We start from the raw sequence: 276,945 nt of genomic DNA on the forward strand, positions 1-276,945 counted from the left end.
CAGGGGGTCCACAAGGTTAAAATTATTTTTCTGCTAACACTGAAGCATTGCATACATGTTTTGTTCTCACTCACTCACGAGTGTACAGTGGATTCGTCCAGAAGCTATACGGTATGTGATAGCAGAAGCAGCTGCAGGGATCCAACCAGACATCAAAGAGATTTGCCAAATGGCACAAACAGTGCCACTTAGTGCACTAAATTTCTTTTTAAATAAATGAATATTATTTTTAAATGAACAAAAATATAATGAATATTATTTTTATTAAATTAGATTTATATGTTAACTTGCAATGGGTTTATTATTTTTAGATGCATGAGTCAACAAATATTTTCAAAATTTATCAGTTTTGATTTCAAATGTGGTAAATATCAATGGACTTAAGCCACATAAATAATAGCATGTTGGGGTCTTTAATAATTTTTAAGAGTGTAAAGGCTTGAGAACGGCTGCTTGTATATATGTGTGTGTCCCGGTCACACATTTTTTTTTACTGTAGGCTGCAGTAAAAACTGAAATACTATATGAGAGAAAGTGACAGGAAACCTAGGCCCCATGGGAGTTGGCCAGAGAAAAGGAAAGGGAGCAGCATGACAGGGCACAGGTAGGAGGTGGCTCTGTGTGTGTGTGTGTGCATGTGTGTGTGTGTGTGGTGTGTGGGTGTGTGTGGGTGTGTGTGGTGTGTGCATGTGTGTGTGTGTGGTGTGTGCACGTGTGTGTGTGTGTGTGTGGTGTGTGTGTGTGTGTGTGTGTGTGGTTTGTGCGTGTGTGTGGTGTGTGTGCGTGTGTGTGTGTGGTGTGTGCGTGTGTGTGTGTGTGGTTTGTGCGTGTGTGTGGTGTGTGTGTGCGTGTGTGTGATGTGTGCATGTGTGTGTGTGGTGTGTGCGTGCGTGTGTGTGTGATGTGTGCGTGTGTGTGTGTGTGGTGTGTGTGTGTGGTGTGTGCACGTGTGTGTGTGTGTGGTGTGTGCACGTGTGTGTGTGTGTGGTGTGTGCGTGTGTATGGTGTGTGCGTGTGTGTGTGTGTGATGTGTGCATGTGTGTGTGTGGTGTGTGCGTGTGTGTGTGTGTGTGGTGTGTGCGTGTGTGTGTGTGTGGTTTGTGCGTGTGTGGTGTGTGCGTGCGTGTGTGTGATGTGTGCGTGTGTGTGTGGTGTGTGTGTGGTGTGTGCACGTGTGTGTGTGGTGTGTGCACGTGTGTGTGTGATGTGTGCATGTGTGTGTGTGTGTGGTGTGTGTGTGTGATGTGTGCATGTGTGCGTGTGTGTGTGGTGTGTGCATGTGTGTGTGGTGTGTGTGTGTGTGTGTGGTGTGTGTGTGTGCACGTGTGTGTGTGATGTGTGCGTGTGTGTGTGTGGTGTGTGCGTGTGTGTGTGTGGTTTGTGCGTGTGTGTGGTGTGTGTGCGTGTGTGTGTGATGTGTGCATGTGTGAGTGGTGTGTGCGTGTGTGTGTGTGGTGTGTGCGTGTGTGTGTGTGTGTGGTGTGTGTGTGTGTGCGCGCGTGTGTGGTGTGTGCGTGTGTGCGTGTGTGTTGTGTGCATGTGTGAGTGGTGTGTGCGTGTGTGTGTGTGTGGTGTGTGCGTGTGTGTGTGTGTGTGGTGTGTGTGTGTGCGCGCGCGCGTGTGTGTGGTGTGTGCGTGTGTGCGTGTGTGTGGTGTGTGCATGTGTGAGTGGTGTGTGCGTGTGTGTGTGTGTGGTGTGTGCGTGTGTGTGGTGTGTGTGTGTGTGCGCGCGCGCGTGTGTGTGGTGTGTGCGTGTGTGCGTGTGTGTGTTGTGTGCATGTGTGAGTGGTGTGTGCATGTGTGAGTGGTGTGTGCGTGTGTGTGTGTGTGGTTTGTGCGTGTGTGTGGTGTGTGCGTGTGTGTGTGTGTGGTGTGTGTGTGTGGTGTGTGCACGTGTGTGTGTGATGTGTGCATGTGTGTGTGTGTGTGTGGTGTGTGGGTGTGTGTGTGATGTGTGCATGTGTGCGTGTGTGTGTGGTGTGTGCATGTGTGTGTGGTGTGTGGTGTGTGTGTGTGTGTGTGTGTGGTGTGTGCATGTGTGTGGTGTGGTGTGTGTGTGTGTGTGTGTGTGTGGTGTGTGCATGTGTGTGTGTGTGGTGTGTGCATGTGTGTGTGGTGTGGTGTGTGTGTGTGTGTGTGTGTGTGGTGTGTGCACGTGTGTGTGATGTGTGCATGTGTGTGTGTGTGTGTGGTGTGTGGGTGTGTGTGTGTGGTGTGTGCATGAAATGAGCACAGGTGTATAGTTCGCTGTCGTCATAGCCAGGCGCTGATGCCCACCCAACCTCACAGAGCCTCCACCTCAGGAAGAAGTAGCCATTGGGCACACAAATATAAGTACAACTTCAGTGCTAAATGCAACGAGGGAGAAGAATGAGCGGATGTGATTTAGACTGGGGGAGGAGTTCGGCTTCTCAGGGAAGGTGACAACAAAGCTCAGAGCTAAGAGGGGAAGGACAGAGGAAGGAGGAGAACAGGGCAAAGAGTACTGGGGCAGAGGGAACAGCATTGTGGATGGCCCAGAGGCATCAATACATGAATATGGCTGGACCCGAATGGGCAGGGTAGCAGGGACATAAGTGATGTCAGAGAGGTGAGCAGCGGTTGGCCCAGTAGGCCAAGCATGGGGAGGGGTTTGGGTTTCTTCTTAGCCAATGAGGAGCTTTCAAAGAATTCCCAGCTGAGGAGGGACAGAAGCTGACCACCCATGTTGGAAGGGTCCCTCTTCTTGTGCTGTGGGGAAAGACTGGGAGTAGAAGTGGGAGCCCAGGGAGGAGGCATCTGGGATGGTCCGGCTGACGGCTGGAGCCGGCTCCTGGCAGTCGGGGTGAACAGGAGCGAATCGCTTCAGGACAATACCAAGCATTGGTGAAGATGTGGAGAAACCCAAACCCTTACACCCTTGCTGGTGGAACGGTGTGACCACTTTAGGAAACAGTCTGCAGTTCCTCAAAAGGTGAAACCCAGAACTACTATAGGACCCCAAAATTCCACTCCTAGGTATTTACCCAGGAGAATTGTAAACATGTATTCACACAAAAAAGTTGTACGCAAATATTCATAGCAGCATTATTCGCAATAGCTAAAAGGTGGGAACAACCCAAATGTCCCTCAGTTGATGTATGAATAAATAAAATGTGGTCTGTCCATACACTTGGCCATAAAAACGAATGAAGTACTGATAAATGCTACATGGATGAACCTTGAAAACATCACGCTGAGTGAAAAAAGCCAGACACCAAAGTCCACGAATTGTATGACTCTATTTGTATGAAATATCCAGAATAAGGCAAATCCATAGAGATAGAAAATAGATTAGTGGTTTCCAGGGGCTGAGGGTTTTCTTTCTGGGTGAAGAAAATGTTCTAAAATTGATTGTGGAGATAGTTGCACATCTCAGTGAATATACTAAAAGCCACTAAATTATACCATTTAAATGAGTGAATTGTATGGTGTTTGAATTCTCTCTCAATAAAGCTGTTAAAAAAATTGCTTCAGGATATGTTTTGGAGGGAGATTGTACCAGTCTTGGTGATGGTTTGGGCACAGGGGCTGAGGGAGAAGGAAATGTCTAGAATGCTTGTCAGGTTGGCCTAGACAAATTGGGAGAGGGGAGTCCTCTCTCATCTCCAGGAATTAGCTAGCCCTAAAAGGGGTGGTCTGTCCAGGACCAGCAAGGCCCCCAAGATGTCAAAGCATCACAAAATACAGAAAATAAAAAACGTTAGTAATACAGTCCCTCCTCTGCTCAGTACCCTCCTGTCGCTCCCATCTCACTTGGAGTAAAAGCAAAGTCCTCACCATGGCCCAGGAGACCCTGCATGATGGTCCCCTACCCCCCAACTCACTCTCTGACTTCAGCTTCTACCCTCTCTACCCCCATATTTACTGGCTGTGGCCATACTGCCCTCCTCGAAGTTCCTCCTACCTTCTAAGCACATCCTACCTCAGGGCCTTTGCGCTTCTGTTCTCTCCAGCTGGGATGCTCTTCCCAATGTCCACATGGCTTCTCTCTCACCTCCTTTAGGTTGCTGCTCAAGTGTCACCTCCTCAGTGAAGCACACACACCCCCGCCCCCATCTCACACAGAATCCCGTCTGACACACTAAACCTTTCATTTCTTCCTGGTTCTTGTCATCTCTCCCACTAGAGCCCCTTGAGGGCAGGAATCTGTCTCTGTAGTCTCCTGCTCTCTTCCCAGTGCCTACCAGAGTGTCCGGCACACAGTAGATGCTCAAAAAATATTTGCTGAATGAAGGAAAGAATTCATGGGCATTTCCACATCTGCTGCCAAATTAAAGCCGCAGCCCCTCCCCTGACACTCAGGTGTTGCTGCCCACTTGACACAAGTTGCTGGCAGAATGACTCTGACCATCCATTTGGGGGAAGAGAAAGATGAGGATGTTGTGAAGATGCAGAAGGGCATGCCACATGGAGCCAGGGGACTTAAAGAGAAGTTTCCAGACAGGATGACATTTGGGCCCAGCTGTGACCAGCACCAGGGGTAAGGCTGAGGCTGGGGGTAGGATGCTGAGGAGGGAGGGCATTCCAGGTGGGGAGACTGAGTGCACAAAGGCCTGGAGGTGTGAAACAGCTTGACACATTTAGGAAACTTACTCACCCACAGCCTCCCCAGCTCAGTGGCTCAGGCCGAAACCTCACAGTCATCGCTGACTCCTGTCTTTTCCCACACCCCCACACGCAATCTATCAGCTGGCACTACTTTCAAGATATTTCTGAAATCTGACCGTCTTTTGCCACCTCTGCTCCCACCATCATTGCTTGCTTGAACTATTGCAGTAACCTCTTCATTGGTCTCCATACATTGCTCCCCACCCCATAGTCTCTTGCCACAGCAGCCAGGGAAGCCTGCTAACATCTAAGTCAGCCCACTTCCCTCCTCTGCACCCGACCTTCCCATTGCTCCTGTCTCATCACAGGCCAAACTCCTCCCCATGGCCCATGAGGCCCTCAGTGATCTACTCCTCTGTATTTCTCTGCCCTGGTCTCCAGCTCTCTCCCCTTTTTTTTATCTTCCTCCAGCCACACTGGCCTTGCCCTGTTCCTCGAACACTCTGCCTAATAAAGAAACTGCCTCAGGGCCTTTGCACTGCTTCTTGTTCTCTGGGGAATGCCCTTTCCCCAGATTTCCACCTGGCTGACATTTTTGTTTCAATCAAGCCTCCGCCCACTCTCCAGAGCCACCTTCCCTGACCACCAAAGCAGTGGCCTCAATCCTTGCCTTCTCTCATTTCATTTTTCTTTATTGTGGTGAGCTCTACCTGACATCAGGCTACAGATTTGTGTATGTGGCCCCTGAGATTGGGATCTTTGCTTGCCTTCATTCCCCCAGTGCCTGGCACATAGAAGGGGCTCAGTAACTGCATGTCTTGTGATTGCAGGAGTGAGGCTGGGATGACGGGAGAAACAGGCCTCAGCAATGGGCAGGGGTGAAGCTGTCAGAAGGCTCTGTCTGCCGAGCCAAGGAGTCGAGTATCCACCAGAAGTGTGTGTTTGTGGGGGGAAGGGAGTGCTTGGCCAAGGTGACCACGGCACCAGCGTGCAGGGTACACAGCCTCCTGCTCCTTTATAAAATCAAAGGGGTACTGAGGTGTGAGGGGTTGGACGAGGGATATTCTATGAGCCCAGTATGCTGCTTCAGACCTCATTCACTAACTCATTCATTCAGCAAACAAACATGCTTCCATTCCAGCAGGTCACTTTGGGTGGACACAAAGAAGGAAGCAACGGGGACAGCAATAGTAATAATGATACTTTATTTCACTTTTTTTTACTTTTATTTATTTTTGAGGCTGGCGGTATGGGGATCCGAACCCTTCGCCCTGGTGTTATAACAGTGTGCTCTAACCAACTGAGCTAACCAGCCAGCCCCAAATCGTTCTTTTTGGAATTTGTCTTTTATTTGGGGGCAGCTGGCCAGTACAGGGATCAAACCCTGGACCCTGGTGTTATCAGCATCACTCTCTAACCAACTGAGCTAACTGGCCAGCCCCTATTTCACTTTTTTTTTTTTTTAAAGATGACCGGTAAGGGGATCTTAACCCTTGACTTGGTGTTGTCAGCACCACGCTCTCCCGAGTGGGCCACAGGCGGTCCTCCTATTTCACTTTTAATTGAGGTGTAATTTACGTACAGTAACAAGCACAAGGGCCGCCCATGGCTCACTTGGGAGAGTGTGGTGCTGACATGCACAGATCTTAAGAGTACAGTTTGATGAGTTCTGACAAATACATAGTCCTGTGCAAGCACCACCCCAATTAAGATACAGAACATCCCATTTCCCAGAAAATCCCCTTGCACCCCTTCCCAATCAACCCCCCACCTCCGGGCAACTGTCAATCTAATTTCCTTCACTGTTGATTAATTTTGCCTGTTCTAGAACTTTATATCATAAAATTTGGCTTCATTTGCACAGATAATTTTGAGGTGCATCCAAGTTGTTGAATGTATCAATAGTTTGTTCCTTTTCATTGCTGAGGAGTTATTTCGTTGTATGGATGTACCACAATCTGTCCATCACCTCCTGTTGGTGGACATTTAGATATTTTTCAATTTGTGGTGATTATGGATAAAGCTGCTGTGAACATTTGCATACAGGTCTCGAAGTGGACCTGAGTTTCTATTTCTTTTAGGTAAATATCTAGGAGTGGGATTTCTGGGTCAGAGGATGGGGATATGTTTAACTTGATAAGAAAAGTAGCAGGATTTTTTTGAGGGTTTACACCATGCTGAGCACCCAACGGGTGTAGTATGTTGTCATAACAACCCTCGCAAGCACATATTCTTATGAACCTGTTTTATGGAAGAGAACACAGAGGCTCAGAGAGGTTGCAATCCTTGCATAAAGTGACAAACACAAGAAGTGACAGGACTGGGACTCAAACCCAAACCTGAAGGCAGCATCCAAGGTTTGTACCACCAGTTCAGGTCTGTTCACCGGATCTCATCTAGCTGAGGAAAAAGACATTTACGCAGATCTGTCTGCAGGGTCTGAAGCACCACCTTCACTACCTGGGCACTCTGTCCATCGTTAACTTATTTGTCTTTGCTCATTATTGATGTAAAAGCTGCAAATGTTGGAAGCTGCTCTAGTGCTCATCAGTAGGGGATGGGTTAATAAATAGGGGTGCATCCATCCTATGATATATTCTGCAGCTTCTAAAAATAATGAGGGAGAACTCATGGCCTGGGAGAGAAAGAGCTCCAAGACATAATGTCAAGTGAAAAAATCAAGTTACAGAACTATAAGGATAGTGTGATGCTAATTATATAAGAAAAAAATAGAAAGCAACAACAATCCAAAACTGCTTTTTGTTTGTTTGGTTTTTTGGCAGCTGGCCAGTACGGGGATCGAACCCTTGACCTCGGTATTATAACACTGTGTTCTAACCAACTGAGCTAACCGGCCAGCCCTCCAAAGCTGTTTTTTGAGGCAGACACACATATATATGCCTAGGAAAAGGTGTGCAAGGATGTAAAACAAGTTTCTTGTAGCAAAATTGGGGGTGGGCATGAAATATTTTTTAAAAAGAAGAAAGTATTCCTACATACTGTGTCTCTCTGTATTTTTAGTTGTTAATTAAAAAACCCAAATAATGCAAACAATGCAAATAAAGTTTGAACAAATGTTGTGGGCATACAGAGGTGGGAGCAAGTGATTCTGCTGGGGCGGGGTGTGTGGCATTAAGGGAAGCAAAGGAGATGACATTTGAGCTGGGCTTAGAGGAGCCTGGAGTTTGCCAGTTATATAAGAAGGCAGATGGGAGGGCTGCCCAAGAGGAGGGCTTAACAGGTACAGAGGCAAGGAGGTGTGAAGTGGCAGGGGGGAGTTTGGGGCAACTGGATTACATGATGCAGGTGTAAGTGTGTACATTGTGGGGAGTGAGGGAAATGGGACAAAGGTAGAGATGCATCAGTTAGAAAATGTATAGCTATTAGTAGCCCAGAAATAACAGCGGCCTAAAGAAGATGGACATTTATTCCTCATTTACATTAAAGCAGTTTGGAAAGCAGCAGTCTGAGGATGATGTGGGGACTCCACGATGTCATCAGGACCAGCTTCTGCTAACTTTTTGCTCCACCATCTTTTGCATGTAGCTGTCATCATCAAGGTTACCTCATGGTCCAAGGTGGCTGCTACAGCTCCAGCCTTCATGTCTGCATTCCAGGCAGGAAAAATGAGATGGTGGTGATGGAAGAGGGCAGGTCAAAAAGAATGTGCCAGTTCTCTGTGCCTCTGTTAAGGAAATTTCCTGGAAGTTCCACCCTACAACTTTCATTGACTACCAGTTGTAAGGGAGGCTGGGTAATGCAATCTCTTAGGTGGGCACATTTCTGCCTTGAATAAAATTGGGATACTGTGACTAAGAAAGGAGAGAATTGATGTTGGGTAAAAATAAAGAGTCTCTGCCTTTTAAGTTAGGTCTGATCATAAAAGATCTTGAATTCCAGGCTCAGTTGCTTGGACTCTATTCTCTGGGTAGTGGGGAGCTATGGGAGGGTTTGGAGCAAGGCAGGACATCTATACCCCAGCTTGACAGTTGCTTTTAGAGATGCCTTCCTTGGCCCCACAGTCTAGATTATTTCTTTTGCTATATGTTCTCATAGAACTTGGCTCCTTTATTTCAGAGCATCTTAATTGGGTTTGTTATTTATATTAGGTAGTGAGATTATAAATACCTTCCTCTCCCACTACACTGTCAGTGTCAGGCAAGCAGGGACTGTGTTGGTTTTGTTTGTAGTTGTAGATCCTGAAGCTAGCTCAATAAATATCTTAAACAAATGAATGACATACTCCAGAGTTGTTGTTAAAAAGATAATTCCTCAATCCTCCTAGAAGTTCTCATGCTTGAACCCAACTAACCCTGGCACATGAACCCTCAAAAGGTTTCTGTATAGAATTTATGGGCTCCATAAACTTGGATAAGAAAAAAATCGCATTTTTTTTTTTATTAATCTGTAACTGATATCTAGCATTCTTTTGATTTTTATGGCAGATTGTATTTTCCACTGATGGCCTAGACAACATCCTCCATTCCATATGTTCTTCTAGACCTTGCTTCTTCCGCTTTGGGAGGTAAAAGTCTGTGTCTGAACCTTGAACCTGGGGGATTACCTTGACCAATAGGGTTCAGTGCTAGTGATGGTACATGATTTCTGAGGCTAAGCCATAAAAATGCCCTGCCTTGTTCTCTTGGGACAATCACTCTCAAAACTAAGTTTCCATGCTGGGCGGAAGCCCAAGAGTCTGTGCAGAGGCCCACATGGAAGAGAACTAAGGCTCCCAAACCCCAAGTCCCAGTGGAGCTGTTAGCCCATAGCTAGCACTAACTCTCAAAACTCAGCCTCCATGCTGTGAAGAAGCTCAAGAGCCCATGCAGATGTCTACATGGAGAAGAAGTGAAGTCCCCAGCCCTCAGCCCCTGCTGAGCTGCCAGCCAACAGCCAGCACCAACTTGCCAGCCATGTGAGTGAGGCACCTTGAAAGTGGATTCTCCAGCTCCCAGAGGAGCAGCCTAGTTGTTGCTTCATGGATCAGAAATGAGCTGTTTCCACTGAGCTCCACCCAAATTGCAGATCCAAGAGCAAAATAAATGATGGCTATTGTCTTAAGCCACTAGGTCTTGCAGTGGTTTGTTACACAGCAGCAGATAACTCATACAATTACAAATGTAGATAACAGGCTACAGTAGCATTAGCAATACCTGTGACTTTGTTTATTCTGGAATCTATTATTCTAGCAATAGAAATCACAGATATTTCCAAATCACATCACAGTCGTTGCAGATATTTGAAATATTGTTTAGTCTCCTCAGTATTTTGAAATAACATAACAGTAGTAACTTTTTTTTTTTTTTTTTAATGCAGCTGGCCGGCGCGAGGAACCAAACCCTGGACTTTGGCGTGACAAGGCTGTGCTCTAACCAGCTGAGCTAATCAGCCAGCCCTTAATAGCAGTAATCGGGCCTACGGTTAGATCTCCTAGATCTTGTTTAATGTTAATAAAGAAGCATATATATTATATAAAAGATGTATCTTTTAAATATTTTGATAACTGTGTTTTAGTTGGTTTCTTTTGTAATCCTACAAAATTTCTTTTAGGCATTTAAAAAACTTTTTTTGAGAAGGTATTGTCAAAGTATGATTTTCAAAAAATAGTAAAAAACGTGATTTATACAAATATATAGTAAGCACATGTCAAAAATTTACTTAACACAGTGAGAGAACAAAAAGAACAACAGAATGGTTCGAAGGAGGACATGAGAGACCGATGGACATATAATATAATCAGGGAAAGAGAAAGCTCCAGAACAAGGTGGTGAAGCTAGAGACAAAAACAGCTCATGACAACAACTGTTGGGATTGTCTGTCTACTCAGAAAGCCATCGTTTCGATGTATTGATCGTGAACAGGCTGACATCTAACTTTGCCAAGTCGGGACCCTTCATCGATAGTAAGTCAAACAAAGGTATATTCTCCTGCAGGAAGGGTCGGCAAATGATGGTCCACAAGCCAAATCCTGCCTGTTCTTGTGTGTAAAGTTTTATTGAAGCAAACACATTCATTTATGTATTATCCATGGTGCTCTCCTCACTACAACGGCAAGGTCGAGTAGTTGTGACAGAGACCCTATGGCTGCAAAGCCTAAAATATTTATCTGGTCCTTTACAGAAAAAAAAACTTGCCTGCCCATGCCTAGAACATCAGATAACCTTTAGGTGATCTTGTTAGACACTTCCCTAGAGCTGCATTGTCCAATATGGTAACCACCAGTCATTTGGCTATTCAAATTTAGTTAAAATAAAGTGAAATGAAAACTTCAGTTCGTCAGATGCATTCTCAATATTTCAAGTGCTCAGTAGCTACTTGTGGCTAGTTGCTTTTGCAGAGTCCAGATCTAGGACACTCACATCATTGCAAAGAGTAATTTGGGGCAGTGCCAACATAGAATAACATTGAAAGTACACACTGTTTGCCTTATCTCCAAAGTTTGGATAATCTGGCTGGCTGGTTAGCTCAGCTGGTTAGAGCACGGTGTTATAACACCCAGGTCAAGGGTTCGGATCCCTGTACTGGCCAGCTGCCAAAAACACCAACAAAGTTTAGATAATCTTTCTTAACAGGGCCCACAGGCCTGCCAAAGAACACAGGCCTGTTTCAGTTATTTGCTACTGTTTAACAAACCTCTCCAAATTTTGGTGGCTTAAACAACAATCATTTATTATTTTTCACGATACTGTGTGTTGGCTGGGCTCTACTAGACAGTTCTCCTGCTTATCTCATTTTAATTGGAGTCTCTGGTCAACTTGGACTCAGGTAGTGGCTGGGGCTGGAACATCCAAGATGGCTTTATTTGTACATCTGTTGACTTGACAGTATGGCTGGGAGGCTGGCAATGGTCTCTCTCCATGTGGCCTCTTCATATGGCTGCTGGGATCCCAAGAGAGGGTGTTCTAGCCAGACAAGCGCCAACATACAAGTCCTTTATCAAACTTCCACTTGCATCATGCTTGATAATATCCCATTGGCCAAGCCCAATATCCCCATGCAGGGAACTCCACAGGGTGTAAACGTCTCAAGGTGTGTCATTGGGACGACCCCAGGGTCCCTGGTGCAAGAAAAGGTTAAGACACCTACCCTGAACTTCAACCTGCTGTGTGAGCCCCCTTTATCCATTCTGAGCTGTCTCCACATCCCATTGAGTTTATGTAGCTCCTTGACCTAGGTAATACCTGGTGCTCATGCATGTTCAGACTGGGTGGGTGAGGGTCCCAGTGCAGTTTCTGCAGGCTCCTGGCCCTGGTGACAGGCTGGTTCCCTTCCAGCAAGATTCAGAGGGGGGCTGTACATGATGACTCTTCTCTTGTCTTATGTCTCTTCAGTTCTGGGCTCCTTGCCTCAGCACCACTGGTTCCCCAATTCCTAATGTCCAGTCAGCCTCTCCAAGCTCCCTGGAATCTCTTCTTCTAAATCTATTGTCTATTTTTGAATTTTGAAATTCAGAAGTCAAGACTGGCCTCCTTTGTTGTCTGCATTCTGTCTTTCCCTGAGAAACAGCCTCAGAAAGCCATAGCTGCTGACTGAATGGGTGAGTGAACAACAGAGAATGTCTGTGCATTAGTTACCTGTTGCTGTGTAACAAATCACCCCCAAACTCAAAACAAACATTATTTATTATCTCATAATTTCTGTGTGTCAGGAGTTTGGGAGTGGTTGGGTAGGGCAGATCTGGATCAAGATCTTTTGTGTGGTTACAGTCAGATGTCACCTGGGGCTGAGGTCATCTGAAGGCTTGATAGAGGCTGGATGATCTGCCAACCTGACTTGTTTACGTGGCCAGCATATTGGAGCTGGCAAGGTGGTTTCTCTTTACACAAGGCTCTCCGTGGAGCTGCTTGAGTTTCCTCACAACATGGCAGCCAGCCTCCCCCACAGAAAGTGATTTGAGATATCAAAGTGGACATTGCAATGCCATGAAAGATTTAGCCTCAGGAGTCATTTACTGCCACTTCTGCCATATTCTTTTAGTCCCATTGGCCAGTCCTTATCCAATAGGGAGGAGACTAACCAAAGACACGACCACTAGGCAGCAGGGACCATTGGGAGCCATCTTGGAGGCTGCCTGCTGCAATCTAGGACTGCACATGGGTTACAATAACTAAATATCATCCAGCCCCATGAGTCTGTGACTTATTTTTCAAAGCTGTAGCTGAAATATCCCCCCTGACTGATGACATTCCTGAAAGCCCCTGGGGGACCATGCTGCTCTGTTCCCAGTGACCTGGCCGCCCTTTATACATTTATCCGGTTATCCCAATGTCACCTTCTGGCTTTGTGCTTGTGTGTTTGCACGTCTGCTGTTACTTTAAATGAGACAGAGATCTTCATACTTTCTGAATGCAGAGAAAAAGAGTTTTGTGTTTTATTATACCTTTAGCATAAAGAGAAAAGAGCGGCATGCATGCTAATAACCCTCTGTTGGTTTATGCCTTTGGAATCAGAGCTGGCAGTTAAAATACGATTACCAGATTTGAGAAGTCAGGGTCATAGTTACGTTGGGGGGTGCAGATGAGGATTCAGGCTTCTGCGGGACTGGAAATGTTCTTTTTGAAAAATCTGGGTGCTGGATGGTTGGTGTGCCCACTTGGCATTAATTCATCAAGCTGCACACTTCTGAAATGTGTTCTCTTATGTATGTACATTATAGCCCAATGAGAACTCTTAAAAATGTTGTTGCCAGGGAAGCAAATTATCAAATAAGATAACTAATTAGAGTCACAGGCTTTTTAGAAACAGAATTTCCTGGTGGTTAAGAGCCTGGGCTGTCTGCATTTGAATCCCAATTGTGTCACCAGGGCTATGTGGCTTTGGGCAAGTTCCTTAACCTCTCTGACCCTCAATTTGTACATCTATAAAATGAAGGTAACATCTACTGGGCGGAATTACCTCGCCGAGTAGTTGTCACAGGGAAGATGTTCAGTAAATGATTGTTTTGCCGTAGATGTGATCAATGAGTAAAGAAATAGAAAATGCAGAACTGCTGCGTCAACAAAATGTGGGCGAAGGACACGAACGAGCAATTCACAGGGCAGAACTGCGGTGGGTTACAACCCTGTGGGAAAGCGTCGGTCCTCGGTGTCGCTCTCTGAAATGATCCAGGCCACTTACTTATTTACATGTTTACTGTCCCTCTTCCCTCTCTTCACCCACTAAAACATGAGCTCTCCAAGGGCAGGGCGTGTGTCAGTTCACGGTCGCCTCTCAGCACCTAGAACAGCACCACTGATGTAGCAGGAGCTCAGTAAGTACTCGTGGACCCAGTGATTCAATAGGGAGATGAAAAGGAGAGTCAGCTCTTCACTTACCCGATTGACAAGGCTCTCTAGAATGAGCTAACTCAATGCCAGCCAGGGAGTAGGGAGACGAACCTGCCGCACTGTGCTTATTGTGGGGATAACTGGAAATTATTCTAACTTTTCTAGACACTAACTTGGTACTCTTGCCCAGTAATTCCGTTTCTGGGACTCTCTTCCAAGGAAATAATATAAGAACGCCATAAAACTTTATGCAAAATGAGTTTCTTTACAGCATTATTTGTAACAGCAAAAACAAACAAAAAAATAGAAATAGCATATTTATATAATAAACTTTATATGTTTATATGATAAACTTTTTATATTTATAATAATAAACTACTTCCTTCCTTTCTTTCTTTTTTTTTTTTTTTTTCTTGTGGCTGGCCAGTTTGGGGTTAATAATGAACTCCACAGGAGGAGGTTCTGTACGTTATAGAACAGCATTGTGGAATATTATGTAATCATCTTAAATGAAATGGGAAAAATGTTTTCATGGTTTTTATGATACATTAAGTAAAAGTAAGCAGGATGCAGAATTGCTGTGTATAATGTGCTCTCAACAAGGAAACAGAAGAAACCTATTTATAACTACTGGAAGGATCTATAGCAAAAAATGGTGACAGAATTGCCGATGGGTTTTCTTTTTGTCTTTTGCTTATCTGTAGTTTCCAAACTCTCTACACAAACATGGGTGTAATATTTTGTAAAATGCCAAGAAGGAAAATCATCTTCAGAATGAAGAATCCAGTGAGGGATTCCAACTCTGGAGACGGGGGGAACTAATCCAAAAAGCAGAGGCGCTAGGCACGAACGTAATTATCCCAGTGAGCACTTGGAAATGAGCCAGATGTCTACCAGCAGGGAATTGGGGGAGTAAATTATAGTCCCCCTGTAGAATTTTAGGCAGACATTAAAAATTATCTTTATGAAGAGCTTGAGGCACCATGGCAAATGCTTTTTTGTGTATAAAATTGTGTGTAAAATGGCAAGATATAAAATGATATAGGCTGTATCATCTCCTCTCCCTCTCCCCACATACACACACACAGAGGGGATTACATATATATATATATAAAATGTAAATTTTTGTACATATATATGAAATTAGTAGGACAACTGTATTGGTCCATTTTCTATTGCTGATAACAGAATACCTGAAACTGGGTAATTTATAAAGAAACAGAATTTATTTCTTATAGCATTGGAGGCTGGGGAGTCCAAGGTCAAGGGGCAGATCTGGTGACGGCCTTCTTGATGGGGTCTTTTTACAGAGTCCTGTGGCTACACAGGACATCATGTGGTGAGGGCTGACCAAGAGCACATGTGGTTGATGTGCTCACATGCTCTCTTTTCAAGGCCACCAGTCCATGCAGGAGGGCAGGGCCCTCACCATACAATCTCCTCCTTTCAACACTGCCACGTTGGGGATCAAGCTCCCACATGACCTTTGGCGAGGACAAACATTTAGACCAGAGCAACAACAACAGGATGCTAACAACATAATTTTACAAAATTAAAGTCTGGAAATAAATGAGTAACAATGCTGTTATTGGTTATTTCTTGGTGGAAGAAACATGGGATCTTCCCTGAGGAACCCTCTCTTGTTTGTTGGATGTAGCTCCTCGCGGAGTTCTTTTTTTTCTCCTACATATTTCCCACATATTTGAACCATTATAAATATTTACCTTTGTAGCTTCTTTAACATCAATATTGTATATCATACTGCATAAATTATTCTGCAACTTGCTTTTGTCACTTAGTATGCCTCAGAGAACTTTCTCAGTCCCTAGAACCATCTGGTCGTTTTAAACTGCTATGTCACATGTCATGGAATAACTGTGTCTCAGTTTATTGAATTATTCTCTTATTGACGGCATCTAGGTTGTTTGCAGTTCCTTTGCCATGATAAACAACACTGCAACGAACATTCCTGGCTTCATGCTCAAGTATGTCTCTAGGGAGATTCCAAGATGTGGAAATTCAGGGAGGAAGGGGGCCCACATTTAAATGTTAATGGTCCCTGCCACATGGCCCTCCATGAAAACTGCATGTCCCTCTTTCTTTTTTGTAATTGTCAGGTTTTCCATTTTGAGCCTGCGTTACTTTTGTGTGTGTGTGTGTGTGTGTGTGTGTGTGTGTGTGTGTGTGTGTGTGTGTGTGTGTGTGTCAGGGGACAGTGAGGGGGTAGGGACCATTTCATTTCATGAAAATAAAGTGTGATTTCTAAAAATGCAACTTATACCCCGTTTTCTGGGAACCAGTTGGGGAAACCCCTAGTCTGATGAGAGAAGTCCCTGTGTCCTCCTCAGGTGAGCCCTTGATTTATTGAAGGAGACCTGGTCTTGTCTCGGGAACCCCTCCTCTGGTCTGAAGAGGGGTTGCGGGTCCCAGACATCCCGCCCCTCTTCCCCAGTGACTATAAGGGGTCAGAGGCTTAGACCAGAGTTTTGGGAAACTGGACGAGACTGAGGATGTGTCTCCTTAGGTTCCAGGACTGCAGTACCTAGACCCCAGTGGAGAAGTGAGTAGGTCAAGGGCGGGGCCCTGTTGGAAGCATCATAATTAACCTTGATCTGTCCCATCCTGAACACGTTTCCATTGCTCTTTGTCCACTTCTCACTCAATTCTGAAATAGGCCAGCTGCATTTGTTTCCTATGGCTGCTGTAACCAGTCGCCACAAACTTGGTGGCTTCAAACAATAGAATTTAGGTGGAGAGGGATCGGGGAGATGTTGGTAAAGGGACACAAAATTTCAGTTAAACAGGAGGAATAAGTTCAAGGGATCCATTTGACAACATGGTGACTATAGTTCATGACAATGTACTGACTGTATACTTGAAAATTGCTGAGAGAAGATTAAAGTGTTCTCACCACAAAAAATAAGCATGTGAAGGTAATCCATATGTTATTTAGCTTGACTTAGCCATTCCACAATGTGTGTGTATTTCAAAACATCATAAATATACACACCATAATATATATATATACACCATCAACATATACAATTTTTATTGGTCAATTAAAAAAATCTGAAAGAATGACACAAAGTAAGACCTCAGTAAAAGTTAGTTAATAATAATAAAAAACACAAAACAACGAAACAGAAATTTATTCAGTTCTGGAGACCAGAAGTCCAAAATGAGTCTTACAGGTTTAAATCGAGGTGGGCCGGTCCCTACTGGAGGCTCCACGGAAGACTTCTTCCTCCCCTCTTCCGGCTTCTAGAGGCTGCTGGCATTCCTTGGCTTGTGGCCGCATCACTCCAGCCTCTTTTTCTGTCTTCCCACTGCCTATTCCTCTTCTCTGTGTCAGATCTCCCTCTGCCTCTCTCTTGTCCTTTCTCTCTCTTTTTTTTTTTGGCAGCTGGCCAGTATGGGAAGCCAAACCTTGACCTTGGTGTTACAAGGCTGCACTCTAACCAGCTGAGATAACTGGACAGCCCCTTCTGCCTCTCTCCTGTAAGAACCCTTGTCATTATGCTCAGGACCTGCCTGGAGAATCCAGGATCGTCTCCCCATCTCAAGATCCTTAACTTAATGACATCTGCATAGCCCTTTTCCCATGTGAAGTCACATATTCATGGGTTCTGGGGAGTAAGACACGGACATCTTTGGAGGGCTGTCCTTCAGCCCACCACACTGGCCATGCTTTTTATTACTTGCATTTTGAAATCATGAAACATACGTGACACACCCACTGTGCCAGGCACTACCCTAAGGGTTCCAACACGTGGTTGCTTATTTGACCTTCAATACAATCCTGTAAAGTAGGTCCCACTTTCACTGGGATTTTACAGATTATGAAACTGAGTTAAGAGAGGTGAAGCGACTTGAACAAAGACACACAGTGAGTGTGAAACCAGGAATTCAAACTTGGAATAGCCCCTACACCAGTGGTTCTCAAAGTGTGGTTCGGGGAACCCTGGGGATTCCCTGAGACTGTTTCAGGGTGTCCAGGAAGTTAACACTATTTCATAATAATACTGAGATGTTATTTATGCTTTTCAGTCTCATTTTCTCCTGAGTATACAGTGGCATTTTCCAGAGGCTATTTGACATGCATTATCACACCCAACTGAGTACAGAAGCAGCTCCGAGCATCCAGATGCCTTCTAAAGAGATTTGCAAAAATGCAAAACAACATCCCTCTTCTCACCACATTTTGAAAATTTAGTTACTTCCCATAAAAATATATGATTTGTGCTAACATGTAATGGATTTGTTATTGTTATTCTAAATGAACTGACAAATAATATTTTTTAAATTTCTCAATTGAATCAATAGATATAACCTGCATAACAAAAGTTCATTGGGATACTGTAGTGGATTGAGTTACTTCCCCCTAGAACTCATTGGAGCTTGAACTGTGTTCTCCAAGTTTCCTGTATTAGAAACTTAGCCCCCACTGAGGCTGTTAAGAGGGTGGGAAATCCTACTATGGTAGTTGAAAGGTGGAGCCTTGAAGAGGTGATTGGACTGTAGGCCCATGCAGTAGTGAATGGATTAAAAATGGTGGCCAGGGGCATGTTTCTGAGGGCTTTAAAAGAGGAGAGTCTGTCTGTCTCTCTCTCGGCCCTCTGCTGCTCTCCCTGCTTTTTTCAATGTGAGACCCCTGGGTCACTGTCGCCACCACCAGATGGACTTTGGACTTCCCAGCCCCAGAAACTGTAAGCAATAAATTTCATTTGCTTCATAAATCACCTTGTTTCAGGTATTCTGTTATGGCAACACAAAACAGACTAATATAGACACTCTAATTTTTAAGACCATAAAGTGGCTCTGATACCAAAATGTTTGAGAGTCACTGCCGTACGTTATATTGCCTTTTGGCAGAGCACACGTAACGTATTCTACAGTTTAAAAAATAATAAAATTAGTTAACATAAGCTCACCACTTAGCTCAAGAAAGTGTCACCAGTATCTCTGACATTCTCATAATATAATATAATGCTCCCTTCCCCACAGGATCCCGTTTTCTGCTTTCCAGAGGTAACCTCAACCTAAATTTTGGTTGTCAATTGCTTCGATTTTCTTCATGATCTTTCCACCTAAATATATATATATATATACAATAGACTGTTTTGTCTGGCCTGTTTTTAAACCTTTATGTAAATTAAATCATGTTGCCTGCATTCCCCTATAACTTATTTTGTCACTCAACAAATGTTTGTGAGAAGTATTCATGTTATCATGCGTAGCTGTGCTTAGTTGGTTTTTCTCTGCTGTACAGTATTTCATTGTATGAAAAAAAACCCACAATGTAACCTTTTTGCTGGCTGTGACCATCTGAGTGCTAATCTTAATAGAGTCACTGTCAACATCTTCCCACGTCCCTCCTGGGTTTAGATCCTTGAGTTTCTCCTTATCCTGTACCTGGGAGTAGGGTTGCTGGGCCTTTTTTTTCAGCTTTACCAGGTAATACCAAGTCATGTTCCAATTTGCCTTCCCAGGAGCAATGCAAAGACTCTCATTGTTTCACCAATGCTGTTTCTTTTTCTTTTTTTTTTTTTTAAAGATGACCAGAAAGGGGATCTTAACCCTTGACTTGGTGGTGTCAGCACCACGCTCAGCCAGTGAGCCATGGACCGGCCCTACCAATGCTATTTCTTAGGCCTGCTTTTCTTTCTCTTTCTTTCTTTTTAAATTTCAGGTTTATTGAGGTGTAATTTATGAATATTAAATTCACCCTGTTTAGTATACAGTTCAATGAGTTTTGACAATTGTGTACAGTCATGTAACTACTACCATATTCAAGACACAATACACATTCCTCACCCCCCAAAGTTCCCTCGTGCCCCTTCGTAGTAAACCTCCCATCCTGCTCTCATCCCATAGAAACCACTGATCTGTTCTCTGTCCCTAAACCTGTAGCTTTGGCTCTTTTAGACAGTCATATAAACAGAATCATACAACACATAGCCTGTTGGGTCTGGCTTCTTTTACTTTGCATGATGCATTTAAGATTCACTCATCTATAGTGTTGTGTACATAAATATTAATTCCTTTTTATTGCTGAATATTATTCCATCGTGTGGATATACCACAGTGTGCTTATCCATTCTAGTTGGTGGACACTTGGGTTGCTGCTGCTTTTTTGGTGATTACGAACAGAGCTGATAAATGAGACCAGGTGCATTCAGGGTGGTATGGCTGTAGACTCAGAGCTGATAGAAACGTTTATGTACAGGTTTTTGATCAAACATAACGTTTCATTTTCCTACAGTAAATACATAGGACTGTGATTGCTGGGTCACATGGTAAGTGTATGTTTAACTTTTTAGTTAAATATAAATTTAACTGTCAAACTGTTTTCCAAAGTAGAGGTACCATTTTACATTCCAATCAGCAGTGCATGAAGGTTCCAACTTCTCTACATCTTCACCAGCGCTTGGTATTATCAGTATTTTTTATTTTAGGCATTTTATGAGGTGTGTGGTGATATCTTGTTGTGGTTTCAATTTGCTTTTCCTTAATGACTAATGACATTATGCACTTATTTGCCACCTGTAGTCCTTCTTTGGTAAAGTATTCAAATATTTTATCCCTTATAAATTGGGTGGCTTTTCTTATTAATATTGAGTTATTCAGAGGGGAAACTGAGGCCCTGAGAGGTCAATTGGCTTGTCTAAGTTTTTACAGCAAGTGAGGTCAAGCACTTTGGTAAGGGATGAAAGCCTCCAGGCCTCTTCCTGCACCCCTGAACCCCTCTTTCTGGGTTGGCAACATGAGTTTTTGGGATGGGGCTTCTGGCAGCAAAAGGGTGGGAGTCACGAAGCGACACTCGGGTCCATAGCTCATAAGAAAGAATTGAGACCCAACTCTCCTGTAAAGATGAAAGCAGAGGGCACCTCCTCTGGGCATCTTTTACCTTATAAATGCCGCAGGTCCCTGGTGACCTTGAGCTTTGCCTGGGGCCAGATACCAGCCCTGCATGCAGCTATGGAGGGCCCCCTACCCCAAATGAAACAACCCGTCAAGACTCCCTGGGCATGGGGGTTGGGGGCTGCTGCAAGTGGGATCAGAGGAAATTAATGAAACAAAAAGATTTTTTTTCTTATTGTGAACTATTTCAGACACACAAAAAGTCAAAAGAAAAGTATAACAAATGCTGGGTACCCAGCGTGTATTTCTTTTATTTCTTTTATGTTTATTTGTTTATCAAACACTTTTAATCTGCATAGGGCATTGTCTTAGGCCTTGTGTTAACTTCCTTTTGACACAGTCACACATTACCGCAAACTCAGTGGCATAAAACAACACAAATGTATCGTCTTAGAGTCTGGAGACCAGAAGTCTGAGATGAGTCTCACTGAGGCTAAAGTCAAAGTGCGGACAAGGCTGCACTCCTTCTCGGCCAAGGCTGCACTCCTTCTCGGCCAAGGCTGCACTCCTTCTCGGCCAAGGCTGCACTCCTTCTCGGCCAAGGCTGCACTCTTCCTGCAAGTTCCAGCGTCTAGAGGCTGCCGCATCACTCCTCCCTCGTTCACCCTCGGCCTCCTTGTAAGGACCCAGGTGATGACATTTAGGGCAACTCAAAAGAACGCAGGATCATCTCCCCACCTCAAGACGTGAGCCACGTCTGCGAAGTCCCTTTTTGTCGTGTGAGGTCACATACTCACACATTCAGGGATTAGGACCTGGATGCTGCTGGGGGCCATTACTCAGCCACCACAGGAAGCAGAGAGAAAGAAGCCAAGAGAACAGTCCCAGACGGAGGGCTGTAAGTGCTCAAACCCGAGTCCAAGCCAGGAGCAGGGGACAGGCCGCTTCTGCTCTGGGCCCATGAGGGAGGGGGTTCTAGGTGGGAAACGCCCCAGCAGTGACTGTGGGAATGAGGGGACACAGGTGGTTGTCAGTGCTCAGCACACCTGAGAGGATGAAGAGGAGCAGGCCTCGAAAGATCTCTGGGGTCATCACAAACATCCCTGAACTAAAGCTCAGGGCATCGAGGCAGGAACCCCCTGTGCGTGAGGTGGGGGTGAAGGGCAGCATAAATTCCAGAATGTTACTTCAAAACTTTTTTTGAAAATTATTTATTAAAAACATTTTAAAACATATAGGAAAGTAGAGGGAATACAAAAATAATTCGGGGGAGGGGGGTTGGAATCTGAAACTGCAATGTAACAAATGTGCTACCTCTCCCCAGACACGGTCACCTCGCCCCCACCAATGAGCCACCAGCCCGACTTCTAACAACATATTTTGTTCCTTCTAGAACTTTCTATAAATGGGATTTACACGGTGTGTGTTCTTTTGCATCTAGAGTCTTCCGCTCAGCATTATTTATGAAATTTAATCATATTGTTCTCTTATCAATGAAGCATTTGAAAGCAAATCCCAATCAATATGAAGTGTCACCCCTCGATATATCAGCGTATGTCCCTAACAAATAAGGACGACCCCCCAACATAACCACAATATAAGACAATAATTTCTTAACACAGAATCCCTGATCGTATTTGAATGTCTCCTCTTGTCTTTCACAGTGGGTTTGTTTGAACCAAAATCCCAACAAGGGTCACACGTTATGTTTAATTGTTACATCTCTTTAGTTTCTTTTCATTGAGGCAGTTCCCCTTTTTTGCCCACATTTTAATATAGAATATTTCCACCCTTTTGCCATGTGAGGACTCAGCAAGAAGACAGCCGTCAGTGAACCAGAAAGCCCTCTGCGCCTTGATCTAGGACTTCCCAGCCTCCAGGACTGTGAGAAATAAATTTCTGTTGTCATAAGCCCCAAACATACATATATATAAAATATTTCAAACATATAGAAAAATTGAAAGGATTTTGCCACCCTCTAGATTCACTGTAAAATGTTTTTCTCTATTTGCCCGATGGCACGTTTATCCGTCCATCTTATTTTTTTTAAGTGAGGTTTATTGAGATATAATTTACCTATCATCCGACAATAATTGCAGACAATAAAAGCCACTCTTTAAAAATACACAGTTCCACTGCTAAAGTATACAGTGCAAGGGGTTTGCTTTCTCTTGTTTATTTACAGCCTGTGGAGATGTAACCTGCACGCCATAAACTGTACGTACTTCACAGGGCGCAGCTAGGTCAGTTTCGACTTGTGTGCACACCTGTGGGTCCATCACTACAGTGAAGAGAGTGAACACCCCCGTCACTCCCTAGAGGCCTCCTGTCACCCTTGGTCATTCCTCCTCCTGCCCTTGGCCGTCCCTCTCCTCCCCCATCCCGAGGCACACACTGATCTGCTCTCTGTCACTGTGGATCAGTTTGCATTTTCTCCAGCTGGATATAAATGGAATCAGATGGAATGTTCTATTTTTTGTCTAGCTTCTTTAGCTCAGCAGAACTATTTTGATGCTCATTCACGTTGTTGCGTGCATCCACAGTTCATGCCTTTTTATCGCCCAGCAGTATTTCACGGTCTGGATGGAATTCTGTGGATTCCCTAGCCGCAGCTTGCTGATCTGTTTACCTGTTGCTGGACATCTGGGTTGTTTCCAGTGTTTGGTTATAACAAAGAAAGCTGCTGTGAACATGTGCTTTCATTGCTCTTGGGCAAATACCCCCGAGTGTGATGGCTGGGTTGTATCAGTGTTTGTTTAACTTTGTAAGAGACTGACAAACCATTTCCAAAGTGGCTGAACGATTTTGCACCCCCTCCGAGAAGTCTATGAGAGTTCTGTTTGCTCCACATGCTTGCCAGCACTTTGTCGTTTTCAGTTTTAGCCATTCTAGCGGGTACGCATCTATTCTTTGATGCATTTCAAAGTGAGTCACACAAAACAGTCCACTTTACCCCGAAGCCCTTCAACAAGCCTATTGTTGACTGGAGTTCAGTGTTTGTTCATATCTGGTTTTGCTTTGTTTTGTTTTGTTTGGCTGGCCGGCATGGCGATCTGGACCCTTGACCTCAGTGTTTCAACACCCTGCTCTAACCATCTGAGCTAACTGGCCAGCCCTGTAATTTTTTAATGGGGTAAAATCTACACACTATGAAATGCACAAATCTTAAGCCAATGAGTCTTAAGAAGCACATGACTTGTGGGGTCCTTCCCTTTTGTTATTCCCGATCTGAGGAGCGGAAAAACCTTGATTATTGTCCTGCATGGAATGTCTCACCTTCTGGATTCATCTCTTTCCCGCAGAGTCCTTTAGCTTAGATTCTTGTCCTCTGTGTTCCCCATAAACTGGAGGGAAGTTGGGTCTGAACCAGTTTCCCAACCTTGGTGCTGTTGACATCTGGGGCTGGATGGTTCTTCGCTCTGGGGCTGTCCCGTGCACTGCTGAGCAGCATGTCTGGTCTCTACCCATTAGATACCTGTAGCATGTGTCAACCAAAGATGTCACTAGACATTACCAAATATCCCCAATGTTGGGGGTGGGCACTGGCCTAAAAGTGGCTTAGTTAGGTCTAGGCTCAACATTTATGGCACAAATTCTTCCCAGTTTGTTGAGAGCTGTGGGTCCATGGTGATGGGTGCAATGGACACAGTCACTCCTCCTGAGACCTCAAGCTGACGGGAGAGACAGATAGTTACACATGGGCCCCAGGAGCTTCCGGCTTCCTCAGCCTGGAGACTGGCTTTTCAAACCTGTCCAGGGCATTCTGAGGGGCATCCCTGGGTGAAAACAGTGACCCGGGGCTGCTGTTTATTAAGCATTTATTGCGAGCCACAAAAGGTGTAAAGCGTTTTTTCCTTGAGTCCAGTCATGTCTACAGCAGCAGCCTGGGCACCTGTGGTAGCTGTGACTTGGATGATTGACATCAGCCTTCTGTGTCTCAGTATCCTCATCGATAAAGTGGGGATAGCAATAGTGCCTACTCATAGGGTCATTGTGAGGATTAAACAAGTAGCTGTGCAAACCTCTTGGCAGTGTGCCGGCACTGAGTATGTGCTATGTAAGTGTTTGAAAAATACAATAAAACTGTGACCGTGTACCACGGTGTGACAGGGGTGTCCCTGTTGTGTGATGGTGATTGTTCGTTGGCAAGGAGTGCTGGCTTCCTGGAGCTGGGAGAGAGCCTGCATCAGAGGAAGCAGTGGGAGGGATCAGTCCCGGGTCACAAGGACAAGCTGGGATCGGAGCCAGCTCCCACGGTGCTTGCTTTCCGCCAGTGGAGAGGCACGGTCCTACCTCCAAGTCTTCACTCATGCTGTCCCTCTGTCCAGAATGCTCTTTCCTTCCCTTGCCTCCTTCAAATGCTCGCTCAGATGTCATCACCTTGGTTTGAAAGGGGAATTCAGGCTGGTTGGTTAGGTCAGTGGGTTAGAGCATGGTGCTCTCAAACCAAGGTCAAGGGTTTGGTCCCTGTACTTACCAGCCACCAAAACAGTGAATAAATAAATAAATAAAACAGAAATTCAGTGTAACGCCTTCCTCCCCTGCCCCCAAAGCCCAGCAGTCGCCCACCCTGCCTTATTCTTCTCCATGGCTTTATACTTACACATTTACCTGGAAAGCTTTCCCCGCCAGGCACCCACGTACCATTATCAAGGCTGTGCAATAACATACAAATATTTTTGAAAATTCACTTGACAAAGGGGCATCTTTTTCTAAATTGACACAAAGGTGCTGTAGGGACCACCAGCTCCTCTCTCACGCCCTCTGCTCCGGCCACGTTTGCCTCCTCCACATTCCCTCGTCACACCAGCACCTTCCCACCCCAGGGCCTCTGCACTGGCCAGTCTCAGTGTCTGCAACGCTCTTCTCCGGGTGTCCGCCCGCCTTGCCACCTCGCCCCTTCTGGTCACCTCTTCCAAGAAGCCTGCCCCGACTGCCCGCCCCTGGTTCACATTCCAGCCCCTTCACCTGCCTTAGTTATCTTCCTACTATTCGTTACTCCCCAACATTTCATGTGATTTGTAGTTTTTGGTCATTTCTCTCCTTCACAGCTATATTAATTTCCCATTGCTGCTGTAAAGAATTACAATTTAGTGGTTTAAAACAACACGAATTTATCAGCTTACGGTTCTGGAGGCCAGAAGTTCAAAATGGTCCTGACTAGGCTAAAATCAAGGTGTCAGCAGGACCGTGTTCCCTCTGGGGCTCCAGGGGAAATTTTGTTTCCTGGCCTTTTCCACCTTCCAGAAGCCGCTGCATTCCTTGGCTCATGGCCCTTCTTCACCTTCAAAGTCCGCAGCTGCAGTGAGGCGTCTTCCAGTCTCTCTGACTCTCAGCCTCCTACCTCCCTTTTTCACTTATAAGGACCCCTGTGATGACAATTAGGGCCAACCTGGATAATCCAAGATCTTCCCACCTCAAGATCCTTAACACATCTGCAAAGTCCCTTTTGCAACGGCAGGTAGCATATTCATAGGATCGGGGTTAGGTTGTGAGCATCTCTGGGGGACATCTTCCGCCCACCACACCCGCACTCTCATGCTTGGTTCGCCTCTGTATCCCCAGTGCCTGTAGGAGTGCCTGGGGCAGAAAGAGGCCTCTGTGGGAGCTGCTGAATAAAGACAGAGGAATGAATGGAACCCAAGGAGCAGGCAGGGCAGGGTGGATGTTTTGTAGAGCAGGTTTTCGGGGACTGAGAGCCAAGGAGGAAGCGCAGGCCCCTGAAGGAAGTGGGGGCAGCGCCTGGCCCTGCCAGAGGACGATGGAAGGATCGAGGATGAGCAGGACGAGAAGCGGCAGGCTGAACATGAAGCAGCGACCGGGGCATCCTGTTCTCCCATCCGAGCCGGCCTCCCGCCCACCCACTCGCCGCCCTGGGGCTGGGCCCCGGCCTCCCTGGAGCTGCTTCAGGAAAGGGGGCGGGGAGGTGCACGGGGATGCCCAACTGGCACGGCTGGTTTGGCGGGTCCCAGCATTTGGCAGAGCAGAGCGCTGGGATAGGGAGGACGGTGCTGGGAGCGCCCCTGAGGCCCGGAAGACGTGGGGAGAGACGGCTCCTTTGTTCACTGGTTCACCCCTGTGGACCCCAGATCCCCAAATGCAATACTCCCAGCCCAGAAGCCTCACTTGGTTCTGTCTGTCCCAGCCCTGGGGACCAGGAACCCAATCCCCCTGACTTCCAGCCCCCTCTTCCTACAGACAGAAGAGTCCAGGCCTCCAGTCCCTCCTCCATCACACATCGCCACCACCCGTCTTGACCTCTTGGGCTTTCTGCCCTGTGTCCATCTACCTCCCTCTTCACCCCTTTTCTCCTTTTGTGACCAGGCAGCTGGTAAAGACCAAGGTTTTCAGCCCCCAAATTCCCTGCGCATCTCTCCCCAGTCTCTGCCCACCTCTGGGACCCAGGAGTCAGGGTTTCCAGCCATCCCCACCCTGAAAGGGACCAGGTGTGGGGCCAGCCCCATGTGGCCTCCAGCCCAGCCCCAGCCCAGCTCGAGGACCAGGAGGGCAGGGTGGCCTGTGTGAGTGTGTGGGGTGGGGCCAGGAGACGGTATCGGCCCTGGGGCAGGCTCATCTGTGGGGATGGAGTAATCGGGGTGGAGAGCAGAGAAGGAGGTTTCTGCCACGCTGCACACCCCAGATGGACCCACTGATTAGAGGGGAAGGCTGGGGGGAGGGAGCCTTGTTGCCTTTGAGGTATCGGCGGCCCTCGTCCCCTCTACCCAGCCTGAGGTCTTCCTTTCCTCCTCAAAGGGGCCTGGGCTTGTGTAGCTTTGGAGACGGGTGGGGGGTGTCCCCGCCAACCATAACCTACCCCTTCCCTCCCTCCTTTGGGACCAGGTGTCTATATGTCCCACTTTTATTTGTCTGGGTCACAGCGGTCCGAACCCCAGCCCCCTCCTCCCTCAGACCAGAGTCCAGACTTCCATCCCTGTGCTGTGCCCCCCACCCCGTTCAGGTCCCTTGTTTGGGCTCCTTCCTGACTCCAGAATTCGGGCACCCCCGCCTCTGCCCTCTGGGGAGCCCAGCCTCCGTGCAGCCGAGCTGCTCATCCTCAGCTCTCCCGGAACTCCAGGCAATTACTAGCTTTTAATGGAAAGGTTGGGCTCTGGAGGTGACAATGGCCTCAATTCTGTGGAAACATGACCTCATGACCCAGTGACCTCCCTTTGCCCATGTCTGAACACCAAAAGCGAAATGGCACATCCCAGGGCTCAGGGGACCTGATGGAGCACCCAGGAGAGGCAGGGGGCACACTTGAGAGCTCCCCAGCCTCTGCTGTCCACCCTCAGCCCAGAGAGGAGGCCACTTCCTGCCCCCCTTTCATAATCACTCCCTGAGGTGGGGCAGGAGGGAGCCTCATGGTTGGTGGCACACGCGGGTGACGTGTCCATCTTCCTGGGGGCTTATGGAGGTAGAAGGCATGTCCTGACTGGCCCAGCCCATCTCCACCTGGCACTCCCTGCTACATTAAGCCCCCAGGGATGGATGTGAATGTCCCTGGAGACCCCCACAGTCGGCCCCACCCTGGGCCCAGGACTTCGTCCTATCCCCAAGTGCCCTCTCTTTGGTCTGGGGGAAATACCTCCCAGTGTCTCTCCAGCCTCTGGTCTTTGCCTCTGCTGGTCCCTCCACCAGGATGCCTTTTCTATTCAGGTCCTGCTCACTCACCTGTGAGTCCTTCTTTCCTTGGTTTCCCTACTGAGGCACCCCCCTCCACTCCCAAGTCATTCCTGACTCCCAAAGAGGCCCTGGCCTCTACAGGCTAGGTAGCAAGCACACTGAACGCACCCCAAACCGGCAGAGCAGTGCTAATGGTACACAGCCACCTGTGCCATTTTACTTTCTAGTTGCCATGTGGTTTTTTTCCTTTTTATTGCCATGTGTTTTAACAAGTAAAAAGAAACAAGTGAAATTAATTTAGGAATATATTTTATTTAATCTGATACATCAAAAACATCATCTCATTTCGATATGTAATCAGTATAAAAATTACTCATGAGATGTTTTATATGCTTTGCATCTCAATTCCATTGCTCAATTTCCAACAGTTAAATTGAAATGTAGTCTTACCAGAGCATTAATGTTGTGTTTAAGGGGGAAATATTTTATACTGTTTCTGCTTTTAAAGTTAAGTTTAAATTAATTCAAATGAAATAAAATTGAAAATTTTCACTTCCTTGGTCACATGTGCCACATTTCTAGTGCTAAATAGCCACCTGCTGCTGGTGGCTCCCGTGCTGGACAGCATAGCTCTAAGCCATGTTTACTCGTTTGTCTTATTTGCGGACACAGTGCCAGAGACTGACCCAGAGGAAGCCTCTTCAGATACTAGTAGGAGGAGTAGGTGATTGGATGGATGATGGATGGATAGTCGGACGGACGGACGGACGGATGGTTGAATGGTTGGAGAAACGAATGATTGGGTGGAGGATGAATGAGTGAAGGGGTGGATAGGTGCTGGGATAGAGGATGGATGGATGGTTGGATGGATGGCCAGATAAGTGGTTACAGGGATGGACAGCTGGAGGGAGGAATGGATGCACGACCCCTGCTCCTCCTGCTGCCCCCCACCAGCTGGCACCGTGTTTCCCACTTACTTTTCCCTGCAACCTCCACCTTCCCAATCTCTTCCCTGAACCCCAGATGTCCAGCCATCCCCCCAGATCCATTTCTGTGGGGTTGGTGGTCTATATTAACGTCCCTCACCTCCCTCAATTGGCTAGAGTGTTACTCTGGTGTCTTCCAGTTTCTCCTTGCCACCCCTGCAGGAGTCTGGGTCCCTTGCCCCCCAGAATCAAGCTGTCCTTCTCCCCAGCTTCCCTCCCCCCTTTCCACAGACATGCAGTGGATGGAGACTGTCCATGCACAGCCTCACTCATTCCCACCTCCCTGGGAAGATTCACTTGTTCATCAACAAACACGATTGAGCATCTTCTGTATTCCAGGCCCTTCCCTCGGGATACGACAGTGGGTAGGACATATAACAAGCCCTGTCCTCATGGGGTTAAGAGTCTTGTGAGGAGACAGACAGTAAACAAGACAAAGAAGCAAAACATTTAGGAAGGCAGAAGGTGACAAGTGCTATGAAAAAAGTAAAGCAGGAAAGGGGGATGGAGAGGTTGGCGGGAGATCTTGGGGGAAGTGACATCGAGTAGACTTGGATAAAGGGAGGCCAGTGACTCTCCCGGGTGTCTTGGGGCTGGCACGCCAGATGGGCGAACAGGAAGTGCCAAGGCCCTGAGGGGGCAGCATGTCCTGGGTCTGTGGACCTCCTTGTTTGGCCAGTTCCTTGCCATTGCCCACTGAGACACGGCCTCCAGGCCCTCCTTGTCCCCTAAGCATCCTCTGTTCAACTCTGACTGGGTCTTCCTGGATCTTCCTGTCCCCCAGGACTGCCTCCCCACTGCCAAGTCTCCCTCTCAGTCCCCCTGAGGACCTGGGCATCCCATTCTCCATGGACTCTCCCTCCCCTGCAGCACTTCAGGCTCTGGCTGCCACAGGTGCCCTTCCACTGGCTGTGGGAGGGACAGGGCAGAATGGAGCAGAGGCACCGCCTCCTCAGAGCCAGGAACAAAGGGTCCTTGAAGGTAAAACAAAGGGAGAGGTGGCCAAGGCGGGAGGGCCAGGTGGGGGTCTGCTCAGCCCCCGACGGGGAGACCGGGTCTTCTCAGCCTTCCACCCTCCCTGCAAGGGAGCACTTGTCACAGATGGGAAGAGTAAGGTTTAACACTGAAAGTAACCCAGGCAGGACGTGAGGATGAGAACTCACAGTGAGACCGGGCGACGCTGTGTGCCCCTGGGCAAACCACGCTACCTCTCTGGTCCCTTTCCGTATCTGCTAAATGAGCCTGACGTCTCCCACCCCCCTCACCCATGCAACAATAATTGGTCACTAAATACAATTTTAAATGGTGATGTTTTTGTATTTATTCATCTGACACATACCAAAAAATTGAGGAGAAACTTCTATAAAGATTCCACCAAAATGTTCATGGCGGTTACCTCCGTCGGTACGAGGAGGGTCACAGGAACTTTTACTTGCTTTCTAGACTTATCTGCTTAGAAGTTGTTTTTGTTTTTTAACAAGGTACACATATTCCTTTCGTCCTATAAAAAGTAAGTCATTTAAGTGGAGAGGTTGGGCTTCGTGGCCAGACTCCAGAACTCCGAGGGGTTGGAGACCACAGTGCGGAGAAGCAGGGCTTGGGAAGGCAGAACAGAGGGGAACCCTTCTGCTGAGCCCACGTGCGCCAGACACTCCACCAAGCGTTCAGTCCCACCGCCACCCAAGGAAATGGTACCATCTACAGACAGGAAACCGAGACACGCGGCTGATGGGCCTGGCTCTGGGCCCCGCAGCTGGGAGGTGCTGAAGCTGGGACTCAAACCAGGGCTGTGACCTTCAAACTCCCACGCCCAACCACGTCTGGCCGATATCTGTTCCATCTCCGGGTATTCCACGGCCTCTCATTGTCTCTGACCTTCCCTTTGTGACTCTGTCCCTTCCTGGTCTCCCTGTGTCTCTTTCTATCTTTGCCCGCTGTGGCTCTCTATTGTGTCCCTCACTGTCCCTGGCCTTCTGTGAATCTCTGTTCCCTCTTGGTCTCTTGCTGTCTCTCACTGTCTCTGACCTTCTTTGGGGCACTCTGTCCCTTTTTCTTGGTCTCTCTGTGTCTCTTCCTGTCTCTCATGTCTCTGAGCATCTCTGTGTCTCTGTCTCCTCCTGGTCATCATGTCTCTTGCTGTCTCTGACCCTCTCTGTCTCCCCCACCCCCGCCCTGTCTGTGCTGATGGGGCCCTGGCTGCATCTCTGTCTGTGTCTGTTTTCTACATGTGCCCTTTACAGTGTCAGCTCACAAGGGCAGAGTTTCTGACTGTCTTGTTCCCAGCCATGTCCCAGCACTTAGAACAGTGCCTGGCAGACAGAAGATGCTCAATAAATATTTCTTGAATGAATAAAGGAATGAATGAATGAATGAACTCCCTGAGAGGGGGTGGGGTAGCTCCGTTTGCCAGGCCAGCATACTAAGGCTATGGGTGGGCACATACATGCCCACAGCTGCCAGCCCAGAAGGTCCCAATGTGGGCTTGGAGCCAGCCCCCTGGACTCTGCCCCCAGCCATTCACGAGACACCCAGGACATGCCCATCACTGCTCTTCCCCGCCCTCAGAGAAGGGTGGCTCCCTCCTGGCCTCTCCCCGCTGCGCTGTTGGAGGCGTGGGTAGCAGCTGGGAGAACCGGCTGGGTGCTGCCCCTCCCCTTGGGCTGGGAGCGGAGGTAGGCACCTGGCGGGCTCCCCGGGGTGGCAGACGCTGCTGCTCACACACCTGGCCCCCCGCCGCCTGCTCCCTGCTCGTCCTCCCCTCCCCACCTTTGCCCACCTGCCATGGACGGGCCTGCCGAGCCCAGGATCCCGGCCCTGTGGGGCACCTACGAGAACAACATCTCGGAAATCAGGTGAGGCCCAGACCTGGGCAGGAGCCAGGAGACCCCCCCCTGGAGGTGGCGGCTTGGAGGGAGAACCCGGGATCTTGGCAAAGGTGGCCCCTGGCCTCCTGCAGCCTCAGATCTAGCCCTGAGTTGCCTGGCCAGCTGGACTGGGCTGGCTCATCTACCCTGGGGGTACAGGTCCCTCCTGAGAAGGGAGTTGGGGACCTGAGCTATGCTCAGTCACCAGCTGGGATACCTGAGGTGTCCCTGTCCCCCTTAGGGCCTCAGTTTTTCTGTCGGTCTAAAGGGTCCACAGCCCTTTGTCTCCCCGATGTAAGAGTTGGTGAGAACAGGCAGATTGGTGCATAGTAGTTGCTCAGGAAACAAGGGTTTCTTGTATCCCATTTTTTTCCCAGGACACTCCAAGCAAGCCCTCAAATAATGAGGGTGCTTTCCTTCATGGGGGATCAGAATGTGCCACCTGCTCCATCATCCATTGGGGGAGGATGGGAGAACAGAGGTGGGCAGGGCTGGGATGCAGCTGTGTCCCAGAGCAGGGAGCTGTGTCCTGGGGGCTTGGGGACTGGGAGAGTGGACTCCAGACTCCTCAGCCCTCATAGGAGTGGTTAGGACAGAACGTTCCTCACCTCTCTGAGCATAGTGTGACTCCTCTGTTCCTGGGGCTGAGTCAGACACCTTGATAGTATCTGCTTTCCAAATAGGGAAACTGAGGCTGAGAGGGAAAGTGACATGACCACTCAAATACGAACCCAGTTATCTGAGCCCAGAACCTGTGGTTTCTCTCTCTCTCGACATCCTTGGTGCTACCCACATTATGTCTCTCCCATGGCTCCATTTTTCAGATGAGCAAACAGAGGCACAGAGAGGGCAGGCAGCCTGCCTAAGATCACACAGCAAGCTGCTGAGAGGATCTCCAGCCCCCGATCTTTCACTCTTGCCAGGCAAGACTCTCCTGGCTTCTCAGGCCCCTCCAGCCACTCTGGGCAGTGAGAAAGGGGACAACGTAGCCCTGTCCCCACCCCAGTTGCCTCACTCCATCATAATGTCTCAGGCTCTCCTCTCCCCTCCCTCAGCTGGGAGCTGGAGCTGGGAGAGGTCTTCCTGGTGCCTGGGACTCCAGAGACTGGGGCAATTGAATCCTGACTGCAGTGTAACCTAGACAAGCTTCCTAGTGACTCTGGGCCTCTCGGGCACAGAGTGGCCCTAAGCCTGGCTACAGCTCTGCTTAAGGAACATCCCAGCATTCTCCACTCAACATTTTCTTATCTAGGCCTCTGGGTTATGCAATTCTTCCCTCCTGAGACAACCCACCTCTCCTCCGGAGTTCTTGTCTCTGGGAAGGCCTCTCTCCCCCAATCCAGGCACCTGAGAGCCTCCTTCCTCTTCGCTCCCGCCCAGCCAGCTGGCCACAAAAACCCCTGAGTGATCTTGCTCACTGTGTCACCTTGATTGAGTCATATGCCCTCTCTGAACCTCAGTTTCCTCATCTGAGACATGGGGGAAAATAGCCCTCACTGGTAAGACTCCTCTAGACGTGAGTGTCCACAGCTCTCTGGGAGGTGCCCTTAGGACCCCAAACTTCCACAATCTTCTGGAAACCCCTGTACCTGGAAGCATGACTCTCATGAACCCTTAGTCATCTCTTCTGGGGCTGTTTCCTCTTGATTTGCCCATCTCAGGGATGGCCCCTCCAGTCACTGGGCCAGACCCGCAAACATTGTCCTGGCTACCTTCCCCTCTGCCCCCCTGCTCCCAAGCAGCCTGTCAGTCCCCAAACCCCACCCCCTGTCCCCTGTCTGTATGCCCTAGCCCCTCCCCTCCATTCCCACAGCCCCAGCTCAGGCCTTATCATCTCCCCCTGGAGCCTCACCCCAGCCTCTCTGTCTCCAGTTGGCCCCGGAGCTGCCCCTCCCCTTCTCCCAGCCAACCTGTGACTCCCCAGGGCCCCAGCCCCTCTAGACCCTAGTGCTCTAGCCTTACTGCCCACCCCAGCCAATCTTCTCCCTCACCTGCATTCCATCTTCCCTATTACTTCAAATTCCCTGTCATGCCTCACTGTCCCCTGCCACAGTGCCTTTGCACATCTGGTTCTTTCTGTAGGAATTCCCAGAGGCGTCCTTTCTAATCCCCAAATCCATCCCTGGCCATCCTCACAGCAATGGTTTCAAAAACCTTTTTAAGGCACAGATTTCCCTTGTCCAAGAGAAATCTTACTCCCGAGCAGAAATACAGAATAGAAATCAAGACAGCTGCTGTGGTTTGAAGCCAGGCAGTGGGGCTGGGGTCCAAGGCCTGATCTTTTCTCCCCTCATCTGCTCCTCACGCCCCCGGCCTCCACTGTCTTGGTGGATATGGCTTCAGTAACAATTTGAAACCCCCGTGTGGCCTCCAAGTCTCTGCTCAGCTCTCTGCCTCATAGCCCCCACCTTCCTCACTGCCTTGGCCCCCACCTGGCTGCATCCACAGCTTGTCCAGACTGGATCACCCGCCATCGTGCAGTTTCCTTTGCCTGGGGTGACTTCTGCCCTCTCCCCTTCGTTTGCCAAACTCCTGAGGCTCAAAGATTCAACATGGGCAATTTAGGATTCTTGGCCAGGGGATGCATCTAGTACAGGTCCCTGATCACACTGGTCTATCTTAAAATCTGTGCTGTGGCAACAAACTGTTGACCTGTTCATGGATAGGGACAGAATGCAGGAAATCTGTGAAAATGACATCAAGGAAGGAATGAATGGAGGTTAAATTAGGCAACCTCTATGCTGGAGCTTGTAGGATGAGTCAGGGTTAGAAAAGTGAGGAGGGGCAGGGTGTGCTGCAGAGGAAAGGGCAGGGGCAAAAAGACAGAATCTGTTTCAAGAACAAAGAGAGGGGCTATACCAGCCAACCCCAAAAAACAAAACAAAAATACTAAGAGAGGGGATGGCCGTTTGTCAGCTGGTTAGAGCGTGGTGCTGATAACACCTAGGTCCGGGGTCGCTTCATCCCTGTCCCTGCTGGCTGCCAAAAAAAAAAAAAAAAAAAGAGGCGGCCTGGACGGGGAGGGGCGGAGGGGCTGGCGAGCAGTGGAAGGTCCCCACAGTGGACCAGCGACGATCCAAGTGACTCTACATGTTGCACGAGAGAAGCAATTCCCAGGACACTGTCTACAGCCTGATTCCATCTTGAATAAGTAAAGCTAAATCATATATTATTTTCAGAACACAGACATGTGTGATTAAAAAAACCACAAAACTACCTTAAAAACAAAAAAACATGGGACAGATGAGGATTAAACTCAGAATAGCAGCTGAATGGCTGGGGGCCGATGGGACAGGGAGGAGACCAAAGCTACCAGCAAGGTGCGTTGTTCGGAATGTTCTGGTTCATGGAGTTTGTTACAAATAATGCTTTATAAATTCGATGTGTGTTCCATGTAGCCTTGTATGTATCCAATAGACTGAAAAGGATAAGAAGGGCAAAATAAAAATTATAGGAGGAAGAAGATGCAGGAAGTAGGCGGGACAGGAGCCCAGAAGACTGATCCGCGCTGCGCCGTGAGATGCCTTCTGCGTTAGCTCATGTAATCTCCGAGATTAACCCACTCGAATGATTCACTCTTGTCACCCCATTTAAGATTTGAAGCCCAGAGAGGCTGAGGGACCTGGCCAAGGCCACACAGCTGCCAAGTCGGGCGTAACCAGGGTTTGAACCAGGGAGACCTGACTCGATGGCTCCCCGAGAGTTTGGGAACGGACGAGACCGGGGAGGGCAGGGCCCGGGCGGCGGCCTGTGCCCGGCAGGCGGCGCCGCGAGCGCTCGGCGTCCGCGCGTTCCCTGCACCGCGCGCGGCTGCGCCACGGCCAGCCCCGTCTGGGGAGGGTCGGGGCCACAGAAGCCACGCCGGCTTTTGGACCCGGGGCGACCTTGGCGGCTGCGAACGGCTGCGGCTGCCGCTCCTCCCCTCCCTGTGATCTCGGAGTCCCCTCTGCGGCCGCTTTCTGATCTCGACCTCTTTTATGGCGGGGGCGGCCAGCTCAGGTTTTACAGCCCGGCCCCTCCTCCCTCAGGAGGGCTGAGCCTCTTGAGTGACTTCACGGCTACAAGTCGTGCAGGTCGCCAGGTCGCGGAGCTGCTTTTTCCCACACAGGGCTAATAGAAAGGTTTTAAACAATAAAGAAATAACGCCCTTGGACCTCGCCGCCCGGGTGGGATTGAGCAGGCAGGTGGGGGTGCGGGGGGCAGCTGTGCCTGGTGGTCCTGAGTCGGGACCAGCAGAGGCAAAGGCTGGGACGTGGGCACCTCTAGGTCCCATTGGGAAAGAACCAGGCAGCCCAGTTTGCCTCCGGGAGGCTCTGGGGGAAGGAGACCCAGTGGGCCCCCAATGCATCGAATGCCAGGACAAAAAGGGAGACCCCGGTCGGTCTTCCTGGGAGGCCCCAAAGAGGTGTGGCCCGCTACTCACATGGGGACGAGGCCCCTAAGGGTTAGGGGAAGTTGGGATCCCACCACCATAAGCGAGAAGGCCCACAGGAAGGCAACGCTGCCTTCAAATCCCTCCGGACTCTTCCCCTAGTGGGGACGTGCGGGACAGATAGGGTGGCTTTTGGAGCTGAGCATCTGTGAAATGGGTGATGACCGGGGAAGTGACACCGCTCCTGCTGAGTCAGCGTTGGTGCAGGTTTTTAAATTTTTCCTTCCTCCTTCTCTAATTTCCGTGACCCTTCCTGAGCCAGGAACTCACGTGCTGGGAAGGGTGGGGACAGGGTAAAGGATGATAATAATTACGACCTTCCCGAGCATTCACCCTGAGCCACGCCCTGTTCTGAGGGCCTCGTGTGGGTGAGCTCGCAGGGTTCTCATAGCAGCACTGCGAGGTAGCGAACGTGCTGATTCCCAGTTCTCAGGAGAGAAAACTGAGGCCCAGAGAGGACCCGTACTCCTGAGATTAGGCCAGAGAGCCCACCCTTGACCCCCATGCTAGAGAAAGGGATCAGACAGGGGCTCCAAACTACAGAAAAAGGCTACCCCTCCCTCGGTGGCCATTTCCTCACCAGGGGACTTGTCACCCCCCAACAGGGTCGATGAGTCTGTCCACCCTTCATAGATAAATAAGGTGAGTCCCATAAGTAAACATTTCCTAGCAGCCACATCAAAAAATAATAATAATAAAAGAAACAGGTGACATTAATTTTAATGATATTTTATTTTACCTGATATATCTGAAATATGATCATTTCAAGGTGTAATCAACATTTTAAATTATGAATGAGATATTTTATGGTCTTTAATTTTAAAGCAAGCCTTTGAAATTGAGCATGTATTTTCTTAATTCACTCACTTTCCATCGGAAATATTCAATTTGCATTCTGATCTCATCAACTTTACAGCTGAAAAAGTGGACTCACAGGGCCAGGTTGTTCCTAACTGCTTAAAAAGTTTTCCAGTGTCTGATTTGAGTATCAGTGTTTAAAGTTAAACCAATAACAATGAAATAAAGTGAAAAATTCAGTTCCCCTGTCACGCTGGCCACATTTCAAGTCCTCAGTGGTGTGGCCGTTGGCTACCATATTGGACAGTACGAGACTGGACATTTCTGTCATTGCCAGAAAGTTCTATCTGATGGCTCAGCTCCAGACTGTGAGTGCCCCAAGGGCTGGGGAGAAGCACAGAGCAGGAGCTTAATAAACGTGTGCTGGAAGGGAGAGAGAGAGAGAAAGAGAGAGAGAGAGGAAGAGAGAGAGTGCATTAGAGAGAAAGGGGGAGAGAGAAAAGTCGACAAGAGCCCCAGGCCAAAGGCACAGCACAGGCAGAGGTTCCAAGTGTGGCAGAGCATGTAGCATTGAGGGAACAAGCAGAACTTGACAGAGAGAACGGAACAACACTGGCAGCCCAGCTGGAGCACTGACGCTATGCCGGGTGGGAACCAAGAGGGGAGGTGGGGCAGGCAGCCTGACAGGAGCCCACAGCGGGACTGCGGCACTTCAAGGGACAGAGTTGGGGGCCTTGAACCCAAGGCGCGTCTCCCACTGAGTGGATGCTGGTGAGACACTCCAGGTCTCAGAGCCTCGGCCTCCCCCTCTCTAAAATGGGCGTGTAAGTGAGCCCTTAGCTCACTCAAGTGAGCATGAGAATTGCATCCCGTGATGTGAATTAAGCACCCCGCACAGCTTACCACCTACAGGAGGTAGAACAGCAGTTTTCAAGCCCAAGTCCCTGCCCTTCAGGAGTTCACAGCCTAGCAAAGTCACAGATGAGTGGAGGACGTCCAGGACAAAGAGCCCTGAGAATTTGAAGAGAGATTCATTTCTTTAGCTAGATTTTCTCTATTATTTCTATCATTATAAAAGTAATACATTGAAGTGATATATCTCAACTTTTTAAAAATCATTTAAAAGTTTATATTGACTTTAAATGTGCAAGAATTGCCAAGAAAAACAAAATGGTGAGAGAGAACTTGCCCTATTAGATCTTAAACCCTACTTTATAGTCACTATAATCCAAACACTATGACATGCACTCTATTACCCAGCAATTCCGCTTCTAGTTATTTGCCCAAGAGAGATAAGAACAGAGATCCTCAGAAAGACAAGAAGGGTTGTAGCAGCTTGAGGAATAACAGGCGAACTGGAGACAGCTCAGGTGTCCATGAACAGGGGAACGGAGAAGCACGATGTGATTTAACCATACAGTGCAATTCTACTCAGCCAAAAAAAGAAACAAATTTTAATATACACGCAAACACAGAAAACGCCAAGAACATTATGCTGAGCAAAAGAAACCAGATACCAAAGAGTGTATTCTATAAGATCACAGTTCTAGAACGTCCAAGACCAGGCCAATTCAATCTGTTCTGGAAAACCTCAGAACACAGGTGGCCTGTAGGGGCAGGGACGGATTGGGAAGGGGCACTAGGAAACTGTCTGGGGGGGATGGACTTTTCTGTGTCTTGACAGGGGTTGATGACCCAGGAGTATGTTGTTTGTGGAAACTCACTCGCGAGGTGTGCCGTTCCTCAAGAGGAAGGGGCTGGCCGGTTCGCTCAGCTGGGTAGAGAATGGTGTTAAAACCCCAGGGTCAAGGGTTCAGACCCCTGTATCGGCCAGCTGCCAAAAAAAAAAAAAAAAAAAAAAGGAAAGGAAAATAACTTTTAAAGGAAGGAGTGGGATATTTTGCAGCTATCTTTAAAAAGGATGAGATGAAAAGATTGTCATGATATATTCACTGGAAAATAAGCGGGTTGTAGAGGAAGGTGTAAGGTGTGTCAGTGTCCTTTAGAAGGAGGAGGAAGAGGAGGAGGAGAAGGAGCGGAAGGGAAAGAGGAGGAAAAGAATGAAGAAGGAGAAAAAGGAGAAGGAGAGGGAGATTGACAATACGAACGAGCAGGAGGAGGAGAGAGGAATCTAAGAGGCCACGTGTGTACAGACACCTGAATGTGCTTCTCCAAGCACACAGGGGTCACATGCCAAGCTGGTAGTGCTGGGATCCTCCGAGGCTGGCATGATAATGTTGGGAGAGGCTATTAACTTATTAGTAAAACCTGGTGATAACAAATCCAGTCACATGCCGCATAACAACATTTTAGTTACAGACCACATATACGACGGTGGTCCCATAAGATCATAATGGAGCTAAAAAGTCCTATCGCCTCGTGATGTTGTAGCCATTGTGACGTCACAGTGCAGCGTGTTACTCACGTGTTGGCGGTGATGCTGTCACGTGTTGGTGGTGATGCTGTCACGTGTTGGTGGTGATGCTGGTGTAAACGAACCTACTGCAAAATGCAGTGCGGGGGTCGCACAGCTTACCCAGGGGGTGACCCTCCCAAAGGTCGCTCAGGCCTTTAACGTAGAAAGCCAAGCACTGACACAGTAGTCTGATCCCAAGTGCAGGGGTTGTTGTCTTAACTTTAGAATCCTTGCAGTTTTAAATGATTCCTTCCCATCCCTACAGCAAAATAATAATTAATGACAGTTAACACTCGCAGAGAGCTTGCTGAGCGCCAGGCACAATCCCTATCTGTAATTTAATGTTCATAACTTTGTGGGGATGGTGTTATTCTAACCCACAGATGAAGAAAGCAAGATACACAGAGATGCAGTAACACAATTAGGAGTCCGTGCTCATGTAACTAGTGGTCAGTGTAGACAACAGGAGAGCTCACCGCTCTTCCCTTTCGTAGCACACTTTTGCACAATGATGAAATGACCTGACAGGGCATTTGTTTTCTTTTTTCTGGTGGCTGGCCGGTTTGGGGATCAGAACCTGTGACCTTGGGGTTAGAAGGTTGTGCTCTCACCAGCTGAACTAAGCTGCCAGCCCTAACGATGCATTTCCCAGAATGTATCCCTATCGTTAAGTGATGCGTGACTGTATATATACCTAGATGATCAACAGATATAGGGATATGATACAAGATTTTCTCTTCCTAATTACATTTCCTAAAAACAAAGAAAAATGCACATTCTGCACCATATTGAGGCAGTCTAGCACACATAACAAACATCCCCCCTGTTTTAAGATTTAACACAAAAGAAGTTCATGACAAGCGCACATCCTAGCCCTTCGTGGGCTCTGTGATCTGGGGGCCAGGCTCTGCCATACTCCACCCATGGCTCCCAAGTCCCCTGAGTCACCTCTGGTCTTGCCAGGCAAGGGGTGGCAGGGTGAGCACATGACAGTCCCTGGCATTGTGTCTACAATTCAAAATTCAAAAAATGCAGAAAGGCACAAAGTGAAAAATTCAAGCTCCCACAACCAGCCCAGACCCATCCCTGGAAGTAACCTTTCTTTTAACACTTCCTGCCATAAAATTTCTGTGTGTGTGTGTGTGTGTGTGTGTGTGTGTATCTTGTCTTTATTTTATTTTACATAATTAAGATACTACATTATATCTGGCTCTGCCCCTTGCCTTTTCACTCTTCCTAAGATGTCAGACATCTCGCCAAATAAATGTCACCTTCTCCCCCTCCCAATCTTTTATTATGAAATTTTCAAAACATATAAGAATGTTGGAAGGACTACCCAGAGAACACCCCTGTAACCACCACCACTAAAATTCTATTATACTTGTTTTATCACGTATCTATGCTTTCCTCTATCCATCTTGATGCATTTCAAAGTAAGTTGCAGACATCAGAACATTTCACCCTAAACATTCCAGGCTGCATATCATTAACTGGAATTCAATATTTGTTTCTGAGTATTTTTTAATAGGTGAAGTTTACATATAGTAAACTGTATCAATCTCAAGGTACCCAAATCCCCATCAAGACGTAAACACCTCCTTTTGAGTGCCTCAATTCCAGCTTTTTCAGGGCCCTGATTTATTTACCCAGTAGCCTATTGTTTCTGGCTTCTCTTTGAACAATGTTGCCGTGATCGTCCTGGTAAATATTTCACTGGGCACTTCCTCTAGAACATTTAGAAGATTAAAAGGGCTGGGAAAGAAGCAAACAGGATGCTAAAATGGATAAAAATGGGCAGGGAGGGGGTACCCTGCTTTAGCTGATGTGGTCTGAGAAAACCCAAGCCCTGAAAAGGGAGAAGGAGCCAGCCACGTGCAATTGAATGTTGCCAAATGATCTCTCAAAGACTTATGCCCGTCACACTCTAGCTGAGAGGCTGTTTCTGTGCACTGTGGCCAAGGGGTGAGTCATCCTGCTGAAGTGGCGTTAGGGACGCTTGCCCAGATGGGCTCCAAGTGGAAGCCCATCAGGAGGCAAGGCAGGGCAGTGCTGGCGGAGAGCACAGCACCGGCAGAGGCAGGGTGGCTGGACACCGCACAGTGTGTTCTGGAAGGGAGGCCCATGGAGCCCAGCTCGGGGGGGGGGGGGCCTTGGCAACCCTCCCCGGAGAAAGGCGAGTTGACCACAGGCGCCTGCAGCCGTGAGTCAGCAGGACAGCTGCGGTTGCTGAGAAACTCAGCTTCCATTCCTGGAAGGGCGGGGCTGCTCACGGGAGCCCAGAGCCCCCAGTTGCAGCCCCCACAGACCCCGGAATCCCAGCAGTGTACCCTTTGCCCTCTTTTGCTGTTCCACACACAGCCTTTCCTCACCTCTTTCAGATCTCTGCTCGAATGTCACCTCCTCAGAGGAGCCTCCGTGATTCCATCCATCTAAACTTGCAACCCCTACAGCCCTGGACGCTTGCTGTCCTCTGCAGGATTCCTTTCGATCCCAGCACCTTCTGATAGACTACATTTAAACCATTCTGTGTTAACTTTATCAGCCACTAGAATGTAAACCGCAGGAGGGAGTTTTGTCTGTTGCATTCATTGTTGGGATGTCCCCAGTGCCTGGTATGTAGTAGGTGCTCAATAAATATTTGTGGGATGAATAAATGAATTTGCTTTATCTCAGGCAAAAAGGCCTAAAGCTCTCTTTGGGCATCAGACTGGAATGTCCCTGGAATAGAGGCCTCTGTGTCCCCACAGCCTCCACTGCTCATTCCCCAAATGTGACCAGAGAGGGCTTGAGATTGGCAAATCTCAGGTGGGGCTGTGACAGAGGCAGGATTGCTTCTCTGCACATTCTTGGGTGGCCAAGAGGGACACTGGCCAACCAGACATTTTATTATAGTAATGGCTAGTGGGCGTAAAGCATTTATATGAATGAGGCTCTTAAAAATATAATCATACAGTAAAGTTGACTTTTTGGGAGGGAGGTATATAGTTTTACAAATATTAACATGAGGATAGATTTGTGTTACCACCACCACAATCAGGATCCAAAACTGTTCCATCACCACAAAGAGCTCCCCTTTGTAGTTAGGCCTTGCACCCATCTCTAACTCCCCTCAATACTTGAGCTATTCGAGAATGTCATTGTATTTATTTCCTGCTGCTGCTGTAAGAAATTACCACAAACTGAGTAGCTTAGAACAAATACCAAAGTATTCTTTTACAGTTCTGGAGGTCAAGTACAAATGGGTCTAGCTGGGCCAAAATCAAAGTGTTGGCAAGGCTGGTTCTTTCTGGGACGTTAGGGGAGAATCCGTTTCCTTGCCTGTTCCAGCTTCTAGAGGCTGCGCACATCCTTGGCTCACGACCCCTTCCTCCATCTTCCAGGCTAGCAGCGTCACATCTTCAAATTTCTCTTCTCTCTGATCTTTGTGTCTCTCATTGCATCTCCTCTCTCTGTAACCCTCTGCCTCCCTCTTATAAAGACCTTTGTGAGAACACTTGGGGCCTACCCAGATCACCCAGGGGCATCTCCCCAGCTCAACATCCTTAACACAACCACATCTGCAAAATCCTTTGACCATGCAATGGACCATAGTCACAGGTTCCTGGGACTAGGACATGGACATCTTTGGGGGCCGTGATTCAGCCAACCACAGTCATACAAATGGAATTATACAGACTGTGACCTTCCGAGTCTGGCTTTATTTTTTTTTTTGGTGGCTGACCCGTATGGGGATCTGAACCCTGGACCTTGACCTGGGTGTGATAACACCACACTCTAATCAACTGAACAACCAGCCAGCCCCCACATCTGGCTCTCCCTCAGTAGGATGCCTTTGAGATTGTTCTGTGTGGTTGTGGGCATCTGTGGTTCTCTCCTCTTTGTTGCTGTGTAGAATCGTCTGGTGTGGATGTACCACTGTTTATCCACTCACTTGCTGGAGACGTTTGGGCCGTTCCCAGTTTTTGGCGATTACGAATAGAGCAGCTATAAACACGCATGTGCAGATGCTTGTGTGAACATCAGTTTCTGTTTCTCTTGGACAAATGCCAGGAGGGAAAGAGACTCTGCTTTGAAAGTTTTGTTTACATTAAGACACTTCATTGAGGTATATTAATACATAATATACCCCTGGGAGTTAAATATTCATGTGACAGACAGCAGGGATGGATGTGGTGGTGATGGAGTCTTATATGAGTTGCCTGAGGTCAAGCCCATGTCTTCTTAACCACCCCCACTGCCCAAATCACCCACAGCCCCTGCCCAGAAGGAGCACGCCCAGGAAGAGCCCCAGAAAGAGGCCAGGAGGTGCTACCCCATGGCACCGGGCAGTCAAGGGTGCAAACTTGGTGCCTTTCTGTCTGGGTTCAAATCCCAGCTCTGTCCTCTGCAGCTGTGTGACATTAGCTATGTGACTTTGCCTCTCTGTACCTTCATGTCCTCATCTGTGAATCGCTGATAGTAATACCACCCACCTCACAGGACTATGGAGAGAATAAGTGAGTTAAGGCACATAATGTAGTAGGAGAGGGAGGGCTACTTAGCATTACTTTTATTCCTTCAACAAATTTTGATCAAGGACGTCCTCTGCACCAGGCTCTGCTGGGAGTGTCCAGGCTCTGCTGGGAGTGTTCTGGATACACTGGCAAGCAAGACAGATAAGAAAATGAAATATTTGTTTAAAAAAGCCCTGGACTCGGGGAGCTTACATGTGAGTGGAGAAGACCGGCAATAAACTCTCCGTGTAATATGCAAACTGTAGAGCAGCTCAGCAGGTGACACATGTGATGGGGAAAACAGAGCAGGGTAGGGGACAGGAGTGGGTCTAGTTGTAAACAGGGTGGTCAGGGGAGGCCTCAGTGACAAGGGGTGACGTTGGAGCAAAGGTTGAAAGAGGTGAGGGTGAGAGTCATGGGACTGAACGGAAGACAAAGGGAGCAGCCAGTCAAAGGCCCGGTGGCAGGACCGTGCCTGAAACGTAGAACAGAGGAGGCCAGTGAGGCCAGTGCCCAGCGAGCCAGGGGGAGGGAGCAGGAGATAAGGCAGAGAGGGAACAAAGGGGGCAGATCATAAGAGGCCTACGGGTCATGGTGAACACTTTGCTTTACTTTGAGTGAGGTGGAACCACTGGAGCATTTGAGCATCAGAGGGACAGGAGCTGACTTGGGTTCTAACAGGATCCCTCTGGCTGCCATGGTGGGAGAATTGACTGTGGGGGCCCAGGGTGGAGACTGATAAAAAGGTGACTGCAATAGCCCAGGCAAGAGGCGATGGCAGCTTTTAATCCTTACAAAGTTCCTTCAAGGGAGCCCTTCCTATTCTCCTTCTCCAGGTGAGGAAACTGAAGCACAGAGAAGTTCAGCTGTGAATTCAAGGTCACACAGCTAGCTGGTGGAAGAGTCTGGGTTCAAACCCATGTCTGTCCAACTTCAGCCCATCTTCCTTCCCCACTGCAAGGACTGGGCTGCCTTTGGAGGTAGTGACTGAGCCCCCATCACAAGGAGCTCTGAACTGGGGACAGGCTTGCTTATTGCACACCTGTCCTGTGTCAGGCTCTGGGAACAAAACACTGAATGAGAAGGACACTTTGCATCCCAGTGGCAGAGGGAGGGGTAGAGGCTCAGGAACAGGTATTTAATGAAACCTCCTATGAGGCTACTGTGTGACCTTGGGGAACTATATTAACCTCTCTGAGCCTCCATTTCTTCATGTGCTCCAAAGCACATGAAGTGGTGCTTTCCGTACCCATGTCATGGGGTTCTGGGAGACATCTGTGATAATGCATGTCCTTGGCATAGAATTTCCATAAGGATGGCTCCCCTGCCTCTCCTCCCCTGCTGGGGCCAAGCTCTTTCCTGGGGGGCAGAGGGAAGTCAGACACAGTCTTTGAGATCTGAAGAGGTGTGGTCTGTCTCCTGGACACAAGGGGTCTGTTGGTCAAGAAAGTCTGCATTTAGGAGGTGACATCTGACCTGGGTCTTGACCATGAGAGATTGACAGAGGAAGTGTGGAAGGCACTCCTCGCAGGGAACAACATGTGCAAAGGCTCAGAAGTCTGAAAATGCTCAGCAAAAGCAGGAAGGTTGGCGTGGCTACAGTTGGTAGCAGAAGAAAGGAGACCAGAGGAGTAGATAAGCCCAGGCTATGTAGGGCCTTGAGTTCTGCGCTGAGGGGCTGGGACTTTGTCCGGAGCCCACTGAGAAGCCACAAGAGGGCTGGAGGAAGAGACTGGAGGTAGGAGATTAAGGAGCAGGCTGGGTCAAGGGTCCGGGGGAGAGGAGGAACAGAGAGGAAGGGTCAGGGCCTGCTGGACTGTGGAGGTGGGAGGCAGAAGGTCAAGATATTGGGCCTTTCTTGGAGTGTCCTGGGTCTCCCTGGCAGGGCTGGGCAGTTACCTTCTATGAGGCTAAGTAGATCCTTGGCCACTTGCCCATCATGTCAGCCATAGTTCTGTCTGCTGTTCCTCCTGCTGCCGGTCTCTCACCCAGCTCAATTGTCAGCTTCATTCCTCTGCTCAAATCAAGCGAAAGCTGCATGCCAGGCCCTGGACGTGTTTTGTGTAAACAAAACGGGCCTGTGATCCAGGCAGAGGAAAGGTCACCCTGGGGCCAGATTTGATTTACAAGGTGGGAAGAGAAGGCACACAGCACCTGTTTTAGGACACATCAAGAATTCAGCTAAGCAAGAATCCAGGTGGGGCCTCTTGGGCCAGCACTGTGCCCAAGCATGGTGGCAGGGGGCTGGCGTTCCCTGCAGGGAGAACAGCAGCTACAAAATCTGGATGTGGGACCAGTGCCCAGCGCATCTGGGGATTTTGGCTGGAGTGTGGGGTACACGGGGAAGGAGGGACTGGGATAGGAACTGTCTGCAGGGCTGAGGGGCCACAGCAACCTGGATTGAAATCCCTGCTCTGCTTGGTTCTGGCTGTGTGGCGTTGGCCAAATCGTCTCCTCTCCCAAAACCTCCACTTTCTCATCTGTAGCATTGTAACATGCAGGGAGAGCCCAGCTGTACCCCATTCACCCCATAACTGTTATTTATTGAGTTGCTGGTCGCTCTGCACTCAGCAGGTGGGTGCAGTGGTGAGATCTGGACACTGTCAGCCTAGGGTGGTACTGGACTTCGGGGCCTTTAAAGTCCCCACAGCACCCAGAGCTGAGAACCACTGAGGCAGGTCAAAGAATACAACAAGCACTCTTTGACTTGTGTTTACTTTCTTCCTAGTAAATCCTTTCATTCATTCACACATTCATTCATTCATTTAATCAAACACTGGCTGAGTACCAGTGATGTCCCAGCACTGTGTGTCCACCCCGGCGTGGTGGGGTCGAACTGGGACCCCCAATTTGGAGATCGTCCGTGCTAAGGGGAAATGGGCAGGACACCCTCATCATTCGTTCATTTATGCATTTAGTGACATTTCAGAGACTCCCTGAAGGGCACAGGATCTTCTCCTTCTTGGCATCTCCGTTTTCCTGTCCTATAAGCTGGGAAGGAAATTTATCCCTCAAGGAGCTGCGGACAAAGCCTGAAATAAACGGAGCTTCAGTTTCCTGAGCATTTATCAGGAGCCAGGCACTTAAAATATATTATCTTTTAATCCTTAAGTAGGATTAAAACCTTGAGATAGAGATTACTGCTATCCTCATGTGACAGATGAGGAAACTGAGGCTAAAAGAGGCAAGATCCTCTGCCCCAAGGCACAGAAAGGGCAAGTGTGACCTACTGAACCAGACCCAAGGCCCAGCCACTTAGCCACTAACCTGCCTGGTAACTGATGACCTCACACTTCCCGCCCACTGGGCTAAATTTGCCTGGTAACAGGTTACATCACTAATTCCGCCCCCGTGCTCACAAATGAGGTAACTGATGACATCACTGAACAAATAAAGTAATTACAAGGTAATGAAGGCCTACTGTGTGCCAAACCCTGTGCGAAGCAGCCCCTCCTCCGTACTCACATAATATCCGGTATTGCCTCTGCCACTGTATATAATAACAATAATAATTTTAGCTCAGATTTTTTTTTTTTTTTTTTTTTTGTGGCTGGCCGGAACCAAACACTTGACTGGGGTGTTACCAGGCTGTGCTCTAACCAATGCAGCTAACCGGCCAGCCCCAGCTCAGGTTTATTGAAAGCAGACCATGAGCCAGGCTCTACTTCAACCATTTTTTTTTCCCTCCTGTAACACGCATTTTAAAAAATTAGCAAATATTTATATAGCACCTACTCCACTCCAGGCACAGTTCCAAGCATTTTACGTGCTTACCACAACCCCATGAGGTAACGATAGTCCTCATTTTATGCATGAAAAAACTGAGGCACAGAGAGGTTGAGTGATTTGCCCAAAGCCACCCTGCGGTTGGGATGTAGAATTGAAACCCACATAAGTCTAGCGACCGAGTTTGTGCCGTTAACCAAGACATTATGCTGCTTCTCTTATCCCTGCTTTACCATTGAGGAAACTGAGGCACAAAGAGATTTGAGCATCTGGCCTCAGCTTAGCTAAAAAGTGGCAAAACCAGACTCTGAGCCCTCGATGTCCAGCTCCAGAACTGAGCTGCTGTGCCTGTGCCACTTTGAATACTCCGAAGCCGGCCCTACAAGACCCCCAGCCCCACCCCCATGAGGTGACCAGCCCTCCCTGTCCCCTTGGGAGCAGCTCCTAGCCAGAAGTGAAGCGGGCCCTTCGCCAGCAGACCACAGCCCACAAATCATCTCCCCCATGGCCTCCCTCCCAGCCCCTTGGGACATTGCCCTTTGGAAACCCTGGCTGGCTGGGCTGAGCCTCACCCAGGGTCCCCAGTGCCCTCATATGACTCCAGCCTACGTCCGTCTTCTCCAAGACTTAACCTAGTGCCAGGTCTCAGGGCAAACTCCCCATCGCTCATATGTCCAAAGCTGATGGAGGTCTTCAGGAAAAATACCAGAATCTCGTGGGCAAGTTCAGGGACCTCAGTATCCTCACTTGTCAGCTGGGCAGAGGAGGAGGAACTAAGAGAAAAGGGCTCTGTACCGTTATCAGACCCAACACCTCACTTCCTTTGTATTAAAAACAATTTTGTTTTAGAAGAAGAGTATCTTTTTCCCTTTAGTGTTATATTCATTCATTCATTCGTTAAATGTTTTATTAAAGTAAAACCCAGGGCCAGCCTGTGGCTCACTTGGGAGAGCATGGTGCTGACAACACCATGTCAAGGGTTAAGATCCCCTTACCGGTCATCTTTTAAAATAAAAAAAAAATAAAAATAATTTTTAAAAAATAAAGTAAAACTTACATGAGTGCCATGCAGAACTTCAGTCAAGAGCTCAACAACACCGAGGTCAAGGGTTCAGATCCCCACTCCAGCCAGCCGCAAAAAAAAAAAAAAAAAAGAGAGAGAGAGAGAAATTAATAAATATTGCAAAGTGAACAGCCTTCCGTCTTCCCCCTCCCAGTCTCACGTACCCACACCAGCAAGAATAACCACATTCTCACTTTTTCCCGTTTTTGAATTCTTCACAGTTGGAACCTACAGTGTGGACTCTTGTGTCCTGCATTCTTTTTTTGTTTGTTTGTTTGTTTGTTTTAAAGATGAGCGGTAAGGGGATCTTAACCCTTGGCTTGGTGTTGTCAGCACCACGCTCACCCAGTGAGCGAACCGGCCATCCCTATATGGGATCCGAACCCGTGGCCTTGGTGTTGTCAGCGCCACACTCTCCCGAGTGAGCCACGGGCCGGCCCATGTCCTGTATTCTTCATTCAACATTATGGTTCTGAGTTTCATCTGTGTGGCCAGACCCAAATCCTCTTGTGTAACAAATATTTGTAGCATTCTATTGACTATTTTGAAGTGAAATTCATAGACAATATAACACATATAAATTTACACATATAAATTTGTTTAAGTTCAATTTCTTGTCCTAAGTGTGCTATAAAGGGATACAAATGGAAAGTAGCCTGGTGTAGTGGGAAGCACTGAGCAGATCCAGGATTTGCCAGGCCTGAAGCCTATATCATTTGGAGGAGGGTCTCCTTAAGAAAAACAATCATTTCCTTTGACTACAACATTTGGTAGAAGAAATGTTTATTTAGAATGAGAAAAGAAATCACAGCAGATTGTTTCACTTTTAAAAGCTGACAAATACCACCAAACATCCTAGAAAAATGACAGACTAGCTTCTGGCTACATCCACTTCAAACCTGTGTCTCCTATTCTACCGTATATTTGAGGTGCTGAAATACCATGACACAATTCCTATCCCCTGCCTTCCTGTCACTACACCCAGCTGGCATTCCTGGAATGAATTCCTGCACCCAGCCAGCTCACGGTAACTTAACTATACACAGACGTGACTGTGAACCTCAGATATACCCCACAAAAGCCCAGTGAGATGTATCCCCAGCTCATCGTGGCCTTAGCCAGGTCTCCCAAATACCCATCCCTCTCCCATACCATGGACGGGAGATCCCGTGGAGGTGGAGATGGAAAGAAACAGCAGACTGAACCCAATTGCTCTTAAAACACCTCATTTGGGAAATTTTTACTCACTTTTCTGTCTGCATGAACACATCGCAGGGGGTTTGGAAAAGCAGTTCGAGCGAAGGGCTTGAAGCTTGAGATTATTTTAACTTCATGGTGACTCAGAGCCAGCTGCACTGTAGATTTGTAGGTGCTGGCAGGGCATCTGACTTCTTTGGCCTTGGTTTCCTTGTTTGTAAAATGGGGTGGAGGCTTAGCCTCTCCCTCAAGGGTTGGGGTGAAGAGTAAACGATGGAAAGCGCTTCGCCCCGCTTTGCAGTTATAGAGTGCTATAGATCCCTCCAGCTGTGTGACTTCAGACGACTCTCTCAACCTCTCTGTGCCTTGCTTTATTCATCCATAAAATGTGGATGATAATAATTGTTACTTCATAAGATTATTGTGAGCATTGTTGTGGGGATTTAGTGAACCATCCCCACTTTGCAGATGAGGAAACGAGGTTCAAAAAGTGGAAATTCCTTGCCAGCGCTCAAGTGGAGTGGCCCTGAGGGCTCCCTCACTCACCTCCTTACTTTCCCTCGTGGTGTCTCTCCCACCCTCCTACAGCCAGAAGTTGCCAGGTGAATACTTCAGGTACAAGGGCATCCCCTTCCCCGTCGGCCTGTACTCACCCGAGAGCATCAGCTTGGCGGAGAACACCCCAGATGTGCGGGACAACGACATTTTCATTGTCACCTACCCCAAGTCAGGTACCTGCTGGGCTGGGGGTCTGGAGGGATGGGGGAGTGGGGAGGAGGTGGCACAGAGGATGCGAAAGGCACATGGAGGAGACAGGAACGAGGAAATTGCTGGGGCCAGGGTCTGTTCAGAGCCTGGGTGAGCTTGGCTTTGCACTGGCCGGTCCCCCTGCCAGAAGCACCCTTCCCCCACACCCGCCTGGCTCGCTCCTGCTCCTCCTCCAGGTGGCTCTCACAGTCCCTTGCCTTCCCAGACCTCTCTGGCGGAAGTAGCCCCTGTCCTGTCCTGTTCCTCCCTGTCCCTTTAACCCTCTACTTTTCTTCACTGCATTTATTGCTGCCAGCCACTATCTCATATTTTCATTTGTTAATTTATTCTCTAGTTTCCCTACTAGGATGTGAGCTCCATGAGGGCAGATATTTCAGTCTGTCTTGAGTACTGCTGTATTCCTTGAGCCTAGAACAGTGCCTGGCACATAATAAATGTTCAATAAATATTTCTGGGAGGGAGAGAAGGAGAAAGCAAGGAAGGAAGGAGGAAAGGAGAGAAAGAAGAAGAGAGGGAGAGGAGAAGGAAGGAAGAATCTTTATGTTCATTTGGTCATTTAAATGCTATTTTATTGATCCTCTGTGACTAAGAGCAATGTCTGTCAATTTGTTGGAGGAGACCAGCTTTATTTAAACCCACAATTCCTGATATCACTGTATACTTAAAGTCAGGGCAAGTCCCACCAAGTAAAGGCAGAGGGAACATTGGATGTAGGTAACAAGATGGGGTCTGGGGGATCCAGGGCGGCCTTCCTGGGGAGGAGATGTTCATGCTGAGATCTGGAAAATGCACAGGGGTTTGAGCAGTGCTGGAGTGGGGACGGTGACTTCCACAGAGGAGCCGCATGTGCAAAGGCCCCAAGGCAGGAGGGAACGGGTGAGTGTGAGGGCTCAAGAGAAAGTCAGTGAGGCTGGGGTGGCGGGAGTACGGAGAGGACGGGCGTGCAGCTGGAGGGGAGCACCTCTTCTGAGCCCGGGGGAGAGTCTGCGGCGGCAGCTTTACTGAAAACGCAAGCTTTTAGTGAGAGAAGAGGTGGGCTTCAGCTTTTTCTTCTCTAAAATGATGGGGTTAACCTAATTGACTTCTTTATGTTTTTTTTCAAAATATTTTTTAAGTTTTTCAAAATATTATATTCACCCTTTTTAGCATAGAGGTCTATGAGAGTGTTTTTTGTTTGTTTGGTAACAGTTTTGAGATACAATTCACATACCATGCAATTCACCCATTTCAATGGCTTTGAGCTGGCATCCATCACTGCAATCAATTTTAGAACATTTTCGTCACTTCAACAAGAAACCCCGTACCGTTAGCTGTCACCTCCCAATCCTCACATCCCCTCCCCCCAGCCCTAGGCAACTATTCATCTGTTTTCTGATAACTGTTTTTTCTATTTTCTGTTAACTGTTTTCTGTCTCTATGCATTTGCCTATTCCGGACATTTCATGTAAATGGAGTCATACAACACTGGCCTTTAGCGTCTGGCCTTTTTCACTTAGCATACTGTTTTTAAGGTACAACCATATTGCAGCATGTTTTGCTACTTTATTCCTTTTCATGGCCCACTAGTATTCCGTGGTATGGACAGACTACATTTTGTTTATTTATTCATCAGTTGATGAACATTTGGACTGTTTCCACGTTAGGGCTATTATGAATAAAGCTGCTAGAACATCCACCTACAAGTTCTTATGTGAACATGTTTTCATTTCTCTTGGAGTCTTAAGAGTTTTGACAGACACACATACAGTCGTGTAACTCCATCACAGTCAGACACAGAGGCAGAGGCTGGCCAGTTAGTTCAGTTGGTTAGAGCGCAGCCTTATTCACTCCAAGGTCATGGGTTCAGATCCCTGCACTGCCTGGCTGTAAAAAAAAAAAAAGAGAGAGAGAACAGCTTCACCACCCCTGCCCCAAATTCTCTTATAGCCTATTATCCCCAACCCCTCCCTCAACCCCAGACCCTGGCAACCAATGATCCGTTTACTCCCCCTACTGTTTTGCCTTTTCCAGAATGTCACATGAATGGAATCATACAGTATGTCGTTTTTTGGTTTTTTTGTTTTCTTTTTTTCCTTTTAAAGATGACAGGTAAGGGGATCTTAACCTTTGACTTGGTGTCGGCACCATGATCTCCCAAGTGAGCTAACCAGCCATCCCTATATAGGGATCCGAACCCGTGGCCTTGGTGTTATCAGCACCACACTCTCCTGAGTGAGCCATGAGCTGGCACCATTTTGAGCTAATTTTTATATATAGTATTAGGTATAGATCAAAGTTCTTTATTTGTTTGCATATGGATGTCCAGTTATTCTGGCTTTTTAAAAAATATATTAATTTCTGTCTTAAAAAGTAATGCATTCATAGTTCAAAATTTAAGAGGTACAAAAGGTTTACAGTGAAAGCTCTCCAATAACCCATGCATGCTTCCAGAATTTTCATGTACAAGCAAAAAATCAAAGTAAGTTTTTTTACTTTTTTCCCATAAAAGTTAACATATTCTACACAGCATTCTGCATCTTAGTTTTGCTTATGTTTTTTATCTTTCCTTATACTTTGACGTCATCCCTTTTTTTTTTTTTTTTTTTTTTTTTGGCTGACCTGTGTAGGGATCAAACCCTGGACCTTGGTATTATCAGCAACATGTTCTAACCAACTGAGTCAACCAGCCAGTTTGTCCCATCTTAGAACTAAGAGTTTCTTGGAGTTTTTTACAATTCCGTAGTAATTCATGACATTGGATGGATAATAATTCTGGTTTAATTAGTTCCTTCCTGGTTAATATTTAGTAATTTGTAATCTTTTACCTTTATGCACAATGTAAACTTACAGTGCTGTACCTTGTACATATGTCCTTTGCACGTGTATGCATTTATCTGTGGGATATATTCCTAGATATGGAGCTGCTTGGTCAAAGGGTCTGTGCATTTGCTATTTTGATAGACATGGCTAAATTTTCCTCGAGAGATGTAGAAACTTATTCTTCCAACAGCGGGGTATGAGAGAGCCTATTTCCCACACCATTGCTGGCATCATGAATTGGACCTTTCAGGCTTTGCCTATCCAATAGGTGAAAAATTGAACTTCAGTGTTGTCTTAATTTACATTTCTATTGTTATTAACGAAGTTGAGCATATTTTTAGATTTTTAAAGAACTACTTATATTTCATATTTTATGATCTGTCTGTTCTTATTCCTAGTCTTTTTTTTTCCCCCTTATTGAATTGTTGGTCTTTCATGATTTATAGGAGCTTTTTATGTTAGTGAACTTAATACCTTGTGTGTGTTATGAATTATAAATATGGGTATTTGTCTTTTTAACTTTGCTCATAATGTTTTTTCCATGCATATTTTTTAAAAATTATGTAATCAAATTTATTTTTCTTTTCTTGTTGACTTTTTTTTTTTTTGGCTGCTGGGGGGTACAGGGATCAAACCCTGGACTTTGATGCTATCTGCACGACACTCTAACCAACTGAACTAAACCATCCAGCTCTAGTTGACTTCTTAATTCGAGATCTCTTTGGATTCATATGTCATCTTTCTGATTGTAGCTTTAATGGAGTGGACTATGATTGTTGGGGACATTAATGTAGGCTTGGATCTTTTGTGATGCTTAAAGGTCATCAAGGCAGTATTCCATGGTGAAGCACTTGTCTCCTTGGTTATACCTACCTGGGTTCAAATCCTTGCAGCCCCCTTAGGAAACATGGGAAAGCACTAGAATATCTCCAAGCCCTCAATTTCCTCATCTCTGATTTCCTTCGTTTCCTCTAGGATGATAAGAGGTCTTACTTGTAGTAGTTTGGATGTAAATTAAGCTGTTATAACAAAAAGACCCCAAGAAATAAGCTTATATTTCTCCCCACTCAGGTAGGTGAGCCATGCAGGGAGGCAGGTGGCTTGGTTTCAAGCAGTCATGGAGGGATGCATGTCCCTCTAGGTTGCTGGCTTCTAGGGTTATTATCAACACCATCTCCATCATCCTGCCAGCAGAAAAGAGGAAAAAAAGAGTGGAGGGCAAGTAGCTCTTTTTAAAAGCATGACCCAGAAGGTGCATTTACTTTCACTCATGTCTCATTGACCAGAGCTTAGTCACATGATCTCACTTGGCTGCGAAGGATTCTGGGGGATGTAGTCTCTAGCCAGATGCCAGTGTGCCCAGCTAAACCTTAAGGGTCCTTATACTAAGTGAAGAGGGTAAAATGTATTACGAAGACACTTGACATCTCTGCTCAATCACCTTATGGGGGTGCATATCAGTCAGGTCCAGACGGGAGAGTGAAACCACACAGGAATTTGGACAGGAAAAGCTTAATATAAAAAATATTCACACCCATTAGGGTGGCTATTATTTAGAAAATAACAAGCGTTGGCAAGGACGGGGAGAGATTGAAACTCTTGTGCACTGGTGGTGGGAATGCAAAATCGTGCAGCCGCTGCAGAAAACAGTTCGGTAGTTCCTGAAAAAATTAAACATGGAGTTGCCATGAAACCCAACAATTCCACTTCTGGGTATATACACAAAAGAATTGAAGGCAGAGACTCGTACACCAGTGTTCATAGCCGCAGTCTTCACTATGGCAGAAAAATAGAAACCCCCTAAATGTCCATTGACGGATGAATGGGTAAACAAATTATGCCATATTCATACAGTGGTATATTATTCAGCCTTAAAAAGGAAGAAAATTCTGATATATGCTACAACATGGATGCACTTTGAAGGCATGGTGCTAAGTGAAATAAGCCAGACGTAAAAGAAAGTAGGATGGTGGTTCCTAGGGGGTGGGGCGAGGCGGGAAACGGGGATTAGTGTTTAGAGTTTCAGGTTGGAAAGATGGAGAAGTTTTGGAGGTGGTGGTGGTGATGGCTGCATATCAGTGCGAATGTCCTTAATGCCGCTGAGCTGTACACTTAAAAATGGTTAAAATGGTAGACGTTATGCTGTGGATATTTTAACACGTACACACAAAAAATTATTAACGAGTAACAGTGCTTAAAACTGTTACTAAGGTGTAAGGAGAACGCCAAAGAACATAGGAACAGCCGATAAGGGAGCAGCCACTTCCTCGAGGGCTGAGGCAGAAGCCCCAAGGAAGAAACAGATCTGGAAGAGGGACTCCCCTGCCCCACACCCAACCCAGATTAGGACTTTACTGGACAGGGTGTGGCTGTAGCCCAGGGATGGTTGACAGGTTCACCAAGGGGCCACACTCTGGGGTCCGCAAGCAGGCAGCTGCCTGCAGGGGTGGTGCAGCTAGAATTCGCTGGGGACGGTGCTGGGGAGGACAAGTGTCACTGGGTGTCCACTCCAGGGCTGGCCACTGTTCATCACAAGATCCGGCTAACCATGAAGAGAAACCCTGTCCTCGTTCAGTGCTCCTCCAGTGCCCTCTACTGACAGCGCTTGACATTGAGCCAGCTGGCAAAGGAAAAATGTTTACACAGCCCAGCTATGAAATCACAAAACAAGGCAAAGAAAAGTGGATCTGGAACTGAGAAGCCATACGTTGATAACCGGCACCAGGTGTTATTAGAATACGATCCAACGCAATACTGTTTTTGCTACTTTTTTGTTTTTGTTTTTGCTTTTGGCAGCTGGCCAGTTTGGGGATCTGGACTCTTGACCTTGGTGTTATCAGCACCAAATGAGCTAATTGGCCAGCCATGGAATACTATTAATAGTATATTGTGGGGCTGGCCCGTGGCTCACTCGGGAGAGTGTGGTGCTGACAACACCAAGGCCACGGGTTCGGATCCCATATAGGGATGGCCGGTTTGCTCACTGGCTGAGCGTGGTGCTGACAACACCAAGCCAAGGGTTAAGATCCCCTTACCGGTCATCTTTAAAAAGAAAAAAAAAAAAAGTATATTGTGAACATTATTATTATTTTTCATCAGAACTCCCTGTGGTCTCCTGGAATTTAAACCCATGAACTGGGTGATCGATGAGATCCCTTCCCACTATGTGACATTATGGCTCCCCACAGAAATGAAGAGGCTAGGCACTGAAAAGAGCTGAGGTTTTACGTCCAGACACCTGGATTCAATTCCAGCTTCCTCCTTGTATTAAAGTAATGCTGAAGGGGCTGGCTGGTTGCTCAGTTGCTTAGAGTGCAGTGTTATAACACCAAGGTAAAAGGTTTGGATCCCCGTACTGGCCAGCCACCAAAAAAAAAAAAAAGAAAAGCAGTCCTAGCTGCTCTATTATGTTAGCCTCAGAATTTCAGTGGCAGAACCCAATAGCTTATGTCTTGTTCCTGTAAACTCCAGTCAGTGCAGGACGGGTGCAGGGAAGAGGGGGGAAATCCACGCTGGCCCACACATCCGGTTTCATCCACCCTATGGCTCTGCTGAGCCCCAGAATCTCTGCTGGAGTCTCTGCAGTCAGCAGAGAGGGAGTGGTGAGCAACATGGGATGTGTTAACGGACCAGGCCTGGAAATAGGGGCACATTGCTGCCACCTACACTTCCTTGGCCAGACTCAGTCACCTGGCCCCACATGTAGCTACAGGGGAAAGAGAAAATACAATCCTGCCATATTCCCAGCAAGACAATCAAATGGGGCTGGGGCAACTAGCCACTTCCTAGCTTTGCCACCTTGGAGGAGCAGCTTTGTTTCCTTTTTCTTTTTTTTTTTCTTTCACAAAAGATGAGTGGTAAGGGGATCTTAACCCTTGACTTGGTGTTGTCAGCACCATGCTCAGCCAGTGAGCCAACCGGCCATCCCTATATGGGATCCAAACCCGTGGCCTTGGTGTTGTCAGCACCGCACTCTCCCGAGTGAGCCACGGGCCCCGGGCCCTGCAACTTTGTTTCTTTGGGACTCAGTTTCTTGCTCTGAAAATGAGGCTAATCAACCCTGCTTTTTCTACTGGTTGTGAGGAATCAGTGCAATAAAATATGTAAAGTATGTGGCAAATCGCTCAGTAATAACTGTCATTATTAATTTCGTTATATCCCCTCTCTTCACTCCTTCCCACCCCCAATTAACCTGCCTGATTTCTCCCCAACAGGAACCAATTGGATGATCGAGATCGTCAGCTTAATCCTGAAGGACGGAGATCCCTCCTGGATCCACTCGGTGCCCATCTGGGAGCGGGCACCCTGGTGCGAGACCATCGTGGGTGCCTTCAGCCTCCCAGACCAGTCCAGTCCCCGCCTCATGAGCTCCCACCTCCCCATCCAGATCTTCACGAAGGCCTTCTTCAACTCCAAGGCCAAGGTGTGGGAGGCGGGATGTGCGTAAGGGGGCAGGGTGTGGGTGGGTGACAGAGAGAGGAAGCATAACTGATTAATTCAGCACCTGTTTATTGAACACCTGCTATGTGCCTGGCTCCGATCTAGCACCGTAGTGAACACATACACAGAAATGCCTGCCCTTGTGAGCCCACATTCTAAAGGGGAACGGGAAGATAATAGATGCAATAACAAAGAAAATTTAGTGTGTCTGCTGGGATAAATTTACATCTGGAGGGAGGAGAGGGATGGACATAGCATTTCAGACAGAGGTAAGAGCAGGCCAAAGGTCCTGCGGTGGGTGTGGTGTCTCTGAGGAGCAGCAAGGAGGCCTGTGTCTGGAGCCAAGCGAGCAAGGGGAGAGAAGAGGGAAGATGAGGTCAGGGGATAACGGAGCCAAAATGTGCAAGGCCCTGTGGGCTGCAGTGAGGACTTCAGCTTTCACTCAGTGAGAAGGGAGCTGTGGGAGGACTCTGAGCCGAGCAGGGACAGGAGCCAGCTCAGGCCTCCCAGGCGCCCTCTGGCTGCCAGATGGGGGACAGACTGTCGGGACGAGGGCAGGAGCAGGGAAGCTGGTGAAGAGATGGCGATAGTCCAGGTGGGAAGTGACGGTGCTGGATGGACCAGGGTGGTGGTCATTGGGTGAAGGGAAGGGACCGGGTTTGGAGTATATTTTAACCGAGAGGATTTGGTGACAGATTGGATGTGGGTGTGAAAGAAACAGATGACTCGAGGGTGACTTCAAGGTTTTGGCCGCAGCAACTGTCAGGATCAGGTGCCACCCACTGAGATGGGAGCAGGGTTGGGAGGAAGAAGGGGTGTGTACTGTGGCCCATCAGATGTCCAGGTGGAGGTTGTCAGTGGGCATTGAGAGACACGGATCTGGATTTGAAGGGAGAGACCTAACCTGACATCTATTTGCAATCCAGTGGCGTGTATATTCTGTAATTAGTTACAGCCAGGGGACTGGATGGAATTGCCGAGGAAGTGACTGTAGACACAGCAGAGATTGGACAGTGATCGGGAGGTCCCCCCAACCAGCTTAGGCTCAATGACTCACTAGAAGGACTCACAGAGTTCAGCAAAACTGTTATACTCACAGTGACAGTTTATTCAGTGGAGGGATACAAACGGAACTCAGCCAAGGGAAGAGGTGCCAAGGGAAGAGGTGTGTGGAACATGTCCAGGAGAGACCAGGAGTGAGCTTCCAGTTGTCCTCTCCAGTGGAGTTGCACAAACAAAGCTTATTTCCCCTAACAATGATGTGTGACAACAGTCACACAGTGTTGCCAATCGGGAAGCCCACCCGAGCCTTGGTGTCCGGGATTATTGTTGGGTCACATAGACATGGCTTGCCACTTGTGTGGCTGACCTTGGTCTCCAGCCCCTCCAGACGTCAAGCTCATATCATGTGGCCTAAGGCCCCCGATAGAAATCACATTATTAGCATAGGCTATCCAGGTGGCCCAAGGCCCCAGGTCCCAAGTAAGCAAAGATATTCTCTTAACAGCAGGATATGCCAAGGGCTTAAATGTTCCCTCCCAGCAGCTGGGGGCAAGGACCAGACCTTTCTTTAGGCAAAGTGAATCCTCTACTGCACAGGGACCAGGTTGGAGCCCTGGGATGCACCCACATTGTGAGGCTGGCATCAGAAGCCACATCTGTCTGTGTCTTTGAAATTTTGCAATTTCCCTTTAGCCCCTTGGGTGTTCTTTCTCACCACCTGCCCACCCTCCCTCCTTTATGCTTTTGTAACTCCCTCCATTTCCAGAGCCTCCAGTGTGGGGGGCTCTGGGCTCAGTCTCGGGGGAGTAAGACCCTGCCCTGACCTCAAGGAGCCCCCAACCCTGTGAGTGGAGACACAAGGCTGTAACCAGACTTGAGAGGGCAAAGGTGGTGTGCATGCCAGTGGAGGTGGCTCAGGGCTCAGTGGGTCCCAGCAAGGGAGTTCCTAGGAGACTTGGAGGGGGTTGGGAGCAGTTGTTAGCACTGGGCCTTTGGAGGAGGAGATGGTTGCCAGGGAGGGTCCTGTATGATGGCGCTGGAGTGTAGGGAGGAGCTGGTTGTGGAATGTGAAGCTGGCAGACATTGCAGCTGGGTAACCAGGGCCTGAAGCCCAGGCCTGGGGACAGGAATTCTCTGTCCTGGGTACTGGAGAGCCACAGGAGGGTTGTGAGCAAGGAGGGCAGAGTCAGCTCTGGGTGTTGAAAGACCCTCTGGGGCCATGTGGAGGTTGGGAGGCCAAGGTGGAGGCTGGGCCTCACCTGTGGGGGTGGAAAGGAGAGGCCAGCTTCTCTTCCCTCTTGGTCCACACCGCTCAGCCTGCTCTCCCCCGTCCTGAGCCCCATGCTTTCTTCTCCACTCTTTATTTCCCAAAGCCAAACTGTCCCTGCATCTGGCTCAGAAACAATCTTTCCCTCCTCCTAGAGTGTGGTTGGAGAAAGCTCTCTGTGTACTATGCGATGAGGTGAGCTGAGCTGAGCTACCATTAGCTGGGAAGTCCCCTGAGAAGTCTGCCCTGAGCCCTTCCCTCTGCAGGGTCAGCAAAGGTGGGGCACAAGGCAGGTGGCCTCAGGGGCCTGTTCTGCCTGCATCTGACGCCTTCTCCCCTTTCCGCAACATGTGCACACAGGTAATCTACCTGGGCCGGAACCCCCGCGACGTGGTGGTCTCCCTCTATCACTACTCCAAGATCGCTGGACAATTGAAGGACCCTGGCACGCCCAACCAGTTCCTGCGGGACTTCCTCAAGGGCGAAGGTGAGGACTAGGACAGAGGGAGGTGGGCGGGGTGGGGGCTACCCAAGCCCAGGTGGAAAGAGAGCCCCAGAGGACCCAGACGGGTAGAAGGACAGAAGGAGAGAAAAAAGCAAAGACACAGAGTGTTACAAAGCGTGATGGAGACAGAGAGAAGGCAACCACGAGAGACAGACTGAGAGAGACAGAGGCAGAGATGGAGAGCGAGAGCCAGGGAGAGAGTGCAGGACGATGAGACAAGGAGAAATAGACCAGGAGATACAGAGTGAGCAAGAAACAGAGAGAGAGGGAGAGGAACAGAAAGAGACAGATACAGAAATAAATGCAGAAGGAGAGTCGGAAACAGAGGGACACAAGGCATCAAAGGCTGGGCCACATGTCCCTTTCTCTGTTCCTGTCAGCGACCCCAACCTTGGAGGGGAACCTAAGTGTATATGCCTGGGGAAGGGGAGGGTGCCGGATGCCACTGGACTGGACAGAAGGACAGGGGGATGAGGGACGCCCCAGCTGTTAGACCCCACTGAGTCGCAGCGGGATTGGCCCTGCTGCCCAGCCCTCACCCCACCTGCCCTCTGCCCGCAGTGCAGTTTGGCTCCTGGTTCGACCACATTAAGGGCTGGATTCGGATGCAGGGCAAAGAGAACTTCCTATTCATCACCTACGAGGAGCTGCATCAGGTGAGTCCCCACCCCCACCCCAGCCCAATGTCCCCCTTATTTCACCTCATGCCCCACCCGCTTCCCTTCCTCTGGGCCCTGGGCCTGCTCTGCTTCCCAATGCAGTGGGTACTGGGGACATGCAGTGAACAGATCAGACAGAATCCCTGAGCGCATGAGTCGGAGACAGAACTCGGACAAATAAATAAAATATATAGGAGATCACCTGGTGAGAAGAGCCAAGGAGAAAATGCAAGCAGGGAAGGAAGATAAGGAATGTGTGTGGTGCTATTTAAAATAGGGTGGTCAGGAGCTGGCCAGTTAGCTCAACTGGTTAGAGCGTGGCGCTGATAACACCAAGGTCCAGAGTTCAATCCCTGTACCGGTCAGCCACCAAAAAAATAAATTAGGGGGTTCAGGGGAGGCTCCAAGGAAGAGGTAATGCTTGAGCAAAAAGCCAAAGGAGAAGCAGAAGGGAGCCATGAGGCTATCTGGGGAAAAGTGTCCCAGGCAGAGGAAACAGCCAGTGCAAAGGCCCTGGGGTGGTTTTTTTCCTTGATGTGTTCCCAGGAGAGCAAAGAGACCAGTGTTGCCAGAGCTGGGTGAGGTGGGAGATGAGGGTAGAGAAGAAACGGTGCCACTGTGAGGACTTTGGCTTTTCTCTGAGTACATGAGAGCCATGGGTTGGCTTTGAACAGGGGAGTTCATAGGATAAATGAGATCACGTGAAAGTGACACATGGGAAATGAGCTTCCATGATAGTCGTGACCTGAAAAGCAGAGGGAAACTGTGGAAGGAAACAGCCTTTGGAGTTAGCCTAGGATCCTAGCTGGACCCCATCAAACGTTCCTGGGTCAGGCACAAGGGAAAGAGAGACTCCTTTTGGCTGGGGCAGTCAGGGAAGGCTCCCTGGAGGTAGGGGCCATGCCAGAATGTCTGTGGCTTTGCCTGCCTGCAAGAAGCAGGCACTTCTAGATAGAACAGCTCACAGTCAACATGCCGAGCCATTCGAAGTTCTTAACTAAAATCCGTTCCTAGAGGGAGCCATGGAGGCTTCCACTATGCACCCCTTCCACCAGGGGCCCCAGACATGTCACCTTCTCATGTGCGCTTCCTGTATTTTTTGTATTCTTTCTGCCAGTACTTTTTCTAGTGGAAAGAGTCTGGACTTTGAGGTCCAACAAAGCAGTAAAACCCCCCTTACAACCTCTCAAAGCCCCAGAAGTCTCATCCTTAAAATGGGTGAAAAAAACAACTCATGGCATTGTGAAGAGCTCAATTATAACCACCTGATAAGGGGCACCAAAGTGTTAGCGTCGTGTGTAGAGTGAGGGCGATTAGGGTCTGAGCAAGGGCCTATCTGATTAGTAACAACAACAACAGCAAATGTCTGCCATTTGCTGCCAAATGCCAAGCACCAAGTGCTGAACGTGGATATCTCATCTAATCCTCACAAAGCACGGACAGGTGAGGTACGTGCAAGATTGAACCACGGGCTGGCGGGTTGCTCCGTTGGTAAGAGCATGGTGTTATAACACCAAGGTCAAGGGCTTGGATCCCCATATTGGCGAGCCACCAAAAGGAAAAAAGATGGAACCACATGAAATGCCAATTTTGATCTGCAGAAATGGTAACTTTATATGCTTCACCCCAGTGTTGTCATTGCCCCAGTGTTGTCATTGCCCCTATTTTATAGAGGAGGAAACTGGGAGGTTATAACTTGAGAGGGGTGATAATATGCCCAAGGCACACAGCTCTTCACTGCGACCCCATGGTTATTTTTTTCCACCCAGGGAATCTCTTTTGATGGGAAGATCCTGAAAAGCTTTCAGCATTACCCTTCCCCCTCTTTTCCATCAAGCTTTATTCTCCAAACAAAAACTGGGCCACATAGCCTACCAGAGCTTCTGGGCCGCCCCTGGGTGGGAGGCGCCACCCACGTTAGAATTTCTGGGACATGTCAGTAGTTCAAGAGGATAAAGGGATGGAGAGTTATGAAACCAGGAATGACCTGGAAAATTGGGACTGTGGGGCTGGTGGAGCTGACCAGAGGGCCGACCGTGTCAGGCACTGCATATCAGAGAAGGCAGCGGGGTAGAGGAGAGGACTGTGGGCTTCAGAGACCTGAGTCTGAGCTCCTCCCTGGCTGTTTAGCCTTGGACAAGTGTCTCCCCCTCTCTGGGCCTCCATTTACCAATTGGGATAATGACACTTCTCTTGTAAAGCTGATGGCACGGAAGGCACAAACGTATATGAGGGGCTTGGACCAGAGCTTGGTATACAGCAGTTGCTCAATCTACAGGGACTTGAACCATCACTATCATAAGGAAGATATCTGAACTACATCAGTGGCACAGGGCATTTCTGGCAGCCCCATGCCAAGGCCTTGAGAGAGGGATGTGCAGGGAATGGATGTTCTGGAAGGAAAGGATGGGGGAGGCATTGGGAAAAGCCGAGACCAGATCACGCCTGTCCTTGAAAGCCAGGCCTGGGGACAAGAACTCTGTCCCGGAGCACTGGGGAGCCATAGGACAGCTGGGAGCCAGGGAGGGGCAGGGACAGCTTGGGTGTGGGAGATGAGCTGGAGGGGCAAGGAGACTGGAGGCAGGGATGCTGCAGAGGAGGCTGGGACAAGGGTCCAGGAGGGAGAGGACAAGGCCTGAGCCAGTGCTAGGGCTATGTGGACACAGAGGAGCGGATGTGGCAAAACAGTCAAGGGCAGGAGGGATGGGGCTGATGATTGACAGGGGGTTGCGAGTAAGGGGGACAAGGAGTGAGGCCAGACCTGAGAGTCTGGCCCTGTGACTGGGCGAATGATAGGGCTGTCCTGAGATGGGGACCCAGGGGAGGAGCTGGTCTGAGGCACGGACCAGCCAATGCCTGTTTCTAACCTGAAGAGGGTGATTCTGTATAAGGTGCTGAACTGACCCCTGGCCCTTGCTGTGACCCCTGCCTGAGTCTCACCCCTTCCCTCCCACCCACAGAACCCTCCAAAAACTAAAATTGCAAAAATTATTAGAGGCGATAGCCCGGTGCCTAGGCTTGGAGGTGGGGAAACTGAGGCACCCAGGCAGCCCAGAGTTAGGACTCAGACATCCATTCAGACTCTGATTCACGTGCTCCTTCCTTGGCCGGGGCGCCCTCCTTCCACTGACCCCTCTCCCCTGACCCCAGGACCTTCGTGGCTCCGTGCAGCGTGTCTGCGAGTTCCTGGGCCGGCCGTTGGGTGAGGAGGCACTGGGCTCCGTCGTGGCACACTCAGCCTTCGGCGCCATGAGGGCCAACAGCATGTCCAACTACACGCTGCTGCCCCCCAGCCTGCTGGACCACCGCCAGGGGGCCTTCCTCCGGAAAGGTGTGGGGACACGGGGGCCCTGGGGTTCAGAGCGCCACTAGGCCACTGCCTGGCTGTTGACTTGGGCGAGTTTCCCTAGCTGTACCATGGGGGTGCACCAGGTCACCGTGTACAGGGCTTAGCACCAGCCTGGCACGTGACAGGTGCTGCTGACGTGCCTGCCATCTGAGGCCTTCCACTCCCACGCAGAGAGCTCCCAAGAGCAACACACATCCCCAAGTACCACCAAAGCCATATCTGAACTGCCACGGGGCTATTTAACGTCTTCACTCGTTCTCTTTCATGTTAATGTTCACTGCAGAAATGTTCACGGGTTGGATTATGGGGCAGGGGTGGGAGTGTATTTGTATCCTATTCCCGCTGTAACAATACACAAATTTCATAACTCAAAACAACACACATTTATTCGCTCACATGTCTGGAAGTCAGAAATCTGAAATTAGTCTCATTGGGCTAAAACCAAAGTGTGGGAAAGGCCACATTCCTTCTGGAGGCCCTAGGGGAGAATCTGTTTCCCTGCTTTGCAGCTTTCAGGTGGCTTTTGACCCACCCGCATTCCTTTTTCATGGCCCCTTCCTCCATCTTCACCACCAGCAGCAAACTGTCTTCCAACCTGACTCTGATCCTCCTGCCTCCCTCTTATAAGGACCCCTGTGATGACATTGGGCCCACCCAGATAATCCAGGGTCATCTTCCCATCTCAAGATCTTGAACGTACATACATCTGCAAAGTCCCTTTTTCTATGTAAGGTCACATATTCATACATTTCAAGGATTAGGATGTGGACAAATTTAGGAGGTCAATATTCAGCCCATCACAGGGAGCCCCCCAAGACCTCACTAGGGGTGTCGTGTTACACGTGGCACATGTGCTTGCTAAAATTCAAAATGCTGCAGTCTGAATTACATTGGCCCCAGGATTCCAGGTAAGGGGTGGTGCCTGTGACAAGATGAGAAAACTGAGGTTCACAGGAATCCCAGTGCTTGCCCAGGGCACACAGCTTGGAACTAGCTTTCTTGCTGTGAGGGTTAACCAGCTAATCAGCGAATCGGTGACAAGCTCTCAGCACACTGCTTGGCACCAAGTGCCTGCAGGGAAGGGGTTCATTCAATGTCAGAGCAATAATGTAGTGCAGGACATTGTCAGAGCACTGGGGCAAGGAAGCCCTGTTCCAGCAGGGAGGTTAGGAACAGGACCCAGTGGAGGTGACATAGGGGCTATAAAAGGTGTGCAGGAATGCTGAGTGGGAGGCAGATGTTCTGGGCAGAAAGACTTAAGGGGTCAGGGGGTAAAGGAGAGAACTGGCAAGAGGTCTGCTGGAGGAGGAAGTAGGGCAGGGGGGAGCCAGGGGAGGGAGGAGGTAGAATGGCGTCCAGGGGTCTGGCCAGGTAGCTGGTGGACAGTGTAAGAGTCAGCCATCCTAGGAGGTAAAGGGGGCAAAATGGAGATGGAGGAAGGGTGCGGGGAGAATGGTGTTTCTGGCAAAGGCGTGAGGTGAGAAAGAGGATGCTAGAATGTTGGGGGTGGGGGGACACTGCTCTGGAGCAGCTCCTCACCCTGCGGTCCCTTCTCCCCTTCAGGAGTCTGTGGTGACTGGAAGAACCACTTCACGGTGGCGCAGAGTGAAGCCTTCGATCGTGTCTACCGCGAGCAGATGCAGGGGCTGCCAACCTTCCCCTGGGATGAGGCCCCAGAAGATGCCAGCCCAGACCCTAATCCTAGCCCCGAGCCCAGCCCCAGCCCCAGCCAGGCCTCAGAGCACCCCTACCCATGACCCTGAGAATAAACACATCGCTCCTGCCCAGGCTGCTTGATGCGCTGTGGAGGTGGCATGACTCGGGTGGGTAGACAGGGTGCTGCAGTGGGGCACAGAGGCTGGAGTGGGGTCCCCGCACCAGGTGCCCAGAACCTCGGGAAGGAGGGTTCCTCTTCCCCATATGGCACACAAATGGGGTCCGTGGCTCAGAAGCCCGCCAGGAGTCAAAGGTGCTGCAGGGAACCCAGTGCTGGGACACTGGCTTCCCTGGGTGAGGGGCCATGGCTTGGACTCCTGGGTCTGAGGGAGGAGGGAGCTGGGGGCTGGAGTTTTGGGTTATGGGCCAGGCTGTGGAAATACAAGTTTTTGGTATGAAGCAGTTTTATTCTGGGCAGAAGCAAATGGGATCCCCAGCCAACCCACCCCGTAGGGTCCAGAAAACAGTCCCACGCCTTCCCAGTCCCTCTACCCCAGCAGCTGTGTCCCCTCGACTTTCCAGTCCCTCATTATTCAGCTTTGCTCCCCTCCGTGGTCCCAGAGTGGGCTCTCTCTTCTCCTTGACTCACTTTACCCACAGCTCCTGAGCATGCTGGGCATGGGAAGCTTCCCTTTCTGTTCCAGGCACTCCCCTTCTTCCGCTGACACGATTCCAGCATGGGGGCCACTCGGCCAGGCCTCTGATCAGGGAAGTCTTGACCAGGCCCGAACAGGAGGTATGCTGCTCTAGGATATGCAGTGAGTGGAGACTTTCAGCCCTTTTTCTAGACTGTGACACAGTTCTAGAGCAGGTACTGGGCTTGCCCAAGTTCTAGAACAAGTGAAAGAAATCCCTTCCGCTTCCCGGACACTGAGACCAGGGGCCTTGTCCAAGGCAAAACATCGAGGCAGGGGGCTCTAGGCTGACACCGCATTGTCCACCTCTCCTTGGGTGGTCTGGGTGAAATTGGCTTGCACTCCTGTCAGGGTTGCCCCCCAAGTCCTGCCCGGGAGGCCCAGTCTGGCTTCCAGACACCTCTGGGTTCTGGGAGTTTGGATACAGCATCTTTTCCAAACCTCCTGTGGGTTGGGGACAGATAGCGGAGGCGGCGGGCAGGGATCAGGGGCAGGGGGCCACCCCAGGGCTGGGACCAGGCCAGTGGACGGGAGTCCATCTCACCCCAGGGTCCCCCTCCAGTGCCCCGCTGCCTCATCAGGGCCTTGGCTGGGGTATCCTTGGAGCCCCAGGACTTCTTGAGCTGTGGAGAGAAAGAGAGGGAGGTGAGATGAGGCTCCTGGGGGCCCAGAGCCAGGAGAGGGAGGAGGGGAGAGGAGAGAGAGGAGGTGAGAGAGGAGGGAGAAGGGGAGGAAGAATGAAGAATGCGGGAAGGTGACAGAGGATGGGGGACATGAAATTCTGAAGGGAGGTGAGAAGGCTCTGAGCTTCCAGAACCAGGAGGGAAGTGAGAGGAGAGGCCTGCGACCCCCAAACCTACAGACAGGGTGGGGAGCTATGTGCCCACCTGCAGCTTTGTGGCTGGGGAGGAACAGGAAGCAGCTGGCAGCTGCCTGGGGGGAGTAAATATTTGCCAAGGGAGGTGATACTGGGTGAGGGTGGCTCAGGACCAGGTGGAGGTGAGGACCTTGCCCTGCCTGTCCCCCTCCTCCTCTTGAAGCTGGGACTTGAAGCTGAGGGAGGCGATTCCCAGGACATTTGTCCCTTACCCTTGGGAGAGGCCTCTAGCTCCCACTCAGCAGATGGGGAAACTGAGGATGAGAGGGGGCACAGCTCACAGAAGAACCATACCCCAGGTCTGCCTGCATCCTGGGCAAGCCTACCTGTTGCCCCTACGTGGCTCTGCTCTTATCCTCTCAGCAGTACCCTCTACAGCTGAAGAAACTGAGGCTCAGAGAGAAAACAACACCTGCCCAGGGTCCCCCAGTGAGTTGGAGCAGGCTCTGTCGAAACTCCATGTCTAAGAAGCTGGGGGGATGAGGGTAGGAAGACCCTCTGACCTCCCCTAATCCCCTCCCTGTCCCCAACACCCCTGTGACCCCAGCAAGCAAAGCATTTAAAAGCCCCATTTGGGAGGCAGCCAGGGATGAGTTCCAATCCTTCTCTGGGGCCTCACTTTCCCCATCTGTGAAATGGGTGGATGGAGAGCTGTGATCATATCCACCTCATAGGGTTGTGGCAAAGGTTGAATTGAACCACCTCTGTGAAAGAGCTTGGCGTGGGGCCTGGCATGTGGCAATGTGCTTACAAAAGATTGTCGTTTCAACCTTGGGCTAGTGACTTACCTCTCTGAACCTCCTCTTTCCCACTCATAAAAATGAGCTCATGATAAGAGCATGCCCTTGCTGGCCTGGGATGAGGATATTATGAAATTAATAAAAATAAGTTTCGTCTTGGGAACTTGTTGTGTTATTATTATTCTATGTCATTTTTCCTCACTGACTCCTCCTCCCGACCAAACTGAGAATGAGTGCAGTCGCTCAGCCACTTCCTAGATGAGGACACAGGTTTAGAGAAAGCAAGTCCCCGCCCTGGCTCTCACGGCCGGTGCACCATGTCAGGGTCTGTGCCCAGGGCTCTTGGGGTCTCCACCCGCCGCCTGCCCAGCAGGAAGTGGACGACGCAGTTGTGAGCTGAGGTGAGCAGCTTTGCTCCTCCGCTTCCGCGGCTGGGCGGCAGCAGGGACCCCGGAGCCTGGCTGCATGACCACGGGCAAGTGCCTTTTCCTTTCTGGGCCTCAATGAGGTCTCACCTCGTTGTCACCATCACTGGAGCCGGACAGCTGGGACAAGCGGCTCAGGTCCCACAGGGAGCGGCTGGGCCAGGCTGGAGAGGCGCTGGGGGTCTGTGCACGCTGTACGCTCCTTAGGATGTCACTGAGTGCTGGCCCTGGGGTGGTGGCAAGAGACTCCTTCCTTTCCCCCTCGAAGATGCGGCAGGCAGCCAGGTGGTGGGCCAGGGAGCTGTCAGGTGGCAGTGGCGACGCAGGGGCCACAGAGCAGCGGCAGGCCACGTGGTGTGGGCTGCGGGCCGTCTGCAGGCTCCCCAAGATGCTGACAAAGGGGCCCTGGGTGGGCGCAGGCGGGAGGGGCCGGGAGGCTGCGTACAGTGTCCGGAACTCGCGGCTGAAGGCGTCAGCGATTTCACCAGTCAGTAGTGTCACCAGACCACGGTGCAGGCGTGCGTCGCTCCATGTGAAGCTGGGAGGCACGGTTTGGGGAGTCAGCTCCAGAGGTCCAGCCTGGCCCTCATTCCTAGTCCCTAGTCAGGTCCCAGGGTGTAGGCCATGTGACCACTGGCAAGTCCCACGACCTCTCCAGCCTCAGCTTCCCCCTCTTTAGAATGGGAACAACCTAAGTGCCCACCCCAGAGGACTGATGTAAGGACAACATGAGTTAAGACACCTGTATTATCATCCAGAATCAGACTGGAGTTTAAACCTGGGCTCTGCACTGTCCCCACCAAGGGATGCCTCAGTACCTCAATTTCTCCTCTGGAAAGAGACAAGGTTAGTTTCCTGATCCCCTCAGGGACTGTTTTAAGACTCAGCCGCTTCCTGTAATCACTAAGCACTTGCTGTGTGCCAGACTCTGGGCATTCCTGCTCAGTGCCTTAGTTTGCTCATCTGTAATATGGAGCTGAAACACAGGAAGATTCAAATGGCAGAACACGGGTCCAGCTCCCCGCATCTGGCCACCATTAACAGCCTGCAAGCTGCGGTAGGCAATGCCTTAACCATTCCTGTTATCAACACGGTTGTTATTTAAAGCATCTGGCACAGATCTTGGCACACATCAAGTGCTCAATAAATGCCCTTTTCTCTCCCAACCTGGCTCTGGAGGACCTCAGATGTGTCACTTTCCCTTCCCGAGCCTCCATTTGCCCATCTGGAAAACGTGGTCACCATGGGAAGTGTGAGGCTGAGGTCCAGACCTCAGCAGGTACAGCACACAACTGGTGGGTGTCAGTGGCCAGCACTGTGAGTGTTGTCCGGAGTATCTTTACCTTGGCAGGGCGGCAGAGTCCTCTTGCTCCCCGGCAGGTTGGTGGGCCAGGGTGCCCCTCAGATTGTGACATCCCTCCTCCCACCTCTGACCCCACCCTCAGAGCAGCCAGTGGGAACTCTGAGGGATCTGTGAGGTCACGCCATTCCGCTTCACAAAGGCTCATCGAGCAGTGGCTGCTGGCTCCTCTCCGTCCCAAGGACTCGAGAGCTCGGGAGAGGGATGCAGAGTGTTGGGAACTGAGGACACTTTGAGTGCTGACCCTGGGAGGCCAGAACAAGGGGGCAAAAGTCTTGTGGGTGCAAAGAGCTCCAGGAGGTCATTCATTCTGCAGTTCCGGGAGATTCAGGAAGCCCACAGACTGGCTCAGGAACTGTTAACGCCGCCAGACCACCATGGTTCTCAGCTGGCTGCTGCTTCTGGTGATGGCTCTGTCCCCAGCCACAATGGGTGTCAAGGAGTGCATCTTCTGTGAGCTGACCGACTCCACGCAATGCCCTGGCACCCTCATGCACTGTGGTGAGGACGAGGACTGTTACACGGGCCATGGGGTCGCCCCAGGCACCGGTCCCATCATCAACAAAGGCTGTGTACACTCCACCTCCTGCGGCCGTGAGCAACCTGTCAACTACAAGGGCATCACCTACAACCTCGTCAGCAACTGCTGCTCTGGCAACCTGTGTAACAATGCCCATGGCTCCCCTGGCAGCCAAACGATGGGGCTCACCCCCAGTCTGGAGCTGGGCTTGCTATTGCTCCGACATTTGCTGTGACCAACAGGGAGGGCAGGGCCTGGGACTGGTCTCCCAGCTCCGCTGCTCCCTGTGCCCCCTGCCTCTACCCCTTCCCCTATTAAATGGCCAGAGGCCCTAAACAACCTCTTGTGGCCCTGGCTTCCTTCATTCCTGGGCTGTCCACCCAAAGCCCAGTGCCCAGCGAAGCATCCTCAGGCCTGATTTAGAGGTGGGGGAGCACGATCTGTGGGTCTGATTGTACTACTGTTTTTTATCGGTTCTAAGATGCATATCTTTTCACAGTTTGATCAGGTTGCTTCTTTCCATTGGTGGTAACTTAGAGTCAATGAAATATGGTAAAAAATATATATACACATAATAATAAATAACAGCTGATGTTTATGGAGCACTTTTTCTGTTACATGCCAGGCACCATTATCTCACTGAATCCTCATGTGAAGCTGGGAAAGTAGACAAGCTTCAAAACATCCCAGGCTCAATGCCAGTGGTTCTCAAAGTGTGGTTGCTGGACTAGCAGCAGCAGCATCAAATGGGAACTGACTAGAAATGCATATTCTCGGGCCCCATCCCAGGCTGGATGAATGGGGCTGGGGCCCAGAAAGCTCTACCTTAACAATCCTCCAAGTGATTCTGATGCATATGCAAGGTTGAAAACTACTGCTCCAGAGCAATGAGGCTCAGCTGGGCACTTCCGCACCCCAGGGGCACCTGGCAATGTTTGTAGGCTTTTTTGGTTGTGATAATTGGCAGGTTGGGCGTGGGAGACGCTACTGACATCTACTGGGTGGGGATCCTACAATGCACACGACAACCCCCCACAACAGAATCATCCACTGCAAAACGTGGGTGGTACTTCTGTTGAGAAATCCTGTTCTAGTGTCACTAACCATATCATCCCATTCTGTAGAGGGGGAAACTGAGGCCCAGAGAGGTAAAGTAAATTGCCCAAAGTCACACATCTAGTAACTGGCAGAACTAGGATTTGAATCCAGGGCATCTGGCTCCGGATTCCACACCTCCCCTCCCACCACCTGCCCGACCATGCTGTGACTCTAAGAGGTATGTGCTGGTATTATTTTTACTTTCCAGATGAGGAAACAGATTCAGAGCAGGGGAGGCACTGGCCTAAAGTCAGAGAGCTAAGAAGTGGCTGAGCCAGGATTCAGGATCAGACCCCAAAGGAAAGAGGGGAGGGAAATGAGCCCATCTGTAGGCCGGGCCATTGACACACTGGCCCTCAGAGAGGGAGACTTACTAACCCAAAGCAGAGTTTGGAATCTAATCCAGGTCTTTCTGGTTTTGAAACCCCCCTCCCCACCCCTCAAACTGTGGGTCCAGTTTTCCAGATGAGGAAACACAGGGTCAAAGAGAGAAAGACTTACCCAAGGCCACTAAACAGGCCAGCCGTAGGGCCAGCCCTGATACCCAGGCAGGCCTGGTTCCAGCTCCAGGCTTGTTCTGCCTCAGGGCATCTCCTCTCCAGGGAAGGGTATTTTGGACCCATTTTACAGATGAAGAAAGAGAGACCCGGAAAGGGGGTGCCAGCTGTTTTCCGAGGACACTGAGGGAGAGGTGGGTATGAGACGCCGGGAGGTGTGGGGCTGGGGGGCCATACCTGTAGGACCCTGAGATGACCCTGTCACTGTCAAGCAGCACAAACTTCTCCCTCACGTTGCCGCTCACCTGCCGCCGCCAGCGGCTCTGGAAACTGCAGCCCCTCACGGTGCGGATGTCCAGGTTCTGGTGGGGGAGGGGAACCCTTGCACACCCAGGGACTCGGGGTCCCTCCAGGCTGGTTCTACCTGGGTGGCCCATGACTCCATAGAAGAGTGTCTCAGCTTCCCCAGAGCCATTGATCTCGAGCCTCAGCAGTCTGTCTCTTGGGAATACCCCTAACTCAGTGGCCTGGAACCCCATGGGAACATCCCCCAATGCCATGGGCATGAAATCTCAGGGGACCCTCCCAGCTGTCATCTATTCTGATGACTCAGTGCCCCACAGAAGGGTCTGTCCCTGATGTCCCCAGCACCAGGCAAATGGTAATTCACAGATCCCTCTGGCCCAGCCCCTACCTCAGTGGCCCAGGGGTTCACCCCCAGCTGCTGGGCCAGTGCTAGGAAGGCAGGCAGCTGCTGGCAGTCCAGGAGCAGGTAGACAGGTACCCAGCGCCGTGTGGCAGCATCCACCAAGTCAGAAAGCAGGTCTGGGTCAGTGAAGACGTCCATGACCACGGCCACCAGCTGGGGGGTAGGGAGAGGGGATGTGGACATGTGGATGGAGCATGGGGTTCGGGGAGCACTCAGAGGGTGGGGGAGCCTGGCGGGGACCTGGGGTTGAGGTGCTCTGGGGGCTGAGAGTTTAAGGGCCTGGCCTCCATGGGATGTTCAGGAGAGCTGAAGGGGAGAGCCCTGGGCGGTACTCCTGAGCTGTTACACTACAGTGCCCAAATGTCCAGGGCAGCCCTGCTCCAGGGTCAGTGACTGGATGCCATTGTACAGCACTTCTGGATCCTCAAGGGTGTGCTGAGTGTTGGGGGGAAGGGGAGGGCTAACCTGCTAGGTCACCAAGGTGAACTTTGGGGACCCAGGGATGCTAAGGGCCTAGAACTTACAGGCAGAACAAGGTAGTGGTGACAAACTCTGACTCACCAGCCAGACGGCCTGGGTTGAAATCCCCACTCAACCTCTTTCAGGTAAGAGATTTAACTGTCCCATGCCTCAGTTTCCCCATCTCCTCAATGGGCATAATAGTCCCTACCTCACAGTGCTCTCAGAGGATTATGCACATTAAGCCATGTAAAGCACAAGCATGGGAGCTGCAGACACTAAGACTGCTAAATAAAGAATGGGCTTTCCAGGGGCTACAGGGGAGACACCTGGGCCCCTGCTGGGGGGAGCATGGAGACCCCCCGGCCTGGTGATGGTGGTGGGGGAGGGGCGGAGTGATGACCGAGACTGGGGGTGGGAGTGTCATAATTAGGTTAAAGGGGCAGGAGTGCCCAAGGGCATCCAGGTCTTCCAGAGAGTGTAGGGACCCCCAGATCTGAGGGGGTGAGGATGAGGTCTGGGGTGTAGACACCTGGGTCTTGGGGACTGGAAGGTGTGGACTCCTGGGTTGCAGGGGTGTGGGTCCTGAGGGATGTGGACTCTTGGGTCCTGGAGGGTAGGGGTATAGACTCACAAGTCCCAGTAGGGCAAGGGAGAGAATGTCTGGGTCTCAGTCCTAGGAGCTGGCATGTAAGGATGTCCGGGCCTGGGGAATGGACAGCAGGCCCCAAGGCACCCACCTTGTAGGCAGCCTGGATTTCCTGGCGTACCAGCTCCTTGACAGGTGGCTGGCCCTCTCCAGGTGGCTGTGTGTACAGCTGTGCCCGGGTGATTCCTTTCCAGGCTGAGTCCTCCGGCCAGCCCAGCCGCAGGATGGGTGCTGGCTCCTCCGACTGCCCAGGCCAGTAGGTCAGGCTGTCCACATCCCCATCAGAGATGGTGGCTCCCTCTGCTGTCCCACTGGGCTCCTGCTTGGCTACTGTCCAGTCTTCAGCTGCTGCTGCCAAGCCCTGGACTTCATCTCCACTCAGGAAGGGCCGCAGCCCTTCACGCTGCATGCATGCCTGGAAGGCCTCTGTGCCCTTGCTCAGCAGAGCCTCTAGTGCCAGCCGCTGGCCTTCAGAGTACAGGAAACCAGGGCTAGCCTCAGTCAGGGGCAGAGCCGTGGCCCCTGACTCTACTCCTTCCAGAGCCGCCAGCTGGGAGGCAGCCATCAGTGCCACTCAGGTGGGAGGACTGTGAGAGGTGAGACGCTGGGTCCCTGAAGGTTTGGCTGTCTTTGGGAGACAGACCATCTGGGGGTCTCCTAACATGCAGACTATGCGGCCATGGGAGGCCTCCAGGGTAGCTTTGCAAATGTCCAAATGGCTCCCTGAGGCTGTCTCTAGCTCACCATCCAATCAGACTGTCCAAGTGACTGACCACCCAATGTCTCAGGCTGCCCAGACCAACTGTCTGCCTGTCACCAGCCAACAGAGTGACTGGCTGGCCATCTCTGACCTTCGTGCCAGCTGTCACTGATGGTCAGGCTGACTGCCTGACACCATCTCCAACTATGTGACCCATCAGCTTGCCATCTTTGCTTGAACCACACAACTTCCAGCTTGCTGGACGCACAATGCCCCAACAAATCTTTTAGCTGTCCTGAACTTGGTCAGGCTGACCACCCACCCATGGCCAAAGGTCTGGCTAACTGCCTGACCACTTCTAGGCAATGGGCTGTCTGCCTGTCTCCAGTCACCCAATTGTCCCTAACTAATGTACTGGGGAGCTGCCTTTTTGACCCTGGCCCACAGCACATCTAACTGGCCCTCTCCAGCCGTCTCCTTCACTGTCAGGAAAACACCAATTACTTCTAACTTACCATCTCAACATCTGTTGTCCTGGTGAAGCACCCAACTGTCCCAGGCTGTCTGTCTGACTAGGTGAGTTTCTCCCATCAACCAGTGGCCAACTCAACAGCTCTTACTGGCTGACCACCTGGGATGCCTCCCAATGGGACCAGCCTTGGAAGAATGCACTCCAGCCCTAAATCTCAGAATAACCTTCCCCACAGCTGGGAACTAGGCCTTGGTCTCCTTCCTTGTCAATTGAGGACTCTGCTCCCTGGACCCTCACACTGCCTCAGGCTGCTGGGGTGGATGGTGATGTGCACGACTGGGGTTCCCATTACTGTAGAACTGGTCCATGATCTTGATAGCCCATGTAGGTTGGACAGCCCAACTAACCAGCCACCGTTCCTCAGGTCGGTTGCCCCTGCCTGTGTCCTGGCCACGGAGCTGTTTCAGGCTGTCCTCTATCTGTGCTGAGCCCTGGCTAAGCTGACCCCAGGTGGTTTTCTGCCTGAATCCCACTATCTCCTGCCAACTGGTTGTCCACTTTTTCCAGGACACGGACCACTCTCTATCTTGTCCTGTCTCCCTTCCAAGCCCCAGCTGCCTCTTTGAGCCTCTGAACCCCTGACCCCTGCAAACCAGCAGCCGCTCCTACTAATCCCAGCAACCTAGGCGGCTGCCTTTCTCCACACCACAGCAAGAAGCCCTGCAAAGAGAACCAATAGAGGAATAAAGCTAGGCCTCCCTCCTGCCAACTCGCCCCACACGTCCCCCTCTTGCCATGCACACCGTTCCGTGTCCAGGTCCCTATCCCCTTCCTTCCATCTCTTACCTGTTCAGAGGACGGTGAGTACAAGCGGGTAGAGACCTCCTGTCTTTACCTACGCGGTTCTTCCGGCCCTCTCAACTTATTCATCAGGCTTCAGCCTGAGATCCGGGGGACCCAGCCCATTGTGCAAACACAGGGGTAGGGCCGGGACAGGTCCCTGGTGGAGGTCTGGGGGTGCGGTTCCCTGTGAGCACACGCAAGGGTGCTCGCCCAGAGGCCAGCGTTTGCCTCTCTGGCTGCTTGCTCCCGGGGGAGGAGGTGGCGCCTAACAGGTTCCCACGCATTCCCTCCTCCACCGCGGCCCCACCCTGTCCACTTCCCGCCCGCCGTCTCTAGCCCCAGAGAGATCCAGGGAGGGGCGCGGGGACTTTTAGGAGGGGTTAAGCATGGCTAATCCGAGAAGGAAGCAGGTGCGCAAACACCTGACACCTGGCTGTTAGCAGAGGCGGGGTTCCAAGCCTACCACGCACTGAGGGTCCAAGAGGAGCTATGAGACACCGCGCATGCGCCGAGACGGCCAGAAGGCACCGCCCGACCCGGACGGAGTCTACGGGCCCTGAATTGTTCCCTGGGATACTCCTAGGGGCTGGTTTCCACGTGCACGGTTTGGTATGGTTTGGGTTTGGTTTTCCAAAGCAAACGCATCTCACCCGCAAGCGCCAATCCCCCGCCCCCCAATAACAGAGTGACATCAGCATCCAAAAAATCTTTTTAATAGTAGGCCAGGATCCAGGGTTAGTTTTTGTAGCCGCGGCTGGCCCGTCGGCCTCTGGCACGCTCGAACTTCCGTCCCTTGGAACGTACGTAGGGTCTGCGGGGAGAGAAACGAGGGTGTGAACGAGCCCGTACTACAGATGAAGCCAGGAACACCAGCAGCCTTTAGGGCCTTTCTGTCAAACCCAGGACTCAGCAGAGTGATGCTTTAGCTAATGGAGTAGCACAGGGTACAAGAGTCAAGGGTGACATAAAGTGGCCTGCTGGAAAACCTCGGCAGTGCGGGAAGCCGAGCCAGAAGTGGCTGATGAAAGCCTGCACCAGGCCCTGGAACACCCCAACCCTGAGCCTACAGAGACTGGGTAGGATGCAGGCTCCCAGCAACCCAAACCTGTGGCAGACCCTTGAGAGCCTGCGTTTTTTACATCATCTGCCCAGGAGCTCTACACCCTGGCAAACAGAGGTGAGGTGGGAGGGAGTTCTAAGGAGGCTGGAACAGTGTGAAAAACAGGAGAAGCAGCTGGAAGGGTGGCTAAGCTTGGACCTGCAAAGCGGGGTCAGGAAGAGAGGGCAGGGCCAGAGGTCTGATACTCACTTGGTGTGGCTGTGTGGGGTTCCTGGGGCCTTGCCAAAGTGCCGGTACACCTCTCGGCCCTTGCGAGGACCTGGGGAAGGGATGAGTGGATCAGGCAGGGACCTGGCACCTAGACCTCCTGCAGGGAGATCCTCTCCATTTGACCTTCACAGGTCTGAGAATGATTTGGGGCAGGTGCGTGTGTGTGTGTCCCTGACCCTCCAGACCTGGAAGGGTAAAGGCTACCAGTAGTCTCACACCAACACCCCCCCCCCCCCACCAGGAGCCACTAAGCATCACTCACCAGAGAGCAGGACAGTGCCACAGCCCTTGGGGGAGTCCAGAGCCAGCTGGTCAAAGGTGAGGATTTTGCCCCCAGCCTTGAGGATGCGGCTGCGGGCCCGGCTGGTCACACGCAGTGCACACACCTGGATAAGACAAGGGAGGTGAAGTCAGAGCCCCCTACACAGCCACCCGGGGGCTGGTGGGACATACCACCCACTGCCCTGGCCCAGCAGAGTCCCAGCTGCTTGCTAGGCCCGATAACTAACACCAATAACTATTACCAAGAGGTTGACAGCAGCTGTTCTTAACACTTTATGTCTAGAAACTCCTTTAAGACTATATCACTACATGTTTAACGTGGAAGGAAACTGAGGCAAAAAAAGACTGAGGACTTTGTGTAGAGGTGACAAAACAAGGCTGATGCCACACAGCAGAGTGAGGATTTGAGTAGCATCCCCTGACCCACCCACCACACCTGAGCCCCCACTCACCTTCAGTTTGGGCACCTCTTGAACCCGTACATCATCTGTTATGGTCCCCACAACCACAGCCGTTTTGTTTTCCCGGCCAGGAAGCTTCATCTTCCGGATCTTGGGAGAACGCACATCGTAAGGAAGTCCTTCTGATGTTTAAAACCAACCCCCCCGCTTCAGGCATCCCAAGGACCAGGACAGTTGTGCCTTCTGAATGGACTAAACTCACCCATGCCACATCTCCCAAACTAACAGGCTTCATTTCTGGTCTAACACAGGAAAACCTCCAGATGACAAAATGCAAGCACAGATTGTTCAACAGATTGCTTTTGACATGTAAAACTCACATTATATTACTTGAAGCTTCAGGGCAATCTCATTAAACCACTATTATCCATCCCCATCTTACAATAAGAAAGAAATGAGCCCAAGAAGCCAAGCCAGTCACCCATATTCGGCTTCAACCAACGGTCAGAGCTCTTCACCTACCACTAGCTAAGATAAACCAGTGGATGCTCAGGTTGCCAAGGCAGAGTGCCAAGCCCTCCCTCCCAGAGCCCAGATCCAGAAAGACAAGACCCAGTGGCTCCCCAGGTCTACTATGCTCCCTGGACCAGCCACTCACCATCCGGGAAAGGGACAGAGGCGGCCGGTTGGTGCGACTCATAAACAACCTCTTCAGCACAACTTGGTTGAAGGTGGAGTTGGTTCGTCTGGCCAGAAACCTGTACAGCTGGAGGAAAAGGGAAAAGGATGAATGAGAACCTGGGACAGCCTACTCCCCCACAATTTTCTAGTGAAAAGGCAAACAAATGATAATTTGGGCTAGAGAGGTTTATATGGCTTTCCCCCATCCCATGGGTTGAAGGACACTTCCTGGCCAGGGACCCAGAAAATTCTCTCCCCACTCCCAAGTTGTATACAGCCCAGAGGCTGAAAACACTGGAACTATGGAAGCTCTGGGACAGAACCAGAGTCGGGAACCTGCCCTGCTGACCCCTGGGCAGTCGGGGACCAATACTAGAATGGAGAATCTGAAAGACTCCATTCACCCATCACCCACAGACCTGGGATGACCCTACCCAAAGATCTCAGACCCCGATCTCACCTTGACCAACAGCCTTAGGTAGATGTCCTGGCTCTTGGGCTCCTTGCGCCGAACCTTTCGGTCCTTGTTGTGGCGGATGTCAACTCCCTGTGGGGAAGAAGAGGTGACCACCAATTGTGAATCTTGCCAATTACTCACTCATAAACATTCTCAGTTATTACTTATATCTGAGACTGAGCTGGACCCCAAGCTCTGCCAACAATAGCTCAAATTCCAGGTCTACCACTGAAAGACCTCTGGGCCTCAACTGGTTCCTCTGTAAAAAGGGGCTGCTACATGCAAAGCCTTCAACACAGCACCGTGAAACATCTTAACACAGTAGCTACATGAACTTAGTTAAAAATTTTAATTCTTTTGCATTTTGCAAGAGTATAAGTATTATTTAAACTCTCAAAACCGGCTCCCATACCTGGACAATAACCAGAAACAAATAAACCAGTGATAGACTCTAAATAATAATAATGACAAGTCTTTATTTAGAATATTAACAATACTAGAATGACCTTGCAAGCAGTATCTCCAATCCAACAACACTATGAGGTAGTCTATTCCCACTTCAGAGCTAAGAAAACTGAAGAAAGCCCAGTATTTCGACTACACCCCCTACCTGCTATTCTGAGTAACTGAAGTTTTTCAGACTGTTAGCAATTGTGAAAAACTACTTAAGTATTCATACCTTACATTTATCCAGCACTTATGATACGCAAGACCCTGTGATGAGCAATACCTATGCATTTCTCCTTCCCAAACCTACAAACTTGTGAAACGGGATTACTGTGTTCCCAGTGAAAAGAAAGACACTGGGGCACAGGCCTGGAAAGCAACATTACAAGATGGGCAAGAAGCTAAAACTCGGAGGTCTGCCTGGCCCCCAAAACCGGCTACTTGACTCTCGACTCTCTCCAGAACCCAACTTTCCAGACTAAGGAGTGACAGGTTGGGGTAAAAGCAAAGGTAAGTGGCTGGCTGGCTCCCCCACTTCCTGGCCTTGCGAGCCTGGTCATATCACTTAACCTCCTTATACTTCAATGGGGGCAATAACGGGAAAACGGGAGAGGCCGGAGGCTATGACTCTGGCCCATTTCTGGTCTGTGGGCTCCCAGAGTAGTCCCCCACGCCTCGGGAGTCGGCTCCTTCGGACACCCGCGGAACCCCTGCCTTCCTCCGGCACGCCCCCATCAAGAGACCACGGCGGATGGCGGCGGATGATGAAGTCCCGAACGCCACAAAGCGCACTCACCATGATGGCGTCTCCCACTCGGCCAGGTCCGGAAAGAGAGAGCGGTACTGGAGAGGGCGGGGAAAGCCTCCAGCGAGTGGCGCCCCTGTGACGTCACACGGGGCGACACGGCGCTCTACCACGATCTAGGCTTCTCAGTGCTGCATTGGAGGACTGGCTAGATGGGCAAGACCATTCAGTGGGAGAGAAACAACCAGAGAAACAGCGTGACGTCAAGGTCAGAAGGGCCAGCACGTCGGGGACCTCTCTGGCCCTACACAATCCCTGTTCTCGATAGTCTTCCGGAAGAAAGGGAGCTAGAGAGATGTATGGATCTAGGAGGACGCATCGCGCGGTGACGTTCTGGCCTGACGTCGACGGCCTCTCGGTGGCTCCTGGAGGACCCGGAGGGCCGAGTAGTGGAGGTGAGGAGGCGGGGCTGGCGGGGTGGTCTGGGACTCGGGAAACCTCTGACCCCACGCTTCGGGCGTTTCCTTATCATCTGCATTTCTGCCTAATCTCCAGCTACACCTCACAGGCGTAGCCGCAGCCGGGGGAAGTTCCTACTTGAGATCTGAGCTCAGTCTATATATAAAGCACCTGTATTTCCACTTTTTTCGTTCAGCTTCTCCCCCCCCCCCCGCCAAGTGTCTCTTCCCTGACGCTTTCTCAGCCTCTGTCACCGGTGGGGCTGCTTTTCCAAACAAGAGACTTTCAACAGCCCAGCAGTTTCGATGTGAGGGATGGGCACGGTACTGGAGCGTTGAGAAGTCACACTGAGGCCCCGGCTTGGAGGGTGGAGCGGAGAGAGGGAATAGGTAAAAAGCTCCTGAAAGAGAGGAGAGGAGAGGAGAGACCTAGGAAGAGGGAGGAGAAGATTCAGAGAGGACAAAGAATGAGACCCGGTGGGTGATGGAGAACGGAGGGGTAAGGAGGGAGGAATGGAGGCCCAGGGGATGGGAAGAGGGAAAGGGGGGAGATGGAGAGCCAGCAAGAAGTAGAAACATAGAAAGATGGTTAGGTGGGACCTTGTCAGGTGTAACCAGATTCAAGTCATTATTTTTTTTTTTTTTTTTTAAAGATGACTGGTGAGGGGATCTTAACCTTTGACTTGGTGTTGTCAGCACCACGCTCACCCAGTGAGCTAACCGGCCATCCCTATATGGGATCCAACCCGTGGCCTTGGTGTTATCAGCACCACACCCTCCCGAGTGGGCCACAGGTCAGCCCCCAGATTCAAGTCTTGACTCTACTACTAACCAATGGTGTGACCTTGGACAAGTCACTTAACCTTTCTGTGATCTTGGACAAGTCATAACCTCTTTGTGCCTTAGTTTCCTCATCTACAAAAAGGGGATAATAGGTCGGGTAGATAAGGTGTTTTCCAGGATTATGTAAATTAATAAAAATCCTTAGGTCAATGCTTTGCACATATAAGTGCTCAGTAAAAATTAGCCTTCACTCCTTAGCACTTACTGGGTGCATCCAGACGGACTGGTTTGGGCAGTGACAAAGCTGACCTGTCTCCTCTTTTCTCTTGGACCTCTGGCATATTGAGCCTGTCAGAGCCTCCTGCAGTCTGCTTTCAATGCTCCTACATATTCACCTCTCCTCCACAGAGCCAAAGGCCAGGCCTGGACAATGAGGCCTGACTCCTTGCCCATTCCACCCCCCTATGGCCTTAGACCCAGGGCCAGGGTCCTGTTGATGTAACAGAGCAGAGGACTGGCAGATGAATGGACACCTTGAAGCAGAGGAGCAGCAGGACCAGGTAAGGGTCCATCTGAAAGCCAAGATCATTGTACTGTTGGAACACGTCATCCGAGGCCCTTCTATCAGCAATCTCAGACCTTCTCTCCAGGCAGGTGTGAATAGCTTTCTTCCCATTTCCCAGGCAGGGCAGCTCAGTGGCCAAGAATTCAGGGGCTTCCCAGAGGTCACAGAGCGAATCTGTGTGGGCTGGAGGCCTCCTCCTTATCCTTCTTCTCCTCCTTGTTCCCTCGTGTCTGTGACTTGGTCTCTGTTTGAGTCTCAGCCTCTTTGGTTGGTGTCTCTGCCTTTCTTTCTCATGGGGCCCCAAGTTCAAGTGCGTGTCTCCCCGTCTCTCAAGCTGACTGGATTTCTGTTTCCCCTATCTCTGCGTCATTCCTTGGCACATATTATCTGATGCTATTGTGGATGCAAGGTACATTGTTTGGCAATAAGTGAACTTCTTCCTCCATTTGCCAGCTCTGTCCCTATCTCCTTCTGTTTATGTCTTTCTCTCTCTGCAACTTTGTTTCTAGGTCTCCTGATATATCCTCGCCTTGCTTTCTTTCAATTTCACCATGTCTTTGCCTCTGTGTATGTCTCTGTCAGCATCTTCGCTTCCATTTCTCTTGGTCTCAGTTCCTCTCAGCCTCCGGGCTTCCAACATTCTCCCCCCGCATTACCCCCAACCTAGAGGTCTCTCAGATACTGTCTCTCCCCATCTCTCTCTTTGTTTCTCAGGCCATGTGACTGGGTGATTCATTGGGCAGATGTTTATCTCATGCTGCCTCCAGTCTGGTTTGAGCCCAAGGTAAATTAGTGAGCTTCTCCTCCCTGGTTTTCATTATAGAAATGTCTGTCTCTGCCTGGGTCTGTCATTTTCTGCGTTTTCTTGTGTCCTTACATTGAACATTCTCAGTCCTACTGTTCTGGGTTTTTTATGGTGGCCAGCTGGTACAGGAATGCGAACCCTTAATCTTGGTGTTATCAAAACTGCACTCTTGGGCCGGCCCGTGGCTCTCCCGGGAGAGTGCGGTGCTGATAACACCAAGGCCCGGGGTTCGGATCCCATATAGGGATGGCCGGTTCGCTCACTGGCTGAGCGTGGTGTTGACAACACCAAGCCAAGGGTTGAGATCCCCTCACCGGTCATCTTTAAAAAAAAAAAAAAAAAAAAAAAAACTGCACGCTAACCAACTGACCGAACCGGCCAGCCCAATCCTACTCCTTTTGTCTCTTTGTTTTTTTTTTCTTCTTTTCTCTGTCTCTGACTCTGTAGCTGTCTGAAAAATAAACATATCTACTTTTCCCTCCTCTTTTTTTTCCCCCTCTCTCCCCAAGTCTCTTATTGCCTCTGACCCTGCCTCTCTGGGTTTCTGCCTTGTTCTGTGTCTGGGTCTCTTTTACTCCTTTTGCACGTCAATCGGCCTTTGTTACCTGTGTTAGGGTCTCTGTCTCTGCAGCTAAAGACCTCTTCCCTACACCCCTTTTCTTTAATAAACTCAATGGAAGAGACAGGCCTACTTGCCCTCATCTGCGACGGCGGCCGGTCTCGGGAAGCGCGATGCCCCGCCCAGTTCTCGGCTTCTCCCGCGGCTGGCCGCTGCGCCAAGCTGGCGAGCCGGCAGGCCCCGCCCCCCGTGCGCTCTCATTGGCTCGGCTCAGGCCGGCCGCGCGGCCATTGGCTGAGTGGATACACACCCTCCCCCCACGCTAGGTCTGATGGGGGCGGTTGGTACTGACATGAGGGGCCGCTTGGAGGAGGACCCAGCGGGTGAGGAGGCTGCGGGGGTCGGGGCAGGAACCAGAGTTTGGGGGACTGAGGGACCACGAGGAACGGAGACGCAGGCCCAGGACTAGGGTACCATGGGTGGGAGATGGAAATGGAAAACCAGGACCGGGACTGAGGGATCCAGGGGTGGAAACCCTGGCCTGGGACTGGGTTCTGGAAGTAGAGTGGGGATGGAGGCTGGGGACCCAGGGATAGAGACTCAGGCCTATGAACTGGGGATCTATGGATGGAGACCCAGGTCCAGGTCTGGGGTACCCAGGGACAGAGACCCAGGCCCGGGACTGCAGGGCATGTAGGGCTGTGTGCCTGAGCCTGATTTGAGGTTCCCATAAGGGCGCCAGCACAGATTTGGGGGTGGGGGAGACACTCTGGGCCTGGGGGAGCTGCCTGCCCCAAGCAGAGGGGCAGAGGTGGTTCCTGGGGGTGAGTACACAGGGGTGTGTCTGGGGCCACTTTGGGCCTGGAGAAGGAGAGGGGCAGGACTGGCAAGTGGAGGGCGGAGCAGTGGGGAACAAAGGTGAGCAGGAAGGAGGAGGAGGCAGCAGAAGCTGGGCAGAGGGCAGGGGGAAGGCCTCTGGGGAAGGGACCTCAGTCCTGGTTCCCACCCCCTCCCTGGAGAGCAGGTGGCTGGCCAGCCAGGTCAATGTTCAGGGACTAGTTCTTGGCCCCTGCCCCTTGCAGGTGCTCGAATGTGGCTCCTCTCTGACCCCTTAGTCCCTCTGTGTGACATCCCTTCTGTCTAGCTGTCCACATCTCTGCCTTCCCTCCCTTCCAACTCTGTTGTCTTTCTCGTTGGGGTCAGAAACTCTCACTTCCAAGTATCTTTCATCAGCTGGGTTTGATCTCATTGAAGTTGTTTCCTCAGTGTTTCTCTGGCTCTCAGACCTTACCCCTCTTTTTCTTTGTGTCTCTGTGTCCCTCTGTTGTTACTCTCTGCACCTAGGGATAACTACGTAGGTGGCTGGCTGGCTGGCTGAGTGAGGGTGTGGGTGTGGTTTCTTTCTCTGTTTCTGCATGTCTGTGTCTGCTTATGTCTCCACCATCTAGTCCCCCTCCTGTGCCTTATTTTTCTCCAAAGCCCTTATCATCACGTAACATAATATGTGTTTTACTCCTTTATCTTGCTTTTCTATCTTCTGATTAGAATTTTAACCCCCTGAAGGCAGGGATTTTTGCCTGTTTTGTTCCCTGCTGTGTTTGCTGGGCTTAGCACCATTATTGGCAAGAAGAGGGTACTGACTAATTATTTGGGGAATAAATGAGTGAACATTTGCATGCCTGGGTCTCTGGGCCCTTCAGGATCTGACCTTCCTGCTCACCTGACCTTTGCCCTGCATCCTCAGGGTCCCTCCACACTGGTCTAAGCCTGTCTGTCTCTGGTGCTTCCACCTCACCTGCCATCGCCCCTCATTGTCTCCTGTCCATAGGCCCTGTCCCTCCCTCCACCTGCCATGGGGATCCTGGACTCTGACCCCTGTCCTTTCCTCGCTCCACAGAATTCACACCAGGAGCTGACTGGGAGCTGGGGCCACAGGCCTAGGAGTACCCTATACAGGGCTGAGGCCATGGCCCCGCCACCACTGCCATTGGCTGCCAGCACCCCACTTCTGCATGGTGAATTTGGCTCCTACCCAGCCCGTGGCCCACGCTTTGCCCTCACCCTCACATCGCAGGCCCTGCACATACAGCGGCTGCGGCCAAAGCCCGAAGCTCGGCCCCGGGGTGGCCTGGTCCTGCTGGATGAGGTCTCAGGCTGCTGCACCCTGCGGAGCCGCAGCCCCTCAGACTCAGCAGCCTACTTTTGCATCTACACTTACCCTCGGGGCCGGCGTGGGGCCCGGCGAAGAGCCACTCGAACCTTCCGGGCAGATGGAGCAGCCACCTACGAGGAGAACCGTGCTGAGGCCCAGCGCTGGGCCACTGCCCTCACATGTCTGCTTCGAGGACTGCCGCTGCCTGGGAATGGGGGTGAGGTGCTGGGCAGCTGGTCTGTCCTAGGGCTACCTCCATGTCTCCTCAGATCTCCCTCTGGGCATCTCTGTCTCTATTTTTGTGTGTCTATGGCATGTGTCTCTCTGGGTCTTTATTGAAAGAGTGATACACAGACAGGGATGGACTACAGAAGGAACAAAAACAGGCAGAGAAAAATGATTTGTCTGCTGCTGTCTTGCTAGATTTCTGTCTCCCTTTCCCCCTCCCATGGGTCTTGACCACAGATGAGTCAGAGGTTCCCGGGCTGGTGAGAGCAGCAGACTGAGACATGATCAGTCACCAACAGAGTTACAGGCACCAACAGAGGTCCCCTAGGAGCCCAGAAGTGGCATCTAACCCAGTCTGTGGAAGGTCAGAAAAGGCTTTTGGGCAGAAGACACCTCCCCCAGGGTCCTCATTTGGTGCAGGAAGGTAAAGTTTTGAGGTGCCCCATCTGGTGAGCCTTTATTGTGTCCTGCATGGTGCTGCTGCTGGCTGCCTGGGGCCCCAAAGGTATGGTGACAGGGAGCCTTGCATAGTGGAGTAACCTGATCCTGGGTATCAGGTGTTGGGGGCGAGGAAAGTGGGAACCATAGCTCCTATGCCCTTCTCCCACATATGGGTCCAAAGGGCACTTGGTTTCACACCCAATCTCTGCCATTGTCTCAGCACCTGGGAGAGTGGGGCAGGGCCGCACACCTGAGTCTGGCCAAGTGAGAACTGGAAGAAAAAAAACTCACAGCAGGCTCTGGGTGCCAGCCCTCCACCAATTCCATTGGGGGCTATTTGAAGGAACTGTTTCCAAGGTGAGGGGCCTAGGTCTCTGGCCTCTACAGACCCTGTCCTCTCTCTGCAGAGATCACCTCTGAGCTTCTGCCAAGGCCACCCCGGTTGCTCCTACTGGTCAATCCCTTTGGGGGGCGGGGCCTGGCCTGGCAGTGGTGTAAGAACCACGTGCTGCCTATGATCTCCGAAGCTGGGCTGTCCTTCAACTTCATACAGACTGGTAAGGGAGTTGTGAGGGGGACTGGGGGTTAGGACTCTTGAGTCCTCGGGAACCAAAGGAGTGGGTGGGTTCCTAGGTTGGTGGGATGGGTAACAGGAAGAGCCTGCCTAACCTCCTGGTTTTCTATATTAGAACGACAGAACCACGCCAGGGAGCTGGTCCAGGGGCTGAGCCTGTGCGAGTGGGATGGCATTGTCACTGTCTCAGGAGATGGGCTGCTCTATGAGGTAGAACAGGAGCACCCTGTCCCTAATCCTGAGCCCGGGGAGACTGCAGAGGCCAGGAACAGAGCCCAGTCATCTGGTCTCCCACCCTCCAGGTGCTGAATGGGCTCTTGGATCGCCCCGACTGGGAAGAGGCTGTGAAGATGCCTGTGGGCATCCTCCCTTGTGGCTCGGGCAATGCACTGGCTGGAGCGGTGAACCATCATGGGGGGTAGGTGGGGCACTCCTGCTGGGGAGGCCGAGGATCCCCTGAAGGGAGGGATGAGCCCTCCTGGGCACATGGATCCCACATCTCTCCCTCAGCCAAACCCATAGTCAAGTAAATCAGTCTGGCTGTGGGATGCCCCCGCCCCCAGTTCCCAGACATTTTTGCCTGTCTCTTTCCCAGCTGTTTCCCTGGTGCCTAGAACAGTGCCTGGCACACGGAAGGCACTCAGTGAATGCTTATCAACTGATAGAACTGACAGGGAACCCAGCCCAATAAGAAGAGTCTGTCTGGAGGTGGTCATGGCTGCAGTGGGTTCAGGGACATGGCCTCCTTGGTCTCATGCTTTCTGCTTCCCTGTCTCCCCCTGCTCTGCACTCTGTCTCTTACCCAACCCTGTTTGCTGTTTCCCACCATGTGTCCATCTCGGTCTATGAAGGTTTGAGCCGGCCCTGGGCCTCGACCTGCTGCTCAACTGCTCATTGCTGCTCTGCCGGGGTGGCAGTCACCCCCTGGACCTGCTCTCTGTGACACTTGCCTCGGGCTCCCGCTGTTTCTCCTTCCTGTGTGTGGCCTGGGGTTTCGTGTCAGATGTGGACATCCAGAGTGAGCGCTTCCGGGCCCTGGGCAGAGCCCGCTTCACACTGGGCACGGTGCTCGGCCTTGCTACACTGCACACCTACCGTGGACGCCTCTCCTACCTCCCTGCCACTGTGGAACCTGTCTCACCCACCCCTGCCCACGGCTTGCCCCGTGCCAAGTCAGAGCTGACCTTGGTCCCAAACCCAGCCCCACCCATGGCCCACTCACCCCTGCATCGCTCAGTGTCTGACTTGCCCCTGCCCCAGCCTGCCCTGGCCTCTCCTGGCTCCCCTGAACCCCTGCCCATCCTGTCCCTTAATGGTGCGGGTCCAGAGCTGGCCGGGGACTGGGGTGGGGCTGGGGATGTTCCACTGTCCCCAGACCCATTGCTGCCCTCACCCCCCGATTCTCCCAAGGCAGGTCTACTCTCACCCATGGCTGAGGGACCCCCAGAAATACCAGCATCCTCTGGGCTCCCACCTCCCACTCCTGATGCCCAGGTAGCTGTCTCTCCTTGGGGCCCATCGGACCACCTGCTGCCCCCGCTGGGTACACCATTGCCCCCAGACTGGGTGACGATGGAGGGGGACTTTGTGCTCATGTTGGCCATCTCCCCCAGCCACCTGGGTGCTGACCTGGTGGCAGCACCACACGCACGCTTCGACGACGGCCTGGTGCACCTATGCTGGGTGCGTAGCGGCATCTCGCGGGCCTCGCTGCTGCGCCTTTTCCTGGCCATGGAGCGTGGTAGCCACTTCAGCCTGGGCTGTCCGCAGCTAGGCTATGCCGCCGCCCGTGCCTTCCGCCTCGAGCCGCTCACGCCTCGCGGCGTGCTCACGGTAGATGGGGAGCAGGTGGAGTATGGGCCGCTGCAGGCGCAGGTGCACCCGGGCCTCGGTACACTGCTTACTGGGCCTCCTGGGTGCCCTGGGCGGGAGCCTTGAACCGAACCAAAAGTGGGACCCGCCGGGGGCGGGACCTACATTCCAAGAGGCGGGGCCTGAGCTAGGGGGTGTGGCTTGGTTGCCAGAGTTAGGCGGAGCCCTGCAAGTGCAAGGGCCCTGACCCCGTCTCAGGATTGCGCCCGCCCCACAAGAGATCAGCCGTTATATGGGAGGGTGACCTGAATTCCAGGGGATAGGCGTCGTCACAGAGAGAAATGGGTTCGTCCGGATGGTAGTGCCTGACTAGTGTGGGCGAGGCTTGACGTCTGCGCTTTGGTTGTCCTTACGGGGAGGGGCTTAGTCCTGACTCTCGCATCCGGATCGTACCAGCCCAGGGCGGCTGAGGGCGGAGCCTATTTTACGCATCGCCCAATGACGGGACCTGGAATGTACAAGTAGGGGGAGGTCGCCTTAGTTAACTGGCCGGTCAGAGCCCAGGTCTGGCTCTAGCCACTCCGGTGCCTCCACTTAACTGGCCAATCAGCCCAGGAGGGGCAGGTTCCCCGGGGCTGGCTCTCGGATTTGCACTAATGTTCCTCTCCCCCCCTTTACGGGTGGCGGCAGGGAAATTCATTTCCACTGTTGTGTGTCCTGTGCGTTCCCCGTCTAAAAAGCAATTCAAAAGGTCTATGCAATAAAGGCAGTCGCTTAATTCCTCTCAGCCCTTCACCCGTTCCTCCATTTGACAGCCCCCGGCAGGTATCAAACTTGGCACTTCCAGCAGCTACTGCCTTTTATGGGCCATAGCCCAGATCTGCCCACGTGTTCCAACCAGTGTGACCTGCTGCCCTTGAACCGGGATCAGTGAGCTGCCTGCTCCCCCACAACAGCTGGCTCTGGGGTTCTCAAGATTTATTCAGGATAGTGTTAACGGAAGCGTTGGGAGGATGGGGTCTTCGACGTGCCGGGGGCACACACAGAGGATCCTCTCCGCCCCCGCGAGGGAGCGGGGAGGCCGCTTTTTCTTAAAAATATAAATGTATTTATCTGCATCATCACGTCCCTGGGGCACCCAGCTGGCCGGCCGTTGGGCCACAGGGTGGTTGGGGAAGAGGGCGTCAGGGCGCAAGTCTGAGCAAGGCAGAGGACAGCTCTGCTGGGTGGGGGAAGGGGGTGGCCTCACAGGGCCCCGTGCTGGGCCTGGTAGCGGGACAGCACAGCGCGGTAGTGGGATAGCTCCTGGCGCACAGCCACCACCTCCTGCCGCAGTAGGGCATTCTCCTTCTCCAGGAAGGCCGCCCGCACTGATATCTGGTTCTCCTTCAGCCTCCGGGCGTCGCGGGACCTCTTGGCTGCCTCGTTGTTTTTGTACCGCCGGCTCCAATACTTCTCGTCCTATGGGATGGAGGGGTCGGAGGGCACTGAGGTCCATAGAGAGGTCCCATCATAGGTCCCAGCAAGAGAGGAAGGAAGGAGAGACACCAGAGCTGCTGCTTGCCCAGCAGTGGGGCCTAAAGAATACCCGGTCTCATGGGGCCCGCCCGTGTCTCACTTGGGAGAGTGTGGTGCTGATAACACCAAGGCCAGGGTTTGGATCCCTATATAAGGATGGCTGGTTAGCTCACTTGGGAGAGCGTGGTGCTGACAACACCAAGTCAAGGGTTAAGATCCCCTTACCAGTCATCTTAAAAAAAAAAAAAAAAAAAATACCCGGTCTCATCAGTTGGGAAAGAGTGGTGCTGATAACAGGAAGGTCACGGATTTGGATCCCCATACTGGCCAGCCGCCAAAAAAAAAAAAAAATACCCAGTCTATGCTGAGATGGGTACCTAGAAAGGCCCTGGTGGTTAAGGAGAGCAGGTCCCCAGCAACACTAAGGCATGAGATAGACCCCTCACTCCCAAGCAACTGGGCTTCCAAGTCTGCACTGTGCAAAGCAGACCCCAGCACTCCCCACTTAAAGGGCCTGCAGTTAGCTCCTGGTTGCTAAGGATGCTCATTCCCTAGCAACAGGGCCTTCAGCGTCTGAGAGCTTCTCCAAGTGAAAAGCAATGTCTTACACATCACCTTTCTAGATCATGGTTGCCAAGGAAAGCTTAGGTCCCCTAGTGATGGGGTTTGGTGTCCCATAAAATCCTCCCAGAGCTGGGCCCCTTTTGACCTGGTTGCTAAGGTAACCTCATCCCTCCTCAGCAAACAAAAGTGAGGTCTAAGTGGTCCTGATTGACCATGGCCAGTCTCTGACCTTCTGGCCTTCAACTGGGGCCAGGGAGCTGCCTCCTCCCTAACAAGACCTGGTTGATAGAAGAGCTGTCCCTTAACAAAGGGGCCTATCCGGAGATCTCCCCAAAGTATTATACCCAGGGTCCTCCAATCCCGGAATTTGGTTGCTAAGGAGGACCACTCCTTAGTAACAAGAACCACATAGCTCAAAAAGTTTCTCCCCCATTTAATTAAAGCCTAGTTCCTGCTTCGTAGGGCAAATCCAGTCCCTAACAAGACAGCCCTGCAGCAGGGGAAATCACTGGTCTAGATTTGGCGTATAAGCTGGTCCTAGCTGCTTCAAGTAGTTGTGTCTTACACAAGAACACAGCAAAGTCTTACAAGAGAAGCTCAGGCACCTCTCACTAGGGGAGCTCCCAGTAACAGCAAAAACAGAATGCTAGAAAGATGCAATCACTGCCCAAAACACCCCAAATCAGCTTGTGGCCCTGGATGCTTTTGTTTTTCTTTTTTTCTTTAAAGATGACCAGTAAGGGAATCCTAACGCTTGACTTGGTGTTATCAGCACCACACTCTTCCAAGTGAGCCACGGGCCGGCCTTGTTTCCTTTTTCTTAAAATATTTTTTATATTTTTATTTTTTTTGGCACTGGATGCTAATGGGAACCTGAGGTGTCTCACCAATGTGAAGTCCAGGCACAAGAAACAAGGCCCAGAGAGGCTAGCAAAGTCTGCATTCTAGGCAGATCACTCCAAAGGATGCCCCGAATCAGAGATCAAAGGCCTAGCCCCAGCCTAGTTGGCTACTAAGGAGACACAGGCTGATATCCTGTTACTAAGGAAGATTGTCCTTAGCAACTGCGCCTGGTGGAACCAGAAGCCTGCCCCTCTGATTATTCTGGGTGCAAGTGATAGATGCTCCAAGCCTGCACAACCAGACATAGCAGGGCTGGCTAAGTCTGCATCCCACAGTGATACTGTCTTCATAAATCTCAGGCCAAAACCTCTACCCTTTGCATCCCATGGCCAAGGAGGACTAATCTTTGGCTGCAGGCCAGGAGAGCATGAAAGCTAATTCCAGTGAGAAGCCTGGGCCTGAGTGCAAGAAAAGGCCTATCTATGGCTGTGGGGCCTGTCCCCAGCCAAGCCTGTGTCCCACATCCGGTGGTGCTCACCTTCTGCTCCTCTGGCACCTGAATTTTCCTTGCTTTCTTCATGATTGGCTGGGGCTTAAGTTCCTCCTCTGAAAAGCGATGTCTCCGAGGGTCAAAGGTCTCATGGCCGGGAATGCTTGACAGGGCAAGATCAGCAGGGTCGGGTTCAAAGGTCATCAGAACCTCCACCGTGTCTGGGTCCACAGGGCTAGGTGTGTCCCGAGAGGTCAGGCCTTGGGGAAACAATGCATCACCTGAGTGTTTATTTTGGGAAGGGGGTTCCCAGAGGCTACCCCCTGCTCCCATATCATATCTACCACATGGAAGGCCCTTCTGGGGGTCTAGCATAAGGCCTGTCAGGGATAACCTCTCTAAAATGAAGGTTCCAAAAAATGAAGGTTCCCTAAGCCATAAAAATGCTTAGACATAATGAAGCCAACTCCACTTTTAAAACAGGGAAACTGAGGCCCCGTCATAACTGACTTGCCCTAAGTAACACATGAGTCAGGGCTATTGCTTCTAAAACCTCGGAACTTCAGAGTCACAGTATTAATTTCTTTCCCATAGTCTAGTTACTGACTCCCTGACCAAAGCTTAGACCCCAGGCTGTTCAGAGAAACGGAATCTACTACATTGAAAAATCTCGTTAGACCCTAAGAGCTACTCGCTCCGAAGGGTTAGGGAAGAGAAGCAGAAACATCTGAAGTTCCAGAAGGTTGGTTGGAGTGGCGGCGCCTGTGCCTTTAAGCACGAGCAACGGGGCCAGCTGAGGACACAGGTTCAGGGCCGAGTCACGTGCTGAAGCCTGCCACCCTCCTCTCTCTTCCCCACCCCCGCCACGGGCCCACTCACGTTCCCCATGCCCCCCCCCCCCGCGCGTGACGCGCGTGCGCGAAACGCGGAGGAGGGAAGGGCGGACTCACGTGGCGCGGGAATGTGCGGCTGGGAAGGGGAGGGCCTTGGTTCTGCCAGTAGGTCGGACCAGGGGCAGGTATGCCCAGGAATCCCTGACCTGTAGTTCGTCCCTGGAGACCTCAATGTGCCCGAAGGGAAACACCTTTCCTCTTGCTCTTTCAGGTCTCCCAGCTCCAACTTCTCAACCTCCAAGGATCCCGACCCCCCTGTTCTCTGGGTAGCACTGGAGAACAGGCCCTCTCGACCTCCCCAGGCTCCCAAGCCCCTCACCACTGCGGTAGCCATGATTTGGGGTCCCAGGTCCTCCTCGCCCGAGAATATAGAAAGCTCGGTCCTCGCCCCACTAGAGGATCCAGAATCAAAATTCCCGACCTTCTCCCCTCTGGAGGACTTCGGGACTCTGGGTAGAAGTACGCCCCCGCCCCCGCACGCGCACACACTGGGGACCCAGGATCCTGGGCTGCCAGTCCCTTATGTACTGGGGAAACGGAAGTGTGTGCTCAGCCCTCACCTTCTCCCCTGTAGAGGGCCTAGGAGTTCCGATCCTATCCCAGTTTCACTCATTCTGGACCCAGATTCTGGGGCCCAGTCAACTCCTCAGTAAGTAACCGGTCTTCCCGGCTTCCAGTCCCGGCTCCAGACCATTTGTCCCCACGTCCCACATAAAAATCCACAATATCCTCACGGGCAGTCTTCTTTGAATTTGGGGTCCCAAATCCCTCCTCCCCTATGGGTACAGGAGACCATGATCCATTAGGGGATACAGAATATAGCCTCCACCCACGACAGGTCTAGACCAGGAGACCCAGAATCCAGGTCCGCAGCTCCAGTCCCACCCTCCCAGCCCCCAGCGCCGCACAGCCTCACCCTCTAGGGGTCCAAGCCCCGCCCCCTTCGCCGCACCTGCGCGGTGGCCGCCGGAGGCCCCGAGGACAGCCCGGGCGGGGGCGTGCCCGGGCGAAGAGCTGGGGGAAGCCGATCCGCAGGAGCCTGGCCCCGGGGAGGGTGCAGGGGTGCACGCGGGCGAGGGCGCCGGTGACGGGCCACCGGGGGGCGGCGGGCTGGGCGGGAGTCCGTGCTCCAGCAGGAAGGCGTCCAGGTCCACGTACTCCACGTCGCCGAACGGCAGTGTGCGTTCCCACAGTAGCGGTGCCAACAGACCCGGGCCAGGCACGGCACCCGGGCGCCCCCGCGGGGACCCGCTGCCCACCACCGCCCCAGCTGGGGCATCCGCCGGGCCCACCGTCTCCAGGCCCGGCCCTGGGACTGTGGCTGCTGGTAGAGCCGCCTTGCGCTCCTTTTCCTTCAGGAGACCTGCGAGCCAGGGAAAGACGGGGCGGGGGAGAGATAGAGATGGAGAACAGACCCCGATTCAGAGAAACACAAGAGGAAGAAGTATACAGACCCACACGGCGGAGATGCAGAGAAAGAGGGGACGGGGACCGGAGGGGAGAGATCGGAGAGGGAGGGCAAGGAGACAGAGAGACTCAGAGGGAAGAGAGTCAGGGGGAAAGAACGGAGACGAGGGCGGCAGAGACAGAGAGAGGGGAGAGAGAAGCCCGAGAAGGGACAGACACAGAAAGACAGCGACCCAGGGAAAGAGGGACAGAAGTTCAGAGCGGGGGTGGGCAGGGACAGGGTAGGTGAAAGGTTGGTCAGGTGAAAGGAAGAAAAATGTCAGCTCTGTAATTCGCCCACCCCCTGCACACTGTATCCACTTCTCTCCCCCACAACCTGTAAGGGGCAGGAAGGGGCTCTATTCCTGGGGCACATTCCTCATCCCTAGACTCCATGTGACCCCATGAGGCCCCGCCCAAGCCCGTGTCACCACCGTGTGAGCATCGACACACCCCCCTCCTTTTTCCCCGGACCCTAGGGGTCCAGACTCCCAAACCAAAGGGAAGGGGAGGCTGGGGCTTAAACTCCTGTGTCCTCGCGGAGGAGGACACGGGAGACCTACACTCTTGGGTGCTCGGGGTGGACGGCTTTGAGACCTGGTACTTCTGGGTCCTGAGCGCTGAAGGATCTAAGGGCCTAAACACTTGAGTAATTGAGTAAATGTTGGAAGACGGACTCCCAGCACATAGAAGGTGTCTGCGGACCCCCCAGTACTTGAGCCTCTAAGGGAGTGGGGTGTCTGAATGGAGGAGATAGAACTCACAGCTGGCCGGCTCTTTTGGCTTGCTGGTCCCTTGCAGAAGGCTCCGCAGCCCAAGCAGAGCTCCCCCACCAGGAGGGGCCCCAGCCGGGCCGCTCAGCAGCAAGGGGGCCGGGGTCCTGTCATTCGCTGGCCGCGCCATCGCTGGGCACCTGCCCCCAGGCTCACGGGCTCATGGAGAGGTGAAGGCTGGGTTGCCAGTCACGGGCACACTCCTGTGGTTCGGACGAGTGTCTACCCAGGGGCGGGCGAGCGTATCTTGCAAGCCGCCAATATCCAGAACGCTGCAAATCCTAGGAGTGATGGGGATTTGCTGTCCTCGGTGCAAAAACGTGCAACTCAAGAGGGTCCCGGGAGATCATGCAGTCTGGGCGAGGGGGTGACCAAATCAGGCGGCCGGCCGTTTGCATCCGAGGGTACGAGGGGATGCAAGGCGCTCCTTCTACAAGGTGGGTGAACCTGGCTCTTGCAAAATCTGCAGCTCTCTCAACGGAAGGCGCTTTGCAATCTGCACCAAGAGGTGTGCGCGGAGGGGCGGAGGAGGGGGCAGGAGGAGGCAGTCGCTTTGAGGCGTGGCCAAAGCAAACTTCTTTCGCGGAAAAAAAAAAAAATCCAAACCAAAACACCCGACGCCACAGCGTGCGCCCCTCCTCCCGGCCTCCGCCCGCGCCCGCCGTGCCCCGCCACGCCCCGCTCGCCTCTATGGCCAAGCACCGGAGCCTCGTGCCTCGCTCTGGTTGCAAGCACGAGCCAATAGTGTCTCAACCTCATGACACACAACCAATGGGGCCCCCAGGTTGTCCAAGGCCCAGGAGGGCGCGTGAGGGACTCAGCGCGTGAAGTTGCCTTGCCTTTTGGAGGGAGGCGGGACACTGACCTACATTTGCCCAATGGGAGGCGGCGCTGGGGGCAGGACCGTGACCCAGTTCGGGCCAATGAGGCGAGAGGGAGGGGGAAGCACATGGCTCTGCGCGTGCTGCCTGGTTTGGGGCGGGGTGGGGAAGAGAGGCGCTGTTTAAAGGAGCCCCATGTCCAAATGATTGTTTTGGGAAACAAGAAGCCAAAAGACCGAGTAGCTGAGATTTAGTTAGAGGGAGATTGGTTTCTGGAAGAAGGCTGCTGTTCTTTGATACCGAAATATTTCCCCACCGCGCCTAGAATCAGAACACTGAGAAACAGGAAGTATTCTTTCCCTTTAATAGCTTTGTTTTGGGGGTGATTCCCTTCCCCTCGAGGGGAGGCTTGAGACCGGCAGACGCCATCCTCGAAGGGGAATCTCAGCGACCATGGGGGGCACCATCCACTGTAAACAGAGGACACCGGTAGGGGGCGTTAGTTTAGGGTAAACCGTGCTGGGGATGTACAGGGGACGTGAGCTGGGCCGCGCAGGGCTCTACCACAGGAAGGCTGCGAAGGGGGAACCGGAATGTACCAGGTTGAGAATCTGGGGGAAATGGTCAGATCCGGACCAGTACTGGGCGGAACCATAGGGAAGCAGCGGGAGGGTGGAATAGAGACGTCCAGATTTAGCACGAATCTGAACTACGTAAGGTATTCATGGAAGGGGGATGGGTGGGGTCTGAACTGTACCATGTTGAGAAGCTAGAGAGGTAGCCATCAGATGACTGGGTTGAATTACTGGGAGGCAGTACGTGAAGGAAAGCGATTGTACCTTGATGATTCTCAGTGAGGGGGGTGGGAGGGGTCAGACTACGTAACAGCATAGGGTCGTACCACATGGGAACAGGGAGGGGATCCGGACTATACCATTTGGAAAGTCACGTAATAGGAAGCACGTACCACAAGGAATCGGGGGGTGGGTGAGGAGGGAGAGGGTTGAGTTATATACAGAGTCTCAAAGCAACTTGAAGAGGAAAGACAGATCATGGACCAGCAATAGTCTACAGCGGGGAGGTGGACTGTACCACGTTGACACGTAGGGAGGAGAAACAGGGAGTGAGAACTCAGGAGGCTAGACCATACAGAAGCAGCAAGGGGGGTGGGACTGCATCATATTGAGACACCACGGGGACACGCACAAGCGGCTTAGACCAAGACATGGAGGCAGTGCAGACTGGACCATACCATGCAGGCGATAGTTGGGGCCTCGGCAGCGCCTCTCGGGGTGCCGGGGGTCCCTGTTGCCCCTCAAGGCCCTGTGGGCCAAGGGCTGCAGAGGCCGGCCGTTACCGCTGAGGCTCTGGAAGATCTGGGACGGAGGATTCTGGCTCAGGAGTCTCAGGGAGTGCATCTGCCATGGAAGAAGGTGGGAAACTGGGAGTGAATAGTGAATGGTCGTGGTGACGTCACGAAGGAAGTCCCTCCCCTGGGTCGGGGCCTTGCTTAGCCCACCCCAGCCCCAAGGGTTGTCTGACCCTCTTACCTCCTTGAGTTCCCCCAGTCAATCAGGAGAGGGAGGGTAGGTGAGACAAGGGAATAGTGAATGGAGTACCCAGGCCTGGGGCAGGGGGCAGCATGTGGATAGAAGGTCACCTGGAGGGAGGTGATATTGAGGGCCCGGTCAATAAGGATCCAGGTGACAGTCTCCGAGCAGGGCGGGGTGCTGAGAGAGCCCTGATAGGTAATGAAGCCAAAGGATTCGGGGAATAGGAGCTCCAGGCTCAGGTCTTGAAGAAAGTAGGCATCATCTGTGGTGATATCAGGCCAGAGTAAAGAGGAGTGCTCCTCTTGAACCCCCCTCATGTGTGCCCCCCAAACCCCAGCACACCAGGGACTTACTCTTGTAGGAAATACGAGTGATGGTGTCACGATTAAGGAGGCGACTGAGGAATGGGTTTGAGCTACCGGCCACCTGTGTGGGAGTATGAGGTGAGGAGGCAGGAGCCCAGAAGTCCAACTCTCAGATCCCCTCCTCCCTGAGACCCAGGAGTCTGGTCTTCCAGCCCCCCTCTTCCTTCAGCTCCTCCCTCCCCCTGCTCACATTGACAAAGAGGCTGAGAATGGCCAGGCCATTGGGGCCCCGGGAGGCAGCGCTGAGATTCCCATAGAGTTCCTGGTTGAAGTGAATGAGCTGCACCTGGGGAGGGAGGAGCAGAAAGTGGGGTTTCCCAGCAGAAGGGGAGGAGTGAGTGGTTCCAGCTCTGGGGTCAAACTGAGGATGAATGCTTAGGGTGGGATGCCAGTTCTGTGGAAGAGGATGGGGTGAGGCATTAAGGGGATGAGGTGGGAGGAATTGGGTTGACTCAGAGCAGAGCTTGGTGGGTAAGAGGTCAGTGGCCACGACCTCAGCAGAGAAGCCCTGGTGGTTGATCTGGTGTTCAGAGCCGGCTCCGTCGCGTGCTCCAAACAGCAGGCGCAGTTCACTGAGTCGGTGGCTATAAAGGAGAGGACCCCCAGACACATTGACCACGGGCCGGGGTGCAGGCAGGAAGGAGACATGGCGGCCGGTGTTGTACAGAGTTCCCCGGAGCTGTGGAAGAGGCATAAGCTGTCAAAGGGACACAGAGAGATCTTTTCCCTCCCATTTGCCACTCCTACATTTTCTGAGTCCAAAGATCATTTAATCATTCAACATAGTCTGAGCACCAACCACTTTCCAAACTCTATCCTGGCTCATGGTATTTGTTCAATATTGAGGAATTTTATTTAATTAACATATTTATTGAGCTGCTACTATTTGCCATGGATGTCAAGAATAGAGTGACGAACAAATAGACAACAATCCTGGGCCACATGGAGCTTATGTTATAATGAGGAAGAGACAGACAGTAAATAGTGAATCATATAAGTAACTGCTTAATTAATACATGCTCATGCCAGGAGAAATTGGGAGCTCTGAGAGAGTGTAATAGGGAACCCAGCTTAAATTGGGGGTGGGGTGGAGAGGTCAAGAAAGGCTTCCCTGAGGAGGTCATATTTGAATGGAGACCTGAAGAATAAACAAAAGCAAAAGAGTGGGAGAAGGGCATTTTAGGAAGAGAGAACAGCAAGTGCAAACGCCCTCAGGTGGCCTATTTTAGTGACACAAAGATCCCAGTGGAACCAGTGTCTAGTGAACAAAGGAGAGAGTGGTAATGGGGGCCAGATGGTACAGGACCTTGTGGGCAATGATGAGGAGTTTTGTTTTTTATTTAAATAAACTGAATATATATAACACATTTGGCAGAGTACCAAATATATAGTAAGTGCTACACAAGTGTTTGCCATTATTACTTATCCTAATAGAAAGATTTTCAGCAGAAGAGTGGGATGATCTGGTTTGTGTTTTAAACATCTCTCTAGCTGTGGGGTGGAGAATGGATTGCAGGAGGCAGAGCAGCAGACCAATGAGGAGGCTAAGGCACCAGTCCAGGTGGGCAATGACGTGGGGGTAGTGGAAGGGGAAAGAAGTGACAGGATTTGAGAAGGGGGGCAGTGGAAGGGGCAGGAAGTGACAATTTGAATGACATAGCAGTGAGGGTAGAAAGAACATGGATTGGGGCCGGCCCGTGGCTCACTCGGGAGAGTGTGGTGCTGATAACACCAAGGGCACGGGTTCGGATCCTATATAGGGATGGCTGGTCGCTCACTGGTTGAGTGTGGTGCTGACAACACCAAGCTAAGGGTTAAGATCCCCTTACCGGTCATCTTTTTTAAAAAAAAAGAACATTGATTGGTAATGGGAGTGAGGGAGAGGATGGGATGTTGAAGGGCTCTGAGGCTTTTGCCTGGGACAGCTGAGTGAAGGGTGGTGCTGGCTCTTATAAGAAATGGTATTGAGCCTTATAACACCAAGATAATGGGTTCGGGGCCGAGCCCGTGGCGCACTTGGTAGAGTGCTGCGCTGGCAGCGCGGCGACGCTCCCGCCGCGTGTTCGGATCCTATATAGGACTGACCAGTGCACTCACTGGCTGAGTGCCGGTCACGAAAAAATGACAAAAAAAAAAAAAGATAATGGGTTCGTGTCCCCGTACCAGCCAGCCACCAAAACAACCCCAAAACAAACAAAAATAAATGTTATTGCAGTGGGTACCAGCATGGACGCTGGTACCACACTGTCTAGTTTGAACCCCAGTGCTGATACTCTAGCAGTGTCACCCCAGGCGAGTAACTTAACCTCTCTGTGCTTCAATTTCTGCATCCATAAAATAAGGATAATAATAGCACCTATTCCATAGTATTCTTGTGAGAATTTTTAGAGAGCTGATCAGGCTTTTAAAGCTGCCTGACACAGGAAACATTCCATTTTTCATTGCTTCTACAGAGATGGAAAGACTAGGGAACCATGTTTAGGAAGGCAAGAACCGGTGATCTACTTTAGAGTGTAAGGAGCCTTCTCTCCACCCAGTGGGTATCCCCTCCTTTCCCAAGGCTGACCTCCCACCTCAGCACTTCATTCTCCAGCCCGACTCTGTACCACTCCAGTGGATTCAGTAATTCCTCCCTTCAGGCCTCTTACCTTCTCTCCCCCAGTGCTGAGTCTCAGCGGGGGCAGAAAGGGGTCATAAAGGACCCTCTTCAGTTCCACATCCACAGGGCTCTGCCGCTTCCCCACTGCACACAGACTCCAGGCTGCGTTCACCAGGCCCCAAAAGGGGGGCCCTGGGGGCAGGGGCGGGGCAGGAGGAAAAGTAGTCAGAAATAGGGACTGGATCCCAAGGCTGGGATCTGCTGAGTGTGCTGTGGTCTGCACTACCGGATCTCAGGGAAGGAGGAGCTGGGGGCCTGGAACTCCTGGGACTGAGGGAAGAAGAGACTGGGATCCAGAATCCTGTGTCCTATAAGATTTTGGAAGTTTCCTAAGACCCCCTAACACCTCCAAGCCTCTCCTTGATCCAATCCATCTTAAATTGTCATTGTGGAAAAAACTACAACTCCCAGCAGGCCTCAGGGCTGCCAGTTTGCCCATCTGCGGCCTGTCTGTCCCAGAGCCCCAGGGGAGTTGTAGTTCTTTCAGTCTCCCTTGTCCCACTGCTGGATAGTGAATGCATTGGGGAGAGGAATTGCAAGGGCTGGACAAGGCGGAAAATGGGGCCACCGAGTCTCTGGTTCCCAGAAAAAGCCAGGACCTGCCTCCCTCTGCAAACATGAACATACTTTCCACCCCCACACTGTCTTTCTTCCTACTCACTCCCACTCGCTACTTGAAATGCGCATGTATAATGTCCCATGGTGAACCGCTGGGGTTCAGAGGCTGGGCTGACTTCTGAGGGAGGGAGGAGGGGACTGGGACTTCTGGTCCTGAGGGGAGTAGGGAAATGGGAATCCAGACTCCTGAGTCTGAAGAAGGAGGCGCTCCCGGGAGCCCCGACTGCTGAGTCCCCGCCGTGGCTGCACCTGGCACGAAGTTTCCCTGGAGATTATCCTTGTAGCTCCACCAGTCTTCGGGGTCAGGTGCTGGTCCGATGTGAACTGGGAAGAGAAGATCCTGAATCCCTCTCCTTGGCACTCCACCCCCACCCCTCCCTCAGGGTCTCCTGCCCGGACCCCCAGGTCTTACCTGCCGCCCCCAGTGCGGCCCAGAGTACCAGCGCGCGAGGGGCACTCAGACGAACCGCACCTCCCATCCCCGGGAGGCCTCCAAGCAGCCCCTTCCCAATGCCCTGCTCCCCTTCGGCTCCTCTCTCCCTTTTTCTGGGACTGTCCCTCCAGTACTTCCAGCCTTTCTCTCCTCCCCACAGGGAGACCCAGTTTCCCAAATGCCAAGGCAGCTGGGGACTGAGCCCCCCAATCCCACTCCTCTCTCCTCTCCCTTCTCTCTGTGCCTTTCCTCCTTCCTCTCCTCTTTTCCCCGAACCCTCGAGTCCCCCCTACCTACTGCCTCCTGATCTTCCTGCTCCTCTCTCTGCCTTCTGCTTCTCCCCAGGGCTACCTCCTGGTTCTAACCCACACCCCCTCTTCGTTTTCCTTTCCTTAAGCTCTCCCAGGCCACCTAGCCCCGGGGCTCCATCCGGCTTCTCCCCGCCTCCTCCTCTCCCTTCTCTGCTCCTTCCTGCCTCTGGCTTCTCCGGGGCCTCCTGCGTCGCCTCCTCCGCGCCCCTCTCTGCCGGTCTCCAGCTTCGAGCTCTCTCCACCTCCGCTCCTGCCTCTTCTCTGTCTCTCCCTTCTCTCCCGTTCCTTCCTCCCTCTTGCCCCACCCTCTCTTCTCTCTCGCTGTTATTTAATTTTGTTGTTGTTGTTGGGGGTGGGGAGTGATCTCACAGCAGCGAACTCGGGCTGGTGGTGAGGGGTGCCCAAGGGCTAGGACGGTGGGGATCGGTGGGGGCTGGTCCCCAGCTCCCAGCCGCCCTGGGGCCACGGGGCTCGGGGTGGCCCGGACACCTGGGGCCCGCAGCTGTCCGTTCCCATCCTCCGCAGAAAGGCGGGGAGTGGCGGCGCTTAAGGTGGAGCTGGAAGAGACTTGGGAAGTCTCCGTGCTCAGGGCCGCCGGCCTCGGCGGATCCGGGATCCCCTGGCTCGCAGGGACGCAGCTGGGAGCCGCCCCAGCGCCTGCAGCCCGCTCCCGGGGCTCCACTCTGTCCTCCGCCAGGGGCTGCCTTAACGGGCCCGGGGGATCCCCTGGGAGACTAGGGTGCGGTGAGGCCGCTGACCGGGAGGGGGAGGCAGAGACCTGGAGAGGGAGAGGAAGGCGGGGAGGAGGCGGGAGGTGAGGACGGAGACCTGCGGAGGCCGAGGCAGGGAAGGCGAGCCGGGGACAGCGGCATGGCGGAGGGGGACAGCAGGTTAGCGAGGGCGAAATAAGCACCGGGGACGCGGGGGGGGGGGGGGGGACACTGAGAGAGATACAGAGACCCAGCGAGACACACATGAGATACGCACTTGGAGACAGAAGCCGAGAGAGAGACTCAGAGACAAAGAGAGACTCAACAGGCACGAGGCGGGCGGGGTGGGGAGACGGAAACAGAGAGACAATGCAGGCGGAGAGGCGCACGCACACAGGAGGAGAGAGAGGAATAGAAACGCACACGCAGGACTGCAGACAGAGACCGGAGAGGCGCACGCACACAGGAGGAGAGAGGGGAATAGAAACGCACACGCAGGACTGCAGACAGAGACCGGAGAGGCGCACGCACACAGGAGGAGAGAGAGGAATAGAAACGCACACGCAGGACTGCAGACAGAGACCGGAGAGGCGCACGCACACAGGAGGAGAGAGAGGAATAGAAACGCACACGCAGGACTGCAGACAGAGACCGGAGAGGCGCACGCACGCCACTGTAAACAGAGACGCTCAAGCAGAAGGGACATCACCAGAGAGAACAGACGGACACAGACAGAAAGACCCAGAGAGAGGGAGAGAAGCTCAGAAACAGACCAACTGCCTACATGGAGAGACCAGGGCCGGCGCGTGGCTCACTCAGGAGAGTGTGGTGCTGATAACGCCAAGGCCGCGGGTTCGGATCCCATATAGGGATGGCCGGTTCGCTCAATGGGTGAGCCTGGTGCTGACAACACCAAGCCAAGGGTTAAGATCCCCTTACTGGTCATCTTTAAAAAAAAAAAAAAAAAAAATGGAGAGACCAGAAAGGAATCAGAAAGACAGAGATAGTGAGTTGGGATGAACATTCAAAGACTTAGAGATGGAAAGAGACAGAGACATCCATAGAGGGTCAGCAATGGAGAGAGAAACAGAGAAAGCACACAAGAAGGGAAAGTGTGTATTAACTATATGTTGCTGCATAACAAATGACTCCAAAACTTAGTGGCTTAAAATGGCAAACATGGTTTCACGGTGACTGGGGTCTAGGAATTTGAGTGTGGCTTGACTGGTTTCTGGTCTCTCACAAGGGTGCAGTTAAGCTGTTGGCCAGGGCTGCAGTCATCGGAAGCCTTTTATGACCTGGTCTCCGGAAGTCACACACCTTTTATTTGATTCACTGGAAATGAGTCACTAAGCTTAGCCCACACTCGAATGGAAAGAAATTAGTCTCCCCCTCTTGAAGGGAGAACTACCAAAGAATTTGTGGATTCACTTAAAAACCACCGCAGATGGGGAGAGGAAGAGAGAGACAGAGTAATGAAGGTACACAGACCCTTAAAGACCTGGGAGGCTTAGAGGTCAATGAGACACTCCTTTAGAAACACAGAAATGTGTTGAGAGAGACACCTGAAGAGACAGAAAGAGGTATGGAAACAGAGAAAGATACAAAATATGAAAAAACGATAGCACTAATAATAGCCACAATAATAAGGCACCTACTGAAAGAAAGTGAGCCAAGATGCGATGCCAGATACCGTTCAAGCTCTATTAAAGGAAAAGAATCTGCCGGGCTGTGCCCAAAGTGGGGGGCAGCCCAGGGCTGCCCTGAAAATGGAGAGCAGCACTAGATGCGGGGCTGGGAGATCTTATATGGACTGAAACAATGAAGGAGGGGCATTGTGCTAATGTGGATCAGGGTGGAGAACTGTGTCCTTGTGGAAGCAAAAGGGGTTTCTGTTTAAGTTAGGAAGCTTCTCTAAAGGGAGGGGGAGGGGCTTGGTGCTGGAGTGGAAGATGAGGCTGGCAGCTATTTTGTGCTTATTGTGTGCACAATGGCACCGGTCACGTCCAAAATCCATCACCTACTATGTAACAGGCAAGGTTCTCAGTACTTTCAGTGCATCATGCATGTAAATCCTCATGGCTGTCCTGTGAAGAAGAGCCTATTATTATCTCATTTTACAGATGAAGAAACTAAGGCTCAGAGGATACAAGTGGCTTGTCCAGAGTTACACAGTTAGGAAATGGTGGAACAGGGGGAAAAAGCAAAGCAGAGAGAAATGTAGAAAACACGATGGAGACATATGTGCAGAGAAGTGGGGAAACTGGCAGGAAAAGACCCAACTCTGATGGAGAAATAAATTATTATGTAAACAAAATGGCCTCACACTCTGTAGGCTTTATTTCACCCCTCAAAGCTGCCCCATGAGGTGGGGGTTAGTATCAGCCCCATTCTACAGATAGAAGACTGAGGCTCAGAGAGGGAAGTGACTCACTCAAGATGCAGTGGGTTGAATGGTGTCCCCCCACCATCACCACCGAAAAAAAGATACATGTACATGGAATCTGTATTACTTTTTAAAAATTCTCTCTCTGAACCTGTGAATGGGACATTATTTGGCAAATGGGTCTTTGTGGATATACTTAAGTTAAAGATGGTGAGATGAGTCATCCTGTATTATCTGGGTGAACTCCATATTCAACGACAAGTGTCATTATAAGAGAAAAGCAGAGGGAGATTCGAGACAGAGGAGAAGGCCATATGAAGATGGAGGCAAAAATTGGAGTGATGCAGCCACAAGCCAAGGAATGCCAGGAGCCACTAGAAGCTGGAAGAGGCAAGGAACAATTCTCCCCTAGAGCTTTGGGAGAGAATATGGCCCTGCAGACCCTTGATTTTGGATTTTTAATCACCAGAACTGTGAGACAATAAATTTCTGTTGTTTTAAGCCATGCAGTTTGTGGTAATTTTTTTTATGGCAGCCAACTCTGGGGGTGGGGAGAAATAAAGAGAAAGACAGGAAATGGCAGAGGCAGAGACAATGATGGAACTAGAGACACACAGAGAGAGAGACAGACCGACTGATAATGCAGGAAGAGCAAACTCTACCTCGAATTCAGGGCTCTTCTCCTCCAGGAAGCCTTCCCTAATCCCCAGGCTAGGTCAGTGCCTGTTGTGGACATTCACAATGCCCTGTACTATCTCCATTACAGCATAGATCTCACCAGAGAGAAACTGTATCTCTGTGTTTCTTCCCCTGGGGGCCTAGGCCTGACCCATCTCTGGGTCCCCAGTATCACTGCACACAAGGCCTGGCACATGGGGGTCCTCAGGAGACAAATCAGGCACAATTGAATGAAACCATGCTCCTGATGTCTCTCTGCAGAGATTCTGTTCCCCCACTCCCATCTGTCTGAGAGACACTCGGATTTTCTGCAATGCCTCACCTCCTCCTCACCTTCCCTGACCTACCAGGCTGAGCCAGGTGCCTCTTCTAGACTCCCATAGTGTCCTGTGCTGCCTCCATTGATACACATGACAGCAAATATGATTGTATCCAGATCTCTCTCTCCTACTCCACCCTTGCAGAATGGAAAAGTCCCAGATCTGACTCCAGTCAGGTGCCAGCATTTCCCAGGGAGACTTCAGGAGAATATGTGGAATGAATGAATGAGTGAATGAAGTAAAAATATAGGGACTTTAGCATTCAGAGATGGGTGAGAAAAGATTTTTTTCCATGGGATTTAACAGGAAGTCTTCCTGATATAGGTGATATTCAACTTCCTGACTCTCTTTCTGTCCCTAAAATCCCAGCCTGGGCTCAGAACTCATCTTCTCCCACCTGGGTCCTCCCCCCAGCCTTCTTCCCAGCCTTTCCTTCTCCAGTTTCTCTTCCCCTGCAATCTTTTCCCCCATCCCCACCCCAGGAGTCTTTTTATACCCAGAGTTGACCCTGTCTCTCCTGTGGCTCCCCTGCACACCTGGACAAAGTCCTTGCCCCTCAGCCTTTCTTGTCATAACCAAACCCTTCTTCGGTCCTCTAAGACCCACTTCTGAGGGAAGTCTTCTAACCTCCAGGATGGGCTTGGGGCCTTCTCTGGGCCTCCCCAGTAAAGTGAACCACCTTGATGATGATAATTGCCTGTATTGCCCTGTTTTAACACTGTCTCTTGCACAGAACTGACCCTGCTCCTCCTCTGCTCACAGACCTTCCATGGCTCCCTGGAGTTCCTGGGGAAAAAAACCCCAGGCCCTCAGCCCAGGTTTAGAGACCCCACATGCCCTGGCAACCCCCAATCCCCAGCCTCATCTCTCTTCTCTTTCCACACCAGGCCCTTCAGCCTCTGGACCTTTGCACAAACTGTTCTCTCTAACTGGGGCTCCCTTTCCCCATTCTCTACTGGGCAAATTCCTACTCAAATTTCCATACACTTCAGGAACCCCTCCAGTAAGCCATCCAGCAGTGCTGTGAGGTGGGCGGGGGCCTCCTCTGGGCTCTGGAAGCCACCTGTGCTGCCTGCATTAGAGTGCACAGACAGCCTGGGCTCAGTGCCTGGAGAGGGAGGGAAATGGCCAGGAAGTAGGTCCAGATGTGGATTTCACGCCTATTTGTCTCGGGCATTGGGAACAAAGTATGGGTCATAAGGAACATATGGGGCTCGCCCTGCTCTACACTTTTGTTTCCTGCCTCCCCAGCTCCTAGATGGGAGGCAGCAAGGCCAGGACTCTCCAGACCTGGGTGATTCCCCAGCCTCTCTTGGCCTCCTCAGTCCTCTCTCCCTGCCGTCAACTCCCACTGTCTTGGGAGCTCAGCAAAATTCTCCGAATCTGTGTTCTTACCTTCTGGGTTCTCCTTTCCTGGGGAGATGTGGCCGCTGGGTGTTTAAATAATAACAACAAATTCATATGGCTCTTACTCTGCACCAGTCACTGCTCTAAGCTTATTATACATATATTAACTAATTTAAACTTTAAAATACACCCTGTAGTTTACTTCCTTTTGCATCATCATCCTGGAGCTGACTGGTTGGCTTAGTTGGTTAGAACAAAGTCTTGTAACACCAAGGTCAAGGGTTTGGATCTCCATACTGGCCAGCTGCCTATATATACATATACACACGCGCACACACACACACACATATATATATACACATACATATATATATATATATATCATCATCCCCATTTTACAGATGAGAAAACTGAGAGTAAGGGAACAGCAGTGCTGGGATTTTAGAATTTTTGAACCCAGGCAATCTGTCTCCAGAGTCTGTAATCTTTGTGAACAAGCTCTCTAAAGCAGTGCCACGCAGTAGTACTTTCTGTAAGGGTGAAAATGTTCTACATCTGTGCTGTCCAATATGCTAGCCACCAGCCACTTGAAATGTGGCTAATGCAACTGAGGAACTGACTTTTTTTTTTTTTTAAAAGATGACCGGTAAGGGGATCTTAACCCTAGACTTGGTGTTGTCAGCACCACGCTCAGCCAGTGAGCGAATCAGCCATCCATATATGGGATCCAAACCCATGGCCTTGGTGTTATCAGCATCGCACTCTCCCGAGTGAGCCACAGGCCGGCCCCAGAGGAACTGACTTTTTAATTTTACTTCATTTTAATTCATTGAAATTTAGATAGCCCAATGTAGTGTGTGGCTACTGTGTTGGACAACGCAACCCTAGAAAACTAAATTCGAATGTAGGATACTTGGTGTGTGACCATTACTAAGTATCCCTCACTTCTCTCAGCCTCAGTTTCTTCATTGAAGAGGTGGTTAAGAATTCTGGCCAAATTCAAACACACCTGGGTTTGAATTTCCACCACCCCCCACACCTCAAGATGGAGTCCCCCTGGAAGCCTCAGTTTCTTCATCTGTATAATGGGAATACTAACAGGACCTGCTAATTGTTCAACAAACATTTATTGAGTACCTATTATATCCTAGGGGCTAGGATTACGGCAGCCAACAAAACGGACTGTGGTCAGGGTAGCAGGGATGGAATGCCATGGCCAGACATCACCTCCTCCCAATCTCAGCCTCTTTTCCAAGAAATGCCAAAAAGCTACTCTGCCTAGCACCTCATGATGTCATAGAACACTCTGTGCTCTGATTGGTTGAGGTTGTGGTGTAAAGCAGCGTTGAATCATTTTCCCAAATATCCTTTCTCTTCTCTTTCCTTGATATCCTAACACCCTGTTTAGCTGGGTCCAAGACAGCCCAGCATTAAAACCTACATTCATTCCCACCCTCTCTTGCAGCTAAATTCTGGCCAATGAGGTGAGTGGAGGGATTGTGTTGCAGCTTTTGGAAACCATTGTTCCAAGTCACCTGTGTGAGCCCTTTGACCTTTTCCCTTTGCCTTTCTCCATCCTGCTGCATGGATACAAATGTGATGACTGGAGTGGTGCATGCCACCTTGAGCCATGAGGACAAGGACCATTCTAAGGATGGTGGAGAGGAAAGCTGGAAGGTTCCTGGTGCCTGGACTACCTCCAGACTTCTTTTGTGAAAGAGAGGAACTTACATTTTGTTTAAACCCCTGTTATTTAGAGATTACTATGAATCCTAATGATACAGATGGCATGAGGCACCACTTCAGATTTGGTTGGGCTGCAAGTTAGACCATGTGTTGATTTATTCTTTCAATAAATATTTATTGAGCACCTGCTATGAGTCGCTGAGTCAGTCACCTTTCTCGGTGCAGGGGATACACTGGTGTATAAAACAAAATCCCTGGTCCCATGGTGCTCATGTTGTAATGGAACAAAAAATAGTAAACAAGTAGACAGATATTTAATATATCAGGTGGCAAGAAATGCTAAGAAGAAAAATAAAGTAGGACAAAGGAATAAAGAATGATTGGAGGAAACTGCTATTTAGTTAGGGTGGTCAGGGAAGTTATCTCTAATGTTGTAAAATTTGAGCAGAGACCTGCGGTGGAAAACTCTAGAGTTCACCTGTATTCAGCTGTGGTAGGCAAAATAATGGCCCCCAAAGATGTTCACACCCTAATCCCTAGAACTGGTGAATATGTTACCTTGTATGGCAAAAGGTACTTTGCAGATATGATTAAGGTTAAGGACCTTAAAATGGGGAGAGAATATTCTGGATTACCTGGAGGGTCCCCATCTAATTGCATGGGTCATTGATGGAGTTTGGATGTGTTGTCCCCTCCAAAACTCATGTGGAAATTTGATCTCCAATGTGGCAGTGTTGGAAACTGATTGAGTCATGGGGGCGGATCCCTCATGAATGGATTAATGCTCTCCCTGGGGGAGGCAGGGGAAGTAATGAGTGAGTTCTCGCTCTATTAGTTCCCGCGAGAGCTTGTTGTTTATAGGACCCTGGCACCTCCTCTCTCTCTCTCTCTCTCTTGCTTCCTCTCGCCATGTGATCTGCTCATACCCACTGGCAGCCTGCCGCTTTCTGCCATGAGTAGAAGCAGCCTGAGGCCCATGCCAGATGCAACTGTCCCAGAATTGTAAGCCAAATAAACCTCTTTCCTTTGTAAATTGCCCAGTCTCAGGTATTTCTGTCATTGCAACACAAAACGGACTAAAACAGTCCTTAAAAGCAGAGAACCTTTACCAGCTGTGGTCAGAAAGAGATATAAGGAGAGAAGAAAAGGCAGAAGAAATCTGAAGCGTGAAAGGGACTCAAACTGCCATTGTTGGTGAGAAGGGAGGAAGGGGCTATGAGCCAAGGAATGCAGATAGCCTCTAGAAGCTGGGAAAGGAAAGGAAACATTCTCCCCTAGAGGCTCCAGAAGGAATGCAGCCTTGATAACATCTTAATTTTAGGCTGGTGAAACCCATGTCAGGCTTTTGATCCGTAGAAGTGTAAGATGATAAATGTATGTTGCTTCAGCTGCTTAGTTTATGGGAACTTATTAGGGCAGCAATAGGAAATTAATATGCCAGTTCTTCCCTTTCTGGGCATTTGAGGGAATTCCACTTCCCCACCTTCATGCAATTGAATAGAACCATATGAGTAATCCTGACCAATAAGCTGTGTGTGAGGGTCAGCCCGTGGCTCACTCGGGAGAGTGTGGTGCTGATAACACCAAGGCCACGGGTTCAGATCCCATATAGGGATGGCCGGTTCACTCACTGGGTGAGCGTGGTGCTGACAACACCAAGTCAAGGGTTAAGATCCCCTTACCGGTCATCTTTAAAAAAGAAGAAGAAAGAAAAACGGAAGTTTCCTAAATCTGAAACTTTCTGGAAATCTGGATCTGCTTGTCTTTTCCTTCCTTGAATTTCCCGCCTTTCTCAGCCATGCCCCTCCCACTGGCTTGTGGCCTGTCATCATCAGGCAGCACAAATCCCACCGGTACCGAGTGATGTCATAGGAGCTCTTTCATTGGATTGGCCACTTTGTCAGGGAGCTATGGTCATAACTTTGGCTGGCCAGTTTATCAAGACCTTCTTCATTTGCCCCTAGAGACTCTCCCAGCACCGACCAGGAGCCTGTAGACGAAATTCCCCAAGATATGAGACTTTATTGTGGGAATAACTGCATACGTCACAAGCCAAAATAAGAGGTGCCAGGACCAAAAGCCCCGCTTGCTGTTTGCCGCCTTTTGTTAAAAATCCCTCACGCCTGCGCGGGGTTGGCGCATACCCGGTGACGTCAGTGGCTCCGCGGCTTCTGATTGGCTCTCTAAGGTCGCCCTGTCGAGACGGGAGGCTTCGTTCACGGTTGCTTATCAGTTCCTTCACTGGTGTTCCAGGGCCCCAGCCCCGGCCTAGTGCTCGGGCCTGGGGCTCGCTGTCGGAGGCTGCAGGCCGCGACAACGCCCGGCGCGCTCCTCCTGCTGCAGCCGCCGCAGCGGCCGGGCCCAGCGCGGCCTCCAAGGCAGCGCGAGGCCGTGGCGGTCGAGGACGAGGCGCTCAGAGTCGGGCCCGCCTGCCGCGCTGCCCAGCAGGAGGTAGTCGGTGCCTGGTCGGAGATGCAGGCAGCCGCAGGCCAGGTCGGCGCGGGGCACCCAGGCGTCCTGGCCACCTCGGCGCACGGGCTGCACCCCCTGCTTGTACACGGCCAGCACACGCACGGCCAGCCGCCACCACGCCTGGCCCGCCGCCTCTGACGCCAGCACCTGCGCGCGGAGAACTGCAGGGAGGGGAGATGTCAGGCCTGGACGGTGGGGAGCCTGCAGGGTCCCGCGGGGTCATTCTTGGTGGGAGGGGCCCGGGACCAGGGGGTGGGCTTCCGTGATCATGTCAGGAAGGAGAGAAACCTTGAACCTTTGAGGGTTGAGAGGCCCGGGCGTCTGACCCTGAGTCGTGAGGGGTGGGTCCTGCCGAGGGAAACACTATCAAGGCAGGGAGAGGGCGTTCTCCTCTGGAGGAGGGGAAGCCCCACAGGGAGAGAAGCCCAGGAGCTTGGGAATGTTGGGTGGGGACTTGAGGGTTATATTAGAAGCAGCGGATACAGGAATTACATTAAAGGTGGGGAGTGGAGGGACATAGGGTGACCTTACTGTAGGTGGGGCTGGGATCAAGGTAGAAGAGGCAGGACCAGGATTTTTAATACAGCAGGCTCAGAAGGTATCGTGAGTGGAGCCCTTGGGAAAGAGGGGTATTGCTGGGGGAGGGATTCTGGGATGAATTTTGGGGTCCAGAAGGAGGAGGTTAGTCCCTGGAACCTGAGCGTTGAGGTCACACTAGTAATGATTCAGAAAAAATGTACTTTCTGAAGGGGTGTGTAGGGGGCTGGACTCTGGGAAGCAAGCTGGGTCTATGGGCAGAAGATCCTTGTGGGAGATGGGGAGAAAGGCTTTTAACTTCAAAGCCTAGGACACTAGTGGCCAGGGGACGATCCTGAGGGAGGAGGTTTGGAGTCCTGTACATTGACAGAAGTAGCTGGGGCTGGTCTAGATTTCTGGGCTGCGCTGAGTTACCTGAGGTCATAGGCCCCAGGGTCATGGAGCCAGTGTGAACTGACAGATATATGAACTGCGGGGAGAGTTTTTATGAGAAGTGGGGCGAAGGCTGGGATATCTGGGACCCCGAAGGGAGGCAGAAAGGATCCAGGATAGGCAGGACAGATAGGCCCTTACCCAGGGCCCATTCCATTCAACCAGTTCCCCTTTCTCTTTTCATCCCTCAGAGATGTCAGGCTGAGGGAGGTAGTGAAACTCTGCAAGCCCAAGAACATGGGGGAAGAGGAGACACAGGAAGGTAGTGAATGTCCCCTCCCCACTACTCCTTCCCCCCATTTGTCTTCCGTCCATCACATCCTAGATAAGTTAGGGCCCTTAAGACTCCAACACCCCTTCCCATTTAAGATGAGAAGATTGAAGGCCAGAGAGGGGCTGGTTTGGAGGCAATCATCAGAACATCTGTGCAGCCTCCGGCCCTTTTTTATCCCCAGCACTCACCGTATTCCTGCTGGCAGTACCTCCGAAGGCTCATGTGTACCCTGGTGTCCGAGATATTGCAGTAGTTTTGACACTGAGGGTCTGGGGAGGGTCAGGCTGTCTGCAGTGGGCTCCTGAGGCCTGGACCACAGCGTTCTGCCCCTGCCCATCCCTCATTTCATCTTGATAGACAGCTGGAACAGCTGGAGTGCCCAAGTCCTTGAGACTAGGCTCAATGGGTGACCCCTGTATCCCCATCTGGGGACCCAATCAACCCATCCCTGATCTCTCTTGCTGCCCGGGGGTCTCTGTGCCAGCTTGTCTTACCAGAGCTATAAACACCAGGGGTACTAGCAAGGGTGGTTGTTGCCTCTGGAATTCCTGTAAGACCAAAGAAGAAATTTAACTTTTTTGTCGTCTACCTGCCCCCCCCACCCCCCGCCAGGAATCCAGGCATCCAGACCTCAAGTGTTTATTCCCTTAAGACACAAGAACACAAGCATCTCTTGCCCTTTTCTCCCAGAAGTCCAGGCCCCCAGCCCCCTCCACCTTCAGACTGAGGAGTCTGGACCCCCATTGCTTCTTCCCCCAGAACCAGGAGTTTAGGCCCCAGCACCCTTCTCCCAAGACTGAGGAGTCAGGAATCTCAGTCCCTGCCTCCCCAAGGATCCAGAGTCCAGACTTCAGTTTCTGGCTCCCATCTCCCAGGGCCCAGCACTCGGTGCACCTGCCCATTGGAGACCTGGGATATCTCCTTCCTGCTCCACCCAGGACTTGTGGCCCTGCCCTTCAGGACTCACGCTGGCAGGGCATCCTGGGAGAGCGGCTCTGCTGGTAGCCAGGACCACAGCGGTTACACGTCAGTCCCGTGACCCCTAACTTGCAGGAGCACTGCCCACTGGTCTGGTTGCAGGTGCCTCCTGTTGCCCCAATAGGGTGGCACTGGCAAGCTACATGAGGAAAGGAGCTGAGGGTGTGGGGCATCTGGGTCCCAGATGCTCCCTTCCAATTCTGCAGCCCATCCTCCCTCATAACCAGGAGTCCAGGTCCCCAGCTCTTCCTCCTTCAGACCCAGGAGTCTGACCCAGCCTTCTTTCCCTGGGGGCCTGGCTTCAGGTCACACTCACCCCTGCAGGCCTTGCGGCTGGTGATAGATTGGCTGGGGTCCCTCCAGAACCCTGGCCGGCAGTAGTGGCAGTGCCGTCCAGCTGTGTGGTGGCGGCAGCGCTCACAAACACCCCCACTCCGGCCACCCGACAGCCTGAACAACTCAGAGTTGAACCGGCAGCGTCGGGCATGCTGGTTGCAGGAACAGGCTAGAAGCAAGATGGGGCAGGGGCACATCAGGCCAGGCTTTCCGTTCCCCCTTCCCCAGCGTTCTCCCCACTGCCCTGCCCTCAAGAAAGGAAATAAAGTGAGGGTCAGAAGTAACAGAGACTGCCTGGGGCTCCCTGGGTAAGCCGGGGTTCCAGTACATCTTCATCTTTAAAATGGGTACATTGGACTGAAGCTGGGTAAGCCTGAGGGGACTTGTGAACCTCCTGACATCTCTGTGAAACTGTGGGTGCTTAAAGAGCAGTGGCCTAGGGCATGGGCTGTGGGGGGCAGACACCCCCACAGACTCCATGTCTAACTCTGAGTGTGTTCCTTGGGCAAGTAACTTTTCCTTTCCGTAGCCCAGTTTCTTCAGCTATAAAATGGCATTTATAGTGTTTACTTCATGAGGCTTAAATGAGATAAAGTAGATACGAAGTGCTTAACCCAGGGCCTGGCACGAAGCAAGTATTTTGCCATTTAAAGCTTTCATGTGCCAGGTGCCATGTGTTAAGTGCTTGACATATTTTATCCTCACAGTGGCTCTGTGAGGCTGGTACTATCATCATCCCAATTTTATAGATGGGGAAAACTGAGGTACAGAGAGGTGGAGTTACCTGCTTAAGGTAACATGTCCTGGGGGTGGTTGGAAGCAGGATTTGAACCCAAGCCTTCTGGCTCCAGAGTCTGTGCTCTTAGCAACCACACTCTAGTGCCTCTCACACAGCTGATGTGAAAGTTATTTAGCATGTGCATTTTCCTGGGAGCATTTATCAGGTTTTCTAAGGCAGTGGATCTCAAACCTTACTACTCATCAGAATTACCAGGGAAACATTTTTTAAAAATAGGATAGATTCCAGGTGGGCTTCTGGTGGGCCCAGGAAATCTCTATTTCTAGCAAGCATCTCAGAGAGAGATGCTGATGCAGGGGGTTCATGGACTACTCCTGGAAGAGATTTGGATTTAAGGGTTTTTTAACTCTGAGAGATTTGAGAGGCCAGGGCTGGCAGGTCCCTGAGAGCCCAGAGGAGCAGTGGGGTAGTCAGGGAGCTGAGACAGCTGTGTGTTCTTTGGAAAATTACGCCCCCTCTCTGAGCCTCAGTTTTCTCACTGTCCAATAGGGATCTCCATCCCTCTTTCCCAGGGTTTTTGTGAGCGTTAGAGGTGGCAGTGCTATTCAGATTATCAGGGCCTTTTGGCTAAGGTCAAGTGCAGATTATCAGTGGGTAATCGGGCTTTATCCTTTCTGACCCGAGGGTAATTGCTTCACTTCACTTTCCCTCTGGAAAACTTGAATGGGTGGAGGGAGGATTCAAACCACCATGTCCATAGAGCTCCCGCTCAGCCACAGGAGTTAGTCTCACCCATCTACCCAGACCCCTCTCACCACAGTATTGCCAATCTCTTGCCCAGCTTTGGAGGGCAGTGCCCAGCTCAGCCTGGAGGAATGTGGTGATCCTCAGAGGGACGGCCTTCCCAGCTCCCAGGCCCTGTCCAGGCCCAGGATGAAGCCCACCCCACCCTCAGGTCACATGAGTCTCCCCTCCCTCACTCCCCTGTAGGAGGGTAGAATGGGGGGGGAGTGTCAGGGGCAGAGGGACCTCCAGAGAAGTTCTGCATGGGCATGAGAACAGAATGAGGATAAGGACAATGGGATGGCCTGTAAGTTAGTCCATGTGACATTCCTCATGTAGGAAGAAATAGACGGGGAGAGAAGGCAAAAAATAAGAGAGGTAGAGAGAGTGAAGGCCAGGGAATTAGTGTGTGTGTGTCTGCCTGTCTGTCTTCATCTATGTGTATCTATCAGTGGAGTGGAGTTACTTCCCAGGATGTGGTAGCACACTCAGACCCTCTACCAAGGGCCACAGCTGGAGATGGGAGGATGAGGAGGGTTGGAAGGAGCTGACAGACTCTGTCTCTGAGGAGGGGCTGCTGGAGGGAACTGAGAAAGGCCCAGACTCTAGGAGTTCTAGTCTGGAAGTATCATGGAGGGTCTTGAGCAGGACCTGGGGGCCATTTGTTCAGCCAGATGGCCAAATGGGTAGCTACAGCATCTAGTAAGGCTTGACTCCTCAAGTCCAGTCCCAGGGCTGCCCCTTGCTGGCAGTGAGACTGACGGCAAATGACATCTCCCCTTGGGCCTCACCTTCCTCACCTGGGGAATAGTAACATTGGCAGATATTCAGGAAGCTGTTACTTCGTGCCAGGCATTGAATTGGGTTTTATTCTAAGGGTTTTATGTGTATTGAATTTTCACTACAGCCTGTAAAGGAAGTGCTGTTACTATTCCCACTTTACAGGGGGAGGAAGCAGAGGCACAGAGAGGTTAAGTCGCTTGCCCAAGGTCACACAGCTAGTTAGCAGAGTAGCTGGGATCTGAGCCCAGATAGTCTATCTGGCTGTCTGCCTTCCAAGGCCATGTTGCTGTCTGTCACCCTAGAGGACCAAGCATGACAGCACACAGCAGGATCTTGGCAGAGATGAACTGAGACCCCAGATTGCAGCTTCCCAAGCTCAGATTCTGGCCCTGCCACACATGGCTGTGTCCTTTGCGAGGAACTTCCAGACACTCCCCTCAGTCTTCCCATCCATAAAATGAGCCTGAAGATAATACCCACCTGGCACATAGTAGGTGGTTGATAAATATGTGTTTAATAACTAAACACTTTGCCCACATGGTTGGTTTGTGGAGTCAGGAAATGTCTAGCTGCCTGTTTCCCCTACAACCATTCAATAAATATTACCCGAGCACCTGCAAGAAGCCATGCTCTGGGCTGGCTACTCAAAAAATATCATTTATGTCATCATCATCATGGGAGCTCACTGATGGGCAGGTTGGCCTGTGCGCTGCCAAGATGCAGGGCAGTCAAGTGGAGAGGGGGTAGGAGGCAGGGGAGAGGAGGCAAAGAGGGAACCGAATTTGAGGACAGTGTGGGGGAGAAGCAAAGAGCGAGCAGTTCTGGGGAGGGTGGAGAGTGTCCTACCCCCTTAGGAACAAAGGACCAGCTGCAGAGAGCGGGGCCCAAGACTCACGCAGGCAAGGGTGGGGGTGTCGGGGTGTGGCAGGCCGCCAGGGCCAGTCACGATGAGATGGGCGGCAGCTCTCGCACCCTGGGCCAGTGGTGTGGTGGCGGCAGCGACAGCGGGGAGGCTGGGCACGGGCAGTGCAGTGGGCGGCATGGCCATGGCACTGGCAGCGACCTCTCACCCCAGCGGCTGCCAGTCCTGCCTGGCCTCCAAACTCCACACGCAGGTGGCTGGCCACCACACTGACTTTAGAGCCCAGTGGGGAGCGAAAGGTTACCCTCTCAGAGCCTCCCAAGGCACCGGGCCAGGCAGGCCTACGCCACAGCAGCCTCCAGGGACCCCTGGCAGCCCAGGCGGCAGACAGGACTAGGGCTGGGGGTCCTGGGGTGCAGAAGCGCAGGCTGACAGATGTCAGGAGGAAGGGGCTGCCCAGGGCTAGGGTCAGGCTACCGTTGCAGGTGGCCCCAGGGCCGAGGCCGGTGCCCAGGGAGAGGGCACAGGTCTGAGGGCAGGAGGCTGCCAGGCCAGCCAGCTGGGTCACTGGTGGGAGGCAGAAGCGGGGGCGGCCCCCTGGATCGTAGCATGGGTCCGCAGTGGCCCAGCTTAGGAGGAACAAGAGGGCAAAGGTCACAGGCATGGTCACAGCAGAGCAGGCACCTGGAGAAGAGAGGAGGTAGCTGGGCTGGGGACCTCAGCCATCAGCCTTCATCCTGCTCCCCAAGACTTCCTGTGGAACTCCAGCACTCCAACCCCAGCCCTGCCCAAGCCCCCTCCCTGGCTGCTTCGAAGCGAGGAAAATAGTTCCATCTGGGGAGAATTACTGTTTACATAACCCAAAGGGGAAAGAACGCAAGCAAAATCAAGAATTTTGCCTGAACTAATCCGTAGCTTAACACCCCAGAGTTATCTGTCAGTGTCGAGGGGGTAGGGGGCCCTGGGGAGATGGTGAGGGGGTGGATGAGAGGGATGGTCGAAGCCAACAGATGCAGAAGCCTAGAGAGGGACAAGGGAGAGAGAAGGACAGGGCTGTGCAGGGGAGGGGGACTTAGAGACAGATGAAGACTCAGTGACAAAGACATAGTGGAAGGGACAGAGGCAGAGACAGCAAAGACAGAGAAACAGAGAAGCAGAGGGACACAGGCCTAGGGGAAGGGCCAGGCCCAGAGAAGGAATCAGGAAGACAGAGGGACAGACACAGGGGAGGCTAGGAGACTGAGACAGGTAGAATCTGGGCACCCAAAGGTCACAGGGAGTGGGGTCGGGGCAGGCAGGCAGGTGGGCTCAGAGACACCCAGGAGAGCCTGAGGCCAGCAGACAGCCTGGCAGGCCCTGGGAAGGGGAACAGAAGGGCTAGCGGTGCCCAGTGGCGGGGGATCAGAAGCGAGAGGCTGAGGCCCAGCCCATGGGGATCAGCAGAGGCCCTTTCCCATGTGGGGCCCTAACCTTGTTCTCCACACCCTGGGCACGGAGGGGGATTATCACCAAACAACCCAGCCTACTCGCCTCCCTGCCACCCACCCCCAGCCCTCCACCCTTAACCCTTTCCCATCCGGATACAAAGCCCAGAAAGTGAGCTAAGGAAAGGGATACAGGCCCAAGGGGCTAGAAGCCTGGGTCTCTCTGGGACTGAATCCCTGTGGAGTCAGGAAGGCAGATTCTGGGTTCCTGTTAGGACTTAGGGTTTGGGAACCCTGAAGTTAGATTTCTGGGACTTCCTGATCATCTAAGCCCCTCCTGCCATCCTAGGCCTCAGGGTCCTGGGATCAAAGTCCCTACATTCTCCACCCATCCTAAGGCCCCCAGAACAGATGGGGGAAGAGATGTTGGGGGTGGTGGGTGACAAAAGAGGACAGAGAGGCAGGAAAGCAGGAGGGTGAGACAGGGTGGGTGCCAGATGCTAGGGTGCTCGAGGGAGTGAGAAGTCCCGACCCCTGGGAAGGCAGGAGCTAGGAAGGACTTGGCTCTGAATTGCCCCCCACTTTCCCCTTCCAGGGCTGGCAGCCCCTAGTGAGGAAGTCACTCAGGACTCGGGACCTCAGAGCCTTTTGGCATCCCTGGCCAGCCCCCTGGTTCCAAATTTGCACCAGGTTTGCACCTGGGCTGGGAGTCTTTAGGGCAACTTGGGGGTGGACCACACCCTCCCCCAGCCTGATTTCACAGCCCTTTATGTCCCCATTGCTGTTGCCACATGCAGACTCTGCCTTCCCCTGTCCCAAATGATGGACATTGCCCTCTGCCCCTCCCAAGCAGCCTGGCACCATGTTGCGCTCATGCAGCAGCAGGCATTTACCCAGCCCCTCGGCACCTGCCTTTTTAAGGACCTAGCCCCACCCACTTCCCTCTTTCTGAGTAGTTCAGAGAGCATGACTTTCTAGCCCTTAGCACCTTGGGAAACCAGGCTGGGAGTCCTCCAGTGCTCCTGGGGATCCAGAAATCAACCCCTGCCCACTTAGGAACCCAGATGTCCAATCTCCCAGCCCCTACCTTTCTGTGATCTGTAGCCCACACCCACCCCCTTTACAGGGCAGATGCATAGTCAGGCCTCTTGCCTGGGTGGTGTGGGGTCCATCTGGGACCCAAGCTTCCTTTCCCCAGCTCTTGGCAGCACTCCTGCACCCCAGCCTTTAGGCCCCTGACATTGGCCAAACCTGTGCCCAAGAGGAAAGTGTCCTGCAGTCGGTTCCCCACGCGCTCTTCCTCCCGCAGGAGCTTTGTGGCCAGCAGCGGTGGGCTCTTAGGAGGGAGTGGCGAGTGTCTGTTCTCAGGCCCCAGGCTAGTAGGGGTTCTGGGCGGGAGCTCAGAGCAAAGCCTGCAGAATCCAACACCACCACCACTCCCCACTCCACCCCCCGCCCCCCGCCCCAATCCCCTCGCCAACCACAGCCACACTCTCCACATAGGGACCCCTGCCAGCCACGCCACCCGGGACTGTGTGGGAAGTGAGTGCTGTTGCCCCTGGAGGTCCTGCAGCTGGACAGGCCCGAGCAAGCTGGCCTAGGAGGCTCAAGGCAGGTATGATGGGATGGCTGCAAGATGGGGGTCCTGGGTCTGGGGTCCCCACTCCATTCTGACTCACCCCCTGTCCCACTGACTCCCAAAGGTGCGGCTCAGCCCCACTGTGTGGACAGGGCTGCTCACACTGAGGTGGTGTGTTTGCCACTAGGACTTCTGCTTGGTCCCTGCCTCTGGCCGTGTGACCCGAAGCCAGCCCCTCCTCCTCCCCTCTGGAAGCTTCTGTCAGCTGTGGGTTAATAGCGTTAAAGTCAGTTGCTTTCAAGCCTTAAAAATCCACTCTCTTGGAAAGATCAGACCAGCTGTGGGATAACCCAGAGATCTAAGATGGCGGGGAGGGCAGTGGAGGAGACGAGAACACCTCGGGCCTCAATGGTCCTGGTGGCCGGAGGGAGAAAGTGGGGAGCGTGGGGGCAAAGCTCAGAGGCGCCTGTAGGCCTCAGTGCTTTCAACATGAAATTTCCACGCGAACATTGCTGTCAACTCTGTTACATATCCAAATGGTTTGGGCTAGAAAAATAGCATTTTCCGTCACTTCCTGCTGAGAAAAGCAAGGGCCAAGGGAGGATGGGGCACGGTAGTTGCTGCTGTGTGTCCTTGAGGGCCGCAGTATTTATTGTGACATGTTGTGGGCCAAGTTCTGACAGGGACTTGAGATCCGCTGCCCGCTGCCTGCCCTGGGGGGTGTGACGGCACAGCCGTGGCCATCCATGATTCTGGTTCTGGGTGACCCTTACATGCCACAATGGAGGGGGCCAGACACGCAGGAGCAAGGACAGGGACATCAGATTTGAAAGAAGGTAGTGTGGAGGATAAGCTGCAAGAGAGGGACACCCCCATATCAGAGGGGGGCATATCTGACCTGGGGAGAGGACACTGTACTGCAAGATTGACATGGCACTAATCAATTCAGCGAGTCCAGACCGAGCTCCCGCTGTGTGCCAGACACTCTTTTCAGGAGATACCTCGGTGAAGAGAGCACGAAACGCCCCCTACCCTTGTCAGACTCACCTTCTAGAGAAGGATGAAAGAGAGACAAAAAAGCAATAAATAGTTTCATCTGTAGAAAGTTAGAAGGTTTGATGTGCTTTGGAGCAAAAGCACTGTAGGTAGGTAGCCCCAGGGGCTGGGGACGTTTGGGTTGAGACCTGAAAGGCAGGCCCCAGGAGCAGTCCAGGCAGATGCAAAAGCCAGTGCACAGGCTAGTTGTGCTGCCAGAGAAAATTCAGGAAGAAGGTTTAGGTCTCACTGGTGTTTTCCTACCCACCCAGGGACAAGAAGTCTCCTAAGCTCGTGTCCCCTACAAGGACGCTTTCTTCCTCACTTTTGCTCTCAATAGCCTGAGCTGCCTTCAGGAGATTAGCACCCCGAGAGTGCCGGAGAGGGGGAGGGCGGAAGGACCAGAAATGGCAAGAGCAGAGGAAACAGTTCTGCAGGTTGGGAAGGAGACTTTGAGGGTGGGGTGTTTCTCAAGTACTGGGGACCTTCACCCTCACAGCGCCTCAGCAGGGTCCACTAGGGACATAGCCAAGGTGTGCTAAGCGTGGTGTGGCCCACTGCCTGGGGCTTCCACACTGCCTCAGTGACCCCAAAGTAATAGGCCCCACAAGGCAAGGTAGGTCCAACCACCCATATCACTAGGCAGTGTGTCTCTGGGTGTGGATTGGCAGGAGATGGCTCTTCCCCCAGGACATACTCAAAAGTCTGGGATAACAATTGACAGCATAGATTCACCAGCCACACTACCTGGGTTCAAATCCAAATTCCTCCTCTTTCCTAGCTGTGTGATTCCCAAGCATGTTACTTAACTTCTTTGTGCCCTAGTTTCCTCATCTGTTAAATGGGGATTTTTTTTTTAAAGTACTTTCTTATGAGGGATCTTAAGGAATAAATGAGCGAAGATAGGCCCACAGTCTCTTATCTGAAACTCTCTGGCTCAGATGAGCTTCAGAGCCTTTGGTATTTTGGCAACATTGCGGGGTGCATAGACTGTATGTTATACAACACACTAGGTGGGGCCTGGGCTGCATCCTGTTATCAAACAGGTTATTGTTTCTGCAGCAAAGTAGGCAGGTGTTCATGCTAAGATAAGTAAAGTCTACCAATAGACACGTGTCCCTTCAGGCCAGGTGTTGTCCCCAAACGAGTTCAGTTCACTTTGGGATTTGCCACCCATGTTTTAGGAAAACTGGTGAATAGGAATTGTGGACCAAGACAGTAAGCGCCAGGACATGGGCCTGGCATGTGGCAGGCGCCATAGACACATCAGCCTCCACTCATTATTTTCTGCGGTGTTTTGGTTGTTTAGGCTGATGAACAGCACGAGAGGGAGCTCTTGAGACCCCTGGAATAGGTAGACAGAGGGTGGCTGCAGGACAAGCTACATGATTTGCAGGGCACAGTGCAAAATGCAAACACAGGGCCCCTTGTTCAGAATTTATTAAGAATTTCAAGATGGCGAAGACAGAGCCATAAACCAAGTGGGGGGCCTGTCTGAGTGCCGTGCCCGTGCTAATGCATGGGTCACACACCATGAAGGTGGACCCAGCTCACAGGCACCTTTGTCCTGAACTGACTTTGGGACTTGCCTGGAGCACTGGCTGGGCTGGGCAGCTCAGCTTCTCCTCCATGTGGCAGGACCCTGAGTCAGGTGGGCATTGTGGTAATGGTTGAGACAGGATTTTCACCACCTTAGTGAGAAGAGGGGCTTAGGAGGTAGATTTAACTCACTTTTTGGAAACAGAAGTAGCAAACAAGGGGCCGGCCTGTGGCTCACTCGGGAGAGTGCAGTGCTGATAATGCCAAGGCCACGGGTTCAGATCCCTATATAGGGATGGCCGGTTAGCTCACTTGGGAGAGTGTGGTGCTGACAACACCAAGGCCGCAGGTTCAGATCCCTATATAGGGATGGCTGGTTAGCTCACTTGGGAGAGCGTGGTGCTGACAACACCAAGCCAAGGGTTAAGATTCCCTTACCAGTCATCTTTAAAAAAAATAAAGTAAAAAGCAGCAAACAAGGCATTTCTCATTCACCTGTCAGGGGAGTGTGGTGTCATATCTAATCCTCGTGTTTTAAGAGCCAGCTGACCTCAGTGGGGACCCACACAAGACATTCAAAGAGGGCCCAGAAGTGTTCAGATTTCCCAAGAGGGTCAGATTAATCAGGGAAGGGGACCTGGAATATAGGAGGATAAGAGCTGAGGTGGCCTGCAGAGCCCCGATAATGAAGGGGACCTACAGAGGGAGAGATGGGGAGCAGGCAGGCGGTGCAGGAAAGGCCAGAAAGTTTAGGGAGGGGACCATGTAGTCTAGTACTTTGGCAATAAAGTCTGGGGGACCTACTGCATTGTAGCCACTGGAATGTCCACAGGGAACCCATAGGATGTTAGTCAGAGGAGTGGATGAGGGGAGAGAAGAAAGCCTGTCAGGATGTGGTGGAGACTCAAGGGGAAAACACTGCTTCTGGGAGCCCAGGTGAGAGCTGGAGGAGAGACTGACTTAAAAAGAAGCCAGTCCTGAAGCAGGGATCATGCATGCCACTACAAGGACAGCGGGGCAGAGGCGCATGCAGTCAAGTCAGGCCCAGTGGAGTCAGAGCTGGCACTGGAGGTTAAGGTCTGGGCTCCACAGTGAGATACCACCGCACACCCTCTGTAATCGAAACAAACACAGTGGCGAGTGATGGCGGGCACGTGGAGAAATCGGGCCTTCACACCCTGCTGCTGGGAGTGGAAATGGGGCAGCCGCTTTAGAAAGCTACCTGGCAGTTCCTGAAACAATTGAATGCAGAGTTATGCAATGACCCAGCAATTGCACTTCTAGATAAATACCTGAGAGACAAGAAAACTTATGTCCAAACAGAAACTTGTACATGAACATTCGTGGCAGCATTACTCATAATAGGCAAAAGTGGAAACAACCCAAATGTCCACCAGAGGGTAAATAGATAAACAAAATGTGGTCTATCCATACAACAGAATATTACTGGGCCACAAAAAGGAATGAAGTACTGATACCTGCTACAACATGGATGGGCCTTGAAAACATCGTGTTGAGTGAAAGAAGCCAGACATGAAAGGCCACATATTGTATGATTCCATTTATATGAAATCTCCAGAATAGGTAAATCCATAAAAACAAAGTATATTATTGAAGGGAGGAGGCAGGGGGATGGAAAGATTAGGGGAGATAGCTAAAGGGTGTGGGGTTTCTTTTGGGGTGATACAAATGTTCTAAAATTGATTGTGATGGCTGTACAGCTCTGTGAATATTCTAAAAGCCATTAAATTGTACACTTTAAATGGGAGAATTATATAGTATGTGAATTATATCTCAATAAAGTGGTTACCCCCAAAAAAGAGCTCATCACAGACTAAATATAAAACTATACAGTTTGACATGGTAGTGCAGAGAAAATGTTCCTGAGACAGGAAGTGGGAAGTGCTAGACCCTTAAGTCCTGGGCCAGAAAAGGGGCACAGCTTACTTTTTTCAACATGTTTGACTGGTCAAGGCAGTCACAGGCCTGCCCAAATTCAAGGAAAGAGAGTCCAAGAGTCTGTGGCCAGCTTAAATCTGCATGCCCACTAATAGTAAATGCTTAGCATTTACCAGCGCAGGTGCTGGGGTTAATCCCATTTTACAGAGGAGGAGACAGGGACAGGGTTTCCCAGCCAGCAGGAGATGGAGCCTGCACGTGAATTTGGGCTGTCTGGCTTCAGAGTGTGCTGCTAACCTCTGCACTGCGCTGCCTTGATGGGGAAAAGGACTTCTGGCTCTCTTGCTCTCTGCTCGCTTCCCCACCTCTAGTATAGTGCCTGGCATGTAGTTGATGCTCTGGAAGTATTTATTTCACAACACGTACAGAGTGTTTCCTGTGTGCTAGTCACTGTTTGAAGAACGTTACAAAATCATCTCATTTTGTTCTCATGCAAACCCATGAGGTAGTACTGTTAGCCTGGACCGTATGAAATGGCTGCAAGTATAGGTAAAATATGGTTGAATGTTGGCACTTTCAAATGGTTCAGCCTAATTATCCCCATTTAATAGGTGAGTGAACTAAGACTCAGAGAGGTGCATGAACTTGACTAAAGTCAGACAACACTAGTAAGGGGTGGGACTGAGACTCAGACCCAGGTGGAAAGACTCCAGCATCTGCGCTCTTAGGCCTCTACCATGGTGCTCACTGCACAGGTTTGGATGGATTGAGTGAGTGAATGAATGAATGGGAAGGTGGTGAGCAAATGAGACTCATATCCCTCCGGCCATCCCTCCAGCCATCCCTCCTGACTTATATCCATTCTTCTCCCACAGCCATCAGGGGATTCTGGGCCACCTGCCCTTCCCTCTCCACCATCTACTTCCTCCTCCTCATCTTCGTGGTATCCATCATCTTCCATTGCCGCCAACACCTGGCTCTGGTGCCCGCCCCCTGGGCATCCTCTGTCCATGTGGTCATGGTCCCCAAACACCTTCCCCGGGAGGGCATATTCACCATCAACTGCAAAGGACGCTTCGGGAACCAGATGGGCCAGTATGCCATGCTGTACTCCCTGGCCAAGATGAACGGGCGGCCCGCCTTCATCCTGGCCCAGATGCACAGCACGCTGGCCCCCATCTTCAAAACCACCCTCCCCGTCCTGCACAGCAGCACGGCCAGCAGGATCCAGTGGTGGAACTACCACCTGAACGACTGGATGGAGGACCGGTACCGCCACATCCCGGGACAGTATGTCCGCTTCACGGGCTACCCCTGCTCCTGGACCTTCTACCACCACCTCCACCACGAGACCCTCCAGGAGTTTGCCCTGCACGACCACGTGCGTGAGGAGGCCCAGAAGCTCCTCCAGGCCTTGCAGGCCAAGAGGGCCCAGCAGGCGACTTTCATGGGGGTCCACGTGCACTGGGGAACTATGTCCATGTCATGCCAAGGGTGTGGAAGGGCGTGCTGGCCGGCCGGGGCTACCTGTGGCAGGCCCTGGACTGGTTCCGGGCTCACTACCGCAGCCCAGTCTTTGTGGTCACCAGTGATGACATGGCCTGGTGCCGGCAGAGCATCAACAACTCCCTCCAGGACATGGTGTTTGCCGGCAACGGCCTTCAAGGCTCACCCGCCAGGGACTTTGCGCTGCTCACACAGCGTAACCACAGCACCACCACCTTGGGCACCTTTGGGGTCTGGGCTGCCTACCTCACGGGTGGGGACACCGTCTACTTAGCCCACTTTACCCTGCCTGCCTCCCCGTTCCACATGGTCTTTAAGCCACAAGCGGCCTTCCTGCCAGCGTGGGTGGGCATCACTGCTGACCTCAGGCAAGCCCAGCAGAACGGCCTCTAGCCCTGCGCTCGTCCCTCCCTCGTTCTTGCCCCATGAGGCAGTGTGTGTCGGGTCCAGTATGCGGACTCATGATCCCACATGGAGCTTGAATCCAGGCTTATCTACTTTGTAGCTGAGTGACCTTGGACTCAAGACCTTGGACTTAACTTAGTGTGTCAGCTGAACAATGAACATAAAACAAAACTTACCTCAGCTGCAAATCGTGAGAACTCGAGTTCATTTAGAGCAGGTGACTTGTGGACGAACGCATGAGAAGCGTTGGCTGCTCCTGTGGGTGTAGTGTGCCATGAACGTTTGGATGGCCTTAAGCTGGAAATGTACTTTTGCCCCCGCCTTCCTTGTGGCATCAGCAGCATGGAGTCTCCCCAGTTTTATTTTTTTTCAAAGGCTAGTCAAGTGAAGCAGTGAGAGTGGAGAAGGAACACAGAAATCTGTAACTGGTTCGATCAATTAGTCGTGAACACCGCTGCACTTGGACCAGCCCCAAATATTTTGCCCTTACCTCCTGGGAGGGTGTGGTGATGGAGCTGATCCCACCCTGAACTGAAGGAAAACTGGATTCTTCTTGGCCTGCGGCAGCAAAAATATCCAGAATGCACATGTCAGGGAAGCAGCAGCCTGACCCCAAGGGCCGTGCGACAGACCACACAGTCATCTCAGCAGCAGTCTGTGTGGACAGTGGTTCACATGAGACACCTCCCACCCTGGCACCCCCTAAGACCCCAGGACCTCATGCTACTTTGAGAAACCCCAATACAGACAGAGCTGGAGTAAGTGACTGCAGTGCTGGTTTTCTTGTGTTCAGTATCTTTTAAAGTAAGGCGATACCAGAATTTTTACTGGCGTAATGCTCCCTTTCAGTAAATAGAAAAATATTTATAATCGTTTAAAATTTCTACTGCCACTGAACGTAAGTACACTGGTTTAGAAATCATTTTGAGTGTATCTCTTTCCCATTTGAACCCCTTTCCAAGTCTCTTATTTCTTTGAATCCTCATTTCTTGGCTTACTTCTGAAGTTAAGCACCTTTTTCTTCATATAGGGATAATATTGTACCTTCCCAGAGCCATGTTGGGCCTCAGTCTGAGATTGCTGTAGGTGTCAGCTAAGGCTGCCATCACCTGAAGGCTCAACTGGGGCTGAGGGTTCCACAGCTGGCGAGTTGGAGCTGGCCCTTGTCGTGGTCCCCTATGGGGCTGCTTGAGTGTCCTCACAACGTGGTGGCTGGATTCCCCTGAAAAGGAAATCCAGGAGACCAGGGTGGAAGCTGCAATGCCCTTTATGACCTAGCCTCAGAAGTCCTACACTGTCACTTCTGCCGTATCCTATTGATCACAAAGAGCAGCCCTGCTTCCTTACAGGAAGGGACATGTAGGGACACAAATGCCAGGGGGTGAGGATCATGATGGACCATCTTGGCGGCTGGAAGATTAGTCTGCTTGGGGCTGCTCTAACAAAGTGCCACAAACTGGGTGGCTTGAGCAGCAGAAACTGATTGTCTCACAGTCCTGGAGGCCAGAATTCTGAGATCCAGATTCGGTAGGGCTGGTTCCTTCTGAGGGCTATGGGGAAGGATCTGTTCCAGGCCTCTCTCCTTGGCTTGCAGATGGCCGTCTTCTCCCTGTGTCTTCACATCATCTTCCCTCTGTGTGTGTCTGTGTCCAAATTTCCTCTTCTTTTAAGGACACTGGTTATGTTGGATTAGAGCCGACCTTAATGACCTTATTTTAACATAATTACACCTGTAAGATTCTGTCTGTGAACACAGTCACATTCTCAGGTGCTGGGGTTAGGACTTGCATATATGAATTTTTGGGAGGACACAATTCAGCCCACGTAACAGCTGGCTCCCACAGGCTCCCGACCTCGATTCCAGCCCTTTCCCTGGAGTTGGTTTGTTCTTTCCCCTTCCTTTTTTCTTCTGTTCTCTCAGGACCAGCCTCTCCTCCTAATTTACCTTAGCCAGGATCTTTTCCCAAATGATTATCTGGAGAGACTCAAGCCAGATGAATAGAGGAATCTCAGCCCTGACCCCTGGCCCTTTGCCAAGTGAAACATCCGCGTTAGAAGCGGATAGAACCGTATCTCACGTTTGAATAAAACTCCCCTGTGCTAGGTCTTCTTGTAACCCCTCCACATCTCTTCAGCTTTCTCCACGTGGTTTGTGCCCTGGGAGGCTTGCTGTGATATCCATGGGCTCCCTCACACCGTGGCTGCCTTCTGGAGTCCTGTTGGTTTGGGCGAATGGGAGCCCAGACTAGACATTGAACGGAGGAAGGAGAGTGAAGTTGGGGTGTTTATTTCCCCGGCTCCAGCCCTGTTGGCCCAGGGATAGGAACAGCTCCCCGCTGCTGCTGGCCCCTGGGAGCTGCACGTCTCTCGGCTTCCCTGCATCCTACCCACACTTTTGTAAACCCTCCTATTAAACTCACCATATTGTTGCCCAGGTGTGTCCCATCTCCTGCTGATGCCCTGACCAGTGCCATGGGTATTTGGGCATTATACAAAAGAAATTCCCACACTGACATTTGACTCTAATATTAAAATCACTGGCCGAATTTCTTGCCAGCTTCGTAGGATGAGGACTTGTTGATTCCCAGAAAATAAGACAGATGTGATGTTTCTCACAGGCTCGACTTGGAGGACAGAGTCGAAACCTGCTGCATTCACAACACCAATCCTGGGTGGGGAGTTGAGCACTGTTTTCCTGCCCTGGTCTTTTCTCGCACATCCTGGGGACAATGTTGAAGACCCATCCTCACAACCTTCCTCCCACAAGTGATCTCTCAGAGGCCTCTACCCAGAAGCAGCCCTAATGGTGGGCAGAGCAGGCACCGGGCTGGCTCCTGGGAGCTGGCGGAGTTGCATGATGCGTGGTGTTTAGATCCGTGGAGTCTAAGCGCCAAGCAGACCCAGCTCTGTTCCCCATGTTTGATGTGCCTTGCTAGGAGGAAGTTAACTTTTATTTTGTAAAATCTCATGCAGAAGTTTGCAAGCTGCCAGTAAATTGCACTAATTCATGCAACAAATATTGATTGAGCTCATTGTGTTTGCAAGTTCTAAAGCAGAAGTTAGTCAGCACCTTGAAGACCACCCTCTGTTCCTCACCAGAGGAGAACAGAAAGAAGCCTAGCAGGACAGGAGCTACTTAAGTTCCCTGAAAACAGAGACCTCTACGCCAGCACCTCAGAATGTGTGACCTTATTTGGAAAAAGGGTCACTGTAGATATAATTAGTTAAAATGAGGTCATACTGCAGTAGAGAGAGCTCTTAATCTAATATGACTTGTGACCACACAGACACACAAAGAGTGAACACCATGTGGTGACAGAGGCAGAGACTGACTTCTGGCCTCCAGAACCATGAGAATAATGTTCTGTCGTTTTGAGGCACCCAGTTTGTATTAAACTTGTTACAGCAACCCTAGGAAAGGAGTACAGTATTTAATACATATGAATTGAATGGATTGTATAACCACTGAGGAAACAGAGAGCCTCATGGCTTAGCACACACAAGCAGAACAGAGACTAAAACTTTCCATTGGCCTTGGCCCAGAACTTGTGTTCCCAGTCAGAGCATAGAATCAAGAAGCCATGAAAAGAATATCAGGGCTGAGTCAAGCAGGGTGTGACCCAGTTGAACCTGGGAAGCTGCCAGAAACTGTGCAGGTGTGGCACAAGCATGACCTTACAGCCATATCCCTGCTTCAGGCGTATAAGTTGCTGAGAGCCTCAGAGACCATTAAGATGGTGTGAGAGTTGTCTTTCTGGAAGAAACTCAGGCTTGACAACTAGATGACAAGACCAGAATCGAACCAACCCAATGGAGGTCTGGGCCCTTTGGGTCATTCCTAGGTGCTGAGCCCAACCAGAGGTGTACTCTTGGGTGATACAATCCCCTCTAGGCCTCTTTGACTTGAGGGAGAGGCGCTGGGAGGCTGGTTTTGCTGAACAAGTTTCATTTCACAGCTTAACTAATGCTCATGAAATTCTCAGTTTTATCACAGGCCTTATCACCCTCAAGACTCCTTCCTCACAGGGGAGGGGCCAGGTCTAGGAGGAGGCTGGGGCAAGGGTCCAAGAGGGAGCAGAGACATGGCTGTGGACTGACCCTTCATTTGGTGTCATCCTTCAGGTCTTAGCCCAAATGCCACCTCCTCCAGGAAGCCCTCTCTGGCATCCCTACCTAATGGCCTCCTGCATTGTTCTCTCTCAGCCTCCTGTTTTGTTTCCTTTCTAGAGCTCATCACAACAGGTATGTCTTTATTCGTGCATATATTTTCTGGGGCCTGTTGCCCCATCTCTAATGTAAATGCCCCATGAGGGCATAAGCCACATCATCCTTGCCATGTTAGGGCCCCATGTACCCCAAGGCAGCTCATCACACTCTTATGGGATGTGTGGGTGTGGTCCTTTAGTGGACTGTTATCGCTCCATGATGTGGGCCCTGACAGGAACCTGGGGATCCACTGCCCTGGTGCCTGCCCTGGAGGGCAGGGGAACATAGCCAAGGCCATCATGATTCTGGTTCTGGTTCAGGTTCTGGGTGACTCTGTGGACATCGCCTTGGTGGGAGCCCAGGACAAGCACTGGGACATCCAATTTGCACAAAAAAGTAATTCAGAAAGGTTTGCAGAGGCATGAGTTAGAAGATGGCTGGAAGAGAAAAGAATCAGGACAGAAGCCCTGCCCTGTACCAAAGGGGACATATCAGATCAGGCAGCAGGGGGAGGGGCTTAGTTCAAATATACTTTTTGCTTTTCAGTTTTTCTGTTGAGATAAAATTCACATAAGGCGAACTTTGCCATTTTAAAGTGTAAAATACAGTACTTTTTAGGACATTCACAATGTTGTGCAACCACAACCACTATCAAATTCCAGAACTTTTCCATTCCCACCACTCCCTTGAAAAGAAACCGTGTGCCGGGCCGGTCCGTGGCTCACTCGGGAGAGTGCGGTGCTGATAACGCCAAGGCCACGGGTTCAGATCCTATATAGGGATGGCCAGTTCGCTCACTGGGTGAGCGTGGTGCTGACAACACCAAGCCAAGGGTTAAGATCCTCTCACCGGTCATCTTTAAAAAAAAAAAAAAGAAAGAAAGAAAGAAACCGTGTGCCATCAGCAGTCCCTCCCCACTCCTCCCTTTCTCCCAGTCTCTGGCAACCAGTAATCTGCTTTCTGTCTCTATATAAATGGAATCGTATAATATGCATCCTTTTGTGTCTGGCTCCTTTCACTCAGCATGATGTTTTCAAGGTTCATCCATGTTGCAGCACATATCAGTGCTTCATTCCTTCCTATGACCCAATATCACATAGACGTTTGCAAAGTTATGAGTGACAAGATGAGTTGCGCTAATTTATTTAACTAGTACTGATTGAGTTCCTACCATGTTGCAAGTTCCAAAGCAGAATTTGGCAACAACCCCTCCCCACCCCTCCATCCCTCTCCTCTTTGCCCCCAAGTGCCCCCCCTTTCAACAAAGGAGACAACAAAATTAAACAAAAAAATTTAAAAAACACAAACAGGGCCGGCCTGTGGCTCACTCAGGAGTGCGGTGCTGATAACGCCAAGGCCATAGGTTCAGATCCCATATAGGGATGGCCGGTTCGCTCATTGGCTGAGGTGGTGCTGACAACACCAAGTCAAGGATTAAGATCCCCTTACAGGTCATCTTTTTTTTTTTTTTTTTTTTTTTTTGTCGTTTTTTCGTGACCGGCACTCAGCCAGTGAGTGCACTGGTCATTCTTATATAGGATCCGAACCCGCGGCGGGAGCGTCGCCGCGCTCCCAGCGCAGCACTCTACCGAGTGCGCCACGGGTTCGGCCCACAGGTCATCTTTTTTAAAAAAATAATTAATTAAAAAAATAAAAAACACAAACAAACAACAACAACTAAAAAGGGGACAAAAGGAAGCAGAGCAAAATGGGAACTGCTTAAGTTCTCTGAAGTCAGAGATCTTGTAACCCTGCCCCCAAATGTTATCCAGCACATATTAGATACTTAGTTAAACATTTATTGAATAGATTGAACACGACTGAGCAGAAAGAGTCTCTCATGGAGGGTATAGTCTGAGGACTACAGTGAACTGGGAAAAGAGACAGTGACAGAGACACCACTCTCCTAATTCCTACGCTTATCCCAAGGGTCCTAGAGGAGAGACAGGCTGACAGCTCCAGTCAGAGTCGTGGAACTTGAGACTGTAAACAGTGGTGTGGGGGTGTGCTGGAGTCAGCAGGTACCACTCCAGAGTGCTGATGGGTAAATTTTTAGAAACACTGTGAACCTGTTGCTTTTTTATTTGATTTGATTTGATTTTGGCAGCTGGCCAGTATGGGGAACCAAACCCTTTACCTTGGTGTTACAAGCCTGCATGCTAATCAGCTGCACTCACAGGCCAGCCCAGAACTGGTTGTTAAGCACAGCCATCATCTAACGTAAAATGACACCACTTACAATTGAATACACTATATCCAAAACAAAAGTAATAAAGGCGTACAATTCATTGTGCCCTAATTATTTTACATTTCACTAGTACCTGTCTCTTGAGTTTATTTACATTTTTTTTTTTTTTTTTTTTTTAAAGATGACCGGTAAGGGGATCTTAACCCTCGACTTGGTGTTGTCAGCACCACGCTCAGCCAGTGAGCGAACCGGCCATCCGTATATGGGATCCGAACCCGGGGCCTTGGTGTTATCAGCACCGCACTCTCCCGAGTGAGCCACGGGCCGGCCCTATTTACATTTATTGAGTCATATTGTATGTTCTACATGCATCTCTTTCCAATTCTGTGTTCCATGATGTTATGTTGGTAGCTTGAAATTGGCTATGGTGGGAGTATTTACACCACGGAAATTGGCAAATGCTACCAACCAGGGATTTTTTTTTTCTCCAGAGAACTGGTTATTGAGAGTTTACCAGCACAGTCCTGGTTCTGAAACAGGACAGCAATGGATTTAAGACAATAGTCCTCAATTTGGGAGTGCTATCCCCCTGAGGGCATTTTGGGAATCCTTGGGGGCATTTTTAGTTGTCACAATAGTTGTCAGATGCTACCAGAGCATTTAGGTGGTTGGAATGCTAGAAGTTGCATAATGAAGAATTGTCCTGTGTCTCCATGACTTTTGAACATCCCATCAGACATTCATTGAAGTGAAAAATCTGTTTATAAGCATCTGAGTCCAGAATCTGTTTTGCGTGTTTTTTAATGCTCCTTCTGTTTCTTGTTTCCATGTTGCTAAATCGTTGCAGAAACCAGGTCATTTGTCCAGCAGACTGTCCCACATTCTGGACTTGGCTGATTACATCCTCATGATGTCAATTCACTGGCAACTTAATCCTCCTGTTTTCCGAAAACTGGTGGTTACAGTGAGAGGCTTGATCTGATTTGGGTTTTGTTGTTGTTGTTGTTGTTAACGAGATTCATAGCCGGTGGCAGAGCTCTTGCAGCTTCCCTCAGGGGCCCAGAGTGGCTGCCTGTCCCTCTTTCAGTGTTAGGATTGTTGGGGGCTCTCGGGAGGTGCCTGCTTCATCCCTCCCCAGGAACATACATTCCTCATCAATCTTGCAGCTGATGTTGGCAGCCTGCTGGTCTACAGTAGATACCATCAGTGCATCATAATTCCATTAGTGAATGCAAAATGGTGGTTTCCTGAAAGTATTTTTTGGGTTTTGGCAGCTGGCCAGCGGGGGGATCCGAACCCTTGACCTTGGTTTTATAAGGCTGTACTCTAACTGAGCTAATTGGCTAGTCCTCCTGAGGGTATTTTTTGAAATAAGGGAGTCTGAGAAGAATTGCTGTTTGCCAGGTGTTTTCCAAGACCCAGCCTGCCTGGTTTCAAACCCCAGCTCTAGCACTCTCTAGCTGTATGATCTTGGACAAGTTACTCCACCTCTATGTGCTTTCGTTTCCCCTCCATACATAGCGCTACTGAGAGTGTCTACCCACCAGAATCGTTGTGAAGATTTAATGAGGCTGATAGATGAGGGTCTGACACGTTTGCCAAAATAAATAAACTTAGGACTCTGAGAGGGTTCAGAGTCGGGAAGAGCCTGGCCTAGCTGGACTCTGTCCCCCTCCTTCACTCTGCCTTCCTGGCTTGTATTGCAGGCAGGCACATGGGAAGGACAGAGGGATTCCAGGCTCACCTCCCTCCTGCAGCCCAGCCATACCAGCTCTGCGAATCCAGGAAGATCCTGGGTGGGGTTTTTCAGGAAGATCCTGGGCGGGGTTTTACAGCCACAGGTGCTGGAAGGCTCAGGAGGTTCCTTTAGCCCTGAGTGAAGAGACAACCTGACCTGGAGGGAGTGCTGAGCTGCCCACACAGACACCCTGTCACCCACTCCAGCCAGAAGCAGGTAAGAGAAGGCGAGGGGGGCTCTCTTCCCACCCAGCAACACACAGGCATGTGCACGCGCGCGCGCGCACACACACACACACACACACACACACACCCGGACAGACAGCTGGGAACAGACTGGAACCCAGGGATTTGGGAAGGGGAGACTCAGCCATCCACTCCTTGGTTTCTGATCCTCTCTGGGATGCACCCCACCCCAGGGCCTCCAGGACAGGAGGGTGCCTCCCTCCACAGCCAGGACCTAATTCCTCAGCCCCCCAAAGCACTAGCCATCTGACCTCCATAACCCTCCCCTCCCCAGCCATCTGCCCTCCTCAGCCTCCACCTGCCTTACTTCTTCGCAGATCTATTGCTTAAGCCCCAACCACCACCCCCCTCTCCACCCCAGGCCACCAGCTCCCTCCCTCTCTCCTTCTCTCCCATAACAGTTTCCAGGAACCAACCTGGGAGTAAATGTGCAAACAGAGAGGCCAGGGCAGGGCTGTTAGTAACTGGAGTTTCCTGTTCCCATCTGGCCAGCTGCTCCCCGTGTCCTTCAGGGATGGCAGGACCACAGGACCCAGGGGTCCTCAGAAACCCCAGCCTATTGCCCACCCCCCCATGCCCTGCCATCACCCAGGGAGGTGGCTTGGTTCCTAATCCACCTGAATCACCTGGTCTAGGCCTAAGAATAAAGCTGGGGATTTCAAAGTGGTGGCCTCACATTTCTGTCTTAAGTTCCTATCTCTTCCCCAGAGTTGTGATTACAGTGCGAAATCTGCCAACATACCAAATGTGTGGGGAGGTGCTTGAAGGGAGGACGGGCGGACAGCTGGGTGGGGACGAAGCCTATCTGGGGAAAGGGGCAGGAGCAGTAAGGTAAGGGGCAGGGAAGGGCTTTGTGAGGTGAGGGAACAGGAAGGGCCACTGGCAAGAGCAGAGTGGCCAGTGACAAAGCTGGAGGAGGGCAGGGTCAGGCCAGAAGCTGGATTCCGTCTGGAGGGGAAGGGGGATCCCTGGGAGGGCTGTGAGCTGGGAGGGGCAGGGCCACCTCTGGGTGTGGGGGACAGACTGGAAACTGGGGAGGAGGCAAGGAGGCTGGAGGAGAGGATGAGGCTGGGCCTGGGATAGAAAGAAGAGGCTGAGACAGAATTCAAAAGAAATTACCTGCAGATATTATTGGTGGCCCCACTTCTCTGAGGGAACTGGAGGCCAGATTCCTCCTTCAAAGTTGGGGCCCCTTTCTGTTTTGGCATTTTGCTGCAATCTCCCAAGGGAAGACCCCCAGGGGACCCAGATAGAGGAAGAGACCTTGACCTCTCCTCTCTCCCCCACCACCACGACAGGGTCTGAGGTTCCTGCTACAGATGTAGGAACTGAGGATGAATAACACAATGGATTTCCTGACCTCAGAGGACTACAGGGACACCCAGACTCCTCCCATTTACGAGAAGCAGCACAGACCTACAGTCTGACCCTGGCCATTGGCATTCCCCAAGATTGCCCCACTGGCATCGGCCTAACTGCTCTTCCAACTCCCTCCTGCCATCTCGACACCCTCCCCAGCACTCCTCCACAGCCCTGGGACTACCCTGTGCTCATCTCACCTCCTCTCTTAGCAGCGTGACCCTGAGCCCATCTCTGAGCTGAGCCCATCTCTTTGCTACACAATGGGCACATCACTTACTTGCTGCGTTGTTGTTAAAAACAGACAATGCCCGTCAGGCGGGGTGGCAGTGTACGGAAACACTTGGCTCAAGCACAACATAAATGTGGGTTTGGGATATCAGCCCTGCTCCAAATAACAGGAACAGCCCATGAAATATAGCATTTACTTTGGTTTCATTAATCAACATTGTGCTCACACAATCCTAGAGGGAGGTATTGTTTTTAATCCCATGGAGGAGGACACTGAAGCACAGAGAGGACAAGGCCCTTGGTCAAGGTCACACAGCTAGTAAGAGGCTCATGATCACGCCTCGCAGGGCTTTTGTCTAAACCCAAATATTTCACAATCTCACTGGATTTTGCTCTGTGAGGCTCTTCCTCCTCTCCGTGCAGGTTCATCAAGATCATTAAGGAGCTTCCTGCTCTGGGCCCCTCAGCCGCACCTTGTCCTCTTTCCTGAGTGAGAGAGAGAGCAACCAAGGAAGCAAGAGACATTGTTCTAGAACATTCTACATATCTTTTTCCCCCAAACCAAATTAGACTTATTGTTTTTCTGTTTGCTGTAAACAAATTTTGAGGGGACACAAACTTCTCACTTCAGAGGCTCAGAGATCAAAAGGTTTGATTGTGAAGGTCCATTCTTCTAATATTTTTTTTCACCTATTTGGTGACCAGAAATGTAGATATAAAAAAAAGAAAAAGCACCTGACACCTGACAGGGACAGGGGGAAATGAGAAGAGAGAGACAGAGAGCTGTTGGCAGAGACCCAACTAGAGAGGGAGAAAAAAACAGGGGGAGCCAGACAGGGCATGGACAGAAGAGGAGACCTGCATTCCTTCTGCAAATGCTTCTTGGGCAGCTACTCTGTGCCCAGCCCAGCTTCCAGTATTTTCCAGTGAGGGGTACACGTGGAATAAGACAGACACCATCCCTTTCACTGAGACCCAGAGTTCCCGAAAGAGACTAGCCCTAGAGAGAGAGAACTGGAAACAGGGCACAATAGGGATAGAGCAAGGGCTAGAAATGGGGTGGAGAGGAGAGTGGAGACGGGTCCGTCCTGCCCACCTGATGGTCTTCTTTCTCTCCCCCGTCTCTTTCTGTCTCTCGATCTCTGTGTCTCCTCTCGTTTTTCTTTTTATTTTTTTTTTTGCAGATGATCGGTAAGGGCCGGCCCATGGCTCACTCAGGAGAGTGTGGTGCTGACAACACCAAGCCAAGCGTTAAGATCCCCTTACTGGTCACCTTTTAAAAATAAATAAATAAATAAATAAATAAAAGATGACCGGTAAGGGGATCTTAACCCTTGACTTGGTGTTGTCAGCACCACGCTCTCCCAAGTGAGCTAACCAGCCATCCCTATATGGGATCTGAACCCGGGGCCTTGGTGTTATCAGCACCACACTCGCCCGAGTGAGCCACGGGCCGGCCCATATAGTAGTTTTTCTAAAGACACCAGTCATATGAATTAGGGTCTATCCTAATTATCTTATTTTTAACTTGATTACCTCTATAAAAATCCTATCTTCAGAGGCTGGCCAGTTAGCTCAATTGGTTAGAGCATGGTCCTGATAACAGCAAGGTCCAGGGTTCAATCCCTGCACCAGTCAGCCACCAAACATCCCCTCACCAAAAAAAACCAACAAAATAAAAAACCTGTCTCCAAATAAGGTCACATCCTGAGGTACTGGTGGTTAGACGCTAACCTGTCTTTTTGGGGGGAACATAATTTAGCCCATAACAGACTATAACAAGGTCTGTGGGTTGGACGAACAAAAATGTACTACCTCACAGAGTCTACCCCTTGCCCATTATACATACTCTCTATCCCATACCTTCAGTTCCATTAAAAAACAAAACAGCCTCCAAATGATATTGATTCCTCCTCTAGGTCTGTTTCCATCTCATTCATGTGTGACTCCTCCCAGTTCTATGATCTGTGGTCTAAATGCTAAATTTGACCATCACGAATATACCCAGTATGAAAAGTAGAAACCCACTGGTCCAAAGTCTACATACAACAGCCTCCTTTGCTTTGTAGGTGATAATAGCAAACACTTACTGCACGTGTATATGTGCCAAACACTATTTGAATTCTCAGAGAGGTAATGTCACTTGCCCAGAATCACAGCTAATGAGTCTGACAGTCTGAAATTGGCAGCCCATGTCCAGAGCTAGTACTGGATGCACTGTGAGATATGTCTTCTCTGTCAGCACATGAAATACATTCTGTGCTGGGCTTAGTGAATGGAGGATTTACTTGTGTAGTGATGAGGAAGGGCCTTACCTAAAATTTGTGGGAGATAAGGCTTGTGACAAAACTGAGAAGAGCATGAGTTGAGCTGTGAAGTGATCCCAGCCTCCCTGGCTTCTTTCATTCAAGTCAAAAGGGGCTGGAAGGGGTTGTACTACCCAAGAGACTGGCTGGGTTCAACACCTGGGAATAACCCAAGGGGCCCAGACCCTCAGCTGGGTAAGATCAATTCAGATCCAGGCATCTAGTTGACAAGATGGAGTTTCTTCTGATAACTCTCATGTGATCTTACTGGGCTCTGAAGGTTTCAGTGACATAAATCAAAAGCAGGGATATTGTGATGTTAGGTCCTATGCCCAATTTTATCAGCCATAATGAGCCTAAATAAAGGACCACATCTGCATAGCTCTGGCAGCTTCCTAGGTTTAATCAAGTCACACTCCATTTGATTTAGCCCCAATGTTCTTTCTGTGGCCATTCGGTTCAGTTCTCTGACTAGAAACACATGCCCTGGACCAAGTCAGCTGAAAATCTTTTGTCTCTAATTTACTTTTGTGCAGTGCCTCCAGAATATGCTTCGATTAAAGCCTACTCATGAGGAAGAGTTTAAAAAAGAGTGGTTGGGGACCTCACACTCACTGGGGAGGGGTTGACAAGTGCTATGGAAGAGCTCAGAGAGTAGGAGCTCCTCAGTCCTTTGACTTCTCCCAGATATCGCTATTCCTGTCACTCAGAGCCTGATCTTGATCAATGAGTGACCACCCATGCACTTTGACTATGGCAACATGGCACAGGTGTTGGTCCAGCCTAGACTGCAGAATGATAAGCCTATCAATTATTTTTAGACATAACATAACTTCTAGCAGTAATAAAGTGTTAACTATGACAATGCAAAGTAATGATTGTGCTGCTTTTGCTTACTGGCTTCTAGTCACATAGTCAGAACCGATTCTTTCCTGCTTTACATTACTTACAGCTGCCCTGCCTGTGCTCAGCAACCACATCTTCAAAGTCTTACTCTTTCTGGGCTTTGATTTGTTCCAAGGGATCCCAGACAACAGCTTAATTAACTGCTTCACTCTCTACAAACCACTGGTTCAAGTTTTCGGTCCCAGGATGGGAAAGTCTCACTGCCCTTCACCTCCAGTGAAACCATAGTGAGTCCCATGTGTTCTCTGAAGGATAGTTCTGTGCAACCACCCCACTCCTGGAACTAATTTCTTTTGTAACGAGTTGAACAAAACAGGTTGTGTATATACTCAAAGAGGAGGAGATTTTCTACTGGCCAGCCACAAAAAAAAAAAAAAGAAAGAAAGAAAGAAAGAAAAAAGATTTTCTAAGATTTTCTAGGCCAAGACTAAAATTTTCTTGGGTACTCTTTGCAGATCTGTTCAGGTATCTTATGGTTATTATCTCGCCCTGCTTCCGGCTGCATCTTACCCATCTCAGCCACTTCAATCCCTATTCTCTCTTTTAATATCACTTGCCAACTGCCTTCAGGATCTTTTAGTAATTTTAGTAATACCCAAGAGAGAGTATTTGATTGGCCCAACTCATCTTTTAGAGTCAGCCTATGGTTGTCATAGACCATGGCCAATGAATAGAGAAGCCACTATGGAGCCAAGTGTCCATATTAAGTCCAATTGGCTGTGGCCGGAAGGGAAGGCATGTCCAGTGGTAAGTCCTTGACGGGCAGGACAGTTTCCCTCCAAAATTAGGCAAAATTATGATATAGGCAGGAAATGCAAGGATGGACATCTGTAGAAACTGGATCCCAAGGGGCCGGCCTGTGGCTCACTCGGGAGAGTGTGGTGCTGATAACTCCAAAGCCACAGGTTTGGATCCTTGTATAGGGATGGCCGGTTAGCTCACTTGGGAGAGTGTTGCTGACAACACCAAGTCAAGGGTTAAGATCCCCTTACTGGTCATCTTTTTTTAAAAAAAAAAAACCTGGATCCCCAGTAAATAGACGGTATTCATTCTACCATATATAGACACCCATGTATGTACACGCACAGTCTATAAACATCCACATTTAAACATACAGTGTATATATACACCAAGTATATACACTCCCATATATACACACCATTACACACGTCATGTTGACACCCACCTGTGTGCTATATATACATACACGCCCTTATATGTATACAATATATACACCCATACACTGTAATGTACACATGTTCATTTGTATGTGCACAATGTGACACACATCCATCCACATACCCAACATGTAGATACCCATATGCACACACACCCAATGCGTACATATCCATCTGTGTAGACACACCCATATACGAACACAATGTATACAAACCCGCATAAATACACAATCCAGAGACATACCTGCATACACGTACCCAAGTATGTACCAAGTGGCTACATATATGAAAAAATCGTAAACCCACACTCACACCCACGCAACGTTTGCCACATGGCCACGTTCACGCACCACCCCAGCCTTCACCCCCAGCTAATGTGTCCCGCTCTCCGTCCCCTGACAGCCATGGCCAGCACTCAGGCGCCTTTCTCCTTTCCCATGACCCACGTCATCCTCTTTGTCTTCACGGCTTCCACCATATTTCACCTGCAGCAGCGGCTAGCGAAGATTCAGCCCACGTGGGAGTTGCAGGCGCTGGAAACGCAGAGCCCCGCGCACGGCCAGCCCAGCGGGATGTGGACGATCAATGCGATAGGTCGACTGGGGAACCAGATGGGCGAGTACGCCACGCTGTACGCCCTGGCCAAGATGAACGGGCGGCCCGCCTTCATCCCGGCCCAGATGCACAGCACGCTGGCCCCCATCTTCAAAATCACCCTCCCCGTCCTGCACAGCAGCACGGCCGGCAGGATCCGGTGGTGGAACTACCACCTGAACGACTGGATGGAGGACCGGTACCGCCACATCCCGGGGCAGTACGTCCGCTTCACGGGCTACCCCTGCTCCTGGACCTTCTACCACCACCTCCGCCGCGAGATCCTCCAGGAGTTCACCCTGCACGACCACGTGCGCGAGGAGGCCCAGGCGTTTCTGCGGGGTCTGCGAGTGAACGGGAGCCGGCCAAGCACCTTTGTGGGGGTCCATGTTCGGCGGGGGGACTACGTTCAGGTCATGCCAAGGGTGTGGAAGGGTGTGGTGGCTGACCGACGGTACCTGGAGCAGGCTCTGGGCTGGTTCCGGGCTCGTTACAGCTCCCCTGTCTTCGTGGTCACCAGCAACGGCATGGCCTGGTGTCGGGAGAACATCAATGACTCCCGTGGTGATGTGGTGTTTGCTGGCAACGGCATTGAGAGCTCACCTGGCAAGGACTTTGCGCTGCTTACGCAGTGTAACCACACCATCATGACTATTGGGACATTTGGGATCTGGGCTGCCTACCTCACTGGTGGAGAGACCATCTACCTTGCCAATTACACCCTCCCAGACTCTCCCTTCCTCAAAGTCTTCAAGCCAGAGGCAGCATTTCTGCCCGAGTGGGTGGGGATAGCAGCAGACCTGTCCCCTTTACTCAAGCACTAACACTAGCCTGTCCTTGGCAACCCCTTCTCATTTTCCGGCTCCCCCCGAGATCATTTCCAGGGCATGAGGAGCACATTGTTACATGTACCACTACACTTCCATATTGCATGAGGATGTTTGGGGATGCAAGTAACAGAGATCCCAACTAATGTGTTCAGATAATGTACTCATGTGTCTCCAAGACTAGCGTTGGCACAGCTCCAGCCAGGGTTAGTTAACTCAGTAGTCTACACCATCATCAGTGACCCCAGCTCCGTCCATCTTCTTGCTGTGCCATCATTGTCTCCTCTTAACCCAGTCACCTCATGGTCTCAAAAGGGCTGCCATATATCCAGGTATCACATGCAGGCAACCACTTCCAGAGGCAGCAAAAGAATTATACTTTTTGTGTGTGTGTGTGGCTGGCCAGTATAGGGATCCAAGCCTGTGACCTTGGCTATGCTCTAACCAACTAAACTAACCAGCCAGCCCAGTGAGAGGCATATTGTTATCTTGGGTCCCTTTTGAAGTGTGAGGAAAACCTTTCTAAGCCCTCTGGCATCTTCCCCCCATATAACATGGCAGGAGTTGTGTCACATGCTCATGTGGCCCATTATAAGGCAAGGTAAATGAGACTATTGGGATAGGCTCAGCCTCAGATAGTCCACTTCTGCAGGACATGGCAACTTGCAGAAAACTGGGGTGGTATTACCAAAAAAGAATGGGGAAATGGCTATCAGGTAGACAATAGAGATGCCCCGAGCCATTGTGTAGGTTGTTCGCTACACAAAGTCACCAGGTCAAGAAGGCAAGTGGGGCTTAAGTAGGGCCCAGAGTCTACTCACCAAGCCAACATGAACTTCCCCATCTGACTTAAGATCCCTTCCTATTTAAAGGCTCTGTGGCAGTGGGGAATCTAGTTATACATGGGAGTGAAATGAGACCAGTATGCTGGAGCACACGTAGCCAGATGTGGGTGGAGAAGTTAGCAGTCTCAGACTGTGAAAGGCCTTGTGAACCATAACAAGAACTTTGGGTTTTATTCTAAGACCAATGGGAAGCCATCAGAGGATTTTAAGCAGGGGAGTGACATGGTCTCATGTGCTTTGTGGACATATCTGTGTTCTATGTGGAGAAAGGGCCGTAGTGAGATGCTACTATAATATTTCCAGCAAGCAGTGATGGTGGACCAGGGTAGTAATGGTGGAGGTGGAGAGAAGTCTCATTTCAAGGGCCCAACAGAGTCCTCAGCGTCTCTCTCTCACACAGTTTCACCTGCCTGAATCCTGAGACATACTGTCAGAAGCCACATCCATATAGAGAGTGAAAGGGAGAGGGAATCAGGCACCAGGGCACCAGACATGTGAGTGAAGAAGCGATCTTGAAAATGAATACTCCAGCCCAGCCACCCCAGCATATGCCTTTTGGAGCAGAGCTGAACCATCCCCCCAATTTCCCCAAATCTTGAGCAAAATAAGGTAGTTGTTTTCAACCACTAAATTTGGGGGAGTTTGTTATACACCACTAGCTAAGTGAGACAAACAAGATATACACCAAGATGCCTCATTCATTCCATTGCCATTGTGCTCTATAGCATGTTTAACTTTCCATTGTTTCTCTATGCAAATACAAACAAATTAAAATATAGGCCATAATTTATCATAGGCACTATCAATTGCCAGATGCATCATTATTTTACGCACCATTAAGAAAGAAAAAACAGTTTTGGGCTGGACCATGGCTCACTTGGGAGAGTGTGGTGCTGATAACACCAAGGCCAAGGGTTCGGATCCCTATGTAGGGATGGCCGGTTCCCTCACTTGGGAGAACGTGGTGCTGACAATACCAAGTCAAGGGTTAAGATCCCCTTATGTGTCATCTTTAAAAAAAAAAAAAAAAAGATGCACCTTAATTCCCCTCTCCTTGAGTGTGGACTGGACTTAGTCATTTGCTTCCAACAAATAGAATATGGCAGAAGTAATAGTGTGTGACTGTCAAGACTAGGTCATAAAACATACTGCAGCTTCCTCATTTTCTCCCTCTCTCTTGAATCACCCACTTGGTTTTCTCATCTGTGAAATGGATGTAGTAATTCCTACCATTCGCTAACATATGTAAAAGCATTTATCATGTCATTAATCTGTTGATAAAACCAGATCATTTGTCATGTAGAAGTTCCTCCATTTTGAGTTTAGTTGGTTGAGTCCACTTTGTGTTATTCAATAGATTCCTCCATGACCCCTGTATTTCTTGTAAACTAGAGTTAGAGCTGAAAACCCTGTGTGCATACATGCGTGTGTGTGATTCCGCATCACAAGGATACCAAAGCTATGCTGTTAAAAATATACCTCCAAGGGCTGGCCAGTTAGCTCAGTTGGTTAGAGCATGGTGTAATAACGGCAAGGTCAAGGGTTCAGATCCCCTTACCAGCCAGCTAACAAAAATAAATAATAAACAAAATATATGCCTTCAAGAACAAATTCGACTGATTTACCTTACCAGATTTCAAGACTTACCATAAAGCTAAAGTTATTATGACAAAGTGGTACTGGCATAAAAATAGACAAATGAAACCCAATGGAGTCTAGAAACATACATGATCAAGTGACAAAGACATCCACACAGTTTAACATAAGAATGAAAACTTTTTCAATAAACGGTGCTGAAGCAATCCAGTATACACAAGGAAAAAGTGAACCTCGTCCCCACACTCACACCGTACATAAACATTAATTCGAGATGGATCACAGATCAAAATGTGAAAGCTAAAAGCATGAAGCTTCTGGAATGAAACATGGGGTGATCTGGCTGGTTAGCTCAGTTGGTTAGAGTGCAGTGTTGGTAACACCAAGGTCAAGGATTTGAATCCCTCTACTGAGCAGCTGCCAAAAAATAAAATAAAAACAAATAAACAAATAAACCATGGGAAAATAGCTTTATGGGCTTGAGGTAGGCTAGGATTTTTTAAACAGGCTGCCAAAATTCAGTAACCATAAAACAACTGATAAATTACACTTTATTAAAATTATGAGCTTGTATTTATTAAAAGACACTTCTCATGTTTGCAATATCTGCATCTGACAAGACTCCTAATCAGAACGTATAAAGAACTCCTATTAAAAGGGAAAAAAAAGACAAACACTTCATTAGAAAACACGGGTAAAAAACATTGAACAGGTACTGCACAAACAATGATAGGCAAGTGTCAGCAACAGGAAGGTGTGTGTGTGTGTTTTCAGGGAGTTTGTCGTTCTTCCTGCTCAGTCACGGTCCTGAGCTGTACCCCCAGCTGCTCTGTGGCCTCTTGTCTCACTGCTTCTTTTTCCAGCTCACCCTCTATTTTCCCCCAGATACACAGTGAAGGCTTTGGTCTCCCAGGTCACTCTGGAGGCTGACTGTATGTGGTGGGATTTTAGGAGAAGCGGTATTTTCCCTATAGTACTTTCTCGCTACCACATTTCCTATCACCACCTAGGGAAGTATTCCCACCGCACGGCTCCACGTAACACTCAGCGCATCAGCAGCTCTGCACCCTCGCTGTTGTGGAAGTGCTGCTTCTCCCCCTCCCCTCCTTCTTTCTCCCCTTTCTTCCTCCTTTTTTCTCCGTACTCTTCCCCCTCCTCCTCCTCCTTCTCCCTGGACAGCCAGTTGTTAAACATTTACTGCAAACCTCTTGGCATTTCAAAAATATTTTTAAAAGAGGATGAAACTGACAGGGTGGAGGACCGCTTCCCAAGCCTGTTCTCCGCAGGGCAGCCCCAAATTCTATGAAAACCTAAAGTCACATCACATTACCCCAGACCCAAAATAAATGCCCACAGTCCTCAGAAACCTATATATTAAAAAAAGACACAGGGCTGGCCAGTTAGCTCACTCGATAGAATGTGGTGCTGATAACACCAAGGTCAAGGGTTCAGATCCCTGTACTGGCCAGCCAAAAAAAAGAGAAAGAAAGAAAGAAAATAAACTGTAAAATGCTAGAAGAAAATGTAAGGAAAGTCCTTGTAAGCACTAGACCAAATTCAGAAAGGCACACACACAGACTAATAAGTTAGACTAGTGTATTAGTCAGGGTTCTCCAGAGAGACAGAATCAATAGGAATGTTATAATTATATGAGGGGGATTTATTGGGTGAATCAGCTCACGCAAGTATGAAGAAAAGTCCCACGACAGGCCATCTATAAACTGGATGTTGGTAGCGTGGCTCAGTCCAAGTCCAAAAAGCTGATGGTGTCCTTGGTGTAAGTCCTGGAACCCAAAAGCTGAAGAGTCTCGAGCTCTGATGTCCATGGACAGGAGAGAAGAACGTATCCCAGCTCCAGAGGATCTAGAGATTCACCTCTTTCCTCTGTCTTTTGTTCTCTCCGGACCCCCAGTGGATTGGATGGTTCCCACCCACATGGAGGGTGGGTCTTTCCACCCAGTCCACTCAGACTCTCATACTAATCTCTGCTGGAAACACCCTCATGGACACACGTAAAAAGAGAGCTTCACCAGGTTTCTCAGCATTCCTTCATCTAACCCAGTTGACACCTAGAATTAACCTTCACAACTAGAAACTAGGTAATTTGTAAAGAATATGAACTTCATTGCTTACATTTCAGAGGGTGGGAAGTCCAAAGTCCAGGGACCACATATGGTGAGAGCCTTGTTGGTGGATACTCTTCACAGCAAAGCAGGGTGTCACATGGCAGATGGCTGAAGCAGAGAGAGCTAACTCTTTGCTCCTTCTCCTTTTAAAGCCCTCAGAACCATGCCCATGACCTCCATTAAATCATCAATGAATTAATCCATTTACTTGGGCATGGTCCTCACAATCTAAACACCTCTTCAAGGCCCCACCTTTCAATTACCATAGCAGAATTTCCAACCCTCTTAATACTGTCACAGTGGGAATTAAGTTTGGGAGAGATATTCAATCCATAGCAGCCCTCAAAATAAATCACATTGTTGGCACAGACTATCCAGCCCAGTCCAAGGCCTTAGGACACTCCTATCAGGCAGGATGTCCCAAGAGCTTAGAGTTTACCTTCCAGGACCCAGTCAAAAGCCATACTTTTCTTTGGAATGTGCAGGGATTAGACAACCCAGGCCTGCTGAGTTAACCTTTAATGCAAGACTGGGATGCTGTCAGGATCAAGAAACACCAAGTAAGCCTCTCCCTCTCCACTGGAGTTAATGGTGACTCTCACTTTTGTTAGCGTATTCTGCCTTTCTTTATTCTTCTGCCATTTCTGGATGTGCCTCTAAACAAAATAATTCCGCCTGGTGTTTGTTCCCCAGAGCTGTTGAATAGGTTGTTGAGTGAAGAACTAAGGAGCAGGCGTTCACTCTTTTTTCTGTTTTTTTTGGCAGCTGACCAGTTCGGGGATCTGAACCCTCGACACTTTGGTGTTGTAACACCACACTGTAACCAACTGAGCTAACCAGCCAGCCCTGCAGCCCTCACCTCCAGAGTTATTGAGGTATGATTTATGCACAATAAAATTTGCCCATTTGTTCATAGCAGCATTACGTATAAAAGCCAAAAACTGAAAACAACCTAAATGTTCATCAACTGATAAATGTATAAATAACATGTGGTACAGTATATCCATACAGTGAAATATTATTCAGCCATAAAAGTGAATGAAGTACTAATACATGCTACAATGTGGATGAACATTGAAAACATGCTGAGTGAAAGAAGCCAGACACAATGGACCACATATGTTTGATTCCATTTATGTGAAATCTCCAGAACAGGCAAATTTATAGAGACAGAAAGTAAATTAGTAGTTGCCTTGGGCTGAGGTGGGGAGATTGGGGGTGAGAGCTAAAGGGTATAGAGTTTCTTTTGGGGGTAAGAAAAATGTTCTAAAATTGATTGTGGTGATGGATGAGCAACTTTGTGAGTAAACTAAAAGCAGTGAATTGTACGTTTTATTTATTTATCTATTTATTTATTTATTTATTTTATTTTTTTTTTAAAGATGACCAGTAAGGGGATCTTAACCCTTGACTTGGTGTTGTCAGCACCACGTTCTCCCAAGTGAGCCAACCAGCCATCTCTATATAGGGATCCGAACCCGTGGCCTTAGTGTTATCAGCACCACACTCTCCCAAGTGAGCCACGGGCTGGCCCAATGAATTGACATTTTAAATGGGTGAATTGTACAGTATGTAAATTATATCTCAATAAAGCTGTTAAGAAAAGATTCACCCACTTCGGAGTCCAGTGTGATTTTTGGTAACCAGCATCACAATCAAGATACAGAAGAGTTCTATCACCCTGAAGAGTTTCTTTGTGCTCCTTTGCAGTTTATCTCCTAACTCCAGCCCAGGCAACCACTGAGCTGATTACTGTCACTTTAGTTTTGTCTCTTCTAGAACTTTATGTAGAAAATCATTCCATGTTTAGCCTTTTTGGGTATTCTTTCACTTAGCATCATGCTTCTGAGGTTCACCTATGCTCCTGCCTGTATCAACTGTACGCTCCCTTTTCAGTGCTGAGTAGTATTCCACCGTATGGATGTACCACAGAGTATTTAATCCACCAGCATTTGGTGGACATCTGTGATGTTTCCCATTTGGGACTATAATGAATAATGCTGTTATCAACATTTGCATACAAATCTTTGTATAGACATCTGTTGTCATTTCTCTTGGGAAATAAGAGTAAAATCTGGTATGAGGTCAGAGGAGAGAGGTGGTTTGTCTGAGGACCTCAGCTAGGAAGGGCTCAAAGTCTGAATGAGGGCCTGGCACAAAAGATGGTTTCTCTGGCTTAAGGGGAGAACAGTGGCTTATCTTCTAGGGAATGAAGATTAGAGACTCCCATTCCCTTCTTTTCCTTCCAAGAATTTAGTCACCTTCCTCCCTGCCCTGGCTCTCAGGTCATCCCCAGAGTGCCTGGGGTCTAGGAGTCCCTATTGTCTACCATGAGGGAGAAACAAGACTTGGGGGAAAACACAGGTAACAGCCTGATAGACTGAAAATGAGAAAGCTTAACAACACTGAGAGCAAAGCAACACGTGTGCACTGATAGTGGCCACGTGGGTGCGCACAGCCACTCGCTAGAGGAGTCAAAGTCAAATCAATCTGTAGTTCAATGACAGTCACGGAGACTCAGTGAGCACTTACTATACGGCAGGCATTGTTCTAAGTGCTTTACACAGATTAACTCATTTACTCCTCGCACCAACCCCATGAAGAAAGTACTATTGCTCTTTCCCCCATTTTACAGATGAAGAAACTGAGGCACAGAGAGATTAAGTGACTTGCCCTAGGCCACACAGACAGGGATGGAGAGGTTAGTTCAACCGGGTCAACCTGGCCCTAGAGGTGAGACTCTTGACCACCGTGTCACGCTGCCTCTGCTTCAACCCACTCCTGGCTGTTTCCCAGAGAAATGCTTTCATAGGCTATACGGGGCTGTGCTCCATGACGGCGATGATCATGGCGGTCAGTGGAGTGGGGATCTGGGGGAGGGGTCGCCACCAGGGGAGCAGAGAGAAAGAATGCGGTGGATGTAAAATACAGAATACAGCAAAAAAGTAGATATGTGCTTATCAATATAGACAGAGAAGGGAGAAAGAGAGAGAGGGAGCGACAGGGAGAGGGAGGAAGAAAGAAGTGAAGGGAAGAGAAGGAAATGGGATATATTTTTTTCCAGACTACACAGTGAATATGAATGCATCCTTCTGGAGAATACATTTATAAGATAAATTGGTAGCTTTGGCAATTTGGCAAATATATTCTTAGTCTTTTTCTTCAAGATAGAAATAGAAATATCTACCACCTTCTATTGAGATCGGGGGGATGACAGGAAGGTGCTGCTTGGGAGTCCCCATCTGACCTCCCATTGGCCCTCCCCTCTCCTCACTGTCAGGAGGGAGGGACTGAACTTTCTGGAGAAGGACTGGGTGACAGGTGGTGGGGAGTGCAGGACCCTAGCCCCTCCCTGACCTTGGGTTCAAACCTGACCACCCACCCAAACCTGCTCCTCTTTCAAATCTGTACCTTCCACAGAATTCTTTCCTCCTGGCCCTGACTCTGTGGGGCTGCACAGGTGCCCTCAAGCCTGCCCTCAGCCAAAGGCTGCTCTCCTCTGGCCATAGGAGAGAGGGGACAGTGGGATGGAGGCAGGCATGGGACCTGGCTGCAAATTGGTGTCCAGGTGCTTGAGACACAGATCCAGAGACTAAAAGGAGTGACAGATGGGTCAGGGATAAAGGGCAGGAGAGAGTGGAGATAGAGACAGAGAGAGAGAACAGCCAGAGGGAAAACTGAAGACAGGCAAAGAAAGAGATAGAGAGAGAAGAAATGAAGACAGACTAAAATACAAATGGGGACAGAAAGTGACCTGAACAGTCAGATAGAGATGGAGACAGATTGATATGGAGATTGCAGTCAGAAAAGTCCCCAAAGGGAAATGGAGAGTCAGAGGAAATCCTGCCACACCCCTTCCTGATCCTTCCAGGGCTGGCTGCACCCCCTCCCTACCAGATTTCAGCCTGACATGAAGGGTCCTGTTAGACCCAGTCCCCACCCACCTCTCCAGCATAATTCTGCCACAGCCCCTCACCCATCTTTCACTGCAGCAGCGCTGACCTCACAAGGTTCCCCAAATGGCTAGTTGCCTGCACATCTTCAGGACTTCGCACATTCTTTTCCCTCTGCAAGGATGCTGTCTTCCAGGTGGTCCCTCTGACCAAGTCCTCCTTAATGGATCTTGGACCTGACTGGCACCATTTTTACACACACTGAGCACAAAATAGCCACCAGCCTTTCCCTGACGAGAAACCTCATGGCTTCTGAAAAATAGAAACTCCTCTCCTTCCGCATGGGTGCAGCCTTCCACCTGACTGCATCCGCCAGCCTCACCTTCCACTCCAGCACCAACCCCTCCCTGATGACGCCAGCCTTCCCTGCAGCCTATATAAGCCCTCCATTTTGAGTGCAGCCCAGCAGATTCTTTTCCTATAATAAAGCTTGATTGGTACCCGGCGTTTCGGCTCACTGTCTTTCATTTTGGTGCTGAAACCTGGAAAGGGTCCTGGCTGGGACCTTCAGAAGATCCCTTCTCTTGGGTTGATTGACCCTCCCGGCTGCCCTTCCTGGACCTGCTGAACCGGGTGCCTCTGGGACTCTCTCCTTTTGCTGTTTCAGACCAATACATCCAACATTGGCCTCAATTAAAGGTGAGTCAGTGGGTCTGTCCTACTTCTACAGGTTCCCCTGACTACTCTCTACAACTACTGTCTACTTGCTATGAAGCCCAGGCGCCTGGCCAAGGGAACCTCTCATGGGCCCCCCAGCTATTGGAGGATGCTCCTTTAGCTGGTCAGTGGCTCCTCTCTTCAAAGAAAGGTATGCACCAATGAGGACGCTCCTTGGTGTTACCCTTCTTCGACGGGGACTGATCACCTCCTTTCTCACCCTCTAAATGGGATCCTCACAATCCAAACCTCCATGTTCTACACCTCTGGGCTGTCTCCTGGCCAATTTATCTCTTGACCTCCAGGGAGACATTAAACCTAAATGTCTCATTTTCTACTGTAATCTCTACACCCTCTGGGCTGTCTGCTGGCCAACCTCTTGGCCTCCAAGGAGATGTTAAACCCGAACACCTTGTTTTCTACTACAATCAAGATTGGCCTAAGTACAAACTAGACAATGGATCCCAGTGGCCAGAAGATGGCACTCTCAATTTGGATACTCTCAGAGACCTAGACAACTTTTGTCACCGAAGTGGCAAAGCCAGAGAGATTCCTTATGTTCAAACCTTCTTCTATCCCCAATCGAGTCCTTCTCTCTGTCAAAACTGTCCTATGTCTCAAATTCTCCTAGCTCACGCCCAGCCTCCCCTTCCGAGGATCAACCCTTTGATCCGTCAGACCACTCTGCTCCCCAACCACCTCCTTACACTCCAGATCCTCCACCAGCCCCTTCACCTGTTCCCTCTCTTTGTCCTCAGCCACCCAACCCCTCTCATTCTTCCCTTTTGTCAGGTGACAACCCCACCTCAGTTCTGGCTCCTTTATACCCCCTCCATGAAGTGGCAGGGACAAAGGGAATTGTCTGGGTCCATATTCCCTTTTCTCTTTCTGATCTCTCTCAAATTGAAAAATGACTGGGATCTTTCTAGTCCAACCCAGACACATATCTTAAGGAATTCAGATATTTTACCCAGTCTTATGATCTCACCTGGCATGATATTTTTATGATTCTCACTACTACTTTGTCCTCCGAGGACAGGGAGCAGGTCTGAATAACAGCCCAACAACAGGTACACAAGGCACATGCCCAAAATAATAGGCAGCCTGTGGGAGCTGTTGCTGTCCCTCACACAGACCCAAATTGGGACTACCAGGCTGGCTACAGGGACTGGGATCTCTGGGATAGCATGATCACGCACTTGATTTATGGCCTCCAAAAGGCTACTCATGAATTGGTCAATTATGACAAGCTTAGAGAAATCACACAGAGATCCACCAAAAATCCCAGTGAGTTCCTAAATCTGCCTCTCTGAGGCTTTACAGAAATACACATAGACCCAAACTCCCCTGCAGGCATGGCCCTCTTACACTCTCATTTTATTATCCAATCAACCCCTGATATTTTTAAAAAACTAAAAAAACTTGAGGATAGTCCAAACACGACCCAACGAGACCTCCTCAACGAAGCTTTCAAGGTTTTTAACAATAGGGAGGAGGAGGAGGAGAAAGATCGCTACAAACAAGATCAGGCCAAATACCAACTCCTGGCTAATGCTATCTGGGGATCACACACTCCAAAGCTGGCTGCCTCTGGGGGCAAGCCACCCAGGAACTGCTTCAAATGTGGTCAACTGGGCCACTGGGTACAGGCCTATCCTAACCCCAGGCCTCCTTCCAGGCCCTGTCCTTACTGCAAACAGCCAGGTCACTAGGGAGCTGACTGTTCCACTTGCCAGAAAGGGAGCAGCCCAGTCCCTAACCCACAACTTTTAGCTCCACAGCCATCCTTACCGGAACTTCTTGGATTTGCCCAAGAGGAGGACTGACGACGCCCAGGGCCTGAGGCCCCCACAGAAATCACCATACATGAGCCCAGGGTAACTCTTCTCATAGCAGGTAAGCCAATCTCTTTTGTCATCAATACAGGGGCCACTTACTTACTCTACCCTTCCTGAATATGCAGGATCAGCAACCCTTCCTCTATCACAATAGTAGGGGTCACGGGATCAGAATACCACCCAAGGATCACTCAACCCCTTTCCTACACCCTACATCACACCCAATTCACACATGAATTTTTAATAATGCCTCAATGCCCAGCCCCTTTACTGGGATGGGACATTCTTTTCAAATTCAAAGCTACCCTTACGCTGGACACTTTAACTCCAGCTACAATACTCCTGTTACAGGCCACCCCAGACCTGGCCCCTGAGGCTTCCACCTTCCCCTCCCCCTCGGACAAGGTTAATCCCATAGTATGGGAAGCTTCTTCTCCCTCCATTGCCACGCACCATTCCCCTATCCTTGTTAAGTTGCAGAACCCTTCTTTGTTCCCTAATGTCCCACAGTACCCCATCACTAACAAACACCTAATAGGCTTAAAACCCATCATACACAAACTCCTTTCTTCTCATCTCTCACGGCCTACCCACTCGCCTTTTAACACACCCATCCTTCCGGTTATAAAGCCTAATGGCTCATACCACTTAGTTCAAGACCTCAGGGCCATTAATGCGGCCATTTTGCCCATAACCCCAATCATTTCTAACCCCTATATTCTTCTATCCACAATTCCAACAACAACCCATTTCTTCTCTGTACTTGACCTGAAAGACCCCCTTTTTTTCTATCCCCTTACACCCTTCCTGTCAAAACCTGTTCACCTTCACTTGGACTGATCTTGACATGTGTTGTTCCCAACAACTCACCTGGAAAATATTACCTCATGGGTTTTGGGATAGCACCCAATTCTTCAGTCAGGCCTTAGCTCAAGACTTATCTGAACTTCCCCCCCATCCTCTAGCACTTTAATACAATATGTGAATGACCTCCTCCTTTGTAGCCCCTCCTATGAGGATTCACAGGCCCACATTAGGGGCCTCCAGGGGATATCGAGTGTCCCCCAGCAAGGCCCAAATTTCTTCTCCTTCAGTCACCTATTTGGGAGTCCGCCTCACCCCCAACACCAGAGAAATAATGGTGGATCTCAAATGTCTAATTTCTGAACTCCCTACTCCTACCACAAAGGGTGAAATCCTTTCTTTCTTGGGGCTTGCAGGGTATCTTCGCCTATGGATTCCTAACTTTGGTGTGCTAGCAAAACCACTTTATGAGGCAGACAAAGGGGATTCTGCCATTCCCTTAGATCCCACAAAGCCCATTCATTCTTCCTTCCAGCGATTAAAAGCCGCTCTCCTTGCAGCCCCAGCTCTATCCCTCCCAAACCTATCTCATCCTTTTATCCTATACGTCACCGACACCCAAGGATAGGCAGTCGGGGTTTGGGGACAAGAGGAGATATCTTCTCCCCTACTGCATACCTCTCTAAACAACTAGACGCCACAGCTTGGGGATGGGCTCCCTGTTTATGGGCCTTGGTGGCAGCTGCCCTTTAAGCACAAGAAAGCTCTAAACTAACTTTTGGACACCTTAGACCCAACTTCTCCCTCTAGCACTCACTCGCTTGTGAGCTGCCCCCACAAGCCCACAGGCCTCAGCCCCCTTTGAACTTATGTATGGTCGGCCCTTCACTCTCACACCTCTCCCTTCCAGCTCATCATCACCTTTGGGCCAGTATCTCCCTGCTCTTTTACTCATTAGGGATCTTCTTTGGGAACAGGCCAACCTTCTATTACCTCATCCTTTCCCTACCACCCCCTCAGAATTTAAACTGAGCCTGGGACAGCAAGTGTATATTAAAACCCAAATCCCAAAGCCTCTCTCACCACATTGGGAAGGGCCTTGTACAGTACTTCTCACCACCCCCACGGCAGTAAAAGTACTAGGAAAGGCCCCTTGGTATCACTTATCTTTCGTAAAACTAGCACCTGAGACTTTACACCAAGCCAGAGGGGTCCCTCTGCTCAACACTCAACCCAACATCTCCTTACACTTCATCCATTTTAGGACCCACAGAACTGAAAATCTCCAGGACCTTCACTCTTCCCCCAATTCCAGAAGAAGGACGATCTTCCCCCAGCGATTATCCTCTCACTGCTGCAGGCCCACTTCACAACCTTTGCACAGGAGCTGCTGCAAGACGGGTCCCAACCCGCCACCTCCAGGGTTGAAGACATCCTTGCGTGGGTAACTGAATTAGCCTGGCAGGGCGCCCCCTGCGATTACACCCCCGACGAGGTTACCCTCTACTCCTTTGTCCTACTATGCCCCCTCTCAACCTCTCAGCCCCTGAACGCTTGCCTTTTCTCTTCCTCTTGCATCTTTTCCCAACAGAGACACATGCCACACCCTGTTCACAGCGTATAACCAAGGTCTTGGTGGGGGGAAAGACACTTTCCAACCTCCTGGGCCTGCCACCCAGAATCCTCAGGGGAACCCTACAGGACACATTCACATCCCTGACATACGTTCCCACAACACGCTATGACCAGACAACCACCACATCATGTTCTTATGGAGGTAAAAACTACTGGACAGCTCTTTCCAAAGGAGACTCTGCTGGAGTCCAGTGTCCCCCCTCCCCCCCCCCGATAAAAATATTTCTGCTTCACCCAAACCACTCACCGAGGCTATAGTGATGGGGGAGGACTTCAGGACAAAACACGTCAGGCCCCTGGCCATGATGGGACTTATCCCTCTTCTTGGTCCCTGCCTCTTTCGGTGTTTCTCTGGTTTCTTACAGGAACACATGCAGGCCTTCACCAATCACAAGGTGGCTGAATTCTTCACAGGAGGAGGATATCAGCCCCTCAGAATCAGCAGCTCTTCCCCGGAAGAATACGGCCTCCCCACACGAAACCAATACCCACCACCTAATTGTTTTACCCACCAACATCAATCTTTTATCTTTTCATATCTTCGTCCATCTCCAGCAGGAAGTAGCTTCAGAAGAATGAGACCTTTGCCCCTTTTCCCTTCTCCCTGTACTTAAAAGGTGGGAATGATGGATCTTGGACGTGACCAGCACCATCTTGGATGTGACCAGAGCCATTTTTACACACACTGAGCACAAAATAGCCGCCAGCCTTTCCCTGACGAGAAACCTCACGGTCTCTGAGAAATAGAAACTCCTCTACTTCCTCGTGGGTGCAGCCTTCCACCTGATTGCATCCGCCAGCCTCACCTTACACTCCAGCACCGACCCCTCCCTGACTACATCAGCCTTCCCTGCAGCCTATATAGGCTCTCCCACCCCCAGGCCTGGTGCTGCTCTCCATTTTGAGTGCAGCCCAGCAGATTCTTTTCCTTTAATAAAGCTTGATCGGTACCTGGCATTTTGGCTCACTTTCTTTCACTCCTCATCCTTTAAGTCTCAGCAAAAATGCTTTCTCTGACCATACTGCCCTATTCCTCCAGGGCATTCTAGTTCTTTCCAGGAATCACAGCCCCACAATCCATTGTACCGCTGCCATCAGAATACTTACTACCCTGGGTCGGGTCTCTCCCTTTGCAAATCTATGAGTTTCATCAGAGCAGAAATTGAGGGCACAGGCTGGGGACTCTAATAAATCTGATTGATTGATTGATTGATTTCAATTTCTTTTTTTTAAAAGATGACCAGTAAGGGGATCTTAACCCTTGACTTGGTGTTGTCAGCACCACGCTCTCCCAGGTGAGCCAACCAGCCATCCCTACATAGGGATCTGAACCAGTGGCCTTGGTGTTATCGGCACCACACTCTCCCAAGTGAGCCACAGGCTGGTCCTTGATAAATCTGATTTAAATCCCCACTCCAGCACCCCCCATCTGTGTGGCTCTGGGCATATCACTCCCTTTCTCTAATCTTCAATGATCTCATCTGGAAAGCGAAGATGGCAAATCCTACCTGATTGGTTCAGAAGACACCAAAGATTGCCTTTGTCTTACAGTAAGAAGCATTCATTCCCTTCCCTTTTTTATCATGGATCTCTAATGTCCAGCAGAGTTCATACACATGGAAGCACTAGAATTGTCAATCAGTGGCTAATGTGGTGATTGATATTTATCAGCACACCCCACACGCTAGGTTCAGTTCATGCACAACCTCAGTGAACACTCATGTGCGCTGAGCTGTAGGTACAGACGAGGAGACTGAGAACGCGACAAGGGGAAGTCACTGGCTCTAGGTCATGTTGCATATGCCTGATCTGCTGTCCTTTTCTACCCACTCAGGTCCCCTCAGATTCCTCATACCAATTCTGTGCACCCAGCTTCTGTGTGTTCTGTGTATTAACCATGCCTTTTTATTTTCTGTATTTCTGGCACTGGAAGGACTGCCCCTCCCAAAGCTAGCTGAGAATATATTGGAATAAACAGACCAAAGTGCTTTTCTTATCCTCTTACACAAAATAGCACAGAAGACTTCTGTGACCAAATGCATGGGGATTTCTCCCAAACGGCAAGCAAGCAAGCAAACTATTTTGCAGCAGACACCGGCTGGGTGTCCTCCAATTCAGTTCCGACACTCTCTACCTGTAGGTAATGTCAGATCCCACAGGATAGATGCCAGTTGCAAGCCCCATGTTTTACCCGTGCTTCTGACCAATGGGTTTTACATAGGGTTCCCACGATCCCCTCCTTGGCTTTGATTAGTTTGCTGAGTGGCTCAAAGAACTCAGGGAAACACTATGTTTACCAGTTTATTATAAAGAATATACATGAAGAGATGCATAGGGAAAGATATGGGGCGAAGAAGCATGAAGCTCCCATGTCCTCCCCATGTGTGCCACCCTCCAGGAACCTCCACATGTTCAGCTGTCTGGAAGCTCCCAGAACCCGGTGATCTTGTGGTTTTTTGGAAGCTTCACTACATAGGTACGATCGGAGCACGGACAATGGTGTTGAAATGTGATTGGACAAGAAGGGTATAATCTTACACTAACAGACTGGGTGGGGAAAATAAACAAGGCCTGTTTCCATACTGGCTAGCCAAAACAACAAACAAACAAACAAGGCCTCTTTACTCAGGTTCTTCTTGGCCTCTCTGTGTAGCCTTCCTTCCTCCCAGTTATGGGAGGAACCCCTTCTGGAATGGGGGTTTACTATGGTTTGAATGTCCCCCAATCTTATCTTGGAGCTTCATCCCCAAATATTGTATTTGAAAGGCGGGGCCTTTAGGAGGTGATTGAGCCACGATGGCTATACTCTCAGGATGGATTAATCATTCAGGGATTAATGGGTTAATAGCTTAGTGGGTTATCAGAGAGTAGACTGGGGGCTTTATAAGGAGAGGAAGAAACCACGTGAAAGGCACTCTCGCTTAGTCCTCCCTGCATCACCAAGGGACTCTGCAGAGAGTCTCCACTAAGAAGGCCCTCATCTGATGCACACCTCAACCTTGACCTTCCCAGACTCCCAAACTGTAAGAAATAAATTCTTTTTCTTTAAAAATTATCCAGTTTCGGGCCGACCGGTGGCACACTCGGGAGAGTGCAGCGCTGGGAGCGCGGCGACGCTCCCGCCACGGGTTCGGATCCTATATAGGAATGGCCGGTGCACGCACTGGCTGAGTGCCGGTCACGAAAAAGACAAAAAAAAAAAAAAATTATCCAGTTTCAAGTATTCTGTTATCAGTGACAGAACTTGGACTAATACAGGGTCTTATGACCTACAATCAGATAAGGGAGGTCAGAGAATTTCTTTATGGCCAGCTCCAAGACAGAAAGGAGAGGGAAAGATTACAGTCTTAGTCTTCATTGCTGGCTTTTGGGAAAAGGGTTTCTGGTTGCTATGATCCACCTTGGAGAAGAGGGATTTTAGTTTCTACGGCTTGCCTCAGGGAGAAAAAGGAGCAAGATGAAAGGAGGGCAGGAGAAGATCAGAGAGAAAGACTGTTCGGAATCCTGCTTCTGAGGCCTAAAATACCTGCCCCCCCCCCCCCATATTTATAACAAAAGAACAAGGGCTATGGGAGTTATAGGCCAGGAACTGTGGATCAAAACCTATATAGATAGATAGATAGATAACATATATATTATATGTATGTTATATATCATAATATCAACTAGCCAATTGCTAGAGATAGTAAAGGGCTCACCTGTGAGCACACCTTTCATATGCAAACCAACCATTCCCGAGTCCACACCCCAGGCCACCTCCTTTATGGAGCTCTTACACTCTGAGCCACTATTCCCCTGCACTAATCACCCCAGACCAGGTACCAGACAACTCAGGACAGCCCCTATGCTCCAGAGCCTGCTGAAATGATTCAAACTAGCCAACCCTAGCCTTCTTACCCTGCCTCACCTGTTCTTTCCCACAGAAACCACAATAAAGGCTCTTGCCAAATAAGAAATAACAAACAAAAGCTCTTGCTCATGGTCCCCCTCCTCTCCCTCTGTCTCCTAACCCACACTGGTGTTTTGTCCTGTGGCCCTGCAAAGTGTAGAGTGGCTCCTTCTTTGGGTATCTGTGAGTACAGCAAACTATCTTTTCACTGGCAGTAGTGTCCTGATCTGTTGGCCCCACCATACCTGAATAATAATGAAACCTACATTTTAAAACACTTTGCTATTAATGGCTTACCCTATGACCTTCTTCCCAGACTGCCTTTGGGCTGGAGGTGCCTGGGAGTTTGTGTCCTTCCTCCCTCTCATGACCCATGGCCGATAACTGACCAGAGGTGGTATAGTGGCAAATCTCTAAATACGGTCCCCAATGTCCATGCTCCCAATATTCATACATTTATGTAGTCCCTTCTCCCATATTCAGCCTGGGCTGGCCTGACTTGCATTAACCAGTAGAATACAGTTGAAGTGAAATTTTGTCAGTTCCAAGCCTAGTCTTTACGAGACTGGCAGCTTCTGCTCCCTCCCCTTGAAATGCTTGCTCTTTGGGAGCCCTGAGCTACCAGTTACCCTGTTGGAGACACCACACAGAGAGGGAGAGCACTGACACTACATTGAGAATGACAGAGGTCCAGATGTTCCTGCAACCCAGCTGGGCCCAGTCTTCCAGTCATCCCCGCCAAGACAGAGCTCCCCACAGGATCAGGCTGAGGTTGGGACCAGTAGTGCTCTTGCTGTCTTCTTCCCCTTTGCTGTCCCATTTCCCCGATTCCATTGCTGGTTTCTCCTGGGACAACTTCTTTAATAAATCACTGGTACTTGAATCTTGTCTCAGACTCTTCTTCTAAGAGAAGCTGACCTCAGACCAACAATTTTTATTTTCTCACGTCCAACTAGAACCCAAGGGCCAGGCTCCCCTTTTCTCCCTCTCCACGTTTCTCTGCCCCTCTCTTTTATCTAAAAAGCATAACCACCTTCCAGACTCCCCAGACAGCAGGCAGCCATCCAGCATGTGTTGAGGGGTGGGAGTGGGGGGAGATAAAAACATCCATGAGACCTCTGGAGGAAGCAGCAAGCAGTTTGTTTGCCCTGGCCAGCAGCAAATGAACTCCCCTCTCCCCGACCATACAACCACCGAAGGGGGATCATACGGAGGTCAGGCAGGCAAAGTTCAGGCAGTTGGCATGTCAGCAGCAGTTCAGGGGCCAGGTTGGGATGGGGGTTGTCTCTGATCTTGTGTCTATCGTGGCAGGGGCTCTGCTGGTTGCTTTATCCCCTCTCTCAGGGAGTCTCTCTCAGTGACCTCTCCACCCCCACCAGTTCTCGGTGCCTGAAAAACCCCAGAATTCATCACCATCGATCCTCCAGCAGGTCCCACAGCCGGGTGCCACTGGAGTCAGAGAAGTCAGCAGAGAAGATGCTGGGGGCTGGGGGGCCAGAGTCCAGCGGAGGACTCCCACTCAGGGCCTCCAGCCAGTCCAAGGAGTCTGTGGGGCCCCTGGGAGAGAGGGATGGGGAGTTCGTAGGGGACGGGAGTGAAGAGGAGAAGACAGATGAAAGGCCTTCAGAGTCCGGGGAGGGGGATAGCACATCGAAGGATCCGGGGAAATCCAGGGGGATAGGGGGCAGCGGGTCTGCAGGAAAGGAATGGAACGTGAGCTTAGGAAGGCAGGGATCCGGCCCCAGGTCCCTATTCCTCATTTCCAGGAGTCCAGGCCAATCCTCCCTCGGACCCAGGAGTCCAGAACTTTAACCCCTTCTCCCAGAAATCTTGGACTCCGGTTCTTACCATCAGGTTCCATCTGATCCTCCAGGATGTCATCGATGCCCCGATTCGGAAGCAACTGCAGATGGGCAGACGCAGGGTAAACCCGAGACTCCGGCCCGGAACCTGACCGGAGATCCCTAGCTCTGCTTCGACCCGCACCTTCTCACCTGTGCCCTCCGGATCGCTTCCTGGAGCTCCTCCTCCAGAGTCAAGGCTGCTGAGGCCGGTGCTGAGGAAGGGATCAGGGCTGGAGCTGGAGCCGGAACCGGAGCCGTCACAAGGGTATCCACGGCACGCGGAAGAGGTGGCTTGTGAGACAATGGTCTTGGCTTGACCTAGAACCGCGCAGAGGGCAGTTCCTATAAGCCACGCCCACCGGGCGCAACCCCACCTCGCAACCGCGACTCCACCCCATGGTCCTGTCCCAGCCCTTCGCTCGTCTACTCCTCCTTTGGCCTCGCCCCGTAAGTCTTTTTCTTTTTTTTTCTTTTCTCCTTTTTTTCGCCCCCTATTCTTTCACTGGCTTCTCCCTTAAGATTCTCCCCCAGTGGCTCTGGACCACGCCCCCTCGACCCCAAGGCTTATCACGGCTGGGCCACGCCCCCCAAATTTCATTGGCTACCCGTTTTTCGACTTCCCGCCCTTCCTGCTTTATCTTCTCTTCATTGGTCCACACCCGCATAGCCCCGCCCTCACCATGCCCTGCCGCCGGGCGGTTCCCGGGGCCTTGGGTCTGAGGTACGTCCAAGAAGCACCCGCGGCAGTATCCTCGCGCCTCGGCTTCAGCCGCTCACGGGGCGGGGCGCCGCCGCGCATGCGCTCCAGAAGCATCGACTTGGTCCCCGACACCGGGAGGCCCCGCAGGCGCAGCTGCTGCCGGAGCTCTGAAACCTGGGTCGGGGGGCGGGTAGAGGCGGTGCCCGGAGGGCTCCGAGAAACAGGCGGGGGACGGGGCAGGACATTTGGAAACCGAGAGGACGGACTAGGGATCCGGACTCCTGGGACCCTAAAAAGGATGGGACTGGGGACTCGGACTCCTGGATTTCCATGGGACAGAGGCTGTGGAGTTAGACTTTTGGGCCCCAACCAAAGGAGAGGACCAGCCTGGGAAATTACACCCTAAACTCACCGTCAGTTCCTCCAGTTTAAGGGTCTGAAGTTCCAACTTGTGTGGAGGGGGCGAGGGGCTGGGAACTCCTGGTGGGGAGGGAGTGAGGGGAGTGGGCTTCATCCTGGTGATTGTCGTGAGGAGGGGGGGACATAGGTTAGAAGGAACAAAGGGGGGAGAAAAGGCATTCTGGGGTTCTCAAAGACAAGGGCTTGAGAAGATGCAGGAAAGTGAGGTCCCAGAATTCTGGGTCTCCGAGGAAGCAAATGTGAGGCAAGATCTCTGTGCATGGAAGAGGAGGATCTGGGGGCTCAGACTCTTGAGTCTGAAGGGAGAGGGGCTGGAAGCCTGGACTCTTGAGTCCTGGAGGAGGAGGGGGCTTAGGGCCAGACTCCCCTAGTCTTGGACTTTGGGTTTGAGGGAGAAGGGTGCTGAGACCTGAATTTCTGTGCCCCTGGAGAACAGAAACGGGGGTCATACCTAGTATGTAGTTGCTGTGAGTTTGTCCCTTCCCACACAGGTGGCCTGGGGGGACCCAGGGCAGATCCCTCGGCTTGGGGGCCAGCCCTGGACCCTTGTCTTGGCTCTGGGGGCATGTACTGGTGGTATGTCAAGTTTCCCCTGGGCTTGGTCTCCTTCCAATGTTGGGAGATCTTGAGAGACTCCTGAAAAAGCAGATATGATGTCCTTTGCTACAGCTCAGTTCCCACCTTCCTGCCCCAGAGGCTCATGAAAAGTATGGGGTCGGCTTGGCAGCACCAGAAAGAAGCAAAAGGGGCAGCAGCAGCGGCAATAAGGACCAAAGCTAGACTGTCAGGGGGACTTCCCCTCACTCTAGTCGAGACTCACCTTCTTCGGAGACCTCCAAGGGCAATATTCTGGCTCAGAGAGCAGAACCCCAGGGTTGAAGAGGAAAGGGGCCGGGCCTGAGGGTGAGGCTGGGGCCAGAGCTGGGGCTGAGATCCACGGATTGGGATCCAAGACTGGAGAGACATTGAAGGACCCTGAGAGTACTGCAGGCAGCAAGTCAGGCAGGAAAGAGCAAGGCTGTGTGGGACGGAGGGCCCTAGAGGCCCAGGCGTCCCTCCTTCCCCCACCCACCCTGGATGGGGGAGGGCAGGCCCAGGAAGCAAAACCAAAGTGGTGGGAGCTGGGTGCCTGGACACCTGGACCCAAGGACAGAGGTGCTGGGGGCTCAGATTTTTAGATTCTCTGTCACAAGGGATGTGGCTGCTGAGGATCACAGATTTCAGGGGTTTTTCTGGGACAGGGTTGGGGCCTGCACTCCTGGTTCTCGGGGAGAGAGAGAAGCTGAAAGCCACATCTTGAGGCCCTTATGTATGCCAAGTGTGGAGTCTGGGACGCCTGTCTTCTCCAAAGAAACAGGATCGGAATTCATGTATCTCGTTGGGGTGGGACAGCTGAAGAGCAAGAAGCAGAGCTCCTAGGGGTGGGGTGACCAGGGACCTGGACTCCTGGGTCCTTGGGAAAGGACAGGATGGGATTTCAGTGTATCCCGGGACATAGGGACTGAACTGCAGGAACCAGTGAGGGATATCTGGCCGCTGTACTCTAGGGTGTCCCAGGGAGTGAGGCCACCATCCCTTCCCTTTAGGGGCCCACACTTACTTGAGTCGTGATTCCGTCTGTGGATCCGAAGCTGGAGGACTGTGGAGGGAGGAGGGAGGGGGGAGGTGGGAGGAGGAAGGCAGGAAGGGAGTGTCCAAGAGCCTGGCCTAGCAGGCGGTGGGAGCTGCAGTTGTTGGCGGGACACGAGTGCCCAGCCCCCTTACACACTCTGTATAGGCGGGTGGGCGGGCAGCCTGCTCCCTTTCCTGGGCCTCCAGCCCACTCCCTGCCAGCACAGTGCTGCAGGCCAGAGCTGTTCTGGGGCTAGGAGCCAGGCAGCATGCAGGCAGAAGGCAGCCCTGCCCCAGGCTCCAACTGCCCCCTTCACAAGACTGTACCCACCCCACCCAGGCACCCCAGCACAATCGCCATCTTGGCAGCCTGGCCCATTTACACCTTGCCTCCTTATATCCATGCACCCTGCTGTGCACATGGTCCTTTCTGTGCTATCTCTGGCCCTTCCCACAGTCACCCCGCCTCTGCACTCGCACCATTTTTTTTTTTTTTTTTTTTTGTCGTTTTTTCGTGACCGGCACTCAGCCAGTGAGTGCACCGGTCAGTCCTATATAGGATCCGAACCCGCGGCGGGAGGGTCGCCGCGCTCCCAGCGCAGCACCCTACCAAGTGCGCCACGGGCTCGGCCCTGCACTCGCACCCTTTAAACATGCATCTCTTTGGGCTCTAGTTTTGCACGCATGCCACTTTTGTGCACTCTTCATCCTTGGCTCACTCTGCCTTGGCACCTACCTAGCCATGTTAACACTCTTATTTATACACTTAGGATTTGGCCCCCAGTTTTGAAGCAAGGACCTCTCTTTGCACATTTCTCCTCTTTTCTGTACATGTGCACCTTTCTGCACACTCTTTGCTCTTTATTTACTGGTGACTTTGCACCCACCCAACCACATAAGCACACTCATTTGTACACTCAAGTACCCTTTGCCTATTCAAGAATTGGCCACCAGTTTTACCCACTTGTACACTCTCCGCCCACCCTGGGACCTAAAACATGACCTGTGACACTTTCAAGGCTTGATAACTTATTGTCCCCTTACCTGCACTCCTACCAGGTCCTCCGAAGTCCCCACTCTGCTCTCTCCTCCGCTTTACACGTTATTTTAAGACCTTGTTCCTTTTGTAGTGTCTGGCCCTCTGTACCCCCCCTCTCCCTTGCTCTTTTGAGCATTGGACCAGCCATTTGCATACTCATTGATCCACCACAACTCGACCCTTTTGCTGGGGTCTCCTTTATGCACAAGTGAGCTTTGCACAGAAAACATATCTCGTGGGTCATAACTGCCCCTGCCCCACCCCAGAATAGAGCATTCCCAGGACCCCAGGACCTTTCCCCCCCACAAACAGAAAGAAGCTTCTCACCAGATCGGAACTTGGAGCGAATGATTTGGGAGCGCAGGGTCATTGCCAAGGCTGGAATGGGGACCTGGACTGCGGGGAGGGCAAGGCCCCCACAGAGGGCAGGGCCAGAGTGGAGGTCAGGAGGTTAGCCCTGCATGTGAACTCAGAAGGGAAAGGGCATGAGGGAGTCAGGGATAGTAGTGGTCTTGGGCTATAACTTCTGGATGGGGGCGGTAAGGGGACCGGGGTCCTAGACACCTAGGTCTGAGGTAGGAAAGGGCCTGGATTCCTGAGTCTTAGGACGAGGGGCAGAGGGCCCCAACTCCTGGATCCTGGGAGAGGAAGGACCTGGAGTCCAGGACTCCTGGGTCAAAAGGAGGAAAGCATTGGGGGTCTGGACCCCTACATCTACAAAAGGAGAGGAAGGACTGGGGCCTGGACTCCTGAATCTCAAAGAAGAAAGAGGTTAAGGAACTGAACTCAGTACTGAGGAGACCAGAATCCGAGATCCTTGATTGAGAAGGTTAAGGGGGCCTGATAGGTCCCTGTGGAATGGAAAGGACCATAAGACCTGCATATGAGAGGAGTGAGTGGGTGTCAGTCACCAGGGTCTGTGGGGAAGGGGCTGGGACAGAGGAGTTAAGGTGGGTCCCCTCCATCCCCCCAGGGGCTTCTCACCAGGTTGGCTCAGCGAAGCTGTGCTCTGGGGAGGGTTGAGTCCCGCGGTGAAGGTTGGAGACTACAGCCTCCGCCCCACCAGCCTGAGACCGCCTCGGACCCCCGTTTCTTGGGGCGTTCCGGGAGCGGTGGAGCTGGGGCTGGGAGGAGACAGGAGCCCCGCCTGGGACTCTGAGAAGCGGTGGGAGCACGCGCTGTGATGGCCTGGGGCGGGGTGGACGTCGGGGCTCCCTGACTCGTTCCTCCTTCACGTCCTGGGGCCGTGGGGTCGGGTGGAGCAGCGGCAGGCGGACTGACGGAAGCAGGTGCTGGGAGAGGGGCGCCGGGTGAGCAACGGCGGCAGGTGGTCATGTCCCGGCCCTGCGGCAGGTGCCACCTGTTGCCTGCTTTTTCCCTGACGCAGCAGCAGGAGTCGGGTTTAGGGGAGTGAAAAGTTCAAACTGGAGCCTGGACTCCTGGGTCTGAGGGAGGAGGGGCTGGGAACAGGGACAGAGGTGTTGGGATTCGGCGGTGTGCCCGAAAGGCAGACAGAGCCAGGAAAGGGCTGGGGACCCAGACTAATGCGTCTGAGGGAGAGGGGGCTGGAGTATGGACTTTTGGGGTCAAGGGAGAGACGGCTGTTTCCGACTGGCAGGTATGAGGCGCTGATATTCGGCAGAGCAACCTGAGGCTTACATTCTGAGGTGCGTGGGAGGCCCCAGTGCTCCTGGGTTGGATTACATGCAAGAGGGCAAGCTGAGGCCATGGCTATAAATACCTCCTCAGACTCGGCAGGGACCCCGTGCTCCCGGCAAGGGCCCTGGTACCTTACTCCGCAATCATCATCACTACTGCCCCCGACTCTTAACAAGTGAGGCGTTGCCAATATCACAGATACTTTTATTGCTCCTTGGCACTCACATCCCAAGCCCATCTTCCCATCAGCCCATCCTCTACTACCCGAAAACTCAGACTCCCAGCATTCCACGCGGGCGCTCCCACAGAGCTCTGCGCTCAGGCAGGCTGCCGCAGGCGGGAGCCGAGAAATTTTCAAGGTTCGCGCACTCGTGTACGAGGAGTTCTCAAGGAGGCGTGGCCATGGGAGGCCCGTGGCGGTGATTGGCCGGCAGCTCCTGCTGCTCAAGATCCCAGAGCAGGCGGCGGAGCCTGCGCAGTTCGCGGTGCAGGGCGTCGTCCGTCACCGGACCCGTGAGGCGCAGGCGCGAGCTGCCCAGAGGCAGGATGAGGGGAGGGTGGGAAGAGAAGCTTTCGAAGATGTCTCCTGTGATGCCGGAGAAGACGAGGTTAGATTGTGAAAATGGGCGTGAGGCACCTGTGTCTGGGGGCGCCGAAGTTGCGTCACGTCTGAAGGAAGAAAAAACTTCAACCCCCAGCAACTCCTGGAGCAGGGTCCACCCAAACGCGCTTCCTGGAGTTCCCAAGCATAATGGGAATTGTAGTTCACCCTGTAAAAAGCCACCGTTGCCCGGGAAACGGGCGATGCAGTTGGGTTCCTAGATCCGTGAGGAAGGGCTGGGAACAGTCTTATGGATTTCTGAAGGTGGAGGAGCCCGGAGCCTGGACTCCTAGGTGAGGTGGGTAGAGGGTTGTGGAGGTTAGAGGCTGGCGGCTTGAGCCCCTGAGAAAAGAGAGCTGGGGGCTTGAACTCAGCTCTTCTGGGAGAAAAGGGGCCCGGGTCCAGCACTTAGGTCCTAGGGGCGGAGCTAGGGGTCCAGAATCCTGGGTGAGAAGGAGGAGGCTGGGGATATGGACTCTAGGTCCTGAGGAAAGAAGAAAGCTGACAGCCCTAATGCTGGTGTCCGCATTTCTCCTCACCTGTGTCCACAGCATCTCGCTCTGCAGGGGGAGGGTCCCAGGCGGGTGGTGGCCCACGGCCGGGACCCAGCTGGTAGTGGCTAAGAAGATGGTGGAGCTGAGCGGGGGTCAGTGTGGAGTGGTCAGTTCGCAGGCTGCTCCATGAAGCCTGATTGGAAGAGCAGGTGAGAAGTCTGTGTTCATTATGGGGCAGCTGAGAAATCCTAAATGGAAGGCCCTCCATAAAGGGAGTGGAGGTGGCAGGTAGATAGTGTGCAGTGTCTTCTGGGCACTGTGAAGCCTCTTTGTCACTGAAGTGATGGTGGGAAAGGGCATGCGCTCAGTAATTTCTAAAAATGTGATTTGCTTCAGAATAAATGAGGATATAGGAAGGGGGGGGCAGAGAAGAAACAAGATTGGCCATTAGTTTATATTATTGAAGCTGGTGATGTGTACATGGGGATTCATTATTCTATTGTGGCTACTTTTTGTATCTGTTTGACAGTTTCTACACCTGACCTAGCTGGCATCAGAATCATCAGTGTGGTTAAAATCAGAGACTGGACCCACATTGCCTGGTTCAAAATCCCACCTAGGCTACTTTTTATATTCCGGCAAGTCACTGTGCCTCAGTTTCCTCATCTGTAAATTGGGAGAATAGGGACTACTAATAGGGTTGTTATGAGGGTGTAATATGGCAAGATGGTAAGGTACTTGGAACACTGCCTGGGGCTTGTGAAATGCAGTGTAAAAGTTTGATAAATAAAAATAAATAAATGAAATCAAGTCACCTATCCTACCTGATTTCTCAGTTTCCTCATCTGAAAAAATTGTCAACTAATAACCTACTTCATTGGGGCTTTGTCATCAGTAACTACAAGTGCTAAACACAGTGCCTGGCATGCTGTTTATGTTCAATGAATGTTTAACCATCACATTCCTTGGTCTCATAGCAGACTTCATGACTCAGCATGTCTAAGGGAGGGACCCTGGAAACTATCTTTAATAAGCTCCACTGGGATTCAGACACAGCCAGGTTTGGTCGTTGTTGGTGTGGCTTCCTTCTAGATGCCAGTGCACCACCCACAATGTCTTGAGTCGGGGCTGGGGATGGCTTGGGGTCCACAGGGAGCTCCAAGGGTGAGCTGAATAAAGAGGGTGGCTGAGAGGGGTTGGTGAGTTAGAGGCCAGGGGGTAGAGCTGACCAGGAATCACCTTGAGCAAGGAGGTGCGGGGCACACAGAGCAGGTTCACAGCCATGGAGAGTTTCCGGAAGAACTCAGTGGCAATGTCGCCTAGCCCAGCCCCTTGCAGCCAGTCCAAGACAAGGTCCAGGTTTGTTCGGATTTGGACAGCTCGGGACCACTGATAGAAAGGTCGGCCTTGACCTGTGGGGGAAGGGTATGAAGGGCAATGGGTAGACCTTGTCCACCTGCCTCCCAGACCGTTCCCATCCTTCTGCTTGGGATCTGGAGCTCGTTCTCCAGAGTCTCCAAAGGTGAGGCCTGAGCCTGCGATGTGTCTGACTTGGAAGTCTCAGTGGCTCCTGTCTTTGCCTCCCTGCCCACTCCCAGCCCAACCCTCACCTCGTTCCATCAGTGAGTTGAGAAGGGATGCATTGGAGAAGAAGAACAAGTAGCCAAAAGTCTGAGACACGAGGTCCGGGTGCAGCTCGCACTGGCTAGTCAGTTCCAGGGCAGCCTGGAACACGCCCAGGGTAGGTCTCAATCCTGGAGGCATGACCGCCAGCTCTGCGCCAGGCCCTGGCAGCTCTGCCCCAGCTGTGAAAGGGTTACTATCCAGGAGAGCAGGCAGCGTTGAATACAGAGTCTGAGGAGATACAGTGGTGCAAATAAACGGTTAGACTACAATTCCCTGGAAGCTTCAAGGTGGTAGAGCATGAAGATAAAGGGGAACACCACCAAAGGCTTCTGGGTATTGTAGTCCATTCTATATTCAGCTCCATGAGCAAAGCCCAACTTTGTAGATGGGTTTCTAGCATTATGGGACTTGTAGTTCTCAGCAGAGACAGCTCAAGGAAGACAAAAGATACTGGACAAAGTATCTTTTCCCCTTCAGTGAAAGAATTATTTATCCAGAATTCCTGAAGGAAAGAAAAATAATGGAGAGTCAGGAAGTAGGAGGGGGATGGCAGTTAGCCAGTGGAAAGAGATCAAGGACAAGAGGTCAAGGACAGGAAATGAGGTCAGAGACAGAGAAGAAATAAAATCTCACTTGGCAGAGATATACAGAAGTGAAGCCTTGGAGGAAAGGGCTTCACAATCAAGACTGCTCAAGGAACTAAGAGACTATCTGTCCTGAAAGATCCCCTCTCATTTTATAGATAGGGGATTAGGCCCATCATACGCAAGAAACACTGAGAATTCCAAGAAGCAATATTAAGGTCAAGGGTAGTGGTAGGGAAATTGGGGCAGAAAGCAGTCTCTGCAGGAAGGGCACTCTGGGAGAAAAAGGTCTGTGGCTCAGAAAAGGTAGTGAATTCAGAACTATAGGAAGTGAGGACAGCAAACAAGGAAGTCAGGCCTGATTAAAGAAAACCTTGAGTTTAAATGACAGTGCTTGGCACTATGTTACCTGTCTGTCTACCTATCTATATACATATATCTATCTATATACACATATAAAACTCATCAGTGACTGAAGAGTAGATGTAAAAAATAGAAGTTTGAGAAAGTGGTAATGGTGATAAAACAGGTAGTGAGGTCAGCCTGTCAAAAGGTGATGACTACAAAGATAGGAAGAGAAGCCAGAAAGGCAGGAAGTGATGTAAGCTCAAACAGGAAGTCGTGTCACACCAGCAAAGTGCTAGGGTAAGATGGGAAGTGATATCAGAGAAGCAGAAAATCTTGAGTCAAATAGGAAGTGACATCGGAGCAATACAATGTAGTTTAAATAGGAAGTGACATTATGCCAAACAAGAAGCAAGGGGCAAGGCCAACCTTGGTGAGGTAGTAGACAGACTGCTGGAAGGTACACATGATGACCTCATCCAGGAGGGCCATGGCCTCATCACATAACTCCAAGTCATTGCAGAGCTGTGGGTCTGAGGACAGGCCTGGGGGTAAGAGGGAGAACCAGAGGCCAGCAGCCAGAAGCCCACATCCCCAGGTGCAGGAAATAACAGGAGGTGTGGACAGGCCTGGGCCTGGGCCAGAGCTCACCCTCCTGGTCAGCTTCCTTCTCCATTTCTAGCACCTTCTCCTGCACAAAGCTCAGCAGCTCTGTGGTGTTGGCCATCCACAGCATGAGTGGCCGCAGCTCCACAGACACAGCCTCAGGGGTCAGGGGCTCCTCAGGGACCCCCTCAGGGTGGCTGGGGAAACAGGAAGGAACCCATGATCCCTGCCAACCCCCATCATAGTGTCCAAACCCTAAGATCTGAGTCTAAGTTGGGGACCAAGACCAACCCCCATTTCACAGCTGGAAAAGTTAAGTCTCAAGGAGGAGTAGAAACTTGCACTAAGACATGCATGGGGTAAACACAGAATCCTGACCCCTGTATCCCTCCACATCTTTCTGGTCAGAATTTTTCTTACTTTTCTGGCTGACGGTCTCCAATTTCCTTAATCTTCTCCTATGAAACAGTAAGATTAGAATCAAAGTGAGGAGAACCTGGTGAGGCACTTATGATACCCTGGTTTTTCTAGAAGCACCTTTTTGACAGAGACACTCCCCACTTTTCAGTTTGACTCTAATCCCCAAGATTCAGAATGGTCTCTCCCTCTTCTTAGCTTTATTTTTTATTTTTATTTTTTAAAGATGACCGGTAAGGGGATCTTAACCCTTGGCTTGGTGTTGTCAGCACCACGCTCACTCAAGTGAGCCAACCGGCCATCCCTATATAGGGATCCGAACCCGTGGCCTTGGTGTTACCAGCACCACACTTTCCCCAGTGAGCCACGGGCCGGCCCTCCTTTTCTTAGCTTTAAAACACACCACCAGGCTGGCCGGTTAGCGCACTTAGAGCGTGGCGTTGATAACACCAAAGCCAAGGGTTCAGATACACTTACCAGCCAGTTGCCAAAAAACAAAAACAAAAAACCACAACAAAAAAACCACACACACCTATGATTATGAATGGTCTATCTCCCTCAATTCCTCTTCCGCTCAAACGTTGTTTCTTCTTATGCCCAAGGAACTCCCTAAACCTTTTCTCTGACTAGGCCCTAGATCACCTGGATGGAACCTTTCCCGCACTCTGAATGGTTTCTTTCCGGCACTTCCTTTCATAGGTCCAATGGCCCATGTTCTCCCTCGCTTCCAGGAATGGTCTCACCCACTACTGCGCCAAGTTCCAGGCCCACCTCACTTCTCACAATGGTCTCTCCCAACTTCTCATCCAATGGGATCTCTGCCCACCCCTCATTTCCCCGAATGGTTTTTTCCATGATCCCACAACTCCAAAGGTATGTACCGCCTTCTCCTCAAGCACAGCAGATAAAGCCACAACTCCCAGCATCCCATGGGGCCCCTTAATTGCCCAAGCCCTTCCCGCGGTATCATGGGAAAGGTAGTTTAGCCCTACCTAGCTACAAAACTGGTGGAAGGTGGGGAGGGGAAAGAACTAGGGGCACAGGTGGGCTGGACGGCGATTGGGGGCGCTCACCCAGACGGCCTCCTTAATAAGCCGGGCCAGGCGGCCCAGCAGGCGCGGCAAGTGGCCCAGCTCCAGCTCCCGGGCCGAGTGCTGCACACACAGTGCGAGCAGCGTGGCGGGCCCGAGCGGCGGCAGGTCTCCAGCGCCAGCGGCGGCTGCACGCACGATCTCGCCCAGCAGCGCCTCCTCCTCGCGCGGCCGGAAGCGCAGTACGGGCTCGCGGCCTTCCAGGTAGGCGGCCAGCGCCTCGCCGCGCTCCTGCAGGCCGCGGCCGCACAGGCGGCAGGAGAAGGCCCAGCCGGGGCCCGGCGGTGTGGCCCCAGGACGTGCGGGTAGCCACGGTGGCCGTGCGGGCCCCGAGCCCCCAGCGCGGGGGTCCTTGTACATAAACAGAAAGTGCTCGCCCAGCCCCAGCAGGTCGCCTGGGTGCAACTCGGCCTCCCTTAGCAGGAGGCACCCGTTGTGTGTGACCGGGGCGCCTCGGGATGGGCGCACCATGGCTGGGGGCTCAGGGCCAGCGCGCACTGTGCAGTGACGCGGCAGGATGTCCGGGGCATTGAGGAAGGTGTCCACATATGGGGCTGGGGACCCACTGCGGGTGGACGAGTTACCACCCCGGCCAAACACGTGCTGCTCCCGTGTCATCACATACACCACGAAGTCCTGTTGGGAAAGTGAAGATGTATGAAGGACACCTTTCTGTGAGGAATGGATGCTTCCAAAGAAATCCCTCTCCCACAATGGACTCTCCCATCCCCCACCTCTTTTGAATGAACACTTCAAGGAGATCTGGGATCCAAAAGGACTTTCCAAGTACCCCCACTTCCGATGAGTGGACTTCCAAGGCACTTTCTATGGTAGACTGTCCCATAACGCCCAACACTAAGACTGGATATTTACAAGAAGACCCCTTTCTTGGCATGGATGCTACTATTTTCATTCCCTCAAAGAATAGATGCTTCCAAGGAGATCTTTCTCCAAAGGACAATCCCATCTTCTCATCTCTTCTGAATGAACTCTTCAAGGAAATCCCTTCCTACAGTGGACTCTCCCATAACATCCAGTTTAAGGAAAGGGTGCTTCCAAGGATACCCTCACTATTAAAATGGACTGTCTCAGGGCCGGCCCGTGGCTCACTCAGGAGAGTGCAGTGCTGATAACATCAAGGCTACGGGTTCGGATCCCTATATAGGGATGGCCAGTTGCTCACTTGGGAGAGCGTGGTGCTGACAGCACCAAGTCAAGGGTTGGGATCCCCTTACCGGTCATCTTTAAACAAAATGGACTGTCCCATTACCTTCACCCTCAAAGAATGAACCTTTCCAGGGAAATTTACTTTCTCCAAGGAACTCTCCCATTTCCCTACCCCTGGCCCCACTTGTCCACCCCTGTGATGGAGGTTTCCAAATACATTTCCTCTTCCAGTAATAGTTTCTCTCAGTATTCCCAAAGCAAGAAATGGATATCTCTAAACCTTTGAACAAAGGTTTCTTCCATTTTTCACATCATGAATGTACATTTCCAAGGAGATCCCCTTTCTGCAATGGACTCTCTCATCTATTCCCACCCCATGGTGACTCTTTTCCAAGGAGACATATTCCTACAGTGGACTCACTTATTGCTCCCACTTCCATGACAGAGGATTCCAAGATACCTCCCCCCGCTTCCATCAATGGATGCTCTCAATATTCCCATCCCAAAAAAGACATCTCCAAAGAGATATCCAGGTAGTGGGCTGTTCTAGAAACTCCACTTGTAAATAGATTCAAGGAGACCCTCTTCTTATAAAGAAGTGTCCCATTTCATCCACCAAATAAAGAGATGCATTCTAGAAGACCCCTTCCTAAAAATGGACTCCCTTCTCACCAATCTATGAAAATGGAAGCATTCATTCTGACCCCCTTCCTAAAATGTCTGGTGATCAGTGGGAAATTATTGCATTAATAGAAATGTAATATGTTATTGGAAATATTCATTTATTTATGATGATGGGGGAATCATCCTTATGATGTTGTCCACCTTTGGGTAACAATGGTACAGCCAAGCTCAACAATTGCAGCTGGGACCAATGGGAAAGCCCAGTCTAGAAGGTGGTGGAGCTTATTGAACATTTCCATTTTTACTGTCACAAGAGGCATCCAATTGGTTTAGGCAGCTTGGCTGTGTATTTGGATGAGAAGGTAAGAGTCTATTCACAGAACAGCTTGTATAGAAGAATTCATTCCTCCCTGTGGGGGCAAGGGGACGAGGAGAGACATGTCTCTCATGTGAAAGAAAATAGTCATCCTGATATTCATCTCTTTCTACACTAAACTCTCCCATTCCCCATTCCCCATGCACGGACATTTCCAAATAGACCCCTTTCTACAACAGACTTGCTTACCTGCCTCTCTAGAAAAAACAATCATTGCCAGCCTGGCCATCTTCTGACTGAAAGAGTGGAATAATCCAAAATACACGAGCTCCCTTTCTACCCAGGAAGGTGCTTCCAAAGCACCTACAATGAACTCTCACATTACAGCCACTCCATGAATAGACAAATCCAAATAAATTCCTAGGGCTGCCGGCTAGCTCACTTGAGAGAATGTGGTGCTAATAACACCAAAGTCAAGGGTTCAGATCCCCATACAGGCCAGCTGCCAAAAAAACAAACAAAAAACCACATAAATTTCTCCAATAGATTTACCTATTATTCCTGCCCCCAAGGAATAGACAATTCCCATGAAGCTTCTTTCTTACAAAGGAATTTCTCATGAACCCCATCCCAAGGAATGGATGTTTCCAATGTCTCCGCCTCTTTCTAAAAGAGACTTACAGTCCCACTTGGCAAAATAGGTCCTTCCAATTTGACCACCTTCCCAAAAGAGACCCTCCTGTTTTCCAACCTTGTTCAGAGTAATGGGCAGTTATGATATGTGCAATCCCCATACTACAATGACCTCTCCCCATCCCCTTGTCCCCACAGGGAGAAATGGATTCTTCCATGCAAGCTCTTTGGTGAATAGACTCTGACCCTCTCACCCAAATACACAGCCAAACTGCCTAAACCAATTGGATCCCCCTATGACGATAAAAATGGAACTGTCCAATAAGCTCCACCACCTTCTGGAGTGGGCTTTCCCATTGGTCCCAGCTGCACTTGTTGAGCTTGGCTGCACCATTGTTACCCAAAGGAGGACAACACCATAAGAATGATTCCCCCATCATCATAAGTAAATATTTCCAATAACACATTACACTTCTATTAATGCAACAATTTCCCACTGATCCCCAACTGCCAATACTTTCATCCCCTCTGTTCCCTACCACTCAAGCAAGTTATGTCATCACCCAAATATGTAAAATAGCTAGAAGCATCAGTATCACCTGCCCCCATCAACAATGGCCAGATTGTTGCCATGTAAACAATCATCTTTTAAAAATGGATTAGTTCACTCCTCCTACCAAAACACAGGCTTATCGAGAATAAGATCGGAACACCAAATGATTTCCCTGCCCCAAAGGATGGACTCTCCTACTACTTCCCCTCAAGAAATGGACGTATCCAAGGGGATCTTCTTTCTCCAGTGGACTCTCCCACTCTCCCTTGAAGACAGTACTTTCCTCCAACTTTGAATGAAGTAAATCATCCTCTACTTGTCCCTCCACTGTACTCTTTCTCACTCGTCTACCCTCCACCTCTTCTCTCTCACCAGTTGGAACCTTCCTGGACCACTCCTCCCGGAGTACCTGAAGCGACTGTGACCCAGGCAATTCTGGGTGTTGTAGTTTTGTCCCCTTCCAACCGACGGGTGGGGTATAGGGCTCTCTGTAGGGGAGGCAGCGCTTACCTGGGTGTCCTGGTAGCCCTGGAGCAGCAGGAAGTAGGGGCGGTTGCTGGGGGCCTGGATGAGGCACTGGGTCAACTGATCAAAGTCCCCAGGATCTGCAGGTCCGATTTGGGCATCAGCGGCCCCTGGGGCCATGCTAAGTGCCTGCTGCCTGCGTTCCTGCTGCCGCCGCCGCCGACTCTGCAAGCTAAGCTCTGACACGCTGCGCCGCAGGGAAAGGTTTTCCGAGCGCTCCTTGCCTCCGGACCCAGCGGGGGGCCCTGATCCCGACCCCGGCCCGGGACTGGCCAGTGCTGCCCCGCCCGACGCTGCGCGGGAGCGGTTCTTCTGTGGCCGCCAGGAGGGGGCGCCCGTGCCTGCGGAACGAGATGGAGAAGAACCGAGGCTGAGACTGGAGACAGGCAGAGGGAGAGGCACAGAGAGCTGGAGATCGTGAGACAAAGAATTGGCCACGGAGAGGTGAGACTGTTCCTCATATTTAGGCTTTTGCATATGCTGTTCCCTGTGCCTGAAATATTTCCTGCCTGACTCCTACCCATCATGAAATTTTCAGCTCAGAAATTCATTCATTCTTTTAACAAATATTTATCGAGCACCTTCTATGTACCAGGGACGTTCTAGGGCCCGTGTAACAGAGAAGACCCTGCCCTTGGGGATATTGAAACCACCTCCTCCTGAGCACCCTTGACAGTCCAAGGTGAAGCAGATAACTGCACCCAGCACAGGCCCTGGCACATAGCAGGCGCCTAGTGGAAATGAACTGATGTGTTCACCGCTAGGCTGTAAGATCTGGGAAGGTGGGAACCTCACCTGTCCATGTCCACTTTGGATCCCCCAGGGCACTAAAAAATGCGTGGCCCACAGTAGGTGCTCAATGAATGCTTTTTAGGGGGGTAAAAGGCAATGACTATAATTGTCATTTTTTTTTTCTTTTGTAGGCTAGCCGGTACAGGGATCCAAACCCTTGACCTTGTTATAACACCGTAATCTAACCAACTGAGCTAAGCGGCCAGCCTAATGGCCATTCTTTATTAAGCACCTACTGTATGCCAGGCTCTGTGCTAAGCCCTTTATATGGATTATCCCTTTGAATCATTACCTAGAATTTGCTAAGATTAACTGGCAAAGAACCGATTGAAATCCAAGCCTGAGTTCAAAGCCCATCAATTTAATAGCTACGACACTATCTCCCCAAGGGAGGCTCAGAAACGTAAAAGCGGTTAGAGAAATCGTTTAGCAGCCCCTGTCCCTCAGTGCACCAGGTCCCATCCCTGCCAGGTTCCATCAAGCACTTGATATTTCACCACTGATGCCACCTCCAATTCCAGGCCTGGCCTTCTCAGAGACCAGGCCCCCATATAGCATAACCTTTCTTGGCCTCTACAAATATCTCTTCCTTTTTTTTTTTTTTTTTTTTTTTTTTAAAGATGACCGGTAAGGGGATCTTAACCCTTGACTTGGTGTTGTCAGCACCACGCTCAGCCAGTGAGCGAACCGGCCATCCGTATATGGGATCCGAACCCGAGGCCTTGGTGTTCTCAGCACCGCACTCTCCCGAGTGAGCCACGGGCCGGCCCCAAATATCTCTTCCTCTAGCCCCTTCCTTTCCCATGTGCCCAAGCTTGGCAGCCAACCCAGGTTAAGGCTACTGTGATCCAAGGCCCGCCCCTCTGGGTTCCACCCACTCTTAGGCCCCCCCCAGGCACGACCTAGGACCCCATTTTCTCGGTCTCCAGGTCCCGTCCCCGTCTAGGCCCCCCACACATAGGCCCTGCCCTTCCAGAAACACCTCAACCTACTTAGCAGAGCTGCTTTCCGCCACAGAGACCCACGCCCCAAGTGCCACTTGGCATCACGTGGCCCAACACCTCATGCGCCAGGCTACTCTCTTCCGCAGGCGCTGCCCCAGCATCACGGTCTCAGGGCATCGGCTCTGCACATCCCCCAAGGACATCGGTCATGCTTAGCTCTCCAGCTACTAGTTTTCGCCAGTTTTTATTTCCTGCCAACACACTGACCGAATCCCTCCGCTTCCTGTAGACTCCAGCCCATCCCACAGGCCCGCCCCGTTCCCAGACCCCGCAAACACGCTCCTTAGAATCTGCTATTCCGGAGGCCCCGCTATACGTTCAACCTCCAATGCAGTCTGAAATTCCTACTGAAGACCCTGTCCCCGGTCCGGAGCCACTCTAGGACACCCCCAACCACCATCAGCGACCAGGCGCAGCCTCGCCAGGCACCCCAGCCCCGCTCCACCTCAGGCCCGCCCCTCTTACAGATCTCGGTCCTGCTCCAGCTCCGCCTTCCATCTGACCCGGTTCCACAGGTACCGTCCGGTCTCCCTCCCGCCCACTGCCCCGTTCCACAAGCCCCGCCCCCAGGTGCCACCCCGCCAGGGCACTGCCTCAAGTCCTGCTGGCCCCGCCTCTTTCTGCCGGCCTCGCCCCAGGCCCGGTCCCCCGCGCCGTCCCCAGAGGCCCACGCAATGGCTCACCGTCGCCGTCCGCTGCCCCGAAGGCCTCCTGCTCCAGACGGCGCGCCTCCTCGCGGCCGCGCAGCTCGAAGCGACGCGCCCAGCCCGGCCGCGCCCTCCACAGCTCCTGCACCAGCAGTGGGCGCTCTGAGTCGCCCAGGACGCGCAGGTGCTCCGCCCGCCACTCGCCGCTGCCCACGCCGGCCGCCGCCGGCCGGCCCAGGGCGTCGCACAGCGCGAAGGCGTCCACGCAGCCGCTCTCGCCCGGGCCGCCTCCAGGACTACCCGCCAGCCCGTAGCGCTCCAGCGCCTCGGCCACGAGCTCGCGAGCCGTGGAGCGCGCGGTGGCCAGCACGCTCTTGTAGTTGGCGCCCGACGCCAGCCCGGCGCCGAAGATCTTGAGGACCCCCGGGGGCGCCGTGGCGCGGGCGGCCAGTGGGGGCTCGGGGGCCACGCCCGCAGCCAGCTCGGGCAGCTTCTTCTCGCTGGCCCAGCGCTGCGCGGCCCCCGGAGTCCCGGTGCCTCCCGCCCCGCCGGACCCCGTGGCCCCTGTCCCCGATCCCCGGAAGAGCTGGGAAATGCGCTTGGCACGGCTACCGGAGGCTCCGCCAGCCGCCTTGATCGCGCCCACTCGCCGCAGCTCCACGTGCGGCGGGGGCGGGGGCAGCGGCTCGCTGCTGCGGCTCCCCGTGTCGGAAGACGAAGACCTGGGAGCCCGCCGGGAAACGGAGGCCCGGAGGGGAGAAACGCAGAGACGGGGGTGTGGGACAGAGAAAGACGGAGCGGACAGAGACCCAGAGACAGAGCGACAGGGACCCAGAGAGGGAAGGGCGCAGAGACCCGGGTGGACGGAGAGGGGGCCGAGGGGGACGGTGCGGGTGGGCAGAGACCAGAGGCAGAGAGAGAGAGAAAATAAATAAGGGAGTCCGGCAGAAGGGAACCCCAAGAGGCGAGCAGGGAAGGCAGCGCGGAAGGCGAGTCACACACCTGTGCCTTCCGTGGTCCCATCCCGTGCCCGTCCCAAGCCCATCTGCTCGGCTCAGCTCTTCCCCCACCCCCGCCACCGCGCCCTGACATCGCTGTGTCCCGCTGCCTCTTCCCGCCCGCCAGCTCGCTTGCCCGTTCAGGACAGGAACCGCGGCCAGCCCTCTTAGGGTCCCCAGCATGACCCAGTGCGGGAACTGGGCCATGAATAGGGGCAGAGGGGAGGCAGGTGGGGCAGGCGCAGGAGGCCCGCACAGGTGGGCACTCACTTGACAGAGGCCGCGCTGGGCCAGCGCCGCCCCAGCTTGGCCAGCTGCTTCCTGGGGGAATTGATCCACAGGCCCACAGGGAGATGGAGCTTCCCGAAGCGGGGGCTTCCGCCCTCCTTCCGTTCACCAGATAGCATGGCCCTGAGAGGATGGGTAAGGCCCCAACTAAGGCGCCGAGTGGCGGGGATGGAATCGAGGGTCCTGCACTCCCGAGTCAGAGGCAGGAGGGGACTGGGGCTCAGACTCCGGAGTGAGTGGCGGTGGAGGAGAAGGATCGGACCCTGGACTCCAGGGATGGGACATGGCTGAGGACTGACTCCTGGGTCTCAGGGAGGAGGAGTCTGCACTCCTGGGTTCCTGGCTCTTACCCTGCTTCGGGTCCTGGCAGCGCCCGGAGGCCCTGGCTCCGTTGGCCTGGATGAGTCCCGATCCCGCTGCTCTTGTTCAGCCTTTGCCTCTGCCCCAGCTCGCAGCACTGGGTGGGGGACAGGAAAAGGCGAGAGGAAACCCGGCAGGAAGAGCGGGGAGGGGGCGTCCTGTGAGGAGACTAGGCCTGGGGGAGGAGATCTGGGTAGGACCGGCCCTGCCCGATTCCTTGATCCTGGGATTGCATTGTGGGGGTCCGAGTCTCCAGTGCCCCCTCTCTCAGGCAGGTGGCCACTCCCAGACCTCTCCTCCCGGAGAACCAAGTCAGGATCAGTCTGGAGGACTGAGTCAGATACTTAGACAAGATAAACCTTTATTGGCTCCTTGAGTCTGTGGTCTCTTTGTTTGAAACCTGGGGATGCTTGGCAGCTCCACCGCCAATGCGGAACAGTGAAGACTTGATGAAATCTACCGCCTTCCTTCGGCAGAATATCCTGGAGGAAGATGGGGTTGCAAATAATGGAACCAGGTTAGGTACTGAGTGAAAGTCACCCTTCTCAGCCCGCTCCCCCCATATCTGACCTTACTCATACTCTAGCAACTAGCCAAGCCTCGCCCTCCGAAGTCCCCCTGCTAAGTAAGCCCACTCCGAGTGGAAGGCATGCTCTCAGTTCTCAGTAGCTCCCAGACCCGCTTCAGCACCGAGTAGTTGGAAACCCCGCCCCTCGCTCCAAGCCCTGCCCTCTTCAGCGGGCAGCTCACACGAAGGCAATGCTGGCTATCAGCACGACAGCGCCCCAGATCACCAGCCTTCCCAGAAGGCCACTCAGCAGATTCTCGGACTTCGGAGACTGGAGGGTTGTGGACGACTCGGGGCGTACAGAGGTCATCATACCCGGGGTCGCCTCACCCTGGGTTATGACGTTTGGTGATGGCTTTTCCTCCACGACCCTTTTGGGCAACACTGTTAGAGGAGGGGCAAAGAGCAGTCCTGGCAGGGAGTGAAGGCCCAGCCCTGGCAAAGGCAAGCCCGCCCCAATACCCGGGCCCTCCAGGAGATCGTCACGCCTCCTATTGCGCGAAGCTGCAGCAAATCTAAGGGAACCCTGCCCCTGTGGCCAGAGGCCACACTAGCCACCCACCCACAGGAAGTTAGCTGAAGCCACGCCCCTGAAGTTGACCCCAACCCTCTCGGCCCTGAATCCCACACTTCTCTCAACCCCACAGCACTGACCCCTGACGTGAAAACGGATGATCGTGGCTGGGCCGGAACTCACAGTGCCCAGTTCGCAGTAGTATCTGCCCGCATCCTCTGTATCCACCATGGGCTTGGTCAGTGTGGGCTGTTTCCCCTTGGACACCAAGGTCTCAGAATTGTTCTCCCAAACCTAGACCCAAGCTCAAGGGGTCACAGAGGCCTGGGGAATTCAGGGGTTGGGGGAGGCATACAGGGGTGAGAAGATCACGGGGCCTCGGTGGAGGACACGGGAGTACAGGGTGTCATTGGTCAAGGTGTGGGGTCCCTGGGGGTCAGTAGAAGCCACACCTAACAGGTCATGGATCATGAGGGACGTGGGGGCAAACCAGTGCGTCCAGGATCTAAGGGGCTCACAGAGGCCTGATACACTTGGGAATTCAAGGATTACACGAGTTGGAGGGCCCCACCCTGTAAAAGCTGTAATCGGTGAGGCCTTCGGAGGCGTGATGCCAGTTGAGCTCACAGTCCAGGATCATGTCTTCCATTCGATGGACTTCCACTTTGCGATCTGGGGATGGGGGATTACTGTGGGACGCTCCTTCATGGTTCCTTGCCCTCCCTCAACTCCCTTATATTTGGTTTTGACCCCGCCTTTTCTTGTCTGCAGTTTCTTATCTCCAGTCTAGGCTCTCTCTGAACTCAGTCTCTCCTCTGGCCCCGCCCCTCTTAATCAACCCCTCCAGCTGGATCCAGCTCTCTCACCCTGGCAAAAGTAGGACTTTCTACAAGCATGAACCTCCTTCACGCACTTATTGCACCAGATCAGAGTCTGCAACATCGTACCTGAAGGAATGGGGTAAAGGTTTGTATTTGCCCACTAAGAGGCATGGCTAAAGGAAGGTAGAGCCAAGGGCTAGGGCGGGGTCTTGAGCCAAATCCCTAGGAGGGTAGCCCGAGGGGCAGGGCTAGAACCAGGCTCCTATAGAGTACAAATAGAAAATAATAATAATCATAAAAACAGACAAAAAAGAGTACAAATAGAATACGACCCGCTCACCAAGAAATCCAAGGTGGAGAAAAAATACTGGACACCCAGAAACCTCTCGGGCGTGGGGAATTACGAAACCAATGGGATCCAAAAAGGGGAGGAGGAGAGGTTGGGTATTCATGGGGCAAGGATAGGAATGGGCTAGTTCCCAGAATCCGGACTCACCACATTTGTTGGGACAATAAGCTGCATCGGAAGGGAACGAGCAAGAGAGAAAGAGACGAGAGAATCAGATTTAAATCTAAAAAATGATGGGAAAGGGAGTTGGGAAAAGAGCTGGGGTTTGGCTCTTGGGTTTGAGGGAGGTAAAGACCTGGGTCTGAAGGATGAGGGGGCTGGGGAAGCCGAGGACTCGAGAAGGGGCTAAAGACAGGGATTCTTGAATTGTGGAAGGAGGGGGCTGGGGTCCCAGACTCCCTCACCCTCTTTTTGGAACTGAGCAGCATAGTTGGCAAAGGTTTCCTTTTGCAGGTGCAACATCCAGAATAGCTCCTTCACGAAGAGCTCACCTAGAAGAAGCAGGACAGTGCAAAGTGTTCACCCCTTGCCAGTCCTAGGTGTGAGGTGCCGGAAGTTTGCCTCTGTCTGCAAAGCCTACCATTCCACTTTCTGGCCTTCTCAGGGAAGAGCACTTAATATAATGCAGGTCACTGCGCTAAGCAATACACGTTGTAATCTTCATAACTGAGGGATGAAGACACTGTTATGGGTTCTGTTTTGGAGCATTTTATTTATTTATTTATTCATTCATTCATTTATTAACTTGGGGGCTAGCCGGTTCAGGGATCCACCAGCACCACTCTCTCCCAAGTGAGCTAAACGGCCAGCCCATTTATTTATTTTCATTACAAAGCATTTTAGAGCAGAGGAAGCTGTGGAGTTCCTTACTCAAGGCCACACAGGCTGGCCAGTTAGCTCATTTGATTAGCGCGGGGTGTTGATAACACAAACGTCAAGGGTTCGGATCCACATACCGGCCAGCGCCAAAAACAGAAAGAAAGAAAAAAGGCCACAGAGCTAGGGAGTGGCAGAGCTGGTATTTGAACCTAGGCAATCTAACTCTAGAGCCCAGTACGTGACCAAGAATCACCAGGAACGGCTTCCCTGCTCTCAGGAGCAGAAGCCCCTCTCCCGCCCCCTCTGTGCATTTACCTTTTACGTCGCTGTCTGTGATGCGTTTCAGATCCTTCAGCAAACTCCAGGACGCCTTTTCCAGTGTGGCCTCATCTGTGGTGGGAGACAGAACCCGATTCCAGTGTTACTGTCATTGGCTCGCCTAGTCTTAGAAACTACAATACCCATGAGGCCACTCTGTAAGGATAGGCCTGGTTAAGTCATTAGCCGACCGTTGCCTTCTGGGAGTTGTAGTTTTACTACGTAAAATTGCTGGATGAGGGAGTACGGAAATACAGTATTTGCTAGCCCTGGTGAACCCGGAAGTCTACATCCCAACTTTCTCCACTCCCGAACCCCGGAGACTCTGCCCCCAGCTCCTTTCTGCCCCTGGGCCCAGGACCCTGGAGTCCGCGCTCCGTCCTGTCCTCACCAACGGCCCCTACATAGGAATCCTCCTTTAAGGGCAGTTTCCCGAAATCTTTCACGGTCTTCTCCACCCTTTCCATCATGTTTTTGTGATGCTCCGCATCCAGGTGGCCAGGCAGGTAATCCTTCTCCAAGGACTTTAGCGCTGCCACGACCGCCGGGTCACATATGAGACAGCCCCCGGCAGGAAGCGGGCAGCCAGCGAGAGCCGCCAACAGGAGGGCAAAACGCAGCTCCATTGTGGCCAGAGCGCACGGTCCCCGAAGACTTCCAGGGAAGGTCCTCTCACCCCAAAACGAGACCAGGTGAACGCTAAGCGGAAAGAAGCCAAAGCCCATCTTAGGGAACCCCGCTGGCCCCACCATCCACAGGGTCCCTAAACTGTGAAATAAGGATCTTCAAATTCCTCCAAAGTGTGAAACTGAATCCCTAATCTAGGGGACCTCAAATTCGGGGTCCTCATTGCATCCCAACCGAGAGATCAGTCAACTATTAAACAGTGTACACCCGCCAGTCCCCAATCTCAGTCCCCGACCCCCCCACCCCATGCACTCCTTCCCAAACTCTCCAACTATGGGATACCCAAGTCCCCAAATTGATGTGATTCTGAACTTCAAACCGTAGTTCGATCAACAATGAGACACTCCCTCCAAGCCCCCCAAAACCTGCTGCACCTAGCCAAAAACTCAATGTCCAAACCAAATAAACCATCCCTAGGGCTGGCAGAGGAGCTCAGTTGATTAGCGCTTGGTGCTACAACACCAGAGTGAAGGGTTCGGGTCCCCTTTCCAACCAGCCGCAAAAAAAAAAAAAAAAAAAATCAATACAGAACTAACTAATTTATACACTCCAAATCCCTAACCTGGGAGCCCTAAAAACTTCAGCAAGATTTCAAGGCGTCCTCCAGATCCGGGAGGCCCTTGTCTACCCTTCCCCAAGACTAATAGACCCCCAATCGGGAGGGCACCCTTTTCTTTAGTAAATGGAGGAGCCGCGATGCGCCCTGAGCCGCCGCTCTCCGACCTTGATTCCTGACTTGTGTCCTCCAACACTAGGGTGCGCTGAGGAGCCCAGTCCAGGTTTTGAGGGCTTTAGTACAGCAGTCTGGGGTGACGACCTTCTACTCTAATATTTTCCCATAGCTAAAATTAAGGCGAAAAAAATAAAAAATAAAAAACCAAAAAATAATAAAATAAAATTAAGGCTTTTGTTCGGGACGAGGGTGAAGATGGTTGAGTGGAACCGATAATTTTTCCCCTGGGGTCTGAGTCACAGACGTCCCCTTTCTACAAAGAACTCCTGCCTCTCCCCCCTCCGACCGTCCCAAGCGGGGTCCCGAATTCCCTAAGAGACATCCCAAGGGGTTTTCCTTGGCCCCGCCCATAAGCCCAACTCTGACCCTGATTGGACCACAACAAAGGGAGGCCCCGCCTATCTCCCCATGACATCACATAGGCAGCCGCCGTTTTGGACTAGAAGTTTTCTAGCACCTACCACAGGGGAAGCAACCTGCCTGCTTCAGCTTCCAGAGCGAAGGACCAGGCTTATGGCCTTAAGCGTCCTCACTTCTTTTGGCCCCAGGACTTAAGATTCTAGCTAGATGCCCTCTGCGCTTTGGAATCCTGGCGTCGCCACAAAGCGGACGTTTCTAGCCCTAGGACTACAATTCCCAGAAGGTTCTGGGGTCTTTCTCCGCAGCCAATTAGCGCCCCCAACCCCATAGCTTTATGGGAAGTGTAGTTCAACAATTGTATTCTGTGCTCACTTCCTCCTCCACCTTCTCTCCCCAGCCTATGGGGCTGGTTGTGGAGGTCCCCAGTGGGAAGAAAGGTTGGGCCCGCCCCTGGCTCAATTGGGAGAGCGTGGTGCTGATAACACCAATGCCACGGGTTCGGATCCTATATAGGGATGGCCAGTTCGCTCACTGGCTGAGCGTGGTGCTGACAACACCAAGCCAATGGTTAAGATCCCCTTACCGGTCATCTTAAAAAGAAAGAAAGGTCTGGGGGCCAATACTTAGGGTCCCGGAGAAAGGAAGTGGGGGTTTTACCTTTGGGTCCTGGAAGGTCTCTCTCTCTCTCTCCTTACTTTTATGAGTGAGTCAAAGAGGGCACCCAAAAAACAGGGAGGACGACTCACACAAGTCCAGAAACAAGGGGCTGCCAGATATGAGTAGATACAACACCCCAAGACATCATGAGTAATGAAAGTCCCTAGAAGCTCCCCACCTTTCCCTCCACTCTCTTACACATTTTCACACACACACACACACACACACACACACACACACAAAGAGCTGCAGAGACGGGTTGGTGATGTGGATTTAATAAGTTTTACTGATTCCCCCCCAAAGTGATGCACCATCCTGGAGGTACTGCAATACCAGGTTGATGTGTGGACCGGATGGAGCGAGCTCCTATTCCATCTCCCAGCCCCCCAAAATCCATTTAATATATTGTCCTCAGGTATAAGACATATCGGATATTAAATAGGTAAGAATAGATTCTACACTATACCTTAGCCAAAAAGCCTAGAAGCGATTGGACCTTTAATTCATGCTTCCTGCTCTCCTACCTGTGAGAGCGGAGTTGGCAATGGTGCCCTGAAACTCCCTGAGAAGCTGAGAGGCTTAGGTACATGGATGGGAGATGGGAGTTGACTGTATTAAACGTATCTTCCTTCACCCTCCGCAAGGCAGCCAGAGGCTCCTGAAATCTGAGTCAAGAACCCCATCTTCCTTGGTTAGACCCTGTGCTCTTGCCTGGGTTTGAGGCTAGGTCTGGGGTCTGCATACTTTTGTGTCCTTTCATCCCAGACCTGCCCAAAACAGAGTTAGTGGTTCTGTCAGTTGAGAGGCAGACAATGGTTGTTGGCAAGGGACACAGAACCCTCCAGCTTTCCACAAGCCCAGAGGGCATGTTTATGCCTGCTGACTTCCAGAAAATAGATCCCAGACCTCCAGCAGCCAGCTGCAGAGGACGAAACGTCCTTAACTGTAAGAGGCAACCTAACCTTGGAGCCAATATATGCTGTACCAATCTTTGGAAGTTTCTGAGCTTAGAAAAAAGTGTCCCTGGGTTTTTAAGAAGTTCTGCAGAATTTTAGCAGCTATTTCTTACCCCATTCCACAACCTTACACACACATTTTAGCCTGTCTGCTCCAAAAAAGTCTTTGAGCCTTTCTCAGGGGTAGAGGGATTGGATGGAGTTCCACTCTGCTCACCAACTATCCCAGCTTTTCCAGAGCCTGTGAGCAGAGAAAGATGCTGGCCACCTGGAGATATAGTTTGTCTTCCATATCTTTGTTTTTTCTGGCACTGCGTTTCCAGTTGTACCTTCATTAGATTCTTCACTGAAGTTATCTGGAATTTCAGAACCCCTTCTCCTCTGGAAAAGCCATGCAGGGCTTTTCACAGGCATTAGACCTGGCCCTCCCTAGAACAAAAAAATCCCATTCTAGAATCACTCCATAAACAGAAGGGGAGTAGGTAAGTGCTTGCTCTATAAAAACCATGAGTTCCTTTAGTCTTCTGAGGACCCAGGGGAGAAACACCTCTTCTAGAAAAGACCAGAATGGTCAACACTAGAGGGGGGTTCCCTGTTCCTGGGGGGCAGCCATTTAGAAGTTCTCTGGATATGGGCTGGGAAGAGCAAGTGGGTACTGTGGCTTTTAGAATTGCCATGAATTTCTCCAGACATTGTCAACCCTCAGGAAAAGATGTTCTGCTGGTTCAAGAATGTTCAGGCAGTTCTGGAAAGTCTCCCTTTCTCTCCAAGTCTGGCCGACTAGAATCACTCTGGCAATTGGTGCACACCTACTTCAGGACCACCACAAGCTTCTTCAGAAGCTCTCAGGCCTCCAGAGACACGTACCACCAGCTCTAGACTGATTAGTCTATTCCAAAAAGTCTCCCTGACTCTCAAAGTGTAGCCAATATCTAGAGTGAAGACAAGTCTGCATTAATACCCACCCACTCAGGCAGGAAGGCAGCCTTGGGCTTAAAGATCTTCAAGAACTCAGAGTCTGGCAGAGTGAAGTTGGCCAGGTAGACAGTGTCTCCACCAGCCAGGTAGGCAGCCCAGAAACCAAAGGTGCCAATTGTCATAATGGTGTGGTTACATTGTGTGAGCAACGCAAAGTCTTTCCCTGGTGAACCCTCCTGCCCATTGCCAGCAAAGATCACATCGCCCTGAGAGGTGTCAATGTTTTCCCGGCACCATTCCATGCCATTGCTGGTGACCACAAAGATGGGGGCTTCATGCCGTGCCCGGAACCAGTTCATGGCCTGTTGGAGGTAGACCTTGTCGCCCACCACACCCTTCCAGCGATGGGGCATCACGTGTAGATAGTCACCGCGGCGCACATGTACACCCACGAAGGTGCTCGGGTGCTCTCCAGTGTGGCCCAGGCGGAGCTGACTTAGAAAACTCTGGGCCTCCTCCCGAAGGTGGTCATGCAGGGTGAACTCACTGCGGATCTGTTCCTGAAGATGGTGGAAGAAAGTCCAAGAGCAGGGGAAGCCAGAGAGCTTCAGCAAGGGAGACTTCAAGTGGGCATATTCCTCTGACATCCAGTCGTGTAGCTGCAGCTCTTGCCAAGGCGTGTGGTGGTCCACCTCGGGCACCAGTACAGGTAGGGTGATGCGGAAGACAGGGGCCAGGACAGCGTGCATGGCTGGCAAGATGAAGGCGCGGCGGCCATTAAGCTGGGCCAGGGCGAGCAGTGTGGCGTACTGCCCCATCTGGTTACCAAACCGGCCATCTGGGTGGATAGTCCAGGTTCCTGAGAGGGAAGCAGGGTTCTGAGGACAGGAAGAGGCATTGGGGGCCAGCGGTGTGCCCTGCAGGCAGAAGATGGCCACAGGGGATGTCACCAGGTGGCGGTCTGGACACAGGACAGACAGGTGTAGGCCATTTCGAAAGAGATCTTGGTGGATATGGAAGACGAAGGAAATTGCTGAGAAAATACACACTACCAGGAAGGCCAAGCAGAGCCTACGATGGCTGGGGGGCCACATGGCTGTAGGGGAGGAAAGATGAATTAGCAGCTGTTCAGAGCCTGAGGAGGCATGTCAGGGAGGGCAGGGCTGGGGTCCGGGACTCCCAATCTCAGAGAATGAGGAAACTAAAGGTTTAGATTTCGGGGTTTGAGGTAGAGGGAGTCTAGGTGCCTGAATCCTAGCTTTGAGGGATGAGAAGCTTGGAATCTCAGGGCAGGGAGATGGAAGACATGAAAATTTGTGGTTTCCAAGACGGCAGTGGTTGAGAGACTGGTACGTTGACCTCCGTCTCTGGGAGTCTCCCATCTCCTCAGGCATAAGGTCCACTGAAGTCGGTCTCTGTTCTCCCAACCCCACTCTCGGGTGTACCCGTCTATGAGGGGCAGAGTCAACCACTGAGGTAACAGGAATGGACAGTCCGAGAAGAAGGGGCCAAGCTGGTGGCCCAGGACCGAATGAGGGACCTTGGTTCCTGGAGGAGCAGAGGTGGGGAAGTGGGGAAGAGTAAAGGAAGAGAGACCTGGAGGCCCTGGTTCCTGGGGCTCAGACAGCCACAGCTCCCACTCACCTGAGCTCCTTGCGGGTGCAAGATCCACAGTCTGCTCCGCATGGCCAGGGCGCGCTGCCCGCAAGTGCAGCCCACACCGGCCAGTCCCCGGAGCCCCGAACGCCAGGCTCCCCGGCCCGGCAGCCTTCCCGTCCGCGCCGCCTGCCCCGACCGGCTGAAAGGACCAGGGAAGGGGAGGCGTGGGAAGGGGCGCGGCCCGGAGGTGCGCAGCCTCCGCCCTCCCACGCCCCGCCGACCGCCCGCAAGCGGAGCGCCGCCCCTCACCCGGCGCGGAGCCCGCGCGCCCCGGCCCCGCCCCGCCTACCTCCCGCGCCCCAGCCCGTCCTCCCCGGCGCTGCTGAGCGACCCGGAGACTCCCGCTCCGGAGCCGGGACCTGCAGCCCGCCGCCGCCACCTGGATGCGCCGACCCGGCCACGCCCCGGCTGGGCAGGACCCGGGACCTCTGGTCCGGGCGACGCGGCCTCCCGGGGAGATGGGGAACCTGTTTCCCCGGCTTCCCGAGAGGGAGATGGGGAGCCTGTCCCCGCTCTCGGGAACCCAAGCGTCAGCGCCTCCAGCCTGAAGGCGCCCCAGCGTCCACTCGGGAGAGGGTCACCCATCCGCCATCCACGCCCCGTATGCATCCACGTTCCAGAATCCCGGCCCCCAGTCCCTCTTTTTGGGGAATTTTAGGGTCCGACGCCTACCTGCTGCTCTCTGGACGGGCATGCCACGGAAGCAGCGTCTTCCGAGAACGTGAACCGAGAGAAGCGCAGCGAAGGAGGGTTCCTGCTCCCGGCCCCACGCGGAGGCCGCTGCAGTTGGCGCCGGGGACAAAGGCCTCTCCTCTCCTGCTGACCCAAAGACCTTCCTTTGTCGAAAGCCTCTCGGCAGGCCCACCCACCCAGGGTCAGAGCGCCCCGATCGCCATTCAAGATAAACGATGTCAAACACTCGGGAATCTGACTTGGTTCGCCAGAGATATGACCATCAGTCCTCCAGATTCAGGACTCCAAGTGCCCAGCCCCTCCTCCCGAAGACCCAGGGATCCAGGGTTCCAGTCCCCTCCACCCCCAGGCACCTCCCTCAGACCCCAGACTGCAGTCTTTCAGTCTCCACCTGCCTCAGACCCAAGAATTCAGACCCCAGCCCCCGCCTCCCTCAGACCCAGGTGTCCAGGCCTCCAGCCCCCTCCTCCCTCAGACCCAGGAGTCCAGGCCTCCAGCCCCTCCTTCTCAGACCCAGGTGTCCAGGCCCCCAGCCCCCTCCTTCTCAGACCCAGGAGTCCAGGCCTCCAGCCCCCTCCTTCTCAGACCCAGGAGTCCAGGCCTCCAGCCCCCTCCTTCTCAGACCCAGGTGTCCAGGCCTCCAGCCCCCTCCTTCTCAGACCCAGGTGTCCAGGCCTCCAGCCCCCTCCTTCTCAGACCCAGGAGTCCAGGCCCTGAGCCCCTCCCTCAGACTTAGATGTCTGGTCTCTCCAGGCTTATGGATTCCAGGAAATTACCCACCCTCTCTTCCCTCTGGGTCTAAATTCCCCCTCCAGAGCCTGGCTCACCTATCAATTCTAATCAGATAATCACCCATTCCTCTCCCCAGGCTATTTTGTGAGCACCAGTTGAGGCCTGGGGTAGCTGCTCTGGTGAAAGAAACACCAGGATTGCATCAGAGAGGAAGAGGAGGCTGGGACGTTCAGGATCTGAGCATCTGAGCAGGGGTTGGTAAGGTTGGCCCACAACCCAGTGAGAGGCTTCCAGGCGAGGACACTTGTGTTTCTGCTGAGGACACTTCTTTCATGTGACATCTGCTGTTTCCCGATGATCAAAGAACCTCAGTGTCAGACCCCCCAGAAACCCAGAAATTCAGGTGGGACTCAGAAATTCCACTTATGCAACACAATCTGCATCAGTCAACCAGGGCAGTAGTTTTTCAGGATCCCAGTCCCCTCCTCCCTCAGACCCAGAAGTCCAGGCCCCCAGCTCCCTCCTCCTTCAGACACAGGAGTTTGAGACCCCAGATCCTTCTTCCTGAGACCTAGGAATCTTGGCCCCCAGCCCTTTTCACCAGGGTCCCAGTTAATCAGGTCCTCATTGCACCCATCCCCCAGACCCAGGAGTCCAGGCCTCCAGCTCGAAGGACCCTCAGATTGCATCAGCCATCTGTTCAGGCTGCTCTGGCCACGGTGGAATTCTAGCTCCTGCCAAGTGGGTCAAATATCATGAGTCAGGCACAGAGAGGATGATTGGGCGGGTCTGTCTGGGTATAAATTCTGAAGCTTCTGCATCTGTCCCAAGAGACTTGGGTGTCCTGTCAGCTAGGGATCTACAAGAAAGAAGACCCAGGTACTGGGGCCATCTGAGCAACAATCTGTGAATCTGCTTTCCTGAGCAACCGGGATCTGGAAGTGAATCTAGATCTGGAAGTGAATCTAGACCACTGAGCTCTCAAACCTCACACATCAGACCTTGCCTGCAGACTGAACCATTGATGGGCTGGGATGAGGCTGGGTTCGAGACCCTGGGACTGTGGGTCCCTGTGCTGGCTGTCCTGCTGCTGGGAGTCTGCCAGGCACATCCCATCCCTGACTCCAGCCCCCTCCTCCAATTCGGGGGCCAAGTCCGGCAGCGGCATCTCTACACAGACGACGCCCAGGAGACAGAAGCCCACCTGGAGATCAGGGCGGATGGCACAGTGACAGGGGCTGCCCACCGGAGCCCTGAAAGTAAGCATGGGGGCAGGGCCTCCTGGGATTCTGGGCCTGGGACAGAGGGGTCTGGGGAGAGGCCCTCTGAGTGTTTTACCACTTTCTCTCACTAGGTCTCTTAGAGCTGAAAGCCTTGAAGCCAGGAGTTATTCAAATCCTGGGAGTCATGACATCCAGATTTCTGTGCCAGAGGCCAGATGGGACACTGTACGGATCGGTGGGTTTCCCAGACCCCTCCACGTGTGTCACCCTTTCTCCTGTCATCTTCCCAGTCTGGGCTACCATGTCTTACACAGGCCAGTCTTGGTTCTATGCTCTCCTCAAGCTCAGACCTTGCTGTGACCCCTGGAGGTTATCAATGTTTGCAAAATGAGGAAACTGAGACCAAGGCAGGAATACCACTAACCTCAAGTCACTAAATGCGTGAATGGCAGAGTGACTGAGTCTTGTGACTCCGTAACCTCTGCTCCTGGCCACATGGCCTTCTGTGTGCCTGGCTCATGCTGGGTGCAGGGACAACAGGGACCAAGGCTGGGGAAGTGACCAGGACCTTGAGTTGGTAGCCAGATCCCCTGCCCGGCCTTAGAGAGCCTTGACTGGTCCCTGGACTAGAATGTTCTTCTGTATGAAGTGGGGATAGAGAGGTGGGCCCTGCAGGACTACCGGGTACAAAGGAATCACCTTCTTTTGCTGTTTAGTTTCTTGAAGGAGACGCTGGGGACCTGGACTCCTGGGTCTGAGGGAGGAAGGGTTTGGGAGCCTTGACTCCGGGGTCTTGCAGCAGGAGACCATAGAGGAATCTCAGGTCTCTGATTCCTGTTCTTTGTCCCCTCAGCTCCATTTTGATCCTGAGGCCTGCAGCTTCCGGGAACTGCTTCTTGAGGATGGATACAACGTTTACCAGTCAGAGGCCCATGACCTCCCACTGCGCATGCCCCATCACAACTCCCCATCCCGGGACCTGGCCCCCAGGGGACCAGCCCGCTTCCTGCCACTGCTGGGCCTGCCCCCAGTACCTCTGGAGCCACCAGGGATCCTGGCCCCAGAGCCCCCCGATGTGGGTTCCTCGGACCCTCTGAGCATGGTGGGGCCTTCACATGGCCAAAGCCCCAGCTATGCTTCCTGAAGCCACAGGCTATTTATTATTGGGTCTCCTCTTTATTTATTGTTATTTATCTTATTTATTTTTTTATTTTTCTTACTTGTGATAATAAAGAACCCGAGAGAGGAGAGTCAGAGTGAGCATGTGCGAGTGTTTGGGGAGGACACGGATCTGCTCCTTCGTCTTCATCTTCCAAAGACTCGCTTCCCCCACCCCCAGCCCTGCCATTGCCCTAAGGTCCCAGCTCCAACTCAGCCTCAGTTTTCTGCCCCACTAAGGTGTTCCCAGGGACTCTGGGACTATCTCTGCTGTTTGACAGGGCGGGACTTATTACCCGTCCCCACCCTACCCACCTCACGTTAGCATTGTGGAACTATCTCTCAGAACTACCTCAATGACAAGGGACTTATTTTTTAATCAAATTCAGACCCACAGACTCATGGGAGATGTAGTTGTCTGGGGTCGTGTCTGGGACACTGGGAGTTGTCTTGATCCTTAGAGCTGAGGCAAGGACTCCTGGATCCTGGGGGTGAGTTTGGTGTGAGGACCAGGGATGGACATCTGGACACCTGGGTCCCAGGCAAACGGAAACAGGAACCTAAACACCTGGTCTGAGGGAGGAGGGCCTGGAGGGTGGGAGTCCTGGGTTTGTGGGTGGGAATTCTTCCATCCTGGCACCTTTGAGCTTTGGAGTGTGATGACTGTCGTAGGATCCAATCCCAGCAAGCGAGTTGCTGCGTGTCCTCCCCACTAATCTAGATTGCCCTATTGTTCTTTGAGCCACTTCCTGGTTAGGAAGAAAGTGAGGAAAAAGAGTTAGACTGCACTCCCAGGGGTCCTGGGCTGGGTCCCTGGAGTCTCCAGCCCTTCATTGCAATTCCAAGGCTCAAGAGGTTCAAAGGAGAGGACTACCACAGTCAAAAGGGACATTAAGACTGGCCTGTTAGCTCAAGTGGCTAGAGCACGGTGCTGACAACACCAAGGTCAAGGATTCAGACCCCTGTACCAGCCAGCCACCAAAAAAAAAAAAAAAAAAGACATAAGTGTGGGTTCCAGAGGGCCATGGGTGGGATTCAATGTCCAGCAGAAATAAAAGTCAGCATCTCGTAGAAAGTGCTGTTTTTTACTCTGATGGAACAAGGCTGACTCAACCAAGACAAAGAAACAATCTTAAATGCCACAAAGCTCCTGGGAAGGAGTGGTTTAGGTTCAGGAGGTGACTCATGTGAGGCACAAGCTCCTTGTCTGAAAAAAGAGGTCACCTACCTCTTTCAAGGAAAGGAAAGTCACCAGTGGGGTGAGGAGCAGGAAGAAGCACTGGGCACTTTCCAACCCACCCCACCATGCTGGGGCTGGAGTCATGGAGAACACAGACTCAGAAGGAAGGGAAGAGGGACCGGAGGGGGGATTGTGCGATGGAGACCTAGAGAAAAGGGGGACAGAGACCCAGACAGAATGGGACAGAGATCCAGAGAGCAGGGAATGGAGACTCAGAGAGAGTGGGACAGAGAACTAGAGAGCAGAATCAGGCAAGGACCTGAGAGCTGTGTGCACATGAGCACACGTCAGTTATCTGAGGACCTTGAACTCCAATTCTGTCTGCCCCCTTTTCAGTAGAAGAAGCCCTTCCCCCATCTGGGCAGGCTAATGTCCCCTTGTCTGGAGATCCTGTCCTGAGGTTGCTGTCTTGCAGGGGACTGCTGGTCCTCCCCAGGGTCTTACCCCATCACCTCTCACTGCTTCTAGACCTATATCTGTACTCAACTCCAGGCAAGTTCCTTAGGATGAATCACCAAATGTGACTGGTGAGGGGGTACGATATGGACCCCAAAATTGCAAGAGCTCACCCATTGATATTGACCATTCAGAGAACCAGTGTGGGAAGAGATCACAAGGTTGACAAGAGGGGGCAAACCAGATTAGAAGTCGCTTAATGTTAAATTGGGATGAATCATGGGTAACTTTACCCATCTCTACCAATTAGTTCATTAGTAGGTAAATTTATTGGTAGAAATTCTAGATTCAAGTTAGATGAAGGGGCTAGGAATGACTGTGGCTTGCTCTTTGATTGACTGAGACCTGGACTGCAAATGGTCTGTAGAAGCTGAGTGAAGTTAAGATGCTAGAATGGCCTTGGTCTGCCGTAGGACAGTGGTTCTCAAAGTATGGTCCCAAGACCACCACCCCCCACCAAAGAAAAGTCAAAGCGTGGCCCCAAACTAGCAGTATCAGCATCATCAGGAACAGGTCAGAAATGCACATTCTGGACCCCAGATCTATTGAATAAACATTCTGGTGAATAGGCAAATTTTCTTTTCTTTTCTGGCAGCTGAATGGTACGTACTATCTGGTACAGCTGGTATGGTCCCCTCTCTCTGAGTCTCCGTCCCCTGCTCTCTGGGTCTCTGTCCCCCTTACCTCTAGGTCTCTATCGCATAATTCCCCCTCCCAGTCCCTCTTCCCTTCCCTCTGAGTCTGTGTTCTCCAAGACTCCAGCCCCAGCATGGTGGGGTGGGTTGGAAGGTGCCCAGTGCTTCTTCCTGCTCCTCACCCCACTGGTGACTTTCCTTTCCTTGAAAGAGGTAAGTGACCTCTTTTTTCAGACAAGGAGCTTCTGCCTCACATGAGGTCACCAAACCCATGACCTCGTGTTCTAAGGCTGTGCTCTAACCAACTGAGCTAACCGGCCACCCCCAGCAAATTCATGGAGACAGAACTCAGATGACTGGCTGCCACTGGCTAGTGGGAGGGCGGAATGGGGAACGTATTAGTGTCCTAGGGCTGCCATACAAAGTACCACAAACTGGGTGGCTTAAAACAACAACAATTTCTTCTCTCACAGTTCTGGAGGCCAGAGGTATCAGCAGAGCCACACTTTCTCCAAAGACTCGAGCAGTCCTTTCTTATCTCTCCCAGCTTCTGGTGGTTGCCAGCAGTCCTGGGCGTTCCTTGGCTTGCAGATGCATCGCTCTGATCCCTACCTTTGTCATCACATGGCCTTCTCCCTGTTTGTCTCTCTTCTTATAAGGACATCAGTTATTGGGTTAGGGTCCACCCTAATCAGTGCAACCTCATTTTAATGTTATTACATCTGCAAAGACCTTATTTCCAAATAAAGTCACATTCACAGGTACCTGTGGTTAGGACTTGAACATATCTTTTTTTTTGGTGGGGGGGAAGCTGGCCAGTATGGGGACCTGAATCCTTGACCTTGGTGTTATAACACCGAGCTCTGACCAAATGAGCTAACCCACCAGCTTTGGGTAATTTATAAACAAAAGAAATTTATTTCTCACAGTTCTGGAGGATGGGAAGTCCAATACCAAGGTGCCAACATCTGAGGAGGGCCTTCTTACTGTGTCATCCCATGGCAGGTGGCAAGAGGGAAAAAGAGCATGCAAGAGAGGACAGAACAGGTCGAACTGGTTCTCTTATCAGGAATGCACTATTAATGGCATTAATCCATTCACGAGGGTTCTGCCCTCATGACCTAATCATCTCTTGAAGGTTCCACTTCTCAACACTGTTGTATTGGGGATTAAGTTTCCAACAGATAAACTTTGGGGGATACATTCCAATCACACTGTGAGTATTTCCCCACAACAAAAAACGAGTTTATTTATCAATTAAAAGACCTCAAACCTCTGGGTAGATGGGTTCAGCCATCTGCCATTTAACAAGCCCTTCAGGTGATTCTGACACATTCCCAGTTTAAGTGTCTCTTCTGGAGAAAGATGTTCAATGCATAATGAGATCAGGACACTGTAATGAATATTAAATCTTCTCAGCCTAAGGCTCTGTTCATCTGTCCACAGTCTGTCTGTCTTTCTCAACACAAGCTTCTGTCTGTCTGTCCATCCTTCTCTCTGTCCATCAGTCTCAGCCCCGCGCTTTGTCTGTTTGTCTTTTGAGATCCCAGCTCTGTCTGCCTGTCTTTCTCTGCCCCTCTTGCCTATCATCTTTTCTTCTCCTGGTTCTTATTTCCAAGGAAGCAAAACTGCATGGCCCCGCATGAAAAACCCTGTGCCACGCAGAATTGTCTTTTTGGGTTGGACACAAACACTCAGTCTATAGAAGACGGCCATGCACACTGTAGTGGGCAAACCCAACCACTCCTGTTTGGGGTCTGCTTGAAGATGTCATGAGCCTCCCTGGACTTGGTCTGTCACCAAAAAGACATAGAGAAGGCAAAGTTAAATGACACACCAACAAGCCATATGTGTAGGAAGCAATCTATGGATAAGGTGAAGGAAGACTGAGATTCTGTACTGTGACCATCATGAGAGATGCTAATCTCTGCTGTCAGGAGAAAACAAGAAGCTAAAATATGTCACTCATAACACAATCCTGGGTCATACAGGACCTAGTACTGGCCCCTTCAAAGACTCCTGCAAAGAGAAGTTTTAGGAGTGGGAGAGCGTGGTGCTGACAACACCAAGTCAAGGGTTAAGATCGCCTTACTGGTCATCTGTATTAAAAAAAAAAAAAAAAAAAAGAGATGTTCTAGGAGGAACTCATCTAGTTAAAACATAATTGTTAATTTTTAAAAAAAGGATTCAACATAGAGTTTCAAAACATATGATGGGGGAGAGGGAAGGAGAAAAGAAACAGGAAAAACAAATGGCAGAAAAAAAAAGTCATCAAAACACAGATACAATTTTAGAACAATCATATCACATATTCTAAAATCTTTATAAAGTAAGTGATCTTTGTGGAAGCAAATGGTCAAGAAAGGTCTGGTACAACAGGACATAAAATATCTGTCAAAACTTAGGTAAAATCCCTTCAATGGCCAGATGGCAAAACAAAAAAAAAAACTTAGGTTAAGCATTAACGAGTAAAATAAAACCACTAAACAAAGGAAAAGTGATTAGGTTACCCATTGCTACTCAACAAACTACCCCGAAACTTAGTACCTTAGTACCACAATAGTTATTTATATTGCCTTTGAATTTGCAGTTTTGGCTGAGCCCAGCAAGGATGCCTCATCTCTGCTCCCTGAGGCTTTAGTAGGGGGGAAGTTCAACTAGACTGGAGAACCCACTTCCAAAATAGCTCATATGGCCAGCAAGCTGGTACCAGAAGGTGGCTCAAAGCTAAGCCAGGGCTATTGGCCAGAGCCTTGGCTCCTCTCTGCATGGACCTCTCCCCAGGGCTTCTTGGGCTTCCTCATAGCATGGCACCTGGGCTCCACGCGACAGAAGGTGAAAATTGCCAGTCTCTTAAGGCTTAGGCTGTGAAACTTGCATGGTGTCACTTCTCTTTGTCAAAGCAGTCACAGAGCTCACCCAGATTCAATGGGAGGGGACTTACACCCTTGGCACCCCACCCAATGGGAAGAAGATCAGAGAAATTGCCACCATCTTTAATGTACATCAAAGGCCATGTTGGAACCAGAAAGAAAGAGATGATTGTTCTGAAGAGCTTTGGAGGACAAAATTGAGAAAGGGGAGCCAAACAAAATAAAAGCAAACTGAGTGGTGAAAATGTTCTGGAATTAGACAGTGGTGACGGTTGCTGCAACCTTGTGAATATACTAAAAACCACTGAGTTGTACACATTAAAAGGGTGAATTTGATGGTATGTGAATTATATCTCAATTTTTTAAAAAGAAACAAAAGCAAACAAACTTAGAAAGGAAAAGAAAAAAGATTTAAAAAGAAAGGAGTGGAGATAAAATTGTAGATACGAGTACAGACATAAGTGATCAAAAACGGGCAAAATTGGTGACCCTGATGTAAAGAATGGAAATAATGGAAGACAAAAAATTAATATATAGTTCAAAACAACTTCCATACTTGGCATTATTTCTAACTAGAAAATGTAATAATGTTCCAATTATAAAAAAGCTAGAAATATTTGGTAAAATATAACAAATGTTCTCTTAGAAATGTTTGTATATATCTTCTAATAATTTCCCTTATGTAATACTTTTTTTTAAAAAAGATGACGGGTAAGGGGATCCCAACCCTTGGCTTGGTGTTGTCAGCACCACGCTCAGCCAGTGAGCCCCGGGCCGGCCCTTATAATACCTTTTAACAAGGCTTGTTTTTCTCCTTTTGGGTTACGATTTGCTCCTTGCTATAAGCAACACTGAAGTTGGTCAGTAATATTTTTTCCTTTCCTTTCCTTCCCACAATCTAATTTAAAGTAATAATGTCCACCTTTAAGGCAGTGAGCTTGTTCTGCTTTCCATATACTCCCTCTATTCTCTCACTTAAAAAAAAATTCTCTAATTTTTAATAGTTGCGTTGCATCTATATTGTCAGGGCCTATAATAATTGCATACTATTCTGTCACCCTTATTTCCATCATTGGGACTTTGTTATACAAGTAAATGTATCAGATGCTCACACAAGGCTTATGCTACACTTTCTCCAATCATTCCCTGGTTGTCTGAAGTGTGTTCTTTATTAAGTTACTCTTTGAAATAGTCCCTAATTTTTGCAAATTCTTAACAGTTTTTATGGACTTTTAAACAATTAGGTCACTTGTTGAATATAAAATCTGTGGCTCACATTTTTTTCCCTTCAAAGAATATTGAATATGCTACTCATTATCCTTTGGTTTAAAGTGTGATATTAAAAGGGCCAGCCCGTGGCTCACTCGGGAGAGTGCGGTGCTGATAACACCAAGGCCACGGGTTCGGATCCTATATAGGGATGGCCGGTTCGCTCACTGGGAGAGTGTGGTGCTGACAACACCAAGTCAGGGGTTGAGATCCCCTTACCGGTCATCTTTAAAAAAAAAAAAAAAAAAAAAAAAAAAGAAGTGTGGTATTAAAAATTCTAATACCAACTTTTTTTTTTTTTTAACAAATAAGTGACTTGATCTTTCAGCTTAGGTGCCCAAAAGGCAACTCCTTCTCCTCCTCTTCTTCTTCTTTAAAATCTGTTGGTTTTATTAGAATATATCTTTTTTTTTTTTTAAAGATGACCTGTAAGGGGATCTGAACCCTTGACTTGGTGTTGTCAGCACTGCGCTCTCCCAAGTGAGCCACGGGCCGGCCCAGAATATATCTTAGTGTTAGCCTTTCTTGGTCAATTTTTCCAGGAACATAAGGCCTTTTCAGTATCTAAGCTCAAGTCTCTTTCATTTCAGTGAAATTTTATTGAATTCTTGTTTTTGGTATATGAGAGCTATGGAAAAATGGAATTAAAGAAAATATACATCTTTCCATGAACTTTTTGAAGACCCCTCCTATTTTTTGTCTCCTATTTTTCATCTTCAGGGACTCCTAATGTACATATGAAGGATCTTTGCCTATTTTCCATATTTAACACTTTAAATAGTCATTTAATTTTAAAGGACACTAATAAACAGCCAGATGAAGAGATATATAGGGAGGTCTGGAAGGTTCCGAGCATAGGAGCTTCTGTCCCCATGGAGACGGGGTGTGCCACCTTCCCAGCACCTGGATGAGTTCAACTGTCCTGAAGCTCCTGTAGCCCATCTTCTTAGGTCTTTTTTTTTTTTTCTTTTTAAAGTTGACCAGTAAGGGGATCTTAACCGTTCACCTGGTGTTGTCAGCACCACGCTCTGCCAAGTGAGCTAACCGGCCATCCCTATATAGGATCCGAACCCGCGGCCTTGGTGTTATCAGCACTGCACTCTCCCGAGTGAGCCACGGGCTGGCCCAACTCTTAGGTCTTTTTATGGAGACTTCATTACATAGGTATGATTTTAGCACGGACAACCATGTAGAAATGTGATTAAACAAAAAGGGTGTGATCTAATACTAATAGACTGGGTGGGGAAATCCAGCAAGGCCTGTGCATTAGTCAGTTTCTGTTCCTTATAACAAAATACCTGGAACTGGGTGATTTATAAAGAAAACAAAATTTATTGCTTACAGTGTCTGAGGCTGGGAAGTCCAAACTCCATCTGGTGATGGTGACAGTGACCCAGGGATCTCACATTGCAAGATGGTGGAAGCAGAGAGAGCAGGAAGAGAGAGACAGACTACCCTCTCTTTTCCTTTAAAGCCCTCAGAACCACGCCCCTGACCACCATTTTTAATCCATTCACTACTGCATGGTTGGTCAGTTCTACAATCTAATCACCTCTTCAAGACTCCACCTTTCAATTATCATAATAGGATTTCCCACCCTCTTAACAGTCACAGTGAGAGCCAAGTTTCCAATAAATAAAACTTGGGGGACACAATTCAAGCTTCAGTGAATTTAGCGGGGACATAATTCAATTCACTACAGCCTGTCTGTGCAGATTATTCTGGGTCTGTCTATGAAGACTTCCTTCCTCCTGGGTGTGGGGCAGAACTCTTTCTGGAATGGGGGTCTTATGACCTACAATCAGACAATGTAGATCAGAGATCTTTATAGCCTGCTCTGAGACAGGAATTCCGGGGAAAGATTAGGGTGTATTCTTAGTCTTTATGGCTTTGGGGAAAAAGGGGTTCTGGTTTCTATGACCCGCCTTGGGGAAGAGAGATTCTAGTTTCTATGACTCAACTCAGGGAGAAAAAGGAGCAGGTGAAAGGAGGGCGGAGAAGGCCAGAGAGAGAGTCTTTTTCTGAGGCCTGCTCCTGACGCCTAAGGCGCCATAGCATTATCACAAAAGAACAAGGGCTACAGGAGTTATGGGCCAGGAACCATGGATGAAAACCAATACATAAGAAGCTGGCCAGGTAGCTTAACTAGAGCGTGGTACTGATAACACCAAAATCAAGGGTTCAGCTCCCCTCACCAGCCAGCCACCCAAGAGCAACCACCCCCCCCAAACCCCCAATGTATATACCATAATAACACAACCATCTTCACCATTTCTAAGTGTACAGTTCAGTAGTATTAAGTATATTTACACTGTTGTGCAACCAACCTCCAGAACTTTTTCATCTTGCAAAACTGAAACTCTGTACTCATTAAACTGCAGCTCCCCCATTTCCTTCTCCTCCCAGCCCCAGGCCAGTTTCGTCAACACTATTTGTTGAAAAGATTGCGGTGAGCTCTTGTAATGTCTGATGAGATTTTGTGCATGGACAGAAAAATTCACAACTATTTGTTTTTTTCGGTTAATGATCAATTAACTTATAAACGATTAGCTTTTCTCTAAACATTCACTGACTGTTTCCACAGCTAAAAATAGCAAGCTGTGATTTTCACAATTTTAGACTTTCCCAAACATCTGAGCATTGATTGCAAATTTAGTCAATGAACTTTTTACAAGTCTGGTATCTCAGATTCCCTTAAATGCCTTGATTAGAAGAAAAACAGTAATACAATGTCAAGCATGTATTTTGCACATCTGACATACCAGATTCTCACAAACACTTTAAATATCTTCAAGGACAGTCTGAAAAGTCCACAAAAAATGATTGCATTGTGTAACGTTGAATATACTAATTATCCTGATTTGAGCATCACACATTGCACACAGGTATTGATATTCAGTACTGTACCTCACAGATGATGTACAATCACCTATGTTTCAATAAATAGTAATAAAAGGACAGTCAAATAGGATTATAGTGGTTATCAAATTGATCCATTAAACTGGTGGCAAAAGTGCCAATGTTGTGGATAAATATGGTTTCCTTAATTTCTCCATTCTGTTCACGATTTTGATTCAACAATGCTGATACCTGTGATTTTTCTTACCTATCAGAGAGTTAGGCTCCTCCTACCAACCGAGGAGGTTGAGTTAACAGTTTGATAGTTGAAGATCAGGCCTGGAACAGGAGCCATGAGGTCCTGTTATGGATGTTGTGTCCCCCCTGAGTTCATACATTGAAATCCTAGCCCTCAGTGTGATGGTATTAGGGCCTCTGGAAGGTGACTGGGTCATGAGGGTGGAGCCCTCATGAATGGGGTTAGTGTGCTTATATAAGAGGCCTGAGAGAGCTGCTTTATCCCTTCCACCAAGTGAAAACACAGCAAGAAGATGGCCACCTATGAACCAGGTAGCAGGCCCTCAGCAGACACTGAATCTACCAGTGTCTTGATCTTGGACTTCCCAGCCTCCACAACTGTAGGAAATAAATGTTTGTTCCTTAAGCCACCTAGTCTATGGTATTTTCGTTATAACAGACAGGCCCCTTCTAAGTCAATTTTCTTCAAACCTAAGTTCCAGGACAAAGCCCCTGTTACACTTACATTTTGTCATAACCACAGGAATTGGGAAACTGATTCTAATGATCCTGATTTATTTCCCACTGCTACCTGCTCAGAGTGTTACATCATTTTTTTTTTTTTTTTTTTGAAACTGAACCTGTGGCCTTGGCGTTATTAGCACCACACTCTGCCAAGTGATCCACGGGCCGGCCCAAGTGTTACACATCTTTATAGCACAGCTGAAAAACTTGTTCTGAGTCATAGCATTTTAATAGGTTTTGATAAGGGATTATTTAGCAGCTGCTTGTTCTCGTACCTTCTCTGTGAAATGTGGGGGGGGACATTTTCTCTTTATCACACACCCAGGGAGAGCCCATCCTTCCTCTGCTTATTCTGGTGAGGCTTTGCTGTTGTCTCCTTGACATGAAGCTCACCCTCCAGCTCTGTGACCCCCTTGACAGCTGGCATCAGTGGCAGAGAAGTCCTAGCAGGAGACTGGCAGCAGGAGGAGTGGTGCTGGGACTTCTTGCCAACTTTCTGCTCCAGCACTCATCTTGCCAGCAGCCACGGCTGCAAAGGCTCCAGCTTCTGTTTACTTTCAGCAGCCAGCAGCAGCCAGCCACGCAGCCTTGGCAGGGAGACTTCCAGCCCCACCAGAAGTACAAGCCTCTTGGAGGTCAGAGCACCCACTTCCTGGAGCCCCTTCCCCAGAGGTCTGTTTCGTTTGTATTTGCTGCCATTTTTCCATAACAAAAGTTAAAAAAAAAAAAAAAAAGTAATTAACACTGAAGACATAATTTCCAAACCAGTTGAGGAAAAGAAAGAAAATAAGGAATACTCCATCAATCCAACACAGGGAAGGAAAGGAGGAAAAATAAGCATAAATGGAACAGGACAAATAGAAATTACAAAATAAAGTGGTAGAAGAATGTACATATGTTGTAGATATATCAGTAAGAATAATAATAATAGATAATAGAAGGGTACTTCATAAAGTTTGTGGAAAAATAAAATTAAAAGATTATACAAATCTTTCCATAAACTTTTTGAAGTACCCTCCTATTTATTAGATACTTACTGTGCATCAAGGACTATACTAGGCCTTTATAAAATATATCTCATTAAATTCTCACAAGATCCTTAAGAGATAAAGTACCATTATATCTCCACTTTACAGATTAGGTGATTGAGGCACACATGGTTGTATTATCTTTTAATTCTTTTTTTTCCACAAACTTTTTCAAGTATCCTCATATAGTTCACACCTTGCCGCTATAATTAAAAGATATGATTCAATAAAGCTTTTCAAAAAATAGAAGACTTGAATCTCTGTTTTGAATGGATACAGAGGGGAGATTGATACCAAACCACCAATATCAATCTGTATCCTATTGAAGACCAGAGACTAGAAAGATAACAAAGTCTCCTCTTGGTATCCAAGGCAAAATGTTTTGAGTCTTTTACTAGGAAAAACTAAAACCAGTGTGGCCTCAGATTTTACACAATAAGGACTACTCAAGAAGACAGAGCAATGCTTGTCCTGACTACAAAGAAATAGTGTGATCCTAAAATTACACACCCACAAGGTCAAGGGTTTGGATCTCTGTGCTGGCCATCTTCTCCACCGCCCCCCCCAAAAAAAGATAAAATAAAATAAAATTTCATACCCAGTCTATAAACTACATAATAAAAATAAACAATATTTTTGAGCATCTCAGAATGTGGGAATACAGCTCCCATGTGCCTTCCCTAAAGGTATTAGCAGAGATGAATGAAAATATTACATCAAAAAAATAGAGGAGTAAAGAGATAACAAAAGACTTTTTTTGAAGGTTCTAATGTCTTTTTATTGATTGGAACTGTGCACAGTTCTAATCCTTTCATCATACATGTAATTTACAGTAACATTCAAATATTTAATACTAAAACAACTTCCTGACAAATTCTAATATTGAACATAGAATATTGTCTACTAACAATAAAAACAAAATCACTGAGTTTATCTTAGAAAATTTAAATTCAGTTCATTATTTCACAATTTGGAAATTGTTGCCTAACCCAACTTTAAGATGACTTTCTCACTGTTGAAGTTTGCTCTGTCAATGTGTGATTCAGGACTTCCTCTTGTCTTAACCCATTCCTGCAAATGACACACCTTGGAGATGGGACCTTGCAATTGTCCTGGTACTGTGCCCCAGTCAGTGTTCTGGACCCAGCCTACGATTCCACCTTTTTACCCTGCGCCTGAGTGTACTTTGAGAAAAAGACCTCTTGCACCTTTCCCAAAATTTCACAATCCACTGATATCAAGGTGTCCCCTCCTGCCATGCTCAAACCCACGGTACGCCAGGACCACAGGGGTGACCAAAACACCAACGGCCGAGAGGAGACTTCTAATTTAAAAATGGTTGCGGGAGGGCTGGCCGTTTAGCTCAGTCGTTAAGAGGATAGTGTTGGTGACACCAAGACCAAGGGTTCAGAACTCCTTACCGGCCAGCCACAAAAAAAAAAAAAGAAAAGAAAAAAGAAAAGGTTGTGGGGTGGGGAGGGGAAGAGACATTTCTGTTCACTTTACACCACAAAACACCTCAAACATCAAAAAGAACACATTTTAGCCTCGATTTTTTTTCCCACTGAATGCTGTATCTTGGAGCTCTTTTCATGTGAATATCTAGAGAGTGCCTCATTCTTTTAGCTGCATACTGTTGCTTTGGCTAGACGTACCATGACTTAACACACCTATTTCTTTTTGATGGCTACTTGAGCCACTTCCACTCCCTTGCCCTATCAAGGAATGCTACAATGAATAATCTTGTAAACACTTCATTTTGTATATTTGTATATGTGTAGATAAACTGTAAGGTAAATCCCCCAAAATAGGATGGCTGGGACAAAGGATAAACACATATAAAATATTATATTACGGATATTGCCAAATCACTTTCTAAAAGGGTCATGTCAGTTTGTACTCTTACCTGCAACCCATAAATTTCTTTTCCACCACAGAGTATATTATCAGATTTTGGGATTTTTACCTATCTGCTACAGGGAAAATAGTATTGAAGTATGTGGTCTTAGTTTGCATTTCTCTTTCTATAAATGAAGTTTCATAGATTTACAAGATATTTAAATTTCCTTCTCAGGGAACTATATATTTCCTTTGCTTATATTTTTATTGGATTATTGGTCTTTCTCAAAATTATTTCTATAATGCTTTATAAAATAGAAATTGGCCCTTTGAATATGAGTGACAAACATTTTCCCCCATTTGTCATTTGCCTTTTGAGTTTGCTTAAGGTGGTTCATTTGTTGTGCAAAAGGTTTTTCTTTAAAAAATAATATTTGTCTTAACTTTGAAGCAATCACAAACTCCTTTTTAAAAATGGGGGCTGACTAGTTAGCTCAGTTGGTTAGATCTCAGCCTTGTAATACCAAGGTCATGGGTTTGGATCCCTGTACCAGCCAGCTGCAAAAATAATAATTAATAAATAAATAATGGAAATACAGCACAAAGCAATTTTTATTACCCAGAAGCATTTGAGAGTGAGATGCCCACTTGATACCCCTTCACCACACTAACACATATTTGAACAGGTACTTCCTACAAACAAGGACAGTCTCCTACAGAACCCTAGCACGACCATCAAAATCCGGAAGGCAGCCTTGACAATTACTAGCCTGGTTTCCTTGGGCCCCATTCATGTTTTGCCAGTTGTCCAGGTAGCACTCTTTACAGCAAGAGTGTGCAGTTCAGAATCATACACTGCTTCAGTCATCAGGTCTCTTAGAAGGTCAGAAAAAGACAGTTCCCCAATCTTTCCTGACTTTCGTGACCTTGATACTTTTGAAATTACAGGCCAGTTATTGAGTAGTCTGTCCCTCACTGTGTGTTTGTCTGATGTTTGCTCATGATCAGATTCTTTGGCAGCAAGACAACCGACATGATGTTGTGTTTTCTCATTGCACGTCATGGCACTCGTGATGTTTATTTCTCCGATTACCAATAATATTTGCTTTGGTCACATGATGCAGGTGGCATCTGCCAGTCTTCTTTGCCAAGTTACTCCTTCCCCCTCTGTAAGTAAGAAGAACGCTGTGGAGAGATACTTTGAAACTGTACAAATATCCCACTCTTCATTAAAGCTTCAAGCTATTAATGAATTTATTTATATCCATGTGGAGTCATGATTTCCTGTGTTATTCTATGGTTTATAATCAGTTACTACCTTTCTTTATTCAATCTTGTGTAGTTTGGTGCTCTTTTTGCTTATTGTCAGGGATGGAGCCCCCTCACGTTAGTGGCTGCACCCTTTTGACAAGCCCTCATCATCCACTGAGCCATTCCTTGCTTTCTGGTACAGCAAAAATGTTCCAGGCTTATTTTGTTCTTTTTTTTTTTTTTTTTAAAGATGACCCGTAAGGGGATCTTAACCCTTGACTTGGGGTTGTCAGCACCGCGCTCTCCCAAGTGAGACATGGGCCGGCCCATTTTGTTCTTTTTCTAACCCTATTCTAGAATAAGCCATTTCTTCAAGGAGCCTGGTTCTTTTTAGTAGAGAATAGGAAGCCAAGATCTGAACACCAAGGGTGTTCATTGCTTCTGCTTTTGCATTTTGGCTGCTAACAGTTCCTCTCAGTGGTCACACTATATATAGTATACAATGTGATATACATGATATATAATGTGATATGTAGTATAAAAGGTGATATATAATATACAGTATGATATATATAGTATTCAGTGTGACATGCGACAAATAAATATGTCACACTGAATACTCTATATCACATTGTATATTATACATAACCTTGTATACTATATATCACATTTTATATTCTATATATACAATATATATTATATATTGTGCATATACTAGGTATATATGTATACCCACATCTACATATTAGGTACAAGTACATACACACATGTATATTAGGTATATATACATTTATATATTTCCACATCTACTTATGTATATTGAAAACCATGGATTAACAAGGACACATCCAATTCAAATCCAACACCTCTAGTTTTCTCTCCTTCCATATTTATACTCCCCTTCTCTGACAGTGAGAAATACAACCTCCGTTTTCCTTAATCTACTTATTTTCTCAGTCCCCCGTTCTGTCACCCACCTCCCACCTCCACCAGCAGCCCCTGCTCCCACCTCCCTCCCAGGTCCCCTTCACCCGGCGGGCCCGACTCCCCACCCAGCAGCCCCTGGCCCAGCACAGGCACCCTCTGCCCCCCGCTCAGGCGCTCCCTCTGTGCTGAGCTGCTCCCACGAGTCAATGCCCTCCTCACCCCACTAAGGCCCTGACACCCCTCTCTGTGCCACTGTCTTCCCCAACACCGCAAGCTGACCTTGAACTGCTTCACCCAAGGGCCTTAGGACTGTATTGTTCAGGAAGAAAAGGAAAGAAGGTTTATCCTTACTTCATGTATTCAACTGTATCAATGGGCCGGTCCAAGTGCGGTGGTGTTTACAGCTAACTGATCACAACTAGTTACAGATTTCTTTGTTCCTTCTCCGCTCCCGCTGCTTCGCTTGACTGCCTTTAAAAATAAAATAAAATAAAATATAAAACAAAATAAAATAAAATAAATGTATTAATGTTTTCTTCTATGGCTTCTGGATTTTGAGTCATCGTCACAACCTAGCTAATACAAGAATTTTACAATGTTTACTTCTCATTCTTTTATGGCTTCATATTTTACATTGAAATCTCGGATCCATTTGAAGTATATTCCATGCATTATTTTTTCCATTCCTTCCTTGTATTGGATTGACTGGGTTTTCTTTATCCCCTACCCCTTTTTTTTTTTTTTTTAAAAAAGATGACCGGTAAGGGGATCTTAACCCTTGACTTGGTGTTGTCAGCACCACGCTCACCCAATGAGCAAACCGGCCATCCCTATATGGGATCCGAACCTGGGGCCTTGGTGTTATCAGCACCGCACTCTCCCGATGGAGCCACGGGCCAGCCCTATCCCCCTTTTTTCATATTTTTAAAAATCAACTTTATATAAGCACACAGTAAAGTCACGAAGTGCTTCATGTTCAGTTTAAACTTCCACATCCTGCCCCGTTAGCAATTGATCCTTGTATTAGCTACAGCAATGTGAACCACTGGGAAGGATAACTCTACACAACCGATTTTTATTTCTTGTTCATGTAAAGTCCTATCAGTAGAGATGCAGAGGGGCAGAGACCCAGGCTGATGGCAGTTCTGTCTTAACACGTGGCTCCCAAGATGTGGTAGCCAGGCCCTCCTGGTATCCCTGTGCAGTCCTCTCCTACTTGTACTAGGGTTGGCCCAGGTGACTGATAGTATACGGTAGAAGTGGTGGGATATCAATGCAAGACTAGGTTTTAAAGACTGTGACTTCCAACTTGGAGTCTCTCTCTCTCCCTCTCATCACTTGTTCTGGGAGAAGCTAGCTGCCAAGCCATGAGAGTGCCCAAGCAGCCTAAGGAGATGCCAACAGCCAGCAAGGAACTGAGGCCTCCAGCTAACAACCATGTGAGTGAGCTTGCAAATGGATTCTCCAGCCCTGGCTAACTGCTTCACCGAAACTTCAGAAGTTACTAATTGATCATGCTTATGTGATGAAGCCTCCATAAAAATCCCTAAAGTATGGGGCTCAGAGAGCTTCCAGGTTGAGTGAACCCCTCCACACGCTGGGAGGATGGTGCACCCCAACTTCATGAGGACAGAAGCTCCTGCATGAGGGACCCTCCCAGACCTTGCCCTATCTATCTCTTCACCTGGCTGTTAATCTGTATTCTTTAGGGTATCCTTCATTATATGATAAACCGGTAATGGCAGTATTTCTCTGAGTTCTGTGGAGCATTCTAGCAAGTTTTTATGCCCGAGGAACGGATCGTAGGAATCCCTGATTTGTAGCCAGTCAGTCAGAAGCACAGGTGAAAACTTGGGCTTGTGACTGGCATCTGAAGTGGGGCATCTTGTGTTACTGAGCCCTTCAGTCGTGGGATCTGAATTTAACTCCAGGTAGATAGTGTCAGAATTGATTCAAATTGCAGGACACCAGCTAGTGCTGGAGAATTGGTAGGCATTGGGGAAAAACCTACACATATCTGGTCGCAGAAGTGTTCATTGTGAGTATAGAGAAAAAGCTGATTTCTCCTATGTAAGCACTTGGAAGGAGTCCACAGATCCCTCGTGGTCAGCTTACCTTCTCTGTTACCACCATTTCTTCTGCTTGGGGAATTCTGACCTCTCCATCATGACCTGGCTGCAATGCCATATCTTTGAGGAAACGTTTCCCAAGCCATTGTCCCATGCCACCCCTCAATGCCAACTTTCTCTCTAGTAGATTCTCACTGAAATGTGTAGGGCTAGGGTGAGGTTTACGGCTAAACGTGCCTGATTCACCCTTCACCTGCGTCCTGCCCACAGCCCTGCTTCCTGAGGGATTAAAAGTGTGCCTCGGGATTGTCTCTGGGCTTTCCTTCCAGCCGCTGATCTCCACTCTGCGAACTTTGAAGCTGGTCATTTGTGGTGTCCACATATGCACAGGCAATGAAAATTTATAATTTCCCATGGAATTATAAGGCCTCATGGATTGTAAAGAGCATCCAGACTTCAGAGATGTTAAAAGGGGTCCCTGAGACAGATGAAGCAGGATACATCTCCACACACTAGGGGCAAATACCACTTTATGATCATCTTTGCTTTGCTTTGCCATATCGCTTTATCTTGGCAGGTATCCCTGACATGATACTTAAACTAGCTGTTAAATTCAGTAAATATAATCTCAAATGTCATAAAGTTATAAGTGGCTGTTTGAAAGCTGTGGAAATGTGTTTGTCACGTACTTGTGTAAACAAAGTTTCTTTTTGATTATGGCTATAAAGAATTTAAGGACATCATCAGAAACATTATCAAGAATTGCCTGTATCTATGCCAAGCAAAACCTGATAATTTTTTTTTCTTTCTTTTTTTTTTTTTTTAAAGATGACCGGTAAGGGGATCTCAACCCTTGGCTTGGTGTTGTCAGCACCACGCTCAGCCAGTGAGTGCACCAGCCATCCCTATATAGGGATCCGAACCCGTGGCCTTGGTGTTCTCAGCACCGCACTCTCTCGAGTGAGCCACGGTCCGGCCCCTTACCTGATAATTTTTTAAATTTATAATCACAGAAGTAAGATCAGGTTTCTCATCAAGTTTTGAAAAACATTTTATTGTACATTTCGTACATATCCAATATTTAATTTCTTCCCTTATACTATGTGTTCTATTTTTCTTATTATAATTAAAGACGATAGAAATATACTTTTTACCAAGCCCTCCAAAGATGTCCCCAAATCCCCTCCATTTAGCCAGTAGGTAATGCACACGCTGTCCTCTGCTTTGTGCCCCTCCTCATGTAAACGTGCAAAAGGGCACTGGGTGCGCAGCTCTGGCCTTCCTCCCAGACAGACGTGTAGACTTTGCCACCTCGCTCCTGCATCCCAGAGTGGGGCAGGGTGGGGCCGGGACAGGAAGTCTTGGTCCCCGTTTAGCCTGAAAACATTGACCACTCCCCGCCCCCACATTGTCATCAGGTCCAATGCTCACCAAAACAAGATTTTTGCCCCAAACTGTGTTTTAGACATCTGCAGACCTACAGCTCAATCGAATTTCTTTTATTTATTTATTTATTTATTTATTTTTAATTTTATTTTGTCGATATACAGTGTGGTTGATTATTGTGGCCCATCACCGAAACCTCCCTCCCTCCTCCCTCTCCCCACTCCCACCCAACAATGTCCTTTCTGTTTGCTTGTCGTATCAACTTCAAGGAAGTGTAGTTGTTATGTCTTCTTCCCCCCTCCAGTTTTGTGTGTGTGTGTGTGTGTGTGTGTGTGTGTGTGTGTGTGTGAATTTATATATTTATGTTTAGCTCCCACCAATAAGTGAGAACATGTGGAATTTCTTTTTCTGTGTCTGACTCGTTTCACTTAATATAATTCTCTCAAGGTCCATCCATGTTGTTGCAAATGGCAGTATTTCATTCGTTTTTATAGCAGAGTAGTATTCCTTTGTGTGGATATACCACATTTTCCGTATCCACTCATCCGATGATGGACATTTGCTCTGCCCTGCTCTTAAAGCCTCTCAACTGATTGGATCAGGCCCAGCCAAATTATTGAGAATAATCTCCTTTACTTAAATTCCACTGATTATAGATGTTAATCACACCTACAAGATACCTTTGCAGCAACACCTAGATTAGTAGTTGACTGAATAACTGGGCACTATAGGCTAGCCAAGCTGACACGTAAAACTGACCATTACCACCTCAGCCAAGAGATAAGGTTAGCATTACCAGTGATAAGTCATGTTGATATCACATGTCTTCTGATATGAGGCCATGAGAGGGCACCCCATCTTTGTGGTACCCTTCTACACTCATAACCACAGTCTAATTGTGAGCAAATATTAGGCAGACTCAAATTGAGGGCATTTTACAGAATACCTGGCCAGTCTTTTTCAAATCTATCAAGGTTATGAAAGACAAGAAAAGACTGAAAAAGTGTCACAGATTGGAGGAAACTAAGGACAAATGACAACTAAATGCAATGTGGTACCCTGGACTGGATCCTGGAACAGAAAAAGGACATTAGTGGAAAAATTCGTGGAATCCAAATAAAGTACGCAGGTTAGTTAATGGTATTTTCTTGGGCTGCCCAGTTAGCTCAGTTGGCTAGAGACTGGTGTTCAAGGTCAAGGCTTTGGATCCCCACATCAGCCAGCTGCCAAAGAAAAAAAAAAAAAAGTATTGTCTTGATGTTAATTTCTTAGTTTGGACACACGCACCACGATTATGTAAGATGTTTACATTAAAGGAAGCTGGGTAAAAGGTGTAGGAGCTCTCTGCACTATCTTTGCAATGTTTCTGTAAATCTAAAATTAGTACAAGTTTATTTTTTAAAAAACGGCATCCTACCTGAATTGAAAGCCAAAATGGAAAAACAAAGCGCGCGCACACGCACACACACACAACTAAATTAAAATAAAAACAAAATTGAAAATACCAGAAGCCTTCTGGTCAAGATGGTGGAATAGACAGTCCCCAGAGTCACTCTCTCCCACAAATCAACCAATTTACAACCATAAAAAAGCAACGACAAGGGCTGGCCTGTGGCTCACTCGGGAGAATGCGGTGCTGATAACACCAAGGCCATGGGTTCGGATCCTATATAGGGATGGCCGGTGTGCTCACTGGTTGAGCATGGTGCTGACAACACCAAGCCAAGGGTTGAGATCCCCTTACTGGTCATCTTAAAAAAAATAAATAAAAGCAACGACAGCCAAGCTGAGGTTGCTAGAGCTCAGGGGAAGAGGAGGAGAGACCTATGGAGTTCATGAAGCCACGATAAGAGAAAGAAAAAATTGCTCTGACCATTTTGAGCCCTGGCTGCATCCAGGCTGGAGCTGCTGAGTACACAGAGCAGGAACTGGCAAAAGCCGCAGCTGTGTCCTTCAGATGAAGTTGCATGGAGGTGGCAGGGGAGAAGAGGGCCTTGGTGACCCCCAGGACAGCAAGACCACTAACAGGATTCCTGTGGACCCACATAGGAGCGAGGAGCCACAACAGCTGAAAAAAAGGAGCCACTCAGAGGCCGGTGCATCATTGCAAGGGACTGGAGCACAGCCTGCCCCATGGGAAGTCTTTGGAGCATGGGCAATGGGGAAGACAGGCCCACCAGGGGAACACTTGGGCACAGCAAGGACAGCTGATCTGCCTCCCAGTCAGCATTGGACCACTCAGAGGAGACTGGTCAGGAATATAGAATTGCATGGGGTGCGGTTTGATGAAAAGACTCAGGCCCAGACCAGAGTTTCTACACAACCCAGGTGCACCGGATCTCACTAGACCCGGAGGTACCTATAAAGTCAACCATTAAAACCTGAGCTGCATAAAAAGCCTTCTCTAGGGAATCAACAGCAAAGCAGCAATTTAATTCAACCACAGAGCTCAAGTACTGTCCTACAGGAAGTTCCCCCATTTTATTTTATTTATTTTATTTATTTATTTTTCTCCAAAAGATGACCAGTAAGGGGATCCCCCATTTTAGAAGTAAGCAAAGGACAACAAATTAGTTCCAGTGCAGAGTTTAAGCGGTGGGAATAGCAAATAATCCAACACAGAACTGAAAGAAAAAGCAAACTACCCACAACCAGGGACAAAGTTTGATATTAACTAGTAAATGTCTCATTTCACCAAAGAACACCTATGACACCTATAAGGACTAGAAGTCCCTGGGCTACCAAGCCAGAAAGGGGGGGAGGGCCAGGGGCCTCAGCCATGCCCCTGGACACCGCAACCAGCCCAGAGGCTGGGGCGGGAGAGCCTCGGCCACACCCCCAATGCACACAACCACCCCAGCCATGACCACCTCGCTGCCACAGGAAGTGCCCCGGCCTCTCCCGAGCAGAGGAGGTGGGGGGACGAGGGCTTTTGCTACACCCCCTGCCATCTGCACCCAGCCTGGCAATGACCAAGACACTGATGGAAGCCCCTGGTCTCCCTTGTGGGAATGAGGAGGATGCCACAGGCCTCAATCCCACCCCTGCTCCTTCCTCCTTCCTCCATCCCATTTCCTTCCCCTTCTCCTCTGCCCTCCCTCCCAACTGCTCCACAACATCACAGAAAGTAAAAAAATAATAAAATTAATTTTAAAAAATAAAAAGAAAATACCAGGTGTTGGCCAACAACCAAACCCTACATACATGGCTGGTGATGGCGTTTGGATGTGTTGTCCCCTCCGAAACTCATGTGGAAATTTGATCCCCAGTGTGGCAGCGTTGGAAGCTGTTTGAGTCATGGGGGCGGATCCCTCATGAATGGATTAATGCTCTCCCTGGGGGAGGGGGGATTCATGAGTGAGTTCTCGCTCTATCAGTTCCCGCGAGAGCTCGTTGCTTAAAGAGACCCTGGCACCTCCTCTCTCTTGCTTCCTCTCGCCATGTGATCTGCTCGTACCCACTGGCCGCCTGCCGCTTTCCACCATGAGTAGAAGCAGCCTGAGGCCCGCACCAGATGCAGCTGTCCCAGAATCGTAAGCCAAATAAACCTCTTTTCCCTATAAATTACCCAGTCTCAGGCATTTCTGTCATAGCAACACAAACGGACTAAAACAGCTGGTGAGGTCTGAACGGATGAACACAACCATGGAGGAACTGCTGATCAGTACGTGCTAAATTAAAGCCGGGCATATTCATAGCCCCCAAAATTGGAACCTACACAAATATTCATTAACAGTAAAATGGGTAATAAATTGTGATATCTTCAATGAACAAACTATACAAAACAGCACAAAAAAAATCCCAAATACGTATCCGTCGAGATGTTTGTAAATTTTTATAATGGCGTAAAGGTGTTTCTAACCACTCACACATTGAAAACTGCTGAAATTGTATTTGAACACTCACTGTGTAAACCGCCTCTCGAATTCTTACCTCTTTGAGACTGTATGCCCAACCCTGGCCGCCAGATGGCGCTGTAGGTACCTCGCAGCCCCGTCTGAAACCAGAGCTCGCTGTACTTGGCCTATTTCTGCAGTCGAGATCTACTTACCTGTGTTTCATTTCTATTTGTTTATTTGGGGCGGCTTTCCGGTACCGGAATGAGAATCTTCCTTGACCTTGGTGTTATGCGCGCTCTAACCAACTGAGCTAACCGGCCAGAACGTAGCTCATTAAATTTCAACTGGCATTTAGTGTTCACAATTAGAATCTGATTGTTTTTGTTTTTGGTTTGTTTCTGGTTTGTCTCTGTGAGAGAGAGAGAGAGAGTGTTTGTTTTGGTGGCAAAACCCGGAATTGATTTTTGTGTGTGTGTGTGTGTGTGTGTGTGTGTGTGTGTGTGTGACTGGCTGGTAGGGGGATTCTGATGATTTTTTTTGATTCATTGTAAATTATTGTTTCTTATTGGGAGCCAATAAAAAATGTTCATATCTAAAAGCATAATTGTTGAACATAATTAGTGAAATTGAGGTATTTACAGCTTCAGAAAGTCATATTTGCAAAATAGTTTTATTATATTTTTGTGAATTTTTCAGAGTTTTGATTACTAAATTGAATGAAAACTCACATACAATCCTTAAGCATGAAGATAACTTAAAATATTTTAGAAAAAAAATCAGTTTTGTGGGCCGGCCCGTGGCTCACTTGGGAGAGAGTGCGGTGCTGATAACACCAAGGCCACGGGTTTGGATCCTATATAGGGATGGCCGGTTTGCTCACTGGCTGAGCGTGGTGCTGACAACACCAAGTCAAGGGTTAAGATCCCCTTACCGGTCATCCTTTAAAAAAAAAGAAAGAAAGGAAGAAATCTGGTCTAGTTCTTCATTTGGGGCCCAGTCACTGGCCAGGGACTGAACTGGCTACCCTTGAGTCAAGGACTCTCCCTGGGCACAACCAGCCCTGGCCATAGGGAAATACAAAGCAGCAAAGAAGCTGTTGGCTGCCAAGGCTCCAAACAAACAAAGACAAGCTGGAAACAACAAAGGACAAATGACAAAAGTGGCTTAAACAGGTTTTTGTTTTGTTTTGACTTTTTAAAAACAAAACAATTCAGAAACCAGAGGTTTCATGAGAGGACAGAGATTTCTCATCTTGGAGCATTGCCACCCTCAGGGTGTGGGCGGTGGCACTCTTTGTAGACACAAAATGGCTACAGCATCTCTGAGCATCACTCTTCTGAGTAATCAACAGCCAGATGGAGGGAAGAGGAGGTAGCCCTTCTGGATTCTTTTCTCAAGGGAAGAAAGCTTCCCAGAGGCCTCCAGGCAAATTTTCCCTTGGGTCTTGTTGGCCTGTAACCTTCCCTTGAGCAATCATGGACAAAAGGGGATGTGAGGGTGTGGTAATGGGTCAGCTGCTGGCCTAATAAATTAGAATTCTAGTCCCAAGGCTGATGGCTGCTGGACAGTTCACAGGCCATGTCTGCCAAATAGTCCCACAGGGTGTCCCTCCAGCAAACTGGATCAAAGAGATAAAGTGACACATCCAAGATCACACAGCATGCAGAAAACAGAGGCAGACTTTTGAATCCAATACCTGGCTCTTTCTACACATCCACATAGCAACTATGAAAGTGTGTGTGTGTGAGGGGGCCAAGATTAGGACACACAGAATCACACAGAGGCATATGGACACTATGTTTTATAAATTTCTTGAAGTTCACCTCCTCCAGCAGTAGAAAGTATCAGTATCGTGTCTCACTCTAGACCCACCATGGCACACCATCTGCAGTACTGGCTGAGGGTACTGGGACACCATGGGAGGGCTATGAGCATGGGAGGGGCAGGGCCAGCTCTGGGTGTAGAAAGACCCCTTTGGGGCCAGGCAGGGGACAGACTTGAGGCTAGGAGGCCAGAGAGGAGGCTGGGACAGGGGTGTAGGCAAAAGACAAGACTTGAGCTGAAGCCAGGGCTGGGGGGACAAAGAAGAGGGAACAGACAGCAGAATCAGGAGGCAAGAGGAACAGGGCTTGGGGACTGCTGGGCTTTGAGACCCCCCAATGCTGAGGGGTCTGCCCTAGTGTCTGGGTATACGGTGGAAATGTCCCTAAGATGGGGAGGAGGAGGTTAGTAGGGAAGATACTAAGCTCAGTGTAAGTGAAATAGAAAGCTCTCCCAGGTTGGAGAAACCGCCTGGACACTAGCGGCTCGAATTACTGGGTCCTTGAAAATAAAATGGGCTGAGGACTAGAACTCCTGGCTTAAGACTCCAAGGTTCCCGAGTTGCATCACTGGAGATGACAGCTAATGTCTTGTTCTTTGGCATTTTATTTCAAAATTGCTGCAAGGACAGAGGGGGGGGGGAGCAATGGCAGCACCGGGGAGTCCAGCCTAAGAACGGAGAGATGCGGAGTCAGCTCCAGGCGCATCTTTAGCATGGAGCAGCAGGGGGGTCTGATGCCCGAGATGCAGGGCTGGGAGCGAAGACGTCTGGGTCGGGCCCTCACGGCTTTGGGAGTGTAGCGACCACGTGGGGGCGCCCGAGGCCCAGGCGTCCAGTCCCGCGGCCTTCTGTTTCATATTGCACTTCAGGTGAGTCATTGGTATAGAGGCGAGGGCCGGCAGGACTGGATGCTGCAGGTCGGCAGATCCGACGAGCGGTCGGGCACATCCCGCAGCGTCACACCTGGAACATCCACTCGTGGGCGCTGGTTCCGTACTGCGGGACGACCAAGGCGGAGAGTGATGTGGACGCCGCACTGCAACTCCCAGCAGGCCCTGGCGCGTCCCAGGCTGAGTGCTGAGGGGGTTGCGCTCGAGGGCCTCATGGGAAATGTAGTTCCCTTCCCGGAGGGCCGCCAACAACCAGGGCAGGGAGCATCAAGAAAGACGGCGCAGAGGCTTAAGAGAAATGCAGTTCCGAAGGCTCTTGGGAAAAGTCGTTCTCAGCACAGAAAGGTCGTGTCAGGGAAGTGTAGTTCTAGGTGTGGCTGCACAGGAGCTTACAGGACACCGGAACGGTAGCTCTAGGGCTCGAGTGCTGGGAGAGGAGCCCAGAGGTTCTCAGGGGACAGAAACCTTGGCTCAGAAGGGTGGGAATGCCTCCAGAAGCGTACGGGAGGAAAGATTCTTGGGCAGAGAGGAAGCCAAGTCCAGAGGCTCATAGGAGGAAGATTTCTCAGGCCAAAGGGATAGCCTAGGGGATCTTGGGTGGCCAACTTCTGTGGCCAGAGGAGTGGCTACGGTCCAAGAAGCTCATGGAAAGGGAGTTCTCCCACCAGGAGACCCAGGGGCCGCAGAGGCTCAGGGGAAGGGAATTTCTCAGGCCAAAGAACTAGGCCAGGTCTCCAGAAGCTCCCATAAAAGGTTATAGACCCAAGGGGTGTTCCAGGCCACAGAGGTTCATGGGAAGCCAACTCGTCCCGAGGCCCAGAGGCTGATAGGAGGAGCCATTATCTGTTCCTGGCACTATTGAGGAGGAGGTCGGTTCTCAGTCCAGAGGCTCATGGGACATGAACTACTCTGGTGAACAAGCATCCAGCTCATTTCCCCACAAGTGCCCCTCACCTGGATCACCTTCAGCTCCTTCTGGAAGCGGAGGATAAGCTCAGGTCCATTTTCCATGGTGGGAATGTGGAGGTGCTGGGGAAGAAGGTGCCATGAAGACTGGGCCGCTACCCTTCCTACTCTCACACCCACAATGGCAGCACTGCCTCACCTTGCCTTTGTACAGGATTCGGTGCACAGGGCAGACCTGGCAAGCGGTGCCTGAGCCAAAGACTTCCCGTACCCGTCCCTCCTCCAGGGCCCGCAGCAACTCCTTCATGGTAATCCTGCGCTCTGCTACGCGGAACTCTCCCTGAGGGGCAAGGGGCAGAGGTACAAGGGCTGCCTTGCTGCAGACCCCTGCCTCTCCCTCTCCAAGGATGGTGAGAAAGACAGAGCCTTCAAGAGAGGGAGGCAGAGACAAGCCAGTGTGCCCCAGTCCCCACCACAGCCCCCTGATGCTGTGCCTCCAATACACAGATATCCCATCACCCAAAGCCATCACCACACTCTCACCCAGGTCTGAGCCAGGTCCAGCAGACTCTGTCTGACTACTCCAGGCAGGATGACTCCATCCAGCGAGGGGGTCACCAGCTCCAGCACTAGGTCAAGTGTAAGAGATGGGGGATGTTACCTCACACCCTCTAGAACCTCTCCCATCCTCTTAGGAGCCACACACCCCTGCCTGCTGAATCCCGGGGGCCTGCAGCCTGCTAGGAATTCTGTTACCACCACTTCCCACCAGGGCTTGGGTTGGGTCATGGGTGGACTCACCCCCATCCTCGTGGGTCCAGTAGATGAAGATGTTCATGGTGCCCACCTCGGTGAGCTGGTGGTCAGGCCCATACAGCCAGAGAACCTGTTCACATCCCTTCTTTTGCGCCTCCTCTTGCACTAACACTGTGGGCCCATAATTCCTGGTGGAGAACAGCCTGGTTGGACAGGGCAAGGGGCCCATCCTTCCCCAGCATGGCCCTAGACGAGTCTTTCCATACCAGGACTACCTCTGCCCCTCCCCAGGTCACAGCCCTCTTGTGAATCCCCAGTGTCCCCAGGACAAAATCCCCGGCCATTAGCTTGACATCAAGACCCTGGATGGCATGTTTCCCGCCTCTTCCTATTTTCTAGATTCCAAGTGCACCACTGTTGCCTTTGCTGGGATCAGCTTCCTCAGCCCTTTCATCATGATCAAATCCCCAACTATCTTCAAAACCATTTTCAGGGCCAGCCCGTGGCTCACTCGGTAGAGTGCGGTGCTGGTAACACCAAGGCCACGGGTTCGGATCCCTATATAGAGATGGCCGGTTCGCTCACTGGCTGAGCGTGGTGCTGACAACACCAAGTCAAGGGTTAAGATCCCCTTACCGGTCATCTTAAAAAAAAAAAAAAAAAAAAAAAAAGTCCCCACGGGGTGACAGGCACGGGAGGCCCAGCTGACTGGGAGCCGGGCAGTGGGGGGCGCAGTCCAGTCTTGGTGATGGGGGAGGCTTCCTGGGAGTGAGATCAATGAGCCAAGTGGAAACCTCATTCCTGGAGGCTCCCGCCAATCCTGGCCAATCCACTGACCTCCATCCAATACCTTCCCATTTCTGAGCCCAGTTGTCTATCTGTAAAATAATCCCTTCCTCCTTCCATAGTTTGTTTTTAGGGATCAGGGAGGTCACAGGGATACAGCACTCAGCACTGAGCCCCATGCCTAACAGGATGCCAGTGACATCAGACCCCAGCTCGTGGCCTGAACTGTCCGACCATGTGAAACACAGCTAGGAAGACAATGGACATGCAGGAACACCCGAAAGCATGGATACTAAACCCTTTGTCTCTGATGTCCAATGCACCAGATGTTCTGAGGGTGGGGACGCTACTTACCCACCCAGTTTGTAGTTGCCGACCCCACCCACCCAAGCCCGGATGAATGTTGGGTCTGCCAAGAGGGAGACAGGGGTCATGGAGTCTCCAGGGAAGTATGAGCCCACGGGGCAGAGAATGACATATAGGAGGGCTTGCGTGGCACGGCTGACACCCAGCGACATCTGTGATGGACAGAGGGGGCAGCATCAGGGACCTAGGAGTCAGGGCCCCTAGCCCCCTCCTCCCTCAGACCCAGGAGTCCAGACCCCCACCTCTTGCCCCTCCCCCAACCCATGCATCTGGATTCCCAGCCCTCCCTTTCAGAATCCACCCCGCCTGCAAGCCCAGTTCCCCAGCCCTCGTCCCAACTCTCAGCCCTGGGAGTCAGGCCCACCTCATTACCCACGAGCACAGGCCGCACATAGAGGCTGCTGTCGGTGCCGTCAGGAACCCAGTCCTTGTCTAGTTCAATGAGCCGACGGATGCACTCGAGCAGCTCGACCTTGTCGAAACTCTGGGCAGGATGCAGGACAAGTCAGCAGGCCCTCGAGGCCCTTGCCTCACCCCACACTCTCCTCCACCCAGGTGGGCGGGGGCCCCTCACCGGCAGGCAGAGGCGCAGGGCTGAGCGCAGCATCCGGTCCATATTGAGCCAGGGTCGGAAGAGGCGCACCTGCTGGTCTCTGCCTTTGTACGCCTTCATGCCCTCAAAGAGCTGCAGGGGACAAGTGGGTGGCAGGCTCAGACACCTCCCCAGATTGTCATGGAGAGATAGTGAAAGATGCCAGGACAGACTGAGACTGATACACAAAGATACAGACACAGAGAGATGGAGGCAGAGACCAAGAGAGCTGGGGAACTGAGTCACAGAGATGGACAGACAGACAAACAGGTAGACAGAAAGAGACACAGAGACTCAAGAATGCAAAGGACAGCAGCCAGAGAGAGTGGAAAAGAGACAGTGGATCCAGAGGTAACTAGAGAGACCCAGAGAGAATGCCCACTCAAACCCTTTCCATGTTTCTCTCAATAGTTTTCAGGAATGATATGGTGTGGAAGTCATATTTTTAAGAGTCCTGGTGTTTTAGAAAAACAGTGAAATCATTATGGATGAAATAACAGGATTTGCTTCACAATCATACAGAAAGGGAGAAGAGGGTGGAAGTCCGGATGAAACAAGATTGTGGCCAACAGGTGCTAACAGACAAAGCAGCGTGGCGGGGGGCTGGGGGTGGCGCGCATTCTATTATCCTACTTCTGTTTGGAATTTCCAATGTTAAATCTTTTTTGTTTTTGAGTACAAAAATTAAAAGTTGATCCCCATCCCCACCCTGTTGTTCTCAGGAGAAAGCCCAAATCCTCACCTTGACCTTCGGGACCCCTCCTGATCTGGCCTCTCTTACCTCCAGCCTTCTGGGCTGGCCAATTAGCTCATGGTGCTGATAACACCAAGGTCAAGGGCTTGGATCCACATACTGGCCAGCCGCCAGCAAAAAAAGAAAAAACCTCCAGCCTCCTGTACTAACACTCTGCCCACTGCTCCCACATTGCTGCCACCATGGTTGCCTCCTGCTCCCAGGGTTTGCACTGGTCAGGTCCTCTGGCAGGAAACTCTCCTTACTTGACCTCATGTCTTCCAAATCATCTGTTAGGGCTCAGCTTAAACGTTCCATCCTTCATGGCGTAGCCCTCACCCCCAGACAGGTCAGGGTAGCCTGATTACTGCCTCATGGTTCCATGTTAGTTGGTTCAACAGGTGCTCCACTACAGACCAGAAGAGCCCTAGGGCAGGGACCACATCTGACACATTTACCAGAGAACCTCCCCACTATGTTGTACCTAGCATGGTGCTTGGCACATAGTAGGTCTTTGTCGAATGAATGAAGAATGAAAAACAAGTAAAAACAGCCAGTATATGTTTTGGGGGAAAAAATAATAAGGGGCGGGGGCCGCTACAGGGAGTAGCCCTACTAGATATTAAAACAGATTATAAACCTATGATATGAATAGACAGATTGAACAACGGGATAGACACCCAAATATCCATCTAGAAAAAAAATTAAACTGGATCCTTACCTCAACACTTCACATCAGAAAACATCCCACACGGATTAAAAGTTTAAATGAAAAAAAAAATGTATTAAACCATGAAAGGTATAGAAGAAAACACAAAGTAACCTATATATTGGATTGGGGATGGTCTTTCGAATCTTTTTAAACATGACAAATCACAGAATCCAAAAAAATAAAAAAAGATATATTTGATTGCATGAACATAAAATACACTGGCAAAAATTTTCCAACTCACATCACAAATGGTTTATCCAATATATGAAGTGCTCCTACAAATTAATTTTTTTTTTTTTTTTAGTGGCTGGCCAGTATGGGGATCCAGACTTTTGACCTTGATGTTATAACATCTACAAATCAATTTTTATTTTATTACTTTTTAAAAATATGACCGGCGGGCCGAGCCCGTGGCGCACTTGGTAGAGTGCTGCGCTGGCAGCGCGGCGACTCTCCCGCCGCGGGTTCGGATCCTATATAGGACTGACCGGTGCACTCACTGGCTGAGTGCCGGTCACGAAAAAAAAAAAAAAAAAAAAAAAAAAAAAAAAATTATCCCCAAAACATAGTCGTTTAAAACAACAAACATTGGGCCGGCCCGTGGCTCACTCGGGAGAGTGCGGTGCTGATAACACCAAGGCCCCGGGTTCGGATCCCATATACGGATGGCCGGTTTGCTCACTGTCTGAGCGTGGTGCTCACAACACCAAGTCAAGGGTTAAGATCCCCTTACCGGTCATCTTTTAAGAAAAAAAAAAAAAAAAAATATGACCGGCAAGGGGATCTTAACCCTTGATCTGGTGTTGTCAGCACCACGGTCTCCCAATGAGCCACGGGCCGCCCCTTACAAATCAATTTTTAAAAACCCAACCTGATAGAAAAGTCAGCCTAGCAAATGGATAGGTCACAGAAAAGGAAATACAAATGGCTCTTAAGCTTGTGAGAAAATAGTCAACTTCATTCATAACTGGGAGGAAATGCAAATTAAAATTACTCTGAGACACCTTTAAAACTATTTAGGACATTTGGGCCATCCTGTGACTCACTTGGGAGAGCGTGGTGCCGATAACACCAAGTCAAGGGTTAAGATCCCCTTACCGGTCATCTTAAAAAAAAAAAAAAAAGCTACTTAGGAGATTAGAAAAGATCAAAAAGTTTGACAAGTGTTGTGTAAGGTACAGGGAAACAGGTTCTGCTGGTGGCTGTGGAAACTGACACAACTTCACTACAAGTGAATGTGGCAACACTGACCGATGACAAGCATATATGTACTTTGACCCAACAATTTTAGAAACTGAACAGAGGATGCACTTAAAGGAAGTGATTTGTGTTCTAGACTGTTTATTGCAACATTGCTTATAATAGCACGAGACTGAAACAACCTTAGTGTCCAACAACAGGGGACTGCCTAATAAGGTGCCCTGTTGAGATGGAGTGCTATCCAGCTGCAAAAAAGGGAGGAAAAAGTTCTTCAAGGACTGCTATAGAAGCATCTCTAAAGTGCATTAAAGGAAGAAAGCATGGTGCCAGTGAGTGCTACCTTTTGTGTGGAAAGAAGGTAACAAAAGAATTACACACATCAATGTTGATACCCAGAAAGGAAAGCTCTAGAAGGACATGAGAACAAGTGACGAGACTGCCTCTGGAGACAGCAATGAGATGGCTGGGGGCTGGGAAGGCATATTCCCTTTTGTACATTTAGAATTTTGAATTGTGTGAATATATGACCCATTTTATCTTTTTTCTTTTCTTTTTTTTTTTTTTAATAAAGACGACCGGTAAGGGGGTCTTAACCCTTGACTTGGTGTTGTCAGCACCACGTTCCCCAAAGTGAGCAAACCAGCCATCCCTATATAGGGATCCGAACACGTGGCCTTGGTGTTATCAGCATCACACTCTCCCAAGTGAGCCACAGGCCGGCCCCTATATGACCCATTTTTTTAAAAAAGTTGTGTTTAATTTTTAAAAAACCCTCCAAATAAAATAAAAATTTAAAAACACAGGTGGGGGAGCCGGACTGTGGCTCAGTTGGAAGAGTGCGGTGCTGGTAACACCAAGGCCACCAGTTCGGATCCCATACAGGGATGGCCGGTTCGCTCACTGGGTGAGCGTGGTGCTGACAACACCAAGTCAAGGGTTGAGATCCCCTTACTGGTCATCTTTAAAAAAAAAGAAAAACAACAACAACAACAAAAAAAAACACCGGCGGACAGAGAGAGAAAGCAGATTGACGGTTGTCAGGACAAATGAATATTGCTTATTGGGTATGGGATTCTGTTTGGGCTGATAAAGAAATTCTAGCACTCTATAGATAGTGGTGTTGGTTTCACAACATTGTGCATGTGGTAACTGCCCTGAATTGTAGACTTCATAAAGGTTAAAATCCCACACCAGCCAGCTGCCAAAAATAAACAAAAAATAAAATGGTTAAAATGGTACATTTTATGTTGCATGTATTGTTAGTTATGTATATTATTACCACTATCATAAAAAATAATAATACACGTGGTCCACCTGCTATTCCACACACGTCCCAGAGTGAGGGTGACATGGGCCTCAGCTTGCCCTGTCCCCTGTATGAGAGGGATTGCAGAAATGTATATTTTGTATGCCAGGGCCTCTAAACACAATACTTCATCTGCACTCACTCAACTGAAGAAAAAATACTGGGTCCCCATCAGGAGGACAACTGGCCGTGTTCGGCTGACAGGAGAGGTTAACAGTGGTCTACAACTAGCCACCTTCCTGAGGGATCTGCAGACGTGATCCTGACTGTCCCACTTCCGTGCTCACTTGAATGTCTAACTGCTACTGAAGATGTGTCTCCTCTGTACAGAACTGATTGGTTCTAGTTAAATGTCCAGAGTAGGTAGGGATTAAAAAGAAAACACCTAAAAATTCTGATAGAAAGAGGTAGAGAAAGAAGTGAAGGAAAGGAAGGGGGGAAGGAGGGAAGGAGGGAGGGAGGGAGGGAGGGAAGGAGGGAGGGAGGGAGGGAGGGAGGGAGGGAGGGAGGAAGGAAGGAAGGAAGGAAGGAAGGAAGACCTAACAACTTGGAAGACAAAAATCACCCAAACTGCAAACCAGTGACTGGAGCTGTAAAATGCTCATCTAAGTCTTGTTTCAACTCAAGCTTCTCCCTGAGGACTTTGCTTTCAGCCGCAACTTGAAGTCATAAAACTAAGTGCCTCCTGGATGTCTCTCCGAGAAACTTCACAGGCCTCTCACTCTGGCCAGGTGCCGCAAAGCTGCTCCTCCTCCTGGGTCCCCGTTTGGGGACAGGCCCCTGGTTGCCTGGCCAGACCTCTGGGCACCATCCTGGGCCCTCTCTTCCTTTCCGTCCCCCATCCTGCCAGTCCCTCCTGTCACTGACTCTCTTTGCTCCCTCTCCTCCGGTCTGTCCTCAGTTCAGACCTCCACACCTCCCAATCCTCTCCCACCTGGATCTCTGTCCCAGCCTGGCCTCCTGGCCTCCAGTCTGTCAACTGCAGCTCATCCTCCACACGACCTGAGAGGGGTCTTACGATAGCCAGATCTGGCCCTCCTCCACCCCTGCGTAGAGCCCCCCATGGCTCCCAGCAAAATGGGCAAGGTCCCAGCCCCACAGCTACTCTATGGCCCTGATGACATCCTCAGTCTCCTCCAATCCAACAATTCCTCCCAAATATTCCAGGATCTTCTCCCATGTGGGACTTTGTACTGACTATCCCTTCTTCCTCTAACATCCTAAGTTTCCCTCTTTGCCAGGAGAGGACCCACTTTCTTTCGAGATAGACCCGGGTAACTTCTGGCCTCCGCAATGCCTCCGTCAGAGCACAGATCACACTGAGTACCAAAGCACAGGGTTTTCGAGTGCAGGAACTGGTCTGCTCATCTTGGGAGACCCAGCGTCACCCAGTCTGGGACATGGGAGTCCTCTGAAAATGGATGATGAGTGCAGAGAAAGAAGAAACACACAAAAAGCAGACCTGGGGAAGTGCACCTGGCAAGAGACACCGCAAGGAGGAAGGCATGTGGACAGGAACAAGGGATAGAGGTCAGTCGCCACGCCACCTGCACAGAGTAGTGGAGGCCAGAGCAGGCCGGGTGCAGCATGAGGCTCTGGAAGGGCTGGATTCGAGGTTGGCCCCAGCCATTCTTCCTGTTCCATTCCACCAGCAGCATGTGGTCAGTGAATGTCTTCCCAAACACCAGGGGCTTCCTGGGGTCAGGCTTCTTATGAGGCTCCTGCGTTATTTCCAGCTGCAGGTCTGCAGCCTGAGAAAAGACGGGGAGGTCACAGTATCCTGGATCTGGCCACAATCTCCAAACTAAAAAAGTCCTACTACCAAGAACCCCTGGGCCTCAGACCCATAGAGAAGAGGGACCCCCTGCCCCAGAGGCTTCTGGGACATGCGTTTTCATCTTTCCCACTGGCTGAAGCCAGGCTACTAAGCAATCCCACTGCTGCCCACCTTCACCTCTGGGATGTGGACCTTTCAGAGATGGAGATGCCCAAATCCAGCTGTCAGCCCCCTCCTCCCTCAGACCCAGGAGAGTGGGTCCCAACCACTGTCCTTCAGATCCAAGCATACGGTTCCCTTCTTTCACCTTGAAACTGGAGGATGCATATCTCCTAGGACCACAAAGATGCCAAGGGACAGTGAGAAGTTTTCGGACCCAGATCTGGGATGGGAAGAGAAGTGACAAAGGTGAGGAACCGACAGTGGAAGAGATCAGGGGCCCTAGCATGCCTTCTGCCACCCCTGCACGTAGAAGGCCCTCTGGCCTGCTTTGTCCCAGTCCTAGGGCATTCTAGACAGGTATGTGGCCCTGGCCAAATCCCTTCTCCTGTCTGATCACTGTGTAGGGGGAAGGAGATTCTTGAAGGAGGCCAGGTCCCCTTCCCGCCCCCATGAGGCTGTCCTTAGTAAGAGCAGAGTCAGTTCCACTCCCCCTCCTCCATGCCGGGGCAAAGTCAACGGCAGGGAACTTTGGCCCCAGTCCGCCAAGACAAGCTCACACAAGACGACGACAATGAGAGAAGGAGCACAGGTAAGTGACGGCCTCCTGGGGGACCTAAATCCTGACAAGATTAGAAAAGTGAGGGACCCACAGCTCATTTTCCCCACACTCAGGAGTCCAGGTCCCTAACCCCTCCTACCTCAGACCCAGGATTCAAGGTCCCCAATCTCTCTTCCCTCAGATCAAGAAATCCAGACCCCCAGCCTCTCCTCCCTATGACCCAGGAGTCCAGACACCGAGCCGTCTCCTCCCTCAGACCCAGGAGTCCGGGCCCCCAGCCCCTCCTCCCTCAGACCCAGGAGTCCGGGCCCCCAGCCCCTCCCCCCTCAGACCCAGGAGTCCGGGCCCCCAGCCCCTCCTCCCTCAGACCCAGGAGTCCGGGCCCCCAGCCCCTCCCCCCTCAGACCCAGGAGTCCGGGCCCCCAGCCCCTACCCCCTCAGACCCAGGAGTCCGGGTCCCCAGCCCCCTCCCCCCTCAGACCCAGGAGTCCGGGCCCCCAGCCCCCTCCTCCCTCAGACCCAGGAGTCCGGGCCCCCAGCCCCCTCCTCCCTCAGACCCAGGAGTCCGGGCCCCCAGCCACTCCCCCCTCAGACCCAGGAGTCCGGGCCCCCAGCTCCTCCCCCCTCAGACCCAGGAGTCCGGGCCCCCAGCTCCTCCCCCCTCAGACCCAGGAGTCCGGGCCCCCAGCTCCTCCCCCCTCAGACCCAGGAGTCCGGGCCCCCAGCCCCTCCCCCCTCAGACCCAGGAGTCCGGGCCCCCAGCCCCCTCCTCCCTCAGACCCAGGAGTCCGGGCCCCCAGCCCCCTCCTCCCTCAGACCCAGGAGTCCGGGCCCCCAGCCCCCTCCTCCCTCAGACCCAGGAGTCCGGGCCCCCAGCCCCCTCCTCCCTCAGACCCAGGAGTCCGGGCCCCCAGCCCCCTCCTCCCTCAGACCCAGGAGTCCGGGCCCCCAGCCCCCACCTACCTCAGACCCAGGAGTCCAGGCCCCCAGCCCCCTCCTCCCTCAGACCCAGGAGTCTTATTCCCCCAACCCCACACCCTGGACACCACTTTGGCAGTAACTCCAATTCCCTTCAGATTCCAGGGGCTGAGGGTCAGCCACAGGGACCTGGGGCCCACCCCCAGAGGCTTCTGAGGGCTATGGCAGTCATCACTGGACAACGCTCAAATGCATACTTCCCTTTTGGCCCTCCACATGGGAGCTAGGGAGTGCAGGCTGGCTGTGTCCAGCAGGGTGGCCCCTCCCTGGTGACCTTTGACCTAACAATGCCTCCTTCCCCAGCCCTGCAGGGAGGCAGCTGGGTCGTGGTTGAGGGAGACAGAGCAGCCTAGCTTGGTCGTGCCCTGTGAGCTGGATGAGCTGGCACCAAGTGAAACTGGATGTGAAAGGCAGCGGTCACCAATCAGTAGGTGAGTCCCAGGGAGATAGGGACTGCGGGGCTGCAGTGTGGTGAAATCTGGGCCATGAGGCTGAGATGTGATGTGGTCTTGCTGGTTTGGAGCCAAGGGCTTCTGGGATGATCACAGTGTGGGCCCCCATCATGGCCTCTAGGTGGCAACATGTAGCCTGCATAGCCCTGCAGCCATTGCTTCTGCCCAGGAGGGGACAGAACATCCACAATACGCAGAGGATGGACACAGAGCACGGGAACAGTCAGCATGTGGGCAGGTGAGCAGCCTTCAGAGGGAGCCAGAATGAAAAAAATAAAAATGAGTAAGAGTGGGTAGAGGACAAATGAGAAAGAGACAGAAATGGGGAACACAAACTGACCAGAACTGAAACCGAGGCCAAGAGATGCCAAAATAGATCTGATCATGAAGGGAGAGGGAAACTGAGACAAGAGACAGAGAGGGAGACAAACTCAGGCAAAGAAATAAAGCCTGGAGGGGCTGGCCGGTTAGCTCAGTTGATTAGAGCGTGATGCTGATAACACCAAGTCTAGGTTCAATCCCTGTACTGTTTGGAAGGAAGGAAGGAAGGAAGGAAAATAAACTCTGGGGAAATCAAGGGAAAATACTGAGGGCAAGATAAAGAGAAGCCACGAGACAGAGAATGAGGAACAAAGAGAGAAACAGACAAAGACCATCGAATCCCTGTGCCGGCCATCCACAAAAAAAAAAAAAATAGACAAAGACCACACTTCAGATGACAGATCCCAGAGCGGAAGGGAGACCCAGAGAAATGAGAACAGACTGGGAGAGACAGAGGTGCCAACACCTGGAGAGAAATTGTCTTAGGGTGCCTAGAGACAAAGACGTTGAGGAGAGAGAGAAAGCAGGAGAGGTGGAAAAACACTACACACCACAAGACAGAGAGAAGGCGCTGTGCACGGTGTCCAGGAGATTATAAATCCCCACCGGCCAGAGACCCTGCGGCAATGGGAGAAGCTGCCTTCATCCTCCCAGGGCATTTCTCTAAGGGCAGGAGTCTCACCTCGCTCAAGGAAGGCATCCCACACCCCAAGCCATGGGGATTGGAGCCAAAGGAGACCGGCCCCCCAGATTTCAGATGGGCTACTGGGACAAAGAATGTAAAAGGATTGGGGCTGAATTAAGAAATGAAGGGCTGGGCTGGCCCGTGGCTCACTCGGTAGACTGTGGTGCTGATAACACCAAGGCTACGGGTTTGGATCCCATATATGGATGGCCGGTTGGCTCACTTGCTGAGCGTGGTGCTGACAACACCAAGTCAAGGGTTAAGATCCCCTTACCGGTCATCTTTTAAAAAAAAAAGAAAGAAAGAAAGAAAGAAATGAAGGGCTGAGGGTGGGGGAAGCCATAGGGCAGGGCTCTGAGACATAATGGAGCCCCCACTATGTCCTACACAGCCCAGGACTATCACCAAAGACCAGGAATGTCCCTGTCAAAGTCCAGCACTTTCCTCCACACCCCAGGACTGTCCCCATATCACAGTCCAGGAGAGACACTGTCATAAGGCAGCGCTATCCTTGTCTCAGCCAAGAACTGTACCTATCACAGCCTAAGCTGTTTCATCAAGTGCCAGAACTGTCCTTTTATGGCTCAGGACTCTCCCATCGCAGATGAGGACTTTCCCGTGACAGCCCAAGACTCTCCACATCACAACCCCAGATTGTCCCTGTCACTTCCCAGGGCTGTCCCCACCGCAGCCAGAACAAAGTACTGTCTCAGCACAGCTCAGGACTGTCCCCCCTCCAAAGCCCACCACTTTTCCCCACTATAGCCCAGTACTGTCCCTGTCAAATCCCAGGGCTGTCCCTTTCAGAACGCAGGACTATCTCCATGTCACCCTGCTATGGCCCAGCACTGTCTCCTTCACAGTCCATGACAGTCACCACATCAAAGTCCAAGACTTTATCCACCAGAGCTCAGGACTCAGCCCCAGACTATTTCCTTTACGGGATAAAACTGTCTTCATCAGAGCCCAGGACTATCCCATTAGAGTTCAGAGCTGTCCTATTACACCGGAACTGTGCCATGTAGGACCTTCCACATCACAGCCCCAAACTGTACTCGTCAAAGATCAGGACTGTCCCACCATAGCCCACGGGTGTCACCATCAAAACCCAGATTACCCACGTCATATCCCAGGATTATCCCTGTAAGTCGCTAAGACCCGGAGAAAGCCCCTGCCCTGCTATTCATCAGGCTGGGATAAAAGACTCAGATGAAGACAGATGCGAAGTTAACAGGAAACACTTCTCCCATGGTTATGCTGCAGCTGTCACAGGTTGTAAGCACCCTCTTTCCCCTTCTTTGACTGTTTCCTTCCTCACTGAGAAAACTTGTTGTCTAAAATCATAGACTCTCCGAAACTCTTCAGTATGACATCATACCAGTAAGAACATACTGTTCCACTCTTGCCCGGAGGGTCTATGTCACCCTGACAAAGAGAAGCTGCCTCGATTTCCAACCCAGGTGCAGAGCTTCAGATAAGCGGTTTCAGGGCCACGACATTCCGCATCTATCGTTTATCTACCTTTAGTTGCAAGAAAATAAGACCTTGGGTCCAATTCCCAGTCGAGACCCGAGGCTGAACTGTGGGCCCTCATCCAACGCCCGCCCGCTAGAGATCTCGGGCCCCTTACCCTGGCGCCCCCACAGGCCGACTGTTCTGTCCCTAATTCCCCCAGGGCTACCTTCCTCAAATCACAGCCACCCCACCGCAGTCCGTGCCCCTCCTACTACAGTCCCCTCCTCCCTGGTTCCCACTAGCTCCCCGTTCAGGTCCCCTCCACACCAGTCACTTGCCCCCTCCCATCTGTGTCTGCCACTCCACCCCATTAAAGCCTCGTGCTCCTTTCCAAGGGGCCCCATCCTCCTCCGCTCTCGGCAGCGGAACCTGAGGGCCAGAGAAGCGGCGCCACGCCGGACGGGCTGCGCCTCCCTCCGGGATTCCTCAGCCACCCCTTCCCCGCCGTGGGGCCGCGAACCCACCTGCCCCAGTGCGGCTGCAGCCATGATCCGTGCGGCGGGTGATTACGCCTGCCAGGGGCGCGGCCCCGGAGAAAGACGTTCCAGCCCCGCCCCGCTCACGCCCCTTCCCGCGGGATGGCTGCCCGCCGGGCACCCCGGGCCTCCCCGATTGTAGAGCACCGGGCCCGGCTGCACAGCGCGTGCGCGGGAAGGGGCGGGAACTGAAATGCAGCCCTTGTCCCAGCCCCCACGTGGGCTCGGCTCCAGCCACGCTCGTGCCCTGCACAGCACACAGCGGTTTTCAAACGTGCATTGACACAGGGACTGCCGTGGAGCGCTAGCGAGGATGAGCAGCCCGAGGCAAGACAGAGCAAAGGCAAGGACCCGAAAGCTCCTCTGTTTATCACGACCTCTTTGTGAAAAGGAAAAGCACACTATAAATGTCTATGGGGCTCATATGTCACGTAAATGCACAGGAAAAGGAATGGGATTTTGGGGAAAGGCTCTGAAGAGGGTGGCAGTAGGATGAAGGGGGTAGCTTCACGCTTCAATCCGGATACTTCCCTGCTTGAGTACCGTTTTTCTTCCCAACGAGATGTGTATTCTTTGTAACTCTTTAGGAGATAAAAACACGGTTCACCGCGTTTATTTCCAGTCCCTTTCATCAGCGAAGCCCGAAAAAATTTCAACCCCCCACTCATCAGTGAACCTCAAAAACAGCCCCGAGAGCAGGATTTCCTGGTCACACCCCTTTCACGAGTGTCTCCCCAACTTCAGGACCAATTACAGCCCTTCGGGTTCCCTGTGACCCCTAGCAATTCAAACCTGCGGCACTGCCCCCTACATCGTGCTCCTCGGTCACTGTGCTCCCAAAACCTTCCGTGGTCAGAGGTCCCCCAAACTCCTGCATCCCGGCTACTGTGACATCGAAACTTTGTCCCTGCTGTGTCCTCAAAATCCTCAGCCATTGTGCCTTCATAATTCTACCCTGGGACAATGTCCCTAAACCCTAACCCCCAAAGCCTCCAAGTCCCATCCTCGGGTCACTGTCCCCCGACACCTAACTGCTATAGGCCCGAGCAGCCACATCACGAGCCGTCCCCCGCAGGCTGCTGCCCTGCTTTTCTTCTCCTCCCCAGTCCTCCCCCGCCACCGCCTAGCCCCGGACGGTGGGGGCGGCCCCCACACACCGCTCCGGCCCCGCCTCAGCCAATCAGCGATTGCCGCACACACCCCCGCCGCGACCAATCCGCAGCCGCTTCGCTGCGGGACGTAACCGCGACTGTGCCCCGCGCCCCACCTGGGGAAATCCTTCCCCGCCCGCTCTTCCGCAGACCCCGAGTCCGCGCCTCCGGCGTTCCCCTCCTCCACACCCGGAAGTCCTGGTCCCAGCCCCTCTCCCTGTAACACAAAAGTCTCAAACACCCCCACCCACCCCCGCCTCTTCCCTCAGGCCTTTAAGTGCCAGCCACCTTACTCCACAAGCAAAGGTCAAAACTCCTTTCCCCTAAGGTCCAAAAATAAAGAGGACTTTTTTCTTCTCCTCCATTATCTCCTAATTAGCCGTTAATTTACTCTCTCCTGAGGGCCTTCTAATTAGCCCACTGATGAAACCTACTGCTCTACCATTTCCAGGAGCCCCTGGTGACACAGGCCCTAGCGACATCAGGCATCTGCTGCAAGACCTCTGGGAGCTGCAGTCCCTCAGAGTTGTGGTAAGGCATGAACTTTGGGGGGTCGAGGGAGGAAGAACGCTGGTGTGGCTGGACTTACATAAAGGGCAGGAAATAAATATAACAGTATCCTCCTCTTTCTGGCTGCCAATTGCTTTTATGGGAATCTGCAGGGTACACGGGCACATTTCTAAGTGGGTGTAGTCTAAGGGCTCCATGTGGCAGGCAGATGGTAGAGGCTGGAGTTTGGGGTGGGAGAGTCCTAGGCAGGGAGGCCCAAATAGAAATGTGGGAAATCAGGAAGGGATAGTGGGGGCACCTGTAGGGGTGTGCACCCTGGCCTTGCACCCGTACCCCAGCTCTGCACCCCCAGTCACAAACAGCTCAATTCCTGTGCAGAAGTTGGCTTCGGAGGCCAGGAACACAGCAGCAGCCCCCACGTCAGCTGGCTGGCCCATGCGGCCCAGAGGCTGGGAAGAGAAGCGGGGGAATAGGAGGTCAAGAGGAGCCCTCACTTGAGTGCCCTACTGCCCAAACCACCTCCATAGCACCTGAATCCAGCCTCCACTCTTTATTTATTTTTTTTAAAGATGACCGGTAAGGGGATCTTAACCCTTGACTTGGTGTTGTCAGCACCACGCTCTCCCAAGGGAGCTAACCGGCCATCCCTATATGGTATCTGAACCCGTGGCCTTGGTGTTATCAGCACCGCACTCTCCCAAGTGAGCCACGGGCTGGCCCTTGGCCTCCACTCTTACCTGGGCCAACATGCCCTCTCGGACTGTGGCCTTGGGGTCTGGTGTTAAGGCTGCCAGCTCCTCCCACAGTGGGGTCCAGATGTTTCCTGGGGAGATACTGGGGGAAGGGAGAGAGGGGATCAGAGAAGTCTGTCCCAAATACTGCCTCTTGGGCTCACTCCCAATCTTCCCACTTCCCCCAGGAGGCCCCCTTAGTCTACTTGGAACTGCTCACCAGTTGACTCGGACGCCATACTGACTCTCATCCAGGGCCAAGGCTTTTGTCATGGCTGTTACTGCCCCCTGCCGAAAACAGGGTGGGAGAGGAAGTTCAGTCCCCAGAAGATGGGGTCCCTCCCATCCTCTCCTCCCAGCCAGAGGCCATCAATGGGAAAGAAGTCATGCCCTCCTCTTGGGCTTCCTTTGGATGCACCGGGCTCTGCTTCTTTCTTTCTTTTTTTTTTTTCCAGCTGGCCATTATGAGGTAGGCTCTGTTTCTTTCTTTTTCCAGCTGGCCATTATGAAGTAGGCTCTGTTTCTTTCTTTCTTTCTTTTTTCCAGCTGGCCATTATGAGGTAGGGCTCTGTTTCCTTCCTTCCTTCCTTCCTTCCTTCCTTCCTTCCTTCCTTCCTTCCTTCCTTCCTTCCTTCCTTCCTTCCTTCCTTCCTTCCTTCCTTCCTTCCTTCCTTCCTTCCTTCCTTCCTTCCTTCCTTCCTTCCTTCTCCTTCTCCTTCCTTCCTTCCTTCCTTCCTTCCTTCCTTCCTTCCTTCCTTCCTTCCTCTTTCTTTCTTTCTTTTTCCAGCTGGCCATTATGAGGTAGGCTCTGCTTCTTAGGAGAAACTTGGAGCATAGCAATTTGTCACAGGCTATTATGCCTCGGGGCTGAATCTGGGAGTTGGCTGTGGGACTCTCTGGGGCTGAGGTCTTGCTGGATCCTGCTCCTAAAGAGTCTGGCCTCAAAGTAGAGGCCAGGAGGAACAAGGTAGGGAGGGAAGGAAAGGGCAAGGGCTAGCATACCTTGGTGGCCACATAGGGAACTGCCTGGGACTGACCAATTGCCCCGACGAGGCTGGAGATGTTGATGACGTTCCCCCGGCTCTTCCGAAGGTGGGGGAGGGCGAACTAGGGAGGTGGGAAGATGGGGGCAGAATAAGCCATCCAAGCCCTGGATCTTCCCCAGTCCACAGAAACGCAGCCATAGTCATCCTGAAGTTGGGATGATGGCCATCTCCCTGGCATGATCTTAGGTGATCTCGGTGGCCCTGTTCAGACAGCATCTAGCACTTTCTCTGCTTTGCCCTAGGGTCTCTGGGCCTCAGCACTTAAAGAGTCTATTCTTATCTGGAAGGGATTTCTTTCTATGTCTCTTCTACTGGGTCTCTGACTCTCCCTGTCTCTCTTTCTCGGTCTCTGTCTCCCTCACGCTGGGTCTCTGTTCACCTCTCTCTGGGTTACTCAAATTTTGTTACTCAAATTTTGTCCACCTCAAGATGGGAAAATGCGAAAGAGATCCAAAAGCCTGCATATTTTGCAGACATGGAAGTTCTTTTATCCATGGAGGGGAAGACGGTTTCTCTGAGTTTTACAGGAAGCTCTGTGGTCAGAATGTGATGTGAGGCTTTCATGAAATGCACCTCATTTTCTACCAACTTCTCCCCTGCAACTCCCTGGCTACCTGGAGATCCCTAAACCAACCCTCCTCTCTCCCCCTCCCTCCCTCCTTCCCTCTCTCTCTCTCTCTGTGTTCTCTCACTACACATGACCTTGGATAAACTAAAATCCTATCCTTCCTCTTGCTTGCCTTGGGCAGCTGAGCTGGCCAGTCAAGACCTGTTGCTACCACTAAAGGTAAATGAGCATGAGCCAGCACCCCCAGGAAGCTCTCAGAGTAAGAACATAAATGAGCTTCCTCTCCAGTTCACCCCACTAGTTCTCTCAAACCTTCTCCACTCCCTCAAGAACAGCCTCTGCCGCTTTCTCAGTGCTATATCTTCAAAAGCACACTGCATGCTCCAACCTCAGGGCCTTTACACTTGCTATTGCCTCTGCCTGGAATGCTTTTTCCTGAGAGAGCCAAATGACTAATTCCCAGGTTGACCAATCATGCCAATTTGCCCAGGACTCAAGTGTTCCTGGGGACATGGGACTTTCACTCTACAGTTTCAACAGTAAACTGGGAAGGTCTTGAGTAAATGCACTCCTTTGACTTCTTCAAACCCTGTTCAAATGTCACCTCCTCAGTGAGGCCTTCCTTCCCTGACCATCCTATTTAAAACTGCAAACTGCCCACCCTGGGTGGGTCTCCATCCCTCTTCTGATTCCCTTTCTTTGGGGTACACACCCCTTCTGACATGCCATATGCATGTGTGTGTATATGTATATACACATATATTTTTTAACTTACTGATTTGTTTATTGTCTGTCTCTCCCCCCAGAATGGAAGAACCCATGAGGAATGGTTGAAGTTTCTTACTGTGTTTCATCCTTAGCACTAAGGTGCCTGGCACATAGTAGGCGTCCATACATATCTTTTGAATGAATGAATGAATGAATGCACTAAGGACCTGGTACCATTTGATCCTCATGACATCTCTGCAAGTGAAACAGGGCAGACCCCCAGTATTTTCCCTAAGCATCTCTCTACCGCCAGTTAGAGCAGGCCTGGCTGGGGGCAGAGAAGCTAAAGAAAAAAAACTGTTTAACTACCAGGATGAATTTGTGGGAGTAACCGTAAAGCTTGGTTAACAATAAAATAAGAATAAAGTTAGTTAAACGTATGTTTCCCTAAAGCTAAACAAAATCTCAAGGCCACCAAATGTTTGTTGCTCAGTAGATGGTTTAAGATGACATCAGCAACGACAATCTTGAGTTGTTTCACACAACTGCTATCAACTGAAAGCCTGCTTTGAAACAGACCTGAAGGAGTCAAGGAGAACATTAGGCCTGGCCCATTAGCTCAGTTGGCTAGAGCCTGGTGTTACAACAATAAGGTCAAGGGTTCGGATCAGGGTCAAGAGTTCAGATCCCCATACCCACCAGCCGCCAAAAAAAAAAAAAAAGATGCCAGGAATAGTCGTGCTGACTTCACCCCACACCAATCAGACCCCCCATAACTCCCGGGACCCCTACTCATGATTTTGCTCTATAAATGCTTGTGATTTTAATAATTCTTTAAGCTCCTCTAGCTGCCTTGTTCTCCTTTTTTTTTTTGGAAAGATGACTGGTAAGGGGATTTTAACCCTTGACTTGGGGTTGTCAGCACCACGCTCTCCCAAGTGAGCCAACTGGCCATCCCTATATAGGATCCAAACCCGTGGCCTTGGTGCTATCAGCACCACACTCTCCGAAGTGAGCCATGGGCCAGCCCTTGCCTTGATCCCCTTTGACTGGCCATTCAAATAAGTGCTGTTCTTTATCACTGCAAACTCCAGCATGAGAGAATGTTTAGCCAGTTGCAGTGGCAATGGACTTGGTTCAGCAACACAAGAAGATACAGCCAATAGCCCCATTTTACAGCTGAAGAGACGGAGGACTGCTGCCCACACTGTGTCACCTGACGCCCGACAGAACCAGTCTTTGCTGCCTGGCAGTCTGAGACCCAAACCCACAAGCAAATGAGAATTTCTGGCAGCTCCAAGTGTTAAGAACTCTAGGACAACACGAGCATGGATGATATGAGTACGTGGCCTTGCGGGTGGGATCCTCTGGCCTCCTCTCAGGGACCCCCCTTTCACCCTCTCCTCCCCACTGCCATCAGCCTTGAAACCCTCCCTCCCTTAGCAGCCCCCACCCTGGCCCCAGCCTGCTCTCTTCTCATCCTCTCACCTGCCCTGACATTTAACGTCCTCCCCACCCTGCAAGCCTGAGCGCCAGCCTCATTCCAGCACCAGGCGCATATCTGGCACTCAATAAATATTTGTCCCCCACTCCCTGAGCCCCGTCCCAGCCCTCCTGCACATTCTTGGCCAAGGTCTTTCCCTGCCCTCCTCCTCGTGGTCACTTAGCACCTCCCTTTAGCTACGTGAAGTCAAGGCCTGGCTGGGTTCTTGTTGGCCTGACTTGCCTTTCCCCTCCAATCCCACCACTTCTCTGGATGACAAATGCGACTGTCTCCTAATCCTGGTTTTCCCGCCCTCGCCCCTTGCCCTCTGGTTTGTTCCTCCGACGAGAGACAGATCTGAAGAGCCTGGCTCTCCTGGGTGTCTGCCAGCCTCACTCTGCCCTGACCCCTATTCCTCTAAATGTTGGGGTTCTGGGACCTGCTTCTGATTCTCCCAGCTCTGGTTAGGAAGCCCCTACTTGGTTGGTTTCCCACCAGCATCCCCTAAGTCTCCCTGGGAGCCCCTTCTGGAGCTCCTGACTCCCCAGTCCTGGACGTGTCTATCTCAATGGCTCCCGTACAAAACCCACCCCATTGTCCCTCCCCCAAATTGCCCCTCTCCCTGGTTCTCAGCCTCTGATGGGGCGCTTACTCACACCCAGCTTCTTAAGCTACAGACCTGGAGTCTTTTTTTTTTTTTTAAAGATGACTGGTAAGGGGATCTTAACCCTTGACTTGGTGTTGTCAGCACCACGCTCACCCAGTGAGCTAACCGTCCATCCCTATATAGGGACCTGAACCCGTGGCCTTGGTGTTATCAGCACACACTCCCCCAGGTGAGACATGGGCGAGCCCCAGACCTGGAGTCTTCCAGAGCCAGTTCCCCATCAAAGCCACCAGCAAGTCCAAGCCATTGTGCCTTCGAAGGATCTCTTGAATCTATACAATTCTCTCCACCTCATTCATTCATTCAACAAACATTTATTGAGCACGTACTATGAGCGGGTACTGTGGTAAATGCGAGGGATATGCAGAAAACCAGGCAGGGAGACATTTCTGCTCTCCTGGAGCTGATGTTCTGGTGGGGGAGGCAGCAATAAACAAATAGGTAAGGGGCTGGCTGGTTAGCTCAAGTGGCTAGAGCACAGCCTTATAACACCAAGGTCACTGGTTCAGATCCCTGTACCAGCCAGCTGCCAAAAACTAAATAAATAGATGAGTGTCTTATGGAATATGCTAGAATGTGATTAGATTAGAATGTGAAACAATAAGTCGAGCGGATGAGGAGGGATGGGAGTGTTGGGGCTGATGCAGTTTTATTTATTTATTTTTTTTAAAGATGACCGGTAAAGGGATCTTAACCCTTGACTTGGTGTTGTCAGCACCACGCTCTCCCAAAGTGAGCCACGGGCCAGCCCTAGCAGATGCAGTTTTAAACAGGGTGTTTAGGAGGGCCTTTGGAAGGTGACATTTGAGCAAAGACGTGGAGTAGAGGTGTGAGCTGTACAGATATCTGGAAGTAGAACTTGCCAGGCTGAGGGAACAGCGGGTGCAAAGGCCCTGAGGTAGGACGGAGCCTGGTGTGTTCGGTAGCAGTGAAGCCAGTGTGGTGGAGGTGAGGTCAGAGGAGAAAAGGGGCCTGATAATGTGAGGACTTGAAGGCCACCACTTCTCACTTGGACAAATGCGACTGTCTCCTAATCCCGGTTTTCCTACCCTCACACTTTGCCCTCTGATTTGTTCCTCAGAAAAGAGCCAGAGTGAGTGTCAACAGTACACATCACTGCCTTGCTCAGACACCTCGATTACCTTCCATGGTTCCCTATCGATCTTTAGATAAAGACTAGATGCCTCAGCATGGTGTTCAACTAACACAAGTGTGATCACGTCAGGAATCCTAATAATCTAAATGAGAAGGTCTGGAGATTAGCTAAAAACATGGTATTGATGTTAATCTCCTGATTTTGACAAGCTTACTGGGACTGTATAAAAATACACTCCACAGTACCTAGATGTAACGGGGCATCATGCCTGCAACTTACTCTTAGATAGTCCAAAGGGAAAAACTAGGTAGATAGATAAAAAATAAAGCAAATGTGGTAAAGTATTCACGATGGAATGTCTGGATAAACATGACTTCTCTGTACTATTCTGGCAATATTTTTAAAGTCTTAAGTCAAAATAAAAATAAACATCCTACTCCATGGGCAGTATGAAGTTCTCAATGATGAAATTATATGACGTCTGGGTGAAGACAACATCTAACTTCTGGGTACAGAAGGCAATGGATAGAAGTTTAATAAAATGTTTATAATTGCTGGAGCTGGAAATTGCTTAAGATGTTCTTAACATACACCCAGTGGTTCCTGCCCCAGGGCTTTTGCACCCTCTTCTTGGAGAGTGAGATACCCTATGCCCTGCTTCTCCACATCCCTCCCTCCCACTCACCTTTTCCCTTCTACCTGCCCCAAGCTCCATTTACTCAACATGTATCATAGGGATCTCAAGCTGAGTGAAGTGGGTTAGCCAAAAGAAACAAAATGGGGCAAGGTTTACGATAAATAATAACTTTCAGAGGGTAAACTCTGTGTCAGGCATATTCTAAGGGCTTTGTGAATATTTATTCTCATTCAGTCCTCAGAACTCTGTAAATTAGGTACCGTTATTAGCATCATTGTACAGATGAGAAAACAGAGGTGCAGAAGCTGAGTAACTCGCATGATGTTGCAAGTAGGTTGTTAGATCCAGACTCTTAACTCCCACATGAGGCATCTATATAGGTCACTTACAGATAACAGGGTCAGGTAGCACAAAGGTACCTGTAGGAAGCAGGGCCTGGGATACAGTGGAAAGCTGGGTTACATTTAGCAGACTGTCTGCTCCATGCATCTAGTTTACCAACTCTGCTGACTTTTAAAGAGAAACTAGAAATTTGGTTGTTTATGCAAAAGCTGTGTCTTTTTAAATATTGACAAATAATATATATGTGTGTGTGTGTGTGTATGTGTGTATATAAAATATACGAGCATTGGGCCGGCCCGTGGTTCACTCAGAAGAGTGTGGTGCTGATAACACCAAGGCCACAGGTTCGGATCCCTATATAGGGATGGCCGGTTAGCTCACTTGGGAGAGCGTGGTGCTGACAACACCAAGTCAAGGGTTAAGATCCCCTTACCAGTCATCTTTTACAAATAAAATAAAATATAATATATGAGCATTAACCCTTATGGGCTGTGGTGTATGTTTGTCTTATGTGTAGAGGTGTTTTAAGGGTTGGGTCAATCTTAGAAAGCCAACAAAAGGTGGGGACAGGAGGCAGGGTTAACTGGTTGAGCAAGGCGAACAATGTCCCTGGGGACATTTCACCTGGATCTCAGATAGGACCGAAAGTCAGCACCTGAGCTTCCCCCCACTCCTCTGGCCTCTGCCCTCTCTGCCTACACTTGCTTCCCTGAGTTTGTTGAGCCTCAGGCTGGTGAGCCCCAAACTGATGTCTCCAGACCTTGACCTCACCCAGACAAGTGAATCCCATGGCCACTGGCCAACCCCATGTGGATGTCCAGAGGGATCTGACACTCAACAGTCTTTTCTCCTCCTCCTCCTCCCCTTCCCCTCCCCCTGCCCCTCCCCCTCCTCCTTCTTTTTTTTTTAAAAGATGACCAGTAAGGGGATCTTAACCCTTGACTTGGTGTTGTCAGCACCACACTCTCCCAAGTAAGCCACGGGCTGGCCCTATACAGGGATCCGAACCCGTGGCCTTGGTGTTATCAGCACCGCACTCTCCCGAGTGAGCCACGGGCCGGCCCGAGTCCTTTCTTCTAAGCTCGGACCTGCTCCTCTCCCAGGCTTCCCAGCCCCACAGGATGGCAGCTGTGTCCTGCCAGTAGCTGGGGGTAAGAGTAGGGGGAACAAAAGGGTACTTCAAAAAGTTTGTGGAAAAATAGAATTAAAAGATGATGTGAACCTTTCCATGAACTTTTTTTTTCCCATGAACTTTCTGAAGTACTCTCATAGGCCCCAAAACCCACTCCTTTCTTTTCCCAGTCCACCCACACATCTGGTCCTTAAGGAAGTCTTGACAGATCTACCTTCAAAGTGGATCCGGACAACTTGACCCTGCTGCAAAAAAGAAAGAAAGAAGGATCCAGAATCTGATTACTTCTCACCAAGTCCACGGCCACCGGCCTGGTCTAATCCAACATCACTCCCACCTCAACTATCCAGTCACCTTCTCTCCCAGCCCCCTGCCTCAGCTCTCACCCCGCAGTCTGATCCTCATGTGGCCACCAGAGGGCAACAGTTCCCACCTATGCAGCTCCCGTCCCTTCGTTCAGAACACTTCAGGAGTTCCCATAGCAGTCAGTGTCAAAGCAAAGTTCTCTTGGTGGTCTACAAGGTCCCATACAATCTGGGACCCTTTGCCCCCTCTCTGCCCTCATCTCCTGCCTTCCCCCCTCACTCACTCGGTTCCAGCCACACTGGCCTCCTTGCTGTTCCTCTTAGACTCCAAGCACCATCCCACCCCAGGGCCTTTGCACTGGCTGTTCCTGTCTCAACAGCTTTTCCCCACACACCTCCTTCAGGTTTTGACTCAAACATCACCTCTCAGAGAGGCCTTCCCTGATCACCCCACCCTGTCTAAAAGAGCACACAAATCCCCCCCTCCTTTTTTTTTTTAAAAGATGACCGGTAAGGGGATCTTAACCCTTGACTTGGTGTTGTCAGCACCACGCTCAGCCAGTGAGCGAACCAGCCATCCCTATATGGGATCCGAACCCATGGCCTTGGTGTTATCAGCACCACACTCTCCCGAGTGAGTCACGGGCCGGCCCCAAAATCCCCCCCTTTTTAAAAAAAGCCCTCAACTGGTAAAGATAAATATGAAGTTATTTACCAGTGAAATAGTATGAAGGCTGGGATTTGTTTTACAGTACTTCAGAAAAACAAAAAAGCAAAACAAGGAGGCTACAAGAGGCAAGAATGATACAATGCTGATAATTATTGGCACTCAGTGATGGGCACATGGGGCTCAATATGATTCTGCTTTTGTGTATACTTGAAAAATGCCATTATAAGTTTTATAAAATAGCGTATATACATACCCAACACTCTTTATCCCCTTACTTTCCGTCGTTTTGCATAGCGTTATCACTCCCTGATGTTGTATTCTATATTTACTTCCTTACTGCCTGTCTCCCCAACTAGAATGGCAGTTCCCCAAGGCAGATTTTTATCTGCTTTGTTCACAGCTGTATACCCAGTGCTTAGCACATTGCTGGTGCTGAGTATTTAAAAAAAATGCTATGAAGGGGGCCAGCCCGTGGCTCTCTTGGGAGAGTGCGGTGCTGATAACACCAAGGCCGTGGGTTCGGATCCCTACATAGGAATGGCCAGTTAGCTCACTGGGTGAGCGTGGTGCTGACAACACCAAGCCAAGGGTTAAGATCCTCTCACCAGTCATCTTTATTAAAAAAAAAAAAAATTGGTATTAAGAAAATAAACAAGCTGTTATCATAGAGAATGAATATGTGTGTGTATTGTGTGTGTCACATAAGCAAGGATGGTTAGGAAGGGCCTTTCTGAGGAGGTGACATTTGAACTGAGATAATTAGGGACAGCTATGGTAAGATTCCAAGGAAGGGCATTCCAGGTGGAGGGAACAGCAAGGAGAAAGGCCCTGGGGTGGGTAACACCTCTCTGAGTAAAGCCCACCTCCCCAGGCCCTGGATTCCCCAGGCTCCAGACCTTGGCTGCAGGGTACACAGATATCTGATCCCTGGGAGGTGGGGGGAGTAGAATCAGGATGGGGGCTCTTGGTGCTCAGACTCAAGGGTCTTGGCCCTGACCTGATGCTGCAGCAGCCACTCAAGCTTTCCTGGGTCATGGCTGAGCTTCAGGCTTGCTCTTCCGTTTTTGGCCCCTGCCCTAGGCCTCCCAAATTGCAGCCTCCTCCATAATCCATCAGTGCTGTGAGGCACCATAAGGGGAGATGGGCTTTTTTTTTTTTTCTGGTAGCTGGCAGGTATGAGGATCCAAACTCTTCACCTTTGTGTTATAAGGCTGTGCTGTAACCAAGTGAGCAAATCGGCGAGCCCTCTTTGATCCTAATAGCTGTGTACTGGGTGGCAAAGCTGTACCTGCCTATTACTGACTCCCTGGGTCAATCAACCCATTCCCCTATATACTTAACATCCCCTCCCACCTCCAAGCTTGGAAGGTCCTGGAAGTCTCCTAAGAAGGCCAGGCTATGTAGCTACACAGGTAGCTTTTGCTGGATGTAGGGATTTGCACCCACTTATTATTTTCTTGCTTTCTTTTTTTTTTTTTTTCTGGTGGCTGGCTAGTACAGGGATCTGAACCCTTGACGTTGGTGTTGCATTCATTTATTTTCTACAGAGAACAGGGACCTTTTGGAATAGGAGATCAAACTAAGGAAAAGAAAATATCTTGCTCTTAAACAAAACAGATCTGACAACCCAATTGTCAGGAGACCACTTGAGACTGGCCCTCACCTTGATCAAGGTGTAAGTCCCCAGCAGATTCAGCTCCAGCAGCTGTCGGAAGCCCTGGGCAGAGGTCTCCTCAGGCCACTGTGGGGGTGGGTCTAAAGTGGGGGTGGGAGAGAGAGGAGGAGTGAAGGAGTGGGCAGGAGAACAGGAAGGGGAAACAGGGATGGGGGAGGGGAAGAGGGGGTGATAGGCAAGAGACCCAGGGATCGTGCAAAGGAAGGAGGCTGCAAGTGGTTAATAAAAAAGCAGTCGCTGGGGCCAGAAGACACAGGTTTGAATCTCATTCCTGCCACTTCCTGGCTTCATGATCTTGGGCAAGTCACTTTTGCTTTCTGCACCTCAGTTTCTTCATCTGTAGGATGAGGATAACACATTGTTGTTGGGCTTATAAATTTCACAAGTCAATATTTGTACCTGACACTTAATATCATAAATATGTTTGTAAAATAGATAAAATAAATGGGAGGGGCATGATAGAGTGACAGAAAAATCAACATTCAGAAGACAAGAAGCTGGAAAGAGAGGGAGGAAGAACAAAGGGAAAAGATAAGGAGCGGGAAGAAAGGACCCAGGAACACTGCAAAGGCATTAGGAGACGAGTGGGTGAAGGGACAGAGAAATGGGAAACAAGACCAGGGACAGAAAGTTGAGGAAATATTGGATTATTCCTCCCCAGATACCATGACATCTCCAGAGAACCCTCCCCAGATCCTCTGTCTGAAACAACTTTGGCATTCTCTATGCCCTCAATCTGCTTTATTTTTCTTCCCAGGCTTTATCACCACTGGCCATGCTGTTACATGCAGTTGTCTTGGTTATTCACAGGAATCATGTTCTACAGTCACCACACGAACACTGAATTAGAGGATACTGACCCATTGCTTCGAGGGGAAATATGTATATATAACTTAATAGGTAATAACATGTACGCATGATTACATATGAATAAGTAATGATATACAATAATATAATAGATAAAATATGTACCTAGAAGGGTACTTGAAATAGCTCATGAAAAGATTGGTATTATCTTTTAATTCTATTTTTCCACAAAGTTGTCGAAGTACCTTCATAAATATATATTTACATATGTACATATGTAAATGTATATAGATATATATATTGATATACACATATCTAACATAGATTATAATTTTTTTTCTTTTTTTCTTTTTTTAAAAGATGACTGGTAAGGGGATCTCAACCCTTGGCTTGGTGTTGTCAGCACCATGCTCACCAGTGAGCTAACCGGCCATCCCTATATGGGATCCGAACCCATGGCCTTGGCGTTATCAGCACCGCACTCTCCCAAGTGAGCCACAGGCTGGCCCTAACATAGATTATAATATTAAACTCTAAAAACAGCTCATCCTGGTAGACTCTATTTTCCTTGTTTTACAAAGAAGAAAACAAAGTTGAGAAGTGGTAAGGAACTTGCCTGAGGTCACCACACTAGCAGGTGCTGGAGATGGGATTTAAACCTGCCCATGTGGCCCCAGAGCTCTGGCATTGCACCACTGCATATGGTCCCCACCCTCTGGGCATCTCTGAGAGCTGAGACAAGAGGCAGAGCGTTGCCTTGCTGACCTCAGTGGGGAATATGTGCTACCAGTGACTCATATTTTTGCCATTCTGTGCATGTCCACGGATAACCGGGAATGCACCATAAGTACTCTTCTGGGATTACAAATACATTTTAGCAAGTAGGTGAATTCGCAAAAAGGAATCCACGAATAATGAAGACGGACTGTATGTTTCTTTCTTGTCCATTTCCCTACCCTAGAATGTGATTCTACGAGGATGTTTTGTCTGTTTTGTTCACTGCTAAATCCCCACTCCCCATGAAGAATTACGGGACACAGTAGTGGCTCAATAAACATCCATTGAACAAAGGACAGAGAGAAAGGATAAACTAGTATCTGCTACTTCTTTAAATCCTCCCAACAATATAAGGACAAAAATGCAGTTAGGAGAGCCAAACTGACAAGGGAGGCTTCTCTCTGCTATGGCCTTGCTGCGTGACCCCAGTCCAATCAATTCACTCTCTGAGCCTCAGTTTACCCATGTGGGACATTCTAATGAAGGGTCATTAAGCTGATGGCAATTTCCCTTAGAAGCCACCATACCAAGTCCTATCGACCATGCACAGTGAGTACATCTTCACTGTCATTGGCAAAGAGAAGGGCCACCGGCCTCACTTCATAAACAAGCACGGTGAGGCTGCATGGCAGAAGCTTGTGCCGAGACAGTTACGGTAATTATGAGGCCAGCAGTTCACCTCATTCATTGCTCACAACAACCCTATAAGGAAACGACGACGATGATGATGGTCCTGGTCACTTCCCTTCTACAGACGTAGAAACTGAGGCACGGAGAGGTGAGGACACAGGCCTGGGGATAAACAGCAGGGATGGAACAGAGCAGGATTTAAGCCTGGGCCTGGGGACTTCCACAACTGTATTGTCCTATCTAAGTGGACAGAAAGAGGGAAGGGGCAGTCAGGGGCAGGGAAAGGAGAAATTGAGATGCAGGAGGAAGAGCTGGGGGGCCAGGAGGTGGGCTGACATCAGCCGAGAGTGACCCTCAGGCCTCACAACTCACGGTAGCCAGCACTGTTGACCACACAATCCAGGCGGCCAAATCGGCAAATAGTCCTGGAAATCAGGGTCTGAAGAAAAAGGAAATGTCCTGTGAATGAGCAGTATATGGTGCCCAGCCTTGGAGGAGTGAGGGCTCCCAAAAGCAAGGCAAGGAGGAGGAAGCTGGATTCATAGCTGAGGGGACAGGAGGTAGAGTAAGGGGGGGACACCCCGGGATCACCAGGCATGGCAGGAGAAGAGGAGACAGGAAGCCAGAGCAGCCAGAGACCAGAGGGCTGGTCACAGCCACACTGCACTTGTCATTCCAGAGGCCTGGGGGAGGGAGCAGGGGTACAGTGGTCCAGAGAAAGGGGAGCAGAGACTCAGAGAGAGGGGGACAGAGACCCAGGGAGAGAGGGACAGCAACCCAGAGAGAGGACCGAGATCCAGAGAGGGTGGTGAACAGAGACCCACAAAGAAGGGGACAGAGACCCAGAGAGAAACAGAGACCCAGAGAAAGGGGAACAGAGACCCAGAGAGAGGAAGGAGACTCAGAGGTGAGGGGGGACAGAGACCCAGACAGAGAGGGGGACAGAGACCCAGAGAGAAGGGGACAGAGAAAGGGGGCCAGAAGCCCAGAGAGAGGAAGACAGAGACCCAGACAGAGAGGAATAGAGATCCAGAGAGAGAAACAGAGACCCAGAGAAAAGGAGACAGAAACCCACAGAGAAGGTGACAGAGACCCAAGGGGGCAGATAACAGAGAGATACTGATTAAAGGCAAGGGGTAGAAACCCAGAAACAGGAGGAAAAAAATGTTACAGAAGGAAACCCACTTTGAGGGTTTGTTCACTCCCGTCCACATGACAGGAGGGATAAAAGCCTTGAAGACATGGGAGATAAGGGAGAATTTACTCAGGAGACACATGACCTGCCCGTCAGCATCAGGAAAGCCTTGGGGGAAGGGGAGTATGACACTGGGCTGGGACCTTTGGGACAGGTACAACTTAGCCAGAAGAGGAGGGAAAGGCAAAGGGGACAGGATGTGGAAACGCCTAGAGGAGAAGAGAGTGAGAGAGAAAGAGACACAGAGAGAGAAATCGTTAGAGACGAGGAGCAGAATCAGGTCATGCGCTCACCTTCACATCTTCCTCTTGAGTCACGTCACAGAAGATAAAGACAGCTCCAGGAAGTCCCTGCTCCAAGGCCCGCCCCCCAGCTTCTGCAGGGAGACACGAGCGGAGGATGTGCACACCTGCGTCTGAGGGAGGAGGCGCCGGGGGCCTGGACCCCCAAGGGGTCTGAGCGAGGAGGGGGTGGGATGAGGACTGAGGAACCCTCACTCACCGTCCTTGTCGCAGATAACCACCTGGGCCCCGCTGTCCACTGGGAATAGGAAGAAAACAGGGTACCCTGGCATAGACCTTGGCTCGGCGAAGGCCTCTGCTGCCCTCTTGTGGCCCCCTGGAGTGGGGCCTAACTCCCCCTCCCCTCCCCTCGTGACCCCAAAGTCTCATGACGATCCCCTGGGACAAAGGGCAGAGGCCTTGACACATATTTTCCTTGGCTTATCCACAGGCCTGCTGGGGCTGCTGAGCCCCCAATCGTAGGTTCCAGAAAAAATCCCAAATCTGCAAGAGTCACATTCCTTAAACGACCCATTTTGCAGCTACAATAACAGACCTAGAGGGGCGGAGCAACTGCCTTTGGAGATCCTGCCAGAAACCCGGGCGCCAGCTGCCACCGCACGTCCCTGCACTAACACGGCAGATTGGCTCTCGCAAGTCAGTGTCCTGACTCCAGTTCTGGAGACTTCTCACACCCACAGCCGCCCGCCGCCCCTGCCCCGGCCTTCCTCTCCCAGACGCCACAACTCCGCGCCGCCGGACAGACCCCTACTCACCGAACGCACGCGCGATTCCGGCCCCGATGCCGCGCGCGCCCCCGGTCACGACCACCACCTTCCCGGCGTAGCGCGTCCCCGCAGCCATCCGCGCCAGTCTGTCTCTCTGTCACTCACCCCGGGCCTCTTCCCACCTCCAAAGTCCGGCGAGGCGGTGGGATGGAACCATCAGTGGGGGCTGGATGTTGGAAGCCCGGCCCTGGGGGGCGTTGCAGGAAGCCCAGGGATCTGGAAGTTTCGTCCCTGCCGCCTCCTCCTCAGACCCAGTAATCCAGGCTCCTGGCTCCCTCCTTCAGACCTACAAGTTCGAGGCCCCTGTCCCTCCCTCCCTCAGGACCCAGAAGTCCACGACTCCAGCTCTGCCCCTCAGAGACCCCAGGGTCACAACCTCAAACAGACAGAGAGAAAACTATTGGCTGAAAGTTTAAAGTTTTAATCCAAATCTGGACAGTGTTGGGAAAACCGAACTTTGGCCATAGACACCACTCCCCTTCCAGGCCACTGGCGGGAACCAGAGTGCGTCCCCAGAGGGCTTGAGGGGTCTCGGATCTCCGGACGGCACCTCCGGGCCACGCCCTCGCGGTCCGATTGGCTGCCGCGTTTGGGCACATCAGAAGCTGGACTGCAGCAGAGTGACTCTCAGAGGCCACGTCCCCTCGGCTTGGGTCCCGGAATCCCAAGTGGGCTCCCAGGGGGCGGGGCCTCCGCCACCCCCACGGCTTCGGCGTGAGAACGCGGCGGAACCTGAATTAGCCCCGGGAGGAGACCTTGGGGGCGGGGTCGCCTGGGGCATGGGGTCCGAAGGCGGCGGTGGCGGCGGCGGCGCGGGGGAGAGAGGATCCCCCCGGGAGTCCGAACTTCCACCTAGAGCAGGGAGGAGATCGGGAGGGGGAGGGAGGAACCGGTGAGGGGACACGGGAATCAACTACACTGTATATGGATCAACCAAAACAAAATAAAATAAAAACGGAAAACGAATTTCCACCTAGAGGGGACGAGTGGAGAGTGAGAAACGGCAAACTACGGGGCTCAGGGCGGTCCGGGGCTTCCGGACCCCCCAGGCCTTTCCTCTCTCAGACCCGGGAACGCAGATCCCCAGCGCCCTCTTCCCTCAGACCCAGGAGCCCGGTCCCCCCAACCCACTGCTCTCTGAGACACAGGTGTCCGGCTCCCAGTCCCCTCCTGCCCCGCTCCCTACCGTCCAGACCCCGGTCCCCTCTTGCCCGGAACCTAGAACTCCCAAACCCGGCCCACTCTTTCCTCACCAACACAAAGGATTCCCAGCGGCCCCCAGACCCTTTCTCACCAGGACCTAGGATTCCGGGCCTCCAGCTCCCTCTTCCCTAAAACCCAAGAGTCCAAGATCCCCAGCCCCTCACCTGTCATCATTCTGTGCCACTGCGACGCCTCAGTGGCCAGGGCTTGGGAGAGGCTGAGGACCCGCTCCCGGTGGCCTTCGGATGTCGCCAAGTAAGGGGTGGTGTTCCTCGGACTAGAGAAAATAGAAGCTTTGGAGGGCGGGGGCGTGTGCAGTTAGCCTAAACCGTGAGGACCCGGGTGCCTCGCGTGTCCTTCTGGGAGTTGTAGTCTCCAGCACGTGTCTCTAAAGGACTATAAATAAGGAGCTGCCTTCATACAGCCTGCGTGCATTATGGGATTTGTAGTCTAGTCGCACGTCAATTTCACCAGATTACCTCGAAGGAGGGGTTGGATCCACCAAGAACGTTACAGTGAGATCCGCTCTCATTGCGGATCTAGGGCTTTCTGATATTGTTTCAGATGCCGGGGAACTCAAGCGTCTAAAAGTTTTGTGACTTGTAGTTCAGTACTCAGGAGATTTTAATAATAATGCTACTTCCCTTTTGCAAATTGATTTCCCTGCTCCCCTGACCCACCCTCCAGTTTCTTACCTACTCCAAGACCCCGAGCTTCTGAGCCATTTCGGGGCTCCTGAGTGTCCCAGGACAGGCTAGAAAGGAATTGGGGCGTTAGGGTTCCTGACCTAGAAGCTCCACGTTCTCATATTGAGGGTGAAGTGAAGGGGGTTTAGAGAGGGGATGAAATTGCCCAAAGACATTTATTATGTTTAACTTTACCTGTGCTCCTGGAAAACAGAAAGGCTTAAGAAATAACACACACACACACACACACACATACACACACACACACACACACACACACACACACACCTATGACTTGTCTAACTTGGCTGGTTAGCTCAGTTGGTTAGAGCACAGTCTTGTAACAGCAAGATCAAGGGTTCAGATCCCCATGCCAGCTGGCCACCAAAAAAAAAAAAAATCCTAAGGTGAAACCATCCTGAGATATCACAGACACTATGATCTTCAAATTTGGGGTGCCTTCTCTATTGCACTAGTGTGAATAAAATCAATTTCCTTACTTGCTCTTTTTTTTTTTTTTTTTTTTGCCTTTGACAACACATAGCAGCTGAGAAGGAAAACAGGGCTTCAGATCAGATCTGTGACCCCACCCGGAAGGGAGATATTGTCTCTGTCCTCCTCTCACCGCTACGCACCATCCATCCACAGCTAGGGGAGGCAGGAAGCTGATTTTAGCACAAATTCAAGTTGGGGTGAATCTGGAAACCCAATTCAGGGTGAAGAGGTAGGGAATATCCCTATTTTACAGAGAGGGAGACCGACTCAAACTAGGAGTAGAAGACACACTACCACCCCACTACTCCGACCCCCTACCCTGTTCCCCTCACCCTTGGCTCCATGTCAGGCTGGTGTCTGGCTGGGGACAGTGTTCTCCCCAGCATGAGGAGCCGGGGAGAGGCTGGGCGAGGGAGGGGCCGTCCACATTCCTGGTTTCTGCGCATCCGCTCCAATTGCTCCTGAGCAGTCATCCGGGGCCGGGCCATGGGAGCCTACAGAGATGAGAAAAACCCCAAGAACCCAACCTTGGGCCTCTTTATCTCTTTTCCCTGAACATCTTGGCCTGTAGTCTGCCCTTTCAAGTAAATTCACTGCAATACCTCAGAGGGCTCTTTCTACACCCAGAGCTGATGCTGTCCCTCCCCTGCTCACAGTCCTCCCATGGTGCCCAAGCACCCTGAGGACAAAGGCCTTTGAGGCCCTCTGTGGCCTGGCCCCTACTCACCTCTCTGGCCTCACTCCATTAGCTGCCCTACTTTAACCCAAAGCCCTAGCCTGAATGAAACACTCACACTTCCCTGGACATATCAAGCTTCTTCACACTCTAATAGTCAGGACTCTGGGTTGCTCATGACCAAAAGCCAACTCTGAACTAGCTTTGACAACAACAAAAGGAGAATGGGATTTATGGCGAACTAAACTGTCAAGATGATCAGTTTGGGTCAGCCTTAGAGAGGACTTGGTGAGCTCTCTGTTACCTTCACTGTTTCTTTTGTTCTTAAAACCAGAGGGAAGATGAACACAGGGAGGGCACCATGTGAAAAGTGGAGTTCTGCTGCCGCAAGCTAAGGAAGTTAGGAGAAGCTAGGAGAGAGCCCTGGAACAGATCCTTCTCTAGTGTTCTCAGTGGGAGCACGGCCCTGCCAACACCTTGATCACTTCTAACCTCCAGAACTTACAGTGTCAGAGGACAGAGATAAATAGAAGAAAAAATGTTAAGCAGAAAAGTACCAGAACTTGAAGACTTGGAAAATTCTTAGGCTAGTCATATTATATATATTTTTCCCCCCTTTGGTTGGCATAGGGATCAGAACCCTTGACCTTCGTGTTATAACACCACGCTCTAACCAACCGAGTGAGCTAACCAACCAGACCTTAGTCATATTACAAAAATTGAGAAAGAATGTTCTGGAGAGAACATCAATGGTGTGGTTGGACAACCGTTTGCCAAGAAATTAGGCACGTGACATGTAACATAAGGATTCAATAAATCATCTCAGCAGAAACACTCCCAGCTTGAAAGGAAGGGGACAGAGATAGGAAAAAATGAAGTAAGGCTGTCAGACTTCTGTGATTCTACAGGCAGGAAATGGGCCACTAGAGCTACCTGGCTGTGAACATCTGTTAACATGCAAGAAAGGAGGAAGTTTGGACACAGAAAATGCACACCCAGAGAACAACACCATGTAATGATTGGAGTTCTGCTGCCAGAAGTCATAAGAGAGGCCTGGAATAGATCCTTCTCCAGCACATTCAGAAGGAGCATGACCCTGCTGACACCTTGATTTCAGACTTATAGCCTACAGAACTCTCTGCTGCAGTCTCCAGTTAGAAAATTCCAGGGAAAGCGCCGGCCCGTGGCTCACTTGGGAGAGTGTGGTGCTGATAACACCAAGGCCTACATAGGGATGGCTGGTTAGCTCACTTGGGAGAGCACTGTGCTAACAACACCAAAGTCAAGGGTTAAGATCCCCTTACCGGTCATCTTTTAAAAAAAAAAGAAAATTCCAGGGAAACAGCTTGGATCAACTGCTTACCATAAGACCAATTGCTGCAGTTTCTCTGATTTGACCAGGACCTGAGTCCTGTGTTACACAAATGATGGCCCCTGTCTATCAGCCTATGTTATGTCTTCACAGCAGGCCAGACTATTGGCCCAAAAGCCTGCTAGCACCAAATTAGAATTTCTGCACATACAATTGTTTTATTTTTTTCTTTCTCTCTCTTTTTTTTTTTTTTTTGGTCTTATTTCCATTTTTTTCCAATTTTTTTCTGATTGTTTTATTATTATTATTATTATTATTATTATTATTATTATTATTATTATTATTTGGCAGCTGGCCAGTATGGGGATCCAAACCCTTGGCCTTGGTCTTACAAGGCTGTACTCTAACCAACTGAGCCAACCAGGCAGCCCCAATTGCTTTAAACATAGTCCAAATAAGCAGATATTTTGAGCCAATTAGAGCCGGTCTGCTTTGTACACTGCAAAGAGGAACCTCAAGCCCCTGCTGCTCTTTGGAGCTCTCTGACCAAGAGACTCCGCATCTTGCTCCTAAGCGGCATCACCTGGATACTTTAGCCCTGCTCCAATCCGCCTCTCTCCCGGGAATCCCTTGCCCCCCTCCCGTTCTGTACGGTGGCTTCCACGTCATCCATAGCCTCCAGAGGGCCTCATGCTGGGAGGGACTTCTCCCACAGGCAAACCTGTCAAAGCGTGGCCCAAATAAAACTCTGTGTCTGCTACTGCCACCTCATGCTCATATATTTTTCCTTGATCTGCCCTGAAATCACTGGAACTCACTACCCTACCCCTGTGCTCTGGACATTGGCAGTCCCCGAACCACGTGGTTGGCATGAGGGAGGAATAATTCCCAATTTAAGTGTTGATCCGAGAAGTCCCAAGATCCTTGTCCATTACACAAACCACTGAGAATAAAAAAAGTTCTCTTCCCAGGAAAGGGTTGATTGGTTTTTTATGCATGGTAACAAGTAAGCACCAGAAATGCTTTCAAATCTGCTTGATTGAGCAATCACAACTGGTACCCCAACCTTGCTTCTGAAAGCCCCTCAATCCGTGATGGCCCCATGATTCTGAAAATTAGCCAATCAGCAACAGACACAAAGCTTCCTAGGTTAAGATTAACCAATTCCTAAACAGTCCGGCCTTCAAAAGTCCACCAATTTCTGAACTCCACGTTATATGAGCTCTCACTTTGCTCAGGGAGACTATCTTACAAATATAGGTCTATCTTGCTTAAGCAAGTAATAAATCCACCTCTTTGCTTCTGATATAGAGCAGCAGCCTCTTTCTTTATCACGTCGATGCCTTTGCATATATTGCCTGTTCCCTCTGCTTGGAGCACTGTTCTCTGCAAACCCTTTTTGCATTCATCCAGGCTCAGCTCAACTATCCCCTAAAAGGCTTCCCCAGTAATCTAAGTCTGCCTATGAAATGACTTATCCCTGTTGGATACGTACGAGGATTGCCTTTGCGCCTCTCTCCCCTATCAGACTCAAGCATCAGGTCTAATTCGAGGCTGGGCCCCTAAAACTTTCCACAGGACCAGGCCCCTAGAAAGCCTCAGGAAATGTACTTTGAGCAAACAAAGGAATTTAGGGTTTCTTCCTGTGGTAGATACACCTAAAAGTTTGGGGGACAGAGAAAGGCAGCAGCTTCTTGGCTCTCCTGACAGTCTACTTGGATTGCTGAAGTCCTAGCGGGCATCAGAATGTTCCTGCCCAATCCATAAGCTGTATTTTTTCTGCAGGAATCCTTTGCCAGCTTTAGGATGGAGGGAGCCATAGAAATATGGTGCTTGTGATAGAAAGGTTCACTACACAGCAAATTCAGCGCAAAAGTGTAGGTCACTGAAGACAGGGACTGGTCTGGGGATCAAGCCTAGTGGAGTGTGGCACTCTAGAAGGGTCAGGAGATGTCTCTTGACCTGAATTGAACAATCCTTCAGTTGGGGAATAAAGATTCTGGAGACCAGAGTTCTGTGCTTCTGAGAGACCGTGTGCAGTTGTATGGGTTGCACATTGCCCAAGGGCTGAGCCTTCTACTGACCAAGCCATGCTGTGCCCACCCAGAGGGAGTGCCTGTCTCTAATTTACAAAAAGGCATCCTATGGCTAGTGGAGGCACTGGTTAATGGCTTCCTAAATCTCCACCTAAGTCTGGACATTTGCACAAGCTGTTTGCCTGCCTCGCCAGCTGGTAAATTCTAACTCACTTTCCAAAGTTTCCACTTCCAGGAAACCATCCCAGTAAGCTCAGGCTGAGTCTGGGAGCTGTCCTCTGGAGTCCCACAATGTCTTGTGCTTTCACCATCATAGCACATGCTTCCCTCTGTTTTGATCATGTTTACATCTAAAGCTTCTCAATGGCTGGGACCTGGCCTGGTTCAGGAACCACAGCTCCCAGACAAAATGCAGAACACACCATGCCACCAATGAGAATAATCACAAACCTGAACTCTTTCTCTCTAAGCCAAACTTGTTCTAGCTCCATTCTTCCAGATGCCCAGGCCAAAAACCTTTCAGTCATCCTTGATTCCTCTCTTCTTTTCACACCCCACCTATAATCTCCCAAGAAATCCTATTGGCTTCACCTTCAAAATAAGATCCTAAAATCTCTTAAATGCAATTCCGAAAAAAAATTTTTTTTAATCTGGAAAGTGACATTTGTTTTCCCAAAGTTGGTGCCAATAATCACCTGCTGGTCAACCTTGCCTGACATGATATGTGGCATCACCTATGTCTTACATATCCCCTTGTTGCCCAGGCTGCTGCTGTCCACTGCTGGTTTTTTGGGGTTTTTCGGTTTTTTTTTTTTTTTTTTTTAAAGATGACCAGTAAGGGGATCTTAACCCTTGACTTGGTGTTGTCAGCACCACGCTCTCCCAAGTGAGCCACACGCCGGCTCTTTTTTTGGTGTTTTTTGTTATTTACGACTTCCAGTTTAATTGCTCTCTGAAGATGCCAAAAAAGAAAGCCAAAGATAGCCCAATGGATAGCAAAGAAAAGAAGCAACGAGATATCTGTCATTTCCAAGAACTCAGAAAGTAGAATGCAGTGTCACTGGGACATCTCAGTGGAGCCCAAGCTACCCTCATATGTGACATGACATAAGCAGAAAGACATGCTGTGAGAGTTTTATGGGGGTGATGACTGGGAACTTATGACAAGCAGAGAAACTCTGCATATGGCGAAACATGAAGACCTGGGCCATGCGATGATGAGGAAGTAGCTAGATGCCCTGGCTGGTTTTTGATCATGAAATAGGCTAAGAACATTCCACGAAGACCTAAACATTGAAAGGGAGCACTGGCTGCCAACACTGAAGAAGCATCCTGATGTAAAATATTTGATTATCTGCGGTGACAGAACATCTGCAAATCATAAGTTACATTGATGAGGAGCTGGCCGGTCAGGTCAGTTGGTTAGAGCGTGGTACTTATAATACCCAGGTTCAGGGTTTGATCCCTGTACTAGCCAGCTGCAAAAAAAAAAAAAAAAAGTTACATTGATGAGCTTGCTGTGTTAATATCTGATGAAAACTGAGTTCTGAAAAAATGTAAACTGTGGATAAAACAGCTCTGTAGTGATGCTGTGCGCCTAGAAAATCATCACCAGAGATACAGGTAGGCTTGAAGGATGCTGGGCTCAAGTGGTCTGTTCTGGAGCATACCAGAACACAGACCCACCCAAGGCACAGTCAGCGGTGCCTGAAAAAAGACATCATCCAAGATGTTTGGAACATGTCTACAATTTTCCTGGGCATTGTTATACAAACAAGAAATCATGAGTACCCAGAAAAAATTTTTGGACAAGTTCAGTAATCACCTTGTACCAGCAGCACCAGATTGTTGCAGATGAGTGAGACTGGAAGAAAATTGTCAAGTTTTTGCTCCTGAAAAAAATGCTCTGGAAATCCCCTTCTTGAATGTCTTGTGAACTGTGGTATTTGGGGGGCATGTGCTTTCTGCCTAGCATGGCATTCTAAATTTTATACTCCATGAAGAGCAAAGACAACCACCACCACCCTTCGGGGAAAAAAAAAAAACTATACTGGCTACAGATATTGGGAAATCCAGGACTCAAGTCTTCTTACGGGTGTCACATCTGCAGATGCTAATACTCAGAATGAAGTTCATAAATTATCTCAAACAAGGCCGGCGCGTGGCTCACTCGGGAGAGCGTGGTGCTGACAACACCAAGCCAAGGGTTGAGATCCCCTTACCGGTCATCTTTTTAAAAAAAAGAATTATCTCAAACAAATGCAGGCACAGACTTAGGGCTCCAGTGATATTTGAAAGTGAATCAGCAGATGAAATATAAAATTAAAAATGAAAAACAAAAAAAACCCCTTCTTTTCCAAAAGTCTGCAAGCAACTAGATTTGGTGTCACTCATGAGAAGAGGGTGACATTGAACCTTCTGACTTATTTCCAAAGATAATCAGGGACAAGTGGAAGTTTCTACTGGATGCTGGCTATAACTCACGTGTTGGGCATTCATTGGGGGGACAAAGGAACTGCTGAGACACTGTTAAATTCAGAAATTTGAGAGGATTATAGCAATGCTGTTGATAACATTGGGAACACAAGGGGCAAACTCCCCATGGATGAAATGGTGAAGCGGGTAATCAACTCATCACTCACCTTCAACATCAGTGACCAACAGATTTTTACCTATTATTCAATTAAAAGGAGACTGCCTACAGATTGTGAGTCCTGCAAGGGGGAAGAAAAGAAGAAAAGGGAGGGAGACTGCCTGGATAGATCTTTTGTTTAGGAGCAGGTGACAGAGCAAGAAACTCTGCAAAGGCCCCCTGCTTCATTCCTGAGGAATCCCACTCCTGGCCCCACCTCAGATGTCCAGCTCCACCTCCACGATGGCATTGGTGGCTTGACCAATGACCCCTGCCTCTAGAGTTCTCGAGCCACCATGTGCCACGAGCATTTACAGCATGTGTAGATTCAGAGAGTTGGCTTCATTTGTACCTGGATGTGTGACATGATGTTTTAGTAAATCTTTTCCTTAGAAATAAAAACTGCCTCAGGAAGTCAAAACCCAGCCACAACTAGGCAAGCTGCTGCCCCTGTCCTGGGCCCCGCCAGGGTCCTGAGGCGTGGGGCCGGGGGAATCCAGACCCAGCTGCAGCCAGGTAAAGAGCACACCAAAAACACCATTTCCATGCAGGTAGCCCACCAGAGCCACCACAATTGCCACGGCTGCCACAAAAGCAGCGAATCTCTACAGGAGCAGTCACAGCCACCGTGCAGATGGTACGCCAAACTCTCCACTGCTCCGACACAAGGAGAGGCACCAGTGGAGACCAAAAACAAAGAAGAAAGAGGTCCTCTTGCTCCACATTTCACCACAAATCACACTCCAAAGTAATAGAAGAAGCATCTGATTTACAATAATAGGGGAGGGCTGGATCGCACCTGTCTCAGTACTGGACAGATCATCTGGGCAACAAACCAACAGAGGAACGATTAATCCATCAGATGGAGAGAACAAATCTATGGTTATTAGAGGGGGGAGGGGGAGGAAGCAGTGGAGGAGGGGCAGGAGAAAGGAGGGAAGGGGACGGGGAAGGAGGGGGGAAGGGCAGAGATTGGGTAAGGGGCGTAAAGAATAAGTATGATTTGTAACAATGTATGTGCTAATTAAAATTTTTTTAATTTTTTAAAAATAAAAACTGTCTTATATTTATAATCTATTTTTATTCCATGCTGTCTAGTTTATTTAATAGTTTGTAGCTATATAAATAAACTTGACATTTAAATTGGGATTATTTATAGCCTTTATCCCATTTCGTATGGATATTCATACGTTTTACTGAAGAAATGTTAATTGTTTGATTAAGGGTGCTGCACCAGACGCTGCTGGAGGTTTTAATTTTATTTTTATTTTTTATTTTTTATTTTTATTTTTTCCCTAAAGATGACCGTTAAGGGGGTCTTAACCCTTGACTTTGGTGTTGTTAGCACCCTGCTCTCCCAAGTGAGCGAACCGGCCATCCCTATATGGGATCCGAACCCGTGGCCTTGGTGTTATCAGCACCGCACTCTCCCAAGTGAGCCACGAGCCGGCCCTGGAGGTTTTATTTAACACACAGTATATACATCATATTACTGTTCTATGTTTATTTATTTATTTATGGCGGGCCAGTACAGGGATCCGAGCCCTTGACCTTGGTGTTACAACAGGTCGTGCTCTAAACAACTGAACTAACCAGCCAGTCAGCAAAATTTTGCATTGTGAATCATATCCAGTCCCAAGGGTTTTGGAAAAAGTTTGAAGACAGGTGTATCTAGAATCGGACTCCCTTTCCATCTCCATTTCTTTTAACCTAGTGCAAACAACCGTTCTGTCGCAGCTGGACCACCCCAGGTGCTCCTCTCTGAGCTCCCTGCCTCGGTCCTCGCCCTCCACAGACTGTTTCCGCACGGCCACCAGAGGGCGCCTGTGTGCACTTACGGCCGCTCTCTCCCCTCTGCGCAGAGCCCCACCGCAGCCCCGGCTTACTCAGGGTCGAAGCACAGCCCTCACCCTGGCCCGCAAGGCTGAGTGCGGTCGGCCCCCATTCCCTCTCTGTCTTCTCTCCATCTCACTCCCCCGCTCTCGCTCACTCACTTCCAGCCACACTTACTTTCTAGCTGCTCCTCCAACCTGCTAAGCATGTTCCTGCCTCCGAACCTTCACAAAAGGGCCCGTGGCTCACTCAGGAGAGTGCGGTGCTGATGACACCAAGGCCACGGGTTCGGATCCCGTATAGGGATGGCCGGTTCACTCACTGGCTGAGCGTGGTGCTGACAACACCAAGCCAAGGGTTAAGATCCCCTTACCTGTCATCTTTAAAAAAAAAAAAAAAAAAAAAAGTGGCAGAGACAAAATTCAATCCCAAATACTCTTAACAGGGCTGAGCCCGTGGCGCACTCGGTAGCGTGCTGCGCTAGCAGCGCGGCGACGCTCCCGCCGCGGGTTCGGATCCTATATAAGAATGACGGGTGCACTCCCTGGCCAAATACTCTTAACAAATAGCACTCTCTCTGCTCTGGGTGCAGCCTTAGAACTCCCCGCTCCCAGCTGATTCCCCAGGAGTGGTGGGTCCATGGTGGTCAGATCAAAGGATTACAAGATGGACTATGGGGACCCCATGGATGACTTACCTTGGTTCCCAGCTGCGGTAAAGGGGGTTGGTGACTCTCAGGGCTGGAAGCCCGGGAGATCTTCGGAGACCCAAGACCTGGAAGGACAGAACGGGACTTGGTGAGGAAGGAGAATGCCAACAAAGTCCCACCCAGCAAGGATTCTCACCTGGGCGAGAACTGGTGAGGTCTCTGTCGCCACCAGGGGGCCGCCCCCAGTCAGCCTCAGGGGACTGAGGGCAGCTCAGTTCCGAGGACTCAGGAAGGCTCTGGAGGAGGGGTTGGAAAAGGAGAATATGATTACCATTATCATTACTATTATTACCACCATCTTTCAAGCACTTAGCAATTGAGACACAGCATGAGTATGATTAAGATTGTAGGACAGGGGCTGGCCAGTTAGATCAGTTGGTGAGAGCTCAAGGTCATGGATTTGGATCCCCTACAGGCCAGCTGCCAAAAAAAGATTAAGATTACAAACCAGGAGCTAGATGTCCTGGTTTCAATCCCAGCTCTGCCATTTATTAGGCTGTGTGACCTTGGGCAAGTTGCTTTACTTCTCTCCTGGGGCCATATTTCACCTTTTCATATGAGGATTGAGTCCATCCACGTAAGGCACTTAGATAGTGCCTGGCACATGGCAAGGCATGGTAAGTGTGAGATTTCATAATGATTGTGCATCTGACACGATGCTAAACATTATCTCATTGAATCCCACAATAAACTTATGAGGCAGCTGTTATTATTATCCCTATTTTACTTATGGTAAAACTGAGGCTCTGAAGGAGGTCTAAACTGATGTCCAAAGATAGCAGAGCTGGGATCTGAGCACAGGTCTTTTGGACACATTGTCTGAACGTCAGAGCAAGCAGAGGCTTGAAGCCAGCTAGGGCAACAGTCACTCCTGCTTCCTGAAGGCCTCCTCTGTATTAGGACTTCACAGTCACCATCTCTTCTCCTTGTGGGTTGTGATGCGTGGTATCTGGTCAACATTTAACAAATGCCTTTGGGGAAAAAGAGCCCTGATCTTAATGTTTGCCAATGTCTGTAGTGTAAATGCTCCTACAAGTGGTCGATTTCAAGCTGCAGTGTGACATCACTGAATGTGGAGCTGGGAAGAGGTGCATACTTTTGCCTCTTGGGGGCTGCTGGGAGCTGGCTCCTGCACACCACTGTACTATGATGACAGTATAACAAGTAAGGAAACAAACTTCCAGAGGTTAAGATACTTGCCGGAGGTTGGTTAGCTGATCAAGAGAGAGAAAAAGGTGGGTGGGCAGAGAGATGTGTGAATCTCACCTCCCTCTCTGAGGACTCTTCGCCTTGGAGCACGGACGATGGGGAGTCAGGCTCAGGCTGGAGGGGCAGTTTCTGGGGGCCACCCAGACCTGCCAGCGTGTCTTCTACCATCCACAGCTGCTGCTGAGCAGATGCTCTGTCCTGCCAGGAGGAAAGGAATTTGTTACTCAAAGGTGAGAAAATACAAGGAGGCCACAACAAGGGTCTGAAATCACCTGGGCTGTATCTGAATCAGGATTTATTTTTTTCCATATGGATATCTGATTAAATGGAAAAGACTCTGTTTTCTGTACTGCTCTGGAGTGTTGCCTCCATCTAACTGTTTGGCACTAGCAAATAAGAAAATTGATTTTTGCATATTAACCTCATATTCAGTGACCTTGCTGAATTTGCTTATTCTAAGAGTTTAGCTGTGAATTATTTGGGATTTTCTATATATACATATTATGTCATTTGCAAATAAAAATGGTTTTACTTCTTACTTTCTGGTCCTTATGCCTTTGCTTTATTTAATTGTACTGTTTTAATATTACTGTCTAGGGCCTCTGGTACAATGTTGACTAGAACTGGTAATAGCAGACATCCTTGTCTCGTTCCAGATATCAAAGAGAACGTTTTCAATATTTCACCGTAGGTTTGTTATAGATGCCTTTTATTAGATTAACAAAGTTCCCTTCTATTCCTATTTTGTTGAGAGCTTTTATCATGAATGGGTGTTGAACTTTGTCAAATGTTGTTTCTGCATCTATTGAGATGATCATGTGGTTTTTCTCCCTTATTTTGTTAAATGTGGTGAAATACATGGACTGATTTTCAAATGTGGAACTAACCTTGCATTCCTGTGATGTATTGTATTGCTCGTGATGTATTGTTCTATTTATATACTGCTGGTGCTGAGTGATATTTAATTCCAGTAGGCAGAAGATTAGAGTTAAGGGGTGTTTTTAGGATGGAGGGGCAGGAGCACAGGGGTGGCTTAGAGTAAAAAATGTGAGGCTTAAATCTATCAGGATGCATTTAATGCCAGAAGTGAATGTTTTTAACTAAAGATATATAATTTAGAGATCAATGGCTAGGCTTAAAATAAAGTAGTGGGACTGAGGCTGAGCAATGGGGTTTATACTTCAGGAGTGGAGCTTGAACTAAGTGGTTGGGTTTAGAACTGGGAACTTCAGAGGCTAAGTTAAACAGCAAAAGCCAGGATGCAGGATGCAAGAGGTGAACTTGCAGGATGCAAGAGATGAATTTGCAGGATGGAAACAGAGCTGAGGGGTGGAGTTTTGAAAGCAAGAGCAGGGCTTCAACAAAGGAAGAGAGAGTTAGAATCAGAGGGAAAAGTGGCTCTAAATCTGAAAGTAGGTCTCAGAACGAAGGTCATGGTCTTGACTACAATAGGGGCTTGGAATGAATGACAGTGAGGGGAGGAGCTTGGGATAAAGAGGGGGGCTTCTATGTTGTGGGAGGGGCTTCAATGTCTAAACAATTTCCAGACAGAACTTGAAGTGGAGGGTGTGGCTTGAGGCTTTGGAACAAGGATGTACCTGGGGGGACCCAAGGTGCAGCAGGTACTCGAGAGTCTCTCTTAACGTGCCCAGCTCCTGCTCCAGGCCGCTGTATGTGTCCCAGACCCGCTCTCGCTCCTCAGGTCCCAGAAAGGGGGAAACACATGATTAGCACCTTCACCCACCAGATCTTTCCCCACCTCATCTTTTCCCAGATGAGGAGGAGGAAGAGAGGCCTTGTCCCTGGCATCCTGGGAGTATACGAACTACAATTCCCATGGGGCTCTTTGCTTGGCCTACTGGGAACCCCAGAATCTATATGGGGAACCTGGAATTCCAATGAGCTGCTGGTGAAAACAAGTAACAGCATTCCATGAATCCACTGGATTACTTCTGCACTTTCTTAGGGCGGCAGAGTTTACAAATCTGATTAACTCTTGGGACAGTCAAAACCACAACACCTATGCACCCCTGGGCAGCAGAAATCTCCTTGCCAATACCAATAATAATAATAATGATAACAGCTAACACTTACTGGGCACTTACATGTGCTAGGCACTGTTCTAAGCATTCGTTTAATTCTTGTGAGGTAGGTACTATTATTGTCTCAATTTTACAGACAGTAATAATTACAGCTAACACTTACATATTGCTAACTAAGTATTAGGCAACTAAGTGTTAAATATTCATTCGTTTACAGATATTAATGTAATCCTCACAATGACCCTACAAAGTAAATACTATTTTTATCATCTTGAATTTACCTAGGAGGCATCTAAGGCCCAGAAGGGTTAAGTAATTTTTCTAAGGTCACACAGCTATTATGAGTGGGAGCTGAGATTCAAAGCCAGCAAGCCCATATCAAAATCACTTTCTTAAATTGCTCAGTTAAGTTCTGCTATTTATTGGCTGCTTGCCCCTTACCATCTAGGATGGTCAAGTTTCCTAGTTTAAAATTTGGGGTGGACAGAATCCTCAGTAACTACCTTCCTATGAACCCTCAGGGTCTCCTTTATAAAGACCTGTATAGTCCTAGGGCCACCTGGGAGGACGTGCCCCTTCCTAGATGCTCACCTGAGTCAGGTGACAAAGAGTGGCCCTCACACTGACCAGTCGGTCTTGCAGGAGGCGCTGGCGACCCCAGGCCCTCCCAGGGGCCCCAGCCTCCCTGGTCACTTGGCCCAGCTGCTGCCGAGTCAACTCCAGGGCTGCTTCTAGCTGCTCCTGCACCAAGAGGGAAGGTAGTTAGACTTCTGAAGCCACACCCAGCCCCAGGGAGAGCCATCCAGCATGCTAGGGGTCAGACAGAGAGGCCAGGTGCCCTTCCCTACTTGAGTGCCCCATACCTTCTCCTCCTGCCTCTGCTCTATCTCCCCCTGCAGCCTCCTCAGGAGCCGGTCCTGCCCACACAATTTGGTCAACAGAGTCTGCAGAAAGGAGAGCAGGAGCTATTTATGGACCAGATCTGGCTCTTCACCTGCCCCTCCCCCACCATGTAGAATACTCTGTCCCCAACTCTGGGAACTCAGCAGGAGTTGGTTGGATCAGGGAGAACTTACATCTGTCTCCAAGCTTTGGTGGGAGGTTAAGTCCAGGGGGGGACCTGGCTGAGGAGAGGGAGAAGAGTCAAGGGTCAAAAGGGAAAGACAGGTCTTTTCTTTTTTTTTTTTTGTAGACCTCCTCTGTGGTCATAGACAGGTCCTTTTTGAAACTCAGTGCTGAGCCAAGCCCTATTTCTACTGACAGGCAGCCCTCTCCTTATGAGCTTCCTTCTAAGTTTCAGCAAATCTCAGTAGACAAACTTCCAGATTCAGGAAGATCCAATGGGCTCTGTTATCAAATAGCCATAGCAAATGGAGAAATTACAGATGTTTCCTCTATGAATGAGGTTAAAACAAGAATGCTCACTACTATGGTAAAGTTTAACATAGTATTAGAGATGCTGACCAATGCTATAAGAAAAGAAAGGGCAGTGTTATAACACCAAGACCAAAGGTTCAGATTGCCATACCAGCCAGCCACCAAAAAAAAAAAAAAAAAGAGAGAGAGAGAGAGAAAGAAAAGGGAAACAAAAGAGGTGTGAGGAGAGAAAGGGGAAAGATAAAGCTACCATTATTTACAGATGAAATGCTCATCTACCCAGAAGAACCAACAGAATCAATGAGCGATTCAACAGAATAAGAGAATTCAGCAAGGATGACAGATGCAAGATGGAGCTACTAAAATTATTAGCGTTTCTCTACTCCATCAATAACTAGAAAACGTAATAACAAAATAAGAAACCATTCAAATTTCTATGAAAACTATCAGGGAGGTATATATTCAAAATAATTCAAAGCAGAATGTTGAAGAGATATTTGTACAGAGCTATGAGACAAACATTTTCCCCAAAAGTTTATGTATTGGAAACTTGACCCCCACTGTAACAGTGTTAAGAGGGTGGGAAATCCAATAATGGTATTTGAGAGGTGGGGCCTTTACGAGGTGATTAGAGAGTGAGGACTGTGCCCTCATGAATGGATTGGTCTGTACATGGAGTAATGGGGTGATTCTGATGGCTGTAGAAGAAGACTGGATGGGAAGGTTAGCACTCCTGCTCAGCCCGTTCTCTCGCCAGGCGATACCCTGCTTTGCCATGGGACTCTGTAGAGTTCTCATCAAGAAGGGCCTCACCAGGGACTTCCCAGCCTCTAAACTGTAAGAAACAAATTTCTGTTCTTTATGAATTACCCAGTTTCAGGTATTCTGTTATAAGAAACAGAAAACAGACTACACACACTAATGTTTGTTGCAGCATTATTCACAACAGCCAAAAGGTGGAAACAAACCAAATGTACACTGATAGATGAATGGATAAACAAAATGTTGTCTGTACATACAATCAAATATATTCAGCCTTAAAAAAAGAAGAAAATCCTGTCAGATGCTACAACATGGACATTGTGCTAAGTGAAATAAGTCATTGTGCTAAGTAAAAAAAGACATAACATATGATTCTATTCATATGTGGTAACTAGAGGTAAATTCATGGAAACAGAAAATAGAATGGTGGTTGTCAGGGGCTATGAGGGAAAGGAAATAGTGAGTTGGTGGTCAATGGGTATAGAGTTTCAGTTTTTCATGATGAAAAAGTTCTAGAGGGATGTTACACAACAATGTGAATATACTTAGTGCTACTGAACTGCACACTTAAAAGGGGTAAAGATGGTCAATTTTATGTTATGTACTTTTTACCACAATAAAAATATAATGCAAATAAATTGCTTTTAAAAAAACTATCATGGGGGGCCGGCCCATGGCTCACTTGGGAGAGTGTGGTACTGATAGCACCAAGGCCACAGGTTCAGATCCCATATAGGGATGGCCGGTTGGCTCACTTCAGAGAGCGTGGTGCTGACAACACCAGGTCAAGTGTTGGGATCCCCTTACCAGTCATCTTTTAAAATAAAAAATAAAATAAATAAAAATTAAAAAAATTAAAAAGCTGTCATGGGCTGACTGGTTAGCTCAGTTGGGTAGAGTGCAGTGGTGAAACACTAAGGGCAGGGGTTCAGATCCCCATACTGGCCAGCTGCCAAAAAAACTATCAGGAATTTAGTTGTTACCTTAGCTAAGAATACACATGATCTCTGTGGGAAAAGCTTTAAAACTTGAATAAAAGACCTAAAAGATGACCTGAATGATCTGAGAGGCAGTCTGTGTCCGTGTACGTGACACTAATATTATGAAGATGCTAGGTTCTGTCTAGTTGATTTATAAATTCACTGAAATCTAATATAAATACCAGTTGGGAGCTTTGAGAAACTCAACACACTTAATCTAATAAATATATATAGAGGTACAAAAGGGGCCTCAGGCCCTGCTAGGCCTTGTTGATAAGAAAGGCCCCACTCTTGCAACTTGAAAACCTATGAGCACTGCTGAGTGTTAATTTGTGTCCTCCAAAAAGATAAGTTCAAGTCCTAACCCCCATACCCGAGAATTTATAATATATATTATATACATATATATTAGATTAAGTAATAAATGTGACTTGCCGTGTTATATAGTAATCCATACTATAAGCCCATTATAATTTTTTTAAAAGAGAAAGAGAAAGAGAGAAAGATGTAGGATTGGCACAGAAACAAATAAATAGAACAATAAAGCAGAATCAACAAATGGTACAATCCATATGCACATAGATAAAGGTGGTGATAGAGTTTGGGTGTTTTGTCCCCCCAAAACTCATGTGGAAATGTGATCCCCAATGTGGCAGTGTTGGGAGCTGTTTGAGTCATGGGAACCGATCCCTCATGAATGGATTAATGCTCTCCCTGGGGGGTGGGGGTAGTTAGTGAATTCTTGCTCTATTAGTTCCCACAACAGCTGGTTTTGTTTTTGTTTTGTTTTTTTAATTTTAATTCTTATTTTTTTTTAAAGATGACTGGTAAGGGGATCTTAACCCTTGACTTGGTGTTGTCAGCACCACACTCTCCCAAGTGAGCCATGGGTCAGCCCTACAGCTGGTTATTAAAAAGACCCTGGAACCTCCTCTCCCTCTCTCTCTCTTGCTGACTCTCTCCATGTGATCTGCTTGTACCTGCTGGCTGCCTGCCACTTTCCATAATGAGTAGAAGCAGCCTGAGGCCTGCACCAGATGCACCTGTCCCAGAATCCTAAGCCAAATAAACCTCTGTCCTTTATAAATTACCCAGTCTCAGGTATTCTGTTATAGCAACACAAAAATGGACTAATACAGAAAATCGGTACCAAGGAGCAGGGTGTTGCTATACAGATACCTGAAAATGTGGAAGCAGCTTTGGAACTGGGTAATGGGCAAAGGTTGGAGGAATTTGGAGGACTCAGAAGAAGACAAAAAGATGAAAGAAAGTTTGGAATATTTTACAGATTGGTTGAATGATTGTGACCAGAATGCTGATAGAAATATGGACAATGGGCCAGCCCATGGCTCACTTGGGAGGGTGTGGTGCTAATAGCACCAAGGCTGAAGGTTCAGATCCCTATATAGGGATGGCTGGTTAGCTCACTTTGGAGAGCGTGGTGCTGATAACACCAAGTCAAGGGTTGGAATCCCCTTACCTGTCATCTTTTTTTTTTTTAAAAAAAAGAAAGAAATACGGACAGTAAAGGCCATGCTGATGATGAGGTCTCAGATAGAAATGAGGAACTTATGGGGGCCAGCCTGTGGCTCACTCGGGAGAGTGCGGTGCTGATAACACCAAGGCCACGGGTTTGGATCCCATATAGGGATGGCTGGTTGGCTCACTGGGTGAGCGTGGTGCTGACAACACCAAGTCAAGGGTTAAGATCCCCTTACCGGTCATCTTTTAAAAAAAAAAAAAAATGACGAACTTATTGGGAATTGGAGAAAAGATCGTCCTTGCTACATCATACCAAGGAACCTGGCTGCATTGGGTCCATGCCCTAGGACTTTGAGGAAGGCGGGACTTAAGAGTTGTGAACCAGAATGTTTGGCTGAAGAAATTTCCAAGCAGCAAAGCATTATGGAAGCTGCATGGCTACTTGCAATAGCCTATGCTGAGTTATGGCAGCAAAGGCAGGAATTTAAAGGGAAAGCCAGAATTTAAAAGGGAAGAAGCATTCAAAGATTTGGAAAATTTGCAGCCTGGCCATGTGGTAGAGAAGCAGAGAACAGGAGAAAAATGTAAGGGTGCAGCAGATAGACTGATTGCTAAAGACATTAGCAGCCAAGTGCTAATAGCCAAGACAATGGGAGAAAGGCCCTGAAGGCACCTCATAAGTCTGGAAGGGTGCCCCTCCCATCACAGTCCCAGAAGCCTAGGGGGACCAAGTTGTTTCAGAGGACAGGCCTGGGGCATCGCTGCCCTTAGGAACCTGCTCCCTGCATCCCAGCCACTCTGGCTGGAGCAGCCCTGGCTCAAGCAGCCCCAAGTGTGGTTCATGCAGCAGCTCTGGAGAGCAAAGCCGGAAACCTTGGTGGTGTCCACATCATATTAAGTCTGCAGGCTGGCAGAACATGAGAGAAGCAGAGGCATGGTGGCCTCCACCCAAATTTCAGAGGTTGTATGGAAAAGCCTGGGAGCTCAGACAGAGATCTGCTGCTGGGGTGGAGCCACCACAGAGGCCATCTACTACAGCAATGTCAAGCAGAAAAGTGGGGTTGGAGCCCCCATGGGGAGCCCCCACTGGGGAAATGCCTAGTAGAGCCAAGGCAGCGGGGCTGCCGCCAGAGCCCCAGAATTGTTGGGCCACTGGCAATATACAACACCAGCCTGGAAAAGCCACAGGCACCAATGCAGCCCAGTGGGCTGCACCTGGCAGAGCTGTAGGGGCAGGGCTGTCCTAGACTTTGGGGGCCCAGATGCCCCATTGTGCCCAGGATATAGGGCTTGGAGTCAAAGAAGGTTATTTGGGAGGTTTAAGATAAAGCTGGGTTTCAAACTTGTTTGGGGCCTGTTTCCCCTTTCTTCTGGCCTATTCCCTTCTGGAATGGGAATGTGTACCCAATGCCTATTCCACCATAGTATCCTGGAAGTGGATAAATTTGTTTTTGATTTTTACAGGTTCACAGCTGGAACAAGTTTTGCCTTTGGTCTCAGATGAGATTTTGGACTATGGACTTTTAAGTTGGTGCTGGAACAAGCGAAGAGTTTTGGGACTGTTGGGATGGAATGACTGTATTTTGTATGTGAGAGTGACATGAGTTTTGGGGGGCCATGGGAGGAATGACAGAATTTGGATGTGTCGTCCCCCCAAAACTCATGGGGAAATGTGATCCCCAATGTGGCAGTGTTGGGAGCTGTTTGAGTTGTGGGGGCATATTCCTCATGAATGGATTAATGCTCTCCCTGGCAGATGGGGTTAGTGAGTGAGTTCTCGCTCTATTAATTCCCACAACAGCTGGTTGCTTAAAAGACCCTGGCACCTCCTCTCCCTCCCTTTCTCTTGCTTCCTCTCACCATGTGATGTGCTTGCACCTACCAGCTGCCTGCCGCTTTCCGCCATGAGTAGAAGCAGCCTAAGGACCACACCAGATATAGCTGACCCAGAATTATAAGTCTCAGGAATTCTGTCATAGCAACACAAAACTGACTAATACAGGTGGCCTCATAAATCAATGCGAAAAGCAGGGATCATTTAATAGACAGTTACAGAAAAGCTGGTTTCTATTTGGAGAAGAATAAATTTGGACTCATAAATACCTCCCAGTTGCTAGAGAATGACTTTCCTTAGCAACCACGTTCTAGGCTTCAGCCAGCCATGATAGGCCCTGTTGCTAAGTAGTGACTCCTATATCTCTATAACCCAGAATCTGGACTTCAGTAAATTTCACCTTAGGGGTTCATCCCCCAAAATTTAATCAAATAGGACACAAGCTTGAGCTCTACCCGTGCTGCTGCAGCGCATCATCCTGCAACCCATCCTAAGCACCAGAGAAGAGCAGAAGACCAGATATTAGGCCTAATTCCTTGTTAAGGGAGAAGAGCTGCCTCAAATTCAGCCAGAGGCTATGCATAGGCTGAGATTATGCTCTACCTGGTCCAAACAAGAGCTGGCCTCAATTGCAGCTTGATTACTAAATATCCTCCCAACTGCACACAATGCCCAGCCCAACTCCTTAGCCTTGCTGCTAGGAATGATGTCATCTTTACTACTGGAACAAAGAGGGGGCTAGCACTGCCTCAAATCTGCAAGAAGTGTATGCACAAAGCTCTATTGCACTGTTGCTTCAGAAATTCCTTGCTAGCTACCAGATTCTCAAAAGCAACTAGCACAGTGGAAATAGAGAGAGTGAGGATTCAGGCATGACCAGTCCTTCTACGTGCCCCGCCCCCCAGTTCATTCCCCCACTGCTATGGAGTGGACATTCCACAAGCAGACTGCTTTGATTGTGGTCTCCATAGATCCTACTTTTAGGGAATGAGAGCTCTTCCTACCATCTCTCCCTTATGAAAGGAGTTCCTAAAGGGCACAGAAGGGACTTCAAGCTTCCCAGGCCTCCTTGCTAGGAAAACCCCCACCCTTGCAACCTAAAAACCCATGAGCACGACTGAGGGTTAATTTGTGTTCTCTAAAAAGATAGGTTCAAGTCTTAACCCCCATACTGACAATGTGAACGTATGTGGAAATAGGGTCCTTGCAGATGTAAGTAAAGTTACAATGAAGTCATACCGGTGTCCTCATATGAGGAGACATAGAAACACAGACGAAAACAAAGGAAGATGGTTGTGTGATGATGGAGGTAGATTGGGGTGATACAGGTGCAAACCATGGGACTGCTGGCAAACAGCAGAATCTCAAAAAGAGGCAAGGGAGATCCTAGAGCCTTCAGAGTGAGCACAGACCTACTGACACCTTGACTTCAGTCCTCAGGCCTCCAGAACGCTGAGAGAATCAATTTCTGGGTTTTTGTTTTTGTTTTTGTTTTTTGTCTTTTTTGTGACCGGTAAGGGAATGGCAATCCTTGGCTTGGCGTCACCCGCACCACACGCAGCCAGTGAGCGCACCAGCCATCCCTGTATAAGATCCGAACCCGCCGTGGGAGTGCCGCTGCGCTCCCAGCGCCACACTCTCCCGAGTGAGCCACGGGGTCAGCCCAAATTTCTGTTGTTTTAAGCCACCCAGTTTGTGGTACTTTGTTATGGCAGCCACAGGAAACTAATATAAGCACCTATCCAGGGACCCTGAAATATCTAGTCTTCTCTAGGCACCCTAGGCTAGGAGATGACATTCTTCATAGAAAAGAAAGCAAGGGAGAGGACTCTGGTACATTCAGGGTGTCCTAGTATACCTACCAATAAAACCATGGAGGCCCGGGTCCCAGGGAGTCTTGGGGGGAGCTGGAGATAAGTGGAGGAGGCTGAGGGGGCCTGCAAGGAATATTGAAATAGAAAGTTTTAGAAACTCACATGTCTGGGCTGGCCCGTGGCTCACTCGGGAGAGTGTGGTGCTGATAACACCAAGGCCTCGGGTTCAGATCCCATATAGGGATGGCCGGTTCGCTCACTGGGTGAGCGTGGTGCTGACAACACCAAGTCAAGGGTTAAGATCCCCTTACTGGTCATCTTTTATAAAAAAAAAAAAGAAAGAAAGAAAGAAAAAGAAACTGGCATGTCCTAGTATTATATTAGAGTGGGTGTGTCCAGAATTGAAGTGCCTTAGCAAACTTTTTGAAGTTCAGAACTGAGCCTCCCCAACTTTCTCAACCACCCTCTCTCCAGTTGTGTGTCACTGTGGGGACACAGAGGATGACAGTAAATGAACTAGCCTGGCAAGGCAGCCCTAGGGGCTGATGGAAGTTGCATCCTATTCTCACTCTCACATTTGCAGTTAGTTATGGATATTTTGGGCCATAGTCCCATGATGCTCAGAGAAAATAGCAGGTAGCCAACTTGAAAAGATAAACTGGGGATACAAGGCAGATGCAAACCACTCTACCTCTCTCGGGACTGTCTTGGTGGAGAGTATTCTGGATTACAACGACTGCAATGCTTTAAAAACTACGGCCAGAGACCAGACTGGAAAAACAGCCCTGAGGCCTGATGGGAAACGTAGTCCCCCCACTTCAGCTCTCTGCTCACCTGTATTCTGGGCTCCTTACTCCAGCGCTGGGGGCTCCTGGGGGGCCGTCCTCCCCGAGCCTCGGAGGAGAGTCCTCCATGGCGAGCAGAGCTACGCAAGAGGGTCTGGCGCTGAGGGCCCCAGTCTAGCGGAGGCCGGACATCGATGCGACTCTGGGGGGTGTGAGGTCGAGCAGGGGGCGCTGTGTCTCCTGAGGAGGGAGGAGGTCGCCACGCAGGAGCAGAACGGGGGCGGGGGAGGCCCAGCGGAGAGGGAGGGCGAGAGAGGGGAGTGAACAGGCTGCGGGAAGGAGAGCGTTGGGGAACTGAATCAGCTAGAGTCCCCCCGTCCGCGTTCACCTCACTACCCAGCAAGGCCGCCTCAAGGATTTGTCTCATTTCACTGTCTCACTGTCCCTCTATAGGAAAGTCCTCCCCCTACCGGCCAGATCCCGAATAATTTCCTCTTTGTGGCACCTCCTCCTTAGAACGTCCCCCGGACAGGCTGTGACCCCACAGGAGCCCCAGCAGCTCACACACCCGCACGCAGAAAACACTTAAGCCACGTCCCTAGCCAGTCCCCAGTCCTGCGTTTCTCTTAGGTCACGTCCCCAAAGATGTCAGTCCTACTCACTCCGGGCTCCTGGCCCTTCGAATCCAGGATCCAGACTGGAGGTCGGCTGTCGGGCTGGGAGTGAGCAGCCCGGGTCTACCACGACCTCTGGACGGCCGATCCACCTCCGGGGATTCTGAGATGCGCCTGTCTTCTCCTCTGCTCACCTCTGGGGGACCACCGGGACCGCCAGGGCCCTCCCCTGGCTGGGGACGTGCAGGTGACCTGGTTTGCCCACTAGGGAATGGGCATGGAAGAAGACATCACTCCTTTGTCAACACCACACGCACCCAGTGAGCATAACCAGCCATCCCTATATGGGATCCGAACCCGTGGCCTTGGTGTTATCAGCACCGCACTCTCCCGAGTGAGCCACGGGCCGGACCAAGACATCACTCCTTTGAACCTCATATCAGATGAGGGCACAGGCAGCCACCCAAAAAGATGAGGTTGTGCACTGTAAATCATTGTCCCCATCTTGCAGATGAGGGAAAAGGCTCCGAATGTGCAAGTGACTTGTGCCAGACCAGATGATCCATTCAGGTCACTGGACCCAATGTGCCGGACTATGAGGTGGACTGAGGCGGGGAATCCAGTCTCCAGCCTGAGAATCGGGACAGACCGCGACAGAGCCTAACAGCCTGTCCCTGATATTTTTGAAAGGTCTGACGTTGTCTTTTATTTGCCATTGTTAGGTGGCAGCCTCAGGAGATGGAGACTTGTGAGGGAGCCAGTCAGAGAGTGTGGAGTATTGACAGTTCATGGGCCAGTCCTGAGAACGTCTACTGGATTTCCTGATTCCCGGGCTGGGGGATGGGGTAGAACGGCGCTGGACAAGGTGATAGGCGGAGCCTAAAAGAGAAAGACTCTTTGCTGATTGGAAGAGCGGAAGTTCCCTGGAGGCGGGGCCTGGAAGGCGGAGCCTCCTTAGCTAGACTAGTGGTTGGGCGCTCAGGGGGGAAGGGCCTCCAGGGGGCGGAGTTTGGGGTGATTAGACTGACTCTGAATGGAGGAACGGTGTCAGGGGCGTGGCTGGACCTCCACTCACCTGTCTTCCCCTTCCGCCCGGGAGGCCCGGCCCAGCGCCCGGAGCCAGCCCCGC

At 50.3% G+C, this 276,945-nt stretch overlaps 18 protein-coding genes and 1 non-coding gene across 33 annotated transcripts in view; 6 read left to right on the forward strand and 13 right to left on the reverse strand.

Annotated features, from left to right (window-relative positions):
* Positions 1 to 31,990: 31,990 nt before the first annotated feature.
* Positions 31,991 to 66,860, forward strand: SULT2B1 (sulfotransferase family 2B member 1). Its single transcript, XM_063091811.1, has 7 exons — positions 31,991 to 32,157; positions 50,883 to 51,025; positions 58,076 to 58,284; positions 60,931 to 61,057; positions 61,637 to 61,731; positions 64,885 to 65,065; positions 66,647 to 66,860. Exons 1-7 carry the CDS (start codon positions 32,087 to 32,089, stop codon positions 66,838 to 66,840), a joined length of 1,020 nt encoding a protein of 339 aa, XP_062947881.1. The 5' UTR covers positions 31,991 to 32,086; the 3' UTR covers positions 66,841 to 66,860.
* A 921-nt stretch (positions 66,861 to 67,781) lies between these two features.
* Positions 67,782 to 75,333, reverse strand: FAM83E (family with sequence similarity 83 member E). The gene is made up of 5 exons (XM_063088418.1): positions 74,860 to 75,333; positions 73,646 to 73,813; positions 73,189 to 73,313; positions 69,567 to 70,014; positions 67,782 to 68,057 (listed from the first exon to the last, which is right to left on the reverse strand). Exons 1-5 carry the CDS (start codon positions 75,331 to 75,333, stop codon positions 67,782 to 67,784), a joined length of 1,491 nt encoding a protein of 496 aa, XP_062944488.1.
* SPACA4 (sperm acrosome associated 4) lies at positions 71,214 to 71,591 on the forward strand. The gene has a single exon (XM_063091205.1). It carries the CDS (start codon positions 71,214 to 71,216, stop codon positions 71,589 to 71,591), a length of 378 nt encoding a protein of 125 aa, XP_062947275.1.
* Positions 75,334 to 77,480: 2,147 nt separating the features above from the next.
* Positions 77,481 to 81,283, reverse strand: RPL18 (ribosomal protein L18). Its single transcript, XM_063091006.1, has 7 exons — positions 81,178 to 81,283; positions 79,938 to 80,024; positions 79,455 to 79,562; positions 78,848 to 78,946; positions 78,376 to 78,499; positions 78,093 to 78,162; positions 77,481 to 77,594 (listed from the first exon to the last, which is right to left on the reverse strand). Exons 1-7 carry the CDS (start codon positions 81,178 to 81,180, stop codon positions 77,519 to 77,521), a joined length of 567 nt encoding a protein of 188 aa, XP_062947076.1. The 5' UTR covers positions 81,181 to 81,283; the 3' UTR covers positions 77,481 to 77,518.
* Positions 81,284 to 81,474: 191 nt separating this feature from the next.
* On the forward strand, positions 81,475 to 90,290 carry SPHK2 (sphingosine kinase 2). 2 transcript variants are annotated; one of them, XM_063090294.1, is made up of 7 exons: positions 81,475 to 81,581; positions 82,776 to 82,927; positions 86,194 to 86,665; positions 87,525 to 87,674; positions 87,807 to 87,901; positions 87,994 to 88,109; positions 88,543 to 90,290. In XM_063090294.1, the coding sequence occupies exons 2-7, from the start codon at positions 82,889 to 82,891 to the stop codon at positions 89,627 to 89,629; spliced, it is 1,959 nt and encodes a 652-aa protein (XP_062946364.1). In that variant the 5' UTR covers positions 81,475 to 81,581; positions 82,776 to 82,888; the 3' UTR covers positions 89,630 to 90,290. The 2 variants fall into 2 exon arrangements, with proteins under 2 accessions (XP_062946364.1, XP_062946365.1); XM_063090295.1 differs by lacking the exons at positions 81,475 to 81,581; positions 82,776 to 82,927 and adding an exon at positions 84,597 to 84,679.
* Positions 90,291 to 90,472: 182 nt separating this feature from the next.
* On the reverse strand, positions 90,473 to 96,709 carry DBP (D-box binding PAR bZIP transcription factor). Of its 3 annotated transcripts, none has more exons than XM_063090296.1 (4): positions 96,022 to 96,709; positions 94,728 to 95,174; positions 92,967 to 93,178; positions 90,473 to 90,964 (listed from the first exon to the last, which is right to left on the reverse strand). In XM_063090296.1, the coding sequence occupies exons 1-4, from the start codon at positions 96,158 to 96,160 to the stop codon at positions 90,749 to 90,751; spliced, it is 1,014 nt and encodes a 337-aa protein (XP_062946366.1). In that variant the 5' UTR covers positions 96,161 to 96,709; the 3' UTR covers positions 90,473 to 90,748. The 3 variants fall into 3 exon arrangements, with proteins under 3 accessions (XP_062946366.1, XP_062946367.1, XP_062946368.1); XM_063090297.1 differs by having other exon boundaries at positions 94,764 to 95,174; positions 96,022 to 96,707; XM_063090298.1 differs by lacking the exon at positions 96,022 to 96,709 and adding an exon at positions 95,559 to 95,594.
* Positions 96,710 to 97,194: 485 nt separating this feature from the next.
* Positions 97,195 to 103,464, reverse strand: CA11 (carbonic anhydrase 11). Its single transcript, XM_063089347.1, has 9 exons — positions 102,459 to 103,464; positions 102,296 to 102,370; positions 101,418 to 101,560; positions 99,263 to 99,448; positions 98,960 to 99,055; positions 98,758 to 98,830; positions 98,512 to 98,666; positions 98,104 to 98,269; positions 97,195 to 97,321 (listed from the first exon to the last, which is right to left on the reverse strand). The coding sequence occupies exons 1-9, from the start codon at positions 102,523 to 102,525 to the stop codon at positions 97,296 to 97,298; spliced, it is 987 nt and encodes a 328-aa protein (XP_062945417.1). The 5' UTR covers positions 102,526 to 103,464; the 3' UTR covers positions 97,195 to 97,295.
* An 8,721-nt stretch (positions 103,465 to 112,185) lies between these two features.
* NTN5 (netrin 5) lies at positions 112,186 to 118,801 on the reverse strand. Its single transcript, XM_063092287.1, has 6 exons — positions 118,147 to 118,801; positions 114,927 to 115,115; positions 114,600 to 114,749; positions 114,127 to 114,180; positions 113,821 to 113,901; positions 112,186 to 112,550 (listed from the first exon to the last, which is right to left on the reverse strand). The coding sequence occupies exons 1-6, from the start codon at positions 118,775 to 118,777 to the stop codon at positions 112,186 to 112,188; spliced, it is 1,470 nt and encodes a 489-aa protein (XP_062948357.1). The 5' UTR covers positions 118,778 to 118,801.
* A 7,593-nt stretch (positions 118,802 to 126,394) lies between these two features.
* Positions 126,395 to 127,507, forward strand: LOC134371807 (galactoside alpha-(1,2)-fucosyltransferase 2-like). Its single transcript, XM_063088661.1, is given in 2 exon segments — positions 126,395 to 127,052; positions 127,055 to 127,507. Coding segments are annotated over 2 exon segments (1,092 nt in total). The 3' UTR covers positions 127,489 to 127,507.
* Positions 127,508 to 135,774: 8,267 nt separating this feature from the next.
* LOC134373099 (galactoside alpha-(1,2)-fucosyltransferase 2-like) lies at positions 135,775 to 143,275 on the forward strand. Its single transcript, XM_063090573.1, has 2 exons — positions 135,775 to 135,848; positions 142,260 to 143,275. Exon 2 carries the CDS (start codon positions 142,262 to 142,264, stop codon positions 143,273 to 143,275), a length of 1,014 nt encoding a protein of 337 aa, XP_062946643.1. The 5' UTR covers positions 135,775 to 135,848; positions 142,260 to 142,261.
* An 18,265-nt stretch (positions 143,276 to 161,540) lies between these two features.
* MAMSTR (MEF2 activating motif and SAP domain containing transcriptional regulator) lies at positions 161,541 to 167,632 on the reverse strand. Of its 2 annotated transcripts, none has more exons than XM_063089788.1 (10): positions 167,220 to 167,632; positions 166,563 to 166,626; positions 165,186 to 165,224; positions 164,406 to 164,539; positions 164,037 to 164,221; positions 163,578 to 163,680; positions 163,145 to 163,339; positions 162,616 to 162,783; positions 162,470 to 162,524; positions 161,541 to 162,314 (listed from the first exon to the last, which is right to left on the reverse strand). In XM_063089788.1, the coding sequence occupies exons 2-10, from the start codon at positions 166,603 to 166,605 to the stop codon at positions 162,031 to 162,033; spliced, it is 1,206 nt and encodes a 401-aa protein (XP_062945858.1). In that variant the 5' UTR covers positions 166,606 to 166,626; positions 167,220 to 167,632; the 3' UTR covers positions 161,541 to 162,030. The 2 variants fall into 2 exon arrangements, with proteins under 2 accessions (XP_062945858.1, XP_062945857.1); XM_063089787.1 differs by having other exon boundaries at positions 166,563 to 166,631.
* Positions 167,633 to 168,110: 478 nt separating this feature from the next.
* Positions 168,111 to 181,637, reverse strand: RASIP1 (Ras interacting protein 1). Its single transcript, XM_063090370.1, has 12 exons — positions 181,556 to 181,637; positions 181,188 to 181,328; positions 179,956 to 180,641; positions 177,462 to 177,817; positions 173,641 to 174,294; positions 172,571 to 172,608; positions 172,196 to 172,347; positions 171,974 to 172,077; positions 170,600 to 170,843; positions 170,229 to 170,401; positions 169,035 to 169,182; positions 168,111 to 168,480 (listed from the first exon to the last, which is right to left on the reverse strand). Exons 2-12 carry the CDS (start codon positions 181,322 to 181,324, stop codon positions 168,281 to 168,283), a joined length of 2,892 nt encoding a protein of 963 aa, XP_062946440.1. The 5' UTR covers positions 181,325 to 181,328; positions 181,556 to 181,637; the 3' UTR covers positions 168,111 to 168,280.
* A 289-nt stretch (positions 181,638 to 181,926) lies between these two features.
* Positions 181,927 to 185,580, reverse strand: IZUMO1 (izumo sperm-oocyte fusion 1). The gene is made up of 9 exons (XM_063088662.1): positions 185,346 to 185,580; positions 184,952 to 185,026; positions 184,222 to 184,308; positions 183,965 to 183,985; positions 183,514 to 183,594; positions 183,219 to 183,319; positions 182,788 to 182,941; positions 182,316 to 182,517; positions 181,927 to 182,047 (listed from the first exon to the last, which is right to left on the reverse strand). Exons 1-9 carry the CDS (start codon positions 185,578 to 185,580, stop codon positions 181,927 to 181,929), a joined length of 1,077 nt encoding a protein of 358 aa, XP_062944732.1.
* A 2,097-nt stretch (positions 185,581 to 187,677) lies between these two features.
* FUT1 (fucosyltransferase 1 (H blood group)) lies at positions 187,678 to 191,050 on the reverse strand. Its single transcript, XM_063089299.1, has 2 exons — positions 190,910 to 191,050; positions 187,678 to 190,361 (listed from the first exon to the last, which is right to left on the reverse strand). The coding sequence occupies exon 2, from the start codon at positions 190,357 to 190,359 to the stop codon at positions 189,280 to 189,282; it is 1,080 nt and encodes a 359-aa protein (XP_062945369.1). The 5' UTR covers positions 190,360 to 190,361; positions 190,910 to 191,050; the 3' UTR covers positions 187,678 to 189,279.
* LOC134374491 (U2 spliceosomal RNA) lies at positions 187,692 to 187,882 on the reverse strand. Its single transcript, XR_010023330.1, has one exon. It is a non-coding gene; the product is annotated as a U2 spliceosomal RNA (small nuclear RNA).
* Positions 191,051 to 193,373: 2,323 nt separating the features above from the next.
* FGF21 (fibroblast growth factor 21) lies at positions 193,374 to 194,716 on the forward strand. The gene is made up of 3 exons (XM_063088436.1): positions 193,374 to 193,608; positions 193,704 to 193,807; positions 194,426 to 194,716. The coding sequence occupies exons 1-3, from the start codon at positions 193,374 to 193,376 to the stop codon at positions 194,714 to 194,716; spliced, it is 630 nt and encodes a 209-aa protein (XP_062944506.1).
* A 24,290-nt stretch (positions 194,717 to 219,006) lies between these two features.
* BCAT2 (branched chain amino acid transaminase 2) lies at positions 219,007 to 234,286 on the reverse strand. 4 transcript variants are annotated; one of them, XM_063088728.1, is made up of 11 exons: positions 234,125 to 234,286; positions 229,296 to 229,370; positions 228,759 to 228,962; positions 223,243 to 223,353; positions 223,033 to 223,152; positions 222,657 to 222,820; positions 221,562 to 221,704; positions 221,304 to 221,389; positions 220,960 to 221,100; positions 220,809 to 220,883; positions 219,007 to 219,960 (listed from the first exon to the last, which is right to left on the reverse strand). In XM_063088728.1, the coding sequence occupies exons 1-11, from the start codon at positions 234,146 to 234,148 to the stop codon at positions 219,922 to 219,924; spliced, it is 1,182 nt and encodes a 393-aa protein (XP_062944798.1). In that variant the 5' UTR covers positions 234,149 to 234,286; the 3' UTR covers positions 219,007 to 219,921. The 4 variants fall into 4 exon arrangements, with proteins under 4 accessions (XP_062944798.1, XP_062944799.1, XP_062944797.1 ...); XM_063088729.1 differs by lacking the exon at positions 219,007 to 219,960 and adding an exon at positions 219,968 to 220,242; XM_063088727.1 differs by lacking the exon at positions 219,007 to 219,960 and adding an exon at positions 219,968 to 220,281.
* A 1,648-nt stretch (positions 234,287 to 235,934) lies between these two features.
* HSD17B14 (hydroxysteroid 17-beta dehydrogenase 14) lies at positions 235,935 to 251,666 on the reverse strand. 3 transcript variants are annotated; one of them, XM_063090942.1, is made up of 9 exons: positions 251,324 to 251,666; positions 250,768 to 250,806; positions 250,560 to 250,642; positions 249,444 to 249,510; positions 246,846 to 246,937; positions 237,531 to 237,635; positions 236,749 to 236,816; positions 236,535 to 236,631; positions 235,935 to 236,246 (listed from the first exon to the last, which is right to left on the reverse strand). In XM_063090942.1, the coding sequence occupies exons 1-9, from the start codon at positions 251,409 to 251,411 to the stop codon at positions 236,073 to 236,075; spliced, it is 813 nt and encodes a 270-aa protein (XP_062947012.1). In that variant the 5' UTR covers positions 251,412 to 251,666; the 3' UTR covers positions 235,935 to 236,072. The 3 variants fall into 3 exon arrangements, with proteins under 3 accessions (XP_062947012.1, XP_062947014.1, XP_062947015.1); XM_063090944.1 differs by lacking the exon at positions 250,768 to 250,806; XM_063090945.1 differs by lacking the exon at positions 237,531 to 237,635.
* Positions 251,667 to 251,740: 74 nt separating this feature from the next.
* PLEKHA4 (pleckstrin homology domain containing A4) overlaps positions 251,741 to 276,945 on the reverse strand; it is a 29,729-nt gene continuing 4,524 nt past the window's right edge. The window contains exons 6-20 of one of the 6 annotated variants that reach the window (XM_063090936.1): positions 276,892 to 276,945; positions 275,865 to 276,080; positions 275,252 to 275,531; positions 274,466 to 274,540; positions 267,245 to 267,292; positions 267,032 to 267,112; positions 266,760 to 266,909; positions 265,725 to 265,823; positions 264,184 to 264,324; positions 263,054 to 263,153; positions 262,906 to 262,982; positions 254,052 to 254,213; positions 253,234 to 253,292; positions 252,703 to 252,815; positions 251,741 to 252,187 (exon numbers count right to left, since the gene is read on the reverse strand). The exon at positions 276,892 to 276,945 is cut by the window's right edge and continues 56 nt beyond it. In XM_063090936.1, the coding sequence (XP_062947006.1) occupies positions 251,934 to 252,187; positions 252,703 to 252,815; positions 253,234 to 253,292; positions 254,052 to 254,213; positions 262,906 to 262,982; positions 263,054 to 263,153; positions 264,184 to 264,324; positions 265,725 to 265,823; positions 266,760 to 266,909; positions 267,032 to 267,112; positions 267,245 to 267,292; positions 274,466 to 274,540; positions 275,252 to 275,531; positions 275,865 to 276,080; positions 276,892 to 276,945 (1,909 nt within the window). In that variant the 3' untranslated portion in view covers positions 251,741 to 251,933. The remainder of the gene's footprint in view (positions 252,188 to 252,702; positions 252,816 to 253,233; positions 253,293 to 254,051; positions 254,214 to 262,905; positions 262,983 to 263,053; positions 263,154 to 264,183; positions 264,325 to 265,724; positions 265,824 to 266,759; positions 266,910 to 267,031; positions 267,113 to 267,244; positions 267,293 to 274,465; positions 274,541 to 275,251; positions 275,532 to 275,864; positions 276,081 to 276,891) is intronic. The other 5 variants (XM_063090938.1, XM_063090937.1, XM_063090940.1 and 2 more) reach the window with 5 other exon arrangements.

This window comes from Cynocephalus volans, chromosome 3 (genome assembly GCF_027409185.1).
Source record: "Cynocephalus volans isolate mCynVol1 chromosome 3, mCynVol1.pri, whole genome shotgun sequence".
NCBI classification, from domain to species: domain Eukaryota; kingdom Metazoa; phylum Chordata; class Mammalia; order Dermoptera; family Cynocephalidae; genus Cynocephalus; species Cynocephalus volans.

What these genes read in the sequence shown, in the direction of transcription:
- SULT2B1 (XM_063091811.1), top strand. Translation starts at nt 32,087, where the DNA reads ATGGACGGGCCTGCCGAGCCCAGGATCCCGGCCCTGTGGGGCACCTAC. An exon ending in GGACTTCCTCAAGGGCGAAG is followed by an intron (nt 61,058 to 61,636) that starts GTGAGGACTAGG and finishes CTCTGCCCGCAG; the next exon opens with TGCAGTTTGGCTCCTGGTTC. An exon ending in CCTACGAGGAGCTGCATCAG is followed by an intron (nt 61,732 to 64,884) that starts GTGAGTCCCCAC and finishes CCCTGACCCCAG; the next exon opens with GACCTTCGTGGCTCCGTGCA.
- SPACA4 (XM_063091205.1), top strand. Translation starts at nt 71,214, where the DNA reads ATGGTTCTCAGCTGGCTGCTGCTTCTGGTGATGGCTCTGTCCCCAGCC.
- FAM83E (XM_063088418.1), bottom strand. Translation starts at nt 75,333, where the DNA reads ATGGCTGCCTCCCAGCTGGCGGCTCTGGAAGGAGTAGAGTCAGGGGCC. An exon ending in AAATCCAGGCTGCCTACAAG is followed by an intron (nt 73,814 to 74,859) that starts GTGGGTGCCTTG and finishes CCTACCCCCCAG; the next exon opens with CTGGTGGCCGTGGTCATGGA. An exon ending in CCAGTGATGGTGACAACGAG is followed by an intron (nt 68,058 to 69,566) that starts GTGAGACCTCAT and finishes TTCTCTCCACAG; the next exon opens with CTCAAGAAGTCCTGGGGCTC.
- RPL18 (XM_063091006.1), bottom strand. An exon ending in AAGAGGTGCCCAAACTGAAG is followed by an intron (nt 78,500 to 78,847) that starts GTGAGTGGGGGC and finishes TGTCTTATCCAG; the next exon opens with GTGTGTGCACTGCGTGTGAC. An exon ending in ACCCCACACAGCCACACCAA is followed by an intron (nt 77,595 to 78,092) that starts GTGAGTATCAGA and finishes CTCTCCCCGCAG; the next exon opens with ACCCTACGTACGTTCCAAGG.
- SPHK2 (XM_063090294.1), top strand. Translation starts at nt 82,889, where the DNA reads ATGAATGGACACCTTGAAGCAGAGGAGCAGCAGGACCAG. An exon ending in GAGATGGGCTGCTCTATGAG is followed by an intron (nt 87,902 to 87,993) that starts GTAGAACAGGAG and finishes CCCACCCTCCAG; the next exon opens with GTGCTGAATGGGCTCTTGGA. An exon ending in GCGGTGAACCATCATGGGGG is followed by an intron (nt 88,110 to 88,542) that starts GTAGGTGGGGCA and finishes CGGTCTATGAAG; the next exon opens with GTTTGAGCCGGCCCTGGGCC.
- DBP (XM_063090296.1), bottom strand. Translation starts at nt 96,160, where the DNA reads ATGGCGCGGCCAGCGAATGACAGGACCCCGGCCCCCTTGCTGCTGAGC. An exon ending in GGGGCTTGGACCCCTAGAGG is followed by an intron (nt 93,179 to 94,727) that starts GTGAGGCTGTGC and finishes TGTTTCCCCAAG; the next exon opens with GCCTGACCTCTCGGGACACA. An exon ending in AGGTGCCAGAGGAGCAGAAG is followed by an intron (nt 90,965 to 92,966) that starts GTGAGCACCACC and finishes TCCATCCCATAG; the next exon opens with GACGAGAAGTATTGGAGCCG.
- CA11 (XM_063089347.1), bottom strand. Translation starts at nt 102,525, where the DNA reads ATGGGAGGTGCGGTTCGTCTGAGTGCCCCTCGCGCGCTGGTACTCTGG. An exon ending in ACCAGGGCTTCTCTGCTGAG is followed by an intron (nt 99,056 to 99,262) that starts GTCGTGGCCACT and finishes CTCCCTCCCCAG; the next exon opens with GTGCAGCTCATTCACTTCAA. An exon ending in CCCCAACTATCGCCTGCATG is followed by an intron (nt 97,322 to 98,103) that starts GTATGGTCCAGT and finishes CTCTGTTTACAG; the next exon opens with TGGATGGTGCCCCCCATGGT.
- NTN5 (XM_063092287.1), bottom strand. Translation starts at nt 118,777, where the DNA reads ATGCCTGTGACCTTTGCCCTCTTGTTCCTCCTAAGCTGGGCCACTGCG. An exon ending in CAGCCGCAAGGCCTGCAGGG is followed by an intron (nt 114,750 to 114,926) that starts GTGAGTGTGACC and finishes TTCCTCATGTAG; the next exon opens with CTTGCCAGTGCCACCCTATT. An exon ending in TCCCAGGATGCCCTGCCAGC is followed by an intron (nt 114,181 to 114,599) that starts GTGAGTCCTGAA and finishes TTGGTCTTACAG; the next exon opens with GAATTCCAGAGGCAACAACC.
- LOC134373099 (XM_063090573.1), top strand. Translation starts at nt 142,262, where the DNA reads ATGGCCAGCACTCAGGCGCCTTTCTCCTTTCCCATGACCCACGTCATC.
- MAMSTR (XM_063089788.1), bottom strand. Translation starts at nt 166,605, where the DNA reads ATGACCCTGCGCTCCCAAATCATTCGCTCCAAGTTCCGATCTG. An exon ending in CTTGGAGGTCTCCGAAGAAG is followed by an intron (nt 164,222 to 164,405) that starts GTGAGTCTCGAC and finishes CTGCTTTTTCAG; the next exon opens with GAGTCTCTCAAGATCTCCCA. An exon ending in TTAAACTGGAGGAACTGACG is followed by an intron (nt 163,340 to 163,577) that starts GTGAGTTTAGGG and finishes CCCCCGACCCAG; the next exon opens with GTTTCAGAGCTCCGGCAGCA.
- RASIP1 (XM_063090370.1), bottom strand. Translation starts at nt 181,324, where the DNA reads ATGCTATCTGGTGAACGGAAGGAGGGCGGAAGCCCCCGCTTCGGGAAG. An exon ending in CGGGGCAGCGGACGGCGACG is followed by an intron (nt 177,818 to 179,955) that starts GTGAGCCATTGC and finishes CTCGTTCCGCAG; the next exon opens with GCACGGGCGCCCCCTCCTGG. An exon ending in CTGTCTACTACCTCACCAAG is followed by an intron (nt 170,844 to 171,973) that starts GTTGGCCTTGCC and finishes GTATCTCCTCAG; the next exon opens with ACTCTGTATTCAACGCTGCC.
- IZUMO1 (XM_063088662.1), bottom strand. Translation starts at nt 185,580, where the DNA reads ATGGAGCTGCGTTTTGCCCTCCTGTTGGCGGCTCTCGCTGGCTGCCCG. An exon ending in CACAGACAGCGACGTAAAAG is followed by an intron (nt 184,309 to 184,951) that starts GTAAATGCACAG and finishes TGCTTCTTCTAG; the next exon opens with GTGAGCTCTTCGTGAAGGAG. An exon ending in TGCTCAGTTCCAAAAAGAGG is followed by an intron (nt 183,986 to 184,221) that starts GTGAGGGAGTCT and finishes CTTCCGATGCAG; the next exon opens with CTTATTGTCCCAACAAATGT.
- FUT1 (XM_063089299.1), bottom strand. Translation starts at nt 190,359, where the DNA reads ATGTGGCCCCCCAGCCATCGTAGGCTCTGCTTGGCCTTCCTGGTAGTG.
- FGF21 (XM_063088436.1), top strand. Translation starts at nt 193,374, where the DNA reads ATGGGCTGGGATGAGGCTGGGTTCGAGACCCTGGGACTGTGGGTCCCT. An exon ending in TGCCCACCGGAGCCCTGAAA is followed by an intron (nt 193,609 to 193,703) that starts GTAAGCATGGGG and finishes TTCTCTCACTAG; the next exon opens with GTCTCTTAGAGCTGAAAGCC. An exon ending in ATGGGACACTGTACGGATCG is followed by an intron (nt 193,808 to 194,425) that starts GTGGGTTTCCCA and finishes TTGTCCCCTCAG; the next exon opens with CTCCATTTTGATCCTGAGGC.
- BCAT2 (XM_063088727.1), bottom strand. Translation starts at nt 234,148, where the DNA reads ATGGCTGCAGCCGCACTGGGGCAG. An exon ending in GAATCCTGTACAAAGGCAAG is followed by an intron (nt 220,884 to 220,959) that starts GTGAGGCAGTGC and finishes CTTCTTCCCCAG; the next exon opens with CACCTCCACATTCCCACCAT. An exon ending in AGGAGCTGAAGGTGATCCAG is followed by an intron (nt 220,282 to 220,808) that starts GTGAGGGGCACT and finishes CTCCTCTCCCAG; the next exon opens with CACTCGAGCCCTAGAGCTAC.
- HSD17B14 (XM_063090942.1), bottom strand. Translation starts at nt 251,411, where the DNA reads ATGGCTGCGGGGACGCGCTACGCCGGGAAGGTGGTGGTCGTGACCGGG. An exon ending in GGTTATCTGCGACAAGGACG is followed by an intron (nt 250,643 to 250,767) that starts GTGAGTGAGGGT and finishes GTCTCCCTGCAG; the next exon opens with AAGCTGGGGGGCGGGCCTTG. An exon ending in TTCCCTATGTGGCCACCAAG is followed by an intron (nt 236,817 to 237,530) that starts GTATGCTAGCCC and finishes TGTTTTCGGCAG; the next exon opens with GGGGCAGTAACAGCCATGAC.